Raw genomic sequence first — 286411 nt, forward strand, 5'->3', positions numbered from 1 at the left:
AGGCCCCGCTGGAGGGCTCGGAGGATCCTGAGAGGCCAGTGCGGGGGTTCTCCCTGGGGCCACTGCTGACTTCTGGTGAGATGCTTTTCAGTCCCAATCGGTTTTTACAGGGGAGCAGGGTGGGAGCCCAGGAGAGAGCTCCAAGGTCCCAGCTCCTGGACAGTATTGTTCTAAGACAGAACTCTGCTTCAAAATGGCCTGGGGGGTGTCTCTTGTAAGCACAGATTTCTGGGGCTCACTGGAGATATGTGATGGCGTGACTCGGGAATTCTGTTGTAACTCTGCTTCTACCAGCTGCTCACGGGTTTGAGAACTGATCTAGAAACTGGGAAAGACCTTGGCTTGTTTCTGCTGCCCAGTTCTAGGTCAGGACGCCTGCTGGGCTGGAGCTTGCATTGTTAGTGTCACTTCACGTTTACCTCCAAATCTGAGTTTAAAATGTAGGCACCTGGACCTCCAAGTGACCGCTCTTTTCATTTAAGCCCTTTGAATTAAAGATGGGAAAACAGACCCAAGGCTGTCGTCCTTAGCAGCCTCTCCTTTCAGGGCCCTTGGGGCTGGGGGCCAAAGGAGTGGAGGGAGCCGGCTCCAGGGAGGCTGCCCTGGCCCCGCGGGCGCCGTGGATGGCGTGGCAGGTGAGCGTGCCTGAGCTGGAGGACCGCCTGCAGTGTCCCATGTGCCTGGAGGTCTTCAAGGAGCCCCTGATGCTGCAGTGCGGCCACTCCTACTGCAAGGGCTGCCTGGTGTCCCTGTCCCACCACCTGGCCTCGGAGCTGCGCTGCCCCGTGTGTAGGCAGGAGGTGGACTACAGCAGCTCCCCACCCAACGTCTCCCTGGCAAAGGTGATCGAAGCCCTGCGGCTCCCCGGGGACCCGGAGCCCCAGGTGTGCGCACACCACCGGAACCCGCTCAGCCTCTTCTGCGAGAAGGACCAGGAGCTCATCTGTGGCCTCTGCGGCCTGCTGGGCGCCCACCAGCACCACCGGGTCACACCCGTCTCCACCGTCTACAGCCGCATGAAGGTGGGCAGCGAGGCCGCTGGGGGCGGCAGGTGGGCGAGGGGCAGGGCCGCCCTGGGGGACAGAGAGCGCTCTGCATCGCAAACTACTGCCCTCCACCTCCAGCTTTATTTTCCTCTGCTGCTCTCGTTAGATTCTTGAGCCCTCCAGGGACTTCACCCTGAGGCAGGTGAGGGCAGGGACTTAGTTTCATCCCCTGGGATGTTTCCGCACCTAGAACCATGCTGGGCAGGTAGTAAATGCCCAAAATGTCTTTGTGGAATCAATGGATTCCTGCCCTCATGGACCCTTGCCTCAGAACTAGCAGATCACCATTTTAAGATGAGTAATAATAATGATATCGTCTTAAGTTAGTCTGTTTATCTAAGGTTTACGAAGAGTGGGGTTACTGTTGTATTTATAAATGAGGAAGTAGGCTCAGAGAACGCATGAGGGTCTTAGTCAAGGTCATGCGGTTTGTCAGTGGCAGAGCTAGGATTCAAACCAAGGCCAGTTTTTTATTCCCCAGACAACCAATCAAGGAAGGGCTCTTGGAGGTAAATTGTCATAGGGTACACGGCCTAGAGTTTAGCAGTGGGACAGGGGGAGTAAGGACCAGGAATGACAATGTTCAAGAGACGAGGGTGCGGGTGGGGCAGGAAGAGGGAAGTGCATCAGCGTGTGTAGGCAGAGCGGCCCCTGGAAGCTGCTCCCGGGATTTCCTGGCCAGGTGCTCTGGGCAGCCTTTCTTTGCCCCTTCAACCCTGGGAGACAAGTGGGGAAGGAGCTCTAGCATGTGCTCTGGGCGGCGCCGGTGTCCATGATACAGTAGTGGGCAAGAAGCTCACTCTTCGCCAGCACTCACAGTCTGGGGGTCTGACACCATCCCGAGTGTCAGGTGCTGCTGTTGAGGTTCAATACAGGCAAAGGTGAGCCCAGCTGGAACATGGCTCTTGCATGGTCTTGGGTGGTCAGGGAAGGCTTCCTGGAGGAAGTGGACTGCTGAGACCTGAACCCTCAGGAGGACTTGAAAGGAAGGGGAGGAAAAGCATTCTGAGTATAAAAAGAGCATGGGCAAAAGACCAAGGAGCAAACGGCATGGCACATTTGAGGAATTAGACATTATTCCATGCAGCTCAAGGGAGAGTGAGGTGGGAGTGAGGGGAACCAAGCAGGGGCCAGCTCATGAAAAGGCCTGTGTTACATGAGAAGGGATCAGGGGTTTATTCAGACGACCAGTGTTGGAAGTGTTTAAACAGTCGTGATGTGGCGCAATCTCTGCCTGAGGGTAGACTGGAGAGTGAGGCTGGGAATAAGAGATTGGGGGTAACCTACATGCAGGTGGTCTTTGCAGTCTGAGGTGCAGAGAAGACTGACCAAGCGAGTCTGCAGGGTGATGGGGAAGACGCTGAGAATGCCCACCAGGAGCTTCGGGATTTAAGATTTGAGCAGAGAACCCCGAAGGGAACAGAAAGAATCCACAGAGGACTCAGGAGCGCTGGCTGCATGTGGTCTTCTGGAAACTGGAGGAACAGAGCATTTTGACAAGATGGAAGTCACTTGTGTGAAATGGCAGCTCAGGATTGAAAAGAACCAGTCAGATTTTGCAGTAAGAGTCGGTTACCTTGGCAAGAGTAGTTGTAGGGGGCTGTGAAAGGAGGAAGCAAAATTGCAGTGCAGTGCAACTGAGTCCAGTTTTATGAGCAGAGGGCTGCCCGGCAGAAAAGGAGACTGCTGGGAGCTTGTCGTCTCTGGCTCGGAGCTGGGGGGGCTTGGACCCTAGTTTTTGGATGTAGGTTTTTATGATTTCAAGACTCCTCTCTGATGCAACTAAATTCAGTTCCTTTATCAGATCTTTTTAAAAAAAATTTTTTTTGACATGGACCATTTTTAAAGTCTTTATTGAATCAGTTACAATATTGCTTCTGTTTTATGTTTTGGTTTTTCGGCCATGAGGCATGTGGAATCTTAGCGCCCAGACCAGAGATCGAACCCGCACTGCCTGCATTGGAAGGTGCAGTCTTCATCACGGGACAGCCAGGGAAGTCCCCTCAGATCTCTTTCATGCATTCCTGTTTCCTCCTGTGGATTGAGATCTTGAGATACTTTATTTGTGCCATCTGTTTCCACTCACAGTGGCCCAGTTGATGAGAAGGAACTAGTCCCATCTCTCTCTGCCTTGGGAGGGTTACTGTTGCCGCGCCCTTCTCAGACTCCTGTGAGCTCGGCTGTCTTGTTACAGAGAGCAAGGACTCTGTTCCTTCATCTCCAGGCTGGTTTTATTTTTTTCTCAGCTCCCTTCCGGAAACTCTTGCAGCCGACTTCTGCTTAGGCACGATCTAAGCCAAATACTCTGCACGGCCCACGGGCACAGGCCAGCTGGGCTCCCGTCAAGTCATGCAGCCACATGGTGGTCTCGGTGGTTCTGGTGGACCCCTAAAGTTAGGCTGGATATGGGGCCAGGGCAGCCCAGAGGAAGTGAGTTTATGGCATCCTGGAGGCCCTAAATCCAGGCTGGGCCCAAGGCTGCCAGAGATGGATTCAGGTTTCACAGGGAGTGAGGGGTCACCAGGTGTAACCTGGGCCGCTGCATACACCGTTGACTTCACTTGGGGCCAGCCTGTTTGTGATAACTCTTGATCAAATGCTCACTAACTCTGGACCTGCTGGTGCCCAGCAGGTTTACCAGGTGGGTACCCTACGGGCAGCATTCCATGCAGGGAGTGCTGACCTAAGATTGACAGTCGCCCGGCATGGATGTTGTGTGGTGACTTCTGGTGGCTATAACCACGTTTAGCGTCTCTGTCAATGTCACAGAAAAGGATGACGAGGAGACCCTCCTCTCTCTGGGCAGTTGCTGCCATCAGTTTGGAGTATTCTTGAATAGTCTTACCTGTTTGGGGGTCGAGGGTACCCAGGTGGCTCCCTGGTTCCACTGGGAGTGCTTGTGTTCATGGGGCAGCCCCCTGCCCTGGCCACGGGGGCTGGGAGGGTGAAGGGGTCGTGGCTCACAGGGCCATGGCCCGTTTGCCTCCAGGAGGAGCTAGCAGCCCTCATCTCCGACCTGAAGCAGGAGCAGAAGAAGGTAGATGAGCAAATCGCCAAACTGGTGAACAACAGGACTCGGATTGTGGTGAGTGCCCCTGCCCTCTGTGCCCCTCTGCCCAGGGCCAACCACCTCCCCTTTCCTGCAGAGCCCAGCTCCGATTTGTCCTTTACAGGAACCCACGCCTTCCCTATAAGGCCAGAATTTCAAAGCATTCCAGGCGGGGTGGGAAAAAGCACACAGGCTCCTGGGGGAATTCACCACAGTTGTCAGGGCTGTCTCCAAGTTGGCTTATGTCCTCCACGTCCTTGGGACAGAGATAACTCAGAGCCCAAGTCCCGGAGGTAAACAGCTTAACGCGTGGGCATGACTGCCTGGCCCCTGCCACCTGTGTCTGTTTGACCTTGACAGCCTGACCGCCTTTCCTAAATGAGGGGCCCTTGGGGCTGAGAGGGTGTGGAGCCTGGGCCTTACAGGTCGTCATGAAACAGAAGCAGGAGACCAGCGTCCTTGAAAGTCAGCTCAGTGAATCTTCCTCACCCCGGGGAGGGAGACAGCACCACTCCATCTGAGGGAGTCAGAGTCACTGCCCTGAACTGGGCACCAGGGGCCCAGCCTCTCCCCTGCCACTGCTGCCCTCCCCCGGGGCTGCATCCTGGTGTGAACACCCTAGCAGGAGTCAGCCCTCGGACTCAGGGATGAGGACCGAGAACGGTCGGAAGGGCCCAGGAAGGCCTGAGCTGCCAGGCTCTGGGGACACGAGGTCAGCCTTGGCTCCTGCTTTGACTGGCCCCTCCCTGTCCCAGAATGAGTCCGATGTCTTCAGCTGGGTGATCCGCCGTGAGTTCCAGGAGCTCCACCACCTGGTGGACGAGGAGAAGGCCCGCTGCCTGGAGGGGGTGGAGGGCCACACCCGCGGCCTCGTGGCCTCCCTGGACATGCAGCTGGAGCAGGCCCGGGGCGCCCAGGAGCGGCTGGTCCAGGCCACGGGTGTGCTGGAGCAGTTTGGCAGCGAGAGTCACCATGAGTTCATCCGGGTGAGCGGACGAGGCCCCAGTGTCCCCAAGAGCCTCCCCCTTCCTAACGGCTTCTGTACGGCCTCCTCGGTGCCCTAACCCGCCTCCCTCTTGTCTTCCAGAAGTACCACGCCATGGCCTCCAGGTATTCCCCGTGCACTCTCGGAGCCGTATGAGTGTCTCCCTGTTTTTTTGTTTGTTTGTTTGTTTCCAATTTCCCTTAGTTTTAAGGACAATTGGGTTAGAAGCATTGGCTTAAGTGAACAGCCAGAGGATCTGATTGGCTGAGTTTGGTTTCCACTCCTGCTGGAGCTGGGGGCGGGGTTCCCCCCCGATTCAGAGGCGTGCTCTTCAAGCAGCTCATCAGAGCCACCTGGAGGACTCTTTAACCATAGATCCCTGGACCCCAGTCATCAGTTCTGAGTCAGCAGATTTGGGGTGGGACCCAAGAAAACTTGCATTTCTGACAAGGCCCAGGTGATGTGATGCTGCTGGTCCCAGACCTGCCCTTTGAGAGCTACCAATGCAGAGTGTCGGAGAAGGCAATGGCACCCCACTCCAGTACTCTTGCCTGGAAAATCCCATGGATGGAGGAGCCTGGTGGGCTGCAGACCATGGGGTCACACAGAGTCGGACACGACTGAAGTGACTTAGCGTAGCGTAGCGTAATGCAGAGTGTTTCCGGGATGGAGGTAGGGCCCCAGATTGTGGCTGGTGGGGGGACATGATAGGCCTCTCAAGTGCATGGTCTTCTGAGCAGGGACTCAGCCGGTCGGACCTATACATGGGTGACAAGGCTAGGGTACTTGGGTGAGCAGCTCTGTCATCACTGTGAACCTTTGACTTCAGACCAGAGCTCCAGCAGGCCCGACTCTCGGAAGGTGCCTTCAGCCCCATCTCCTTCAAGCCAGGCCTGCACCAGGCTGACATCAAGCTGACAGTGTGGAAAAGGCTTTTCCGAAAGGTTCTGCCAGGTGAGCCCTAACCCTAACCTTCCATTGTATGAGGCTGGGGCAGCTGACAGTGAGGGCGCAGGGCTGGGCTTCCGCCAGCAGGGGGTGCTCAAGCTCAGCTCCATCTCTAAGTGGTGACTGCGTGAGTGGTGTAATTTCTGAGGCTTGGTTTCCTGTTTTTTGTTTTTTATTTTTAATTTGGCTGTGCTGGGTTTTAGTTGCAGCTTGTGGGATCTTTGAGCTGCAGCCTGGGGATCTAGTTCTCTGACCGGGGGTCGAACCCCTCCCCTCACCCCCTGCATTGGGAGCTCAGAGCCTTAACCACTGGGCAGGCAGAGAAGCCCCCAAGCCTGTTTCCTCATCTGTAGTCCCTGAACCTTAGTTTCTTTGTCTGTAAGGAGCTCACCTTGCTGGGCTGTGTATTCTAAATAGATGTGTGCAATTCGTGTGCTCAGTCATGTACAACTCTTTGCAACCCCATGGACTGTAACCTGCCAGGCTCCTCTGTCCATGGGACTCTCCAGGCAAGAATACTGGAGTGGGTTGCCATTTCTTACTCCAGAGGATCTTCCTGACCCATGGATCAAACCTGGGTCTCCTGCATTGGCAGGCGAATTCCTTACCACCTTGCCACCTGGGAGGGTGTGTGTAGTTTAATGCTTAATAAATGGCAGCTGCTGCTTTGCCAAAAAATAACTCAGACATTTAACTCCTTCATTACTAGCATATGAGGGAAGTCAGTCAGTAGACTGATTTCACCCAACAAAGGCAAAAACAGGATCGCTATAAGAGAAGGAGAAGGGGGACTTCCCTGGTGGTCCAGTGGTTAAGACTGTTCTCCCAATGTAGGAGGCCTGGGTTCAATCCCTGGTCAGGGAACTAGATCCCACGTGCCACAATTAAGACCCAGGAAAGCCAAATAAATAAATATATTTTAAGAAAGGGGAGAGAAGAAAGACCTGCAGATAATCTCTGAACCATGAACATAGTTTGCACGTTTTGGATAGAGACTGGTCAGCTGACAGCGAGCACAGAGGTCATTTGGGATAGTTTGTCCTTGACTGCACTGCTGGCGTACCCACGGAAGCCACTGCAGTTGTTAGAATCTCCAGAAACCCTGGGGAGCGGAGCTGAGGCACCCACGTAACAGGCTGTCTCCCAGGTTCCTCCATCGGCACCTCTGCCTTAGGCAGGCCAACCTCACCATGTTCCTGGCTGGAACACCTGGGCTCACAGTGGCCCGTTCTCCACCCTTCAGGCATCACTTGCTGCTTCAGAGAACTGGGGTTGCCTGCTCTGGCCCCACCCTTTCCAGGCCCTGTTGATACAGGGATGAGGGACTCGGTTCTTCCAAGAAGCTCAGGGCTTCCCGCTGGCCTCCCTTGGGCAGGGCTGGCCGCCTTGAACACACCTCCCCTCTATCTCCCCCAGCCCCAGAGTCCCTCAAGCTGGATCCAGCCACGGCCCACCCGCTCCTGGAGCTCTCCAAGGGCAACACGGTAGTGCAGTGTGGGCTCCTGGCCCAGCGGCGCGCCAGCCAGCCTGAGCGCTTCGATTACAGCACGTGCGTCTTGACCAGCAGAGGCTTCTCCTGCGGCCGCCATTACTGGGAGGTGGTGGTGGGCAGCAAGAGCGACTGGCGCCTGGGGGTCATCAAGGGCACGGCCAGCCGCAAGGGCAAGCTGAGCAAGTCCCCAGAGCATGGTGTGTGGCTCATCGGCCTGAAGGAGGGCCGAGTGTATGAGGCCTTCGGCTGCCCCCGGGTGCCCCTGCCCGTGGCGGGCCACCCCCACCGCATCGGCATCTACCTGCACTATGAGCAGGGGGAGCTCACCTTCTTCGACGCTGACCGCCCTGACGACCTTCGGCCACTCTACTCGTTCCAGGCTGACTTCCAGGGCAAGCTGTACCCCATCCTGGACACGTGCTGGCATGAGAGGGGCAGCAACTCCCTGCCCATGGTGCTGCCACCACCCAGCGGGCCCGGCCACCTCTCCCCACTGCAGCCCACCAAGCTGTAGGGCTGCCTTTCCGCTTGGCATGGGGGCTTGAGGGGTCCTGCTGACTCCAGTGAGCGAAGGCAATGACTTCCTTTTTTGGGGAGGTCTTTGCCTGGGTGCCCCTAGAAACATTTATTATTGGGAGAATAACTATGGTAGCCATGGGCATGTTTATTAACCTCTATTGGGCTATTAACCTGCTTATTAACCAGCAGAGCCAGGCCTTGGGGTCCAAGGATCAAGCTGGGCTCCCTTGTTGCATGCATGCTCAGTCACTTCAGTTGTGTCCGACTCTTTAAGACCCTATGGACTGTAGCCCGTCAGGCTCCTCTGTCCATGGGGATTCTCCAGGCAAGAATACTGGCATGGGTTGCCATGCCCCCCTCCAGATCTTCCCGACCCAGGGATCAAACCCACGTCTCACATCTCCTGCATTGACAGGCAGGTTCTTTACCACACGTGCCACCTGGGAAGACCAGGCTTCCCTTAGCCCCTCCTAACCATGATCACTCTTCCCCCTGAGGGTGGAAACACTCCCACACATAATTCCCCATCACTGTGAACTTTAAGGATAATAAAACAGACGTCATTTCTCCCTTGTCAAATGATTTGCAGTGATCAGTTGCCGCACGTGCACGCTGCTTTATGCTCGGGTCTTTAAAAGCAGCTCCGGCCTCTGGTGGGGCCGCATCTCACAGCCATGAGCCCTTTGATTTCCACACTATCCTTTCTGGCGTGGGCAACAAGGCCTACGTGAGCTGCTGCCTTTGGCTAATCTTCCTCCTGCCGTCTGTGTGAGTAATAATCAAAAGCGGCTTCTTGTCTCTTTTTTTGAAAATTTAAAAAATTTACTTGTTAACCTTCTTGGCTGTGCTGGGTCTTCATTGCCGTGCGCGTGCTTTCTCTAGTTGTGGTGGGCAGGCTTCGCGCTGCAGTGGCTTCTCTTGTGGAGAATGGGTTCTAGGTGCACGGGCTCAGTAGTTGGGGTTCCTGGGCTCTAGAGCACAGGCTCGGGAGTTGTGGTGCACAAGCTTGGTTGCTCCATGGCATGTGGAATCTTTCAGATCAGGGATCAAACCTTGTGCCCTGTATTGGCAGGTGGATTCTTAACCTCTGGACCACCAGGGAAGTCCTGCTTGTTGTCTCTTGATCAGCTGCATCTGTTGGGCCTTGGCCTTGGTTGCTGCATGCTTGAGGCTTTCCAGACTTGGTGTTTGGTTGTGTAGCTCTTCCTTCAATTTCATGACTCTACCTCTGCTCTCCATCCTGCATGGCCCAGGGGGCTGGCCTCGCTGGAATGCACAAACTTCTGGCTTCCTGTTGGGTTCAGCTGATGGGAGGGGCTGGCAGGAGATCCCAGGACAGGAGAAGGGAGTTGGAGGTACTTATTTTCTTGCTTTTCTGCCTGCTGGGCTCTGCATTGCAAGGTCCCCCCTCTCTCTGCGACTCTTCCTATATTCCTGGTGGTGAACAGTGCTGTCGCCAGCCCTGAGTTCTGTGCCATCACCTGTCGGCCTCCTCATCTCTGACCGTTCTTTTTAGAAAATTCCCTTCTTTAAACTCTCCTCAGTGACTCCCTTGTGTGCACCACCCTGCCTTCAGCCAGACCATGATGGACATAATGGCATACTTCTGCACCCATTTAATAAATCCTCTCTTTCAGTTGGCTAACCAGAGTAAGTGTTTGTGCTTGCAACAGGAAGATCTTAACTGATACACATCTAATATGCAAGAGACAGAGGAAATAATAGTTAATTTTTCATGTGGAATTGGCATTTAAACTGAAAGAAGTGGAACACTAGCAGAGAAGAGCCTGCAGGGATCTAGGTTCAAAAAGGATGATGCTGCAGCGGGGGCAGTTCCCTGGCGGTCCAGTGGTTGGGACTCTGCCTTCCAATACAGGGGGCGAGGGTTCGATCCCTGGTCTGGGAAATAAGATCCCACATGCCATGCAGTGCAGCCAGCAAAACAAAATGGGATGCTGCAGCTGGGATTGGAGATGAGGGAAGGGGTTGGTTGGGGTGGAGGGTATGCATCTATGCTACTTTAGTGGATGTTAACTTTGTCCTGTACGAACAAGTGTGGAAAAGGCTGAGTCTGCCCCAGGGGAGAAAATATCAGACTGATGGAAAGGAGGTCAGAGAATGGAACACCAGAACCTAGGGGAGCAACTTAGGCAGGGTGGCCAAGGACACTTAGACCTTGGCAGAGATGGGAGGGAATGCCAGCAGAGGAGGCATAGAAGCCAAAGCTTTCCAAGAAAGAAAGTGTGTTCAACAGTGCCATGAAAGCCCAGATTCAGATTCTGCGCTCCCACTGCAGGGGGTAGGTTGGAGCCCTGGTCAGGGAACTAAGATCCCACAGGCGGTGCAGCAATCAATGGATTTAAGTGTGAAATGATGAAGCCATAGATAATTTCTATATTGTACAGGTGTGAAGTGGTTTTCAAGTGTGACATCAAGGGCAGAAACCATAAAGATAAATATATTTAAAATGAGAACTTCATGGTGTCCAAAACAATTATAAACCACATTAAAAAAGAAAAAACTGGAAAAACGGCAAAGCCTAAGATAAAAGGTATATATTATTAATATATAAAGGCCATGGAAAAAGCAAGACAGTTCCAGAAAAACATCTATTTCTGTGTTATTGACTATGCCAAAGCCTTTGACTGTGTGGATCACAGTAAACTGTGGAAAATTCTGAAAGAGATGGGAATACCAGACCACCTGACCTGCCTCTTGAGAAACCTGTATGCAGGTCAGGAAGCAACAGTTAGAACTGGACATGGAACAACAGACTGGTTCCAAATAGGAAAAGGAGTTCGTTAAGGCTGTATATTGTCACCCTGCTTATTTAACTTATATGCAGAGTACATCAGGAGAAACGCCGGACTGGAAGAAACACAAGCTGGAATCAAGATTGCCGGGAGAAATATCAACAACCTCAGATATGCAGATGACACCACCCTTATGGCAGAAAGTGAAGAGGAACTAAAAAGCCTCTTGATGAGAGTGACAGTGGAGAGTGAAAAATTTGGCTTAAAGCTCAACATTCAGAAAATGAAGATCATGGTATCCGGTCCCATCACTTCATGGGAAATAGATGGGGAAACAGTGTCAGACTTTATTTTTGGGGGCTCCCAAATCACTGCAGATGGTGACTGCAGCCATGAAATTAAAAGACGCTTACTCCTTGGAAGGAAAGTTATGACCAACCTAGATAGCATATTCAAAAGCAGAGACGTTACTTTGCCAACAAAGGTCCATCTAGTCAAGGCTATGGTTTTTCCAGTGGTCATGTATGGATGTGAGAGTCGGACTGTGAAGAAGGCTGAGCGCCGAAGAATTGATGGTTTTGAACTGTGGTGTTGGAGAAGACTCTTGAGAGTCTCTTGGACTGCAAGGAGATCCCACCAGTCCATTCTGAAGGAGATCAGCCCTGGGATTTCTTTGGAAGGAATAATGCTAAAGCTGAAACTCCAGTACTTTGGCCACCTCATGCGAAGAGTTGACTCATTGGAAAAGACTCTGATGCTGGGAGGGATTGGGGGCAGGAGGAGAAGGGGTAGACAGAGGATGAGATGGCTGGATGGCATCACCGACTCGATGGACATGAGTTTGAGTGAACTCCGGGATTTGGTGATGGACAGGGAGGCCTGGCGTGCTGCGATTCATGGGGTCGCGAAGAGTCGGACACGACTGAGCGACTGAACTGAACTGAACTGAAGAGACAGTAGAGGGGTAAGCAAAAGACATCTGCATGTCATAACAGAAGAAATACAAACGACCAATAACGGGAAAATGTTTAACCTCAATCACAGAAATTAAAACATCAATAAGATCTCATTGTTTGCCTGTGATATCGGCAAGGATTGAAAGAAAAACGCAAAGAACTGCGAAGAAGTGGTCAGCCGGGGTCTCTGCGTTGCCCTCCAGACCCTTACAGGAGTGTGAACTGCCACACGCCCTGGAACCACCTCAATGGGTGCTGGGACTTCCGGGTCCGGAACACCCGTGCCCTTTGACCCCGGAAGTCAGGTGGGGGCGGTGCGGAGCCGCGCGCGCTTCGCGACAGAGCCGTAAAGGCGCTCGCGCGGGCACGGAGCATGGCTGTGTACTCGGCGGCGGCGGCCGTGCTGGCCGGCGTGGAGAGCCGCCAGGGTTCGCTCAAGGGGCTGGTATACGCCAGCAACTTCCAGGTAGCAGGGTTCGGGGTTCGTGCCCGGGAGGGGGGCCCCGGCAGGGGGCTAGCTCGGCCCGGCCCGCGTCTCACCTGGGTTCTCTCGGCCGAGCGCAGAACGTGAAGCAGCTGTACGCGCTGGTGTGCGAGACGCAGCGCTACTCCGCCGTGCTGGACGCCGTGATCGCCAACGCCGGCCTCCTGCGAGCCGAGAAGAAGCTGCGGCCGCACCTAGCCAAGGTAACTGGAGGGTGCGTGCTAAATGGCTTCAGTCGTGTCTGACTCTGTGAGACCCCATGAACAGCAGCCCACCAGGCTCCTCTGTCCACAGGATTCTCCAGGCAAGAATACTGGAGTGGGTTGCCGTATCTCTGTCCAACAGGAGGGTGAGCCCCTCCTAACCTTAGGGTCTCTGCTCCGTCGCCGTCCACTGTGTGATGCTAGCAAGTCGCTCCCCCGAAATGAGGAGCGCAGCCCCTCGCTGGTTTAAGAATTGAGAGGAGGTGCACATACTTTCAGTTCAGTTCAGTCGCTCAGTCGTGTCAGACTCTTTGCGACCCCATGAATCGCAGCACGCCAGGCCTCCCTGTCCATCACCAATTCCCGGAGTTCACTCAGACTCACGTCCATCGAGTCAGTGATGCCATCCAGCCATCTCATCCTCTGTCCTCCCCTTCTCCTCCTGCCCCCAATCTCTCCCAGCATCAGTCTTTTCCAATGAGTCAACTCTTCGCATGAGGTGGCCAAAGTACTGGAGTTTCAGCTTTAGCATCATTCCTTCCAAAGAAATCCCAGGGCACATACTTTAGGCGAAGGCAATGGCAGCCCACTCCAGTACTCTTGCCTGGAAGATCCCATGGATTGGAGGAGCCTGGTAGGCTGCAGTCCATGGGGTCGCTAAGAGTCGGATAGGACTGAGCGACTTCACTTTCTCTTTTCACTTTCATGCATTGGAGAAGGAAACGGCAACCAACTCCAGTGTTCTTGCCTGGAGAATCCCAGGGGCGGGAGAGCCTGGTGGGCTGCTGTCTCTGGGGTCGCACAGAGTCGGACACGACTGAAGCGACTTAGCAGGAGCAGCAGCACATGCTTTAACTTTGAGCCTTGTGTGAAAGATTAAGAACAGAAGACCAAAGTGTTGATAGCACAGCAAGCTCTGTTTAGGTAAAACGAAAAGGTGATGTTGACAAGGGAGGAGGGTTCAGATCCAGAGCTTTTCCTGGTGAGAAGCCAGGCACCAGGTTCAAATCGTGACCTGTCCGTTAATTTCTTGTGTGATCTTGAACAGGGTAGCTCACTTTTACCCGTTACTATCTTGATAGGTGGTCTGTTCAACTCTTCCAGTTCCAGCACTGTGGAGTTCCAGGATCTTCATACTCAAGGTTTTCTCGCCTCCTTTCTCCATCCCAGGTGCTAGTATATGACTTATTGCTGGGAAAAGGCTTTAGAGGGCGCGGGGGCCGATGGAAACCTCTGCTGGAGCGGCACCAGGCCAGGCTGAAGGCTGAGTTGGCGCGGCTCAAGGTTCGTCAAGGTGTGAGCCGGAATGAGGACCTGTTGGAAGTGGGATCCAAGCCTGGCTCAGGTGAGCTGGGAGGTGTTGTGGAGATAGGGGATAGCCATCAGGCCCTCGGGAGTGGGCCCGGTTCCTGCTCACTCACTGCTGATTGCTTCCTAGCCTCCCAGGTGCCTCGATTTGTGCGAGTGAACATTCTGAAGACCTGTGCTGAAGATGCCATTGATTATTTTAAGAGACAAGGTTTCTCCTACCAGGGTCGGGCTTCCAGGTGAGTTTAGAACCCTGCCTGAGCATGGAATAGGCTTCCCAGGTGGCTCAGTGGTTAAGAATCAGCCTACCAATGCAGGGGATCCAGGTTTGATCCTTGGATCGGGAAGATCCGCTGGAGGAGGAAATGGCAAGCCACTCCAGTATTCTTGCCTGGAGAACCCCTTGGACAGAGCAGCTTGGTGGGCTGCAGTCAGTGGGGGTCACACAGAGTCAGACGTGACTGAGCATGGAATGTTGTATTAAATAGAAGTGACTAGGTGTCCTTGTCTTGTGCCTGATTTTAGAGCAAGAACTTTCGGCCTTTCCCCATTGAGTGTGATGTGAGCTGTGGGTCTGTCATATGCAGACTTTATTATGTTGCTGTATGTTCCTTCAGTACCAAGTTTGATGAGAATTTTTATCATGGGTGGATGCTGAATTTTTTCAAATGGCTTTTCTGCATCTGTTGAGATGGTCATGTGATTTTTGTCGTTTGCGGTATATCACATGTTGATTACTTTGTGGATATGGAACCACCCTTGCATCCCTGAACTTGGCATCTTGCGCATCCCTTGTTTGAACAGATGTCACTGTTGCACACCCATTTGGTCAGAGTATAAACGGAGTTATCGTACATGCTTCCCTGCTGTCTGTCTGGTCGTTTACTGCTCTGCCTTTGGTGTCTCTCTTCTCTGGACACGGCCTGGGTTTAAGCAGCGTATCCTGCCGTGACTGGCAGGAGAGCCCTCAGCCGGCCTCCCCACGTCCAGACTTTGTTGTCACGCTCATCCTCTTTGTGTTGGGTGCAGAAAGTTCTGGATGCAGATCTGACGCTTTACTCCCTCACTAGAAACCCTTGGCCCTCCGCTGGGCTGTGCCTCCCTGCCCCATTTCCAGGCCCGCCTGCTGTGCACCTGTGTTCCCACGGTGGTTGCTGCTCAGTAGCCACCCACCCCCACCCCCACCGCCCTGCCCCGCCCCTGCACTCTCCTGCCTCCTGTTCTGTCCGTCCACAGCTCTGGGAAGTGGCCTCCTCTCCCTCCGTCGCTCTCATCTGTTGTAGATGTCTCCCTGTCAGCCTTCAGCGTGTCGCTTAGAGACCAGGGTGGTGGAGGATGGCTGTATGTAGGTTTGGATACCAGCTCTGCTACTTGTTGGGCTTCCCTAGTGGCTCAGACGGTAAAGAATGTGCCTGCAATGTGGGAGGCCTGGGTTTGGTCCCTGAGTTGGGAAGATCCCCTGGAGAAGGGAATGGCTTCCCACTCCAGTATTCTTGCCTGGAGAATTCCATGGACAGAGGACCCTGGTGGGCTACAGTCCACAGGGTCTCAGAGTCAGACATGACTGAGCGACTCACTCTTTCTTTCTGCTACTTGTTAGCTTTCTCATTTGAGTTGTTACTCTCGAGTTATTTTCATGTTTTCTACATGGAGCAAGTGAATGGACAGTCCTTCTCCATAGTTTAGAGAACAAAGTTTTCACCTCAGCTCCTCAGGGTACTAATTCTTCCATCAGGAATCAACTCAGTACTCACCTCCCTGTACCAGGCCCCTCTCCCCAGGGTTATGTTCTGATAGTACTGGCTGTTGCGAGCCTAATGTGTGCAAAATCTTTTCTTAACGAGGTTTACATGCCATTTAATACCCACCTACCGTTTTCCAGAAGTACAGAGGCTGAGGCGCCCATGCCTTCACCTCTGGGATCTTCTGGACACAGAGTCAGACCTGAGAACCCCATTCTCTTACCTGCTGCCTCTATCTTATCAGCGTGTTAATATACTTAAAAGTAGAGCAGTTTTAAGCATTTGTCGCATCAGTAAGCAGTCAGGTGACGTGTGACGTGCCTGGCTGGTACCTGGCCTTGAAGGATGCATAAAATGTGGAATAAGCAGTTCGTATTCCCTGGCAGCCTCAACGACATCAGGGCCCTCAAAGGGAAGTGTTTTCTCCTGGATCCCTTGCTGCCAGAGTTGCTTGTGTTTCCTGCCCAAACAGATCTGCACAACCATCCACTGTACCAAGCTGGTCACCTCATCCTGCAAGACAAGGTAGGGAGGATGGGTGGAAAGGGGGGAAACAGGTGGGGAGTGGTCAGCCTGGGGCCTCCGTTCACCCAGCCCCTGTGCTCTGCGCTGCCAGGCAAGCTGTCTCCCGGCCATGCTGCTGGCTCCGCCCCCAGGGTCCCACGTCATTGATGCATGCGCTGCCCCAGGCAATAAGACCAGTCACCTGGCTGCTCTTCTCAAGAACCAAGGGTGAGTGCCCTGGTCAGACAGGAGCGGGGTGGGATGTGATCCCGTACTTTGTAGGAAGAGATAAGGAACACTTATTCCAGGAAGTCCTGCAGGCTGAAAGGAGGCCTTGCCTTTCAGTGTTCCCTTCAGGACCTAGGGCAGTTCCCTAAGCTTCCCAGTGGGCGGCAGGTATGAGCTGTGAGTCCCTGAGCCCTCGGAGCACAGAGCCCAGGCCAGCTATTTCTGACCACGGAGCTTTTAAATTTAGAATTTAAAGACATTTAAATAGCGTGTCTTGACTTCAAGTACGTGTTACTGTGTCAGAGTTGTGGGCTCTTACACGCTCCTTTAAGTTCTCAGTTCACTTCAACTCTGTTCCCCTCCCTAGGAAGATCTTCGCCTTTGACCAGGATGCCAAGCGACTGGCGTCTATGGCTACCCTGCTGGCCCGGGCGGGGGTCTCCTGCTGCGAGCTGGCCGAGCAGGACTTCCTGGCGGTCTCGCCCTCGGACCAGCGTTATTGTCAGGTCCAGTACATCTTGCTGGATCCCTCCTGTAGCGGCTCTGGTGAGATGGCGGGGAGCACGGCCCAGGGCCCCACAGACCCAGAGCAACCTTGGGGCATGAGGGGTGGTCGGGTGTCCTGGCCTGAGGTTTGGTTCCTGTGACGCTTGACAGACGTGCTCTCCTGGAAGCGGAATCTGCTCTTCCGGGCTGGCTGTGCTGAAAGCACTCTTCCCTAGGGATGCCCAGCAGGCAGCTGGAGGAGCCCAAGTCTTGCACGCCGAGCCCGGAGCGCCTGCGAGCACTGGCTGCCTTCCAGCAGCGGGCACTGAGCCACGCGCTCACGTTTCCCGCCCTGCGACGCCTCGTCTACTCCACGTGCTCTGTCTGCCAAGAAGAGAATGAAGACGTGGTGCGAGCCGCCTTGCAGCAGAGCCCGGGGGCCTTCAGGTAGTGGGTGTCCCCCAGGGCCTGGGGGAGGGGGCCGCCTCTGACCTAGAAGCCCATCCCATTTCCTGCCTGCAGGCTGGCTCCCGTCCTCCCCTCCTGGCCGCACCGAGGCCTCAGTGCCTTTCCAGGCGCTGAACACTGCCTCCGGGCCTCCCCTGAGACCACGCTCACCGGTGGCTTCTTCATCGCGGTGCTTGAGCGGGTAGAGGAGCCGAGGTGAGTGACCGGGGGGCCTCCTGGAAGAGGCTGGAGGACTGGGGCACATCTCACTCCCTTTACTTTTCTTCTAGCTCCGGCTCACAAGCCAAAGCAGCAGCGTCAGAGCTGACGCCCAGCCCAGCCCCAAAGGGGAAGAAGAGGCGGCGGAAAGCGGCGGCTGCCCCTGGCACGTAGTGGGCGCAGAGCACCGACTCCTCTCAGGCCCCAGATGGCAGTCTGGTCATGGCTAGAGGAAGAAGACCGGGAACCCTGTTCCTCCAGCTGGAGAGAGGACACTCCTCTGCTTTGGGTCCCCTTCCCTGGGCTGTGCTTTTGTGGGTGACGCACTGCTGCTCACAAAAATAAAACGCAGGACGTGGTCTACGATAGATCACAGTTTTTTTTATTCTTAATGACATAAGCAAGGAGAAAAATCTCACATTCATACTAAAAATTCCAACTAGACTCACAGGAATTCAGTCTTCGTGTATAATGGAAAGTCCCAGCCTCCCGTCCCTGTCCAGTGCACGTGCGTGTCCACACCCACATTTCCGCGCTCACACTCGGGACGGGGGGCTCCTGAACCAGCTGTCCTGCCTGTGGAGCTGAGGTAATCGAGCCGAGGGTCTACCTTCCGTGAGGTATAGGCAGCAGCCTGATTTCTAGACCCGTGCCCGCCCCTTCCCATCCGAGCAGGTACTCGGGACTCAGGCCCCCCACAGCTCCACACACAACAGAGCTCTCGGGGTGTGGAGGCGCATCCCCCGCCACGAACCATTCACCCTCAGTCACAAAGGGGAGGGGACTAGTTACACCTACATCACATTATTCATAAAATAAGAATTACATTTTGTTTCCAGAAGGAGCTCAAGTCCCTCAGGAATGCTGCTGGGACAGCACCTGAGCCTCCTCTTCACACAGGCATAACTTAACTCTACACAACTAATTTCTAGTCAAATAGCATTTATACTGAACCACCTCAATGAACCAAGCTTGAAGGAATTTAAAAGGCAATTTAGCTTAAATACAAAAATAAATTTTTATTGTTAAAAAATGTTTAAATATTTTTTTTTTCTTTTAATTTAGACACACGCATTCATACTTCTCCCAAAGAGGATGGGCATGGCAGCAAGGCTCATGGGCCTGGGGTAAGGGGTTTGGGAACAAAGGGAGAAGGGAAGGGATGGAGGGAGGAAGACAACAATTTTAAAATGGTTCACTAATTTAGGGTTTCTACCGTATACTACAGACACTGAGGCTAGGTAGGTGGGAAAGGGCAAGCACAGGGCAGAAGCCCTTCCCCTTGGCCCCATGCTCCTGGGCTGCCAGCCCTTAAAGTCGAAACACCATGTCAGAATTCAAGGCTCGGCACCTGGAGCCGCAGTGGCGCCACTGTCCACGTCGCTTAGCAAGGCCCCAGAAACGAGCAACAGTTAATAAGTCCGGCACTACCAACATGCCGCCACTCACACAATTCAATTCTTCCTCCAAACTCGATTCAAAGAGCAACAGACGTGAGCATCAGACAAAACAACACAGGACAAAGCTTTAAACAGACGATCCCGGAGAGGCAGACGGGCCCAGTGAGGTCAACGGGGATGATGGGGGAGCCGGCAGCTGAAAGCAGCAGGGTGGGGTGGCTGTGTGGGGGTGTCCTGCCTGTGCCAAGAGCTTCCCTCTCCCAAGGGAGGCACCACCCCTGGGTCTGCCAGGCTAACAGTCTTGAGCCACCAAGCTTTGAGGGGCCAAACTGGCAGAGTGGGCTGGAGGTGAAAGGTCAGCTCGGACTTGGCAGGACGAAGTGGAACAGCAGGAGCTGCACCTTGGAGCTGGGGTCTCCAAGGCAAAGCTAGACTCAGGACCATTTTAAAAGGAATCGACCCTGCGAGGAACCGGTGAGGGATGAAGCAGCAAGAAGTGGGGAAAGAGTCCCCTCATGGGACTGGAGGGGGAAAGCCACTTGTACAGCCAAGCCAAGCCCGGTGTGGCTTCAGGGACGGTCCACCCCAACCCATCAAGTGCACAGAGATGCAGGTGGCAGGGCTTGACCTTCTGGCCTCCGGCCAAGATGGCTCTCGGGGGAGAAGGCGGGCAGCAGGCTGCCTGCCTGAGCTCACACACTACACGAGCGTCGGGGAAGGAAGTGGGCAGTATGTACAGATGTTTCTTTAGTTCTCTCCAGCTTCACCAGTTCAACTGTTCAAGTAAGGTAACAGGCTTCTGCCCTGCCACGTCCCTCCCCCCATGGCCCCCCAACCTGGGGCTTCTGCTTCCTGAAAGAGGGAAATAGCCCCGGATGCTGCCACTACCTCCCTGGGGGCTGAAGCCAGAGGCCTGGGGTTGGTCTGCTTGACGGAACTAGAAGGATCAGAGGCTCTTCCTAGCAGGTGCCGAGGTCCAGATTTGGGCAAGGGGTGGTGGGGGGCTGGGGGAGGGACGAAGGCTATTTCTTGCGGGTGTGCTGCCTCCGGGCCTGTAGCCGCTGTCGAGCCCCTGGGGTCTTGGATCCCGCACCGATGGAAAAGGAAGGGGCTGTCGATCCTGGAAAGATTCAACAAGATCTCATGAGGGCGGCTGGGACCCGGGAGCACTTCTCTAAAGAACACTGGGTGCTGGAAAAAGGCAATCCCTCTGGGAGAGGCACTGGTTAAAAATGCAAAATCACAAGACCACAGACAGTCTGGGAACAAGGCCTGGACCAACATTTTCACCTGGCTTCCGAGTGGTCAGTTGCCCAACTCCAAACGTGGGCGGTGCTGGACTCCTGGATCGGCCTCAGACAGCTGGATGCTGCCAGCCCGCCCCACCCCTCTCCAGAGAGGAGACAAGGTCACACTGGCCACTTACCGAAAGGTCCGACTCCGACAAAGCCTTGGGCAGGTGTTGAGGACGCCCCAAAGGAGAGGCTGCTGCCAGCTGCTCCCACCCCAGGGGCTGGGGTGTTCTGACCGAAGGTGGGCGTGGAGGTGCCTAGGATGGAGAGAGAGAGCTGTAGGGACCAGGCTGGGGAGCAGAGGGGGAGGAGCCTCGAGGGAGTTCGGCTCCTGGCAGGGCCTTCCCGCAGGATATCTGGGCTCTGGGTCCCCCCACTGAAGGACAGCACCGAGCTTCACACCTGCTACGCTGGGCGAGCCTCCCAGCTGGCTGCCAGCGGTGCCACGGCAGGGCTGGCTTCTGGCCACCTAAGGAGCAGGGCCCCTGCACTCCCTCGGCCAGCAAACCCAGCACAGGGGCCGACTCAGTGGACCTCCGCCTTTAGCCTGAGCCCGATTACCTGCCCCCTGAGGACTAGATGCGTTGTCTCTCCCCTTGTTCGCTTGTCCTCCCCTCTCTGCCCTATGGGTCCCCTGAGGCCCACTGGGACTCCCCACCCAGTCCTGCTGTCCCTTCAGCCTCGCCTTCTCATGTAGGGGGAGGCTGGCTGGGGGGTGGTGGGGGGGTGGAAGGCAGATTTCTGCCACTCAAGCTTTCCCTCCTCTCCCTCTCCCACCTCATCACCACCATTGCTCCAGACCCCACCTCCCCCATGGGCACTGACTCTGCGCCCACCTCCCCAGAACACCTGGCCACCACCCATCCCACTGTACTTGCTTCAGATTCAACAGGTTGGCTTCACCAGCTACCACTTAATTCAGGCCTACGTGTCACAACTGAACATGGCTGGGAAAACAGCAGTGCTGACGGGCCTCACTCACAACATCATGAGCGTGTGACGCTGCCTGTGATGCTACACCCTCTCCCCAGCTCCGAAGCGACTACTTGGGAGGTCCTGCGAGGCCCTCTCACACCCGCCTCCACCCACACCCCAAACCCTCCTCGTCAAAGTCTCGGAGATTAAGTCCATTACTTTCTCAGAAAGGCATTCCTCTGCACTCAGTAATCACGTATTTTACCAAGAAACTGATACTGTATTGATGCATTTAATGCCCATCTCCTTACTACCCCTACATAAAGCTCCAAAGAGTGGACGCTGCCCAGTGGGCCAAGTCAACTCGTGATCATACCTCCAAACACAGGTTTGCTGTCCGGCGTGCTGGTCACACTGAAGGCAAAGGACGTGGTCTGGCTGGGCGTGCCCAAGCTGTTCTGACTCAAGCCTCCCCCAAAAGGTGCTGTGCTGCCAGTGGCCCCACTCTGTCCTGCCCCGAAGCCGAACGCTCCAGAGGCAGCGCCGGTGCCCGGGGTGGCCACACTCATCCCAAAGGCCCCGCTCCCAGCCAGGGTGGCTGGTCCCCCAAACATGAAGGGCGATGGTGTCGTGCCGCCGAACACCGAGCCGCTGGTCCCGCTGCTGGTAGTCTGGGTGGTAGCGCCAAAGCCAGAGGTGGTGGCCGCACCAAAGGAGAAAACAGCTGTGGCGCTGCCAAAGGCCGGCCGGGTGGTGGCGGAGGTGCCGAAGGCGGAGGGTGTGGCTTTCAGACTGCCAAACGCCGGCTGCGCGGCGCCGCCGAACGCTGGCTGGGCTGGGGTCGGCGCTGGGGTCGCAGTCGGGGCTGGGGCCGCAGAGTTACCAAAAGTGAAAGAGCTGCCAAAGCTGGGCACGAGAGCCGGCTTGGCAGCCCCCTGAGGCTGCCCCTCAGCGGCCCCGAAGGTGGGCTGGGGGTTGGCGCCTGGGTAGGATGGGAGAGGGGGCTTGGCGCCCGAGGCAAAGGGAATGTTGAAGGCTGGGGTGGTGGTGCTGCTGAACGTCAGCGTGGGCTGGCCGGTGGTAGCTGGAGCGGAGGTGCTGAGGCTGCTGCCAAAACCACCGAAGCCAGTGCTGCTGCTGCTGCTGCTGCTGGGGGCTGTCTGAGGGGCACTGGGAAGTGACTGGCCAAAGGTGGTGACTGATGTGGAGGCGGGCATGGCGGGAGGCTTGCCAAATTGGAATATGGAGCCCCCAGCTGGGGTGAAGCTGGCACCAGAAGTCGGGGGAGTCCCAAAGAGGAAGGGCTGGGAGGCGGAAGCAGTGGTGCTGGTCACGCTGCTGAGGGTGCTGGTCACGCTGCTCACACCGAAGCTGAACGAGGGCTTCGGAGCAGAGTCTGTGGAGGTGCTGGCTGTGGTCACGGAAGTCACTGTGGAGGTGGCAGTGGCCTGGCCGGTGAAGAGAGGGGCACTCGTGGTAGTGGCCAGAGTAGCTGTTTGCTTCAAGAAGGGAGTTAGCCCGGGCACAGATGTGGGTGGCCCCACACTGCTAAAGATTGGCTTGAAAGCGGGGGCTGTGCTGCTGGCAGTCGTGGGGAGGGCCGAGCTGGAAGATGTCACAGCCGTGACCGTGGAAGGGCTAGAGGGCAAGGGGTCCCCACTCTCGCTTTTCAGGGGGGCCACAAAAATGGGCCTGAACATGGGCGATGCTGAAGACGCAGCAGGGGCTACAGAAGCAGGAGGGTTGGCAGCTGGGGTGCTCAGCATTCCAAACAGGATACTCTGCTTGGGGCTGGGAGGCGGGGTGGACAGGGCCTGGGATTTGGTGGACGTCTCAGCCGAAGGGGCCGGAGGGGACTTGGCGGCATCGGTGACGGGTCCTGGGGAAGAAGCCGGGGTCAGCCCCAAGACAGTAGTGGTGGATCTGGAGTCGGAGGAGGTGGCTGGAAGGGCTCCTGACTGTGAGGAGCTCAGAGAGGCCAGAGGACTGGGTGTCTTCGGGGGCGAATCGGCCACAGTGCTGGTCACTCCAGCAGGTTCTGTGGAGAAAGAAAGTGGAGAAAGCAAATTTGAAATACTTCAGATGTGACAGTGTGGCGAATCGGCCACAGTGGTGGTCACTCCAGCAGGCTCTGTGGGAAAGAAAGTGGAGAAAGCAAATCTGGAATACTTCACATGTGACGGTGCTCAAAGCCCAGCACAGTGCTCGGGATTCAACAGTCAACAATTACGACTAAATCCATGTCACAGAACTTAAAAGTGTTCATTCCTGAAAACAGGCCAGTGTTCGTAATCTCCACCCTTCACAGATCATAAGAAAGACTTCAGAAGAGGATAAAAAGTGGGCCCTGTTGGGGATGACATGTACAGAAATGAAGAAAATTCCAATCACCTGAACTTAAGTCCACTTAATAATCTAGATACACCTTATACAGCTAACAAAGATGCACTGGCCTGTATTCACCTGCCAGGTCCAAGTAGAGAGCATATAACGTGAATGAGGAGGTGGTCTCTGAGCCATCTGATACCTGACACATTCTACGATACGATACAGTGCGGCAGAGGAGTGTGTGTATATGCAGTGCCAGGAAGGCTGAACAGCAACAGACCTTGGCAACTTCGAGAAGAGTAATATTACCTTGTGACCGTAGTCTAAGCGTGGGATAAGACATCCTAACCATGTGATCACTGACACTTCCGGGATACCTCACGAGGTCAGCGTTATTTTCTCATCTTACAGATGATGACAAACAAGGCTCAGAGGAGCTGAGGGACTGGGTTTCAAGTCAAGAGCCACTTGGCGACCAAAACTAAGCTGCCTCCCTCAGCTCTGAGTGTTGCAGCCCTTCCCTAAAACTGATGACAACTTCTAAAGCGCTTAGGCCTGCACCAGCTCTGGTTGGAGGAGCTAGAACAGGGTTAGCCTTTAGGACAATTCCCAGGAATTGATGAGCATGGTGCTTTTACTTCTTTAAAAAATTTTTTTATTAAATTACTTGGCTGTGTTTGGGCTTTCTCTAGTGGCAGCGAGCGGGGGCTACTCCTGGTTGTGGTGCGTGGGCTTCTCACTGTGGTGGCTTCTTTTGCTGTGAAGCAGGGGCTCCAGGCACCCAAGTTTCAGTAGCTGTGGCTCACAGGTCCTAGAGCACGTGGGCTTAGCTGCCCTGCAGGATGTGGAATCTTCCCGGACCAGGGATCAAATCTGAGTCCCTGTACATGTGAGTACAGTCACATGTACACCCGTGGCTGATTCATGTCAATGTACGGCAAAAACCACCACAATATCGTAAAGTAATTAGCCTCCAATTAAAATAACTAATTAAAAAAAAAAATCTGAGTCCCTGCACTGGCAGGTAGACTCTTCCCACCCATATACCACCAGGGAAGTGCTGGCACTTATACTTCTACCTAAACCAAGGCTGATGTCATCACACGCGCCAAAGCAAGCTCTCCTGGGAACTCCCTGGCAGCCCAGTAGTTAGGACTCCACGCTTCCACTGCAGCGGTCTGGGTTTGATGCCTGGTCAGGGGATTAAGATCCTACAAGCTGTGTGGTGTGACCAAAAAACAAACAAAACAAAGTAAGCTCTCCCACTCACCAGGGAGGGAAGGTAGCCCCGGGGAATTCTGCATCTTCTTCAAGCTCTCCAAAAGTGGGTTAGCGCTAGGGGCTTGGAGGGTGGTTGGGGATGAAGCAGTCCCAGCGGCAGGCAGGGTCAAAGTGAAGGAAGACTGACCGGCAGGTGGGGCCTCGGTAACAGAGGTCGAGGCAGCGTCTAGGGACGAAAGAAAAGATGACACTGTTTGGGAACTCTTTCCAGTTGCGTATCACGGAGCACGGGAAGTCTGGGGCCTCGGTACAACTCACAAAGGTTTCCCTTCAATGCTCACCATTCTCCAGATTCCACTGAGGGCCTAAATGGATTTCCCACATGAGAAAGACCAAAATAAAACCCAAGGAGACAAAGCCTCTCTGGAGTGGGAAACTGATCTATATTCCTTACCAGTCTTATCCTCTAAGACTTTGTTAAACCATTGTAACGAAGCTTTCTTTTCCAAGTCCAAGTCCTCAGCAGTGATCGAATAACCAAGCTGGGGAGGTGGAGGCTACCAAAGAGAAAAAGAAGTTGTTAATCAGGAGAAACTGTAAGAATCCTGTATTTAGCCTTCCTAAGGTAGAGCTAAGCTGGGGTGGGCAGAAGTAGAGGGACAGGACCATACCAAGGTCAGCTGGTCTCCTCGCCTGGAGGGCAGCAGCTGAACCTTCCGTTTACGCTGCCCGGAGCTGCCAGGTGTTGATGGGGAATTCCATGAGTTCTGCTTCTTCCCTGTGGTTGGATCTGCAACTAAAGAAAGACTTAATCTTCTTCTCTGCCAGAAATGGACAGGTTATCTATCTCCTGTTTTTAACACGGAATTCTCACTGGGTATCTCTGAAAGATTCTATTTTCCATGATTTGGGCTCTTGGATGGTGTTTGCTAGACTACTTCTAATAGTCAAGAGGATATAAAGGGAGAATTGCTCCAAATCAAAGTATACAACTACTTCTGTTGTTCAGTCATGTCCAACTCTTTGCAACCCTATGGACTGTAGCCTGCCAGGGTCTTCTGTCCATGGGATTTTTCAGGCAAGAATACTGGTGTAGGTTGCCATTTCCTTCTCCAGGAGATCTTCCCTACCCATGGATTAAACCTGTGTCTCCTGTATTAGCAGGTGGATTCTTTACCACTGAGCCATCAGGGAAGCCCAGAAAACTGTTTACTGGACAATAGTCATCTGGACTGCTCACAGATACCTCAACCTAAACTTATCCATAGCCTACTGTTATCACATATTATACTGTATTTCTCTGAGTCACCTTTCTCCCTTACCTGACTATAAACCTCTGAAAGACAGAAACATCTCTCTCTGTATCCACCAGGCCCTTGACAAAGCAATGCTCAATACTTCCACCAATAGCCGCTCTAGTGCACTCATCAACTTACTCTTTTCTCCCTGGGACTCCTTGTCTGTTACCAATGGAGTTGAAGAACTAGAATGATGAGAAAGCTCCTCTTCTCTGTAGGAGAAAAAGGCACAATTAAGTTTAGAAAGATTTGCTGACAGAAAGTACTGGATAACTTCCTATACCTGCTTGCCTACCAACTGGTCTAGAACTACCATGATTTAGGACCTCAGTAGGCCAGGACAAAAAAAAAATAGAAGTCAAAAGAAAATCCCAATAGAAATGAATGGAGGCAGTTTATGGAAGCCATGGAGAAAGCTTTGTCTTAAAACAACCACACATCAACACTTTTCAAAACCTTACTTACAGCCCACCAAGTTCCTAAAAGTTCTAGTCACACGTCTGATCCCTAAATTTGACCACAGGTACCCAGAGGGGCGGCTGGAGTCCAGAATGTGAAGTCTGCTGCCCACTGACATCATCCACTCTGTCTGCTCTGTTCCGTACGGTCTCTACTCCTGCACCCCCATCACTCACAGTACAGTGTCGGGGAGAGAGCCAGAGGCCTCTACAGTTGGGAACAGAAGAATGGTAAGAGATGAGAGCGACTCAGATGGGCAGTTCACTGTCCTCTACATGCTGATTTCTTCAGTCCTCCAAATCAGAGCTGAGGAAAACCCAAGAGCCAAGTAAATGTCCCTCCTTTCCTGCCCCTCTCATTAATCCATGCAGCAAATAATAATGGATTCAGTTCAGTCGCTCAGTTGTGTCCGACTCTTTGCGACCTCATGGACTGCAGCACACCAGGCCTCCCTGTGCATCACCACCTCCTGTTTACCCAAACTCAAGTCTGTTGAGTTGGTGAAACATCCAACCATCTCATCCTCTGTCGTCCCCTTCTTCTCCTGCCCTCAACCTTTCCCAGCATCAGGGTCTTTTCCAATGAGTCAACTCTTCGCATGAGGTGGCCAAAGTACTGGAGTTTCAGCTTTAGCATCATTCCTCCCAAAGAAATCCCAGGGCTGATCTCCTTTAGAATGGACTGGTTGGATGTCCTTGTAGTCCAAGAGTCTTCTCCAACTCCACAGTTCAAAAGCATCAATTCTTCGGTGCTCAGCTTTCTTTACAGTCCAACTCTCACATCCATACACGATTACTGGAAAACCCATAGCCTTGACTAGATGGACCTGATTACCTTACCTTACTTTCTTTGCTGGCCTCTCTGGTGTCTGGGAGCGGGATGAGGCTGGGCTAGAGAATGGAGATGAACTGGGACCACTCCTCTTCCACAGCTAAAAGTCAAATACAAGTAAGATTGACCCTGGTTGATAGTTTATCATCCGACCTTTGATAAAGTTCTGTTCATCACTGCATATAACATCTCCTTTTAAGTAACTTAAGAAAAAGTATGAAGAACTAATGGCATGCTAACTAATAAAAGTAGAACGGAAGAATGTACTTTTGGCATTATGTTACAAAAAAGGATGTCACAATCACTTAACAGTTTAGAGCTAAGATGTACGTATAAGTTTGCTCCATATTATCTATGGAAACAATAAAAGTCAACTAAGAAACTGTTCCAACGAAGACAACCTAGTAAACTAGTTTAGTTTTGGTCTCATTAAATTTTCAGTTTTACTTCATTAACTTTATTTTTAAAAATACATTATCATGACATTTATGACTTCTGTAACATTAGTGGTATTTATCATTATATGATAATTATCCATACATCTGTCTCCTCACCAAGCGGAGTTCCCTGATATCAAGGGTAGTCTGGGGACTTCCCTGGTGGTCCAGTGATTAAGAATATGCCTTGCAATGCAAGGGACACTGGTTCAATCCCTGGTCCATGAAGATCCCACATGCTGTGAAGCAACTAAGCCTGTGCACCACAACTACTGAGCCCATGTGTTGCAGTTACCAAAGCCTATGCACCTTAGTGCCTGTGCTCCACATAAGAGAAGCCACTGCAATGAGAAGCGATGAAGAGCAGCCCCTGCTTGCTGCAACTAGAGAAAGCCCACAAACAACGAAGACCCACCATGGCCAAAAAATAAAATAAATTCCAACAAGTACACAGTAAAAATTTCCTTCCTATTTCAACAGTTATTACCAGTTTCTAATATATCCTGTCAAAATTACTCTATACACATCAAAAGATGAAAGAAATCGCAGGATGAATAGAGGACACTATACACAGCTCTGCACTATGCGTTTTAAAAAAAATATACTTTGAGACCATTTACAGCAGTACCTATTAAAACTGCCCTATTCTTTTTAACAGTTATATAGTATTTCAACTTACAGAAATATGGTAAGTTATTCAACCAGTCCCTGAAAAAGACATGCTTACATTGCTTCCCAGCTTCTACTATTAAAACGATGGCACAATCAACATCCTCATGCATGTCTCTGACTGTATGTGTAGGGTTAATTCCTAAAAGTAAACCTGCCGGATCTAAGGGCATGTGCATCTCTACTGTTGATAACGCTGCCACCCCGCCCTGTAGGGAACTGTACCAAGTGATGCTCCCAACCAGCAATGCATGAGAAGCCCGTTTTTCTTGTTCTTTCTTTGGCCATGCCACAAGGCTTGCTAGATCTTAGTTCCCCTACCAGGGATCAAACTGGGGCCCCAGCAGTGAAAACACCGAGTCCTAACCATTGAACAACCAAGGAAATCCCCATTTTGCAACCTGCTAAACCTTCTAAAACAGACTAGAGTGGCAATACCCACAGACTGATACTAACATCAAAAAGGAAACCACCAGACTTCATCTGTTCCTGACAAGATGCAATCCAAAATACGTGTGTGTGTGGTTAGTCAGTCATCTCTGACTCTTTGTGACCCCCATGGACTGTAGCCCCCCAGGTTCCTCTTTTCCTGGGATTTTCCAAGCAAGAACACTGGAGTGGGTTGCCATCTCCTCCTCCTGATCCAGGATCTTCCTGACCCAGGGATTGAACCCATGTCTCTGGGGTATCCTGCATTGACAGGCAGATTCTTTAGCACTGAGCCACCTGGGAAACCCTAACCCAAAGTACACAGTACCAAAAAAAAGAAAAAAATCCAAGTACACAGTACCACCTGTGCAATATTCTGCCAAATTAACTGAACTTATATGTAATTAAGCCTCGGAAAACAGGGGATAGAGTGTAAGTTAAAATGACACCATGATGATGCAAACTTAATCCAAAATATGGGAAATCCTACAGAACAAAACCATCTACTTTTTTCAAAAGCATGAAAAAAAAAAAATAGTAACAGTAGTAGTATAGATTAAAAGAGCCTAAGAGAAATATGAACCAAATGTCATCAATTGGTTTTTGGTCCCTGATTCAAACAGTGTAACTGCAATAAGACAGTTTATGGTTGTAAGTGCAATTTAAATGTGAAGTGATATTAGCTAATATTAAATAGCTATTATAAATCGTTTAAGAGGAATAATGGTATTGTACTTATTAATGTGAAAAAAAATCTAAAAATATACTGAAGGACCTATAGCTGAAATGACATGTTTGCAGTTTGTTGTTTTTTGCTTATTTTAACTTGTCTTCATGTCTGTGCATTTATTTTTGCTGTGCTGGTCTTCGCTGCTCTGAAGGACTCGTCTTGCTGCAGTGCACAAGCTTCTCCTTGTGGTGACTTCTCTAGCTGTGGCTGGCGGGCTCCAGAGCAGGGCTTGTTAGCTGTGGTGTGTGGACTTGTTGCCCTGCGGCATGTGGAATCTTCCCAAACCAGGGACTGAACCCATGTCCCCTGCATTGGCAGGCAAATTCTTAACCACTGGACTACCAGGGAAGTCCTCAATTTACTTTAAAACGTTAACAGCAAAACAAATGGGGGGCAGAGGTTGATGGAACATGATTGACAAAATGCTGTTAACTAGTAAAGCTACATGGAGGTCTGTCATGGCATTTTCTTTTTGTGTACGTTTGAAATCTGACATAAGATTTTTAAAATAGGGATAATGAGTGTATACTTAATACGCCTGCTGTCATGATTACATGAGGAAGTGTATGTAAAGTGCTTGGTTAGTAGAGGGGCTGGCCCAGAGAAAGTGCTCAAGGTAAAGGCTGTTATTGTCCTTTTAGCATCCCTACAACTGAGACCTTCATCTTTCATTTATATCACTCTAAGAGCCTTCTGGATTAACTTAACTCAAAATTTTTCTCCCCTCGAAAATCTTCCTCCACAATAAGCTTTATTTTTACTTGGCTACTATAGATTATTAAACAGGCACTGAAATGGGTACTTTTCAAACACTACCTTCAGTCTTTACAATAATCCTTCAGAAATGAGAAATACTGATTAGCCCAAAGCCCCAGAGCTACTGTCAGAGCCAAGACTGGAACCCACATCTGGATATCTGTGTGGTAGCAAAGCTTGCTCTGTTCCCTAAGCTATATCCTACATTCTCTTTCTAAAAAAGAGAATGATAACATTTAAAAAATTTCATCAAATTCTCAACGCCCAGAGGATAAATTTCTTTTATGGTCCAATGCAATCTGGACTACTTGATCTACCTGTTGATAAAATTAGTATCATCCACTGAGTTATGCACCTCTCGCCCATTTATCTGCAGTAACAGCTCTGTCTTGTACCCAGTTCCCACACATGACTGCTCTACTTTTGGAGCTTTCTATTCTGCTCCACTGGGCCGTAGTTATCACTCGAGTGTTTGTATCTGTTAGTGGTAATACCACTATCTGATGGTAGAAGGTGGGAGTGAACACTGGCTGATCGATTAATTAGTGCTGGGAACCCATGTCTCCCACAGCACAGGGTGAATGTACCTGAGAGAGACCACGCGTGGAGCTGTAGGAACTGGCGATGGCGTTGCGGCTGGAGCTGGGGATGCCGCCTGTGCACGTGCTGCTTGTCAAGGAGCTCACAGAAGAGGTGCGGGATCTCTTATTCAGGTGATCATCTGAGTTCTGTGAATTAAGACCTCTCTTCAGAGACCCAGGCCTAAGAAGAAGGGGAGAAGACAGTTGGATGCATTATTAAAGACATTTTTTTAAGGTTTTGTCCATGGACATAGAATCTTTCTTTAAAAAAAAAATCAGTTAAAAAAAATGCTCTTAATTTTATTATTAACAATTTGGCTAAATACATCTAACAGTCAGGAAAAGAAAGTCAAGTATTTTAAAAATCAAAAGTGTGAGTCCACTGCCTAACATTCTAGAAGATGCACACTAATCTATATGACAGAAAACAAATCAGCGGACACCTGGAGATCGGGGCAAGCTGAAAGGAGGTATTACTAAGGGACACAGGAAAATTTTTGGAAGTGACAGTATGTTCATTATCTTGACTGTCGTGACGGTTTCACAGCTGTATGCATGTCACAACTTATCAAACTGTATACTTTAAACAGGCAGATTATTCGCCAATTATAACTGGATAAAACTTTTAAAAAAAACATCAGAGTTAAGAGGAATGAACTATCTTTTCTAAACTTTCAACTAAACAGAAATTCCCTATACCTCTTTCCTATGGAAGAGCCATTCAATCTCTGTTATGATACCAAACCACAGACCAGTTTATTCTTATACTGGATGAAAATGCTTTTCCCTCTAACTTGGATACACTCGCCAATGGATACTACTTGGAGTTGTGCTGAGCAAGTTGTTTTTCTTTTTTGACCTGACAGTCCTTCCATTTTTTGGAGTGAAGAAAGTGAAGTTGCTCAGTCGTGTCTGACTCTTTGCGACCCCATGGACTACAGCCTACCAGGTTCCTCTGTCCATGGGATTTTCCAGACAAAAGTACTGGAGTGGGGTGCCATTTCCTTCTCCAGGAGATCTTCCCAACCCAGGGATTGAACCCAGTCTCCCGCATTGTAGGTAGATGCTTTAACCCTCTGAGCCACCAATATCCAAATTTCCTTATTCTCCTTGAGACTGTTCATCTCTGGGCTAGTATTTATACACCTTCGTCCACCACCCCATAAGATTTTGGTGTACATCCTCTCTTACAGTGTAGTACACCAAACCAAATACACTCCACTGACAATCCAAGCAGAAGTTAGAGAAGCAGGACTATCACTAACCAGCCTCATGTCAGTTTCTGTTCTATCAGCATAGATAGGAGCACATTAGCTTTTTTGGGCAGCCATACTGTACTGCTAGCTCAGATTAAGCGGATCAATTCTTTCTCAAATGTATTTAAACTCAAATGTAGAGATGTAATATTTTATCTTCAATTTCATATCATCGCATTTTATCCATTGCACCAACCTTGTCAGCATCTGTTCATACACTTGGTTATTAAATATATTTATAAACCCTCTTAGCTTTAGCATATTTTGTCCATACTAGTGAAAAAACATTAAAAGGAATTAGAAGATAATTGTGGCAAGCTACTCAAAACGTTCCTCTCTGATTTCAAAGATGTGAACCTGAATTAATAAAGCAATACAAAAGCAAAGAAGAAAGTCAACGGGACAATTAATTCTGATAAAGCCCCTTTTCCAAACAGTGTACATCTCATCCACGGATTTTCACTTACTTAGGCACAAAAGAAGCAGGGACGCCATTGGCCACAAGGGGCTCAAACGCTGAATGTCCGCTCCCACTGCTATCATGGCGTCTATGACAAATCAAAAAACTCTCAATTAAATGGAATTACTTCTCCCTCGGCCCCAAATCATATTCCCATATTCTTTTTATACTATTTCTATGGAGCGCAGGTTCCCTGCGAGACAAAAAGAGGGATGCTTCAACCACAAAGATTCCAAAAGTTAAATTTATCCTAAGATTTAGGGCAGTAAGCAAAATATGAAAATATTTCAAGACCTTTTGAACTATTAAGTTGTTTCAATTATTTGCTAATTTCTCACCGAAGTATCAGAATCACAAATTTACCATCCTACCATACCCAAATTAAAAACAAAAACAACATTTTAGGGGTCAACCCACACTCCTGTGGTGCTCTACAGGTTAATATGACAAGTCTGTTAAAGAAAAACTTGACCTATCACATAGAAGGGCTTTGCATGGTGCACATAGTTATCACTTATTCCTATCATGGGAAAGGTAATATAGAATCCTCAAGTATAGGCTCACTAGGGTCAAGAAAAATTACCCCCTGGAGAACATGAGAAACCTAGATGAACCATAAAGTTATTTCTTCTCCCACCTCCACACCTCCTCACCCCCTGCCACTCCTGCTTAGCTAGTTGACTTTAGGTCAAACTGCTCACATGCCAATCATATTTATTTCTAGTCATCATTACCTGATCTTTCTATGACATAAATACACTTGCATTAATATTTCCCTACTCAATTTTGTTATCTGAAGTATCAAAGCTGACCAATTTTTACCCTGTAGGATATGAACAATCTTCTCTAGGTAATGGGGCCAATGATTTTTTAGTGTGAGGCTGCTGTCTCCTTAGAGAACACTTCTTTGACCACCGTATATAAAGAAGCCCCCTTCTCACTACCCTCTGTTTATCTCTACTTGTTTATAATCTATGGTTACCTTGTTTATTTTTATTATCCTTTTTCTCTGGTCTCTCTCAAACCCATGAGGACTCTATCTTGTTCAAAGCTCTATCCACTGTACCTGGAATAGGCTCTGACATATAGTGGGTGCTCCATTCACTGAACTAAAAAAACGACTGGAATCCTTAACTGACTCCTTGCAAAGCCTGTTAAAGCCTTAATAAACTGTTTACTGCATCGTCCATACAGAAAAGCAAATAATGAAGGTGGTTTTAGTCCCATTACTGACATATCTACCATACTCTAGTCCTCACTTCTGTTTGCCAAGCATTCCCCTCAGCACAATTACAACAGTGAAATTGGTGGTTACCCAAATAATTAAACACCAGGAGACTCTGAGGGGAAGACTGCAAGCATGCGCTCTCAAAAATAAAGTTTAACTGGTTTGTATCAAAAGTACAAGGTTAACCTGGCTAATAGTTGCCGGCTTATCTCTAGTACTTACGGAAAAAGCAAACTACAAAATTTATCTAACACGTGTCTCAGAAAATGAACAGCACTAATTTAAGACCTTATTATCAACCACTTCTATGAAAACCAAAGAAGGGAATCTACTAAGGGTCACAAACTGGAGCTGGTTTGTGTATTTCTGGAGAGTGACCCTATATTTCAACAAAACCTGGAAGCCCATGGGAGAAGCCTGTTAATTACTCTGCTGGTCCTGTTACCTTCTTTTATTTTCCTGGCCATCAGCAGACATTTGGTCTTCCTCCCCTACTGTCCTCTTCTTTCTCTCTTTGAGGGCATTCAGCACAGTCTCCTTCGCACACGGATCTGGGGCACTGGTCGACGGTGAAGACAGTGTTGAGTTGATCATCTGTTCTGGTCTGGAATGAAAGACACGATTCCAACATCAAGGTATTCTAATTACCAAGCCACACAGCACAGAGTCCAGTCACTGGACATCAGAAGCTAACCAGTAAACAAAAGTATAATTTTATACACTCACAGAAATCACCCTAGGCAATCAAAGATACAGTCTAAGGCAAACGAAACCAAAAGATGGTTCAATTACTAGAATCTGGGATTTCTCATTCAAATAAGCAGCTATTTCTCTTTCTCCTTTGTCAGAGAAATAACCGGAAAAGAATAAAGGAAATACAGACGTTTGACAACACTCACACTGGAGAACGAGCCAGCTTGCTATCCGGAGGCGCAATCCTCACTGTCACGGGGCTGCACACCATTCTGGAATTACGAGCAGACAGCACAGTCTTCTTGTGACAACCATTCCAGCATACTGTGGGAAGCACCCCCAGCAAGGAATACTGGGCCTGCTGGATTGGATAGCGCCTTCGAGGTGTTACTACAAACCGATGTGATAAAGTCCCACAGTCCCTGTGGAGAATGGGAGATACCAAAGAAACTTGAAGAAACATCAGAAAATTTAAATGATTGAAGAACCATGTGGGTTCAGATATTTTTCAGACGCTTTAAACTTTTTAGGCAACACAGAACACACAGTATGTTCATGGCAACTTTCCCTCGTTTCATCTAAGGGCAGAAAGTGACAGCTGCGTAACAGCTGTCCCTACTAGGACTTCCAACAATTGGAGAGGGAAATTGAAAACCTTGCCCACACAAGTAAATTACAATGGAAGAAAAGTGTGGGATGCAGGGAGGAACTTTTCAAGATGCTTCAATCTTTTATGCAATGTCAGTGATGTATACTCAAAGTCAAACATTTTAAACACCTAAATGTTCATCTTCTCAACTAAATGTACTTTTCATGACTAGTATTTTCATCAAATTTTTGTATTCTTCTGGATCATCTTTATCAACTTTTATTCATCAAAGAGATGTTTCCTGGGAACACCTCTTTGATCTTGGCTAAACCACAGAATTTCAATTAGTGATCTAAAGCGGGGGGGGGGGGGAATGGATCTAACAAATCATTTTTAACTACACTTGAAAAATAAATATATTTTCACGAGAGACAGGGATAGTTAATTGTTTATCAAGTATTCTGCTAAATCTATACTGCATGAAAATTCATATGGTTTTAAGAACTGAAAGGAAGGGAACCACTGTGGCATTACATCTCATTCCAAAGGTAAAGGCGGACAGGAGTGAGTAGACACGCATCAGGGTGACTAAGAGGACAAAACGACACAGAATCCACTTTGGACTTAACGGAAAAGAAAATCGGATTTAAAAGTCAAGTCCTCAACTCAAAGCCAGGCAACAGAGGAGAGGCTGTGGGTAAGATCAGGGTTATCTTACCGGTAGGAAGGCCTCCTGGAGGGTCGGAGAAGAGAAGTGGGAAGGGAAGGGTGAACTTGAACACGCTGGGGATGCGCCGACGGAGCCGGCGACGCGGTGCGGACAGGAGGGCGGCGGCCCGGCCTCTCCCGCAGGTCCCTGGCCTCCGGGGCGGGGGCAGGCTGCGGGGGGCCGGGCTTGCCCAGGTAACTGCCCATGAGGAGCAGTTCAGCGGGGTCGGGTCCTTCGAGCGGGCTCCGCGGCTCTAAGAGATTTCCGTTTGCTGCCGATTTGGCAGGAGGCGAGGCGAGCAGTGTTCGCTGACGCCGCGCGTTCCAAACGAGCGAGGAGAGCGCGCGCGAACCTCGGGGCTCGCGGCTCAGTCCCCACCAGGCCGCAGTAGCCCCCACAGCCAGCCAGGCCAGGGCAGCCGCCGCCGGCACCAGGTACAGCACGAGGCCGAGCAGCGACAGGCCGAGAAGCGCCGCCCCGGCCGGCCGGCCACAGCCCCAGCCGCGGCCCTCCCTGACACTCGCTATCGGCCGCCGTCGGTTGCCTCCTCCAGCCGCCGTAGCCGCCGGAGACATCGCGGCTCCGCGCCGCGGAGAAGACTTAAATATCCCAGCGTGCACCGCGCCGCGCGCCGCGTCGCCGCGCGCCGACTACGTCACTGCGCACGCGACGCGGACGCGCGACTGCGACGGGAAACGCTACTGCTTGGCAACGCGCTAGACCCGACCAGTTTCAGAAAACGCCGCCTGGCGCTACAGCGAGTTCTGATTCTGAACGTCTCTCGCCTGTCCGCACAGCACCCAGCCAGAGATGAGCCTTTCAGAAGAATCACGTTAAGAATAAAAGCGCCGGAAAACGACTACTCACGTAATGTTTATTTCCTAGAAAGTTAAACACCCTATAAGAGATTATCAGCCACTCTTCACAAGTGCTACCTGAGGTTGAGAGTTTTTTGAGTTACTCTGTTTTCTGCCAAAGTATAAACTGCTAAAGGGAGTTGACTTTAACAGCAATAAAAAGAAGCAAGGCCAACATTAACCATCCTCCTTAAAGGTGGATCTAGTACCAATAAGGAGAAGGCAATGGCACCCCACTCCAGTACTCTTGCCTGGAGAGTCCCATGGATGGAGAAGCCTGGTGGGCTGCAGTCCATGGGGTCGCTAGGAGTCGGACACGACTGAGCGACTTCGCTTTCACTTTTCACTTTCATGCATTGGAGAAGGAAATGGCAACCCACTCCAGTGTTCTTGCCTGGAGAATCTCAGGGACGGGGGAGCCTGGTGGCTGCCGTCTATGGGGTCACACAGAGTTGGACACGACTGAAGTGACTTAGCATAGCATAGGATAGTACCAATAAAAGGGCTTCCCTGACGGCTCATTGGTAAAGAATCCGCCTGCAATGCAAGAGACGAGGGTTCTATCCCTGGGTCAGGAAGATTCCCTGGAGGAGGAAATGGCAACCCACTCCAGTATTCTTGACTGGAAAACCCATGGACAGAGGAGTCTGGCAGGCTACAGTCCATGGGGTCTCATAGAGTCGGACACGACTGAGCACACACGCAGTACTAGTAAATTCTCGATTGAACAGGCTAAAAGTCTAATAAACTGCGGATCAGACTTGAAGCTGTAATAAAATAAGTTTGCGTTTCTGCAGTACACATTTATAAATGGGGACAAAATTAATTAAAGTGTTGTGTCCAACTCTCTGGGAGTCCATGGACCAAAGCCAATCAGCCTCCTCAATCCATGGGTATCCTGCATTGCAGGCTGATTCCTTACCATCTGAGCCACCAGGGAAGCCCCATAAATTGGGGCAATTACCTACCAAATTTCCCATCATCCTTAGGATTTGTGATCAATTTAACTGTGTTAAGTTTGGTGGCCTAAGAAAGTAGATTAGTGTTTGTGGAGGACTGGGTAAAGAATAGCAAGAAGAGACAAGAAAGCCTTCCTCAGTGACCAATGCAAAGAAATAGAGGAAAACAACAGAATGGGGAAGACTAGAGATCTCTTCAAGAAAATTAGAGATACCAAGGGAACATTTCATGCAAAGATGGGCTCGATAAAGGACAGAAATGGTATGGACCTAACAGAAGCAGAAGATATTAAGAAGAGGTGGCAGGAATACACAGAAGAACTGCACAAAAATGATCTTCACGACCAAGATAATTACAATGGTGTGATCACTGACCTAGAGCCAGACATCCTGGAATGTGAAGTCAAGTGGGCCTTAGAAAGCATCACTACGAACAAAGCTAGTGGAGGTGATGGAATTCCAGTGGAGCTATTTCAAATCCTGAAAGATGATGCTGTGAAAGTGCTGCACTCAATATGCCAGCAAATTTGGAAAACTCAGCAGTGGCCACAAGACTGGAAAAGGTCAGTTTTCATTCCAATCCGAAAGAAAGGCAATGCCAAAGAATGCTCAAGTTCAGTTCAGTTGAGTTGCTCAATCGTGTCCGATTCTTTGCAACCCTATGAATCGCAGCACACCAGGCCTCCCTGTCCATCACCAACTCCCGCAGTTCACTCAGACTCACATCCATCGAGTCAGTGATGCCATCCAGCTATCTCATCCTCTGTCGTCCCCTTCTCTTCCTGCCCCCAATCCCTCCCAGCATCAGAGTCTTTTCCAATGAGTCAACTCTTCGCATGAGGAGGCCAAAGTACTGGAGTTTCAGCTTTAGCATCATTCCTTCCAAAGAAATCCCAGGGCTGATCTCCTTCAGAATGGACTGGTTGGATCTCCTTGCAGTCCAAGGGACTCTCAAGAGTCTTCTCCAACACCACAGTTCAAAAGCATCAATTCTTCAGCACTCAGCCTTCTTCACACTCCAATTCTCACATCCATACATGACTACTGGAAAAACCATAGCCTTGACTAGACGGACCTTTGTTGGCAAAGTAATGTCTCTGCTTCTGAATATGCTATCTACGTTGGACATAACTTGCCTTCCAAGGAGTGTCTTTTAATTTCATGGCCGCAGTCACCATCTGCAGTGATTTTGGAGACCCAAAAAATAAATTCTGACACTGTTTCCCTATTTCCCATGAAGTGATGGGACTGGATGCCATCCATGATCTTCGTTTGCTGAATGTTGAGCTTTAAGCCAAATTTTTCACTCTCCACTTTCACTTTCATCAAGAGGCTTTTTAGTTCCTCTTCACTTTCTGCCATAAGGGTGGTGTCATCTGCATATCTGAGGTTATTGATATTTCTCCCGGCAATCTTGATTCCAGCTTGTGTTTTTTCTAGTCCAGCATTTCTCATGATGTACTCTGCATAGAAGTTAAATAAGCAGGGTGACAATATACAGCCTTGACGTATTCCTTTTCCTATTTGGAACCAGTCTGTTGTTCCATGTCCAGTTCTAACTGTTGCTTCCTGACCTGCATACAGATTTCTCAAGAGGCAGGTCAGGTGGTCTGGTATTCCCATCTCTTTCAGAATTTTCCACGGTTTATTGTGATCCACACAGTCAAAGGCTTTGGCATAGTCAATAAAACAGAAATAGATGTTTTTCTGGAACTCTCTTGCTTTTTCCATGATCCAGCGGATGTTGGCAATTTGATCTCTGGTTCCTCTGCCTTTTCTAAAACCAGCTTGAACATCAGGAAGTTCAAGTTCACATATTGCTGAAGCCTGGCTTGGAGAATTTTGAGCATTACTTTACTAGCGTGTGAGATGAGTGCAACTGTGTGGTAGTTTGAGCATTCTTTGGCATTGCCTTTCTTTGGGATCAGAATGAAAACTGACCTTTTCTAGTCTTGTGGCCACTGCTGAGTTTTCCAAATTTGCTGGCATATTGAGTGCAGCACTTTCACAGCATCATCTTTCAGGATTTGAAATAGCTCCACTGGAATTCCATCACCTCCACTAGCTTTGTTCATAGTGATGCTTTCTAAGGCGCACTTGACTTTACATTCCAGGATGTCTGGCTCTAGGTCAGTGATCACACCATCATGATTATCTGGGATGTGAAGATCTTTTTTGTACAGTTCTTCGGTGTATTCTTGCCACCTCTTCTTAATATCTTCTGCTTCTGTTAGGTCCATACCATTTCTGTCCTTTATCGAGCCCATCTTTGCATGAAATGTTCCCTTGGTATCTCTAATTTTCTTGAAGAGATCTCTAGTCTTTCCCATTCTGTTGTTTTCCTCTAGTTCTTTACATTGATAGCTGAAGAAGGCTTTCTTATCTCTTCTTGCTATTCTTTGGAACTCTGCATTTAGATGCTTATATCTTTCCTTTTCTCCTTTGCTTTTCGCTTCTCTTTTCACAGCTATTTGTAAGGCCTCCCCAGACAGCCATTTTGCTTTTTCGCATTTCTTTTCCATGGGGATGGTCTTGATCCCTGTCTCTTGTACAATGTCACGAACCTCATTCCATAGTTCATCAGGCACTCTATCTATCAGATCTAGGCTTTAAATCTATTTCTCACTTCCACTGTATAATCATAAGGGATTTGATTTAGGTCATACCTGAATGGTCTAGTGGTTTTCCCTACTTTCTTCAATTTAAGTCTGAATTTGGTAATAAGGAGTTCATGATCTGAGCCACAGTCAGCTCCTGGTCTTGTTTTTGTTGACTGTATAGAGCTTCTCCATCTTTGGCTGCAAAGAATATAATCAATCTGATTTCGGTGTTGACCATCTGGTGATGTCCATGTGTAGTCTTCTCTTGTGTTGTTGGAAGAGGGTATTTTCTATGACCAGGGCATTTTCTTGGCAAAACTCTATTAGTCTTTGCCCTGCTTCATTCCGTATTCCAAGGCCAAATTTGCCTGTTACTCCAGGTGTTTCTTGACTTCCTACTTTTGCATTCCAGTCCCCTATAATGAAAAGGACGTCTTTTTTGGGTGTTAGTTCTAAAAGGTCTTGTAGGTCTTCATAGAACCATTCAACTTCAGCTTCTTCAGTGCTACTGGTTGGGGCATAGACTTGGATTACTGTGATATTGAATGGTTTGCCTTGGCAACAAACAGAGATCATTCTGTCGTTTTTGAGATTGCATCCAAGTACTGCATTTCAGACTCTTTTGTTGACCACGATGGCTACAGTCCGTTTCTTCTGAGGGATTCCTGCCCGCAGTAGTAGATATAATGGTCATCTGAGTTAAATTCACCCATTCCAGTCCATTTGAGTTCGGTGATTCCTAGAATGTCGACGTTCACTCTTGCCATCTCTTGTTTGACCACTTCCAATTTGCCTTGATTCATGGACTGGACATTCCAGGTTCCTATGCAATATTGCTCTTTACAGCATCGGACCTTGCTTCTATCACCAGTCACATCCACAGCTGGGTATTGTTTTTGCTTTGGCTCCATCCCTTCATTCTTTCTGGAGTTATTTCTCCACTGATCTCCAGTAGTATATTGGGCACCTACTGACCTGGGGAGTTTCTCTTTCAGTATCCTATCATTTTGCCTTTTCATACTGTTCATGGGGTTCTCAAGGCAAGAATACTGAAGTGGTTTGCCATTCCCTTCTCCAGTGGACCACATTCTGTCAGACCTCTCCACCATGACCCGCCTGTCTTGGGTTGCCCCACAGGCATGGCTTAGTTTCATTGAGTTAGACAAGGCTGTGGTCCTAGTGTGATTAGATTGACTAGTTTTTGGCTGTGACTGGCGCACTAAAGTGCGGCCGAGAGGAGCTACCCCATATCCGAGGTCAGGGGCAGAAGCCGAGAGGACCCCATGCCCGAAGGGCGGGGGCCAAGAGGAGTTACCCCATGTCCGAGGTCAGGGGCAGCGGCCAAGAGTGCCAGGCTGCGACGGTGCAGGAACGGCCGAAAGGAGCTACCCCACGCCCCCACGCCCAACGCCAGGGGCGGCAGCCGGGAGGAGCTACCCCATGTCCAAGGAGCGGTGGCTGCGTAGGCGCAGGAGAGCCTAGAGGAGCTATCCCACGTTAAAGGTCAGGAAGGGAGGCAGTGAGGAGATACCCCTCGTCCAGGGTAAGGAGCAACAGCTGCGCTTTGCTGGAGCAGCCGTGAAGAGATACCCCACGCCCAAGGTAAGAGAAACCCAAGTAAGACAGTAGGTGTTGCAAGAGGGCATCAGAGGGCAGACACACTGAAGAATGCTCCAACTACCGCACAATTGCACTCATCTCACGCGCTAGTAAAGTAATGCTCAAAATTCTCCAAGCCAGGCTTCAGCAATACGTGAACTTCCAGATGTTCAAGCTGGTTTTAGAAAAGGCAGAGGAGCCAGAGATCAAATTGCCAACATCTGCTGGATCATGGAAAATGCAAGAGAGTTCCAGAAAAACATCTCTTTCTGCTTTATTGACTATGCCAAAGCCTTTGACTGTGTGGATCACAATAAAGTGTGGAAAATTCTGAAAGAGATGAGAATACCAGACCACCTGACCTGCCTCTTGAGAAATCTGTATGCAGGTCAGGAAGCAACAGTTAGAACTGGACATGGAACAACAGACTGGTTCCAAATAGGAAAAGGAGTACGTCAAGGCTGTATATTGTCACCCTGCTTATTTAACTTCTATGCAGAGTACATCATGAGAAACACTGGACTAGAAGAAACACAAGCTCGAATCAAGATTGCCGGGAGAAATATCAATAACCTCAGATATGCAGATGACACCACCCTTATGGCAAAGTGAAGAGGAACTAAAAAGCCTCTTGATGAAAGTGAAAGTGGAGAGTGAAAAATTTGACTTAAAGCTCAACATTCAGAAAATGAAGATCATGGCATCCAGTCCCGTCACTTCATGGGAAATAGATGGGGAAACAGTGGAAACAGTGTCAGACTTTATTTTTTGGGGCTCCAAAATCACTGCAGATGGTGACTGCAGCCATGAAATTAAAAGACGTTTACTCTTTGGAAGGAAAGTTATGAAAAGCAGAGACATTACTTTGCCAACAAAGGTTCATCTAGTCAAGGCTATGGTTTTTCCAGTAGTCATGTATGGATGTGAGAGTTGGAGTGTGAAGAAGGCTGAGTGCCGAAGAATTGATGCTTTTGAACTGTGGTGTTGGAGAAGACTCTTGAGAGTCCCTTGGACTGCAAGGAGATCCAACCAGTCCATTCTGAAGGAGATCAGCCCTGGGATTTCTTTGGAAGGAATGATGCTAAAGCTGAAACTCCAGTACTTTGGCTACCTCATGCGAAGAGCTGACTCACTGGAAAAGACTCTGATGCTGGGAGGGATTGGGGGCAGGAGGAGAAGGGGACGACAGAGGATGAGATGGCTGGATGGCATCACTGACTCAATGGACGTGAGTCTGAGTGAACTCTAGAAGTTGGTGATGGATAGGGAGGCCTGGCGTGCTGCGATTCATGGGGTTGCAAAGAGTCGGACTCGACTGAATGAACTGAACTGAACTGGGTAAGGGGATGGAGAGTGATATTAAAGGGTAGAGTTTCCTTTTGGGGGTGACAAAGATGTTTAAAAATTAGATTATAGTGATGTTGCACAGCCCTGTGAATTGTATGGTATTTAAATTATATCTTAATAGAACTGTTTAAAAAAAAAACTTGGTCTGCCAATTCAGGCTTTGGCCTAGCTCAGCTTCCTCAGCCATTCATTCATTGATTTATTCATTCTATTACTGATATACATTAAAGAGATTAATGTATATCACACAGGGTCTCTCATCTTTAGAAGCCCCTGGTTTAGTTCAGAAGAAAAATGTATAAATAGAAAGTTATGATTCATTGTGGTAACTGTGATAACAGAGGCATACAAAGGGAAGGAATGATAAAGGGGAAGATGGGTTGGGAGGTGCTACTTGAGTTGAGAGAACTGACTTAAAAAATTAAAGCAGGTTCAAGAAGGATGAAGAAGTGTTTTGCAGAAGCACAGAGATGGAAAGGAGTATGACACAAGAGTCTGCAAACAGTTTGTTATGGCTGGAGATTAGGCTGTTTAGGGCAAAAGGGAGGCTGGAAAGACTGGAGGGGCTCAGAAAAGAGGCCTGTGGAGCAATGTGGAGACATGAGAAAAGCAAGCAGTTTTCTCCCCAGCCCATAGCCTGTGCAATTCTGTTTCTATCTGTTTAATATACTGTGATGCCATAAAAAACTTCATTTGAAAAGGAAAGAGTGTGGGCTGGGTTACTTAAGAAAAAATCCTGGGAATTCTCTGCAGGTCCAGTGGTTAGGACTCTGTGCTTTCAATGGTCGGGAAACTAAGATCCTATAAATTGCAGTGCATAGCCAAAAAAAGAAAAGAGAAAAAAAAAAAAAAGCTCAATAGTATAGGTGGAATAGTGGGACAAAAGCCAAGCTGCAGTGGGTTAAACAGTCGATAGAAGATGAGGAAATGGAGGCAGTGGATACAGACTTCCCATTCCAGAAACTTCAATGATAAGGGAAGAAGAAAGATGGATTTATTAATAGCTCGGCAAGGGTCTTTTAAATTATCATGTATTAGTGGTGTTCCAGAGAGGTAAAAACCATCAGTAGTGTACAGATGCCACGAGACTAAGATTTCTTAGGAATTAATGTGGATAAAGAGGTTCAAGGCCCAAGCGCTGGGCACCCCAGTGTTAGGAGGTTAAAGAAATGAACACACTCAAAGCACAAATCATTTAATAAAATACAGATGAATATAACTACATTAAAATTTAATACTTCTATATTAAGCCACTAGGAAAACATGATTCTAACTCATATAACCAAAAAAGGATTGGTAACTAAAATTTATTAGGAACGAATCAGTAACAAAAAGATGACTCAATTGTTTAGAAGGACAGTGATATCAAATGCAATTTACTGAATAGGAAATCCAAATAGCCAGTAATAAATATATACATACGTACATGTATATGTGTATATATATGTATGTACATACACACATATATGTTTTTAATCTTACTGGTAATTTAAGAAGGATTTACTGCTGTAACAGGGCTTCCCAGGCGGTACTAGTGGTAAGGAACCCACCTGCCAATGTAGGAGACATGAGACGTGGGTTCAGTCCCTGGGTTGGGAAGATCCGCTGGAGAAGGGCATGGCAACCCACCCCAGTATTCTTGCCTGGAAAATCCCCATGGACAGAGGAGCCTGGAGGCTACAGTCCATAGGGTCCCACAGAGTCAGACGTGACTGAAGCAACTTAGCACTCATACACGCTCATCAGGGTAACAAGGTAACATCTGGCATTTATTTGCAAAAGTAGAAAAATGTAATAGTTCAACAAGATCCAGTTTTGGCAAGGATGTGCAACAAACGGAATCTGTGTGCTATATGTGGATATGTAAAACAATATAATTTGGAGAGCAGTTTGGCAGTATCACAAAAAGTTGAAGAAATAATGTATCTCGTAACCCTGCAATTCCATTTCTGGGTACAAAGGTAGTTACTGCAGCATCATTTGTATAACTGACTATTTGAATACATCCAAATGTCTAATGTAGACCAACACAAGAACAGATGAATAGTGGTATAATTCATATAACAAAATACTATAAAAAACAGTTGGAAATTAACCACCTATCTGACTGTGATTAAGTGATACAATAGTCCTCCTACCATAGACAACTACACAAATGGGCACAATTTTTGAGGCAACTGTTTTCAGACAGGGGACAACAGAAAGCACAAAGCTGATCCCTGAGCAGAAACTCATAAGGTGAGTCCCCCAGATCTAGCTCCTCTACCTGGGGACAGTTTCTCCAACTATTGCAGAGAGCTAGAGTCTAAGCAGGATAGGGAGAAGCCACTGGGCTCAGGAGGCAGGGGCCAGACTTTGAAACAACTGAAATGGCTGGAAACCATTGGGCAGAGCAAGAAAAAGGAGGGTGCCATGCAGACAGGGAGTGGGACCCCCACAGATCTATGGCTGAATGCTGGTGTGGTGGTTAATTTTGTCTCCACTTGACTGTACTATGGGGTGCCCGGATGTTTTGTTAAACATCATTTTTCAGTGTGTCTATGGGAGTGTTTCTGGATGAGATGAACAGTGTAAAGAGATTGCTCTTTCCACAGTGGGTGGGCCTCGACCAATCCACCACCGAAGGTCTGAATAGAACAAAAGGGATGAGAAAGAATTCTCTCTGCCTGTCTTTGAGCTGGGACATCAGTCTTTTCCTGCTTTCAGACTTGGATTTGGACTAGAATTCCAACTACTGGCTCTTCTGCTTCTTGGACTGAACTACACCATCAGCTCTCCTGGGTCTCCAGCTTGCTGACTACAGATCTTGGAATTTCTCAGTTTTCTATAATGACATGAACCAATTCCTAATTCTTCCTAGTAATAATAAATATGTGTGTTTATCTCTAGTTTATTGGCTCTGTTTCTCTGGAGAACCCTGTATAATACAGCCAGGCTGTATATGCAGAGTGAGACAACCCGATGCTCACTAGAAAGTGGGTACTATATGGGGCTAAGATTGGAACAGAGATACCAGAGTTAGAGCAGTCCTTGGATAAGAACATTGTCAAGGGAGTTGTGGCCATGCCAAAGTGGAGGCATCCTGTAAAGGCATTTTAACACCCTTGGCATCCAGTTGAAACAGTAGAAAGGATTCAGGGAGTCTATTGGGCTGTTGTCAGTTCCCTGCCTATCTGAAATGGAGGTGACGGAGCTAAGAGTTTACCAAAGCAGTAAAGTTTAAAAGACAGAATTCCAGGGACTTCCCAGGTGGTCCAGTGGTTAAGACTGCTTCCAATGTAGGGGGCATGGGTTTGATCCATGGTTGGGGAACTAAGATCCCACATGCCAAGTAGCTCAGAGAAAATAATAAAAGAATACCAGAGAGAAGAGAACTGTAACAGGATCCCAGAGGTCTACAGAGGTTTCTCCTTGAGTATTCAGCACAGTACTCATTAGTATATGTTTATGAGGAGATTACCCAAAGCCAAAGAAAAAGCATTAGAGGAAACAGGATCTGGCACTAAAGAATGGCTAGGAAAGGTATCTATTCCCCTGGCCAGACTGGGAAAAGCATAATTCCCAGGACCCTGGGTAGAGTACTCAGGAAGGCACTGCTACCTCAACAGAGGAAACGATCCTCCTTTGACTGAACACTGCTCTCAACCTACTTAATAGATCAAAAAGCAAAGTCTGAAAGAATCAAACTTTTCCAAGGACTTTAACTGCATCCCAAAACAAAGTTCAAGAAAACTTACAGGAATAAAAAGTGACCAGAACTTCACAAGGCAAACTTCACAGTGCCTGACATCCAAAGATTACCAGGCATACAAACAAGCAGGGAAACATGACCTGTCAGAAGGAGAATAAGCAAAACTGACCCAGAACGGTCACAGAGGTTAAAACTAGCAAAGAATGACATTAAAAGTTACCTTAGGGACTTCCCTGGAAGTCCAGTGCTTGGGGAAGTCCAGTCCCCAATGCAGGGGACGTGGGTTCAATCCTTGGTTCGGGAAGATCCCACGGGCTGTGGGGCAACTAAGCTCTTGCAGCCCATGCTCTCGAGCCCACGAGCTGCAAATACTGAGCCCGCACGCGGCAACTACTGCTATAAGTACTAAGCCTGAGCACCCAGAGGCCATGCTCCACGACGAGAGAGGCCACACAGTGAGGAGCCCAAGTCCTCCAGCAAACAGCAGCCTTCGCTCTCGACTGGAGAAAGCCTGCGAGCAGCAACGAAGACCCAGTGTAGCCAAAAAAGAATAAAGAAGTCATTAATATAATTACATTTCAAATATTTGAAAAGTATCAGATAAGATCAGATCAGTCGCTCAGTCGTGTCCGCCTCTTTGCGACCCCATGAATCGCAGCACGCCAGGCCTCCCATATAGAAAAGTATGAGAAGAAATAATGGCCCCAAACTTTCCAAACACAGTAAAAAAAATTAAAAAAAACCCACAATTCTGAAGCTCAATCCCAAGTACAAGAAATATAAAGAAAACTATAACAAGTCACATCAAAGTCAAACTGTCAAAACCAGCAATACAGATAAAATTCTAAAGAAAAAAGAATGTTTCTGAGGAACAAAGATAAAGATGATACCAAATTTCTTGTTGAAAACAATGCAAGTGAGAGAAGAAAGTAGAGTAATAACTTTAAAGTACTGAAAGAAAAAAAATTAAAATTATATCCCAGTGAAAAATATCTTTTAATATCTTCATCACCACTAGACCAACTATAAGAAATGTTAAAGAATGTCCTTCAGGCCCAAGGAAAATTATCCCATATGGAAATCTAGATCTACATGAAGGAGCGGAGAGCATCAGAAATGGTAACATAGGTAAATTTTTATGACTTTTTTTCTTGTTATTTAAATCTTTTAAAAACATAAGATTGACATAAGCAAAATAGCAGAGGCAGCATCTTCAAGCTCCCATCCTCTCACATAAACATCAAAAAACAGAGCAGTAACTGTTAGAAATAACTATCAGAACTCTGGGGAAAAAAAAAAAAAAGAACTCTGGAAAACAATCAAAGATTTACAAAAACCAAACAAACGCTAAGTCAAGAAAACAGCCATTTTAAAGTGGTGGAAAGCTTTGTGGCATTTTTACTTTGTTTTCTCCCACCCACTCTCCAGCTTGGCAGCAATCAGGAAGATAGAAACCTGCATTCCCAGTGTGGGAATCTGGTCCCTGTTTCATAGGCAGCAGAGATCTTATTTGCAAATTATCCTATATTTCTGCTCTAACCTGTAATGGGAACTACCTGAAGGAATTATGCATGCACTTTTTCTCTTCTGCTGAACTTGGAACTCACTTAGGCCAGAAAAGCAAGTGGACATTGCTTGAAAATATCACAGGGTAAGTAAACCACAGATGCCTGGGGCAAAAGACTACCGTTGAGATAAACAATGGACTACTGTTACGGACTGAAGTGTGTTCTCCCAAAATGTAAATACTGAACCCTAATTCCCATTGGGCCTTTAAAGATTAATTAAGGTTAAAAGAGGTTATAGGAGTGGGGCCCAGTCCAATATGACTAGTGTCCTTATAAGAAGAGGTAGAGACACCAGAGATGCAGAGAAAAGGCCACAGGAATATACAGGAAGGTGGTCATCTGTAAACCAAGAAGCGAGGACTCAGGAAAAACCAGCCGTACCAACACTTTGGTCTTGGACTTCCATCATCTAGATCTGTGAGAAAACAAATTTCTGCTGTGTATACCACTCAGTCCATGATATTTTGTTATGGCAACCCTCATAACAGACTAAAGCAGGCTACCTAAAGTCTGGGAGGAAAAGCTGGGTAGAGTTTCTTTGGGTAAGCAGGGCATTTATAATCATCTATGTATAATAGAATATTTAGAAGGCTACGAGAATGCCCAGAGCAAGATGCACACTCAGAAAATACCTGACAAAAACAGAAACAGACTCAGAGATAATAGAGAACAAACTACTGGTTACCAGTGGGAAGAGGAGCAGGACGGGGTAGGAGATTAACAAACTACTATGTAGGTACAAACTGCTACAAGGATACGGCACATAGAATATTGCCAACATTTGATAATAATTTAAAACAGTCTGTATTAGTTGCTCAGTTTATCCAGCTCTTTGTAATTCCATGGACTGGAGCTTGCCAGGCTCCTCTGTCCATGGAATTCTGCAGGCAAGAATACTGGAGTGGGAAATATTTACAGATAAATTTAAATGTAACAAAATACATGCAAAACTTCAATACTAAAACATTACACTAAATCTGCAAATAATTTTTAGAGCTCATATTGATCTATAGATTCAGTGCAATCCCAATGAAAATGTCAGGTTTTTAACTAGAAATTGATAAGGTGGTTTAAAATTTATATGGCTGTGCAAAGAACCCAGAATAGCTCAGTCAACTCAACTGACAAATAATTAAATTGGAGGTCTTATACTATCTGACTTCAAGACTTACAGCAAAAGTTATAGTAATCAAGACAGTATGTTGACATGAACATAGACGTACAGGTTAATGGAACAGAAGAGAGAATCCAGAAAGACTAGCATACATGTGGTCAACCAGTGTTCTATACTGGCACCACTGTAATTCAATGGGAAAGATGCTGGAATGTATTTGTTATCTATTACTGCATAACAAATTACCCCACAATTAAGTAGAGATGGCTGGATGGCGTCACTGACTCAATGGACGTGAGTTTGAGTGAACTCCAGGAGTTGGTGATGGACAGGGAGGCCTGGCGTGCTGCAACTCATGGGGTCGCAAAGAGTCGGACACAACTGAGCGACTGAACTGAACTGACCTGAACTAAGTAGCTTAACTCAACAAACCTTTCTTATCTTACAGAGCCAGAAATTTGGGAGTGGCTTAAGTGGGGGTTCTGGCTCCGGATCTTTCATGAGGTGGCAGTCAAGACATTATGCTGTCATGTGTAGGGTCTGCTTCCAAGACCTGCCTGGTTATTTGGAGGAGGCCTCAGTTCCCTGCCAGCTGTTGGCAGAAGGCCTCATTTTCTCACTACATGGACCTCTCCACAGGGCTGTTTAAGTGTCCTCATCACATGGCAGCTGGCTTCCCACAGAACAATTAATCCAGAGCAAGGAAGGGGGGAAGCCACAAGGCCTTTTAGGCCTTAATCTTGTGTCTCACATCAACATTTGTACTGTAAACTTATCATTAAAAATCAAGTTTCACTGGAACTAAGACACACTCATTAGATTTTCTATTGTCTGTGGCTGCTTTTCCACCCCAAGAGCAGAGTTGAGTAGTTGTAATAGAAACCATATGGCCTCTAAACCTAAAATATTTACTACCCAGCTGTGATCTGCATAACCTACAGTGCTTGTGTTGGTGTCTTAAACATAGTAGGTTCTCAAGAAACGTGCTAGTGCTCATGAACAGTACATGTTGGTTAGTCTGTTCAATAAGTATTAGCTGAGCTCCTATACTAAATGCCAGGTAATATCATAAGTGCTAATGATACACAGCCAACAAGACAGCTGGTTCCTACACTGAGTTTCTTCATTGCAGAGGTCCAGGTTGCCTAGGGTGTAATGCGCTATGAAAGTGACAGTGTTAGTCACTCATTTGTGTCTGACTCTGCGACTCTGTGGACTGAAGCCCACCAGGCTCCTCTGCCCACGGAATTCTCCATGCAGGAACACTGAAGTGGGTTGCCATTCCCTTCGCCAGGGGATCTTCCCACCTGGGGGTAGAACCCTGGTCTCCTGCATTGCAGGCAGATTCTTTACCATCTGAGCCAAAAGAGGACTCTATTGTGCTGCTTCCCACTAGAGGGCAGCCTGAAGCTTGTCCCCAGTGGATTATTAACTCCAACAATCTAATACTGTCAGTGAAGAACTGTCATTAAGGACAAAACACCAAACTACCCAAGATGTGCATTTCTTCTCTCAACAGAATTTTAAAATGTATCCAGTTTGTCTCTGGAACTCCTGGCCTCCTGTTTTTTCACCCTTCCCACCCTTCCGCCTGCAGAGGTGGCATGAACAGTTATAGGCACCGCTGGCAAGTTAGAAACGTGGTTGAGACAACACACTGTTAGTGTGGTGCGCCTCTCACTAACAGATGAGTCAGGGTGGGGAGAGAGAGAGGATGCCTGCGAGGGATGGAGATAACTTGGTAAGCACAGAACCGCAGGTCAGAAGCGGTTCTGGGGGTAGGAACACGTGCCTGGTGTCTACCACATTAAGAGAAGACATGCATCCCTTCCAGTTGTTAGTTCACCATTTACTGTGCACCCCCTACCTGCTCTGTGCTACCCAGTATACAGCAATGCGGACCACAGACATGGTACCAGCCCTCAAGGAGGATGTAGTTTAACAAAGAAGTCAGACATTAAGTAGAAAAGCACTGAAAGTACCAAATTATTCAATAGTAAAGACTGTTTCGATTACTAATAGTATAAGAAACCAATAAAGAACGCAGTGGCGGACTTCCCTGGTGGTCCAGTGGTTAAGAATCTGCCTGCCAATGCAGGGCACACCGGTTCAATCCCTAGTCCAGGAATCCCCACGTACCACAGGACGACAGCCCACGTGCCATAACTCCTGAAGCCCGTGCTTCACAACAAAGAAAAGCCCACACACCACAACTAGAGAGCAGCCGCCGCTCGCCGCAACCAGAGAAAGCCTGGGCACAGCCACAAAGACAAGTGCAGCCCCCCCACCAAAAGTGCAGTGGCGAAAACCAATCATTATCCTCAGAGATTGTCTGATGCTAGTGGACTGGTTTGTTTCTGCTACTCAGTATTTGAAAGGTCAACTAGGAAGGCCCAAAGGCTAGGAATGACCGATGGTAGGAGGCTGGCGTCACTTAGATGCCTCTTCACTCACATTGCTAACAGCTGTCAGCTGGGACATCTGCTGAATTACGGGCCGGGAACACGTACACATTTCTTCTCCGTGCTGGGTCTCCATGTGGATTACCGTGTGCTTCCTTGGAGTATGGCAGCTTAGTTCTGAGAGCCACCGTGCCCAGAGAGAAAGGTGGAAGTGCACAGCGTTTTGATGACCTAGCCTGGGAATTAACATAGTCACTTCTGTCCTACTTTACTTGGTCAAGGCAATCACTGAGATATGCACAGGTTTAAGAGGCAGAGACAGACCTCCCACCCCTCAATGGAAGAAGCTGTAAGGTTACATAGTCAGATGAGCACGTGTGATGGGAAACGTTTCTGTGGCCATCTTCGGAAAACTCGATCTGCCACCGGCTGTCGTGATAGCACAGGACGGGGTATAACAGCTGACAGGGTCAGTCAGCAAGGCCTCTGTGAGGCAGTCTTGTCTTTGGCTGAGGGGGTGAAGGGCTAAGAGGAGCCTTGGGAAGAGCTTTAGGTAGAGGAATCCACAGCTGTAATGGCTGCAGTCCAAAGAGAGGCTGGTGCACTTGAATGCTGCATGTTCATGTGACAAGAGCGTGGAAGGCGAGAGAAAAGTGCTGCAGGGGAGGGTCCAGACGGGAGACACCGAGCGGCCTGGCTCATGTCCTCCGTGCTGGACCCCTGAGAACAGGAGCAGCCTCCAGTCAGCAGTGTCTCAGGAAAAGAGAGACTGGAGAGGACAGAGCAGGCAATGGCTGTTCCCAAACTGGTGAAAGTGGGGGAAAGCTGCGTAGTTTAGTAGATATCCTGCCCCAGCAGTCCCTGCATGGAAGATAAAATTGAATCTGCCTAACTCTTATCCAGATAAAATAAGGAAAGTCTGGAGAAATAATTAAGCCCGAGGCAGCTGTGGATAAAAAGAAACTGCACAGGACATGTCAGCAACACAGTGGAGGTGGGGCGACCCTGCAAGGCTACAGGTAACAACCTAAGTTGCTATCACATAAACATCTGCTGTCCTGTACTCTTTTCCCTCGACCTCAATTCAGGTTAGTGACTGAATTTTTTTTCTTTCTCATTTTATACTTTGGATTCAATGTGTCTCCCTTGCTGGTCTTGTCTCAAGAGTCAAGATCCAAGAGGTGTGTTAAGATCCACAGATCCCATGGATACTAGGACTTCCCCGGTGGTGCAGTGGTTAAGAAGGATCCCTGGAAGGATCCCACATACATGCTGCGGAGCAACTAGACCTGTACACCACAGCTACTGAACCTCTGCTCTGCAGCAACAGAAGCCAACGAAATAAGGAGCCTGGGCACAGCAACAAGGAGTAGCCATGGCTTGCTGAAACTGGAGAAAGCCCTCATGCAGCAACGAAGACTCAGCACAGCCAAAATCAATCAACTAATCAAAAATAAGAGAGTGGATACTGTGGATCACTGTGCAGGTATTAACACATTATATCAGACAAAATTATAAACATATGTATGCCAATGCCAAGAGAAAACGCTAGATATATACAAAATAGATAATGAGCGAGGACCTACTGTATAGCACAGGGGACTACCTGAAATAGAATCTGAGAAAGAATATAGTATATGTATCACGGAATCACTTTGCTGTACATCTGAAACTCACACACACTGTAAATCAACTACACGTAAATTGGGAGAAAAAATGGAGGAGATGAAAAAAAAACCTAGAAAGTAGGGACTAGATCATAAGGGACCTTGAAATTCAGGTTAGAGTCTGGCCTGTGTGCTTCTCTAAACGTACAATTTCAATCCAAAGGTAGACACACGACAAATTATGTGAGTACTAAACTGCCTGCCAGACTGATTCATGTGTCTGAAATTCTGTTCTTCCTGCTTCTGTATGAAATGCGTTTACTCCTCAGGGGAAAAACTACTTATTTTCTAAGATTCACCCTAAGTGTTACCACCTCCGTGAACCCTTCCTTAGTCCCAAAGATACGGCCACTACCACCCTGGTGTCCCCACTATCTTGCACGGACTATTTACATTGCATTTATTTACTTAATTGTGCTCATTCACATATATATTACTCCCTACTCTATAGTCTCTGGACTCTTTGAAGACAGACATTGTGTCTTGTTCACAATACTCAACATGGTGAGCATTCAGTAAATGTTTGCATGAGTCAATTTCATCTTTAAACTGAAGCTGACAAGAATCTGACTTTCCTACTTTGGTGGTAGACCACAGACAGCTGGGGTTTCTTTTACCTAAACCTGAGGCTATGCCAAAATTGAGGGTATAACAACCACTACTATGATGTCAGGACCACTTATTCTGTGCCAGCTGCTGCTCTCAGTGCTTGACATGTATCGGTCTATTTAATCTTCCCAACAGTCCTACTGTAAGTTCAGCGAGGGTTGAAAGGCTGAGGCTAGCCAACCGGAGGAGAGGGCCCAAATGGATAGACGGAATGAGGAAGAAGACTGGGAGAGGTCTCATAAGCCAGAGTACAAAGGCAGCGGGGCTGAACAACAGAGCTCTTTAGGAAGAAGGTCTGGGTTGTATACTGGAGTTAACTTTTAGCCTTAAACTTAAGTTTTAAGTTTTAGCCTAAAACTTAAGTTTTAGCTGCTGCAGTATGGGACCGTGAGACATAATACACAAAACTGGTAGGATTTTTCATCACACAGGAACAAGTGTATTGTTATTAAAATGAGAAGTTATGCTCTAAAACTTACCAAGAAACCAATTTTACTTTTTTTTTGTTTTTGGTTGCACAGCATGCAGGATCTTAGTTCCCTGACCAGGGATGAAACGCACACCCCTTGCTTTGGGGGTGCAGATTCCTAACCACCAGTCTGCAAGAAAAGTCCCAAGAAAACTATTTTAAATGCCTTATGTTGTTTCCTGGTGCAAAGAAGATGGAGTACGCACATTCCATCATCTTCCTCTCACAACTTACAACCAAAATTGCTATTCAAAACACATGGCATAACTATCAGAAAAACCTCTCAAAAGGTGGAGAAAAGAAGGCAAACTGACTGGAGACTCAAGGGGTAACTCAGTGGTGAGTGCCCTGTGTGGTCTGTTTGTTTTGACTCCTATATATTTTGGCTTGGGTGTTAGAGCAGTCTGCAACTAGAAAATGGCACTGAGCCCTTCTCAAAGCAAAACAACCCATAAAACCAAGCCCTAAGAAAAGCCTATACTCTCCAGCAAATGATCATGAGGAGGGGAGCTCTGCAAGATGGTAGGTACCCTTTTGATTACAGTCACCCTACTCTAGGCAAATGCCACAAAAGAACTCATACCTTTCTCCCTCCCCACCAGGTACTGAGAGGCTGTAAGACAAAGCCCTGTTGGCCATGCCCACCTGGTACCAACAAAGCAGAGGTGAGGCCTCTCCCCTACCCACCAGGTCCTGGAGACTGTGGGGAGGAGCCACAACCTGCACTAACTGAATAACAGTAAAAAGGCAGCACCTAATCCCCTCCCAAATACAGAAGAGGGAGCTAGAAAAAGGCGTTCTTTAAACATGTCTACGAAGGATTGGTCATGCTTTCCTAAGCAGTGCATATGTGAAACCAACCATTCAGTACCAACACAGCAAAAGCTATGGGAACTGAACTACAATGAGGAATACTCTGAGGTTCCAAGTCAGTGTCTGGGTAGTAGACAGATGGGCAGGCCAGAACAGCTCTGAAAAACACTGTGAAAATGAAACTGATCTCCAAACCAAAGCCCACAAAATTAGATGAGAATGTGCATTCTGAATATAAATATATGGAAATTGATTCCCTCCTAAAATAGATTTACCAAAAAAAAAAAACCTAGAACCTCACAACATAATATTCAACATGTCCATGATAAAATTTAAAAATTACTCCTCATACTAAGTGCTAAGAAAAAGAATTCAAATGAGAGAATACAATCAACAGATGCTGACTGTAAGGTGACAAAGATATTGAAATTGTTGAACAAGGATTTTAGAGCAGCTGTTATAAATATATTGCAAGAAATAATTATGAACACTCTTGAAACTTACTGAGAAATAGAAAGTCTCATCAAAGAAAAATACCTAAAGATCCAGATGGAAATTTCAGAATTAAACATTCAGTTCAGTTCAGTTCAGCCACTCAGTCGTGTCCGACTCTGCGACCCCATGAATCACAGCACACCAGGCCTCCCTGTCCATCACCAACTCCCAGAGTTCACTCAAATTCACGCCCATCGAGTCAGTGATGCCATCCAGCCATCTCATCCTCTGTCGTCCCCTTCTCCTCCTGCCCCTAATCCCTCCCAGCATCAGAGTCTTTTCCAATGAGTCAACTCTTCACATGAGGTGGCCAAAGTACTGGAGTTTCAGCTTTAGCATCATTCCTTCCAAAGAACACCCAGGGTGATCTCCTTCAGAATGGACTGGTTGGATCTCCTTGCAGTCCAAGGGACTCTCAAGAGTCTTCTCCAACACCACAGTTCAAAAGCATCAATTCTTCAGCGATCAGCTTTCTTCACACTCCAACTCATATCCATACATGACCACTGGAAAAACCATACCCTTGACTAGACAGACCTTTGTTGCCAAAGTAATGTCTCTGCTTTTCAATATGCTATCTAGGTTGGTCATAACTTTTCTTTCAAGGAGTAAGCGTCTTTTAATTTCATGGCTGCAGTCACCATCTGCAGTGATTTTGGAGCCCCCAAAAATAAAGTCTGACACTGTTTCCACTGTTTCCCCATCTATTTCCCATGAAGTGATGGGACCGGATGCCATGATCTTCGTTTTCTGAATGTTGAGCTTTAAGCCAACTTTTTCACTCTCCACTTTCACTTTCATCAAGAGGCTTTTTAGTTCCTCTTTACTTTCTGCCATAAGGGTGGTGTCATCTGCATATCTGAAGTTATTGATATTTCTCCCGGCATCTTGATTCCAGCTTGTGCTTCTTCCAGCCCAGCGTTTCTCATGATGTACTCTGCATAGAAGTTAAATAAGCAGGGTGACAATATACAGCCTTGACGTACTCCTTTTCCTATTTGGAACCAGTCTGTTGTTCCATGTCCAGTTTGAACTGTTGCTTCCTGACCTGCATATAGGTTTCTCAAGAGGCAGGTCAGGTGGTCTGGTATTCCCATCTCTTGAAGAATTTTCCACAGTTTATTGTGATCCACACAGTCAAAGGCTTTGGCATAGTCAATAAAGCAGAAAGAGATGTTTTTCTGGAACTCTCTTGCATTTTCAATGATCCAGCGGATGTTGGCAATTTGATCTCTGGCTCCTCTGCCTTTTCTAAAACCAGCTTGAACATCTGGAAGTTCACGGTTCGTGTATTGCTGAAGCCTGGCTTGGAGAATTTTGAGCATTACTTTATTAGCGTGCATACATACACATACATATAGAGATGCATACAACTGTGTGGTAGATTGAGCATTCTTTGGCATTGCCTTTCTTTGGGATTGGAATGAAAACTGACCTTTTCCAGTCCTGTGGCCACTGCTGAGTTTTCCAAATTTGCTGGCATATTGAGTGCAGCACTTTCACAGCAGCATCTTTCCAGCACCTCCACTAGCTGTGTTTGTAGTGATGCTTTCTAAGGCCCACTTGACTTCACATTCCAAGATGTCTGGCTCTAGGTGAGTGATCACAGCATCGTGATTATCTTGGTCGTGAAGATCTTTTTTGTACAGTTCTTCTGTGTATTTAAACATTACAATAAGTTAAAAAATGCACTGTATGGACTCAATAGCAAAATGGAGATTTAACAGAGAAAAGAATCAGTGAATCTAAAGATGTATCTGTAGAAATGATCCAATCTAAGAAAAAGAGACAAAACAGAAAAAAAAAGCATTAAGGGACAATAACAGAAGATCTAAAATACTCATGTCACTGGAGTCACAGAAGGAGGGGAGAAAGAGTACAGCACACAAAAACTATTTGAAGAAATAATGGCTGAAAACTTCTCAAATTTGGCAAAAGACATAAACCTGCCAATTCAAATACCTGAACAAACCCTAAAAGAATGAACTCAAATAAGTCAACACCCAGATACATCATAATCAAATGTCTGAAAATTAAAAATAAAGAAAAAATATCTCAAAAACAGGTGGAGAAAAACAAAGTATTACCTACAGAGAAAGAACAATTTGAAATACTACAGATTTCTCATCAGAAATCATGGAGGGGAGAAGGAAATAACAAAACATTTTTAAAGAGCCAAAAGAAAAAAAATGACAATGCATAATTCTATATCCAGTGAAAATATCTTTCCAGAAAGAAGGTGAACTAAAAATATCAAGAGATGGAGAAAGTGAAGTGATCTGCCACTATCAGACCTGCTCTAAAAAAGTGACGAAAGAAGAGTTCTCCAAATAAAAAGAAATTAACAGAAGTTTGAAATATCATGAAAGAAGAACAAGCAATTTTTAGGGCAAATATCTGTGTGAATACAATCTCTTGAACTTTTAGTTATGTTTGATAGATGAAAAAAAAATTATAATGTTGTCTCATGTGGCTCTCAACGAATGTAGAGGTAAAATTTGAAACAATGTCATAAAGGGAAGAAAAGGGAGGGACCTAAAGGGGGTAAAGTTTCTACATTCTGCTTGAACTTGTAAAGATTGATACTACTGGTAACCTATCGGTAAGTATGTGTAACATAATCTCAACAGTAACCACTGAAAACCTATACAACAAAAGCTACATTAAAAAAATCTATAGCTATATTAGGGAGGGTAGCTGGTGGCTCAGATGGTAAAGAATATACTTGCAATGCAGGAGACCCAGGTTCGATCCCTAGGCCAGGAAGATCCCCTAGAGAAGAAAGTAGCAACCCATTCCAGTATTCTTGCCTGGAGAATCCCATGGACACAGGACCCTGGTGGTCTATAGTCCATGGGGTCAGAAAGAGTCGGATGTGACTGAGTGACTAACACATTCACTTCCACAGCTATATTAAAATGACGTACTAAAAAATGTTCAAGTATCCATCCCATAAGAGGGCAAGAAAAGGGAAAAGGAAGCACCAAAGAAGCAGGAACAAATAGAAAATAAGTAAAATGGCAGACTTAAATCCTAACCAATCAAAAATTATATTAAATGTAAATCATCTAAACAGACCAATTAAGAAAACAGAGATTATCAGAATATATTGTTCTAAAACTATGAATCAGAGTGATGTCACACAAAATGACAGAGGAGGAACTAGAGGTTTGTCTCTTCACCAAAGCAATCATTGAGCTACAAAGAATGACTGAAATCAACTATTTTGTAACTTGGAACATGACCAGAAACTTTTAACAACCTGAGGAGTCCTTCTAACAATGAAGGGAAAGGTTGCTGGTCTTTCACAAGTGAAGAACATGTGCAAACTAGTCAATATCCCTCATTCCTCAGATATGCTGCAGCTGTATAGGATAGCAGCCTATGTTCCTGAAGAAGTTGGCTGATGCCAGAGTAGACAGTGGAAACACTGTCCTCCCAAAGTTTGGGGTCACACAGTTTGATCAGTTGGATGGGTCCCGGAAGATCAGCATTGATGCTTAACTTGGATTTGACCCTACTGGCAAATCTCTGTTTTCTTTGGCTTTTCCTTGAGCATCTATCAGATTAAGAGACAGAATACACCTCCCCTAGCTCCCTATTTAGAGTCAAACATTTAAGAAAATCAGGTCCTATGTCAGGTCACTGACAGACAGCAGAGAAAATGGAACAGAAACTTCAGTGACCACAGGAAAACAAGGAATACACATTTTGCAAAAATAGTTTGTAAAAGTAACAGTTCCAGCCCTCAACAAGCAAAAAATAGCAATCCCTGATGAGTAAGAATCACATTTTGAGACTTATCACATTATAACACTTTGAGTAGGAAATGGCAACCCTCTCCAGTATTCTTGCCTGGGAAATCACATGGACAGAGGAACCTGGTAGGCTACAGTATACAGGGTCACAAAGAGTTGGACACAATTGAGCCACTGATGACACATTACAACACTTAGAATATACAGCTCTCAACAAAAAAATTTAAAACAAAGCAACAGGAAAGTATGGGCCATTCACAAGAAAAAAAGAAAACAATTAGTCCAGACACTGGACTAACTAAACAAAAACTTTAAATCAAGCATCTTAAGTTCAATGAGCTTAGGAAACCATGGACAAAGAAACTAAAGAAAATCAGGAAGATAACGGATGAACAAAACGAGAACATTACTAAAAAGAATGATAGAAAGGAAGCAATCAGAAATCCTGGACTGAAAAATACATTGACTGAAATGAAAAATTCACTAGAAGGTTTCAACAGCGGATTTGAGAAGTAAAAGACTAGCAGACTTCAAAACAGATCCTTTGAAGTTATCCAGCCTGAGGAGCGGAAAGAAAACTAAGGGAAGACACCAGAGAGACCCTGGGGGGCCTGCGGAGGAGCAATAAGAATGCAAAGAACAGTGACTTCCCTGGTGGTCCAGTGGCTAGGACTAGGTGCTCCCAACCCAGGGGGCCCAAGATCGATCCCTGGCCAGGGAACTAGATCCCACATGACACAACCAGAAGACCCTGCATGCTGCAACGACGATCAAAGATCTGGTGCAGCCAAATAAATAAAAAGAAAGAAAGTGGGCTAAAAAATGCAAAGGATGGAGACAGCTGTATATAGAACCTGGAATCTCACAGAACAATGGGGCTACAAGGCTGGTTAAGAGTCAAATCTGACAGTTTCATGCCTTGGTAACTACGGGAATTTAGTGAACACACAAAAGGTGGGGGAATGGGAAAGAAAGTGAACTATTTTGACTTCAGGTTTAGAAAGAGCCTGAGATATGAAAAAAGGCACACAAGGGATTCCCTGGTGGCTCAGATGGTAAAGAGTCTGCCCACAGTGTGGGAGACCCAACTTAAATCCCTGGGTAGTGAAGATCCCCTGGAGAAGGAAATGGCAACCCATTCCAGTATTCTTGCCTGGAAAAATCCCAAGGACGGACGGGACTACAGTCCATAGGGTCACAAAGAGTTAGACACAACTGAGCGACTTTACTTTCACTTTAGAAAGAGTCTGAGATATGAAAAAAGGCACACAAGTCCCTACAAACAGACAAAATGCTGTCTTAGAGCTTAGAAGTCCTGTTACTTGAGAACTAAAAACCATCTAAAACCACCCTTGTAACTGAGAAGACGGTGTAGCAGACCAGCATCTGTTAAAAGAGGGCCAGGAACAGAATCCTGAAGAGAGAGATGTTGCTGAGATGAGGAGCAGAATCATGTCCCAGCATCGTGGGACCCATGAGGGCGGGTGCAAACCCCAGTGAGGAAGACCAACAAAGAACGGCTGGAGCCCTCACTAAGCGACAAACGCTGTGCACCTATTAAGCACTGAGTTCAGTTCAGTTCAGTCGCTCAGTCGTGTCCGACTCTTTGCGACCCCATGAATCGCAGCACGCCAGGCCTCCCTGTACATCACCAACTCCCGGAGTTCACTCAAACTCACGTCCATCGAGTCGCCTCGTAATTATGACGTGCTTGGCAAACCCCAACACACACTGCTCTGTCCACCACATCATCGGAGTCGGAAGCCGCTGGTGACCAGCTCAGAGGGAAGCCTGAGACACCTATGCGGCCTGAGGGCGTGGAAGGGGCTTACCCAAGCGCGCACTTCCAGGTGAGGGTGGACGGTTTGGCCACGGCCCCGGTAACAAGCCAGCCCAGGCAGCTGCGGCCCGCGAGGCTCCGGCGTTCGCCAGTCTAGGCCGCGAAGACCTGTCAGCCTCGCTGACCAGAGGGCCCAGAAGAACACGAACCCGCGTGGTCCCAACATGCACCGCGCCTGTTTCGCGTCACTGCGGGCGACTCACGCGAGAGGGGCAGAAGGAAGCTGGTTGCTAGGCAACCGGGGGTTGGGAAGAGGGGTGGTAGCCCGTGGTAGTAGGTTGCTGCCTTCCCTTAGAGAACCTGTGGTTTTAGGTAGAAGCTCCGTGAAGAGCGGTGGTGAGGAGCCAAAAGGACTTTTCTTTACTGCTCATACTAATAGAACAGGTGTTAGCTTTTCAATTTGGGCCAGGTTGTATTGTGACAGCAAATGATTTTTCCATGCTTGATTCGGGTTTTTTGAGTATGTCGGCTCTCTCCGGGGTGTGGTAAAATATTGATTGATCTGAATTAAGGTCTCCATTTGATTGTTGTTAACTTCAGCTGGTCTACCTGACTGTGGAACATTGTCCAGTGAGAAATTTCCAGCATGAAACTTCAAAAACCACTTTTGACCTGTTTGATCAGTCACATAACACCTTCTCCATACACTGCACAAATCTTTTTCTGCATTTCAATTATGCTTTTACCTTTTTTGAAGTAACAAAGGATAATATGCAGAAAATGTTGCTTTATTTCCTTCCATCTTCAATATCAAAATGGCTACACAAAATTCACCAGTTTTGATAAGGTTTTTTAAACACATGCTATTATGACAGCCGTCATACAATCTAAAAAAATGTTTCTAATGAACATTTATGTCTAAATCAATTCAAATAGAACTCCTTTAAGGGATTTTGTAACTAACCTGGTAATAGCATCCAAAGGCAGAAAAATATCACCTAAATATTTTGTAATATACATGCATAGACATGCATGTATAAGCAAATGCAGAGATATTATAGCTTTCATTTAAAAATTTTAGCCATGAGTTAGTAAAACTTAGTAATACAAATTCATTGGTTTATACCCATTTTATATTTTTGGCCATGGGGCATGTGGGATATTAGTTCCCTGACCAGAGATCAAATCCGCACCTCTTGCGTTGCAAGCACAGGGTCTTAACCACTGGACCACCATGGAAGCCCTTATACCCACTTTATATTTTTACCCAAATTTTATCCATGGCAAATGGGACAAGTTGAGGTTATGTACTCAATATGAGGGCTAATTCTTTTTATCATTATTTATGGAGCAGGTCTCTAAGATTTTTGTTTGCCCTGGATAGGTAATCTGATGGAGGCTGAGAACTACATTTTAGGCTAGTGACTGATGACTGAGGAAACATCTAGCCACTGTTTGGAAGTCTCCAAAGTTCATCTGAGTGGCAGGGAAGAGGTTGAAGCAGAGCCAGTGTGGGGAGGTGGAAGTTTCCCAAAGAAACCAATGACATTCCTCTTATCCTCAGTAGAATCATGTCAGCAAGGGAGAGGAAGACAGGTTGGTGAACCATAGTTGGCAGCAGTTCGAGAAGGGGATTTCACTTGACAGAAGTTCCCATGAAGGAGCAGGACCACATAGAACCAGAGAAGCCTGAAAAAATAGCTCCCATCAAGAACTGAATATTGGCTTACAAGGCCAATGTCTGACCACAGAACGCTTTTTAAAATTTTTTCTTTTAATAATTTTTACATTTAAATTTTAATTAAAAGTTTCTTAAACTTTTCTTTTTTTGGCCGTGCCTCATGGCTTGTGGGAATGTCAGTTCCCTGACCAGGAATTGACCCCGGTCCACGGGAGTGAAAGTGCCGAATCCTAACCACTAGGCCGTCAGGGAACTCCTCTGCCCGCCCCTCCACCCCCTGAATTATTTCAAATATCTTACTATCAGCCCAGCTTAACAACAAATGTTCCTGGCAGTGTTGAATACCCTCCTCCTTTTCTTTTTTTAAAACCAAAGGCATGTGTATGCCCACTGAAAGTGTAAGTTGCTCAGTCATGTCTGACTCTTTGCAACCCCATGTAGCCCACCAAATCCATGGAATTCTCCAGGCAAGAATACTGGAGTGGGTAGCCATCCCCTTCACCAGGGGATCTTTCCAACTCATGGATCGAACCTGGGTCTCCCGCGCTGTGGGCAGATTCTTTTACCATCTGAGTCACCAGGGAAGTCTTGACTCAAAACTAAAACCAGTAAGACTTATATGATTTAGCAGGGGTCTCCCCAAAGAGGGTGCCAAAGATGCAGTCCTCTACAGAACTGGAGCCACTCCCAAAGAGAGCCCAGAGAAAGAGAGTTTCCCCCAGAGAGCTGGGAACAATTGGAAGGACATCAGCTGCAAATGGGGTGCAGCCCACATTTCTGTACAGCCATGTTCTTGGGGATCCCCACCCAATAGTTGGCCTCCTGCACAGGAAAGAACTGACAGTTTTCACACTCTGGCAGGAGGAAAGCCAAGACAAGCTCCCAGGATACAAAATGAGACAAACAGGAAAGCAGGAACTGACCAACAGGAGAAAGTGAAAGTCGCTCAGTTGTGTCTGACTCTTCAGGACCCCATGGACTATACGGGATTATTCTCCAGGCCAGAATACTGGAGTGGGTAGCCATTCCCTTCTCCAGGGGATCTTCCTGACCCAGGGATCAAACCCGTATCTCTAATGTCTGCTGCTTTGGCAGGCAGGTTGTTTTCCACTAGCGCCACCTGGGAAGCCCAACCTAAATATATATCATCCATAAAAACTTAATGTTTTGAGTGTTTAGATAGCTCATATTTCCTTGCTGGTTTATAATGCCATCTGTTGAACACTACTGCGTGGAAAAGAAAACACATTGATGCTTGCCAGGGGCTAGGGAGAGGGGTGAATAGGGACTGACAGCTTAATGGGTACCATGCTTTATTTTGGGGTGATGACAATGTTTGGCAACTATTGATAGACTGAGGTGCTGTTTACATAAAATGTGAATGAAATAAATGTTCTAAAGAGTTAATTTCATGTTATGTGAATTTCACCTCAATTTTATGAAACTACAATGGGAGGCCATTGAAAGGTTTTAGAAAGCAGAGAGGGTGACTGGGGAGGGGCAGGCCAGAGGAGAAGCTGGCTAGTTAGTATCACCAACTCAATGAACTTGAGTTTGAGCAAGTTCTGGGTGACAGTGAAAGACAGAGGAGCCTGGCATGCTGCAGTCCACGGGGTTGCAAAGAGTCGGACACAACTGAGTGACTGAACAACAGAGGCTGACAAGATCAGATGTAACTTGGAGGGAGGCTGACAAGATCAGATGTAACTTGGAGGGAGGCTGACAAGATCAGATGTAACTTGGAGGGCGGATGATTACTTCAGCTACAGAATGAGGATGGCGTGAGAGGGGCAGAATTCAGGCAGGTGGAAGATTTAGGAGATTACTGAGGTTATGAAGCTATGAGGACGATGAAGTGTTATATTACACTGTGCTTAAGATCCCCAGCGTAACGTCCCACATACTTCAAATGGCATTCAAGGACTTCTATAATTGGGCTCTAACTTGGTCACTCTCGGCTGGTAAGGGCTTCTGTTATTCCTCAAACTCTCATTCACTGCTGTTAGCTTTGCCTGGTGTATCCTTCCCCTGCCAACTTTTTCTTATCTTTAGGTTTTAGCCTAAAAGTCATTTCTACATGGAAGCTTCCTCTGACCTCCTTGAATGTATTAGCTCCCTTTCAATGTCCTTCACACGCACGCTTTGGTCATGCATCACATTTGTTCAGTGTCAGGAGGATGGCTTGTCCCTGGCAGTGTATCCTTTGTGCCTTAAATGCAGTAGACATGGAGTCAGAATTTGTGGGAAGAATAAGTGAATCTGCACCTCAAGGAAGTTGCTTCTCAGTTCAGTTTAGTCACTCAGTTGTGTTTGACCCTTTTAGACCCCATGGACTGCAGCACGCCAGGCTTCCCTGTCCATCACCAGCTCCTGGAGCTGCTCAAACTCATGTCCATCGAGTTGGTGATACTATCCAACTGTCTCACCCTCTGTCGTCTCCTTCTCCTCCTGCCTTCAATCTTTGCCAGCATCAGGGTCTCTGATTTCTGCCATATTTCAGTCTCTACCTGCTCTGACTTCTTTTGAGCCTTGAAACATGCTTACATCTTATTTCTTAAAAGCTTTCTCTTGATGCCATTATTTCCTAAAGTTATTGCCTATTTTTCTCTTTGGAGAATGCTAGGTTTCTTGCAATAATGTTTCAGCCCTCCCACACTTCAGTTTCTAATGTATGTGTCTGTCTTCTTCCCATGTTTGGAAGATTCTTGAAGAAGGAACCATCTCTTATTTTTCCCTCTCCTGTAGTCTCTTGTGTACAATAACAACACAGCAATGTTTGCTGATTCTAGAGGATGTACCTGTTGTAATAATTTTCATTTTAAACAATGTAGGAGGGATCTCCCTGGTGGTCCAATGGTTAAGACTCCACGCTTTCACTGAAGAGCACCCAGGTTCACTCTCTGGTCAGGAAACTAAATCCTGCAAGATGCCTGGCATGGCTAATATATATATTATATATATATATATAATATATATCCTGCATGGCTAATATATATATATATATATATATATATATATATCTCCTGCAAGATGCCTGGCATGGCTAATATATATTATATATATAATATACAAAATACATATTATATAATATATAATATATTATAAATATATATACTATCTATATATTATATAATTGCCAGGAGCCAGCGTGAGGAGCTCCGCCTGTGGCAAAGGTCATGAGAAAGGAGGCTCGGCATACGCAATGGCGGGATCAAGCCTCAGGAGTCCCCCTGGATATTCTCGAGCATCTACTCCCAAAAACCAGAGTCTGCCTACTTTACTGCTTTGTGTTCTCACCTCTGACTTTATGGGGGCTGTCTCCCACCACCATCTCACTCTCTCTGATAAAGAGTTAACTTACAGCTCCAGTCAATAAAGTTCCTGGGCATTAGGAGTGTTTAAATCCAAACCCCTCAGATAGCTCTCTAACTTGCCTGACAAGTTTACCCGGACTCCTACAGCTATGCATATGATTATTTACAGTCTCCCAGCCTCCAGAGGCACGGGAAGCTTAAGATATTCAAATAGCTTAGAGCCTCTCAGAGTTAGAAACTGTCAGAATAAAACTAATAAAAGATTTCATTGATGAGCCAATGCTTGCTGCCCTGTTTCCACATCCCCTGTATTGTATCCTTGAATGTGTAGTAATTAATATACTTGGTATGTAGAAAAAATAAGTAGTGGCCTTGGTGTTAGCAACTTTAGACCCTTAAGGTAATAAATTCTTTCCTTTGTTGTAAACCCACTGCACCTCTGCCCTATAGGAATGCAACTTTATCTAACACCTTCAGAGGATGGCACCAAACCTTAAAATAATTACTCTTAGAGACAATAAGTCTTACGGTTGACAAACCTTTGTCAAGAGTCATAAAATGTTAATAGGCCTTCTGGCCAGAAGATGATGTAAATCATCTAAACCATTTGTATATGATAAATTTGCAGGAAAGAAACCCTGGTTTTGATAAGGATCAAAGACTGCTGACTTTGCATGATTTCACATCCCCTATTATCCTCTATGTGCAACTTAGGGTATAAAAGCCCCTGTTGAAAATAAAGCTACGGGCCTTGCTCACCGAAGCTTGGTCTCCCCATGTCATTCTTCTTCTCGATTTCTGGCTGAGTCTCCATCTGGAGCGCGGAGGTCCTCTGCGACCATTTATTTGCCTGGGCTTCTAAGACCCATTCGAGAAGGTGCCTAAGGTGGGGCACCTTCCGCTACTCGAGACGGCGCCTGCAGCCTCCATGGTCAGAGCTAACCTGATGTCACAGGTTATATTGACTTTCCACGTAAACCAAGCTACTCAGCCTCTTTTCTCCGCTGAATTTTCCTACTGAGCTATCCTCATTCTATTACTCTTTATATCTCTAATTAATATTTAAATAAAGCTATTGTATCCAGTGAACTCGCCGAAGCCATCTCCCCTTCGAATTCCCTGGATCAGCCGGGGCTGGACCTCGGCATATAATATGTGTATTATATATTAATATATAGGCAAAGCTATGGTTTTCCATATTATATATATCATTTATATATTGTCATAATCATACATAATATATATTATAGATTATATTTATATTATATAATCACATTATATATTATATAAATTATATAAAATATAAAAATATATAGTCAAAGCTATGGTTTTTTCCAGTAGTCATGTATGAGATGTGAGTAAAAGTCGCTCAGTTGTGTCCAACTCTTTGCAACCCCATACACTATATAGTCCATGGAATTCTCCAGGCCAGAATAGTGGACTGGGTATCTTTTCCTTCTCCAGGAGATCTTCCCAACCCAGGGATTGACCACAGGTCTCCCATATTGCAGGCAGATTCTTTACCAGCTGAGCCACAAGGGAAGCCCAAGAATAGGCTTGGGCTACCTTGAGTGGATAGGCTATCCCTTCTCCAGCGGATCTTCCTGACCCAGGAATCAAACCAGGGGCTCCTGCATTGCAGGCCGATTCTTTATCAACTGAGCTATCAGAGTTGGACCATAAAGGAGGCTGAGTGCTGAAGAATTGATGCTTTTGAACTGTGGTGTTGGAGAAGACTCTTGAGAGTTCCTTGGACTGCAAGGAGATCAAACCAGTTAATCCTAAAGGAAATCAACCCTGAATAGTCATTGGAAGGACTGATGCTGAAGCTAAAGCGCCAATACTTTCGCCACCTGATGCAAAGAGCTGACTCATTAGAAAAGACCCTGATGCTGGGAAAGATGGAAGGCAGGAGGAGAAGGGAACGACAGAGGACAAGATGGTTGGCTTGCATCACTGATTCAATGAAGATGAGTTTGAGCAAGCTCCAGGAGATGGTGAAGGACCGGGAAGCCTGGCATGCTGCAGTCCACGGGGCTGCAAAGAATCGGACATGACTGAGTGACTGAACAATAGCCTGTAAGCTCCAGTAGCGCAGGACCACATCTAGTTTTGCTTTCCATGGTGTTCCCAGCGCCTGGTAGAGTAGATCCTTGAAAAGGGAACAATGAACATGTGAAAGTAACTTTTGACGACAGGGAACATAAAGGCTTCATTAAGCATTTCATTAAGCATTTCAGAGCATGTACAATGAATGGATACAGGAAATGTGTGCAAGAGAGTGGTATAAAAAGAGAGTTCATTCACTCCATAATGCTTAAACTTACATTGGGTAATGTATTAGAGGCTGATGACAACCATGGTGAGCAAGATTAAGCCTCACTGGCTTTGTTTTAAAATTTTTGGCCACACTGTGTGGCCACCAGCATGCAAATGCTGCAAAAATGCAGCAAAAACCACAAAACATTCATAGGCAAGGGTCCCTCTGTATTTATCCAGATCATCTCCCACCCTGTGCACTTCCACCACTTTCCTCCTCTTATCCTGATTCTTTGCCCTCCTGTCCCATGGACAGAGGAGCCTGGCAGGCTACAGTCCATGGAGTCGCCAAGAGTTGGACAGATTGACTAAACACAAAAACTACTTGCTTCCTTCTCTCTGTTCTTGATGAATCATCTTGGGCAATTCTCCTCCTTACCGACCCCAGGTCTTCCCCATCTTCCTCCCTCCCTGATAGGTCCCCTTGGCTTAATACACTGGCAGCATTAAGTTACAGACAGGAAAGTCCTCATGCAGTCGGTCCCATTCTGTCAGCTCCCTCTGTAAATCCTCTGGTAGCTGTGACTGGCTTGCTCTCAATCCCCTTATGACTGGCAGCTCTGGCCCTGAGCAGAATTCATCCCATGCAATTTTAAGATGGCAGATGATTTTCACAGGTTTAGGATGGACAGGGGTTTCCCAGGTGGCGCTAATGGTAAAGAATCTGCCTGCTGCTGCAGGAGATGAGAATCAAGTTTGATCCCTGGGTTGGGAAGATGCCCTGGAGTAGGAAGTGGTACTCCACTCCAGTATTCTTACCTGGGAAATTCCATGGGCAGAAGAGCCTGAACATAACCTATCCTAGGATGAAGAAGAAAAATATCCATAGCTTGAGACCCGAGATTTCAGGCAGAGACCTGGTCTTCCAAATAAATTCCAGTACTATATTGCACACTTGATGCTCTCTGACCATTCCCAAGGTCAAGAGAGCAGAGAGAGGATGGAAAAGTTCTAAGGGGTGCGAATTAAAGTTTCTTTTCTCTAAAGTAGCAAAGGAAGACTTCCCTGGTGGTCCAAAGGTTAAGAATCTGCCTGTCAATGCAGGGGGCACAGGTTTGATTTCTGGTCGGGGAAGATTCCACATACTGTGGGGCAACTAAGCCAGTGTGCCCTAACTACTAAAGCCCATATACTCTAGAGCCTGTGCTCTGCAACCAGAAGCCGCTGCATTGAGAAGCCTGCACACTGCAATTAGAGAATAGCCCCTGCTCGCTGTAACTGGAGAAAGCCCGCGGGCAGCAATAAAGACCCAGCACAGCCAATAAATAAATAAAGGAGCAAAGGAAATGTGATCGTTGTATGCGTCAGTGAACCTTGGGATGTGAATGGCGGCTTTTCATTGGAATTCCAGATCTCAAAACCAGTTTGGTTGGTCAGTTATCAATACTCTCCATTGCCAGGTTGAAGTATTTATTGAAAAATTGAAAACACAGATGCAATGTATTATACAAAGAAAAGTCTTAATACCCATAATAAAAGTACTGCTGGAAGGAAACAAAGCCAGTGGCTACCTGCCCTGGGAAGGTAGGCACTCAGTGAGAAATGAAATTCATTTGTAGGAACTATTCTAATGGAAAATTGGGGGGAAAGGTTAAAAACAGAAGAAAAACAAACCCAACCCCACCCCTGCAAACCGAAACGTGAGTTTGTTTTAAGTTTGAGACAAGTGCGTTATCACCAAGATTTCTCCGAACCCTCCTCGGTCTGTCCCCATGAGTAGTATCAGCTTAATTTAGGGCCTTCAAACCTGAGGTAGTTGAGGGTCACCTGAAAGACATGTCTAGAAATCACCTACTCTCAGAATCGGACCCAACGATGTTTGACCAATTGTTTTGTGTTGCTTTGGCTCCTGGGGTAAGAGACTGAGTCACCACTGTGGGTTGTTGATCCCGTTTGGTCTGGACCTGGGAGACGTGAGCAGCAGACAGCTGGCCCGATTTTCCAAGTTGATGGCTGGCAGGCCCGAGGTGGTGGTTTTCTTTGTGACAGGCAGTGTGGTCTCTGGAGGACCGAGGATGGCAGAGAGAGGGCAAAGCCGGTCTAGGTGGAAGGCCAATGCCAGGACCGAAGGCTTTCATTGGTGGGAAGGATTTCCAGAGACCATGGAACGGTGGCAGAAGGTAGCAAGAACTTCACCACTCATTAAAGACCAAGGTAAGTGGAGCCAGGAGACCCCTCTAGACTAAGGAGCTGGCTAAGAAGCAGGCACCAGCCAGGTGCGAGCTCAGAACCAGCTCCTTAGCAGGAGGCAGAAGCAAACCAACCGGACTGACACGTGCTTGTGACCCCCACGGTACCCAGTGTAAAGCCTGTTGTCTGCCTTGGCAGCTCAGACACTTCCAAGAAAGGATGCTCTGGGCAGTGGTTCTTCCAGCCACTGGGCTAGGGACTCAAAATCAGGTGGGATCCCAGGGATCCTCCCGTGTGCAGCAGAATTAGCAAACAATCTAAATTCGAGTCTCCCTTACACTCCGCGCTCAGATACAGATTTAACCCCACAAAAGCAGGTCTTTTGATTTTTTTTTCCCTTATCGGGTGCACTCATATCCTAATTCTAGAGATGAGAGACACTGTGTCACAGAATTAAGATGATGGATACAGCTCTATTTCGACCTCTCGTCAGCCCTAAGCCATCTCTGTTGTTGTCCTGCCTTGCTGTGACCCACTTACACTGACCCATGAGACTCCAGTCACGAATGATATTACTCAGTGACTAAAAGACTGTGAGGTTCATCTTTAGCCCTAGGATGTGATTAATGGTTTAATCAAGGTGTTTCACACCCAGAATAACACGCTCATTTTTAGAACAGCCAAGGTACGACATTTTGATTTCAGATGGAGAACGGGCTAGCTTCTAAGTCAAGTGATTATGAAAGTAATTATACCAATTCCGACATATATTTCTTCATGGGAGACTGAACTAGCCTGTGTTCCTGTGTAAGTAATTTCATAATTGTTTTATTACTCTGGAAAAGCTCGTCCAAGTTTTAAAAATTACTGTGGCTTTTTAGAGGGAGAGTCATTTAGAGAAGCCTAATGTGGCTCAATACACTAGATTTTCTGCCCCTTGGTAATCTGGAGCACATCACCTGAATGGCTGGGATGCTGGAAGCAAGGACCAGCTACCTTTGGATGCTGACCCACGCTGAGAACACACCAATCGGCTTAACTGGTACAGCGGGGCTAAGGAAGCTACATACACATCATTCCATCTGAGCCTTGGATGGAAAAATATCCATAGCTGAGCACAAAGAAGCAGTCAACATAAGACCGGGTCAGTTTCTATGGCTGCCGCCTCTTTAGCCCAGTTTGGAGAGCACACATTTGAGTCTGATAATCTGAGTTAATGGGAGGCAGCTCTTCAAGTGCCTGAGAAAACGGAGAGAGAGGGAGTTGGTGGTGGGTGGGTAGGAAGGAGAGTGGATTCACAGTGATCAAACAGGGGTCTCACAACCTGTCACGTAGCCGCACTCAGCTATGGTCCTTGGGGACAGGTCCTGGGACGTGCTTGTTGGCTACAATCTATGAGCTGCTACAGATAAAGGAAGGAAGACATCATCTGTCCAAGATGGGAAGGTCACTTAAACTCCGGAGTCCATCTGGAGGTGAAGTGCTGGCGAGCTGCCCGTCTCCAGGACACTGTTCACGCTCCTCCTTCTCATTCATCTTCCTCCTTCATTCTGTTCGCAAGGCAGCAAGGGCCCGGGACGTGTGGTTGGAAGGGGTCGGAGCCAGGGGTCCCCTCCCCCCTCTGGTTTTCCCTGATCCAGATTCTCTGAGAACTTTCTTGCTTCGAGATCCAAACTGGTAACAGACCAGATCTTGACCTTGTTTCTGCCTCTTAAAGACAGATGTCCCAGGGCAGTGATGCATGCCTTGCCATAGTCACACCTGAAATCTCAGTTGCTGCCAGCATTTTTTTTTGTAGGTTGCGATTGCTGCTGCTGCTAACGGAGGTTAGTCATAAATATTCAAGGTACCAAACCAAGCCCAGGGTTCTTTCCTGTTGGAAGCAAGATGGCCTGATCTTCTGGGTCTATTGATTAGGTAGAACATGGAACTCTCTCCTTGAGATTCAAGAGGATGCCAAGGCAGAAAGGGATTGGAAACCCCTCACATGTTCCCCCTTAGGGCCCTGGCTATGTCTGAAGGGAGGTGCCAACTTGAGGGACCATGGAACATTCCTTTGGGGGTGGGGGGGCAGGAAGTGTGGCAACTCTCACCGGCTGGGTTCAAGCATGGGGTAAAGGTTTTTTAGCCCAGTCATAGGGAGTTTCTAAGATGGGCGGGACTCCTGAAGACCTGGGCTGTATGCATCCTTCCTCTCCCTCTCTCTGTCATCCCCTTCCCTTGTGAAGGTGGGCAGAGGCTTTCGGCTGGGCTCCAGCTTTAGAAGGCAAGGCACTCGCTCTCCTTCCGCTCAACCCCGGGGAGTGGCCTCAGTGGACCCACACTCGCTCAGCAGGACACTCGGCTCGGGGGCTGGCGGGGAGCACCACGGCGAAGCCTGGTCAGCACCGTCGCTGTGAGCTGCTGTGGTTAGGGGGCCCGCAATAGCCCAGGGCTTCAGGGGTATCCCCTGGGAGAGTTGGCTATGTGAGTAGAACTTGGGGGAAAAAAAAGAAAAAAACAACCCAGCCAACCACCATAAGAAGCAGTGGGAATCCATGGAACTGCCCAAAGAGGGGACACAGCCTTGGCATTCTCTGCCAGGACGCTTCTGCTCCACTTCCGACTCTGCGCAGACTCAGGGTCGGGTCCCGGTTTGGAATCCATCAGCCCTCTGGTGCTCACAAGTTTGTGCAAATGATGAAACGGAAAAGACTGAAAGGAAGACAGAAAAGCCGTAAGATCTTTCCTCTCCAGCTCAGCAGCAGCAGCGCCCCCACCCCCCGCCAAAAAGGACATCAGATGTTTGGGGGTAAAGCAGGACTTTCCAGGAAGAAGGTCCCCTCTGTTGGGGTGGCCCTAGTCCCCCCTCCTCTGGGGGAGGGGCTGTGACAGAACCCAGATCATGGGCTGGAACACAGAGGGTGTCCCTGTGGAAGGAATCTTTGGTAGGCCTGGGGTAGACCCCCACGGTCTGGCCCGTGACTGGGGGCAGAGTGCACGCGCGCACACACACACACACACACACACACGCGCGCGCGCGCGTGCATTTATGGGCAGCAAGGATTTACACTCTGACATGTGGGGCATCGGTGTGACTCTATTCCTTTTCGGTTTTCGCTTCTTGCAGTGTAGATGGTGGTGCTTCGGTTCCTAAAAGACAAGTTACTTCTGTTTCACAGTGTTTCGTACACGCATGCATTCATCTAACCAACAACCACGGCTGCCAGGTTGGGCTCTAAAATGCATGTGATCGTAAGTGAATCTCCCGGGTCAAGTGTCCAAGGAGGCATCTGTGGTGGGTTCCCAGAGCTGGCGAGCCCAACAAGAATCACGATCTTGGTTGATCAAGTTGGCCTCTTTGGACGTGTAGAAAAGCAGTCCGCTCAGATTCTGGGAGACCGGGAGTTCCTGGGCTGGTGGGCCAAACCTTCCTCCACTCCACCCTGTTTCTAGCTCTTGACTCCTTTCAGTTTCTGGCCATGGCTACCCATCACTGGTTCTAGGCAGCCGGAAGCTTGGAACTCACTAACCCTGTCTGCTGGGGTCTTCACCATTCTCTATTCATCCATTCACTACTCAACTGGATGCTGACCTAAAACAAAACTCCTGGGGGAGAAAACCAGGTTAACTGAGCCCGAAAGGCTATAGTGGTGAGTGGCCAACCACTGGTCAACATTTAGGTCTTGAAATGAAGTCGCTCAGTCGTGCCCGACTCTTTGCGACCCCATGGATAGTAGCCTGCACCAAGCTCCTCTGTCCATGGGATTTTCAAGGCAAGAAGTACTGGAATGGGTTGCCATTTCCTTCTCCAGGGAATTTTCCCAACCCAGGGATTGAACCCAGGTCTCTCACATTGTAGACAGACGCTTTACCGTCTGAGCCACCAGGAAGTCTTGAAAGGTGACTACAAAAGCTTTCTGTTCACCACGGTCTACCCCAGTTTGGGGCTCTCAGGCTGTTCAACACTAGAGAGAAGGGAGGCTCTGAGTACAGGGAGGAGGGAGAAGTTCCTGGTTCAGCTTTCCTGGAGGGGGAAGGCCCTCATCACATCCTCCCCGACCCCCACGGGCTGCGCAGTCCTCGGCCAGGCTCACCTTCCTCCCAGCCCTCGGCAACCCCAGCCAGCTCGTAGTGCTTTTTCCGAAGCTCTCCCAGTTTCTGACGCTCCTTCTGCAGTTCATTTTCCAGCTCTAGCACCCTAACCTGTGGGGAAAATTGGCCTTTTCTTTGAGCAGGGACCTGAGAACGGTCTCACGTCGACTAATCCCTTTCCTCTGTGGTCTGGGACTACTTCTCTGTTATGCACGCTGTTTCCATAGCTCAACCAGCCCTCAATTTCACCCTTGTCTCTGCTCTGATTTCTCCACCCTCTGGTTCATCCATCTATCCCAGGGTCTTTCTCACTGGGATCCTCTGTTGAAAATGAATGATGCTTTACGACCAATGCTTAAACGAGAGAAGAACTTATCTCATATTGCTCTGATAAATCACTAACTAAAAACCTACTGAATGTTTGTGAAAGTTGCTCAGTCGTGTCCGACTCTTTGTGACCCCATGAACTGTAGCCTGCCACACTCTGTCTGTGGAATTTTCCGGGCAAGATTACTGGAGTGGGTTGCCATTTCCTCCTCCAGGGGATCTTCCCGGCCAAGGGATCGAACCTACGACTCCAGGTCTCCTGCACTGCAGGTGGATTCTTTACTGCTGAGCCACCCTCAGCTATTAAATAAAAAATCCTGCCATTTTCAACAAATGGATGGATCTAGAAGGTCTTATAAGTGATATAAGTCAGCTAGAGAAAGAAAAACACTGTATAATCTCTCTTATATGAGGTATCTAAAAAACAAGACAACATGAAAAGAGACTCACAGATACAGAGAACAGAAGTTGCAAGAATGAAGGGGGGCGGAAATAAGTGAAGGTATTAAGAGGTACAAATCTCCAGTTATAAAATAAATAAGTCATAGGGATGTAATATAAAGCTTAAGGAACATGGTCAATATTATTGTAATAACTTGTATGGAGATAAATGGTTACTAGACTGAAGTTGATCATTTCATGGTATATGTAAACATCAAATCACTGAAACTGACATAACATTGTTCAATAAATAAAAACAGAAAGAAATGGGGGGGAAACATGGCGTGGGGGAAGGACAACTCTAATGTTAAGTCTATCTGTATGATATATTCTAATCCAGTTACAACCCATCTTTCAATCCCAGTTCTCTGTAAGTCCAGGAAGAAACCAAATACAATGGTTCTGGTCTTTTTGAGGTGTTGGGATAACTTAGGGTTACTACTGTGGAGGAAAAGGTACAATCTCACTAAAGGAAGGGTTGGTTCTTGGTTATTCCTTCTCATTAACTTTAGGAATTTTTTTTTATTGGAGTATAATTGTTTTACAATGTTTATTGGTTTCTGCTGTACAATGAAGTGAATCACCTGTATGTGTGTGTGTGTATATATATATACACACACACATCACCCGTATGTGTGTGTGTATCTCCCCCTGCTGCTTGGACCTCCTTCCTACCCCCAATCCTACTCCACTAGGTCATCACAGAGCCCTGAGCGGAGCTCCCTGTGTTATACAGCAGCTTCCCGGGCTATTAAATTTACACATGGCTATGTACATATATGGGCTTCCCTGGAGGCTCAGCAGGAAGGAATTCTCCTGCCAATGCTGGAGATAAGGGTTTGATCCCTGGGTCGGGAAGATCCCCTGGAGAAGGAAATGGCAACCCACTCCAGTATTCCTGCTTGGAGAAACCCATGGACAGAGGGGCCTGGTGGGCTACAGTCCATGGAGTTGCAAAGAGCCAGGCACGACTTAGCAACTAAACAATAAGTGTATATATGTCAATGCTACCTGCCCAAGATTCTGATCTTTCCTAATCAACTATCTCCACCTCCACTGTTTTCTTCCAGCATCATTTATGTTCATTCTTGGGGTGATATGTATATCTGTATTCATTTCTCCAAGTCTCTGACTTCTCCCCATGGAAATAATATTTGGGGTCAGTGTCATAGGCAATAGTCTGATTAAACTTACTGATGGAGTTCCTACCTGGGAATCCATCTCCTGCCGTTTGATCTGGGTCAGCGTAATGCTTGAGAAGTCCATGCTGTCTGTAAGAATGGGAAAACGAGGGTCTTGTTGAATGATACTCCAGCTGACATTTACTTGAGAAGTGGCCGATGCCAATGTTCTGCTGAAATGCCTGGTTTGTCATTTACCAACAAATGCGTGGATGTAAGTAAGGGGCAGAGTAGAAGGAAGACAGGGTAACCAGGATCGGAACTGCTCCGTGCTCCCTTAATGGACAATTAGGCCTGGGGGGTCATTTCTGTGAATTCAGAGGAATGACTCAATGGAAAATCTAGCTAAGGCCTGTCCATATAGTGCTATCAATAGCATGCCCATGGGGTGTCTCAACTTACAAGAAAATAAGTTGGAATGTACAAAGACGAAAAACGAGACAGAATTTGGAAGCCAGCCTGTGGGAAATTGGGATGGTGGAGAAGAAGGTACCCACCCACACACGATGGAGAAGAAAAGCTCGGCTTCTAAAAGCCTACCTGTGTCCTCGATCTGTGATTTGCCGGAAATAGTTGAGGCCACAACCTCGGCAGTGGCCTGGTTTACGGCCCGAGAGGCCTGCAGCAGCTGAGCCAGGTTTGGGCTGTTCTTATCAGCTTTCACCTGCCAGGACCAAGCAGATTTAGGGTCACGCAACAGTCAACTGACGGCTCTTGACAAATGTATGGGCTCTGCCGTGGCCACCCACGAACTTCTCGAAAATCACTCCCTATGGGGGTCAACCGCTGCCATCACCCTCTAGTATCAAAAATCATTTCTGGCTTATTTGCCTGGTGGCCTTGAACTCTAACTGTATCAGTTTTTGAAAAATTTACATTTAATCAGAGGATCATTACTCTACAATATGGTGATGCTTTCTGCCATACATCAACATGAATCAGCCATACGCATACACATGGCTGTAGACCTTAAAACCTCTCTAGATCTTAAAACGCCCTCCCACCTCTCTCCCCATCCCACCTCTCTAGGTTGTCACAGAACACTGGCTTTGGGTCCCCTGTGTCATATAGCAGATTCACACTGGCTTTCTACTTTACACGTGGCAATGCATATGTTTCAGTGCTACTCTCTCAAATCATCCCATCTTCTCTCTCCCCTCTATTTTGATAAAGTGTTCCAGTTGTGAAAACCACTCTGGGACCATAAACAAGGACAGTAAAAGAACACTCCCCGGGGAACTATACACCCCGTGGAAAGATGCTGGTGATGAGCTTTGTGTTGGGATTAGTTGGAGCAATGGTTCGAATCTGGAGCCTTCTGAGAGGCAGACATTGGTTGTGGAACCTGTTGTGCTTACTTGAGCACTCCTTGAACGTATGATTGCTCAGGGGTAGGCATGGCTGGACCCTTAAAGGCCATTTGCAATAAAAGTGAGGAAACCAAGAGGAGTGCATGTGGAGAGCGGGGTAGAAGGGCGCCCTGCTGAACGAAGGCTTTTAGGAGACCCCTGGAGGCAGAATTTTAATTTGAGACTCCACCTACCTGGATGTTGGATAAACCGTCTGTTCTTGGGGCCAGCGCCAGGGTTCGGGTTTCTAACTTAGCCAGACCTTACAGTGCCCTGGGGCAGCTGTTTCCAACCTTTTTGGCACCAGGGACCGGTTTCACGGTAGACAATTTTTCCCTGGATCAGGGTAGAGGCTGGGCGGGGGCGGGGTGGTGGCTTCAGGGATGTTTCAAGCACATTATGTTCATTGTGACTTTATTATTATTACATCAGCTCCACCTCAGATCATCAGGAATTTGATCTGGACACTGGGGACCCCTCTCCCTCGTGGGGAGCCCATCACAGATCCTACCTTGGAGGCGGCTACAAGCTGGGCGGTGCTCGCAGCGATCTCACGTGAACACACCATGAGCTCCTCAAACTTCCCTCGGCCTTGCACCACCATATCAGCTGCGTCTCTTGAGAGTCAGGAGACCAGACGGGTTATGAAACTGACAGCTGTAACCCCTCTGTTCTCACTGAGACGATTTCCATCACCTTGGCAGACCGGGAACCCAGCCTGCCTGCCCCACTCCTGTGATGCCCCAGGAGACCCAGATTCCTTTTTAAACTTTCAGTTCTATTAACGTCCTTATTAGCAATCCATTTCTAGGGGCCAGATTTTTCCCCTCAGTTGTTCCCTGGGGTGGATCACTGGAATGGGGGTGGAGGTGAGGAGCCCTGGGTCGGACAGATACTTACACCAGGACAGTGGCTCCCCAGCCCACAGCTTTGGCGGCTGAGATAAGTCCTTCTGTCCATCGAGAATTCTTGGCATAAAACTCTTTAGGGGATGCTGTACCCTGGGGAAGAGAGAAGTAATAATAGCGACCTTTTATTGTGTACCCACTACCTGCCAAGTACTTTTTATATGTATTATCCCATGCAATCTTCACAGTAACTCTGAGGGGGGTGAACATTATTATTCCCATTTTACAGATGAGAAAGCTAAGATTCAGAGAGGCAAAAATACTTTCACTTAGGATACGCAGAAAATAAACAGAAACAAATCCTAGGCTTTTCTGACTCCAAAGCTGACAGCATTTCCATTACATCCCAATATCTCTATCTTGTACATATAAGAAAATATATAATGGGACTTCCCTCGTGGTCCAGTGGTTAAGACTTTGCCTTCCAATACATGTCGTGCAGGTTCAAACCCTGCTCAGGGAGCTAAGACCCCACATGCCTTGTGGCCAAAAAACCAAAACGTAAAACGGAAGCAACGTTGTAACAAATTCAATAAAGACTTCGTAAGTGGTCCACATCAAAAGAAAAGAAAATATACTATTCATGCTGCTGCTGCTAAGTCGCTTCAGTCATGTCCGACTCTGTGTGACCCCATAGATGGCAGCCCACCAGGCTCCCCTGTCCCTGGGATTCTCCAGGCAAGAACGCTGGAGTGGGTTGCCATTTCCTTCTCCAATGCATGAAAGTGAAAAGTGAAAGTGAAGTAGCTCAGTTGTGTCTGACTCTTCTCGACCCCATGGACTGCAGCCTACTGGGCTCCTCCGTCCATGGGATTTTCCAGGCAAGAGTACTGGAATATATGTATATACAAATAACTTATTTCAGGGAGTCTAGTTGCTCTCTGCAATTTGCCAGAAGAGGACAGTGAGTACACAGTCAGTGATTAAAAAAAAAATTTCTGGGATTTCCCTGGTGGCTAAGATTCCACGCTCCCAATGCAAGGGGCCCAGGTTCGATCCCCAGTTGGAGAACTAGATCCCACATTCTGCAACTAAGACCCAGTCCAGTCACATGAATAGATATTAAAAACAAAATTATTTCTGAGGGGTCGGAGGAGTGGGAATTCGAGGAAGGCAGTCAAAGGTACTAGGGATATAATGTACCACATGATAAATATGGTGAACATATACCTATGTGTTAGGTATGAAAGCTACTAAATCAAAGCTTCCCTGGTGGCTGAGATGGTAAGGATTCTGCCTGCAATACAGGAGACCTGGGTTTGATCCCTGGATTGGGACGATCCCCTGAAGAAGATCCCCTGAATACTGGCAACCCACTACTGTATTCATGCCTAGAAAATCCAATGGACAGAGGAGCATGGCAGGCTACAGTCCATAGGGTGGCAAAGAGTCGCACATGACTGAGCGACTAACACTTTCATTTTACTTTCAAGAATAGATCCTAACAGTTCTCATTACGAGGAAAAAAAAGTTTTTTTCAGTTTCTCTCATTTTGCATCTATAAGAGACGATGGCTGTTCACTAAACTTCCTGTGATAATCACTTCATATGTGTAAGTCAACCAATTACTCTGTACACCTTAAATTTACACAGCGTCATATATCAATCAGGGATATACGATTGATATGGAAGATCCCCTGGAGTAGGAAATGGCAACCCACTCCAGTGTTCTTTGTTGGGGGCCAGAGTGAGGTACTCCGCCTGTGACAAAGGTCATGAGGAAGGAGGCTCGACATAGGCAAAGGCGGGATCGAGCCTCAGGAGTCCCCCTGGAACTCCTCGAGCATCTACCCCCATAACCAGAGCCTGCCTACTTTACTACTTTGTGCTCACCTACACTTCTGACTTTACGGGGGGCTGTCCCCCACCACCTCTTTTGGAGAAGGAGTTAACTTAGAGCTCCAGTTTATAATAATTCCTGGGCGTGATAAGAGTGTTTTAACCTACAAACTCCTCTGAAGGTTCTCTAGCCTGCCTGACAGGCTTGTCCGGCCACATGTGATTGCTCACAGCCTCCCAACCAATCTTGAGAGGCACAAGATGCTTTAAACCCTCTAAAAACAGGTTCCTTAGAAAAGTTAGAAAACTATAAGTATAGTGGGCTAATTAGAAATTGTGTTGGTGAAGGGTTTTTCATTTGTTGAGCCAATGTTTGTTGCTAAGTCTCCACATCCCCTGCCCTTACACACATTAATGAATATATAGAAGAAATAAGTATTAACCTTTGATATTAATCACGTTAGACCTTAGGCTAAGTAAATTCTTTCCTTAACGAAAACCCACTACACCCTCACCCTGTAGGAATGTAACTTTACTTGGGTGGCGTCTGTTTTGAGAATAATCAGCCCTGGAGAAATAAGTGTCCTGATTGACTGACCGCTGTCACAAGGAGAGGGTCGTAAATTGTCAGCAGGCCCCCCTGGCCAGAAGATGATGTAACACCCCTAAGACCTCTGTATACATTTGTGTGAAGCACCTGACTTTAATAAAAGTCAGGACTGCTGTCCCCACGTGACTTTTGTATAACATCTTAGTGTATAAAAACAGACTCTGGAAAATAAAGAATTGGGATCAGTTTCTCGAAATACTGGTCTCCCCATGTCGCTCTCTCTCTCACTCTGGTTGAGTCTCCATCTGGAGCGCGGAACCCACCATGCTTACTAATTATGCCTGGGCTTCTAAGATCCGACCGGGGAGGCCTCAGTGTCTCCTCTCCTTCGGGAGAACGGAAGGACGCCTGCGGCCTACGTAAGTGGTGCAAACTTCTTGTCTTGAAGTTTTATTGGTCTCCCGCGTAAACCAAGCTACTCAGCCTCTTTTCTCCACTGAATTTTCCTACTGAGCTATCCTCATCCTATTACTCTTTATATCTTTGATAAAATATTTAAATAAATAGGTCGCCGACGCCGTCCCCGCTTCGAATACCCTGGATCAGCCGGGGCAGGACCCCGGCAGTTCTTGCCTGGAGAATCCCAGGGACGGGGGAGCCTGGCAGGCTACACAGTCCATGGGGCCGTAAAGAGTCGAACACAACTGAGCACACACAGAAAATCACCTCTCAGACTGATAAAAAGCACTACCAAAGCACATGTGCCTTCGTTCCTTACAGGACTGTTTTTAGGCTCATAACCCCTCCCTGGACCACTGTCTCCTGAGCAGCAGCTGCACACAGGGATATGAGAAAGGAGAAGAGAGGGTGATGATGCCAGCAAAGGAATGAGAAACTTGAAGGGACGCTGTCAACAAGTGACGGAGAGAATCTGTCTGCATCACCCAGTAAACTGCTGCTAGAAGACGGGGGGGGGGGGGGGGGCCTCCCTGGTGGGGTCCAGTGATTAGGACTCCGAGCTTCCACTGCAGGGGGCTGTAGGTTAGATCTCTGGTCAGGAACTAAATCCATTTGCCATGCTGCACAGCCAAAAATAAGAGAGAGGGGGCATGGCAGAGCCTACAGTTGGCAACTAAGGTCCTCATTTCCTTCTCTGGGGGCTCGGACGTGCAACGCACACTGAGCTTCCCTGGGAGGTTCCAGTGACATCGGTTGGGGTGATGAGCCTGTCGCTGGAGGCTCTTGCTCACTGCCCTCAGGGGACCTGGCTGCGCCCCAGCTTCTTTCCATGGCATTTGCTGATGTCCATGGGAGTGGCAGCTGGACCCTCGGGTGGACACACATAGCTGGATGGCATACACCAAGACTTAGCCGAAGGCGTAGGGAGTAGACTCAGCCTCTCAGCGAGCTGGGATTCAGTACCCAGTGTAACCAACGCCCGCTCTGCCCAGGGCCCTCACCCACGCCTACCCGGCCACTCTCCACTATCTCTCTCTGCAGCTCCTTCGAAGCCAGGACCAGGATCTGAATGGCCTGCATTAGGCTGGTACAGGAACCAAGGATTCTGCAAAAGAGCAAGAACAACAAAATCGTCAAGGGTGCAAAACAGAGATCCACAATGCCAAAGACTGTTTTTGTTTTCTTGCCTAAAGTGAGGCAGACCTGGGATGGGAAAGGGAATATTCTGGAGGTGAAGCCCTGAAGGAAAGGTGTGTGAGAGAGGAGACTGGAATGGGGATCACCACCATAAGGAACAGAACAGTGGTGACTCCTGGGGTTCCTTTCCCCTGTAATGCAATAGTGGTATCATGGTATTAATAATAACACTTCCCTCGTGGTCCAGGGGTTGAGACTCCACACTGTCAATCCAGGGGATGCGGGTTTGATCTCTGGTCCAGGAACTAGGATCCCACATGCCAAGGGGTGTGGTATGGCCAAAAAATAATAATCATACTGATACTGACAATTTCACAGACTCGGCTGTTCCCTGTGGCGGCTTAATGTTCTGCTCTAATTGGTATGAGCCAAGGCAGGACAAGATGGATCCTCATCACCCAGGTGCCACCACGCTGCTCAAACTGACCTTTCGTTCACCTCCAATTTGACTCCTGTGTCTCCAGCTCGGGATTTGCTGAGCATCTCCTATTCAAAAAGAAGCAGGGTTTCCGAATACATCACAGAGACTGAGAACCCACCGGTGGCCTGTTACATCTTGGGTCCGACATCCCGCAGATGCCGAGAGACCTAGCAGTGCCCACCCATGTTCTCGTGAGGGCAGGAAAACAACTCAGAGCTCCAAACTACTCAGTAGGAGGCAGCTGGTGTGACCTATGGCCTGTGAGTGTCTTAACATCCTGGTACTGGGCTGATGAGCCCAGAATTCTGAGAAGTATGGCACCATGCCAACAGGGGCAACTGCACCAGGTCCTCCTACCAAGGCGGATGGCCTGAGTCTGCCACCAAAGGACCTGTCCAAGGTGCCCGCTCAGCTTTTCCCTGAGACAACAGCTACTGTCGATTTCCTGAGCACCTGGCCCCAAGACACCTGTACGTTATCACGCAGAACTGTTTACAATAGTGGTCCCCAACCTTTTTGGCACCAGGGACCGATTTCGTGGAAGATAATTTTTCCATCGACCAGCAGTGGGGGGTTGGGGGGGGGGTGGTTTCAGGATGATTCCAAGGCATTACATTTACTGTGCACTTTATTTCTAATCGAATGGTGCTGCTGATCTGATAGGAGGTACCTGACTATGGCCCGGAGGTTGGGAACCCCTGCTTCCTCCCTCTGAGGAAGGAACGAGTGTCATCACCGTCATATAGAGACAGAATCTGAATCTCAGCGAGGTTAACGTAACTGACTGGAAACCACACAACTAGTGAGTGATCAGTCTGGAACTTGAGGTTGGATGGCCTGACACCAAAGTATGGGATCCTTACAGAAACTGCTCATCTTCCCTTGGCTAGAACTTTCTATTTTCTGTTTCTCAGAGACCCTAGGGGGTTTGGGTTTTGGTTTGTTTTGTAGGGGGCTTTGCAGAGAAGGGGGCTTTCCTGGTGGCTCAGATGGTAAAGAATCTGCTTGCAATGCAGGAGACCTGGGTTTGATCCCTAGCCCAGGAAAATCCCCTAGAGAAGGGAACAACTATCCACTCCAATATTCTTGCCTGGAGAATCCCATGGACAGAGGATGCTGGTGGGCTACAGTCCATGGGGTCGTAGAGAGTCAGACATGACAGAGGTGGCTTAGCATGCATGCACGTACATGGGTCTCTGCAGAGAATGACTGAGATATACCCAACGGACAAAGCTGCAGACGGGTAGCAGTTGCAAACCATCACTTTAGGTGATCTCGCAGACACTCCCATACCTCTATTCTGGCCGTAGCGGCTTCAATGGCAGCGGAAGTGGCAGCCATCTCCTTGTCCACCAGGTCCCCCAGTTCCTCCTGTTTGATGTCCAGGCCTCTGGGCAGGAGATCCTGTGAACAGCATCACGAACGCTGAGACCACCCTCAGACTTCCTCTTTATCCTCCCGAGGCAGACCGGTAAACCTCACATGACAGAAGGTACGAAGACCCCGCCACGGAACACTTCTGCAAGCCAGGGAGGGGCTTGTCCGGAATTCTCTCTACCGAGTGAGCTCTGCAACCCCACACTCCTCCCAACTCTATGCTCACTCAGAGCCTATCTCCTTCCAAAAGGTCATCTCCATTGACCCCCACAAGGCCACTCAATTGCAGCTGCTCAGATCCTGACCCCACCCAAAGTAGCATTGATTGAATTTGCTGCTTGGGAGGTACTTCAAAAACATCTTCAAATGGGGATGATGTCTTCCAACCAGACAGTCTGTCCCTTATTTAACTTTGCTTCCAGGGGAATCATACGAGGCAGTTACTATTTCTGTCCTACAGATGGGAAGCCAAGGCTCAGAAAGGTCAAACATCTTGACCACAGTAACTGCTAACAGATGAAGAAGCAGGGATCTAAACTCTGGTCTGATGGCAAAGCCTGTGATCTTTAGAAACAGTAAGTGTTATACACACAAGAGTATAAAATAGATATGAGTGGGTCAAGAATATGATGACCCATATTATCCACCACCCAAACTTAAGGAAGAGCTTAAGAAACATCCTCAATACTTTGAAATCTCCTGTATATCCTGCCCTGATTCCATCTGCCTTCCTTCCTACTTTCCATTTAAAGACAAACAATTCAGTAGAATACTTACCATGTCTTTTTTTGGTTTGTTTTTAAAATCCCTATGAATGTATCTTTAAACAATATAATATTGAGTCTGAATGTTTTGGAGAAGGAGATGGCAATCCACTCCAGTATTCCTGCCTGGAGAATCCCACGGACAGAATAGCCTGGTGGGCTGTAGTCCATGGGGTTGCAAAGAGTTGGATATGGCTGCAAAACTAAAGATTACATGTTTTGGTCTTTATTTAAAAGGAACCATATTGCAAGTGAAAGAGGAGAGTGAAAAAGTTGGCTTAAAGCTCAACATTCAGAAAACTAAGATCATGGCATCCAGTCCCATCACTTCATGGCAAATAGATAGGGAAACAGTGGCTGACTATTTTCTTGGGCTCCAAAATCACTGCAGATGGTGACTGCAGCCATGAAATTAAAAGACACTTACTCCTTGGAAGGAAAGTTATGACCAACATAGATAGCATATTAAAAAGCAGAGACGTTACGTTGTCCACAAAGGTCCATCTAGTCAAGGCTATGGTTTTTCCAGTGGTCATGTATGGATGTGAGAGTTGGACTATAAAGAAAGCTGAGCACTGAAGAATTGATGATTTTGAACTGTGGTGTTGGAGAAGACTCTTAAGAGTCCCTTGGACTGCAAGGAGATCCAACCAGTCCATCCTAAAGGAGATCAGTCCTGGGTGTTCATTGGAAGGACTGATATTGAAGCTGAAACTCCAATACTTTGGCCACCTGATGCGAAGAGTTGACTCATTGGAAAAGACCCTGATGCTGGGAAAGATTTAGGGCAGGAGGAGAACGGGACAACAGAGGATGACATGGTTGGATGGCATCACCGACTCAATGGACATGGGTTTGGGTAGACTCTGGGAGTTGGTGATGGACAGGGAGGCCTGGTGTGCTGCGGTTCGTGGGGTCGCAAAGAGTTGGACACGACTGAGCGACTGAACTGATACTGCAAGTATTTTTCTATGATTTGCTCTTGCACTTACCATTCTGTGTGGGAGATTCATTTTATGACCTAGTAATTCTATTCCTGGGTTTATACAGAAACTCTTATGTGTGTGCATGAGGAGGTATATACAGGAATGATCACAGTGTGGGACATCTCTGGTGGGCCAGTGGTTCAGAATCTGCCCACCAAGGCAGGGGACACCGGCTGGATCCCTAGTCTGGGAAGAGCCCACATGCTGTGGGGCAACGAAGCCCGCGCACCACAACTACTGAGCCCGTGAGCTCCAACTACTGAAGCCCACATGCCCTAGACCCCGTGTTCCAAAACACGAGATACCACTGCAATGAGAAGCCCACGTACTGCAACTACAGAGTAGCCCCTGCTCGCCAACCAACCCAGTGCAGTCACAAATAAATAATAAATTTTTTAAAAACTTAAAAAAAAAAAATCCTATGACTATGTCATTGTCTAGAAGGAAAGGTTGGCAGCTTCTCGTTCACCATAGTCATCCTTCATCCACACATTTTAGGTTCTCCATCTCAAGGCCCACTTCTCCCCCATGGGAACCTGCCTTCCCCATGTGATCGCTCTCTTCTTAGCCGTTTTGCTCTCTCTCGTATACATATTCAATGAATTCAACTATTTGCTGGGTGTTAACCACTCACTGAGTGAATAAATATATTGTCTTCATTTCAGATGTTACCTGCCCAACCAGATAAAAACCCTTGAAAACAGGAAAGCCGTCTTTGCGCTGCTGAGCATGGTGATAATCACACAACAGACTCCATTAACAGCCAGTGATTTAGGCAGAACAGGAAAGTCAATCAGGTGGTCAGATTTTACAGTCCTCTTACTTTAAATCAAGTTTCAAGTGTAGAAAGAACTGGCTTAGAACATCACCGATTCCCAAGGAAGCCCCCACCCCTCACTCCAAGAACTACTTTCCGCAGGAATAAATAACACTGATCATACTTCGCTAATGGCTGTGATCCTGGTGAGGCAGCTTCTCATGGCTGTGCTGTCGGCATTCTCGAAGATTCTTTCTTCCTCCAGGAAAGACAGATAGGTGAGGGTCTCCTTGCCGTACTGCTTACAGGCGTCAATCAGAGCTGCAGAGGCAAGGTGACGGAGACTTTTCAAAGGTCCCCCCGGCTCCCTGTGCATTTGGGGCGGGCCCTCCCCTCCGGTACTCACAGTCGGCCGACTCCGGCGGGGCTCTAAGGCAGGTGGCGCTGCCGTGAACGATGGTGTCACTGGTCAGGTGGGCCAGGAGTGTTACGGAGTGGAGGAGCCCACTGATATCTGCAGGAGTTGAAAGGGAACGTTCTCAGTCCTGCTGGAGGGGTGTCACTTCGGTCCCTCCTTCCTCCCCACTTTGCAAGAGGGACACACACACTCCTTTTCTGGGGGCGAAGGAACTGATGGTCATTGCTATGTTCCAACATTTCTGAACGTCACCTGGCTGTTGCTAGCAGTATACTCTACTTATCCTTCAGCTCTTACCTTCCGGGCACGCCAGGTACTGGCTCCAGCATTTTTCCAGCTGCTCAATGCAGCTGGAAGTGGAGTTGACCTTGGACAGCAGATGATCTGTGAAAGGGAAGACAGGGTGAAGTCAGAGCCATAGTCACAGCTCGCTTCATCCCCATTAGTTAATCTGCCTCATGGATGACCTTGAGGGGCGGAGGGTGGTGGTGGACGGGGGAGGCGTGTTGCCCTGCAGGAGCTGCCCTGAGAGTGGGGAGGGAGGAGAGGTCGTTGGCTATGCTGACACGTGATTCTCTCATTGTAGCTTCAAAGGCTCTGCTTTGGAGTTATCTGGTCCTTTAGCCAAGAACCACGGCAACCACACCACGGCCTTGTTTCCACCCCTAACTTCCCATCACTGCCAATTGAATCTAACCCGGCCTTCTTATTAAGTCTTTCAAGGCCCTAGGCATTGGCCTATACAGGAAAAGAATCTTTAAAAAAAATTTATAAAGTATATGTGTAACTGATTCACTCTGCTATATACCTGAAACTTTGTGTTCAGTCACTAAGTCATGTTCAACCCTTTGCAACCCCAGAGACTGCAGCCCGCCAAGTTCCTCTGTCCATAGGATTTTCCAGGCAAGAATACTGGAGTGGATTACCATTTCCTCCTCCAGGGGATCTTCCTGACCTACGGATCAAACTTGTGTTTCTTAACGGTCCCTGCAGTGGCAGACGTGTTCCTTACCACTAGCACCACCTGAGAAGCCCACGCTCAACATTGTTAATCAACTCTACTTCAATTAAACAACAAAAAAAGGCTCTTGGATTCTCATTCCTCTCGAGCTCAGAGCCCTGGCTCCGTGGGGCGAATCTACATTCACGCTCTGCCCACAATGCAGCAATTCCCATGGCTGCGCCTTTGTGCTCTGATCCAGAGACTGCATCGCGTAAGAGGTAAAGTGCAGTCTCCCTGCACAGGTGTTGCAGCCCCTGGTTCTAGCACTACTGGCTGTGTTCTCAGGTCATGTGCGCCTGCTTCATCACCCGACAAAGGAGGGATAATGGTACCATGCCCCAGCATCACGGTGAGGATCGCTGGACCGAGGCGCGTAAAGCACTGAGAATGCTGCCTTCACAGAGCATATCGAGCTCGAAGTAAACGTCAGCTCTTCCTGCTGTTTGTTTTTAATTTGGTTGCGCCGCGCGGGATCTCTGATCTTCATTGCAGCCTGAGGGATCTTTAGTTGCTGCAACTAAGAATTCACACACCACAACTAAAGATCCCGCATGCCGCAACGTCGGCTGTTTTTATGGGTTATTATTCCCCACTTTTCTTCCTCTCCATGGCTTCACGTTTCTCTTCTTCTTTCAAAACCCAGCTCACACCATCTCCTGAGGAACCCCTCCGCAGCTGCCTGCTCTCCTAGCATTTCTGCAGTCAACGAGGTACCCACATGTGTTCCTTCCTTTGTAACTGTGGGGTTTCCTTACAGATGGGTTCCCCGCTGAACAAGATATCCTAGTCCTTCCTGAAATACTTCACCAAATCGAGACCTTTCTAGTTAATACTAAAAATCATCTGTTCCCTCCCTTCTGCCTTGTCCTCAATGGGACCTCTCAGGACTTTGCCAACAAGCTCCCTCTGCTTCAAAACAAGCTGGAATCTATTCATGGCTATCCACGCCTTCCCAGATCCCCCAGGGCCCGGATGCTCTTCTGTCTAATGTGTGCCCCATCCTCTTGCAATGGGGGCCCCCTCTGACTCCAACGGCATGCCCTGAGGACTCTGGCGGCTAGAGCAGTGGGCCCTGGCTTACGCCCTTGCTGACTCTTGGGGGTGTGCAGGGGGAGGGTATCGCTTCTGCCCCTCTGTGCTTAAGGAAGATGCCTCCCCGTCTAGATCTGAAGCTCACGGCAGCCGTGTCTGGATTGAGACCACACTGTTCTTAGAGGCACACAGGGCTGCCTGTCCCTCCCCCTCCTGGCATTCAGAGGTGTTTCAGGCCACAGTGCCCAGAAGGCATTTCATGGGTGTGATCCACAACTGTAGGTGTCCCACCTTGTAGGAGGTGGCTGGGGGTGTGGAAAGTCCTACTGCCCAGGACATAGGCACTGCCCATTTTCCCCAGGCGATCCTAACACACAGATGTGCTGGGAGCCTGAGTCAGAGTCACACGGAGTTCAACGCCAACACGAGGATCGGTGCGGAGGGGCAGGGGGGATGACACCCAGAAGCCAGGCGAGGGGAGGGGCACCTGCAGATCCAGCGCAGCTTGAGAGAGTGGGCTCCTCAAACAGCCTCAGGGCCTCTTGCACCACCTGCTCTGCAGCCCTCCTCGCCTCGGCCAGAAGCATCTTGTGTTGATCCTTCTCGAGCCGGCATATAGATTCCTAGAGATGGTGGTCCCGGGGGGTGAGGGTCGGCCACAGACCTCCCTAATGAGCCTCCACCCAGTATCCACCGGTGACACAGCTGGGATTCCTGGCACCTTAGCTCAAGCTGCTGCTCATGAGGCCCAAGCCACGTGGTTCGACAGAGAAAAAGCCTTTAACCTTGTCCGCGGGCGTGTGCCACCAAGCCCAGGACGCTATGGCGCTGGACCACGGTGGTCCTTGGGAGAGAGGCCCAGGTCCCTTCTTATCTGCCCCGAGCGAGGCATCAGAAGTTATGCTCGCTGAGTATTCACCTTCACAATCTGGCCAAAGGCCCCAGACTCCCTTTCACAGCCCCCCTGCCTCCACCAATACCCACAACCCAGCGCCCACGGGTGTAAGACTGGACTTGGTCTGCCCCAGAAGCGCCTGGTACTCGCCTGTGCGCTGGACAGTTTGAGCTGCGTGTACTCCAGCTGCTCCCGAAGAGCGGACAGCTCCTCCTCCCGACAAGCCATGGCGCTCATCAGGCTGTCCCGGTCCTTCTCCAGGTCTGTGATCTGGGCAGTCCACTTTGCCTCCGACTGTGATGGGGATGGATTGGCCCAGAGGGAGTTGCTGGGAGAATGAAACTGTCCCCTTCCCAGAGATCCAAACCCTCTCCCGGGCCACCAGGAATCTGTCACCCGCATCCCCGAGTGCGGACTGATCCTGGATGGGACCAAGGGGACCACGTGCCGGTGGGGACGGATGCTGTGCTAAGTTGCTTCAGTCGTGTCCGACTCTCTGGGACCCCACGGACTGTAGCCCACCAGGCTCCTCTGTCCATGGGATTCTCCAGGCAAGAATACTGGAGTAGGTCATCATGCCCTCTTCCAGGGGATCTTCCCAACCGGGGATCGAACCTATCTTTCTTGCATCTCCTGTATCTTCTCCTCAACACCACCTGGGAAGCCCTAGCTGACAGCAACCCCGAAGCCCAAGGGGAAGAGAATGAGGAAGGGAAAGACAGGCGACACTAACCTGGGCAGAATTTTCCAGGCTGCCTTGGACAATCTGGAGTTCCTGTTTGCTGGTGGCAAGTTCTTGCTTCAAATTCTCTAGTACTTCTGTCTGTTCTTGAGTCTGAATGAGAAGAAAAACAGGAGTACTATGATCTAGGTGGTGGCTTCAAGGGATAAATACGTGTAAAAAAATTCCCAAGCTATAAATGTAGATTTGTTTAATCTTTTTTTTTAACTATTTTTAAAATTTTGGCCATGCCATATTGTATGCGGGATCTTAGTTCCCTGACCAGGGATCAAACCCATGCCCCCTGAAGAAGTCTTAACCACTGGACTGCCAGGGAAGTCCCTGTATAATTTTTATATAGAAGCAAGAGAGGTCAGAATGAACCAATAATTTTTCTTCCAGTTACAGGAAATGTCAAGGGGAGCTTTAGGCATGGGGTCCCAAAGAATCAGACATGCTTGAGCAACTGAGCACCACACTCAAATGTCATGCTTGCGCCCACAAATAACACTAATCAAAGCAGAACCAGATTTTTAATTCAGGCATCCCAACACCTGGTAGGTATTCTGCTGACTCACCCTATCTCACCATCTTGAAGCAATCCCCTTCTTTGATTTCTAAGTGGTATTTTTTTCAAAGAGCAGGTTGTGACCCATGAGTAAGAATTCATAACGAACATTTTTTTTTTAAATGCAATAAACAGAGCCAAAAAATAACCCACATAATAAGGTAAAGTATCGCTCTGTGAAACTTTGATTTTCATTAGATTTTTTTTTTTTTTTTTAACTTTTTGGTCATACCATGCGGCACGTGGCATCGTAGCACCCCGCCCAGGGCTGGAACACATACCCCCTGCACTGGAAGCACAGAGTCCTAACCACTGGACTGCCAGGGAAGTTCTCCATCAGATGCTGTTTTTACTTTGGGACACAGAGAAGTGTGAAAGCCCCTGCTCCTAAGTGGAAGGCACTCTGTTTTATCCACCTGCCATCTCTTATGCCAACGGAACCTGCCGTCTAATGCCAACTCCACCCCAAGGCATGACTGCAGACAGCTCCTGGCTGTGGGTCTTTGTAAATGCCGATCCTCTCTCTGACATCCACCTGCTTCCACTTCAAAACCTCCTTGAGATTCATCTTAGCTGACGAGCCCCACTCAACTTCAGACCTTTCATCACGTCATGCCCCTAACAGCGTACACGTGAGTAACCATGTCCTGTGCCCTAGGGCCCCTTGCTACCCTCCCCACAGATCCGCCCGTGAAGACAAGGCCCTCAGTTCTGTGCAGTGCTCAAAGCCCCCTCCATCTCGATGGACGGCACCCCTCCTCGACTCCCACCTACTTCTCCTTCCACTCACCTTCCGCTGGGCCTGGTCACTGATGCGCTGAAAAGAATCCTCCAGCTCTTTTTTCTCCCGTTCCAAATCCACCTGGGCTTGTCTGGCCACCGACACCTGTTTGGTCACCTCCGCATTCTGCAAGAGAAGAATGGTGTCTCAAACTGGCTTACCTCCCGCTTACAGGCCATTACCCTGTAGAACCAAGGACGGCACTCAGACTGCGAGTGCCCTAAAGATGAACACAGACATCGCTTCCCCACCCAGAGGAAGCTGTTGCCTTCAGATGCTCGACTCTTTGTATTGCAAAAATGATCAAGATGGGGACTATCACAAGTAGGGCTGGTACCTAAGGGGGAGCTTGAGCTACGACAGCCAGGGAGCTCTGGTTTCCAAGAAATGGTGGGGACACTGGCCCTGGAGAAGCCATCCAGCCTGGGTCGACATCTCCCCTGGGCAGGGGGCCCTGGGCACGGGGGACAGGGTGCTGGTGATGGTGGTGGTGAGGCTCCTACCTTCCGCAGCAGGGCGGCATGGTTCTGCACCAACTCATTGTACTTCTCCTTCAGCTTGCTGTAGCGCTGCTCGTTGGCTTGGGCTTTCCCTGAATTGTCAAGGACCAAGGTGAGGCGTCTGCACTGGCAGGGCACCCTCTGCTCTTCTGATAAGCCAGAGTCCCTAGAAGACTATCTTGCTTTTCCACAAGCATCTATACCTCCTTCTCCCATAAAATTCTTACTTAAAATTAAAGTCCTCTGGCACGTCTGCTTTAACAAAGAATCACCTGATTCAAATCCCTCCACTGATTCATGCCCCTTGAGCATTCCAAATTTGGCATTTTAAAATCAGTGTTACTGGCTGCTACGCCACGATTTTTCATAAGCTGTTTTTCTTTTGTCTCCCCATCTCTGTGTTCCCAGCAGGGCCTCATGGGGAACTCCAACCCCTCCTCCTAACCGCTGATGCTGACGTTCACGACAGCCCCTCTGGACAGACGCCAGGCAGGGACCCTGGTGCCCAGCCTCAGCCTGCATTCCAGGGCTGGCGGGGTGCCGCCCTCCCCGGCCCCACCCTCATGCCCACCCCAGTGACATCTCCTCACTCTCGATCTCCGTCAGGCTCCGCTGAGCCTTCTCCGTGTCCTCGCGCTTCTTCTTGAGCTCGTCCAGCTCGGCCCGGAGGAACTCGCTCTCGTCGGCCGCCTGCTGCCGCAGGTGCTGCTGCTCGGCCAACTCGGCCTCCAGCTCGCTGGTGCGGCCCTTGAGCTGCAGCACAGCCCGCTGGCTCTGTGGGGAGGGCCCAGGGATGAGCAAGAGCGCGGGGTGGGACGAGAAGGTCCCACCTACCACGTCTCTAGTGCCAACCAAATAAACACCTGGGTTTCCCAACGAGCTCACTCCCAAGGCCTCTCAAAGAGAGGTCACTACAAGCCATCCACCCACCAACAGGGGGTGAGGGCAGGGGAGTTCCGGTCCTGTTAGAGGGGCCTGGGGGCAATGACAGACCAGCTAGAATGAGGAAGGGGAGAATGCTTGCTGCTGCTGCTAAGTCGCTTCAGTCGTGTCTGACTCTGTGCGACCCCATAGAAGGCAGCCCACCAGGCTCCGCCGTCCCTGGGATTCTCCAGGCAAGAGTACTGGAGTGGGTTGCCATTGCCTTCTCTGGAATGCTTGCTGGTCCCAGGTAAAGGATCTGATCATCCATGAGTCAGCAGCAGATACTGCAAATAGCCGGCAAAGCTACAAGCCAAACCTTCTCATCACCACGTGACAAGAACAGGTATCACCACAGCCAGCTGGTGGTCATGATTCTCTCCAAGTATCACAGGGCCCCTGGAGTGTGGCTTAAATGCTGCTCGCAAGGGTAAGTGTACTGGAAATACACGACAACCTGGTGCTCTGGCTTTGGCATTTCTACTAATTAACCCTCCATTAAGATGTGGCTCAACAAGAGTGGATGTGAAGAGAATTTAATATTGAAAGCTATCATGTGCCGGTGAAGCCCAGAGGTGGATCTGAGCCCAACTCATACCTCAGTCTTCATGTTTTCCAGCTGTGCTTTCAGTTCTCTGGTCTCTCCAAACAGCTGATCAATTAACTGATCCCTAGGAAGAGAAGGAGAGCAAGTTTGCTTCCACTGTGCTTCTCTTTCCTTTGAAATTCGAGCTGGGAGACCCGGGGAGGAGGTTAAAAGCCGATGTTCATTTGGGAACAATTCTTTGAAATCCTGTAAGTTAAACTCTAAGACCCGCAGTGTCTCCAGATACTAATCTACTACCCACGGGCCCACAGGTATCCTAGCCTCATTGGCTACTCCTCTAGGATTTGAAAGGGGTCAGTATTCAAAGGTTAGGACTTCCCAAGTGGCTCAGCAGTAAAGAATCGGCCTGCCAATGGGTTCAATCCCTGGGTTGGGAAGATTCCCTGGAGAAAGGAATGGCTACCCATTCCAGTATTCTTATCTGGAGAATCCTATGGACAGAGGAGCCTGGCAGGCTACAGTTTATGGGGTCGCAAAAGAGTCAGACACAACTTAGTAACTAAACAACTCAAAGGTCAAGACGTTTATCTATGAAGCCAGAGAATTCCTCTTCAGTTGGGTGTGGCGAGTAAGCTCGGCTTAACACAGGGCCCACACCATCTGCTTTAACCCCACAGCCTGGACTCACTTCTCATCCTTGTTCACGCCATTCTGACTGTTGAAATTGAAGGGATCGCTGCTGGAGGAGCTGCCAAAGATGTCATCGAACTTGCTGTCGAATGAATTCTGCTGTGACCAGAAAGGAGTGCAGACAAAGTTAGAGACCCAGAGGGGTCTGTGTGGGTCTCAACAGCCACACGTGGGAACAGATGCTTTCTTAATCTGGTTCAAATCTAAGTACAGCGCCTCCTAGGAACGGCAGGGCAGCGTGATCTGTCTAGGTCGGCGGTTGGGTTAGAATGTGCCTCAACTTCTCTGGTGGTCCAGTAGCTAAGACTGTTCCCAGTGAAGGGGGCCCAGGTTTGATCCCTGCTCAGGGAACCAGATTCCACATGCCTCAACCAAAGACCCCCAATGCCAAACTAAAAAGATCTCATGTGACACAGCAAAGACCTGCTGCAGGGGCTTCCCTGGTGGCTCGGTGGTCAAGAATCGGCCTGCCAACACAGGAGACACAGGTTCGATCCCAGGTCCGGAATCTGCCTGCCAACGCAGGAGACACAGGTTTGATACCACATGCCTCGGAGCAACTAAGCCCGTGTGCTGCAACTACTGGGCCTGTGTTCCAGAGCTCAAGAACAGCAATTACTGGGCCCGTGTGCCCTAGAGCCGGTGCTCTGCAACAAGAGAAGCCCCTGCACCGCAACGAAGAGTAGCCCCCACTCTTTGAAACGAGAGAAAAGCTTGCACAGCAACGAAGACCCAGCACAGCCATATATAAACAAAGTGTAAAAAAAAAAAATAGAAAGAGCCAGTGCAGTCAAACAAATGAATAAATAAATAAGAAGGTGGCCGAGCCTGGCCACGGTCCTCCGCCCGCCTCCCTGCACCCGGAGGGCACTGGGAAGGGCTGAGTGAGCTCCTCCCACGAGGTCCTCACCTGCTGGGAGGCATCCATCCCCATGAGGTCATCCTTCTCTAAGACCGGCTCGCTGTCGGGAGATGACGCCTCGGCTGGGATCACCACCACGGGGCTGACGTGTTCTGACAGGGCGGAGGCTCGTAGGAAATTAGGTGGGTTCTGAAGAGGGAAGACACATTTCTTGAACCCTGCCCGCCTGCCAGCCTCGAGGACAGGCCCCCTGGGCTCGGCAGTTCCTGGCACACTTACCTCTGGCAGTTGAGGGATCTGAATGAGCCGCTTGAAGTACTGCAGGTTGCTGGAGCGGTAGAAGAAATCTTTCAACCTAGGGGTGGAGAGAGGTTGGAGGGCTGCTGGGGGCCTTCACTAGCCCCGAGGAGGGGACACCCCACTTTCCTACTGCCTGCCCAGCTCCGGGCACAGGCTGCCAAGGAGACGGCCTCTATGGTGCAATTATGACGCTGCTGGAGACATTATGTATTGCCAGCCCTCACTGATCTAGGGGTGAGCAATGTTGGTGTTGCTTAGTTTTAAGTCGTGGCCGCCTCTTTGCGACTCCATGTGGAGCCTTCCCAGGTGGCTCGGGGGTAAAGAATCCACTTGCCAATGTACGAGATGCAGGTTCAATCCCTGGATCTGGAAGATTCCCCCGAGAAGGAAATGACAACCCACTCCAGTATTCTTTCCTGGAAGAATCCCATGGACAGAGCAGACTGGCAGGCTACAGTCCATGGGGTCTCAAGAGTCGGACACGACTTAGTGACTAAAACAACAACAAATAATCTTGGATGGATATGGGAATGAAGAAACTCCAATTTTTTCTCATCCTCAAGTCTCCATCTTGTATCAAAGCATCGAAGACCAAGAGCATCAGACATTCTTTCTGAGATGAAAGCGGGTTAGTGATAGCCCTCGCTCTGCAGCACGGAATTTTCTCCTGCTCAGCCCAAAAAACGAAACCCCTGGGGTCTCAGGACAGCCCATCAGACCCCAAGGTTAGGACTGTCCCTGTGACCTCACTGCTGCTTTCCCCGAATTTGGGGACACCGAGGCCTCAGCCGCTGTGTCTGCGAGAGAGAAGGTGATGCTTTCATTAGCTTGAAGAATGAAGGGAAACTGAATCACCTGACCACACGCCCCCCGCTTTCTGGGCTGGAGCCAACAGTAATAGGCTCTTGCTTTCCTAAGCTACTGGAATTTAACATTCCAGGAAGTCAGCCCCAGGGCCTGTCTCCTAGGATTTAATAAGTCATTTTTTATAGCATAAACATACAAGGCTTTTCAAACAGAATAAGGAACTGGGTGGTTTCACAACTCTGAACTTGCCCTCTGATTGCTACTCAGCAACCAGCAAGAGAAGCCTGGGCTTGGGTTCTGGGGGAGATGCTTTTCCTGCAGTCAAGGATGAAGAAATTAACAAGGAAAACAATCACGCTAGTGTCCTTCCTGGCTCCCTCCTTCCCGTCTCTCCTCCATTCCGGCCCCTCTTCTTGGGCAAGCTTAATTGAAAGATGAAGTGGACTTGTCATCTCATCACCAATTTTCTTCCCCAAACGCAGCAGAATCATTTGCCCCCGTCAGACAAGCTCTTCCTCTTCTAGACTGGATAGCGGGCTTAGTTCCTCAATTGATTCAAACACTGACTGAACACTACAGTCTTAAGGAACTATTATGAATTCAGGTGCTAGAGATACAATTACAGGCGAGACAGTCGAACAAAAATAAGGTCATTCTTAGAACTAGAAAGCTGCTATAATGGAGAATACAAGGGTGGGTGGGTGGGGAGGTGGGATGGAACAGGAGACGAGGGGAAAGACCCCACTTAAATAAGGCGGCTAGAGACTTCCTTTGTGTGGAGGTGACTGAAGATGGCCTGGATGGAGCTGGCCAGGCTGGAAGAAGAGCATCATGAGGAGGGGGAATAGCAAGTGCTAAGCCTCCGAGCTGTGGGTACGTTTCAAGAACTGGAAGAGGACCCCACAAGGTGCGCCTGAAACACTGTGAGCGCTGGACAAGGGGTCAGCAAGGACGGGCAGAGGCCAGACCATGCAAGGACCTTGCAGACCACGCAGAGGGGCTTGGATTTGTTTTCAGAAGCCACTGAAAGGTTGGGAGCAAGGGGGTTACGTTTTTACAAGGTCATTCTAACTGCAGGGTGGGGATGGGATTGCAGGGGGCAGGAGCAGAGCACTGAGCCCATGCTGGAGGGTCCTGGTAGACAGCAAAAGAATCAGAGGAGGTGGGAGGCAGAACGAGAGCCAAGATCTGTTTGTAGATAAACCAAGTATCATCTGAACTCGCTAATGGATTAAACATGGGCAATGAGGAGAATGGTGAGTTTCAGATCTCTCTCCTAAGCGGATGGTGGGCAGTATTTACTGCGATAAAAAAGATCGGGAAGAAAATGTTTTGGGAAGAAAGCCTAGAGTTCAGTTTGATGTAAATTTGGTGTGAAAAGTGAAAGTCACTCAGTCGTGTCCAACTCTTTGGGACCCCATGGACTATACAGTCCATGGAATTCTCCAGGCCAGGATACTGGAGTGGGTAGCCTTTCCCTTCTCCAGCAGATCTTCCCGACCTAGGAATAGAACCAAGGTCTCCAGCATTGCAGGCAGATTCTTTACCAATTGAGCTATTAGGGAAGCCCCAATTTGGTGTAGAGATGTCAAACAGACCACTGGGGATGTGAGCCTGGGATTCAGAGGTGAGGTCTGGTTGGAGATACATCTCTTGGAGCTGTCAGCATGTACATGGCATGAGACCAGGAGAATTTAGGTAAAGAAAAGGAGAAGAGGATGAAGTCCTGGGCATAAGGGAGGCAATGAATGAATAAATAGAATCACCCTCCTCTATGAGATTTATTAGAGAACTGATGGCTTCCCCAGTCATTGGCAGTTTTGCCCACACCTTCTTTTCCTTCGCCTTTAAAGCAATAAAACAGGTACCCTTGTCCCTCGATGATTTAAAAGCAAGTGCTCCTGGAATTTCCCTGGTGGTCTAGCAGTTAAGACTCCACGTTTCTAAGGCAGGGGGTGCAGGTTCGATCCCTGGTTGGGAAACTAAATCCCACGTGGCTGCCGCATGGTGTGGCCAAAAATAAAATATAAAAAAAAAAATCAAAGCAAGTGCTCCTGCAAGGATGGGTTGCATTTACAGCACTTTTAGACTCACTGCTTTTCTGTCACTCAAGCCGCTTACTTTGTGAACTGCTCCAGGAAGCGGTCCCGGTGGCCTTGCAGGGTGTCGGCTGGGAGACCTGGAAGGAATTGGCAAAGAGTGAGAGGGAAGAAGAGGGGCAGAGGGCAGGGGAGGGGAGGGGACCATCCTCCCTGGGGCCAGTGGTCAGCCCAGGGGAAGGCATTCCTGACCTAGAGCTGCCCGGGAACTGGTAACCTCTTGGGCCCAGCTGGGGCCAGCAGGGACTCTGGAGGTGCTTATCAGCCAACTCTCCTTCTATCTGCTCCTGGAGTGTGAGCTCCCTGGGCACAGAGGGCTGGAAGTTGTGCCCCTGAGCACAGCAGCAGGGTGGACCAGAGCAGGCCCTGGAGGGGGGCTCTCTCCCAGGGGCCGTGTATACTGGATGCCCTGGGTGAGGCCTTGTGCAGACATGAGTCTGGGAGAGACCCAGAGAGCCTGCTTCGGGGACCAAACACCTCAGGATTGAGACCCACAGGATCCAGTCTAGCACTGGCTCGGTAACTGCTGACTCTATGATGCTGGACAAGCAGCCTCTTAGGGCCGGCCTCCTCCCTGGCAGAGTGGGGACCATTCACCTCCCAGATTGTACAGTTCTGTGCAGTTCAGCTACAGTGTCTTAAATTTCAATTTTAGTAATTTTTGAATGTGATACTATCATTCGGTATAAACAGGGAGTACACATATAAAGTATAGTAATTCAAAGGGGCATCCTACGAGGTATCCGACCAGGACTCCTTAAAGACTTCCCTGGTGGTCAGTGGTTAAGAATGCACATGCCAACGCAAGGGACAGACACAGATTCGATCCCTGGTCTGGGAGGATTTCGTAGGCTGTGGAGCAACTAAGTCCGTGAGCCACGACTACTGCGCCCTTGGGCCTAGAGCAATGCTCTGCAACAAGAGAAGCCACCCCACTGAGAAGCCCCCCACTCGCCACAACTAGAGAAAGCCCCTGTGGAACAACGAAGACCCAGGGCACCCAAAAATAAAGTGGAGAAAAAAGTAATAAAAACAACTGTCGAGGTCATCAAAAACAAGGCAAGTCCAAGGAGACCGTCAGAGCTGAGAGGAGCCTAGGGATACCTGATGACTGAATGTAACACCGTGACCCGGGTGGGATCTTGGGACAGAAAAAGGTCATTAGGCATAAACTGGAAATGTGCATAACGCATGGACTTCGGTGAATAATAACGTATCACTATCGGTTCACGAACAACGTGGTAGCCTGGAGGGGGAGGGCAGGGACATCCTGGGTCACTGCTGGGGCAGGCTGGGTGCGTCCCTGCGCACAGCAAGGTTTGGTCCCGATCTTTTATTATCAACACAGCTGGGAGCTCCGCGGGCCTTCTGAAATAGGAGCAGAAAGCCAAGGGCACCGGGGCAGGGGGAGCTGCCTCTCTCCAGGGACGGCCTTGCGGCCAGAAGCTTCCAGAGATCAAGTCCAGAGTACTCACAGGAGTGGAGCTTGAAGAGAAGCTTGACAGCATAATCATAGAGGTGGCTGCAATCCAAGATGACCTGGATGAGCGGGGCGAGGCGGCACTGCCCGGCTGTGGTCACCGACACGGAGCGGGACATGTCCAGGGAGTTGAATACTAGGGGACAGGGAGGGGAGATGTGAGCAGAGCTGGGGAATGAGAGGCACCTTCTCAGAGGGCAGAGGACAAGCGTCCAGCACCAGAGGACCTGTTCTGTGCAACCATGGTCTCGTGTTAATATGTTTAACCCTTCAGCACTCCTCTGCTCTGTGCTGTGCTCAGGCGTGTCCGACTCTTCGTGACCCCATGGAGGCTCCTGGGTCCATGGGATTGCCCAGGCAAGAATACTGGAGTGGGTGGCTATTTCCTCCTCCATTCAACACTCCTACGGGGTAGCTAAAAGCATCCCTGTTATTCAGGAGAGGAAATTGGAGGTAAGCAACTTGAAGGCAGTCACAAAGCCAGAAGTGGTTTTGCTTAAGAGATGTTGAGTTAAAAGCCAGAGCCCCCGTGGCCAGCGAATAGAGTAGGAGCCTGTGTCCCCGGCAGTCAACTGGCTCCCTGTGTCACAAACCAGTGAAATGAACTGGTTCTATGCCGTGTACAGCCCAGTGGGAGCCCAGGAAAGAAGGGATTTGTGGGGGAGCACCCCAAATGCCTCCTTCCAGTCTGAGGAGCTTTACACTCCCTGCCCCCCATTGGCAGAAAAAACACATTACCTGGCAGATTTCTGATCTAATGTGGGAGGTGAATTCTTGTTCAAGAGAAGCTCTCAGTTTTAAGGGGACTCAGACTTTCAGGATGGGAAGGGGCTGTTCACACAGCCCCACCCAGCCCTCTGTCTCAGGCATGAGCTCGGTCTCATGGTGACCTTGACCCTAAGAAACACCCAGTCTGGGTGTGGCAATAGAAACCATGTGGGGAAAATATCAAACGATCAGAACACAAAGGAGCAGATAATTCAGCCCGGGATTCCTGGTGGTTTGTCCCAGTGTTCTTGGAACACCAGACGGGGCGATGTGCAGAACCCTCGGATGGACAACCAGAGAGGCTTCGATAACACTGGGCAAGGAGCCAGGAAGAGGGTGAACCATCAGGATCAAGGCTGATGGAGGTCCCTGGGGGGAGTGGGTGACCTGCCCTCCACTCTCCCAGGCTCCAGATGCCCCTAAACCAAGCAACTAGATGCCTGGCCGTGGACCGTCAGTGCACACCACTGGGCAGACTGATCTCCCCGCAGTGGCTGCCACCGCCTCCAGAGATTCCGCACGTGGCCAGCACTGAGAGAAATTCCCCCCGCAGGCCCTCAGTGCGTGGGGCAGCCCGGAGGAAAGCCCGGAGCCACTGTGCTTGACCTTCCCCGGCCACACTAATCCCTGTTAACGGGCTTAAGTCTGGCAACTGAAAAGAAAAAAAAAAATCCCAAACAGTTCTAATTAAAAGGCAGCTTTTCTTCTTGACACAAATTAGAAGCAGCTGTCACTGTGAGGCGGCCATCCCCAAGTCTCCTGGCTTCCCTAGGCTCCACTCTGGCAGGGAATCCCAGGCTACTCCTGGCCGGTCTGCTGCTTTCCAGGAATGCCCCTTGGCATCCAGTAACATCTAGAGTGGTGTGACCCGGGGCAAAGTTACTCAACCTCTCAGTGCCTCCAGGCGCTCTTCCGTGAGACGCAGATGGTTCTAATGGCACATTCCTCATAAGGGTCTCATAAGGAGGTCTTGTAAGGATTAAATGAGAATGTCCTATAAGTGGCATAGCAACTTGCAGCGGTTCTTCGGGTTGGCTTGGAGACTGATTAGAATTACCCAGGGAAACGCAAAGACGACTCATGTCTGCCTACAGCTCCTTCATCCCTGCTTCTGTTTTAATTGGTCCAGGCTAAGGCGGGGGCGAGGCTTCCCGGGTGGCTCAGCCATAAAGAATCTGCCTGCCAATGCAGGAGATTGAGTTCGATTCCAGGGTCGGGAAGATGCCTCTGGAGAAGGAAATGGCAACCCGCTCTAGTATTCTTGCCTGGGAAATCCCATGGACAGAGGAGCCCGGTGGGCTACAGTCCATGGGGTCGCAAAGAGTCGGAGACGACTGAGCACCCATGCATGCCCGCAAGGCTGGGGCATTAGTGGGGGGTCAAAAGCGTGCCCCCGCCAGGTGATTCCAATAAGCAGCCAGGGTGGAAACTGTATTTTCTAACTCAGTGCTTCTTAAACTGTAACATGTATCAGCGTCCCCTGGAGGGATCACTCCAGGAGAATTCTGCGGTGATGGAAGGGCTGTCCACCCCTGCTGGCCACGTGTGCCTGCAGAGTGCCTGCACTATGATGAGTGCAATGGAGGCCCTGACCTTTTAATGTTATTTAATCGTAATTAATTTAAATAGTCACAGGTGGCTATTGGCTACCATACTGGACAGTGCAGACTTGCGGAGCTCGTTAAAACAGATGACTGGGTCCCACCCCCTGAGATTCTCATTCAGAAGATCTGGGGTGGGATTTGAGAACGTGTGCTTCTAATACGTTCTCAGGTGATGCGGATGCTGCTGGTCCAGGGACCACACTGTGAGAATCATTGCAGGTGCATCCAGTCAACATTCCTTGTAACTGGCCTACGTTTCCCACAGTTGAAAACCTGGGGCACCCTCTTCCGAAGGTTCTGATCCAAATCTACAAGGGCATAGACTAAAACTTAGAAGCTGGATAGACTTCCGATCCCATTTCTCTCAGTTTCTGGGCTCATAAGAGGTGAATGGGCTTTTCCCTGGTGGCTGGTAAAGAACTCGCCTACCAATGCAGGAGATGTGGGTTTGATCTCTGAGTCAGGAAGATCCCCTGGAGAAGCCAATGGCAACCCACTCCAGTATTCTTGCCTGGACAATCCTCATGGACAGAAGAGCCTGACAGGCTACAGTCCGTGGGGTCACATGACTTAGTGACTAAACCACCACCACCAAGAGGTGAATGAGGATGGAGGCGGGTGGGGAGACGTGCAGAGGAGGCTCTTGATTCCAAATCAGCACCCTCTCCAGGATGAGAAAACCACCAGCATTCAACCATGGAGGAGTGTGTGCAAAGACTCGGGTAGCTCTCTCTAGAAAACTCTAGCTAATTCACCCCAGAGCATTCAGATGGATGTTGACACCAGTTTATGAACTCTGTTCACCTGCTGTTTCTTCACTGCTGTTCATCTAGAAAGCAAGTGTTCTTGAACTTGGTTGTTGAGCACTTGCAGTGGCAGGCACAGGGCTAGAACAGAGGTGAGCAGGGCCTAGTTCCTGATTTTTGAGGAGGAGCTCAACATATATTGCTAATAACCCAAGGGATCAAGGCATACGGAAACAGAGCCAAGTATCATGGAATGCTGGGGCAGAAAGAGGGCCAGCCCAGCTGAGCGGCAGACAGGTCTGGGCTAAAGGACCAGCCAGTGCTGGGGCCACAGTCCAGGGACTGTCAGAGAGGCTGGAAGTGTCTTTGTACTCTCGGAGGCCTGGGCTTAGCAGGGAGGCCAATGTGGTGGGGAATTGCAGCCCTTCTGGTCACGTGACTCTGAGAATGCTCTTGGGCTTCAACCTCTCCCTGTACCAGGGCCGAGGGCACAGACGCGGTGGGGCAGCTCCATCCTCCTGGCCTGTGCTGCACAACTTGTACGGAGAGCGGGGGCTGGGCTGGCTGTTCCCAGGAGGGAACCAGTCTGGGGGGGTCAGGTGATGGCCAGGAAAGCCTGGGCCAGACGGGAGGGAGAGACTCACCAGTTTGGAAGAGGTTAAGTTCACACTCCAGGTAGTCGAACATCTCCACTGTCAGCTGGAAACTGGACCCAAGAGGAAAGAGAGCTTATACTCCACGGCCCAAAGGCCAGTGTACCTGTGCTGCCGCCAAAGCATGTGTGCACAGGTGTGCACGCATGAACACACATACCAGCTCTGAGTCTCAGCCCCCACCTAAGTGGATATTAAGGCTGTTGGGAGATCAAGCAGGGCGAATTCAACAGTGACAGCGGTAGAGAAAGCGGGCAGGTTCCACGCTGTGTTGGGAGGGCAGAGGGGCACAGAGAAGGGAGGCCTGGAGCAGGAAACACCCTGGAAGGGTTCTGGGCGAGGCACCAGCAGTAAGTGGCCCCTAGGTCAAGTCACTTAGCGGCTCTGTCCCCACCTCGGCTACCGGCCCTGCCTTCAGGCCCTCTGTGACCCTAACCGGAAGTGAGGAGACCTACACAAGCTCCCGAACCCCTCTGTCCAGGGCGTGAGGTGGGCCACTTACAAGTTGTTGACGTCACTCTCTCCAGCCTCCTCTAGCTGCCGGTCACTCATGTGAAGGTTGCCTGGGAACCTGGGGTTCTGGGAGGGAGGCAGAGGAAGTCAGCACAGGGCACCCTGAGAGCGAGCTCTACAGCGGACATCACGCACACCAAGGCCCACTGAACTCCGGCAGCAACAGGCTGGATTCTGCTTGGTGTGGGTGCCTGCATGCTCCCTGGGGAGTGTGGCCACGCTCACAACCACACACACATACACACACACACAGGTCCCGTGATCGGCTGGCTCACAGCAAAGAACACCCCCCACCCGTCATTAGAGGGAAGGTTCCATCCCACCCCTGGGACCCCAAGGAGGGCCCCACCCCCACAGCCTGTACCACGGACATCGTCTCCCTGGGGCAAGGACACCCAGGGTGTGACTGCTGGCGGTCCTCAACCTGACACCCCCACCAGGCAGGCAGTGTAGCCCCTGCTTATCCCCAGTACATTCTGAACCCTATCCAGGCGTCCCACTGTCCTCTGACCACTTCTGGAAGCTTCTATTGTGAGTTCAGGGCCAGGCAAACCGATTCTCACATTAACTTCAGCAAAACAGAATTAGTAAAAGAAACTTGAAGGTTGGAGAAGATTACAGAAAGCACCCCCGCAGTCAGGGGAGGTTATCTGGGATTATCAGTTGTTGAGTATCTATAGTCTCCTGTCTTTCTCAGTGTGGTCTGTCCGGAGCGGAGGGAACACAGGGCAGCCGGCAGGTGGAGAGGAGCACAGAGAGATGGTGGCCAGTCCACAAGGGGGCTCTAAATTCCAGGGTGAGTTCTTCAGGCTCTGAAGACAGAAATCCTCCACTTGGGCACTTCCGTCTCTGGCTGTAACACCCTCCTGTCCTGAGGCCCACCACCCCGGCTCCTCTGCCTCAGAGACTCAGGCCGGTTGCTTTTTTCTTTTTTAATCGATTTTATTTTTTGGCCGCACCATGCAGCACGTGGTTCCCTGACCAGGGATCGAACCCACGTTCCCTGCATTGGAAGCGCGGGGTATTAACCACTGGATCAAAGGGAAGTCCCCAAGCCGGTTCCTTTATCGCCCCCTTCTGGCTGTGTTCACTTCCTCACTGGGTCTGGACATTATGTATGGCACCTCGCCCTCGTCTTTCTTCCTGCCTGTCCTCACACCACACAGCCGTGAAGCCCAGTGAGTCTGGATCGTTGTCGCATGCTCTGTGTCTCAGACCAGCTACCCATCTCCCTGGAGAATGACTCACAACTCATCACTATGTAACTGTGCTCTATAGCTCTGCGTGAGTGCCTGCTAAGTCACTTCAGTCGTGTATGAGTCTTTGCGACCCTATGGACTACAGCCTGCCAGGCTCCTCTGCCCGTGGGATTCTCCAGGCAAGAACACTGGAGTGGGTTGCCGTGCTCCTCCTCCAGGGGATCTTCCCTACCCAGGGGTCAAACCCATGTCTCCTGAGGCTCCTGCACTGCAGGGGGATTCCTTGCCACTGAGCCAGCGGGGAAGCCTGCTCTCTAGCCCCACTGCCGCTTAACAGCCCTTGCTGAGGCTTCCCTGATGGCTCAGATGGTAAAAAATCAGCCTGTAATGCAGGACACCTGGGTTCAATCCCTGCATCAGAAAGATCCCCTGGAGGAAGAAATGGCAACCCACTCCAGTAGTCTTGCCTGAAGAATTCCAAGGACAGAGAAGCCTGGTGGGCTACAGTCCATGGGGTGGCAAAGAGTCAGACACGACTGAGCAACCAACAGTCCTTGCTACTGGCCCACTGGTTCCCCTTTCCATCAATGACTGCCCGACTCTGCACCTGATACCCAGATCCCATGCCATCACCCTCGGCACCTCACCACGTCACGTGCTCGCTTTCTTATATCAAAACTCGGCATCCTGCTTCCCACTCCCTTCCCTGCTTCAAAGGTACCCACCTGCCCTGCCCTTCCTCCAGCTTCAAAGAGGAGTCGCCACCTCCTTCCTGACTCAGGATCAGCCCCTCCCTGTGTGCTATTTGAACCAATCTAGTTTCTGGTTGGAGAAGGCAATGGCACCCCACTCCAGTACTCTTGCCTGGAAAATCCCATGGACGGAGGAGCCTGGTAGGCTGCAGTCCATGGGGTCGCTAAGATTCGGACACGACTGAGCGACTTCACTTTCACTTTTCACTTTCATGCATTGGAGAAGGAAATGGCAACCCACGCCAGTGTTCTTGCCTGGAGAATCCCAGGGACGGGGGAGCCTGGTAGGCTTCTGTCTACGGGGTCGCAGAGAGTCGGACACGACGGAAGCAACTTAGCAGCAGCAGCAGCAGTTTCTGGTTCTTTCTCACGCACACCCCAACAAATCCTGCTTGAGCCCCTGTTCTGAGCTAGATGCTGGGCCACACACGGGACAAGGGAGACACGCACTCCCACTCTTGGTCCTCCAGGAACCCACAGTGCCGAGCGCCCACGACTCCAACTGCCTTTTAGGCTCCTGCCCGCGTCCCGTGCTCCAGGTCTTTCCCACGGCCCCACATCTTCCTCCAGTTGTTGTCCCCACCTCTCCTCCCTTTCCTGCCAATCTTCAGGAAGTCCCTGACCCTTGTCTGTCCCAGAGATAACTGCCTAAACCTGGCTCTCCCCATCTTTCACACCGACAGCCCAGCTCTTCCCAAGTCATCCTCCACACTGAATGGATGACCTCACAGCCCAGGCACCTGTCGCTCTCCACCCTGCCTGCTTCTCGCACTAACGTGGGTCTCCCGATAGTGCCACGTGGACGCCAGTGTCCTGGGCCTCCTGCCCTTATGTCTTCAGCTAATCCACTGCCAGGAACACCCATCCTGCCCTTCCTCACTGCCCCTTCCTCTCTACCTGCTAAGTGGCAGCCTCGGGTCTGGAGAAGGGGGAAAAAGTACTCCACAGCAGGCAGAGAGAGATGGGAACGGTGGGACCAGAGGGCGAACTGTGGTTGAAGTGACATATCCCAGTCAACACCCTCTCTTTATGATGTGACCCTGATATTCCACCTGGAGTGATGACAGTCCCCTCCCTGTGACTCTAGGAACGTCTGTGACGGCCTCCACCAACATAGGATGGTGGGAGGGACACCCTGTGACTTCAGAGGCTGGGTCATCTAAATGCCATGCACTCTACCTGTTCTCTTGGCCAACTCACCAGGCTGCAAGTAAGCCCTGACTAGTGCTGAGACTTCGTGAAGAGAAGCCAGGCCAGCCCCCCACCGTTTCAGGTCCAGCTGGCATCTGACTGCAACCGCATAGGAAACTCCCAGCAGAACTGCTGGGCAAGCCCTTGTGGAACCCCAGACCAACAGAATGTCAGAGACAACAAAAGACTGCTGTTGTTTTAAGTCATTAAGCTCTGGGGTGATGTGTATCCAGCACAGGTAATTGTAATGCCCTAAGGCTGAGCTCAAGTGTCACCACCTCCTAGAAGCCCACCTGGTTGCCTGAACCTGGGCAAGACACCCCCTGACTCACTTCTGTGGGCCCTCCTTCTTCCCTCCAAACCAGACTGTGACCCCCAAAGGCAGCAGCAAAGTCTATCCCTCTTTTTCTCTCCAGAACCTCACCTCACCCTAGCCTAGGGTAGACCCTCAGTGATATACCATGAGCTTCTACACTGACCTGGCTGAGGTTAGAATCCCACCTCAGCACCGAGGAGCTTTCTGACTCAGGCCCTTAAGGGACCCAGCCACCATCTGAGTTTCACTTTCCTAGGATATGATCATACATGTTTATAGGGCTGTTGTGAAGATTAAATGATATTCAAAAAAGGTTGAATCAACTAAGGATGGTTTGCATGAATCAAAGATACCCCTTGAGTATATAAAAGATACTGGAGATAAATACACCAAGTTATGGTATTTCTTCTTAGGTTTCTTCCTTTCTCTATTTCCACTGCCAGCTCCCTAATTCAGGCCGCTTCCCCTCCCACCTGGCGGGCCATTCTTCCTTACCTTCTATAGCCACCATGCCCACCCTTCAGGGACCACATCAAGCCCCACCCCCCCCCCATCTTTTCGAAACATCCCTGGCACTTTTCTGCAGGCACACACCCGGCACTATTATACAGCTACTGCAAGTGTGCAAGCTTCTCTCCCCAGTGGATCTGTCAACTCCTAAAGAGCAGACCCTTTCTCCTTATCCTTATATGCCACTTGGCACATACTTTTATATGCATTAGGTATGTAAGAAATAATAACTAAAGTCATATCTTGAGCAGAAGGTCCTGTGTGGACACATACTGTATGAATGGAAGGAGTTATTTCTATTACCAGTCAAGTCAGTGCTTCTGAAATATTTTCATAAGGCCACCTGGTGGATCAGGCTTCCCAGATGGCGCTAGTGGTAAAGAATCCACCTGCCAGTGCAGGGGACACAAGAGACGTGGGTTTGACCCCTGGGTTGGGAAGATCCCCTGGAGTAGGAAATGACAACCCACTCTAGTATTCTTGCCTGGAGAATCGCCATGGAGCGAGGAGCCTGGCGGGCTAGTCCACAGAGTCACAAAGAGTTGGACGTGACTTAGCGAATGAACACACTCTGTGAATCAGGATTCTCTCTTTGCAAAATGGGGAACAAAAGGTGCAGGGGATCTGGGCCAAAATCCCAGGCCACATTCCAGTCACATCCCACTGACTGTGGTCACTCTATAAAATGTTTCCTCACACAGCTGGGATATGGTGTGAACATTCCCTGAGAAGCCAGGCTGTCCTATTACCTGGAAAACCTGACAATTAAGCGTGGCCAGGGGGGACTTCCCTGGTGGTCCACTGGTTGAGAATCTGCCTTCCAATGCAGAGGACACAGGTTTGATTCCTGGTCGGGGAACTAATCTCCCATATGTCTTGTGGCAACGACGCCCACGCGTTGTGGAGCCTGTCCTCCACAAGAGAAGTCCTTGTGCCTCCAAGAGAGAAGCTGATGCTGCAACCAAGGCCCAGCATGGCCAAAAAACAAACCAAAAAAGCCCAGCCAGGTGTGAGAAGGGACAGCCCGGGTGGGGGCGGGGTGGTCTCTGAGGGGTGGCTGGCAGGGCCGGCAGAATTGCTAAAAAGACTCACTTTGGTGTGGTACTCCATCTTCGTTCTCAGCAGTTTGAGGTAGATGCTGCAAAGCTGCCCATACCCTTCACTCAGGTGGCCCTTTGACGAAGAGGAAAGAAAGCAGGCTGTCAACACTGAGAACTTTGGGTTGAAAGACCTACAGCTGGGATGTCTTTTTAAAAGAATATATTTTTTCTCTCCCCGAGTATGAAAATAACATATATCCCCTGTTGAAAATTTGGAAAATATAAAAACAAAAAACAACAAAAAAAGAAAACTTGGAAAATATAAAAAAGGACACTGCAAGCAAGTCATCTTCAGCCTAACCACCAGGGATCATCATGGGAAAATGCACAAGGGTTGAAAAGTGAAGGATGAACGGATCAGAGACTGAAATGTCAAATACAAAACTATAAAACTCCTAGAAGATCACAGAGGAGAAAACCTGGGAGACTTTGAGTATGGCAAAGGCTCTTTAGACATAACACCAAAGACACAAACCATGAAAGAAATAATTGATAAGTTGGGCTTCATTAAAATTAAAAACTTCCGCTCTACAAAAGACATTGTCAAGAGAACGAGAAGATAAGCCACGGACTGGGAGAAAATATTTGCCAAGGACGTATCTCATAAAAGACAGTTATCTAAAATGTACAAATATACTCTTAAAACTCAACAATAAAAAACCAAACAATTCAACTAAAATGGACCTAAGTCTGAAAATTCGGACTACATACTATATGATTTCAACAATATGGAATCTGGAAAAGGTAAAATTATAGAGCTATTCCATGGACCATAAATAAGACTGAGAGCCAAAGAATTGATGCTTTTGAACTGTGGTGTTGGAGAAGACTCTTGAGAGTCCCTTGGACTGCAAAGGAGATCCAACCAGTCCATTCTGAAGGAGATCAGTCCTGAATATTCACTGGAAGCACTGATGCTGAAGCTGAAGCTCTAATACTTTGGCCACCTAATACGAAGAACTAACTCACTGGAAAAGACCCTGATGCTGGGAAGGATTGAGGTTAGGAAGAGAAGTGGGTGACAGAGGATGAGATGGTTGGATGGCATCACCGACTTGATGGACATGAGCTTGAGTAGGCTCCGGGAGCTAGTGATGGACAGGGAAGTGAGCTGCAGTCCATGGGGTCACAAAGAGTCAAACACGACTGAGCCACTGAACTGAACTGATTCCATTAACAGAGGAGCCTGGGGGGCTACAGTCCAAGGGGTCACAGAGTTGGACATGACTTTGCGACAACAAGGAATGTACAACGACCATGAGTGAACTGTATTGTAAACTATAGACTTTGGTGATTACGAAGGACGTGTCAGCAGGTTCATTCATTGCAGCAAATTCACCACTGTGGCGGAGGATGCTGATGACAGAGGAGGCTATATGCATGTCTGGATGCTGGGTACATGGAAAATCTCTGTACTTCCCATTCAATTTTTCAGTGAACCTAAAACTGCTTTATATAGTCCATGGGGTCACAAAGCTGCTTTGAAAAAAAAAACAAGTAAAAGAGGCTTCTAAGTTCAGAAAGTCTTAGTCAAATGGAAGAGACAGACCACACAGAAGAATTATATTTTGGATAAGGCAGGGGGGCTAGGTACCTGGGCTGACCTTCCCACTGAAAACGACTAACAATATTGAGTGAGACATTAAAAACACTTTGAAGGTATTAATGAACTAGCAGGAGAGTAAGGAATCTTCAGGCCAGGAACTGAGGAATTCAGATATTCAGAGAGCAAACGGCTTGATGGGGTCAAAATGGGGGCGGGGGCAGGGGTGGGGAGATACTTTCTCACACCAAGTGAACCCGAGTTTTGGTTTTCTGAGTCTCCAGGGCCAGGTGGTGAACCGGAGGCAGGGCTCTCACCTGCCCAAGTTCAAGAGTCTAGTGGAAGAGCCGACTGCCTTCCTGGTGCAGGGAAATTAAGGGTGAACTGGAAATAACACACATGCTCTGCGCTGAAGGAGACCCCCGAGGACTGCAAAGAAAATCCACTGCCCGAAACCACTGTTGCGATCAGAGGGAGGGGAAAACTGCTTCCAAGAACTGAACCGTGAGCCAGTTATCAAGGGGATCTGCTCAGAATTCATAAAACTTTTAAGCTGAGAATTTAATTTAGAGTGATCCCAATGGACGCAAATGCCAATTCTCTCCGGAGGAACCTGCCTTTGTTAGAATTCAGAGAATTCCCACCAAAAAAAAGTGTCCAGGAAAATGAGCAACTCACAGTAGAAAAATAACTCAGCACAAGAAGAAAGCACATAGCATGAGCAAAATTCACCAAAACAACAGATGGCAGAGACGGATCTCTAAGGACTTTAGATACTGGAAGTATAAAAAGTGATATACAAAATCATGTATTTAATAAGCCTAAATAAATTAGAGACTGTTTTAAAATATATGCAGGGCACAATAAATTATAAAGAATGCCAAGCAGATCTGAAAACAAAACAAAACCTAAAATTCCAAGAAATGAGAACTATACAAAACTGCAAACCTTATGGAGAGGTTTAGCAACAGATTAGACCTTGTTGAAAGGGGAATAAGTGAAATGAACACTAGATGGACTGAAATTACCCAGAATGCAGTACAGAGGCGAACAGGGAGAAAACAAATGAAATAGTGGTTTAAAGGCACGGGGAATAGGGTGAGAAAGTTGAAAATACTGCTAACCAGAGTCTCAGAGGAAAAGACAGAATGAGGCAAAGGCAATATTTGAAAAGACAATGAGAATTTTTCAAAACTAATTAAAGATAATCATCTACAGATTAAAGAAGTCCAAAGAAACTAAATTCACACCTAGATACATAAAAAGAACTTAGAAAACAAAAACAAAAAACAAAACAGATTAGCTTCAAAGAATAATCATGAGTCTAACAGCAGACTTAATAAGAACGAAGGAAGCCATAAGCCAATGGAAGGGTATCTTGACTAATATCTTCCATGTACTAAAAGAAAAGAACTATCATCCCAGAATTCTTAAGTCAGAGAAAATATCTCCCGTGAATGAGGGTGAAATAAAGACATTCTCCATCAGGCAAAAGTGCTTGTTTCCCACCAGCAGACTCTCACTAAAGGAAGTTCTAAAGGAAATAATTCAAGCAGAAAGAAAGAGATCCCAAATGCATGCTCTGAGATGTAACAGGAAATGAAGAGCACCAAATACAACAATTAAAATAAAATATGGGGTCTAAAAACAACCAAAATTTAAAATATACGACAACAGCATTCGAGGGAACCAATGGTGTTAAAATACTCTAAGGGCTTTGTGCTATACAGGAAACAAAGACATGAATTTTAGACAATGATAACCTAAGCAGACCCTTTTCATTTTTAGATAAATTGTCAACAGATTAAAAAAAAAACAAAAAAAACACCTCTGCTTTTATTTTTGTATCTTCCCACTAGTAATGAGGGGGAAAGTGAATGAGAAAGAAAATACCCAATCAATCCAAAAGAAGGTAAACAATGAGAGAAATAGAAACAAAACAGATAGGACAAATAGCATAAAATAAGATAGGAGATGTAAGTCTAAAGATATTATCCATTATAATAAATGTAAACAGAGTAAAGGTCCTGTTAAAAGACAAAGACTGCCATCTTGAATTTTTAAAGAATCCAACTAAATGCTATTGACAAATATATTTCTAAGACAAAAGATTACAGAAAAGTCAGTTACTATGCAGTACATCTGAAACTAATATTATAAATCAATTACAGTTCAATTAAAGAAAAACTGACCATGAACTAGCTCATATAGCAAGGCTCAAAAAACTTTGAAATATCAATATGATATTGATTCTCTAGCCACAATGCAATACATATACATGTAAAAAATATTTAAAATATAAAAACTTATAAGTAAAAGGATGGAAAAATATATACCAGATATATTCTACAAAAAAAGAAAAAGACCTAAGCTTTCCATGTTACAGAAATGTAACAAAACTCTCTAGCATACAGGTGGGAGATTTGGGGATAAAACTCTGCTCTGTTCAGGTTAACTAGTCTTGTGACTTAGGAAGGGCTTCCCTGGTGGCTCAGATGGTAAAGCGTCTGCCTGCAGTGTGGGAGACAAAAGCTGCTTTCTCTCTCTGGGTCTGTATTTCTCATCTATAATGGGTAGATTGGACTACATAATTGCTAACATTTTGTGAGTGCAGACAGAGACAGGTAAGAATTTTAAGGAAACGGCTAACACAGCAGTTCTTATCCAGTGGGACAAAAAGACACATCAGCGTCCACTGGGGAGATTCTTCAAAGAGCAGGTTACCTCCTGTTCTTACACATACTCCTTGAATCCAGAGAGATTATGGTATGTTTACAAAAACACTCTTTAAACCCAGATCTTGCCACCTACCTCTTCCCTCTTCCTAAGGCACCGAGAATCCCCAACCAGGAAAGAAAATCCACTGGCATTCAGATTGGGAATGCCAGTTCTCAAGGTGCTATGACCCCCATGGGACCAGGACAAGGAAAGAAGCAGGAACTATGACAGTGCCATTGCCAAGGGATCCCAGTGCCCACAGACCACTGGGACATGAGCTTCCATTGGCAGGAGAAACTCCCTGGCCCTGGAACCTTCCAACAGTTTCCAGGGACTCCAGGTAAGACTGAATATCATGGTTCCATGTTCGGGCATCCCCGAACCCCTCCCTGAGGCTTGTGAGAGAAATCCGAAACAAGGTGAAAGAGATGACTTTGTTTCATCCCACACTCCTTGTTCTGTGGCCTCTGGGGAAGGACGAGGCGGTGCAGGGGGCCCCAAGGAGCGGGTTCAGACTCACCCACATCCGGCTCATGTCGCTCAATTCACTTTTGTATCTCAGAGAGTCCTTGAGAACCTGGAGAGGGAAGACAAGGAGAGGAGAAAGAGGATGGTGAAAGCCGGGCCTGAGGTGGGGCAGAGGAGGGGATGCGAGAGGTGAACCCATCTCTGAGACTGGTACCCAGAAGGCCAGGAGATGGGGCCATTGCCATCCCTAGTGCCAGAGTGGACAGTGGCCCCTGTGACTCAGGCAACTGCACTTCCCCCACGTGGGTCCCAGGCTCCCCGCCCATCCACTGCAGCCGCAGGCACTCACGTTTGGGTGTCCATCCCGGAGGAGTTTGTGGAACACGTGGCAGAACTTCCAGCAGAGCACTGCGTTGCTGGACAGGGGCAGCCGGTTGACAACAGACCAAAAGGTCTGCGCTCCCTTCTCATGGTGGGTGCCCAGTATGCACGGTGAGGGAGGGTCATGGAAAACAAAGGCACGGATGGGGCCTGCCTGGGCACCAACCCCGGGTGGGGCCTGCAGCAGGCCGCCACGGGGGTGGTGCCTTATTCAGCACTCTCCAGCAGGGGGCGCCGCTCGTAACAAAGGCACCGAGGATCTGGGTAGGTATCTTGGCAATTTTTTGACAGATGGCAAAAAGGCACCTTATTCTAATATTCATTTTATTAGATGATTTCCCCAGAAACGGCGGTCTCTTGGGAGGAGTGACTTTTTCTAATTTGCAAAGTAAGTTCTGGGCCAGCAGTGGTCCTGGCTGACCTTTCGTGGGAAAATGCTTTGGTTGGAATTAAGGCTTTGCTGTGGGAAGGGAGACTCTGCCCTTTAGATTTGCTGAGTTTGTGATGGGGCCTGTGAGGGGAACATAACTGCAGCTAATATTTTAGCAACACAATACGGCTTCTGAAAATTCCCTCTTATCCACTACTCAAAGGCAAGGGCGTGCTTCAGTTCTTCAAGGGCCCTGGCTACTGACACCTTGGTTCCTCTTCCAAGTAGCACCTGATTCCTCTAAGAGCCACTCTGCTCTTACCCTGAAAGCGGCAGTCTTTGTTTAAAATGTATTAATATTTTCTCTAAATTTAAATGACTCTTGGGACTTCCTTGGCACTCCAGGGGTTAAGACTATGTGCTCCCACTCCAGGGGGCGCTGGTTTGATCCCTGGTCAAGGAACTAAGATATCGTATGCCTTGTGGGTCACCAAAAAAAAAAAAAGAAAACGACTCTTTCACTCTGCATCTTCTAAAAATCTTCCTGGCCTCGCTCAGGGGTACCGTCATCTTCTAACACCTAAATTCCCTGTGTGCGGAATTCTGCCCCCTAGATCCAATTTCAAACATACCTGCCACCCACGGACCACCTGCCACGGTTTGCATTTAATAAATGTCCTTCTGGCCTTGAGTGATTTTAACAGACCTCCAAGCGTCCGTAATTAGGGAACCCTTTTGGAGGAAAGTAGAGGATTTCCACGTTTCTTTTGTGATGGAAGCTTGTACAGGCTTCACACACCCAGTATCTGGGCATCAATCAACCCCAAGTACAAATCCTGTCTTGAGCTTCCCAGGTGGAAGCTAGTGATAAAGAACCCACCTGTCAATGCAAGAGACATGAGAGATGCAGGATGATCCCCTGGAGCAGGGCATGGCAACCCACTCCAGTATTCTTGCCTGGAGCATCCCATGGACAGAGGAGCCTGGTGGGCTAGAGTCCATGGGATCACACAGACTCAGACATGACTGAGGCGGCTTAGCACAGCACAGCACAGCACATTCAGGCTCTAGTAAGAGGCACTGCACCATTTAGGAAAGCCTTGCCTCAGGTTAGAAACTATGGGACTTACCCAAAAGACATGCTACTTTGCTTCTGAGCTGGAAGGTGTGGTAAAATTCCCTCCTGGGACTGATATTTGTATTTTGAGAGGGGTTACTTGAACACACAATTTTGGGTCTGGAAGCTGAAATCACCCTTTAAAAAAATTTTTTTTTGGCTTCCCTAGTGGCTCAGTGGTAAAGAACCTGCTTGTCAGTGCATGAGACGCGGGTTCGATCCCTGATCCGGGAAGACCCCACATGCCTCAAAGCAGCTAAGCCCGTGCGCCACAACTATTGAGCTTGAGCTCTAGAGCCACAGAGCTCGCCCACATGCCCAGAGCCCGTGCTCCCCAAGAAGAGAAGCCACTGCAATGAGAAGCACATGCACTTCAATGTAGAGCGGCCCCCGCTTGCCACAACTGGAGAAAAGCCCAAGCAGCAGCAAAGACCCAGCACAGCCAAAAATAAGTACATAAATAACTAATATTTAAAAAAAATTTTTTTTAATTTGCTTATTTGGTTGTGCTGGGTCTCAGTTGTGGTTTGTGTGATCTAGTTCCCTGACTAGGGCTTGAACCTGGGCCTCCTGCATTGGGAGCTCCGAGTGTTAGCCACTAGATCACCAGGTTAAGTCCCCCAGCCTTTGTTCTTAAAGATGGATTTCTGAAATAACTTAAGAGTTTCACCTCAAGCACAGCCCCCTTGGACTAGAAGGAAGCCGAGAGGAGAGATAAGACGGTCCCCTACCCTCTCTTGAGATGACTTCTCAAGGCAGACTGTGGCTCCTTTGCTGTGCTTAGCCGCTCAGTCATGTCTGACTCTGCGACCCCATGGACTGTAGCTCACCAGGCTCCTCTGTCCATGGGGATTCTCCAGGCAAGAATACTGGAGTGGGTAGCCATTCCCTCCTCCAAGGGATCTTCCCAACCCATGGATTGAACCCAGGTCTCCTGCATTGCAGGTGGATTCTTTACCATCTGAGCCACCAGGGAAGCCATTTACCCAAGAGCAATCTGCCAAAACAGGAGCCAGGGCAGGCATGGAGCTGGCTGTGCACACCGGCGTGGAAAGAGGCAAGCACATCCCTCTGTCTTTCTTTAATTTCAAAAGCATCTTAATGCATCCAATTCATGTCAGGCACTCGGGGATATAAAGAAAAATAAGACTCACCCCCCCGCCCTCCAGGAGTGGACACCACAGTCGGGGATGCCAACCTGTTCACCTGTCAGGCACCCAGGATAAACGACTGTCTGAACCGCAATTCTAAATGAAGCCAGGCTTCCCAATGCTTATTTAGCTGGTAACGAGGGGAGATGATGCTCTATGAATGTACTGATAAAGAGCGCGCACTGTGGCAGCACACATAGGAAAAGCGCAATGATACAGAGAAGACAGCGTGGCCCCTGCACGACGATGACAGGCCAGTCGTTTAGCTTCCACATGTTTGGGTGGACCCAGAGACTGTCACGGAGAAGGCAGTGGCACTCCACTCCAGTACTTTTGCCTGGAGAATCCCATGGATGAGGAGCCTGGTAGGCTGTAGTCTATGAGGTCATTAGAGTCGGACATGACTGAGCGACTTCACTTTCACTTTTCACTTTCATGCATTGGAGAAGGAAATGGCAACCCACTCGTGTTCTTGCCTGGAGAATCCCAGGGACGGGGAAACCTGGTGGGCTGCCGTCTACGGGGTCGCACAGAGTCGGACACGACTGAAGAGACTTAGTAGTAGTAGTAGAGACTGTCATACAGAGTGAAATAAGTCACACACAAAACCAAATACTGTATAAAATCACTTGCATGTGGTTCTAGAAAAGTGATACAGAGGAGCTTATTTGCCAAGCAGAAATAAGACACAGACCTAGAGAATGGACGTGTGAACACAGGATGGGGGATGAGGGAGTGGAATGAATCAGGAGATGGGGGCTGACACATACAGACGACTCTGTGTCAGATGACTAATGAGAGCCCGCTGCACAGCACAGGTAACTCCACTCAAAGTTCTGTGGTGACCTAAGTGGCCAGGAAGCTCAAAAAAGCTAAAGCTATACATATACATACAGTTGATACTTTGACCACCTGATGCAAATACTTTGGCTACCTGATGCGAAAAACTGACTCACTGGAAAAGATCCTGATGCTGGAAAAGATTGAAGGCGGGCGGAGAAGGGGACAACAGAGGAAGAGATGATCAGACGGCATCACTAACTCGATGGACACAAGTTTGAGTAAGCTCTGGCAGAAGGTGGACAGTGAAGCCTAGCGTGCTGCTAGGCTTGGGGTCGCAAAGGGTCAGACACGACTCAGCAACTGAACTGAATAGGTGATTCACTTTGCTGTACAGCAGAAACAAAGACAAGTACATAAAGCAGCTATACTCCAATTAAAAAAAAAAGTACCTATAGAGAATAAATGTTCTGTGAGATCTTTAGGCTTTTAAAACTCTGTGTGGAGGGGATCTTTTCAACGTTTATTCACCCCTTAGCAACTGGGAGGCAGAGAGACTCCCAGAAAGGCAGAGCTGGAATGTTAGCTTCTGGAAGCTTCTTTGGCCAACACTCTCATTTGACAGACAAGGGAGTTAAGGGTTGCAGAGGCCTCACTGGGCCCATTCAAGGTTCCAGAGCAAGTCAGAGAGCTCCAGTGACGGGATTCTGGAATCTGCCTCCAGGTCCCTTCCATCGCCCCAGGGTGCCTCCCTGGCAAGGTGTGCCCTGGCCCTCTCTGTGTTCATGCCCCATTCAGAAGGGCACACTGGCCCAGGATAGCTGTCTCTTACTTCGTATCTCGCGCCAGACTGACGGATTGGTATTGTTCACAGAGAAGGGTCAGGACTGGGTAACTCTCTGAGACAACCAACTGGGACACTAATCTGATTCACGCATTAGTCACTCAGTCGTGTCCAACTCTTTGCAAACCCATGGACTGTAGCCCACCAGGCTCCTCTGTCCATCGGATGTCTCAGGCAAGAACAGTGGAGTGGGTTGCTATTTCCTTCTCCAGGGGATCTTCCCAACCCAGGGATCAAACCCTTGTCTACTGCGTCTTCTGCATTGCAGGCAGATTCTTTACCCGCTGAGCCATCTGGGAAGACACTAATAATAAGGCTTTTCTTGGTTTGGTTTTCTTGACTCAGTAAAGTGTCAAGGGAGTAAAAGGGCAAGGTCTGGCGGGGCTCACCGCTGGGCCAGGTTTCTGGGGTACCCGGTAGGGGTTCAACAGCCCCATCCCGCAGCAAAGCCCTAATTCCAACGAAAGCATCTTCCACTAAAGACAGTTGCTTTCCTGCCACTGAAGAGCAGTACACGCTGCCAGGGACATTTCCCGAGGGCCTGACCTCTCCTGGGCATCGCCCTGACAGTATTGCACTTCCTTGGCCTTCTAACCTGGCGGGTCTCCTGCACAGAGGGGCTGGGGTGGGACGGCTTCAAGACAGGCTATGCCAACCTGACTAGCTGTGGGGCAGCCACCTTGCTGAACCCTGGCAAGAAGCAGCTTCCCAGCCCAGATGGAAACCCAGCCTCCCTGCCCCGTACTCCGTCCCAGCAAACACAAAGGCTTCCCCACTGGCAGCCTCTCCTCTGGCCTCTGGGGAATAGCCCTCCAGCACCTGGACTTGACTTCATGAGCAGTTCCTGAGGGATCCACTGGCCAGAGTGCTGCCTGTACTACTCTCCAAAGCCACAGACCTGGGATGGTGGCTGCCCAGTAGGCCTATCGTGCGTGATCTGTTGCTGCTGCTAAGTCGCTTGCTCAGTCTTGTCCAACTCTTTGTGACCTTTTAGACTGTAGCCCGCCAGGCATCTCTGTCCATGGGATTTTTCAGGCAAGCATACTGGAGTGGGTTGCCACTTCCTCCTCCAAGGGATCTTCCAGACCCAAGGATCGAACCCGCTGCTCCTGCATTGCACGCGGATTCTTTACCCACTGAGCCATAGGGGAAGCTGAGGCTTCTGCCAACTCTGCGTTGGTGGTGGGGGCACTTGGTGAAAACCCTCAAATCATCAGTTTCCTAACCCTAGGGTCCCCAACCTCAGGGATCTACTGCCTGATGATCAGAGGTGGTGCTGATGTAATAACAGAAATAAAGGGCATAGTAAGTGTAATGTGCTTGAATCATCCTGAAACCACCCCCTGCCCCATCTGTGGAAAAATCGTCTTCCATGAAACCAGTCCCTGTGCCGAAAAGGTTGGGGACCACTGCCCTAGTTCTCCCTGACTTTCCCATCTTCTTCCCTCTGGTTTGGGCTGAACCAGCTCACTCAAGAGGCTCATATTTCCATGGTAGAGCCGTTGTGTCGGCTTAAGGCCAACCGCTGCTGCCCAGATCGCTGTTTTGCTTTCATGCTCAGAGAAAGGCATTTGATCAGGTCCCCAAGGGGGTGGTCAGGGTGGCAAAGTGCAGGGCCAGAGTCCTTTGATGATACAAGGGAAAAGACCTCCAGTGCCCCGAGGAAACATCTCAAAGGAGAGTAACTTCAAAGGTCTTGGCAGTTCTGCAAAGCTAAGTCACAGGAGAGGAGCGGGACCAGGCTGGATGGCTGCTGCAGTCCCTTCCACCCCGACGGGCTGTGGGCTCTGAAGCCAGCTGCTGCCAACCCACACTGTTCAGACCCTGCAGGGGCCTGGCCAGTGGGGGGATGCCTGTTCCTTCAGCTGAGCAAGGATGTCTTGCCCTGACCTCCGTCCCCACAAGTTGATGCTCCTCGGGGTCGGTCTTCAGAACAACCTCCAAAAGGATATTTCTGGCATGTTTTTCCTTGACGGCCACTACCTGTGTATTAATGGCCTTGTTGATGCTGACAGTCTGAAAAACAAGAAGTGGGGGTGGGGAAGGGGAAAGGAGGATGAGATGAATAAGCTTCTGACCGTGGCTGAGACCCTTCCAGACGCCCCGCCCCTGCCCCTCCCTCCAATGACTCCTCTCTCCCCGCAGACCCCCGTGTCCCCCTGTCCCCATGCAGGCCCGGCCCCCACCCCCCACCGTGGGGGGCAGAGGCGGGCAGCGCTCCCAGGCCAGCTGGCCCGGGCTGTCCTAAGGCAGCGGGCTTTGCTGCCTGGCATTGGCTGTGCCCAGCTGCTGCACCCGCCTGCCACTCATTCACTTGGCACAACAACATGGCAATTAAAGCCTGCACAAAGGGATGTCTTTCATCCCCCAGGGAAACATTATTTCTCCGGGAGCAGGAGGAAGAGGCGCTGAGATCAGGGAGGGGCTGTGGCTCAAAGACCATCCGGACGCGGCCCCCGCCCGGCTAGAACCTTCCATGGAGCCTCCCCTAGCTGGCTCGGGTCGACAGTGGTCACTCTCCTCTCTTGTCTCCCTGCTCTTGGGCACTTTCCAACTTCCAACCAAACTCCCTTTTATTTATAAGGCATGACAAACATTCACTCCTTCCGGTTGTTTTCAGAATCATAATTCTCTCTTGAAGTTAACAAAGCACATTACACATATGAATATAATTTCTACATACACACACAGGATGGTATCAGGTAGCCTGGTTTTTGAAGTAACAGCCTTTTTCTGTTTTGCTCCCTTCCACAAATGTCATTCTATTCCAACTCAGGTTAACAACCTGTTATGTACCCTACACGTGTACACCCTACACGTACCCCAGTGTGAGCGTGCACACACAATCACACACACACTCCCACATTCTGAAGGATTAACTTTGTCACTGTCCTATAAAACTGGGACTGTCATGCACAGACTTTTTTACATCTTGCTTGAAAATATCACTTGAAAATATCCCATGATATGTTTTCCAAGTGAACTGGTAAAACTCTGGCTCATTCTTTAAGAAGATATAATATTCCACAGTGTGGGTGGATGTGATATATAGCAACTGGTACTGGGAAGCAATTTATTTCCACTAAACTCTTTTAGTAAACATTCTTATACATATATCCTTATTAATCAATGCTTTCATTCCCAAGGAATAGAGTATAAGGAGTGAGATTACTGGCTCCACGTTTTTTTTTTTTTTTTTAACTTTTCATTATGGAAAAGTCCAAGCACACACAAATGCAATGGTCCGTCTAATAAGTCCTCATATAATCAGTCCCCAGCACTATGAACTTGTAGCCAAACACACTTTCTTAAGGATGAGGGGTCACAAACATTTTCTGTGAAAAGCAGTTAGTAAATATTTTAGCCTCTGCAGGTCACATGGTCTCCGTCACAACTGTTAACTCTGCCACTGGAGTGAAAAAGCAGCCTCAGAGATACAGAAATGAATGACTGTGGCTGCATTCCGATAGAACTTTATTTACAAAATCAGGAGGTGGTCTGGATTTGGCCTGCACCTCTCGTGTCCTGGGGCCTCTCTGGTGGCTCAGTGGTAAAGAATCCACCTGCCAAAGCAGGAGAGGTGGGTTTGATCGGGTCGGGAAGATCCCCTGCAGAAGGAAATGGCAACCCACTCTAGTATTCCTGTCTGGAAAAGTCCTATGGACAGAGGAACCTGCTGGGCTACAGTCCACGGGGTCGTAAAGAGTTGGGCACCACTGAGCAACTGAGCACATGCCTGGTGTGCTGACCTCGGCTTTTTACCATTGGCTACTGATTCCCCTGCTCCCTGGATTATCTGCAGGAAATCCCAGGTGTTATGCTATTTTACCAGCAAATATTTCAGTAAAAATCTCTAAGGGAAAAAGAAAAAAAAAGACTGAATGTTAACCATCATATTATTATGATCACACCTAAAATTTTAAGGATAATTTCTTTATTTTTATTTTTACTTTTGGCTGCACCAGGTCTTCACTACGGCATGGGCTTGGTTGCCCCGTGGCATGTGGGATCTTAGTTCCCTGACCAGGGATCGAACTGGCATCCACTGCATTGGAAGCGCCTAGTCTTAACCACTGAACTGCCAGAGAAATCCTTATTTACCTATTTTTATATATAGTAATGTGTACATGTTAATTGCAAACTCCTAGTTTACCTCTCCCCCCACCACCCCTGCAACCCTTTTGGTAACCATAAGTTTGTTTCACAAACACAGGTCTGTGAGCCAGACTCAAATTCTTTAACAGCATAAGCTCTGTTACGGGTGGAATTGTGTCTCCACAGAAAAGATCCGTTGGAGTTCAAATCCCCCAGCACCTGTGAACATGATGTCATTTGAAATAGGGTCTTTGCAGAGATAGTTAGGATGAGGTCGTACTGAATTAGGGTGGGTCCCAAGTCCAGTATGACTGGTGTACTTATAAGAAAACCACGTGAAAACCCAGGGACACAGACACTCAGGGAGAAGAGAGCCATGTGAAGATGGAGGCAGACACCAGAGGGATGTGCCTACAAGCCAAGGAATGCGAAGGATGGCCGGCAACCAACAGAAGCTAGGAAGAGGCCAGGATGGAATGTCCAAAGGGGACATGGCCCCGCTGGCACCTTGATTTTGACCTTCTTGCCTCCAGGACTGCGACAACAAATGTCTATTGTTTTAAGCCACCCGATATGTGGTAATTGGTTGTGGCGGCCCCAAGAGACTAACACAGGCTCCTTTCCCCAACAGGCTTAGTCATCCCTGAAGACCAGGAGAGGGCAGACACTTCCTTCCCTCTTCTCTACGGCACAGGCAGGGGGCGCCATTGAGCACAGTTGTTGGCTCTAGGTGCAATGGTTAGACCAGTTCAGAAGGAATCTCACGTAAGACATGCTGCCAGAAAGGGGTAAGAAGTTTACTCCCAGGACTTCCTTAGTGGGCCAGTGGCTAAGACTCCGAGCTCCCAATGCATGGGGCCCGGCTTTGATCCCTGGTCAGGGAACTAGATCCCACATGCCACAACTTGGAGTTTGCATTCTGATACTAAAGATCCCACGTGATTCGAGAAGCCTGTGCACTGCAACGAGAGCGTAGCCCTGGCTTGCCACAACTAGAGAAAAGCCTGTGCAGCAACGGAGATCCAGCACAGCCAAAAATAAATAAAATATAAAATAAGCCTTCTCTCTTTGACTCTTTAAAAAAAAAAAAGATCCTGCATGCTGCAATTAAGACTCATATAAGGGCTTCCCTTGTGGCTCTGCTGGTAAAGAATCCACCTGCAATGCAGGAGACCTGGGTTCGATCCCTGGGTTGGGAAGATTCCCTGGAGAAGGGAAAGGCTACCCACTCCAGTATTCTGGTCTGGAGAATTCAGTCCATGGGGTCGCAAAGAGTCGGACACGACTGAGCGAATTTCAGTTCACTTCACAGCCAAATAAATAAATAAAATATTAAGAAAATAAGTAAATCTCAGGTGTTTAATCAGCATCTTTGGCTTAAAAAGTTTATTGCCCCAAATCTCCCGTTGAGGCAGTACTCGTGTCCTCTGGAGGCCAGTGCTTCCAGCTTTCTCGTCACAAGTCCTTCCTTGAACCTGTTTCTCGGCTTCTGCTTCCAGGCCTGTCCCAGGCCATTCCCTTTTCTTCAGACTTCCTCAGGCGAGTCACACGCTTTCAACTATGTTTCTCTCCTGGCTCTGACACAATGATGGGATCCTGGCTGCAGACAGACCTCTGGGCAAAGTGACCACATTTGCTGAGCCGTTAAAGGTTGCCTGCATTCATAAGGAATTATAAGGGACCTAATAAATGTAAGATGACAGTCAGAGACTCAAATCCAGGACGGTGTGAACTGGACGTGGCCAGGTCCTAGAGGGTCGGGAGAGATAGCCAGCTCTAAGGGCTGTGTTGTAAGGGCTGTGATGGAAAAAGAGAAATCCTTGTTGGTTGGAAATGCTAGAAACTGAGTCAGGGTCTCAAGAGAGGGCTGAGATGGGTGGGGTTTAGATTTAGTCCACAAATATCTGTTTATACTGACGGATCAAAGACCAGTTGTCCGAATTTGTGCTCAGTATGAGCTTCACTTACAAAACAAAGAAACAAAACAAAAACAACCTTTAAATTCCCTTAAGCCACATTAAAGAATATCTCATGAGTCTGTAACTCTAGACTGGTGTGTAAGAAAACTGAAAATGTCCTGTCCTGTGAAACTGTGATGCTGCTCAGGGAAACTAACAAAGGAAGAAGGGGGTCACCTGTCTCCCAGGTGTTCCCCTGACACTCAGACTCCTCTCAGTGACGCTGCCTACGAACTCGAGGGGCATCTATGATTGTTGCCCAGAAAGGCTAAGTCACCCACTTGCCCAAGGTCATTCTATTCAAGTGGCCAGATCCTGGAGCCCAGCTCCAGAAAAGCGGGAACACGAGGACCAATTGGGCCATTGGGCCACACATGTGCAAGGGCGGAAGTGGGGGATAAAAGCAGAAGGGGAGGTGGCACTCAGTGGGGGTGAAAGGGCAATGGGCCTCGTGCAGGGCAGAAAAGGACGGAAGCAGCTGGAGGAAGAGTTGAAGGAAGCAGCTATATATATATATTTTTGGCCATGTGGGATCTTAGTTCCCTGACCAGGGATCGAACCCACGCCCACTGCATTGACAGCTCGGAGTGTTAACCACTGGACCACCAGGGAAGTCCTGGAAGCAGCTATGAATAGCAGAGAAGAGAAGAAATGGAGCTCTCAATCTAAAGGGTGGACGTGAAAATGGAAAGAACTGGACGTAAGGTGGGCTATGAAACAATTACAATAGGACTGGCCGGCCTGGGTTTGACCCGTGGTCAGGGAACTAGGGTTTGATCCCTGATCAAACTGATTGAACTGGGTTCGATCCCTGGTCACGGGCTTTCCTGGTGGCTCAGCTGGTAGAGAATCCACCTGCAAGGCGGGAGACCTGGGTTCGATCCCTGGGTTGGGAAGATCTCCTGGAGAAGGGAAAGGCTATCCACCCCAGTATTCTGGCCTGGAGAATTCCATGGACTCTATAGTTCATGGGGTCACAAAGAGTCAGACATAACTGAGAGACTTTCACATTCACTCTCAGGGACCTAGATTTGCAATTAAGACTCCCGGCGCAGGAAAATAAATATTTGGGGCGGGGTGGGGGAAGGCCAAGTAAATTGCCAAGACCCCTCCACCAGCCAGTGGAGAGCTAGAACTCAGACTTGGAAGTGGGGCTCCACAGCTCAGGCTCTGGATAACAAACCCCATACCAGCCACACCAGACAAGGTCCACAGACTGGAGAAATGGGTGAAACTTCATAAGATGCAATCCAGCAGGTAAAAAGGAAGTTCCCTATATTTAGGTCTAAAGAGAGCACAGGGGAGATATGACGCAGAGCAGCACTTGTGACAATGATTTAGGTGTTTTATTTGGCTGCTAACTTAATAAAAGCAACATTGTGCTGTGGCTGATAAAAATGCAAGTCTGAGTTCCAGATGTATTAAAAGAAGCACAGTGTTCAAAATGAGGGAGGGGATGGTTCTAACTCTCTAGGAAGATAAATTCACATGTAAAACACTATCTATTCACTGTTAGACTTTGTACGTTATCAAGGGAACTGGCAAACTAAACTACTTCTAGAAGAGAGTGACCTAGACGGGGATGCACGTGGGGCCTGAAAACATTTTAGAGGAATATCAATATTCTGAAAGGTGGATATGTGGAAGGAGGAATAACTCCAGGGATCAAAACTAGACCAATGGGTAGAAGTACTGTGAGGCGGTTTCTGGATAAGTTTCAAGCTGTCTCATGAAAGAGAATTTCCTATTATTAGAAGTATACAAGTAGAACTTCCCTGGTGGTCCAGCGGTTAAGAATCTGCCTGCCAGTGCAGGAGACAGGGGTTTGATCCCTGGTCTGGGGAGATTCCACACGTGGCAAAGCAACTAAGCCCATGAGCCACAATTACCGAGCCCATGTGCCTAGAGCCTGTGCTCTGAAACAAGAGAAGCCCCACTCGCTGCAACTAGAGAAAGCTTGCAGGCAGCAATGAAGATCCAGCACAGCCAAAAACAAGTTAAAAAAAAACGAAGTATCCAGGCAGAGGCATGGAAACCTCTCTCTGTTGTTGTTCAGTCACTAAGTTGTGTCCTACTCTTTGAGACCTGGTGCACTGCAGCACACCAGGATTCCCTGTCCTTCAGTCCTTCAGTGGAGTTCGCTCCTGGAGTTTGCTCACATTCAAGTCCATTGAGTTGGTGATGCCATCCAACCATCTCATCCTCTGCCCCTTCTCCTCCTGCCTTCAATCTTTCCCAGCATCAGGGTCTTTTCCAGTGAGTCGGCTCTTCACTCCCTTTATTGGAGCTTCAGTTTCAGTTTTTGATCTCCTTCCAGTCCAAGGGACTCTGAAGAGTCTTCTCCACACCACAATTCAAAAGCATCAATTCTTTGGCACTTCTTTAGGGTCCAACTCTCACATCCATACATGACTACTGGAAAAACCATAGCTTTAACCATACAGATCTTTGTCGGCAAAGCGATGACTCTGCTTTTTAGTATCCTGTCTAGGTTTGTCATAGCTTTTCTTCCAAGAAGCAAGCGTCTTTTATTTTCACGGCTGCAGTCACTGTCCACAGTGATTTTGGAGCCCCAGAAAAAAAAATCTGTCATTGATTCCATTTTCCCCCTTCTATTTGCCATGAAGTGATGGGACCACATGCCATAATCTTAGTTTTTTGAATGCTGAGTTTTAAGCCAGCTTTTTCATTCTCTTCTTTCACCCTCATCAAGAAGCTCTTTCCTCACTTTCTGCTATTATAGTGGTATCATTTGCATATCTCCCAGCAATCTTGATTCCAGCTTGTGATTCATCCAGCCCAGCATTTCACACAGGTACTCTGCATGTGGGCTTCCCTGGTGGCTCAGCGGTAAAGAACCCACCTGCAATCCACCAGCAGTAGGAAACACAGGTTCGATCCCTGGGTCAGGAAGATCCCCTGGAGGAAGGCATGGCAACCCACTCCAGTATTATTCTTGCCTGGAGAATCCCATGGACAGAAAGAAGAGCCTGGCGGGCTACAGTCCATAGCATCACAAAGAGTTGAACACGATTGAAGTGACTTAGCATGCATGTGGACACACTGCATATAAGTTAAATCAACAGGGTGACAATATACAGCCTTGTCACACTCCTTTCCCAATTGTGAACCAGTCAGTTGTTCCATGTAATGTTCTGTTGCTTCTTGACCCACATACATGTTTCTCAGGAGGCAGGTAAGGTGGTCTGATATTCCCATCTCTTTAAGAATTTTTCAGTTTGTTATGATCCACATAGTCAAAGGCTTTAGCATGGTCAATGAAGCAGAAGTAGATGTTTTTCTGGAATTCCCTTACTTTCTCTATGATACAATGAATGTCGGCAATTTGAATCTCTCCTTTAGATTTGCGAGGCCACTTTGGCCAATAATTTTTTAAAATTAATTTTTATTGCAGTATACTTGCTTCACAATATTGTGTTAGTTTCTTGTACAGCAAAGTGAAGCAGCCACACGTACACATACATTCCACTCTTTTTTAGACTTCCTTCCCATTTAGATCACCACAAAGCATCGATGGCCAATCCTTTGTAATTCATTCCTTTTTTCTTTTTGAAGTCCCGTTTCTCTTCATGCATTTGACAACAAGCATATCGTCTTACCTCCCGCACCGAGATTAAAATCCCAAGGGTGAGGACCCTGGCTTCTGCCCTCTTGGGCCCACAGCTGCTAAGGCAGGACAGAGTCTTAATAAATCATCAAATCATTAAGGACTTAATGACTGCTTCCCGGTGAGCCTGCCTCTAAAAAGCACCAGGAATGTGATTCATGGTCTCCTAAGGAAATCTGCTCTCTTTCCCCTCTCCTCTGAAGGAAATAATTGGGTCTGGAGCTGGGCAATGCCTGGGGGGGCCGAACCCCAGGCAGAGGGTGGGAAGTCTGGGGCTCCATTGCTCACCTCCGGCCCAGGTTAGAGAACATCCTCCAAGAACAGGCTGTTTCCCAGATTCCCCTGGAATCACACAGGCCCTAAGACCGCGCAGCGTCTCCCCTGAAAGAGCGGCATTGTACGCCACTTCCTGACCCAGCTGGCCCCTGTGTCCCAGGCTGGTTCCGGAGAGCCGATTATCAGCAGGCACGGCAGGAAGGGCCGCTTTCCCCCAGCCTACCCCCTCCCCGGCACCCCCACCGTCCTCTGCGCCCTCAGGACAGTGGCCGCCAACAGGAACTCTTCAGGCCGTGCTTCTGTGGGGAGCCAGGCCCGGGCCGGGGCTGCGGGGGCAGCTGGCCATGGTCGGATCACGCACACAGCTGCTGGCAGGGCCCAGCGCTCGGTCTGCCAAGGCCGGGCTGGCTCGCAAAGGTTCCATGGCAGGGGCAGGCACCGAGGATGTGCCTGGTGGGGGGGTGGGGGTGGGGATGCAGGGGGTGGTGGCAGGTCCCCAAAGCCGGGGACCAGAGGGCCCACCGCCCGGGCCAAGTACAGGAAAACCAGAGACCAGGCAGGGCAGAAGGAAAAAGCGGGAAATGGGACAGAAAGGAGACAGAAGGAATGATATGGGCACGCAGAGGGTTGGAAGCATTTGCTCAGCAAAGCCACAGGTGGCCACCACCAAGGGCCTCGGAGATGAGCAGCGGGCGGTGGGGGGGGGGGGGGGGGGCGCCGGGGGGCGGGGGTGGTTACACACTGCGACCCTCACTGTATCAGGTTTGGAAGCTTGGGATAAACAGATGAGGCTGGTGGTCCGGTTAGCGCCTGTGACTTGGTTTGGTCTCTTATCTACCTCCCGTACCCTAGTCTGCAACCCTGCAAAAGTTTCCAGAATCTTCTTTCCAAGTGCCTGATCCCGAGACGCAGGGCAGAAAGGATTCACAATGTCCCTCAGCTCTGTGACTGGTGAGACGTACAAACCAGTGTTGGGAGCAGGGTGGCCAGGGCTGTGAAACACCCAGAACAGCTGAAGAAACAAGCGTTCAACATGGAAGACGCTGGGGAAGCCACACGAGTGTCCCTCCACAGAGGAATACAGAACGAGGTGCGTCCACATGACGGACTATTATGCAGCTCTGAAAGGAAGGAAATGCTGACACCTGCTACAACATGGATGAACCTCGAGGACATCAGGCTGAGTAAGCCCAGCCAGTCACAAAAGGACAGACACTGCTGGATTCCACGTCTATGAGAAATCTAGCGGACTCACGTTCAGAGAGAAATAGAACAGGGTTTGCCAGGGGCTGTGAGGAGCGGGGCACGGACAGTTAAGGTTGAATGGGGACACAGTTTCCAGTTCCAGAAGACGAAGAAGCTCTGGAGATGGCTGGTGGTGATGGTCATGCAAAAATATGAAAGTACTCAGTGCCACCACACTGTACACTTAAAAGAGGTTAAAATGGTAAAATTTATGATATAGACATTTCAAAATATACATACTTATTTATTTATTTGGCTGTGCTGGGTCTTAGTGGGATCTTCAATCTTCGTTGTGGTATGTGGCATCTTTAGTTTCGGCGCGTGGGATCTAGTTCCCTAACCAGGGATCAAACCTAGGCCCCCTGCGTTGGGAGCTCAGAGTCTTAGCCACTGAACCACCCGGGAAGTCCCAGTATACACATTTTTACCATGATAAAACACACAAAAAGAGGAACTGATGTATGCTACAACAGGGATGGATCTCAAATACATGACGCTAAGATGCCAGACACAAAATGCCACATATTGTATGAGTCCACTTATATGAAAGATCCGGAATAGGCCAATCCACAGAGACAGAAAGCAGATTACTAACTGCCAGATTCGGGTAGGAGGGGGAACAGGGGAGCAACTGAACAGGTCCAGTATTTCCTTTTGGAGTGATGAAAAACGTGCTGAATTAGATGGCTGTGATGGTCATACAACATCATGAATGTATTAAATGCTACAGAACTAATACACTTTACATTGGTTGATGGAGAATTACGGGATGTGTAAAACAAAATTTTTTTTAAGGAAGAAAATACAGAAGAACTGTGATTTTGACCGAATATCTACTATATGCAGGGCAGGGCTGCCATGTAGGCTGTAGGACTGTGCTATACAAAGCCCGGTGGGTCTTTCCCAGGCGATGGGGATGATCCATGTACCTGGACCAGCACTGCCTGGTCCAGGATACCATACTGGTGCCACAGGAGATGTGAGTGAAAGTGGATCTTGTCACTAAGAGTTAACTATTTATAGGGAGATAAAGACCATCCTCTTCCTGTTCCTCTTCCTATTCTTTCCTTCCTTGCCCTGACTCTGCAATTTCAAGTGAGGAAAGAAAGCAGCGTGGGTATACGGGTTACCTACGCCTATGTGTGCAAGCAAGACCAGATAGCTAAAGCCAAGATGAGATGGGAATTCCAAAAAATGTTTTGAGACCCCAAAAGGGCTACCTTATCACGTGAAAAGTCAAAAGAACAAGCAGGGAATGGGCGTGCTGCTTTCAGCAATGATGCCATATTGATGATAAACGCCTATTTGTTGCTTCTGTCTTTTCTGTCCAGAATGATCTTTGAACTGAAAGAGTCAGAGTGTGTCGAAAGAGCAAACCCAAGGCGAGTCAGGAGTCTCCCCGGAGCTGAGTGAGCTCAAGCTTCCGACCAACACACAAGGCATTAAGACAGTAAGGGTTGGGAAGATCCCCTGGAGGAGGAAATGGCAACCCACCCCAGTATTCTTGCCTGGAGAATCCCACGGATGGAGGAGCCTGACGGGCTACAGTTCATGGGGTCACAAGAGTCTGACACGTCTGAGAGACTACACAACAACAGCAGTGATGCACAAATACTCCGGGCATCGTGGTGAGATCTTGGGGAAACGGACTGGTGTCCAAAGGAACAGACACAGGTGAGGATAAAGTGACTGACCAGAAGAGAAGGCAAAACTCCACACACGATTCACAAGAGATTCCTCAAAGAAGAGGCAGCACCCATCACCCGGAGCCCACTTACATTCTTGGAAGCAACTCCTGTGAGACTGACCTCCCTTCCCCTTTAAGACGTGAGGCCAGCATCTCAGGAAAACCAAGCAGATGGGATGTGCGTCCGACTTTCCGTCCTCAAGGATCTTAACACAGTCTCGCATAACATCTTGTAGACAAGGATGAGAAAGAATAGGGGCTACCATGATGGGAAAGACGCCCCCCCAGCTCTGTATCCCTAAAGATCCCCAGAAATTTCCGACAGGCTCTGAATCAGACCATCCAGCACAAGGGTGACTGATTACCGAAACGGAGAGCCCAATGCATCCTCCTGATGGGGGGAGGGAGCCAACAAACTCCGCCTTCCCACCCTTATTTATCAGGACTATGGAAGAGTCCCCTTCAACCAGGCCATTCTGCACATTCTCAGGCAAAGATCAGCATCCTCCTCACACTTTGTCCCCCAGCCAAACGAAAGCTCCCGTCCCCCACCGAGGGCAGCCCAGTGTCTCCTGTGGGGCTCAGCCACTCCGCACACCAGCTGCCTCCCCTCCCAGGGGAGGGCATCTATGACAACCGCGGGGTACCCACGAGGGCCTTCAGAAGGTCCCGGGATGGAGGGCACGAGGGTTAGATCCTGAGACACCGCGTCTCAGGGAAAAAGGCGACACTGGCTCATCTTCCCTCTCCCCCACCTGCAGGCTGCCATAGCTTTGGAGAGGCATGCCCTGCCCTCACCCCAGTTCTGTTCTCTGGTCACAGACAAGGCTCGTTCTGCTTTCCAAGTGACCCAAACTGCCACGCCGCCACATTCACAGGGGTTGCGCTGAGGACTCACTCGAGTCCCTCCTGGGGCCAGTACTCTGCCTAGAAAGTGATGCCTTGGGCCTGCCTGTCCAATGCATCCTGGTCATTTAGGAGGGGCCGAGCTGGGCTCGAGCAGCCTTTCGCAATGGCCTTGGCTTCCAGAGGAACAGCTGGTCTGCACGAGTGGAAACCCTGAGCTGTGTCTTTCCCCAAACCACCCGCATTGCTCAACTTCCTCTCCTCCCCTCACCATGCCCTCCAGCACTCTCCACCCAGATTTCTAACCTGGAGGTTCATTTTGCCTTTTCTCTTTCAGCAGCACAGGAGTGACTTTGCTCTGACTTCCCCAAGACATAGGGCTGGGACATTGGGGGGCGTGGTGGGTGAGGGGGGTGTGGAAGGCGGCAGAGCACAGGACCACCCTCCCTTGGCTCCGTGCCTCTCCCAGACCCCACTAAGTGTCTCTGTGTCTAATGAATGAGTCAGGAGGCACTCAGGACACCCTGCTAGTGCCAGAGCCTGCCACTTTCCCCATCCCCCAAACCTCTGCTTTTTTGTTCTATTTCTACAGCAAAATCCCCCAGAGAAGGGAACAGCTATCCACTCCAGTATTCAAGCCCAGAGAATTTCATGGACTGTATGTATAGTCCATGGGGTCACAAAGAATCGGACATGACAGAACAACTTTCAAAGCAAACTCACCTCCATATTACTCTAAAGCCTTCTCCCTCTACTTTCCTCTACCCCAGACACAAATATAGCAGCAAGAATAACTCATGAGTCCTCCCAGCTGAGAAATCATGGGGTCACTGATCTCGTGAAATCAAAACTCTTTGATGAGGCTGCAGCGACGCCCCCTCACACCTCCTCCTTCAGCTTTATTTCTCACTTCAGATGGTGGTCTCCACATGACTGTGACCCAATTTTCCCAAAAGAACTTATAAATAGAGCCCTATTTTACACAAGGGGGTGGCTGAGCGAAAATATGGTACTTGACTCCAGCAGTGAATCCAGTCACGTTAAATCTTCCCAATTCACCTGTTCGGCTCATTCAAACGTGTGGACCAGGTGTGCCTGGATCATCATGGCAACGGCATTTCTCCTTTATTGTCTAGCCCTTCAGTCTGTAGAGAGCTTTCATTTGCATGATGCTGAGAAACCCTGGCAAGGAAGCTGGGCACACTTTATTTATTTTAAGATAAATAAATATTTATTTATTTCGCTGTATCCGATCTTGGTGGAGGCACTCTGGGTCTTGGCTGCATCACGTGGGATCTCTAGTTGTGGCCCGTGGGCTTAGTTGCTCCAGGGCATATGGGATCTTAGTTCCCCAAACAGGGATCGAACCCTCATCCCCTGCATTGCAAGGTAGATTCTTAACCACTGGACCACCAGGGACGTCCCTGGGCACACTTTATAAACAAGTGGGTTTGGAGAGACCCAGCCACACCAGCCAGGCACAGGCTGTACACTGTACAACCTTGATGGTTACAACTGAATTCTTAGCCAGAGCCAGCTTGTTTACTAAACTCCTGCTCTGACCTTAGCACATCTGTTATGGTCTTTTGGTCCCATGAGAATAAAAAAGGAGAAAGTCTTTCAGAAAACCTAGAGAGGCTACCTGAAGAAGACCCTCCCCGAGGTCAGACAACCTCTAAACAAATCAACTAGTACTCTTGTCATGGAAACAGGTCCTGGTCTCAATTGTCCACATACCTTCCACCAAACCTCCGTAATACACAGTTGTGCTACGGTAACCCACTCCAGTATTCTTGCCTGGAGAATCCCATGGACAGAGGAGCCTAGCAGGCTACAGTCCCCGGGGTCGCAAAGAGTCGGACACGACTGAGTGACGAACACTTTCACTTCACTTTCACTCTTTCTCGAGAGGAACTCGCTCCAGGTTGAGGGGAAACAGGCTGAGTGTTGGGCCTGTGGCGTCCAAGGTCACTGTGGGCAGATACTGTTGAGAGCACCTGGACTACACTCCATCAGGCAGAGGCCCTGGGAGCTTGCTCTCACCTGAGATAGTGACAGGTGGGTGACGTACTGAGAGGAGACCAAGAAGGGACATTCCTGAGCCCTGAACCCCAGTCCCCAGACAAGTCAGCCAGCCTCTGCTCACAGTCTAAGGCCAAATTCATAGAAGCGACCTTCTGCAAAGCCCCAAAGGGGATGCCTGTCCAGCCTCATTCTCTCTTTAAAAACAAAAAAAAAATTACTTGGCTGCATGCTTAGTCATGTCCAATTCTTTCCAATCCTTTGGACTATACCCCGCCAGGCTCCTCTGTCCATGGGATTTTTTCGGGCAAGAATACTGGAGTGGGTTGCCATTTCCTCCTCCAGGGGATCTTCCCTACCCAGGAACTGAACCTGTGTCTCCTGTGTCTCTTGCATTGTAGGCAGATTCTTTACCTGCTGAGCCATCAGGGAAGCCCACTGGGTCTTAGTTACAGCACTTGGGAACTTCAGATGCAGCGTGTGAGATCTAGTTCCCTGATCAGGGATCTAGTTCCTTTACCAAGGATTGAACCAAGGCCCCTTGAATTGGGAATGCGGGGAGTTTTAGCCACTGGACCACCAGGGAAGTTGCCCACAGCCTCGTTCTACAGAGAGTAAGCATGCATGTGAGAAGGACAAATACACACGATGGTTTTTTGTTTTTTTGTCAGTGGCTCTCCAACCTGGCTGTACCTGAGTATCACCCAACAGCCGACCCCTGGATCCCAGTATGCACCTAAGAGATTCCTTTGCTCCACCCACGACTGGATTCTTCTGGTCTGAGAAGGGGCCACCGTTTATCATACTCTAAGCCCAGCCATGTTACAGAAGAACATTCTATGTCAAAGCCTAAGGGAGAAGAAAAAACTCAGCCAAGGGAAAATCGGGAACGAAGAGGGGGAAGAATGAGAGCAAAGGAAAAGGAAATAATAGACAGTGGAAAAATGGAAAAAGAAGAGATCCCCTCAGCTCAGACACGCATACCTTGATATAAAGTAAATACAATCTTCTTTTTTTTCCAGAAAATGTGAATTGACGCTAAGGACAAATTAGGGGATTATTCGTTTTACAGAAGAATTTGACATCAGAGGCCTTTAAATAGAAATCTCTCCGCTAGTACATTTAAAATAGGATTCCTTTTACAGAAGTGTGATTTATACAAAACCCCTGTTACATAAACCTCAGAAAAAGAGTTCTCCTGCCATGTAGTCTGGCTAACTATAGAACTGGCCCAATAGAGAGGTCACTGTCTTCTTCCAAAAGATACCCAGCCCTGCTCTCCGTGACCTACGTCTACTGTTTTATCTGATTATGGTTCACTGATTCTTAAAGGGCCCCTGGAGTCTCTTCTCATCTTCCCTAAACTCAAGGAAAACCCGCTCTGAACTTTCTTTTTTAAAGAGTATTTATTTATTTGGCCGTGTCCGGTCTTGGTTTGGGCACTCCGGATCCTCGCTGCGGTGCACGGACTCAGTAGCTGTGGCACTGGGCTCTGGAGTGCGCAGGCCCAGTAGCTGCAGCGTGTGGGCTTCGTTGCCCTGAGGCGTGTGGGGTCTGAGTAATCAGGGATCAGACCTGCTCCCCCTGCATTGCAAGGCAAACTCTTAATCACTGGGCTGCCAGAGAAGTCCCTGGATTCTTTTCATACTCAATCATTCAACACATATTTCCTGAAGCCTATCATATGTTGGGCAATACTCTAGGGATGGTGACTTTAGCCATGAAATGAAAAGACGCTTGCTCCTTGGAGGAAAACTATCACCAACCTAGATGGCATCTCAAAAAGCATAGATATTACCTTGCCAACAAAGGTCCATCTAGTCAAAGCTATGGTTTTTCCAGTAGCCATGTATGAATTTGAGAGTTGGACCATAAAGAAAGCTGAGCACCAAAGAATTGATACTTTTGAACTGTGGTACTGGAGAAGACTCTTGAGAGTCCCTTGTACTTCAAGGAGATCCAACCAGTCAATCCTAAAAGGAATCGGTCTTGGATATTCATTGGAAGGATTGATGCTGAAGTTCCAATACTTTGGCCACCTGATTCGAAGAACTGACTTATTGGAAAAGACCCTGATGCTGGGAAAGATTGAAGGCAGGAGAACGGGGGGTTGAATGGCAATACTGACTTGATGGACATGAGTTTGAGCAAGCTCTGGGAGTTAGTGATGGACAGGGAAGCCTGGCGTGCTGCAGTCCATGGGGTAGCAAAGAGCCAGACACGACTAAGCAACTGAACTAAACTCAACTAGGGATACAGTTGTGAACAAAAAAAAAATGATGTCTCTGATCCTGTGACTCTTATATAACAGTGGGAGAGAGGAAGTAAATAAAGTACACAGTACATGAGATGGTGATCTACAGAAGAAAGACAAGGCTAACAACAGGGCTGGGGCATTCCAGGCTGGCGTTAGAAAGAACCTTGCACAAGGTCATCAGGGGAGGCTATCTGAGAAGGTGACACAGCCATGCAGTAGAAAGTGATGAGGAAGCAAGCCGGGCAGACACCTCAGGGACAGTTCCAGGCACAGCCCACCTGGCAGGTGTAAGAAATAGCTAGAGGTCAAGCGTAGGACGGGGAAGTCTGATGTGCTGCAGCCCATGGGGTCACAAAGAGTCGGACATGATTGAGCGAATGAAGTACAAGAGTGTAGCTGGCGCTGAGAAGTCAGAGGTGGGAAGGGCCAAATCGCTAGGGACTATTGTTAAGGACCAGCTTTTGTTTTCAGCAAGACAGGAACCACTGGGAAGTTTTGAGCAAAATGGTGATATGATCTGACTCACTTCTGTAGAGGATCCCTCTGGCTGCTGTGCTAAGAAGAGGATTCAGGGACCAGCCTGGAAGCAGGGACAATGGTCAAGCTGCTGTTGCGTTAGTTCATGTCGGAGATGATGGGAGCTCAGACCCGGCTGAAGCTGAGATGTGATGGGCTGAGATGTGACGGGATTTGGATACGTTTTGAAAGCAGAGTTGACAGGATGCGCTGATGTTTGGACGTGGGGTGTGAGGAAGGAAGGAGTCAAGGAAAGTGAAAGTGTTAATCGCTCAGTAGTGTTCAACTCTTTGAGACCCCATGGACTGCAGCCCACCAGGCTCCTCTGTCCATGGGATTTCCCAGGCAAGAATACTAGAATGGATTGCTATGCCCTTCTCCAGTGGATCTTCCTGACCCAGGGATTGAACTCAGGTCTCCCACCTCGCAGGCAGATTCTTTACCGGCTGAGCCACCAGGGAAGTCCAAGAAGTCAAGGAGGGCACCGTAACTGTTTGCCAGAGTAATGAGAGGACCCAAGTTGCCATTAACAAGATGCAGAGAATCATGGGAGGACAGGTTTGGGGCAGGGCAGATTGGTGCTTCTTTTTGGACATGTTATATAAAGGATGCTCACTGGATATCCAGATGGAGCTATAAATGAGCCAGGGGATGTGCAAGCCTGGAGTCTGATAGAGCTTCTCACTCACTCTTAAGTCTCTCAGTCATGTCCAACTCTTTTAGACCCCATGGACTGCAGCCCACCAGGCTCCCTCTGTCCATGGGATTTCCCAGGCAAGAGTACTGGAGTGGGTTGCCATTTCCTCCTGCAAGGGATCCTCCCAACCCAAGGATCAAACCCTAATCTCCTGCTTGGCAGGCACATTCTTTACTGATGAGTTCTTGCTAGATACATCTGTTTGATAGTCGTCAGCATAGATAGACCCTAACGGAATCAATATTCAGATATACTTGGTCAGTCTGGTGATCCTTCTTCACTGAGGCCTTGCAAGAAAGAGGGGAGGGGGAGGGAGGGTGACCTGCTTTGGGAAGATGGGCACCAGGAAGCTTGCAGTGGATGTGTCCGTTTGGGGGGGCAGGAGGCAGGGATGGGAGTCTGGGGGAAGCAGAGGAAATATAAGGACAAAACATCTGGAGTCCCATCACAGGCCCATTCATCCCAGCTACATGGCTCCAGGCCTGGGGAGAAATCCTTCTGACTCATTTCCACTGAGAGAACACGTCGGTCAATGTCAAGCTCGAGGTTCCAGGAACGTGCCTATTAACATACAACCAAAGCACAGACATCACTGAACTCAGGTTGGAGCCAAAGAGAAGACAGTGGACATGAGCAGGCAGGATCCAGCTACCCTCGGGAGGCCTTGGACTGTCCAGCTGGCAGGTGGAAACCTTGATGGATATTTCCAGCCCCAGACCCAGGCAGTAACAACGAGCTGGGGTGGATTTGCTAAACGGTCTTCTAAAGTGGAGAGAGGGGTGGTTGCTAATTCTGGAGGCGGATTTCGTCATCAGCTCTGGGGCTGTGATGTGACTTCCTGGGAAAGCGGAGCAGCCAGAAACGTTCACTTCTTGTTTCTTGAGGGGTGAAGGAGAGCCCTTCCTCTGGGGAAAAGCCACACGGTTCAGAAGTGCAGGGTGTAGAGGGAGATGCCCAAAGGGGCCAGGCAGGGTGAACCCGCACCAGGCACCCAGGCCTGATGCCCTGCTGGTTTCTGGGCTACCAGCTACTGATGGTCATGACATGGTCAGACCTCTCATTCTAAAGCACAGCTCCTGAGGATTTCCCGGGTGGTCCAGTGGTTAGGGCTCCCAACTCAGGGGGCCCGGGTTTGATCCCTGGTCTGGGAACTAGATCCCACATGCCGCAACACCTGGCAGAACCAAATAAATAAATATTTAAAAAGCAATAATAAGAAAGCACAGCTCCTGGACTTCCCTGGTGTTCCAGTGGTTAAAACTCTGCACTCCACTGCAGGGGGCACGGGTTTGATCCCTGGTAAAGAGCTAAGATTCTGCAAGCTGCATGGCATAGTCAAAATAAATAAATAAAAATAAAGCACAGCTCCAACCATGCTAGACACATCCAGGGACTCACAGCAGCACCTCAAGCCTTTGCTTCAAGCCACCCTTATAACCTAGATTAACCCCCTTTCCCCAAACCATCTGCGTATTTAAGTTCTGCCATTAACTGGTCAGTCATGACTGTATTCATTCAATAAATTCACCCATCAGACAATACTGAGCACCTCTGTCAAGTGCTGCACTCAGTTAACTCACTGTTAACTCAGGAGTAAGTCAGAAGTCCTGGCTTCAAAGACAGCGATCTAGGTGGGGAGAAAGATGGTGGCATTGTATACACAGCCAGTGGGAAGAGGGGTGGGTGGGGGCAGGATACAGGGAGGCCTGGGGGTAAGCATCCCACCAAGCTGGACAAGTCAGACATGGCAGCCCTTCCCTAGACCCAGTGAGCCAGCCTAGAGAAGGTGCATTCAGGGGAGAGGCCAGCCAGTGCCGGTCACAAAAGTGGGGGTCAGTGCCCAATGGCAGTATTGCCAGAGTGTGAAAAAGCCAAGAGGAGGCTGGCACCAGAGAGTCCAGTTTACAGAGTTACAGGGCAACAGAAAAGAGAACTGTCCAAGCAACTTTCCCTGCAAGCACCACTCCGCCCGAAACACATCAATGGCTTCTCCTGTCGCAGAGCATGGGCTCTGGGGTGCGTGAGCTTCGGTAGTTCCAACTCCTGAGCACTAGAGCACAGGCTCAGTAGCTGCGGGGCACGGGATTAGTTACTCTACAGCATGTGGGATCTTCCCGGATCAGGGATCAAACCCCATGTCTCCTGCATTGGCAGGTGGATTCTTTGCCACTGAGCCACCAGGGAAGTCCCTTAAAAGCCCCAATCTTAAAGCCCAAGTTACTAAAGTGTAAAAGCAGTGACTAGATAGACACGCATCAATGTGTATACAAGGATCTCACCTCAACTGTGGAGAATGGATACAGCCAAATGTCTATTAGCACAGGAATGATTACAGTGAAGTGATACACGGCTCTACTCGTCTGGAAATATGAATCGCTGACAGTTGCTAAGTGCTCGTCCTGCACCAGACACTGGTCTAAACCACGTTCAGACACACTCACTCCTCTGCCCTTAGGACAGCCCTTCACATTCCCCTACACATGCGGGAAAACCCTGGCTCAGGGAGCCCCAGTTGCCTGTCCAGGTGAGCAAGCGGTGGACACAGAATCTGAACCCCAGGACCCATGACCTTGACCACTCTTTGTGTGTTTCCAGATCTAAGACACAGTGAAAGCTAAACTACAAGTTTACAAAACTGCATTACGGCATGGCCCCATTTTGTTTAATATGCGTGTGTATCTGTCTATACGGATGTGCTTGTACTATGCTGTGCTTAGTCTTTCGGTCGTGTCCAACTCTTTGGGACCCCATGGACTGCAACCCCGCAGGCTCCTCTGTCCATGGAATTCTCCAGGCCAGAATACTGGAGTGGGTAGCCATTCTTTTCTCCAGGGGATCTTCCCAACCCAGGGATTGAACCTAGGCATCACAAGCAGATTCTTTATCCTCTGAGCCACCGGAGAAGCCCATGGATATGCTTACTTTTGGTCAAGTCAAATGAACATCTGGCCATTTTTTACTTCTAAAAACTGTCCTTTCAGCCGGTTCAACCTTGCACGTGTACGTGTGTGTTGGTATGTATACCTACACGCCTACAGATAAGAAAGTCTGTAAGGATCTATACCAAATTGTTAGCAGCGGTTTTGGATAGTGGGAATATATATGCCTGATCTTTGCTTTTTTTCCCTTACACTTCTTCATATTTTCTGAAGACTGGCACAAGTTAAATGTTTTCTTGTGCATGACCTGTTTCCTCACTACAGCTACATGAGATTAAACTGTACCAAAAGTGGGGTCTTCCCTGGTGGTTCAGTGGTTAAGAATCTGCTTTCCAATGCAGGGGACTGGCGTTCCATCTCTGGTGGAGGAACTAAGATCCCACGTGCCTCGGGGCAACTAAGCCAGAGCGCTGCAAATAGAGAAGCCTGCGCAGCGCAGGGAGACCCAGTGCAGCCAAAAAAAATAATAATAAAAATAAAATGTGGGCTTCCCTGGTGGCTCAGTGGTAAAGAATCCACCTGCCAGTGCAGGAGATACGGGTTCAATCTCTGATCCGGGAAGATCCCATGTGCCTCGGAGCAACTGAGCTCGGGCACCACAACTACTGAGCCTGTGCTCGCAGCCTGGGAGCCAAAACTACTGAGGACCCAGCAGCCTGGAGCCTGTGTTTCACAGCAAGAGAAGCCACTGCAACGAGAAACCTCTGCACTGCAACGAGAGAAAGCCTGAGCAGCAACGAAGACCCAGCATAGCCATAAGTAAGTAAATAATTTCTTAAAATAAACAAAATGTACCAAAAGTTCAGGAGCCTAGCCCTCCTCCTCAACTACCGCACCCGAGGCCAGGGCACTCACGGCCACTTCCCCTCGAGAGCTGAGAAGTCAAAGCGTGGGCAGAAAGTTGTACGAGACAGAACCAGAGTCTGCTGACTCAGGGGGCAAGGCTGACATATGTACAGGGCAAAAGGGATGACGGCCAGGACCCTGGGTGACGGCACCGGGAAAATCGCCATCCGGCGCTAAAACTGCTGACACAGATCTTTGAGCTGGCGGGGCCAAGCAGGCACGGATTTGGTAAGAAGACTATTTCCCAAAGAATCCAGCTTGGGAGAAATCCAGCAAAAGAAAAGCTATTTCAGGTCCCAGAAAATGAGGCGCAACCAGTGCTCCAAAGAGAGGTCATGATAGAAAGTTAATGAAATGCTCATTTCAAAACAACTTCCGCCTACCCATGGTATGCAGGTCCCACGCTTATCTTGGCACTAGTAAGGACCATCTCCAGGCACTGGGGCTACAAGGGGTGTGAGCCTGTTGGCCAGTGGAGCACATTCCAGTCTGACTGTTCAGTGGAGACTGCCTCACTTACGAGGACACCTGTGGATTATTTTTAACTTGGACCCTCACGCCCTGCCCTCAGTTATCTCTCCTCCCCCATTCCTCTGGCCCTGCTCCTGACAGATCCACTCAACATCCTCTAGCCAGCATGCAGTACCACGCTCCCAACTGGAATGTCTTCTCTTCTCACTGAATCACCCATTCAGTCAGCATCTACTGGGCGTCAAGTCTTTTCATCAATGACATTGCTGCTCCCTGGACTCAAAGCACAGCTTAAACACCAACTCTTTCAGGGAGCACCAAGGTATAAAGCTTTGGACCCCATGTCCTGGGAACTTCACTAGCCCCACAGAAACGGGGATTGCCCCTAGTCTGGCATAAAAGTGCAGGTGGTTCCTGAACCAATCCCAGGCTCTTGTGACCTTGCTGGGGTTTTTGTTTTCTTTGGCTGCACTGGGTCTGAGTTAATGCTTTTTTTTTTTTGGTCGAAAGGCATGTGGGACCTGATCAGGGATCGAATTTGCACCCCCTGCATTGGAAGGCGAAGTCTTAACTACTGGACTGCCAGGGAAGTCCCGACAGTGTGCTTCTGCGTGCGTGGCTTTCTCTGCCTAGAATGCCCTTACCTTCCTAACCCTCTGGGCTCGTTCCTTCCCCTCCTCCAGTTTTCTCAGTTAGCCCCCCTCCTCTAGTGCCAGGCAGAGTACCACCCTCTCCCATGCTAGCACATCCCACAACTGGACCCTGTGCATTTTATCGCAAGTCCTGTAATTACTTACTGCCCCACTAGACTGAGCTCACTCAGCAGAGGTCATCCTAAAAGAAAGACTACTCTACACCCTCAACTAAAGTTTCAAGATTTTATTTATTGCCTGAATGAATGAGCAACAATATTAATAATTATGGACTGGTGGCAGGGTGGTAAAGAATCCTCCTTCCAAAAAAAAAAAAAGAATCCTGCCAATGCCGGAGACTCAAGAGATGCAGGTTTGATCCCTGGGTGGGGAGGATCCCCTGGAGGAGGGCATGGCAACCCACTCCAACATTCTTGCCTAGAGAATCCCATGGACTGAGAAGTCTGGCAGGCCACAGTCCACAGGGTCGCAAAGAGTCAACACGGCTGAGCAATCACATGCACACTTCTCAGGGGCCAAGAATTGTAAACATGTCATCCTAACCCCTCCAGAGTCGGCAGACACCAACTGATCTTCGAAAGTTAGCTGATGTACAGCAAAGTCAACTAACCTGTCCACGGTACTAGAGTGGCATCAGGACTCAGCCTCTGGCCTTTGTGACTCCAAAGCCCCGGGTCAGCGTCTACGGTGGTCTCAGGACACCAAGGTCACCTCTGTGTGCAGGGGTGGGGCTGGCTCCCACTCCCACTTACAAACAGGCCTCCGCTACCTGCTCACAGCAGTCACCTCCACATCAAAGACTCACTAGAAACCAGGGAATCTAGAGGAGACAGGGGTTTTGTTTTGTTTTTTCCTTCTTCGTAAATGGCTTAATTTCTCTGGGGATCTGGGAAATATGAATTTTGTCTGGCTTCCTAGATTCTTCGGTCCAGGGGCAGCTGCCAGACCACGTGCCCGTCTGGCTTTGGACTGGGACCTCTTGGGTCCCAGAAAGGAGACACAGGTGGAGTGGAAAAAGCTCTTCAAGAAAACCACCCAGCTGTGTATGGGTGGGGGGTAAGGGGTGGGAATGGTAGGCAGGGAGGACTGGTCATCTGTGAGCTGGGCTGTCTTAAAACGCATGTGGGGACTTTCCTGGTGATCCTGTGATTAAGGATCTGCCTTGTAATGTGGGGACATGGGTTCGATTCCTGGACAGGGAACTAAGATCCCAACTAAGATTCTACATGTTGCAGAGCAACTAAGCCTGTGTGCCACAACTAGGACCCATCACAGCCAAATAAATAAATACTAAAAAAAAAAAATCCTGCAGGTGCATCTGAATTTAGTCCCTGATCGGCAGAGTGACTTTAGAGTCCACTGAGGATGGGGCAGGAGGAAAAGGGGACGACAGAGGATGAGATGGCTGGATGGCATCACCGACTTGATGGACGTGAGTTTGACTGAACTCCAGGAGATGGTGATGGACAGGGAGGCCTGGCCTGCTGCCATTCATGGGGTCGCAAAGAGTTGGACACGACTGAGTGGCTGAACTGAACTGATACATAATATTTATTTATTTATTTGGCTATGCAAGGTCTTAGTTGCAGCCTGTGGGATCTAGTTCCCCGACCAGGGTCAAACCCAGGCTCTCCACATTGGGAGCGTGGAGCCTTCGCCACTGGACCACCAGGAAATCCCCTCAAGGCTATTTCAAGGGAGAAAATAATCCAGGTAAGAGTGTTCTGATAATGATGAAATGATGAAAAATTCACTCAGTCATGTCCAACTCTTGGAATTCTCCAGGCCAGAATAGTGGAGTGGGTATTCTCTCCCTTCTCCAGGGGATCTTCCCAATCCAGGGATCGAACCCAGGCCTTCCACATTGCGGGTGGATTCTTTACCAGCTGAGCCACAAGGGAAGCCCAAGAATACTGGAGTGGGTAGCCTACCCCTTCTCCAGGGGATCTTCCCGACCCAGGGATCAACCCAGGTCTCCCGCATTGCAGGAGGATTCTTTACCAACTGAGCCACAAGGGAAACCCAAGAGTGTTCTACAACCACAAATGTCCAGGTGTCCTCCCACGCAAAGCATTTCCAGGAAATCTGCCTCCCCTCCTTGATTCCAAATCTTTCAACAGACAACTCGGCCATCCTCAGCTCTGGGTCCCAGGCATGTTAACACCCATCCCCAGGGGCCTGCGCATAAACTGAGAATCCCAACATGTGTCTGAATTAAACGGGAACCTCATCTGGGCAGGACAAAATCTTTGTGTTTGGTGACAATAAGAAACAGCAATCAGATGCAAAGTGCTTCCCAGGTGGTGGGAAGAAGAACCTGCCTCCCAGTGCAGGAAACGTAAGAGACGCAGGTTCGATCCCTGGGTCAGGAAGATCTCCTGGAGGAGGGCATGGCAACCCACTCCAGTATCCTTGCCTGGAGAATCTCATGGATAGAGGAGTCTGGCGGACTACAGTCCATGGGGTCTCAAAGAATCGGACATGACTAAAGCGACTTCTCTTACACACACATCAGGTGGTAAATCAAAAACTCTTTTTCCCCCTAAGCATTTTTTAAAGAGGCAAATAACAGATGTCCTTCCCCGCTGCCACTTGGCTGAGGCCAACATCAGCTCTGATCCCTGATCTTATTCCACAGGCTGTCCTGAGAAAGTGGCTGGTCCGTGATGCTCAGCTCAGTTTGAGAAACTGTGCTTGGTGGTACCTAAAGCTCACTCCACCGAAACTGCTCCCCAGTGTGAAAAGGAGTTTGCCTTTCACCTGCAGCCCATCACACCACAGATGTGGAATCACAGGTCTCTCAGAACTGTTCCCAAAGCCTGAACCAGTCTCCAGGCTGGCAAGGACTTGGGGGCCATGCTTCTCCAGGGTCCCCCCTCCAATGGCCACGAGGTGTGCTCTCTCATCTGGAAGTGGATTCTGCCACAGGATGGACACTCTGCTGTAAGGCAGTCCTGGCCAGCCAAAACCCCGCCTCCCAGAGACCCCCAGAGTAGGTAAACTACACCTTCCTCCCAACAGCCCTCAGTTGTCCATCAGCCTTCTCTTTCACTGACTGGACTACTCATTTCACGAGGCTGACATCCTCCTCACTGCCCTCTGATCAGTCTCTAGGTCAGACGCCTCAAACCTTCTCTGACACTAACCACAGTAAAAAGCACATCTTACAAGGCAGATCGCTGTGTGTGTGTGTGTATACAACCCAATCAATTTCATGAACCGTCTTACATGGAAGACATTTGGATGTTTTCTGGTCTGTTTCACTCTTTCAAAAGCTTGGCTGCAACCCACTAAACCGATATTTTGTGACCCAGAACTGAGCACGCTGCTCTGGTTTCACCAAGCCAGTCATCCATGTCCAGCTTTGACTGATTATTCAGCTTGGACACTAAGCTTTCCTTTCCACACAGCTATTAGCTGATGTGAGCTATGGGTGGAGTCCTGGGCATCTTTTTACCCTGGGATCTCTCTGGCTCAGCGCTTCTCCATGCCTCTCCTCCATCCAGCAAGTCTGCACGAATCTCAGGAGACAGCAGGTCAGCCTGAAGCTAATTCCTGCCCTGCCATCAATATTGTTCACTCAGGACACCTAGATGTTTTTCTCCACTTTTTTCCTGACCTCTTCCCATCTTCCTGATGTGTAAACGGGAGCGTTGCTGCTGTTGTTGTTTAGTCGCTAAGTTGCGTCTGACCCTTTGTGACTCCTTGGACTGTAGCCTGCCAGGCTCCCCTGTCCATGCGATTTCCCAAGCAAGAATACTGGAGTGGGTTGCCACTTCCTTCTCTGGGATAATCTTCCCAACCCAGGAATCGAACCCATGTCTTCTGCACTGCAGGTGAATAATTACTGCTGAGCCACCTGGGAAGCCCCTAAGCTGGAGGATCCCAGGAATCAGAAATCTGACATCTGAAGCAGGCAGCCAAGATGCATAAAGACACCCCAAGCTTTAGAAACAGCGATACGGGCTTCGTTGGTGGTCAGAGGTAAAGAATCCGTCTGCCAATGCAGGAGACATGGGTTTAATCCCTGATGCGGGAAGATCCCACATGCCCTGGTGCAACTAAGCCCGTGGGCCACAACTACTGAGTCTGTGCTCCAGAGCCCAAGAGCCACAAATACGGAAGGCACAGCCTGTGTGCCTTAGAGTCTGTGCTCTGCAACAAGAGAAGCCACCGCAACAAGAAGTTCGTGCACCGCAACTAGAGAGTAACCCCTGTGGCCACAATTACAGAAAAGCCCGAGCAACGAAGATCCAGGATAGCCCAAAACAAAAATAAATAAACAAAATGATATATATATATATATGCATGCTAAGTCACTTCAGTCGGGTCTGACTCTTTGCGACGCTATGAACTGAGCCCACCAAGCTACTCTGTCCATGGGATTCTCCAGGTAAGAGTGGGTTGCCATTTCCTTCTCCAGGATATATATATGTGTATACACACACACACACACACACACATACACACACACACACATATATATATATAGGCACGCAGTCCACATAAGAGCTAAACCCTTCTTCCTAGATCTTCTCCCCTGGGAGACCAGAGGCCAAAAGCCACCACCTCCAGCTCATCATTTTAGATAAGCTTCTGTCAGCTCTAGAATCTGGTCCCTAAATCTTTTTCCTTACCCTTTATCGACTTTGTCACCATTTTGGAGATGTGGAGGACTGGGGGTACCAGATCTGCTTCCAAGACTTCCCTTTTCTGAACGTCAGTTTTCTCATCTGTAAAGCATGATTAATTCTTTCTGCCCTGCGTTTCTCCTGGAGTTGTGGTGAGCAGGAACACGGGTGGAAATGCTCTGTAAGCTGTACAGCACTATAATGCAAATACAAATTGTTATATAAACTATACCACCTTTTGTTAGGAACTTGGGACTTCCCTGGTGGTCCAGCAGTTAAGAATGGGCCTTGCCAATCAGGGGAACTAAGATGCCACGTGCCACGGAGCAATTAAGCTGGCGTGCCACAACTGCTGAGCCTGCAGGATGCAACAAAGTTCTTGCATGCTGCAACTAAGATCTGGCAGAGCTAAATAAATACATAAAACTTTTTTAAGAAAAAGAATTGATACTACTCAGCCACAAAAAGGAATGCATTTGAGTCAGTTCTAATGAGGTGGATGAACCTAGAGCCTGTTATACAGAGTGAAGTAAGTCAGAAAGAGAAAAACAAAATCGTATACTAATGCGTGTATATGGAATCTAGAAGGATGGTACTGACGAATCTGCTTGAAGAGCAGACACAAAGTTAGGGAACAGACTTAGGGAACAGACTTATGGACAAGGGCAGCGAAGAAGAGGGGGAGGATGAGATGAATGGAGAGAGCAGCATGGATGCATATATACTAACATATGTAAACAGCCAATGGGAATTTGCTGCATGATTCAGGGAACTCAAACTGGGGCTCTGTCATAACCTAGAGGGGCGGGAATGGGCAGGAGGTGGGAGGGAAATTCAAGAGGGAAGGGACATATGTACACCTGTGGTTAACTCATGTTGATATATGACAGAAATCAAACCAATATTATAAACCAATCATCAATCAATTAAAAATAAACAAATATTAAAAAAAAAAAAAAAGAATTGACAAGTGTTGCCTCTGCTCTGGCAATTACAGCACTGTGCATTTCTGCTCTGTGTTCAGTAAAGGCACAGACCTCATTATCAACTCTGGGTTAAACTGTCGGGTTAAACCAGTTCTCCCTTGGCCAGATATCTGATGTTATCAAAAATTCATCAGGTCACAGCAGCTGGTGAATCCACTGTCCCCAGTCATTTTTACTGTCATTCAGAAAGATAACTAGACCTGGGAGAAGAGGTTCCCCAAAGCACGTCAACTGAAATACAGCCCGAGTTCAGCTTTTTAGGCCAATCAAGAAAATAAAGGCTATGTTGGAGGAGGGGGGAATCAGAGTCATCTTAGATGAGACTTTGGGGACTTTCATTGGGCTTCCCCGGGTAACTCAAACAGTAAAGAATCTGGCAGATTCTTCTCCTAGAATGCAGGAGATCTGGGTTCGATCCCTTGGTCGAGAAGATCCCCTGGAGAAGGAAATGGCAACCCACTCCAGTATTCTTGCCTGGAGAATCCCATGGACAGAGAAGCCTGATGTGCTGCAGTCCATGGGGTCACAAAGAGTGGGACACAACTCATAACAGCCACTACACATGGAAGACTTACTATGCTAGGTCCTGCACCTTGAAGAATTATTTCCAACTTTGATGAGGATGCTCAAGGATCATTTTACACATGAGGCTAAAAGGTTAAGAAACACGCTGAAAAGGGATAAACTATAATCTGCTTTTTCTCATTCAGTGATAAGCAAGGAAATTCCAAGGCTCATTCAAGGATGTGGCTGCAATGTTGGGTTCGAGGTCTACCCTGGAACTAATGACCCCCAGAATGAGAACTTTAAACCAGAGTGCGGTTTTCACAGTCAGAACAAATAGCTACTCTGGCCTTCAGCAGGAATGGGAAGCAGATGCCAACTCCCTGGGGTGGGTAAGGTTCTTCTTGCTCCACAGTCCAGGGTCTGTGCTCTTTACAAAGAACCGAGAACAATTGTTTCTGGGCTGGGAGCTTGGCTGCTCAATGATTAATGAGAATCTAGTATCACTTTTGTTTGGACCCTTAACTAAAGGAGGAAAGAGGCAACATATGTGCCTCTCCTGTGCCCAAAATTCTCCAGAGGTTACCCACTGCTGACAGGCCAAGGTTGGAATGCCTTGGCTGGCATTCAACGCCTTTCTGCTTGGACCTTAACCAGCGATCTCAACATTTTCTCATCTCAGAACTCTGTCCTCAGCCTCATCCAATGGGTTCTGCCCATTTTTCTTTCTGCAACTCTGCGCACTGGTAAGGAACACCCCTCACTACTCTCAGCAGAGCTGAAACCATTCAGCCTTGAAGACCCAACCGAGGATCTTTCTTCCAGATTCTGTAGCCCCTCTGTTCTCAGAGCTCACAGCTCTCGGAGCTGAGAACTTTTGATCCGGGTCTGCACTCTCTGGACCCCTCACCTAAATGCTAAGGGTCAGAGGAGCAGGGAGGCCATACATTATGTTTCTGTCTCCTTCACACGGTACTTGCTATAGAAAGACAGGAATTAAATAAACGCTGTTGCATTCAAAAGGGGATGGATGGGGGCTTCCCTGGTGGCTCAGTGGTAAAGAATCCACCTGACAATGCAGAAGACACAGGTTCCATCTGTCATCCAGGAAGATCCCACCTGCCTCGGAGCAACCAAGCCTGTGTGCCACAACTATTGAGCCTGTGCTCTAGAGCCCAGGAGCCGCAACTACTGAGCCCACGTGCCACAGTTACTGAAGCCCAAGTGCCCTGGGGCCTCTGCTCCGCAACAAGAGAAGCCACCGCAATGAAAAGCCTGCACACTGCAACTAGAGAGAAGCCCCTACTCGCCACGACTAGAGAGAAGACAGCGCAGCGTTGAAGACTCAGCACAGCTAAAAATAGAGTAAAAAATCAAATTACCTTTAGAAATAAATAAAATGAAGAGGGGATGGATGGAGGGAGGTGGTAGTGTCTGAAGTGGACGAGATCTCCAGAGACAGAGGTCCTTAAACCCTGCAAGGTGGTCTTCAGAGACCAGGCTTTGGAAAAAGAATCTAAGCTCGAGGACAGAAGGAAGCTCAGAGGTGATCTGTTGGCAGCCATTGGTCTAGAACTCTAGGTTCCCTGTCCTCCTCCCTACCCCCACCTCCTCCACAGCCTAGACAGGTGACTCTGGTCTGGTTAAGACACCTCAAGGAAAAGGCCTTCTACCTTCCCACCCCTGCAGGTGCACAGAAGACTGTCAGAAAGGTATAGCTAATAGTTAGCCAAAGAAAATAAGCTTTTATGGTACACTCATAGGGAACGGTGGTCTAGCCTCTTGGCACTGCCCCACCATGGGCAGTTATGCGTCCACAGATGAGGATGGGAGCCAGTGAGGTCCCTCACCGGGGGCCCCGGCCCCAGGGGCAGCACTCAGTTTAAGCGTGGTCTCCTGCTGTGGGAAGGAATGACTCTCACCCACCATCTCCTCCTCGCCCACAGTGCCCTACCTAAGACTGAATGCCAAAGGCCTGACAGGGCCAGGAACTCACCTGCCTTCTCCAAAGTGATGGTTACTTTAAAAGAACACTCTGGAAAAATAGCTAGCCTAATTCTATACAAGATGAACTGAAATTACAGTACCTTCTCTTCCCTAAGGTACCAGCAGATCCAGAACCCCGTCTCCCCAGACACACCCCAACCCAGGTCCTTTGCGGAAGCCCTGGGCCCCCCACGAAGCACAGGATATCAGGGGATACCTCTCCAGCCTGACACACCAGCCCTCAAAGGCTATGAGGCAGGAGTGTGGGTCTAAAGCCAGGGTCAGTGATCTGAAGAACACTTGAGATTCAGAGTAGGAGCCAATAAGGACCCCTAGGCAAACCTGCCCCAGCTCTCCAAGGCTCCAGGGGAACTCCTCCCTTCAGAGTTCCCCAAATCACATCCTGCTGCCGCCCCTCCCCGCACCGCCCCCCCCGCCCCGCCCCAGCCCCAGGTATGCTCCTCAATCAGTCAATGAACAAGGTATTCAGCTCCTTTGGTGCCTCTGGAGGAGTAGGGGGGCGGGAAGCCCTGGGAGACAATCAGTTTCACCAGGGAATCACACGCTTAAGAGGCAGGGGATTGTCTGCTGCCCCCCAGGCCAAGGCAGTTGGGGGTCTACAAGCAAGCGTCTAGTCTAGAACACCACTCCAAGGATTCTAAGCCAAGGATTCTACCCCTGCCCCATCACCCTCTAGGATGGTTAAAGCCCTGGCTTCTGCCCTCCCAGGCCACCCACCTGTGCCCCCCTGCTCACTGGCTCAGTCCAAAAAAATCCCCCTAAATCTGAAATCGGCGTGAAGCAGGGGGGCTCTGGAGAAGCTAGGAAGAACCCCTTCCCGCAGCCCGGGCCTCCCACCACCAGGCTGGTTCCCCCGTGTGGGAGGCGAGCTCCACGGCCGTCTCTCCCCGGAGTCTTAAGCGATGTCTCCGGGGCAGCCCTGGCGGCAGCGCGGCGGGAAACCGGGGAGCCCAGCCGTGTCCGCCAGCCGCCTCCACAGCCCTGGCCCCGCTCCCTCCTCCGGCACGCCTGGAGTTGGGGCCAACAGCAGGATCAACAATACAGAAACTTTCAATGGATCCAGCCGACTGGGAGGGAGCGGGGGAAGGAGGGGGGAGGGACGGGGACGCCGAGGCTCCAGGGCAGTGGCCCCGGCTCTTGACTTACCATCTTGTTCACATCCATGACGGAGGCTGCAGGGGCGCCCCCCGCCCCTGGAGATCCCGCGGGCCCCGAACGCTGCTCCCGGCTAATTGAGCCTGGATGGTGCCATGCTGCGGGGAGGGCGGCCGGCGAGGCCCCCGCGGACCGGGGAAGGCGGCGGCGGCGGCGGCAGGACCGAGACTGGTCCGGAGAAAGGAAGGGGAGGGGGAGGGGGAGGGGAGGCGGGAGGGGGCGGGGGCGGGGGGCCGAGCCGCAGCGCGCTCCAGGGGCGGGGGAGGCGCGGCCCGGCGGAGCCCCGGGGGCCGGGGAATCCCGGATTCGGCTGCGGGCGCCCGGGCCTCCGCGACGGTGGCCGTGGCGGTGCGGGAGCTCCGGGGCGGGTGGAATCGGGGGATGGATTCCCGGGGCCGGAGAGCCTGCGGCCAGGGCGCGCGGCGAGGGTGTGATTTGAATAACAAAAGGGCGCTTCTCCGCTCCCCCCCAGGCCTGGGGCCGGGATCGCTGAGCCCGCAGCGAGGCCGCCGGGCCTCCGGGAAGTGTATGCGCGCGTGTGCGCGTTGGGGTGGTGGGATTAGGGGTACTCAGGAAGTGAGCGGGGGAGGCGGCTGTAAAGCGGGGGCGAGGACTGCCCCCACCCCACCCCGCGCACCGAGCCGACATTCCAGTGGGGGCAGGGGGTCCGCTCTGCCCCTCCCAACTTGGCTTCACTGGACAAAGGCAGAATTCAGACCTAGTGGTAGCCTCCTGCGGCTCATCCCCCCCGGGAAGGGAGGCTTTGGGCGGGGGACGCCCAGATGAGTCTGGGGTCTGCAAACAGATGGACGAATAGAAGGAAGTGGTACAGGTATCCCCGAAGGCTCGAGGTCCCCCTGCAATCCTGCCTGCAGTGCGAGAAATTGGCTTCTAAATGAAGCTGCCCTGAGCGCAGGGCCCCCTCCCTTACTCAATACCTAGTCTGCCTACGAGAAATGGGAGATAGACGCCCCTCTGCAAGGAGATGCGGCTGGGGGTGGAAATGGGCTCCTGGCAAATGCTCTCTGGGGAAACAGGTCTCCAGAAAAAGGCTGGAGGCCCGACGCCTCTGGTTTCAACACAGGCTCCTCACCGGCATCCTTGGTTGAGCAGGAAGAAGAAAGCTTCCTACTAACCGAGTCAGCAGGAACCTGAGCCCACCGAGGCCAAGCCTACTTTACAGGGTAAGGAATCTGAGGCCCAGAGAGGGAGGTGACTGGCCCCAGGTCACACATTTGGCAGGAAATGAGGGCAAAAGAAAGCTCACCAAGGACTGTGTGCATGGAGCTAAGTTGATTCAGTCATGTTCGACTCTTTGAGACTCCACCAGGCTCCTCTGTCCATGGGATTCTCCTGGCAAAAATTACTGGAGTGGGTTGCCATGCCCTCCTCCAGGGGATCTGCCCACCTCGGGGACTGAACCCTCAACTCTTACGTCTCCTGCACTGGCAGGCAGGTTCTTTACCACTAGCGCCACCTGGGAAGCCCAAGGACAGTGCAGCCTGAGCCGCAAAGAGCTTTCCTGCGCCCCTGAGCGTCCAGCTTCTGAAATCCTTTCTACTGAATAGGTGATCACATGCATCTGCAACCCTCCTGACCCTCTGACCCACACCAAGGGGCTGAGGAGGAGCGCTAGTAAGTCCGCACTCCTGGCCCCAGGGCCTGCTGGGCTGAGTAGGGCAGCCCCTTCCCCTTCAAAGCTGAGTTCTCCATCTATGACATAGGGGCTGTTTCTCTGCCTGCCTTCTCGGGGGATGTGAAAACCCTGTGAAATAAAGGATGATATAGATAAGATACAAAAGCAGAACAGGAGGGTCAGGGGCTTTTGTCGCAGTGGTTATTTTTATTTCCCAGCTCCGGAGCCCAGTCCAGGGGCCCTCAGCTGCAGGAAAGGGCTCTCTGGGCTCAGGTCCCTCTGTCTAACCCCAAATGTGGACTGCACACCGGCTCTCGCACCCTACCCTACAGCTACTCTTGGCAAGCCTCTTCTGTACTGTGCCCCGGCCGGGGAAGACAGGAAGGCTCCTCTGGTTGGTGCTGGCATTCTGGGCTACATGGACCCTGCTACTGACGCATGTCCACAAGGGTGAACCCCAACGAGGTACGACGAGGCAGGAGAGAAGCATGTCACCACTTCCTCATCCTCCAACATGGACACCCAAGGGAGATCAGGGCCAGGTGAGCCAGCAGACACAAGCCACCTGACACAGAAATGAGTTTTGGATTATCTGCCGCCTGATTACGGAGAAGGCAATAACAACCCACTCCAGTACTCTTGCCTGGCAAATCCCATGGACAGAGGAGCCTGGTAGGCTGCAGTCCATGGGGTCGCTGAGGGTCAGACACGACCGAGCAACTTCACTTTCACTTTTCACTTGCATGCATTGGAGAAGGAAATGGCGACCCACTCCAGTGTTCTTGCCTGGAGAATCCCAGGGACGGGGGAGCCTGGTGAGCTGCCGTCTATGGGGTCGCACAGAGTCGGACACGACTGAGGCGACTTAGCAGCAGCAGCAGCAGCAGCAGCAGCCACCTGACTAAATGCACAACAGCCTGTTTAGCTTAGAAAAAAAAAAGATATATTTCATGTTTAAAAAATATTATATATTTTTTAGCCTCTGGTGGTCCAGAAGCTAAGACTCTGTGCTCCCAATGCAGGGAGCCCAGGTTTGATCCCTGGTCAGGGAACAAAATCCCACATGCCACAACTAAAGATCCTGAGGGCTGCAACTAAGACCCAGTGCAGCCTAAATAAATAAATCTTTTAAAGAAATATATTATGAACCCTTAGCTGGGGTTGATCAAGATCGCCCAATAGATGGTGACCCCTTAGCTGGCAAAGCTCATTTTCTTGTTGCTAAAATGGGGACAGTGGCACCTGCTTCACATACAGGTGGTAAGGGTTCAATGAAAGAACTTTCCCAAACCTTGCCTGGAGTAAGCTGAATCATCACCCCCACCCCTAGCCCCCACACCACCAAAGACATCAGGTCCCAATCGCTGGAACCTGTAGATACTACCCTACGTGGCACATAGGATTAAGGCAAGGATTCCCAGGTGGGAAGAGGAACTGGATTATCTGGGTAGACCTCTGATGGGGTCTTGTGCATCCTTGCAAGAAGGAGATTTGACCCACAGAAGAGGCAGAGATTAGAGAGATGTGGCCACAAGCTAAGAGATGCTGTCAGCCACCAGAAGCTCCAGCAGGCAAGGAGCAGACTCGCTCGTAGAGTCTGTGGGAAGAAGGGGTCCCCTTAACACCCTGATCTTGTCTCAATAGATTTTAGACTTCCAGCCTCCAGATCTACAAGAGAATCCATTTCTGTCGTTTGAGCTACCAAGTTAATGATCACTGGTTTCACTGGACACAGGAAACTAACACACTAACATACAACTAAGAAACTAACACACTGGGCAAAGGTAACGAGGGACAGTGTCGAGGCTCCAGACAGCGCCGGCCTCAGGGCTACCCTCTCTGCTGGACTTCTTTGCCAGGGAACTGCTCTTAAGACCAGCAGGAGCCAGGAGTAGCGGCTGTTCCTCTCCTGCTGCATTAGGGGCAGGGGGCTTGCATTGCAAGGTGGATTCTTTACCACTGAGCCACCAGGGAAGCCCCTACTGTGTTCTTTCATCATCAGCTCCAGGTCACTGTATTCCGCTATCTACTAGACGTCCCTGATAGCTCAGCGGGTAAAGAATCCACCTGCAACGCAGGAGACCCCAGTTCGATTCCTGGGTCAGGAAGATCCACTGGAGAAGGGATAGGCTACCCACTCCAGTATTCTTGGGCTTCCCTTGTGGCTCAGCTGGGAAAGAATCTGCCTGCAATGCGGAAGACCTGGGTTTGATCCCTGACTTGGGAAGATCCCTGGAGAAGGGAAAAGCTACCCTCTCCAGTATTCTAACTGGAGAATTCCATGGACTGTAGAGTCCATGGGGTCGCAAAGTCAGACACGACTGAGTGGCTTTCACTGGACATCAACACCTGGAGGTTTCAGACTCACAGACTCAAGGAATCCAAAGATAATATTTTCTTTTACCTCTGTTTTCACCATCTGCTCCTGTTCCACATCCACTTAGTTCATCAAGCTAGAAACATGAAGGTTGGCCTTAATCCCTCCATTGACAACTCCCACTCTCACCCCATCTAATCAGTTCCCATGTCCATGTGATTCTTTCTTGCCAATAGTTTCCAGTCTATATCTTCTATCCCAATACCAATTGCTCCTGCACTGGATAAGACTAAATCACAGCCTCCTAACTGGCCTCCCCACCCTCCGGTCTCTACCTGTCCAGTTCATCTTCTACACCTTTAATTGTGACCCCTTACTGGCCAACCCCAAATGGAATACAAAGCGAAACAAAAAACCCTTCTACAATTCACCCAGCCTTCAAGGTCCTTACTCATCTGGCGTCATCACCCTCCATTCTGGCCACCTTCTCCCATCCTCTCCTGTCCACCCCCATCAATGAGGTTCCAGTGAATCTCCGGATACTCCTGGAATGCCCTTCCCACCTTCTCAGCGTGGAAGATTCTTTCTTACCTTTTCTGACCCGTCTCAAATATCAGCTTCTCTACAAAGGCATCCCTGACACACTGAGCAGCCAGTCACTCAGTGTCCCTTCCAGCAAGGGACAGCCTCTGGGTACAGCCTGCATCAACCCTGGATGGGGATGGTTCTTGCCCTGGGCTCTCTCTGCTCACTTGAGTTCCCTCAGGCAGAGGTTGAGCCTCACCGAGCAACCTACCCCATACTTACTTCCCTGCCTCCAGGCTCTCTTCAACCTAAATTCCACACCCACAACACTGTTCCACCCTTAACTTAAACTAAGATCATGGCTGCAGCCACAAAATGAAAAGACATTTGTTCCTTGGAAGAAAAGCTATGACAAACCTCGACAGTGTATTAAAAAGCAGAGACATCACTTTGCCAACAAAAGTCCGTATAGTCAAAGACATGATTTTTCCAGTAGTGATGTACGGATGTGAGAGCTAGACCATAAAAAGGGCTGAGCTCCAAAAAACTGATGCTTTCGAATTGTGGTGCTAGAGAAGACTCTTGAGAATCCCTTGGACTGCAAGGAGATCAAACCAGTTAATCCTAAAGGAAATCAACCCGGACTATTCATTGGAAGGTCTGATGCTGAAGCTGAAGCTCCAATACTTTGGCCACCTGATGCAACGAACTGACTCATTTGAAAAGAACCTGATGCTGGGAAAGATTGAAGGCAGGAGAAGGGGACGACAGAGGATGAGATGGTTGGATGGCATCACCGACTCCATGGACATGAATTTGAGCAATCTCCAGGAAGTGGTGGAGGACAGAGGAGGCTGGCGTGTTGCAATCCATGGAGTTGCAAAATGTACAAAGTGCTGAATGGATGCAGGAAGTCAGGACGGAAGATGCAGAGAATGTGTCCTGGTGGAGGGTGACACCTACTGGAGAACTGTGATTCTGCAGCCTAGCCCTACAAATACCACACTGAAGAGTCCACTGAGCGGCTCAGGGCTGTGTCTTCTAGAGCACTGAGAGTTCATTAATTCCCAGTAACGAGGTTTAAGGGAGAAGGCAATGGCACCGCACTCCAGTACTCTTGCCTGGAAAATCCCATGGACGGAGGAGCCTGGTAGGCTGCAGTCCATGGGGTCGCTAAGAATCAGACACAACTGAGCGACTTCACTTTCACTTTTCACTTTCATGCATTGGAGAAGGAAATGGCAACCCACTCCAGTGTTCTTGCCTGGAGAATCCCAGGGACAGGGAAGCCCCGTGGGCTGCCGTCTATGGGGTCGCACAGAGTCGGACACGATTGAGGCGACTTAGCAGCAGCAGCAACGAGGTTTAAACTATGCAGTACTTCCTACAAAATAGCCATATGTAATATATGTTACTATGCTACCTGCTACTGCTAACAAGCATATGCAGAGAGCTGTAAACTTTGTAAAGTTTATAAATTTTTCAAAATGACTTTTTGTCCATTATTTCATTCAATTCAAGTAAGGCAGATAGAACATTATTATTGGCCGTGCTGTGCTGCTTGCAGAATCTTAGTTCCCCAATCAGGAATCAAACCCTGTGAAAAACCCTGCGATGATGACACTTAAAAAAGTTGAAAAAGAGGGGCTTCCTTGTGGTCCAGTGGCTAAGACTCTGAGTTCCCAATGCAGGGGGCCTGGGTTCGCTGGGCTTCCCTGGTGGCTCAGATGGTAAAGAATCTGTAATGTGGGAGACCTGGGTTCAATCTCTGGGTTGGGAAGATCCCCTAGAGAAGTATTCTGGCCTGGAGAATTGCATGGACAGAGGAGCCTGGCAGGCTACAGTCCATGGGGTCGCAAAGAGTCGGCCGCGACTTTCACTTTCACTGGGTTGGATACCTGGTCCCACATGTTGTTACTAAGACCCGGTAAATAATTTTTTTTTTTTTTTTAATGAAAAAGACAAAAAAAAAAAACAAACCCTCAAGATACATAAGAGTTCCAGGACCTAGAATGTATGTCAGGATACTGGAGGGCAGGGAGGGCAGGGAACCAGGAAGCATGAGGGAAGGTGGGTGTAATGTTTTTTTTGGGGGGAGGGGTGTGTCATGCTGTGAATAATAATAGTAACTGATAATATCTGTTGAGTTCTTACCAGGTGCTGGGCACTGTGACAAGTACTTTACAAGCATTATTTCTTTTAGTTCCCACAACAACCTCCTATACTAAGTGTTTCTATTATTATCCATATTTTTACAGATAAGGAGGGAGGCCCAGAGAGGTTAAGCGCCTTTCCCAGAGCCCCACAGCTAATAGTCAGGGGATCCAGGATTGAAGATAGGCAGTATATTCCAGAGTCCTTTACTCCAGATTCACACTGAATCATGCTGGGCACCTGGCACTGCCCTTCCCGTGGGAAACCTGCCCTCACCGGGGTTGGCAGGAAATTTGAACTATGTTACTGTTAGTATGCATTTTAATTTATGGGGTTGCTTTTCTTCATTTTATTTATTTATGTATTTGGCTGCAATGGGTCTTAGTTGTGGCATGTGAGATCTTTAGTTGAGGCATATGGCATCTGCTTCCCTGACCAGGGATTGAACCTGGGCCCCCTTGCATTGGGAGTGCAGAATCTAAGGCACCGGACCACTGGACCACCAAGGAAATCCCACTTTTTCTTTTTTTATATAAATAAAATAAATAAGTATTTTATTTATTTTTGGCTGTGCTGGGTCTTCCCCCCACAGTGCATGGGCAAGCAGGGGATACTTTCTTGTGGTGCTGCTCTTGTCACGGCCCCGGGGCCCCAGAGCACTCGGGCTCGGTAGCTGTGGTGCCCAGGCTTTGCTGCTCCAAGGCATGCGGGATCTTCCTGGACCAGGGATCAAACCCATGTCCCTTGCATTGGCAGGCGATTCTTATCCACTAGGCCACCAGGGAATCCTGGGACTCCTTTTAATGAAGTCATACAAAAGTTCATTTAGAATGCTTCTAGTCCTTAGAGTGGAGCCAGAATCATCATCATCTTCATCAGCAGCAGCAGCCCTCAGCATGATCTACCAAACCCCTCTTATGTAGAACACGATGCCTGGCATGGCAATGCCCACTTCTGAATCTGAGAAATCAGAGGCTGAGAAGCAAGACAGTGGCAGAGAGGGAAACGGAGGTTGTTATTGCTGGAAGTGGCTCTCTAACCTCACTGCATGCTGCAGTCACCTGGGAAGCCTGGGCCCCACCTCAGGGATGCTGATATAAATGGCCTGGGGACAGAGCCTGGGCATCTGCATTTTAAAGCTCCTCTTGGGAATGTGCAGATGTGCACCCAAGACTGGGGACAACTCAACCCCTGGCCACACAGCTCTGGCTCAGGAAGCCCCACCCCAGTCCTGGCTGAAATGAGGGGTACAGGAGACTAGGAAGTGTGGCACTTCCCTTCACACTTCTACACTGGGGATTCTGGAATTTTCCATCCCTTGGCCAAAGGTTCAGCCTAAGTGGGGACCTCTGAACCCATTGACTCTGATAGATTTTTGTTTTTTTGGCTGGGTCTTAGTTGTGGCATGCAGAATCTAGTTCCCTGATCAGGGATCGAACCCAGGCCCCCTGCATTGGGAACGTGGAGTTTTAACCACTGGAACACCAGAGAAGTCCCGCCCCTGGTAGATTTCTTTTCCTTCTTTACATTGCCATTCCATCCCCCAACCCTTACCATCATTAAACACTGATCTCCCTCTCTATGCATTTTATATCACAGGGAAAGAGACCCCCAAGCATGGCTGAGCTATACGAGAATGCTTAGCACACCCCCAGAACCAATCCATTTTCCAAGAGAGACCCCTATGAGGAAGAAATGTGTCTACTCTCAGGATGCTGCTTTAAGCTGGTAGGTTCTGGGCAACAAAGATGTGCTGGATTTCTAAAGCCTCTCCCATCAGCCCGTGGGTGACCGGCGGAAGTCAGGGGTCTGTTAGAAGCACAGAGACAGATGGGAGCCACTCAGCCAAGTCCCTGAGTCAGTAGACGGCCTGGAAACCTCAACGCAGGGGCCCAGGCTGCTCTGCTCCTGCCTGCCTGGCCCCTTCTGGGAGGCAGGAATTTGGGGCTCCCTCAGACGGCCCAGTCAAGAAGCTGCCAGCCTCTCATTTGGAGGGGTTTTTCCACTGCTCCTTCCCCAAGGAGGACAAATTCAGGAATGTCTTAGCTGATGAGCAAAAAGACTTGTTCCGGGAGCGTGGACTGAGGCCTGAAGGTATCAACTCAGAGACGTCTGTAGTGACCAAGCACTGGCATTTCCGTGCTGGAGAGGGCGGCTGCTGGGTTAATTCCATGTTATTACAGCCTTACAGGAAGCCAGCCTGGCCCAGCTGTCAGCCAGCAGTGGTTTGTGGGCCTTGGGGGCAGAGGGAGGGAGGAGGAGGAGAGAAAGGAAAACAGCCCTCTCCCCCCACCCAAAATTGATCCAGAGTTATTTTTAGGTGCTTATTCATCCCACGCATTCCTTTTTAAGAGCCAGGACATGGGCTCTGTACAAAAGCAGAAGGTAGCTGCTCAAGCAGATGGGGTAGGGGGCACCCGTGAGCACGGGGCCCTCGCGAGAAGGAGGGACAGTTAGAGGGTCTTCAAGGGCCGCCCCCCCCACCCCAGTAAAAACACCCTAGGATTCTGAAGGCAGAGTCTGGATGAACAGAAGCTTTCCTGAATTCCCAAGTTCAAGTCCAGCTTCCAGTTTTCACTGCCACTTGGCCTTGGGCAGTTTACCTGGAAAATCACGAGACTCTGGGCTGCAACCCTGGTGCTGTGTGGCCTTGGGCAAGTCCCACAACCTCTCTGTGCCTCAATTTCCCCATGGATGAAAGGAAGCTAGTTAACGTAGGTTAAAAGGAGAATTGCCTAGAACTTCCCTGGTCCAGTGTTTAATATTACACATATGTACACTATTATAATATAGTGTGTATATAGTATATATATTGATATATATAGTGTGTATATTATATGTTATTTGTATTTATTTCCAACAACTTGGTAATCTGGAAATAGGTGGAAATAGAATCTACCTGCCAATGGAGGAGACACAAGTTCAATCCCTGGTCTGGGAAGATTCCACAAGCCACGGAGCAACTAAGCCCATGTGCCACGACTACACATGAATAAATAAATTTTTAAAAATCACTCTTAAAAGAGGTTGTTATAATCAAGTGAAAAAGAACATATGGGAAGGTACTTGGGAAACTATTAGTGCCTATAAAATTTTCCAAGTTCCAGAAAAGTCCCTTTATTGCTAAGTTTATTAATAAATCATAAAACCTGTCCTCATGAGTCTAACAGGTTTTATCACCTAGGATCTCCTGCCAATTCTTGCCCCATCAACCTTCCTGCTCCTCCCTTTGCCCAGCTCCTGGAATCTGACTCAACGAGTGTCCCAGAAAGAGGCTCTGTCGTGCATAGCTGTGTGACTTGGACCAAGGCCCTTAACTTTATTTTGTTTAAAATATACATATTTCTATATTTAGGCGGCATCGGGTCTTAGTTGTAGGCTGTGGGACCTAGTTGCCTGACCAGGGATCAAACCCGGGCCTCCTGCATTGGGAGCTTGGAGTCTTAGCCACTGGACCACCAGGGAAGTCTCTCCTTAACTCTGCCTAAGTCTGTTTTTCAGAGATAGTAGAGGGTTATGGAGAGGTTCAAGGAGCTGATTGACAGTCAGGGCGTGGCATGTGTGCTCAGAGCCTATGGACTCTTAAGGGTCACCTCCAAGGGCTCCCGAGGGGCAGGGCTCAGTGACCAAACCAGATAAGCCAATCCCTGTCTCCAGTGGGACCAAACAGGGCTGAAATGTCACTGGCACCATTCCTAGTTAGACCTAGTGTTGCAGAGATCCTGGTGACAGTCACCCTGATTCCCATCTCTCAACTCCTTCAAGAAGAGACCTGGAGGCCACAGCTCTCAAATTTTCCCAGGGCATGGTGGTGGGGGGGAGTAGCTGAAATCATTTCTCTTTGTTTGGTTCACGCAGAAACCCCAGAAGGCTCTCCTCATGGCATCTCAAGCAGATGTGACTTGCCAATAGGTGGCTTATTCATTTTTTTCTTTTTTTTTGGCTATGCCGCATGGCATGTGGGATCTTTGCGGGACCTTAGTTCCCTGACCAGGGATCCAACCCGCACCCCCTGCAGTGGAAGCTCAGAGTCTTAACCACTGGACCGGCCAGGGAAGTCCCCTGGCATAGTCTTTGTTCTACATTTTCAAACCCATTTTTCTCCTTAAAGCTAGAGACGTCTCTTTAAAATAAAGCTCTTCACCATGTTATGTCATGCTGTGTTTTTAAAAAGTCTAGAGTTGGTACCAAAAGCACTGGGAAGGGAGGTAGGGCTCTTGGGGTTTGTTCCTGGATCACTGAGCAGATTGATGAGGCTAGGGCCTCTTTCTCTCTCTTGGCTCATGGCTGAATCCCAGCCTCTGGAACATCGCCTGTTACAGAGCAGTCACTCAGTAGAGAGTGGTTGCAGGCAGGAATGAATGCCTGGAAGAAATCAGTTCACCAGCATGCCAGGCTCCACTCTGACTGGCACATACTTTGGACTCTTCCCTCCCTCCTACTGGTGAGTGCCTTTGACTTTAGCAAAGGGCTTTCACAGCCAGATCTTCTGTCTCAACGTCCTGCACATCAGGGTGCTGTTGCCTTTGACAGATAAGTTAAACAAGACACACAGAAAGTAAGGGCTCACATAAGAAACAGAATTCAGGTCTCCTGTTGGATTCACACACCAGTATTAAGACTGACAACCCTAGACAGCATATTAAAAAGCAGAGACATCACTTTGCTGACAAAGGTCCACACAGTCAAAGCTATGGTTTTTCCATTAGTCATGTACGAATGTGAGAGTTAGACCATAAAGAAGGCTGAGGACTGAAGAATTGATGCTTTCGAATCGTGGTGCTGGAGAAGACTCTTGAGAGTCCCTTGGACAGCAAGGGGATCAAACCAGTCAATCCTAAAGGAAGTCAACCCTGAATATTCACTGGAAGGACTGAAACTGAAGCTTTAATACTCTGGCCACCTGATGTGAAGAGCCAACTCATTTGAAAAGATCCTGACGCTGGGAAAGATTGAAGGCAGGAGGAGAAGGGGGCTTCTCAGAGGCTGAGATGGTTGGATGGCATCACCGACTCGATGGATGTGAATTTGAGCAAACTCCAGGAAATGGTGGAGGACACAGGAGCCTGGCGTGCTGCAGTCAATGGGGTCGCAAACAGTTGGACACGACTTAGCAACTGAACAACGTTAAGACTGCAGGCTCTTTCCATGGCTTCTTGCTGTCTTGTGGCAGAATCAGGGGGAACCTTGCACTTCCCACGGTCTAGAGTGCATGTGTCCACCCAGGCTGACCTGCACTTGGTACCACCCTGTGCCAATATCAGTGCTTGGCTTTGGGAGGTGGGGGGAAATGGGGACAGGTGAATGTAAAAAATGGAGTAAGAATGAGGCTCAGGGACTGAGCGACTACTAAAATGAAGGAAATGACCTCTCCTCTGTGACCACCAAGGGAAAGTGTTAAATGTGGAATGACCATAGCACCCGGCAGCTCCCCTCCTGGGTATGTACCCAAGAACATGAAAGACAGGAACTCAAACAGACAGGTGTATGCCAATGTTCAGAGCAGCATTATTCAGAACAGCCAAAAGGAAGTTGCTGGTCAACAGATGAACGGATATATAAACCGGAGTATATCCATACGATGGAATATTCTTCAGCTATAAAAAGAAATGAAGTTCTGATTTATGATATGACGTGGATGACTCCTGTAAACTAATTCTAAGTGAAATAAGCCAGACCAAAAGGACAACTGCTGTATGATTTCACTTATGTGAAATTTAGAATACAGAAATTTGCAGACACGGAAAGTAGAGTAGACATTACAGGGCACAAGGTTAGAGGGGAGAAGGGAACTCCTGTGTCATAGGTACAGAGCTTCTATTTGGAACGATGAAAAATTGTGGAAACAGTGACGACTGTTGAACAACACAAGGAATGTCATTAATGCCACTGAGCTGTATAATTTTAAGATTTTTTTTTTTAAGTCTTCATTGAATTTGTTACAGTATTGCTTCTACGTTTTGGCTTTTTGGTTTCCAGGCATGTAGCCTCCTAGTTCCCAGACTAGGGACTGAATATGCGCCCCTACACTAGAAGGTGAAGTCTTAACCACTAGGCCACCAGGGCAGTCCCTAAACTGTATACTTAAAGCTGGTTAAAATGGAAAATTTATGTTTTATAAATTTATATCCATATATAAATTTATATTTATATATATAATTTATTTATGTTTTATATATATTATATGATCAAAAAAATTTTTAAAGGATAAACACTTAAAACATGACGTAGTAGTACAGCAGTAAACGTATGGGTCAGTGAAATGGAACAGCAAGTCTAAAAGCAAAGCGGACTCTTCAGGAGGTACCAGTACAATGGAAAAAAAAAAAAAAAATCCCCCTGCTCCAGGGTGTGTGGGATCAAATGTAAAAAGCAAAACTTGTTAGAACTTACTCAGAAGAACGGAGAAGAAAATACAGAAAAATCTGTTTATACCTTTAGCAATGAGAATACCTTCTTAGGCAAGACATGAAATGATGACACCAAAAAAGAAACATTTTTCCTGTGGTGGTACAGTCTTTGGGCAATCTGGCAGGATCTAATAAAATTTCAAATACGCATAAATATACTTATATCTTCTAACCCACAGGTCCCCAACCTCCAGGATCTAATGCCTGATGATCCGAGGTGAAGCTGATGTAATAATAATAATAGAAATAAAGTGCACAATAAATATAATGGAACCATCCTGAAACCAACCCCCCTCCTCAACCCCGGTCCGTGGAAAAACTGTCTTCCGGTCCCTGGTGCCAAAAAGCTTGGGGATCATTGCTCTAAGCCCTGGGATCTGTCCTAGAGAAACACTCCCATGAGTCATGTTCAAGGGCACTCCCTGAAGCAGTGTTCCTAGGGAAAAAGCAAAAGCAACTCAACTCTTCCCACAACAGCACAAAGTCCAAACAAAAAAGAGCAATTCTAAGGAATACTACACGGCAGGTTAAAAGAAAGAGGCTGATCTAAAAATGTTAACAGAAAAAAAAGCTCAAAAGAAAAAAAAAGGGAGAGAGAAAGACACCCTGGCTCTTGCCAGATAAATCTGCTTGCTGGCTAACCAGCTTCTTCCTTGTTTTCTTTTTTTTTTTTAATTTTATTTTTAAACTTTACATAATTGTATTAGTTTTGCCAAATATCAAAATGAATCCACCACAGGTATACATGGATTTTGCAGGTGGGATACACATCTACCCAGCTCCCAGCTGACAGGGTGTGATGCTATTAACATCTGAAGAGCTGAGAGACCTGTGATAAGACCCTGGAATCTCCTACCCCAGCAGCTGAACTCCGATGGAGGGAAAGTCAGGAAGGGGGCATCAGGGTTTGGTATTGGTATTCATGCATGTAGTGGGGGTCGAGGGATGAAGGACAGCAGAGAAAACAACTATAAAAACAGCAGGAGAGTGAACTAAGGCAGGCCAGTGTGCAGGCCAAAAGGGCCAGGGCAAGTGCAGCAAAATTCCAACCACTGGCCGGTCATTTATGGGTGCGGACACAGCCAGTGATCTCACATGTCCTCAGATGCTGCTTCAGGTCATCTTGTCTTCTCCTACTTCCGGCCAGTTCCAGAGCTAAAACTGAAGATCGTTCAGGAAGGATTCTGGGTCCTGGCAGATGAGAACAGTCGTGCCAATGGCCTTCCTCTGAATCCTGAAGCCACACAAATGCTTGGCTTTGATCTCACTGGGTGTCCTAGGGTCCCCCATGCCGGTGCCCAGCCCACTCCGTTTTTTTCCAGCTCCTTCCATCTCAGGAAGGAGAAGGAAGCCGCTTTTTCTGAGCACCCATTATCACATTTCATCCTCACGAGTACTGTAATTAGAAAGGTAATCAGTGTGCCCGAGATCACGCAACAGACAAGGATCAAGGCCAGGATCGGCATCAGAATCTGTGTCTGTCTACATTAAAACTCATGCTCTTCCCATTAGCTGATGCTCCTGAGGAACACTGAGGACCCCTTGTAGGCAAGCATCCCTGTTAAATGCTCCAGGCTGTCCCCAGACATGATAATATGTTTATTTAATACATTTATTATCATAAACAATAGGGAAAGTGTTAAGAAGAGAAAAGACCAAGGACAGAGCCCCAGGCAAAGTCTCCATCTAGGATAGGAGGAGTGGCCACTGCCAGAGCCCAAGAAAGTCCAGACAGTGTGGAAGGAGAAGATGAAGCCTGGCGCCGCCCTCGAAGGAGGAGTTGGCCAAATCCTGCAGGCAGATCCCTGAGGATGGGAACCAGGGAGAGCAGGGGAGGCAAGGCACTCAATTAAAGGTGCTGGGAATTGCATGGTGTCCAGTGATTAGGGCTCTTGGTGCTTTCACTGCAAAGGGCCGGGTTCAATTCCTGGTGGGGGAATTAAGACCCCCAAAACTTCATGGTGTGGCTGGAAAAAAAAAAAGCTGCTGGCTAGGTCTCTGACGTCATTTAGCAAGCAACCACAGCAGACAAACTCAGATCTAAGTCTGATTGTGAGATGCTGAACATTTGGGGAGAGGGGAAAGAGGAAGGCAGGGAGGTGGCCTTTTCTTTGGAGAAGGCTAACGGTGAAGAGTAGAGAATCCCAGGAAGGTTCCTAAGGGGATGGAAGAGTCCTGAGAAGCCAACAGGGTGCATAAGGACGGGGAAGATCTGCACCTGTTTACGGGCAGACAAGAATTGCAACCGAAGAGAGATGGATGATGGCGTGAGGAGAAGACAGACTTAAGGGAAGCAGGGAGTCGGTGAACCATGGCTGGGGGAAGGGAGGGGGAGTATCCAACAGCGTCATGGTGGGAAAAATCAGAAATGGGGAAGCAGCTGGCATTGGAGGGTAGTCATCTTTCCAATAAGATGAAGTTAGCTCTGGGCAGGGAGGAAGAATCAAGAGAACGTGGTGTCCTGGAATTGAAGGTGGGAAAGGGTTCTCTGATCGAAAGGAGGGCAGAGGTGTGTGAAAAGAAAGGACAGGAGTGGGGGGACACCTCAAGGAAGAAGCCAGGTGGGAAAGTGGGTTTAAGGTTAAGGGAGGGACTTCCCTGGTGCTCCAGTGGCTAAGACTCCAAGGTCCCAATGCAGGGGTCCCAGGTTCAATCCCTGGTCAGGGAACTAGATGCCACATGCTGCAAATAAGATCTGGAAAGTGAAAGTGTTAACTGCTCAGTCCTGTCTGACTCCTTGCAACTCTATGCACTGTAGTCCGCTAGGCTCCTCTGTCCGTGGGATTCTCCAGGCAAGAATACTGGAGTGGGTTGCCATTCCCTTCTCCTGGGGATCTTCCCGACCCAGAGATGGAACCTGGGTCTCCCGCATTGCAGGTAGATTCTTTACTGTCTGAGCCACCAGGGAAGCCCAACTAAGACCCAGAGCAGCCAAGTAAATAAATAAATAACTATTTTAAAGAGAAAGAAAGGTTGGGGGACACATGGGCATGTTTACAGGCTGAGAGGACAGACGGATGGGAGGGAAAATTACTGAAGACACAAGAGAGAGTGGGGATAATGACAGAGCAACGTCTCAGGGACACCAGCTGGGCAGGTCAACCTCCCAGCAGCGTCCTGCAGCCTCGCCAACCCTGGCTGCTTCCTCCGTGAAAATCCCCACCTCTTATCACACAAACTGCTGCAAAGCCACAGTGGCCCGCCCGAAATTCACATGCCTGTAACTTTTGGATGAAACTACAGGAATTTACACTTATCCTAATGACATCTCATAAACTGTCTTTATGACCATCTGTTCCAGTACAAAGACCAAGAAAACATTAAACCCTGTCCGGGCTTTGCCAAATCCCTCTTCGGTTCAGCTGTAGCATTGGGTACATGCCAGGGAGTGTGAAAAAAACACTGTCCCTGTTCTCAAGATGCTTACAGTGGAGGGTGGAGACAACACAAAGACATCATTTTAATACAGTTTCAATATTGTGACAGATGCTCGAGAGGAAGGAAGGGGGGCAGTTCCCATCGCCCAAGAATTGGCTGCTAGAACCCAAAGCTGAGTGAGGCTCAAGTGGTGATATGAGCTCCACCTTCTAGAGACAGCTCCCAACCAGCCTCCTAAAAGGCACCCAGACCACCAGGCTGCTCAACAAACCACTGAGGCACGTGCAGGATGCTAGGGCTGCCCGGAGGAGGCGGTGTCACTACCCAGCCCAGGGCTCAGGGTCCACGGTGGCTGAGTGGAGTTCTGGAAGATGACCAGAATCCACCCTGCTGAAGGAGAGCAGCAAGCGTGTTCTTGGAAGGGGTGGGGAGGTGTGTGGCAGGCTGTCGTCACTAAGGCAAAAAGTCCAAGGCAGGTGAGTCTGGGGAGCTGGGCACTTAGAGGTCACGGAGGAGAGCGCTTTGCAATGTCAAGATCAAGGCTGGAACTCGATTGGATGGGAGGTTTTTCCCAAATTAGAGGTGCTCCCCCACCCAGGAGGGCATTCCTTCCACAGGGCTCTGATCCCCAAGCTGCAGAAGATGAGACTGACCGATGGCAGGGGCTGCGAGCAGGTCTTAGTGTGAGAGGCTTCGCCTGTAATATCAAGGGTGGCCGGGCAGATAGCAGTCTGATGGTTGGGACTCAGCGCTTTCTCTGGCGAGGAACCGGGTTCCATTCCTGGTCAGGGAACTAGGATTCTGTAAGCCGAGGGTTGTGGTCGGGGAAAAAAAAAAAATAGTTCTGGCCAAAATAAAACCAAACAAAAAAAAAGATGGTCAGGTTAAAAGAGACCCGAGACAATGCTGCTGCAATGGTCCAGACATGAAATGATGAGGCCTGCTCCCGAGCAGCGAAGGGAAGAAAGAGAGGAGAGGACAGAGACAGGACGTATCCAGGAGGTGACACCCAGTGGGCGGTCGGTAAGGGACAGGCCGGGAGCAGCAGGTAGGGCGAGGGGACTGGGGCAATTAACATAGCCACGGGCTTGCTGGGGCAAGGTGGATGGGAACCCAGCACAGAGGCGGTGTTAGCTTCAGACAGGAGGTGGAATGGATGGGTTTTAACTGGTAGGAGGTGGAATGGACGGGTTTGAGTTCAATACATTTACAGGTCCGATGGCGGAAGCAGAGAACATTTACACCTAATGACTTTGGTTTTCTTGGAAAGTACAAGCTGAACAAGTAAGGGGGTCACAGAGCAGTGTTAGAGGCCCAGCTGCATGTGGAGGGTGTTGTGTCTTTTGACTCTGCTCAGGGTATCTTTTCCTGTATTGGAGCTTTTGATTTTTACATAGCCAAATTGCTCAACTTCTTTATAGCTTCTTGGTGTCACACATGCTTTAAAAACCCTTTCCCTGGGGGCTTCCCTGGTGGTTTAGTGTTTTCGAATCAACACTGAGCCCAGAGGTCACTGAGCCCACAACAAGAGAACCCACTGCAATGAGAAATCCCTGCTCTTCAAAACTAGAGGAAAACCCTCGAGCGGCAAGGAAGACCCATAAATAAGTATTGTTTAAAAAGAAACCATTCCTTCTATATGGCAGTTTAAAAAAAAGCCAAAATAAACAAATAAAAGCAGAGTCCGTTTGCTGATATAAACAACATCAAGATGTCCATTCTTAGGTGGATGCTGTTGATACGCACCTTGTTGCCTGTATATTGTTACCTGGACACTGTTGATATGTAGACTGTTGTATGTATGGGGACATGCTTGGAGACTCACAGACTGCCTCCGGGAGATCATCCAGAGACTGGAAGGGGCCTGCCTGCTCTGGGAGTCAGCTGCTTGGAGAGGATGTTACGGAGGTCATGGGGCAACGAATCAGAGGGTATGAGTGAGGGCACTGACCACGAGGACCCTGCTGGCCAAGGGGAGAAGGAGAGGGCGGCTTTCAGACACAGGCCAGCTCCTGATCCCAGGAACAGAGATCACCTGGGATCGGAGGAGAGTGCACGAAGGTTTGCAATCAGCTCATAGTGCTCTGAGGTTCCAAAAAGACTAAGTAGCATGACAAGGGTGCACAGCAAACAGGGCTGCTACATTCTGGCTTCAGGGCCTAATTAACCTTCACTGTCAGGCCCTGTCACTTTTCACAACATCATATGAAACAGTGTACAGTATGAGCACAATTTCCTAACAAAATTATCAATGTATTAACATATATGTATGTGTATATATGGGTCTTTCCCAGGTGGCACTAGTGGTAAAACAATCCCCCTGTCAGTACAGGAGACTCAAGAGATGCAGGTTCAATCCCTAGGTCAGGAAGGAGAAGGAGGGCGTGGCAGCCCACTCCAGTATTCTTGCCTGGGAATCCCACGAACAGAGGAGCCTGGAGGGCTACAGTCTATAGGGTCTCAAAGAGTTGGACACTACTGAAGTGGCTGAGTGCACTCGTATACATGGGCTTCCCTGGTGGCTCGGCGGTAAGGAACCTGCGTGCCAATGCAAGAGACTCAAGAAACTCAGGTTTGATCTCTGGGTCAGGAAGATCCCCTGGAGAAGGAAATGGTAACCCCCTCCAGTATTCTCGCCTGGGAAATTCCATGGACAGAGGAGCCTGCAGGCTACAGTCCAAGGATTGCAAAGAGTCAGACAGGACTCAGTGACCAAACAACAAATGTGTATATATACACACAGATTTATAGGCAGTGTATTTATAGGCAGGTAGTGGAAAGAAACACTAAAATATCAATAGCACTTATCTGAGTGGGATTTCAAAATGTTTTTCTAGATTTTCTACAATTAGCATTAGTATTATTAATAGAAAAAGGTTATTAAAAATAATCGCTGGAATAGGAAAAGCATCAAGTTATTAATATTTTTCAAAAATAGACTTTCTGAAAAAAGATACCTTGGCAACATACCCTGAGGATTTGAATAAACAAAAGATGAAGTCGTCTGCTTGACTTATGGGGTAATATTGGAAAGAACGTGAGATTTAGAAGACGTGGATTCTTGCTACTTAGCAAAGTCTTAATTAACTCCCTAAGCTTCTTTTCCCTTATGTAAAATAAATGTGAAAACAATAAAACTTGCTTTTATTGTTGTTGTAGAGATCAAGTGAGACACTGTAAATGAAAAAAAACTCTGTCCATCAGTGAAACCATGTTAGTTTAATATTATTAGTCATACCACCTTACACACTTTATTAACGCATGGGCATACCTCCAATTCAAAATTAAACTGTGATTGTAAAAATACAAGGCCAATTCTTGAATTCTCAGTCACTTTGATTTCATAAAACAGACATTAAAATCAGGGTTCTGAGCCATAATAATAGGGTGTCTCATTTCCTCCTATTCTCTTTAAAAAATTTTTTTTAATTGAAATATAGTTAATTTACAATATTGTGTTAGCTTCAGGAGTACAGCAAAGTCAGATATACAGATATATATCTATAGATGCTTTTCCATTATAGGTTATTATAAGACATTGAGTACAGTTCCCTGTGTTATACAGTAGGTTCTTCTTTATGTATTTTATACACAATAACTTTCAACTTCATCTCTTATCCTTCTCTGCCTCACTCACTCTGCTCCAGATATTCAGGCAGTCTTGACTCTTGAAAAGCTGGTTCCTGCTTCAGGGCCTCTGCACATACTGTTTGCTTCTCCTGAAAACCTCTTTCCCAGGATCTCTGCTTGACTGGTTCTGTTTTAGTTGTGGCATTTGGGATCTAGTTCCCAGACCGGGGCTTGCTTGAACCTGGGCCCCCTGCATTGGGAGTGCGGAAGTTTAGCCACTGAACCACCAGGGAAGTCCCTTCTTTCTTGACAATGAGGCCTCCCTTTCATCCTGTCCTACCCACTTCATTCAAAAATTTATGGGGTCACAACTATATGCCAAAAAGGTCTTTAAAGAGTGCAGGGGGCAATCATGGCATTCATCAACCTTTGAAGGTTTTCCATTGTCCTTGGGATAAGATATAACCTTCTCAACACAGCCTCAAGATCCTGTGCATCTATCCTGAGGCTTCATCCCCACCTTAAACCCCTTAACCCCTCCCTGTCTACCCTGCAGGCATGCCACACCATTCCTGGAATGAGAAGTGTTTTCTCCACTCCTGGAATGTCCTTGACCTTCTCTTCCAGCTAATTCCTGCTCTTCCTTCCAATCTTGGCCTCAATCTTTTCCTTTCCTGCCATCCCCAAGGTGGTTTTACTATTATTCACCCACAGCACCTGTTCTGCTTTATGGCCAGAGCATGTTTGTCATGGCAGTTGAACAATCTGCCCACCCTCTGGACCCATGAAAGTGGTACCTGCCTTGTCCACTCTCCACAGGTGCAAACAGGGCTTGCACAATACCTGCTCATGTCAAGCAATCAATAAACGCCTGTTAAATTCTCTCTCAAGAAACTGATACTTTCAGAAAAACTCATTTATTTCCTTGTATCCATGAAAGAGTATTAAATAAACTAATTTTTTCTCTTTTGTCTGTCACTAAGCCAAAAGTTGCCAAGCTCTAAACTGCTTTAATTATGATAGTTGGTATATGCATGTGTGTGCTCCGTCACTCAGTCGTGTTTAACTCCTGTGACCCCATGGACTGCAGCCCACCAGGCTCCTCTGTCCACGGGATTTTCCAGGCAAGAATACTGGAACAGGTTGCCATTTCCTCCTGCAGGGAATCCTTCAGACCCATGGATTGAACCCACGTCTCCTGCATTGGCAGGCAGATTCTTTATTTTTATTATTTTTTTAAATTAATTTATTTATTTTACAATATTGTATTGGTTTTGCCATATATCAACATGAATCCGCCACGGGTGTACATGTGTTCCACAACCTGAACCCCCCCTCCCTACAGGCAGATTCTTTACTCCTGAGCCTTCTGGGAAGCCCATTTTAGTATATTTCAGTTTCTTATGGTTTTAGTATATTTTTAAGCTTTTAAAAAATTAAATGCCTGTCGTTTAGATAATGCCTATTAAGTTTAGATAAGCTCTTTATCTAAATCAACTCTTTATCTAAAATCCTCATTTTATACATATACACACACACAAAGCCCAATACAAAACAAACAAATCCAGTAGCCCTGAGAAAATTAATATTCCTATTTTTCAGGAGACATGAGTTTTCGTTGCTTCTACAAGCCTTTGATCTTGGGATGCTTAAGGAGGCATTGACAGATACATATAGACACACATTGGTACATTCCAGAACACACCTGCTACAAAACTCATAAACAGAAGCAAACCATTCTGACCGGGCACCCACTTCCTCCTTGCTAATGTAGGAGGATTTGCTGCTAATCCATCCCCGCTCTGCCGGTCAGGCAAGGCCAAGGTACACGGGATGGGGTATGCTATTCAAGGACTTCAGGAGTGAGGCTGCAGGATTCAAATGAACCCCAAGCAGCAAACATCCACATTCATCATACACCTGACATTTAAGAAGGACTGGGAGGTGTCTGGAGTGGGGCTGCAAGGAGATCAAACCAGTCAATCCTAAAGGAAATCAGTCCTGAATATTCATTGGAAGGACTGATGCTGAAGCTGAAACTCCAATACTTTGGCCATCTGAGGTGAAGAGCTGTCTCATCGGAAAAGACCCTGATGCTGGGAAAGATTGAAGGCAGGAGAAGAGGGCAGCAGAGGATGAGATGGCTGGCACTTTCTGTGACTGGAGAGTGAGACAGCCCCACCACAAAAACAGAAAAGCCTCAGCCTCACAATGAGTGTCCAAGGCCAAGAGGACCCGGGGAACGTGGAGTCCAGGCTCCAACAGGGTGCCCACCTTGCTGGGTCTGCAAGAGGGGGTGAGGGCGGGGGTCTTGGCAGAGACTCTCAAGAGGTGAACGACTTGGGAGGCAGCCAAGCGCTGCCCGGATGAGAGGGAGCTGGGCTGAGGGGAGACGCGCCGGGCCGCCCCTCCGGATGAGGGCCCCTCCGCATGAGGGCACCGGGGACACAGCGCTTCACCTGTCAGGCTCCGCCCACCCGGCCCTGCGCCCGCCGCCAGCAGCTGCCGCCCGCCCTCCCTCCCCCCTCGGTGGCCTCTGGCCCTCTCTCCAGGACAGCTGCACTGCACCCGCGCGGGAGGGGCTTCATCACAACCCTCCCAGCTCTGGGTCCTAAGAACAACCTCAAATCGCTGAAATCTCCCCGGCCGCCAGCAGCCAGACAGTGGCCCCACGGCACTGGGTGTACTCGACTTGAGTGACAGGCAAAGGGCTAGTGCTTCCAGCAGACCTGCTGACTGGAAGCTCTCTTCAAGGCCCCCTTCGTCCTCTGCGAGCTCGCCTGGCTCAGCTCCACTCTGTGGCTACACCCGGGACCCCTCCTCCCTCTGTTCAGAGCCTTCTGGACAGCCTGCAGCCGACACAGACAGCAAGGCAACAGAGCAAACACAGAATGAAACCCTAAAGGGAAGTGCAAAGCAGACTCTTTTAAAATTTTTTACAAAGGCAACATCCTTTGTAAAACTATGTATACATGTATGTGCATGCCTGCTTGCTAAGTCCCTTCAGTCATGTCCGACTTTTTGTGACCCCTGGGCTGTAGCCTGCCAGGCTCCTCTGTCCATGGGATTCACCAGACAAGAATGCTGGAGTGGATTGCCATTCCCTCCACCAGGGGATAGATACATGCATGTTTTGGAAAAACCCAGACTAATTTTTTGGCCAACCTGATATAAATTTACCTATACATATCCAAGGGCTTCCGTGGTGGCTCAGACGGTAAAGAATCCGCTTGCAATACAGGAGACCTGAGTCTGATCTCTGGGCCGGGAAGATCCAGTGCAGAAGGGAATAGCTACCCACCCCAGTATTCTTGCCTGGAGAATTCCATAGACAGAGAAGCCTGGTGGGCTCCAGTCCATGGGGTCGCAAAGAGTCAGACAGGACTCAGAGCAACTAGCACTTTCACTTCACTTTCATACATATAGGAATGAACACTCTAAACACACATTTTGGCTATGCCCTGGCCCTGGCAGTGGGAACAGGGCAGTTGGTCTCCTTAGAGTACAGTCAGTGACTGTATGTCCAGGAGGAGCCCAGGCCACAAACCATGAGAATAAATAGAGGGTGAAGACTGTCCACAAAATGAACACTCAGGTAACCTAGAAACGGCTGCAGGTAGAGGGATGTCAACTGTGTGGGTTGTGACAGGTGCATGCATGGAAGATGGTCTGAAAACCTAATGGATTTTATTTGATCTTGAATATGAACTCCCCGGTGTTGAGAGGTTTCTTGAACTTTGCGCCCTTGGTCCCTGGCGCAAAATGGGTACTGGTAAGAGCTTGGGTGTTTGCTATGACCAGTGCATTTTCTTGGCAAAACTCGATTAGTCTTTGCCCTGCTTCATTCCATATTCCAAGGCCAAATTTGCCTGTTTCTCCAGGTGTTTCTTGACTTCCTACTTTTGCATTCCAGTCCCCTATAATGAAAAGGACATCTTTTTTGGGTGTTAGTTCTAAAAGGTCTTGTAGGTCTTCATAGAACCGTTCAACTTCAGCTTCTTCAGCGCTACTGGTTGGGGCATAGACTTGGATTACCGTGATATTGAATGGTTTGCCTTGGAAACAAACAGAGATCATTCCGTCGTTTTTGAGATCGCATCCAAGTACTGCATTTTGGACTCTTTTGTTGACTATGATGGCTACTCCATTTCTTCTGAGAGATTCCTGCCCGCAGTAGTAGATATAATGGTCATCTGAGTTAAATTCACCCATTCCAGTCCATTTGAGTTCGCTGATTCCTAGAATGTCGACATTCACTCTTGCCATCTCTTGTTTGACCACTTCCAATTTGCCTTGATTCATGGACCTGACATTCCAGGTTCCTATGCAATATTGCTCTTTACAGCATTGGACCTTGCTTCTATCACCAGTCACATCCATAGCTGGGTATCGTTTTTGCTTTGGCTCCATCCCTTCATTCTTTCTGGAGTTATTTCTCCACTGATCTCCAGTAGCATATTGGGCACCTACTGACCTGGTGAGTTCCTTTTTCAGTATCCTATCATTTTGCCTTTTCATATTGTTCATGGGGTTCTCAAGGCAAGAATACTGAAGTGGTTTGCCATTCCCTTCTCCAGTGGATGACACCACCCTTATGGCAGAAAGTGAAGAGGAACTAAAATGCCTCTTGATGAAAGTGAAAGTGGAGACTGAAAAAGTTGGCTTAAAGTTCAACATTCAGAAAACTAAGATCATGGCATCCGGTCCCATCACTTCATGGGAAATAGATGGGGAAACAGTGGAAACAGTGTCACACTTTATTTTTTTGGGCTCCAAAATCACTGCAGATGGTGACTGCAGCCATGAAATTAAAAGACACTTACTCCTTGGAAGGAAAGTTATGACCAACCTAGATAGCATATTCAAAAGCAGAGACATTACTTTGCCAACAAAGGTCCGCCTAGTCAAGGCTATGGTTTTTCCTGTGGTCATGTATGGATGTGAGAGCTGGACTGTGAAGAAGGCTGAGCGCCGAAGAATTGATGCTTTTGAACTGTGGTGTTGGAGAAGATTCTTGACAGTCCCTTGGACTGCAAGGAGATCCAACCAGTCCATTCTGAAGGAGATCAGCCCTGGGATTTCTTTGGAGGGAATGATGCTGAGGCTGAAACTCCAGTACTTTGGCCACCTCATGCAAAGAGCTGACTCATTGGAAAAGACTCTGATGCTGGGAGGGATTGGGGGCAAGAGGAGAAGGGGACGACAGAGGATGAGATGGCTGGATGGCATCACTGACTCGATGGATGTGAGTCTGAGTGAACTCCGGGAGTTGGTGATGGACAGGGAGGCCTGGCATGCTGCGATTCATGGGGTTGCAAAGAGTCGGACACGACTGAGCGACTGAACTGAACTGAACTGACTGAAGAGCTTGGGAATAAATTTCATGCATTCTGCATTTCCCAGCATTCTGAGTCAGATGCCTCAGCCCTAAGGAAGGCAGAAACCTTTACTTAAATCATCACACAGGTGCAGCGAGAGCCCATTCCAAGCTGTCTTCTCCACTTTCTGATCCTCCTCTTCCTGCTAGATGAGGAAATCCTGGGAAAACTGTCCTAGCTGAGACAGGTCCAATGATTGTGCAACAGCTAGGGAGATGGCTTATTTAATATTCCACCACCCAGAGGGCTTCCCTGATAGCTCAGTTGGTAAAGAATCCGCCTGCAATGCAGGAGACCCCGGTTTGATTCCGGGGTCAGGAAGATTTGCTGGAGAAGGAATAGGCTACCCACTCCAGTATTCTTGGGCTTCCCTTGTGGCTCAGCTAACAAATTTCACCTGCAGTGTGGGAGACCTGGGTTCGATTGCTGGGTTAGGAAGATTCCCTGGAGAAGGGAAAGGTATCCACTCCAGTATTCTAGCCTGGAGAATTCCATGGGCTGTATAGTCCATGGGGTCGCAAGGAGTCGGACACGACTGAGCGACTTGCACCCAGAGGTAACCTTTTTATTTATTTCCTTCTTTTCCTTATGCTATCTTTTTATCTTTATTTTTACCAATAAATGAAATCTTTTAAAAAGGGATGGTTAGATGTGTGTATGTATGGCTGAGACCCTTTGCTGTTCGCCTGAAACTATGACAACATTGTTAATTGGCTAATGCTATGCTATGCTAAGTCGCTTCAGTCGTGTCCGACTCTGCGACCCCAGAGACGGCAGCCCACCAGGCTCCCCCGTCCCTGGGATTCTCCAGGCAAGAACACTGGAGTGGGTTGCCATTTCCTTCTCCAATGCATGAAAGTGAAAAATGAAAGTGAAGTCGCTCAGTCGTGTCCAACTCTTATCGACCCCATGGATTGCAGCCTAACAGGCTCCTCCGTCCATGGGATTTTCCAAGCAAGAGTACTGGAGTGGGGTGCCATTGCCTTCTCCGGTTAATTGGCTAAACCCCAATACAAAACAAAAAGTTTTTTTTAAAAAGAGAGGGTTAGACCATATTCCAGATAAACTTTAAAACATTTTTTAATTTGTTTATTTAGCTGCATCGGATCTTAGTTGGGGCACGCGGGGGTCTTCATTTGGTCATGTGGTATCTTTGGTCGAGGCGCATGGACTCTAGCTGCAATGCCCTAGCTTACCTGCTGAGCCTCATGTGGAATCTTAGTTCCCTGACCAGGGAATTGTCAGGAATTCCCTGCCCTGCATTGTCACGGAGATTCCTAACCACTGGACCACTAGGGACGTCCCTAGATAAACTTTTAGATGTCATTTTTCTCCTTGAAGTTGAAATTACCCATCCACCATCTGTTGAATGTTTAGGTTGTTTAAATTTTTTCATTACTTTTGTTTAAAAAAAAACAACTTTGTTATTTATTTTTTGATTGCTCTGGGTCTTCATTGCGGTGCACAGGCTTAGTTGCTCTGAGGCATGTGGAATCTCAGTTTCCTAACTAGGGATCGAACCCACGTCCCCTGCTTTGGAAGGTGGATCTTTAACCACTGGATTACCAGGGAAGACCTTACAATTTTCCATTATTAAACTGGCTTCCCTGGTGGCTTAGATGGTAAAGAATCTGCCTGCCAATGCAGGAGACCTGGGTTCAATCCCTGGGGTCAGGAAGATCCCCTGGCGAAGGAAATGGTAACCCACTCCAGTATTCTTGCCTGGAGAATTCCATGGACAGAGGAGCCTGGCGGGCTACAGTCCATGGGGTGCCAAAGAGTCGGACACAACTGAGTAGAGTAACTAACACACAAACATGATAAACATCTTGGTATGTAAGAGGTTTTTATATTTCAAGTTATTTTCTTAGGATAGATTCTTAGAGCTTGAATTACTGGGTCAAAAGGAGTAATATTTTTAAGATTCTTGACACACTGTACCAAATTGCTTACCAAAAAGGCATATAAATTTGTACTTTCTTTATCAGAAGAGTATCTATTTTGCATATCCTGCCATTATTTAATTTTGTCACTAGAAAAAAATGTATCAATCTTATTAATTTGCATCTTTTATTTTCTCATTTTTCTTGTGTTTTTGAATTTTTTTTTCCTTTGAGTCATCTATTCATGACACCTACTGGTGTCTGTGTCTTTCTTAGAGGTCTGTATAAGTTGTTTATATACTAAGACATTTACTCTGAACTCCAGCAGCAGTTTGACTTACTGCAGTTCCAACTTTAGGGATTTTTGTTGTTGTGTTGTTGTTTTTTTAATTAATATTTTGCTTGTTAATTAAAAATGGAAAAAAATACTCTAAATACTCTATCATTTTAAAACATATTATCTTAAAAAATACTATCTATGATTTTATTCTTTTACTGATTTCAGTTTTTTAATAAAGATCATCAAAATCACACATGAATATAGTTTTAAAGTCAGCTGGTAACACCATCAAGAAAGTGAAAAGACAACCAAAGAAAGGGAGAAAATATTTGCAAATCATATATCTGATCAGAGTCTAGTATCCAGAATATATATAGGGGCTTCCCTGGTGGCTCAGTGGTAAAGAATCCACCTGCCAATGCAGGAGACATGGGTTTGATCCCTGGAGAAGGAAATAGCAACCCACTCTGGTATTCTTGCCTGGAGAATCCCACGGACAGAGGAGCCTGGCAGGCTATGGTCCATGAGGTCGCAAAAGAGTCAGACACAAATTAGCGACTAAGACAACAACAAATCCAGAATATATAAAGCACACTTACAACTCAGCAACAAAAAGAAAAACAATCTAGTTTAAAAATAGATAAAGAACACAAACGAACATTTATTTATCTAAAGAAAGTACACAAGTGGCTAAAAAGCACTTGAAAAGATACTCATCATTAGTCGTTAGGGAAATGCAAATCCAAATCATGAGATACTACTTCACGCCCACTAGGCTGTCAACTGAAAAAAAAAACAGAAGCAAAACAGAAAATAACAGGTGTTGGCAAGGATGTGGAGAAACTGGAACCCTCTTACATTGCTGGTAGGAAATGTAAAACAGTGTAATTTCATTGGAAGGGTCTGAAAATTCCTCAAAAATATAAACACAGAATTACCACATGACCCAGCAATTCCACTCCTAGGTATATGCCCAAAGAATTGAAAATAGGTATTCAAACAAATCCTTGAACAATGAATGTTCATAGCATCACTATTCACAACAGCCCCAAAGTGGAAATAACCCAAAGTCCTTCAGTTAAATGAATGGATAAACAAACAAAGCTGGTATTATTCTCAGGACAGAATGTTATTCAGCCATAAAAAGGCATGAAATACTGAGACATGTTACAACAAGGATGAACCTCAAAAACATCATGCTAAGTGAAAGAAGCCAACACAAAAGGTCACATACTGTGTGATTCCACTGAAATCAAACTTCCAGAACGGGTAGAGATAGAAAGTGGATTAGTGGCTGCCAGGAGCTGGGGGTGGTGGCGGGGAGGAAAGGAGACAGAGAGGTGGGAAGGGCTGCTTAAAAAAAGAAAGAATTGTGTGCCAGGTCTTAGTTGAGGCATGTGGGACCCTTAGCTGAGGGATGTGAGTTCTGGTTCCCTGACCTGGGCCCCCTCCATTGGCAGAGTGGAGTTTTAACCACTGGACCACCAGTGGTTAAGTCCCAGGGAGGGGCGGCTTCGTGGGTATGTAGTTTCCTTTGCAGGGGGGAATGAAAATGCCTTAGAACTGAGGAGGGGTAGAGGCTGCACAGCACTCTGAAGGTACTAAATGCCTCTGAACTGGATGCTTTCAAATGGTTAATGGTTCACTTTGTGCCGTGTGAATTCTACAGCACCACCACCAAAACCAAGCAGTAAGGACAGCTTCTAATCATCAGTGAGCCGTCATCCGTCCCACCCTCCCAACTCTACTTCCCACTTTTGATCTCCATGCCCTTCTCCTAATGAATTCGAGATGTCCAATTAATATAATGACCCTGCTATTTCATTTACTAATTTCATTTTATTTTCAATGTTTATTTGTCTGTGGCTCCCTAGTTGTGGCTGGTGGGCTCTGGAGCACCTAGGCTTCAGTTGCTCCGTGGCATGTGGAATCTTCATAGACCAGGGATCGAACCCGTGTCCCCTGCCTTGGCAGGCAGATTCTTAACCACTGGACCACAGGGAAGTCTAGTGTTTTTTTCTCAATATTTATTTATATGGCCATGCTGGTTGTGCTCCACAGGAGCTTTAGCTGTGGCATGTGGGATTCAGTTCCTGGACCAGGGGTTGAACCTGGGTCCCTTGCGTTGGGACTGTGGAGTCGTAGCCCCTGGACCAGCAAGCAAGTCCCTAAATATATTTATATTGACACTTCTGGATTGATTCTCCATGACTCTCAGCTATTTTCTGTGCTTTTCAACTCTTTGTCCTATTTTGCTACTTTGTGAGAGATTTCTCTGCCTTTATCTCCTCTACCTTCTAATGAAATTTGAGTTCACGGCCCTCTTGAACTCTATGGGAATACTACTTGGAAGTTTCTGCAGATTTCCTCTGAGCTGGCGTTGTCTTTTTATAAGCTGCTCTTTCCTAACTGTTCTTTTGTTTGTGCTGGGACTTGCCTTTCCTTACCTTTGGCTAAACCTTGATTGGCTGTTGTATTAGCCGTGAGGCTCTAAAAAGTTAGTTGAAAGGTCCATGTGGAAGTGCCAGGGGGTGGAATGTATCAACTGGCAAATTTTGTTTTAGGGCGGGTGGACAGGGAGCCAGACTACCTCTGGGCCTCCCAGAGATCAGGTTATGGAGGGTTTTGCTTTACGAACTTGAATTTCTCCAGAGAAGCATCTTTTGATCCCCCGCCCAGGAGGTGGACGCACTTGACTCATCGGGATGGAGCACTGCTTCCAGGATAATCCCTTGTTCTTAGCACCCTCTGCCACCTGGAGGTTTTCTTTTTGTTTGTTTGTTTGTTGTTGTTTTTGTTTTCAGCTGTGCAGCGGGCTTGCAGGATCTTTGTTCCCCGACCAGGAACTGAACCTGTGCTCCCTGCAGTGGAAGTTCCGAGTCCTAACCCGTGGACCACCAGGGAATTCCCAGCATGGTTGGTGTTTCTGAGTGAGGATCTCCCTTGGGTCAGTTTCTCCCACCTGGTCCACTGCTGCAGGATAAATGCCTGCCTACTGGAATGCAGTGTTGGGAGTGTCAGTTCTTACAGACATCTTCTCACTTCAGTCCTGCCTCCCCCCAACCCCCATCCCCACCATGATGCTTCCAAGTTCAAGTGCACTGGCACACAGCAGAACACATTTGCACTCCTCTTGCTACCATCTCTCCAACTCTTCCTAAACTGTTAAGTATCTCATTGTCGAGTGATCCCTTCTCATCCTTTGTCTTGGTGGGCCTTTATCATTCTTGTTTTCACTAGTATTGTCGTAAGTCTTGAGAGATGAAGGCCACTCCACTACTTTAGCTGAAGTTCCCTGTTGTGCCCTGATGCACGAAGCCAGTGATATAATGACGGCCCCTCAAAGAGCTGTGCTGAGGTCTTAAACCCCAGTACCTCAGAATGGGACCTTGTATGGAAAAAGGGTTGTTGCTCAGTCGAGATGAGACTACACTGGTTAAGGGCGGGTCCTTAACCCAAGATGACTAGTGTCCTTATAAGAAGAGAGAGACACAGAGACCCACAAGGAGACACCTGTGTGACAGAGGTTGGAGCGATGCGCCTACAAACCACAGAATAACATGGAGTGCCAGCGAACACCAGAAACTATTAAGAGGAGGCAAGGGCGGATTTCTTCCTGTAGGTTTCAAAGGGAGCATGGCCTTGCCGACAGCTTGATTTGGGACTTCTAGCCTCCAGAACAGTGGGAAAATAAATTTCTGTTGTTTTAAGCCACCTGGTATATGGCACTTTATAACAGCCAACCTGGAGAACTAAAACAGAACCCTTAACTTCTTGTGATCGTATGAATTCACATTGTTTTCATTGTGACGTTTGTAAAAGCTTTTTATTTTGTATTGGAATACAGCCAGCTAACAATGTTGTGACAGTTTCAGGTGGACAGAGAAGGGATTCAGCCAGACATACACGTGTATCCATTCTCCTTTAGACTCCGCTCCCATCCTCACTGTGATATTTTTGATGGCTTTAAAACTTCAAGTTCCTCTACTCCAAACTTCCTTTGACCTTCTCCAAGTGTTTTTCTAAAGGTTTGATTTTCTTCCCCCTCAAATTTAACCATTTTATCTGTCTGGAATTTATACAGGCATGCAGCTTGAGGTCGGAGAAGGCAATGGCACCCCACTCCACAACTCTTGCCTGGAAAATCCCATGGACGGAGGAGCCTGGTAGGCTGTAGTCCATGGGGTCGCTAAAAGTCGGACACGACTGAGCAACTTCACTTTCACTTTTCACTTTCCTGCATTGGAGAAGGAAATGGCAACCCACTCCAGTGTTCTTGCCTGGAGAATCCCAGGGATGGGGGAGCCTGGTGGGCTGCCGTCTATGGGGCCGCACAGAGTCAGACACGACTGAAGTGACTTAGCAGCAGCAGCAGCAGCAGCTTAAGGTGAGCACTGAAAACATCCTCTTCTCCCCAACAGCTAACCAAACAAGTCTCACCTGATTTATCAAGTAATCTTTCCATTCCTATTGAAGTGTGAGGCCACCTTTGACATATACTTAATTTACATGTGTACAAAGTATGTTTCTGGACTATTTATCCTATTTATTTATTCTATTGATCTGTACTTCCTTTGTTTAAAAAATATTTGGCTGCACTGGGTCTTAGCTGTGGCATGCAGGACCTTTCTTCATTGTAGTATGTGGGTTCTTTAGTTGCAATATGTGGGATCTAGTTCCCTGACCAGGGACAGAACCCGGGGCCCTGGCCTTGGGAGCACAGAGTCTTATCCACTGGACCACCAGGGAAATCCCAATCTACTTATTCTTAAATGAGGAAGTCACTGTTTTAATCATTAAAATGGGTTTTGGTATTTCATAAGGAAAGTTTCTCCCCACCACAATCTTTTTCAAAATTTTAACATTCTTCTCATTTATACTTCCTGATAAATTTTGGAAAAACTTAGGTTCCAAAATAAATTCTACCGGGGTTTTGGTTACAAACAGATGTTTAGTCGCTCAGTCAACAAGGCCAAGTCGACTTTGCTACCCTTTGGACTGTAGCCCGCCAGGTTCCTCTGTCTATGGGATTTCCCAGGCAAGAATACTGGAGTGGGTTGCCATTTCCTCCTTCAGAGGATCTTTCCAACCCAGGGATTGAACCTGCATCTCTTGCATTGGCTGGCGGATTCTTTACCACTGAGCCACCAGGGAAGCCCTTTGGTTACAAATAGGACAAATACAAATTATACTAGGAAGAGCTGACATCTCTACAAAGTCCAAACAAAGTACGTCTCTCCATTAACTCATCTGCTTCCTATCTCTCAGTAAAGTCTTACAATTTTCAACAGGACCCCTCTATCTCAAATACCACCCGCCAAGTCATACCTTACCCTGTGTGTGTAGTATTCATCACTTTAAGAAGAATAAGAAAAGCAGCTGATATTTGGGGGATTCACTTGATGCCAGGCATTATCCTAAGTCCTTTTATAAGCATCATCTCACTAAATTCTTGCATCAGTTTGAGTTGGTACCTATCATTTCCATTTATACATGGGGAAAAAAAAAAGTGTGGCATAGAGAAACAATTAGGTCATAGGTCATAGAGACAGAATCAGGTTCAAATTCAAGCTGTTTTATTCTCTTATCTCAAATCAGTATTTTTATTGATATTGTACAAAAGAATGAGGAAACCTTTTATCTGCTGACATATAAAGACTGCCAAGATGGTTGGTTAAGTGAACAAGATTCTTTAAAATATATATATATTTATTTGTTTGGCTGCATCGGATCTTAGTTGCAGCACGTTAGATCTTTTTAGTTGGGGCATGCACGATCTTTTTCTTGCATCATGCAAACTCTTGGGCTTCCCTGGTGGCTCAGTTGGTAAAGAATCCGTCTGCAATGCAAGAGACCCTGGTTTGATTCCTGGGTCTGGAAGATTCCCCTGGAGAAGGGACAGGCTACCCACTTCAGTATTCTTGGGCTTCCCTGGTGGCTTGGATGGTAAAGAATCTGCCTGTAGTGTGGGAGACCTGGGTTTGATCCCTGGGTTGGGAAGACCCCTGGCGGGCTACAGTCCATGGGGTCGCAAAGAGTCAAGACATAACTGAGCGACTTTAACTTAACTAATACAAACTCTTAGCTGTGGCAGGTGGGATCTTGTTTGCTGACCAGGGATTGAACCGAGGCCCCCTGCACTGGGAACATGGAGTCTTAGCCACTGGACCACCAGGAAAGTTCCTGAAAAAGCAAGATTCTGAACTATCATTTGTATTAATAGTGGAGAAGAGGGTAATATTCCACTATATGTATATTTGCTTATATATAAAAATAAAATATTTGAATGGATGTAGAAAGGAATCAGTGAGTGGTTCTCTCTCTTGGAGTTGAGCAGGGACTCAACAATAGGGGGACAGGAACAGGAAGGAGCCTTTTTGCTTTTTTTTAACCAAGTAAGTATATTATCTCTTCAAAAATTAAGTAAAATTTTAAATTTAAAATAAAATACACAGCAGACACTCAGTAAATGTAAGTGAAGGCGTAGAGATTTCACAGAATCTCTTATTTAAAAACACTTATGTGGTTGTGTCGGGTCTTAGTTGCAGCATTTGGGATGCTTAGTTAAGGCATGTGGGATCAGCTCCCTGACCAGGGATGGAGCATGGGCCCCTGCACTGGGAGCACGGAAGCCCCTCAGATTCTTCCAGGGGTGTTTTATGGTCTTGCTGCTGCACTGACTAAGATCTGTCCTGTGGTACAGTCTCAAGCTGGCTGCTGATATATAGGCCAAAATATTGTTGATTTTTATAATCTCACTCCCAACACTTGTATTCCTTATACGGAGACTCTTTTCCATTGACTCTTCTGGGTTTTCAGTGACCAGGGCAGGGCAGGGGTCTAGGCTCATTCCATAAATGTGTTCAGACAGGCCAGTGATGAAAATGAGGAATGGTAAGGATGGTGGTGAAGGAAAGAGTGTATTCTCTGTGTAAAGACACTGAGTTCCATTAAAAAAAAAAAAAAAAATCATGTGCAGGCCAAATAAAACAAGCCCACAAAAGAATCCAGCCCTTGGGCCGCCAGTCTGTGGCCTCTGCTTGCAGTAGTCCCTGTTCACTCATGCTTTCCTCCGCCCTCTTCCCCTCAGCTACCCCACCCCAGTTTTCCAAAGCCTTCCTCCAGGCTCACCTGCCCCCGAGGGCTCCCCGCTCCTCCAGTCTGCACAGGGCTTCCTACTCTTCTCCAGCTGGCAGTCTTAGAACCAGTTGGGCTCTTTAATAAGCAACTTCAGACAGTTAATCCTGCCTCGCTGGGCTCCTCCCACCCTTTCTAGCATCCTTTGCTTCTGTGGCTAGCAGACTGCGGTGACCGGTGACCGTTCAGCTCCCCCGTTGTTCTTCCTGGGGTCTAGGAGCAACTTGAACTCAGCAATCAAGTCTGATTCATGCCTGACTCCTGGCGCCTGACACTGCAGGCGCTTAGGAAACCTTATCTGCTGAGTGATGAAGGCTGCTGGGCAGATCTTCTTGGCAGGCATTGCAACTAACCCACGCAGTCAAAGCCCTGATCAAACTCTGGAGAACCAGCCAAAGAGAACAGGGCCCCTGTCCCTCCGGGGACCAGGCAGAGCCTTCACAAGGGCAGAATCTGGTTTTTACACCTGTCACATAGAGCAAGCCCTCAAAAATAAATTTGTTGGCTGACAGACATGATGCTTACCACCTATACACCCACAGCAGAGACAAAAAATGATGTATGAAGGACACCAATAAGAAGAGGGTGAGAAAAGTCTCACAGGGCTTCATGACCCTGGAGCACCCACGTGGCCCTTCACTGAAACATGCAAACTTTTACCCTTAAATGAGAATGACTGCCATCGACCCTCCCAGAGCTGTGTCAATGTTCACACTGTATTCTTATACATTTTATTTACGCTAACTGGTACAGTGGTCCTCCCTTTATAGAGACGTAACTCGCCCAAGATCATACAGAGAGTGTGACTTGAAGCCAAAACTGGGACACCGATTTTTTTTTTTTTTTTTTGCCACATCAGGCTTGCAGGATCTTAGCTCTCCGACCAGGGATCCAACCCATGCCCCCTGCAGTGGAAGCATGAAATCTTAACCACTGGACCACTAGGGAAGTCTCTGGGACACTGACCTTTCTGTTTTTGTTTGTTTTCTGTTTTAATATTTAGTCATTTATTTATTTGGCTGCTCTGGGTCTTAGTTGCAGCAGGTGGGGTCTTCGATCTTTGTTGCAGCACTCAGGGTCTTCAGTTGCAGCGTGTGAATTCTTAGCTGCAGCATGGGATCTAGTTGCCTGACCCGGGATTAAACCCGTGCCCCCTTCAGTGGATGCGAAGAGTCTTAACCACTGGGAAACCTGGGAAGTCCCTGGGACACTGGTCTTTGATTCTACCTCCAGCGTTCCTTTCTGGGAAATTCCAGGCGGGAACTCTGAAGAGAATTCTGAAGAGGAACCTGAGGCCTTAGCTCCCTGATCGAGGATTGAACCTGTGCCTCCCGTGCTGGAAGGTGAAGTCTTAACCACTGGACCATCAGGGAAGTCCCAAGCAAGTGAATTTTAAGAAGAACTAAATAGAAATTCTAGAAATCAGGGTATGTTTAAACACAACTAAAGAGAGAGTTAGTAAATGGGAAGATGAAACTGAGAAAATCACCTGGAGTGAAAACACAGAAAAATAGACAGGAAATAGAAATGAGAGATGAAATAAAATGGCAAGCAGAACAATAAGCTCCACGATGCATCTAATAAGAGTTGCAAAAGGGAGAATAAAGGTAAAAGTCAGAGGCAAAAATCTCCAAGAGATAATGGCTAAGACATCCAGAATTAGAGTAAAAGCTAACACAAGTCCCAAGAACAATAAACTAAAATGCCAGTGTACAGAGTGCACCACATTCAAAAGAAAGAATCCTGAAAGCTGTCAGAGAGAAAAGGGAGATTATCCACAGGGGATTGACAATTAGGTTAACTGTCTGAAGACAACAGACTAGCAGCTTCAGAGCACTGAAGAAAATAACTAATCTAATCCTGTTGCATCTGTTATTCCACTTCCATCTTATATCCCAGCAGCTCAGGTAGCAGGAGGAGGAATGATCAGGCCCCTGGCTCTGGGAATGTCTCTGCACGGCACCCACAGGTATCTGGCCCAGCACCCCTGCCCCACCGTGTCCACAGGCACCACTTGCAGCCAAGATACCAAGAACAAAAGCCAATTCTGCCAAATGGGCACTAAGGAGAAACACCCAAAATACCAGCAAATAGTCACCTAATCTGGCTTTGGAAAAAAATGGAATCTTAGGCAAAAAAAAAAAAAAAGGCCATAGGAAAGGATAAATCTTCTGGCTAAAAAAGTCTCAACAAAAGAGGAAAAGGAAGCAAAAGAAAATGGGCAGAGGAGGATCATCAAGTAGAGACTAAAGGAGACTTAACAGCAGAGCCAGAATCTGAAAATGAAGATATTTTAGGCTCCAAAGTGGTGGGAAACAAGGCAGTCTTAGGCCAGTCTTAGTGGTGGTTCTTAGAAACCTTTCTCCTACAACTCCAAGAAGCAAGTTGAGTAACTATTGTAGAAATGGCAAGTTTTCTGGAATTCTGGAAACATATTTTTAAGAAGCTTGGAGTCCCACCATATCCCTTGTTTGAATACATCTTTCTTCCATATTTATTTATCTGGCCATACGGGGCCTTAGCTGCAGCATGCGTTTTTGATCTTCATTGCAGCTGGATCTTTTTAATTGCAGAATGCAAACTCTTGTGGCATGTTGTGGCATGTGGGATCTAGTTTCCTGACCAGAGATCAAATCCAGGCCCCCTGCATTGGCAGCACAGAGTCTTAGCCACTGGACCACTGAGAAAGTCCTAAATACATCTTTAAATACAAAAGTGCAACTGCCTTTTTAAGAGGTAAAAGTTGTGTGCTGGTTAATCTCAGCAAGACCAGAAATTAGTGGAATGTTGGGAGGTTTGTTAGATGTAAACTTAACATTCCATAAACTGTTAAGGGCATTATTCAAATCCCCTGAAATATACACAGCCCAAATGACAGTCATTTAAATGATCCATTTTTCGTAATAGTGTTTTTCCCTACTATATCACCTCTGTGTCTTCTATATGGTCTTTTTGTCTCCTTATCAGAACTGCACACTCTCTGTGGCAATATCATGCAAGCAAAGGTCCGGAATTTCCCCATACCTGTTAATGTGCTGTGGATAGAATGTGAAAGACATCATATCCTGTGTTATCAGGACATTCCTCACAAAAGGCTTACAAGTTAGCAATATTTGAAGATTCTGAGCTCTGGTGTCCTCTACTTATGGATAAAGAGTTTCTAAATTTTAAGCTGGAACAGAGGCTGAGTAATTCTTTGGCAGTTTGGTAGCTCCATTGTGTAGGCTTTTTAATACTAGCCTCGGAACTGATATTTGCGTACTGACCACCCAACAGGTACGTATTGATAAAATCTTGGTTATAACAGGATGGGGGGGAAAGGATGGTGAAATACAGACATCTTCACACATATAAAGACTATGAGAGCCCACTGCACAGAGCTTTACAGAAAGAGGTGTAAGTTCAGAAGAACTTCCCAGAATAGTTCTGTTTATATATTCCAAAAGGAACATTTGCAAAACCAAACCAAACAAAAAAACAAAGCATCACTGCTGAAGCTTTATACTCTTGATGTTATCCTGACCACCCGATGAGCCCGAGGTGGAAGCCAGAGGAAAGAAGAGGTGGGATGCAGTTAGCCCCCACAGAAGCCCCACCCCCACGCCATTGGGGACCCGACCAGTGTGAGTGGAGTTTCAGTCCAGACCTTTCTCTGAGGCAGGAAGCGTTCTCTAAACTCTGCTTTTCACCAAATAAAGATCCCAGGGTCCCTTCCCACTCCTTCCACTTCTGTCGTCTGGTCAACCAGCACTTGGGTGGGCTCTCCACTTAGGCCCCTGCGGTCCCGGGGGGTGGAGTTGGGGTGGGCAGAGCATCTCTTACACCTCCCTGTGCACTGCCCCCTCCCTGCCCCTGGGCGTGGCAGGGAGGTCACACTTGTCCAAGGTAATTTACCAGGGCAGGAGGTATTTTTAAATGGAGAGGAGAAGGAATTATCAAGAAATGACTGGCTGGCAACAGAAATCTAAACCCCAAGCCCTAAGCTGGTGATTCCATAATTAAGACACTGACACCCCCCGCAGGGCGCTCGGCTCCCTGAGGACCCAGAGAAAATCTGATATAACTTCACTTTTCTATCAAGAAAAAAAAGTTATTTTCTCCTTCTTCTTTGTTCAGACATAACATCACCAACACAGCTCTTTAAATATCTATGCCAGGAGGCTATATTTAGTGACTGTTTGGCCCTTAAAATGAGCCTGATTTCCTGTGGCAAAAAGTTCTCAGCAACAAGGAGAGAGGCCTGGAGAATTCCAAAGCACTGACAAACAGCGTCAGAGCTGGAGATGTTCAAACAGTGTAAGATAGGAGTTGACTGCTTTTTCTGGAGAGGTGACTGGCACCCAAGAGAGAAGGAGAAAAAGCCTAATAAAAGGGTGCTTGGTCTGAACACTCCCAGAGTCATCCCAGAGGACAGCCTGACACCAGGCAAGCATTTGGGCCAATAATCATATATAGTAAATACTGTCCTCTTTCAGAGGGGCAGGAGGGAGATGTGTTTACTCATTCACTCACTCAACCATTTACTCACTCATTCACTCACCCATTCCACTCATTCACTGGTTCACTCATTCATTTACTCACTTGTTCACCCATTCATTCACTCGCTCACCCAATGATTTGTACATTTCCCTATAGGCAAATCCTATGGTTTGCACAAGCTCTAAGTCATGGGGCCAACAAGACATACGAACCATGAGACTCAGAAGGGCATCCCTAGAGAGGGTCCTTAGGGACACAAAGCAACTGGTGTGGGGGCCCTGCAGGGTGATGGGCTCTTCCGTGGGGGCCAATCGAGAAGGTTTCCCAGGAGGGGAAGCCACCACTGGCACTGGCTACTGATCTGGGCCCTCCCATTCAAATCCCTCACTGAGCCCAGATGTCAGTACATTATCCCATGCACTGGGAGCTTTCCCAAGCCTCGCCCCCTTCCCATGATAAGTAACCAAACTGGAACTGGAGCTAAGCTTGTCTGACTGCAGCAGGTGGAGGCTGGCAGCAGCGCATCTGCGAGACCACAGACAGGGTCCTCCATGGCCATTTCTCCCTCTGAGACCTGGGCCAGGGCAGGGGAGGGGGGAGCTCCGAGCAAGTCTTTTTTGGAGAAGGCACCCCGCCCTGCTGCCTCCCCTGATGCAGCCCAGACTCTCCACACTTTCCCTCCTCAGACCCCACTGTCCCATCCCTCCGTCTGTGGGGTCTCCAGGGTCCCCATGATGACCCAAGGGAGCAGTGGAATGTACATTTACTCAGCCCTAACGTTTGCCAAGCAACATGCCATTCTTTTTTTTTTTTTTAACATTTTAGTTTGAGATAATTTTAGACTTTCAGAAGAATTGCAAAAATAGTACAGAGTTCCCGTACATCTTTGCCTGGCTTCCCCTTATATTAACTAACATCTTATATAACCCTAGAAAAAATCATCAAAATGAAGAGATTAACTTTGCTACAATGGGCCCTGTGCTCAGTCGTGTCTGACTCTTTGCGACCCCTTGGACTAGAGCCCACCAGGCTCCTCTGTCCATGGGATTTCCCAGGCAAGAATACTAGAGTGAGTTGCCATTTCCTCCTCCAGGGGACCTTCCTGACCCAGGGATCAAAACCTGTGTCTCCTACACTGCAGGCGGATTCTTTACCTGCTGACCCATCGGGGACTAAGCCCAGAGTTTGGGGAACATTCCAAACCACCAGTGAACCTAAGTAAGTCTCAGGACAGGGCAGGCCCACCCTGAGGGAAGCCCTGCATTTATTCCCGCCTGCGCTTCCTGACTTTCAGTCAGCTCCCTCGAGTGCAGACACCATCAGGATCCTATAGTAACTCTGGGATTTCCCACCTGAGTTTTTGTTTTTGTTTTTTTAAATAGCACAGCACTTACTTGATCAAAAACAAAAAAAAATTTTAAGGTTAAGTAACTTACACCTATGATCTTCAAACTTGGAACTGCACCAGAGAACTCCATGGCCCAGCAGGAAAGAATGTTTTGAACAGGCTGCTGAATTGTTTTTCCAGGAGAAAATGTCTGTGAATAAGCGCCAAGTGTGGAAATCCAAAGTTTTCTCTATGGCCACAGAAAGCACGGATGAAATAACAAGTGTCCCTGGAGGTTTAAAGGGTGGCCTCTTTGGGTTCCACTGGGCTTCTTGCTGTAGCGCGAGTTACCTGTTATTAATACCATCTTGGATTAGCTTTTATCGCTGCCGTAAAAAAACTATCACAAACTGAACAGCTAAAAACCACACCTGTTTATCATCTCACAGTTCTGTAGGTCAGAAGGCCAGTAAGATCTCACTGGGCTAAAAATCAAGGTGTCAGCAGGGCTACATTCCTTACTGGGAGCTCTGGGGAGATTTCACTTTGAAGGTTATTCCAGTAGTTGGTAGGATCCAATTCCTTGCTGTTTAAGACCTGAGGTCCCCGCGTCCTTGCTGTGTCAGCTAGGGGCCACTCTGAGCTCCGAGAGGGTCCCTTGGGCCCTTGCATGTGGGCCCCTCCCGATCAGAGCCAGCAGTGGCAAGTTGAATCCTTCTCCCATTTGGAATTCCTCTGGCTTTCCCTTCTGCCATGTCTCCCTTCCACTTGGCAGTCAAGAGAAGATTCTCTGCTTTTAAGGGCATGTGATCAGACTGGCCCACTTGGACACTCCAGGCTCCTGTTTCTTTTTTTTTCTTGGCCATGCCATGCAGTATGTTGCATCTTAGCTCCCTGACTAGGGATTGAACCCACGCCCCCCGCATTAGAAAAAGGGAGTCTTGACCACTGAACAGCTAGGCAAGTCCCTTCTTTCCATATCTTGAGGTCCTTAATTACATCTACAGAGTCCCTTTTGCCATGTAACGGAAGATATGGCTATGCTGATGGTGGGGGCATTTTCTACCTGCTACATCACACTTCTGAGATGCAGAAGGAACACCAGTCAGCCCGCCAGTAGAACATAAACCAGGAATCTTGGCTCCTAGTTCCCATCCAGGTGTGTACTGTGGCTGCACAAAGAACCACCTCTGTCCCTCCCACTGAAGTCTCCACTCCTAAAACATGCTCACATTTATCTGAACAGTGTTGCCAAAACTTTCGTTTCAGGTCAACATGACATAGATCAAATGCATTCACTTTGGTGGGGAGCACCTGCCCTGGGTGAGAATTGGGCCCCTTCCCTCTTCTGTTGCAACAACAATCAAACACAATCAGGTCCTTAAAATGCATCATTAGTTGACTCAATAAACATCTCCCAAGGTCCTTCTGGGTGCTGAATCCTGTGCACGGGGTGCAGAGCTAAGCTATAGGGGAGCTCATGGTCCAGTGTGGGACAGACACCCAGATAAACATGCTAACACAGAACAGACACAAATGTATGCGTGCTAAGTCGCTTCAGTTGTGTCTGACTCTTGGTGACCCTATGGATTGTAGCCCACCAGGCTCCTCTGTCCGAGGGATTCTCCAGGCAACAATACTGGAGTGGGTTGCCACACTCTCCTCCAAGGGATCTTCCCAACCCAGGGATTGAACTCATGTCTCTTATATCGCCTGCATTGGCAGGTGGGTATTTACCTCTAGTGCCACCTGGGAAGACTGACGAAGAGAAATACCATTCACTAAATCTGCTTGGAGAAGGGAGGGGGACTTTCCACAGGAGTGGCCACGAAGGTGGGACTTACCAGATGGAAAGAGTTTGGCAGGTGGATAAAATGGGAGAGGCGTTCTGGGCAGACGAGAAGGCTGCCACCTGGAAAAACCCAGGAGTGGAGAAGCCTGGGTCATGCTGGGAGCACTCTAAGGTGCTTGGCGGCGGTGGCTGGACATTAAGGCTGGCAAAGCCTGGCTCTGTGTCATGCCAACAAGCTTGGGTTTCAGCTTAGAGTTACACATAACAGAGGTTTTTAAAATCTGGAGTGATATAAATACTTGGACCTCTTAAAACCCAACTCTGGCAGCCAAGGCAAGGGCAGAACTTATGACAGTCAAGACTGGAGGGCAGGAGGGCCAGGTGGGCCGTGCAATAAATAGCTAAGTCTTGAGATGAAGGCCTGAACTCAGGCAGGGTGGCGGAGAAGTTGGGGTGATGTGAGACGCAGTCAAGGAGACAAGAAGAATAGGACTCGATGACTAGCTGGAGAGGTCCATGCAGAAGAGAGGGGTCTCTTAGAATGAGTGGGACAATTCCAAGTGGAACGGCCTGGGATGGTTTGTAAACTGAGTTTCTCTGAAACTGAGAACAAAGAAGAATGAGCAGGTCTGTGGCAGGACGTGGAGTCCAGGTTTAGATGGACAGGGTTTTCCTTCCCTTCCTTCCTTCTTTCTTTTTTCATTGCTTGTGTTAGATTTTTCTTAGCAGTAACAGGACCTCGGCTGCACAGGGAGGTCCCATCCTGGAATAAGGATCTCAAGGGAAGCAGGAGATGGCAAGTCACTTCCAGGCATGAGTCAGGGAGATGGCAATCAACAGGAAGTCCCCAAGGACCACCCACAGTTACATCAAAGGGACGAGGTTTCCAGGGTCCCTCTGGGTGGCTCCAATTATGCTCATGTGATCCCAGATTCAGGGACTGTAAATCAGGGTTCACAGTTCAGAACTGGGACCAAAAATGGCTGATGCTCACTCAGTCCTTCACCAAAAAGATTTTATCCTTCATTCCACAAACCTGTATCGAGAGTTGCTCAGGGCCAGACGCTGTACCAGGAACTTGAGCTGACAAAGAAAAGGCACTCGACGTATATCTTTTTGGAAACTTCCCAGGTGGCTCAAGTGGTAAAGAATCCTCCCGCCAATGCAGGAGACCCAAAAGATGTGGGTTCGATCCCTGGGTCAGGGAGATCCCCTGGAGTAGGAAACGGTAACCCACTCCAGTATTCTTGCCTGGAGAATCCCAGGGACAGAGGAGCCTAGTGGGCTACAGTCCACGAGGTGGTAAAGAGTTGAACATGACTGAGCAAATGAGCACACACATGCTAACCCTGGAGAGGGAGAGCCCTGGGCTCACCTGTGACTCCAAGGGAAGCTGATCTTGCTCAGAGAGGAAACCACAGCACTCACGCCTGTGTATCTTTCTGATGGATTATGGAAATGAGAGGGAAGAATATAGCATCAGTTAAGCCAGATCCAAGGAAGACCAGAGAAGGAATATGCATCCAGGCCAGTATGGGAGAGGGGCACGTGGCAGCCTAGGTAAGACGCGCTAACTCACAGAGCAGTCACCAGGGGCTGGCCGCGGGACCACGCAGCCAGACAGAGACCTCAAAAGAGCCACTGTTAGGTCAGCATCTCTGCCGTGTGCCCAGTTGACACTCCTCAAGCTCCCAGGTTCTCACAGTGGCTCATCACGCCTTGTTGTTCAGTCGCCCAGTGTGTCTGACTCCTTGCAACCCTATGGACCGCAGCACGCCAGGCCTTTCTGTCCCTCATCATCTTCAGAAGTTTGTCCAAGTTCATGTCCATTGCACTGGTGATGCCATCTCATCCTCTGACGCCCTCCTCTCCTCCTCTTCTCCTTCATCATGTCTGGCTTGATCTAAATCTTTGGAGCAGGAGCCAAGTCTGAGGTTCTGTGCCTACCATCTGGGTCTTTGGTTTATTCAAATGTGCTTTCTTTTGAGCTTAGAGACATACTTTCTTCTCTCATTCTCTCCTTTGAGAACTTCTCTCTAATATATTTCATATTTAACAGACATCCTGAGCTGGGGCTGGTGTAAAGCCTTCTGCAAGACACTGGGGCAACTCACCAAAAGATGAGTGAGGAACGAGCACCTGTTTGCTACTGAGGGAGGGAGACACAAGACACACGTCAACGGGAGCCGAGGGCACCATGCTAAGTGTGGCCTAATGATAGGTGTCACCCGCCCCGCTCCGTGTTACAGCAGCGCTCGGAGTGTGCAGCTTGTAGACGCATGATTCATAAATCAAACACTTCCCAGCTCTAGGGCAGCGTCAGAGGCACTTTCACGGGGGAGGCTGTGTTTGAGAGAGACCTCAAAGGGTGGGTGGATATCTAAATGGCAGGTTCTTACTTAGCCTCCACGAGACAGTCTCCTACTCCCTGGAAAGAGGCTTTTTATAATCTTTTGTATTCTGAAATATATAAATAGAGAGAACTGCATGAAGCGAAAAAGTACAGCTTAATGAATTATCATAAACCACCATCCAGGCCAGGACACAGATGCATGGCAGAACCACAGAAGTGCCCCTGCTCTGAACACCCTCCCCCTCACTCATCTCTCCTGCACTCAGAGGTGACCTTTATCTGGGCTCTTAGAATAATCAGTCCCTTTTGTCTTTACAGTTTTATCATCTATGCAAGCACCCCTAAGTTCCAGTTTTGCTTTGCCTGTTTTTTGAACTTAATATAAATGGAAATCTTCACAGTTGTCCTTTGAGTGTCCATCTCTCCCCCCGCCCCCAACATTATGTTTGTAAGAGTCATGTTGTGACTTAACCCTGGTGGTCCAGTGGTTAAGACTTCGTCTTCCAATGCAGGGGATGCAGGTTCGATCCCTGGTTGGGCAGCTAAGATCCCATATGTCTCATAGCCAAAAAACAAAACATAAAGCAGAAGCAATATCGCGACAAATTCAATGAAGACTTCAAAATAAATGGTCCCTATCAGAAAAAAAAAAGAGTGCCCCATGCTGTTGAGGGTAGCTATAGTTTGTTTATTTTCACTGCTGTACAGTAGTCCCATGAGAGACAAGATCACGATTTACTTATCCATCTACTGCTGATGAGCTCCTGAGTTGTTTCTAGTTTGGGGTTATTACACAACATGATTATGAATAATACTCTTCTATGAATACCTTTTGGTGCGTGGGCATACATTTCTGTTGGGTATATTGCTTGGTGTGGACTTGGTGGGTTACTGAGTGTGCTAATCTTTAATGCTGTTGTTGTTCAGTCACTAAGTGGTGTCCAACTCTTTTGCAGGCTCCCCTGTCCTTCACTATCTCCTGGAGTTTGCTCAGACTCATGTCCATGACTCAGTGATGCTGTCCAGCCATCTCATCCTCCGCCACCCTCTTTTTTCACCTTCAATCCTTCCCAGCATCAGGGTCTTTTCCAATGAGTTGGCTCTTCACATCAGGTGGCCATTGGAGCTTCAGTTTCAGCATCAGTCCTTCCAATGAATATTCAGGTTAGGATGGACTGGTTGGATCTCCTTGCAGTGCAAGGGACTCTCAAGAGTCTTCTCCAACACCACAGTTCAAAAGAATCAGTACTTCGATGCTCAGCCTTCTTTATGGTGCTATGCTCACATCCATACATGACTACTGGAAAAACCATAGCTTTGACCAGAGAGACAACCAGGCTGCTTTGAAGTACAGCTGCCCCAGTGTCCGGCCCATCAGCAGTCCAGGAGCGCGTTCATTGCTTCACATGCTTGCTGACACTTGGCACTGTGAATTTTTTCCCCATTTTCATTTCTTTCATCCTGATGGGCATATAGCAATATCTCAGTGTAATTTCAATTTTTACCTCCCTGCTTACTAACAAAGTTGTCCACCTTTTTATATGTTTATTGGCCATTTGCTTATCCTCTTTTGTGAAGTTCCTCCTGCTTGTTTCTCTATTGGGTTGTCCTTTCTGGTTTTCCTTTTTTAAAACATATTCTGGATACAGGCTTTTCTGACAGTGCTGTGCTGTGCTGCGCTCAGTCCTGTCCGACCCTCTGTGACTCTATGGACTGTAGCCCGCCAGGCTCCTTTATCCGTGGAATCCTCCAGGCAAGAACACTGGAGTGTGTTGCCATTTCCTACTCTATCTGACAGTTATGTTGTGCTATGCTTAGTCACTCAATCATGTCCAACTCTTTGCAACCCTATGGACTGTAGCCCACCAGGCTCCTCTGTCTTTGGGATGTGATGTATTGCAAAATATCTTCTGGGAGGAATTTCAAATGTCCAAATAAATCAATTGAAACAAAATCTAGGGAGTTAAAAAAAAAAAAAAAACCTCTGTACTTTTTTGAAGTTACCAGCCTTGGCCAGGCTTCAGCTTTAGGAGTTTGGAAAAGAAAGTGTACAATCTGAGATCAGACCCACCAGGTTCCAGCCTCAGCTCCTCAGCCACTTCCTGGGTGCTCCTGGGCAAGCCACAGATGCTCTTTGGGCTTCAGTGTCCATGCCTGAGAACTGACCAAAATTACCTACTGCCTGGTTGCTCCGTGGCTGAAAAGAGGTTACTTGTAAACGTACTTTGAAAACTTCACACAGTGGTAGTTAAAAGAAGTGACTGGCCACACTGGCTTCCTGAATAGCCCAGCTTCCTGGGCTCTCTGAGCACTAATAGCAGAGGTGGCAGTAAAGCGCGGCCTTTCAGATCCAAGAAGATGCGTGCTGTCTCCCCCGCAGGCTGTGCCAGACGACACCTTGGGTCCCCAGCCCTCTCCCCGCAGCGTCAAACTTCACTGCCCACAGCTGGGAACAGGGCTCCTCCCTGCCTGCCCAGACAGGAAAACAGGAAGCAGTCACCATCCTGCCAAGAGGTGGGGCTGACAAGTTCCCTTTCCCAGGTGGGCACCTCTCCAGGCCGCCAACCCTTCTGGATGCGGGAGAAGCCCTGGCCGCTGGCCCGTGGTGCTGCCGCGCCAGGCTACGCCCCGCACCCCACCCAGGCCCCCTGCACACTTGGTCCTGAGGTAGTGGAATTAGTGGGCCCGCAGATGGGGAGCATAAAACGAGCCTCATCAGTGCCTTGCGAGCGAGCAACTCTTTCAGAGCCCAAGTGGGGCTGGGAATCTTCTCTCCTGGACCACACGGACACACCCCATCCCTTCCTAAGGAGCAGCACCATCCTTTCGTGAGCCCCACATCACTGGTACCCGAGCCCCATCCCACAAACAGGGGGCATTTGGGAACCCCTTTCAAGGCAGCAGTTGACAGCTCAGAAGAAACAAGTGTCCTGATCTTAATGTGAAAGGTTGCTTACAGGAGTTCTAAAAGCTGAAATATATATTTTTTTAAAGCTGAAATATTTGAGACCTGGAAGGACCCTCAGAAATCTTTTCCAGCCTCCTCATTTTGCAATGAGATGCAGGGGCAGAGCCAGACTTCCTGTTCCTGTACTCATCCTAACATCCCCAGACTTCCTATTCTTATACTCATCCTAACATCCCCAGACTTCCTGTTCCCACAACCATCCTAAATTCTTTTATGCTCTGCCCCAAACTCCAGCGCCTGCACAGAGGCCACTGCCCTTGGCCACGTCCAGGGGCCCAGGACACCAGGCCGGATTCTCTCCCTTCCTGGTAACCTCTTCTAGCTCAGAAAGATCTGACCTGAAGCAGAATGAAGTCCCGGGAAGTCCAAGACCACGGTTTGGGAATGTTTATCAAGTGTCTGAACTTGATGGAAATTCAAATCATTACCCGTGAGCCTTAATTCTGTTTCCAGCCCCATCAGGCTCTTTCCTGAGTGAACTCTCCAACCAAGCTCTCAGGAGCTGAGTGATGTACTTCCACGGTACCCTGGGTGCCCAGGCCTGGCACACAGGGCAGGCATCTAGTGAGATACAATTATCAGGGAAACTGAAGGAGACAGAGAGGGAACCTCCGAAATGTGCAAAGAAAAGCGTTCTGCAAGCAGAGGCCTGCCTACGGCCCCAGGCTGCTGTAGATCCTCTGACTGCTGTACATTCACATGTTTGGCAAACAGGCCCCAGTGCCTGCCTCATGCAAGGGCCCACTAAGACTCAGACCCTGCCCTCAAGAGCTTCCAGTCTTAGGACTTCCCTGCTGGGCCAGTAGCTAAGATTCCACACTCCCAATGCAGGGGGCCCGGGTTCGATCTCTGGTCGGGGAACTAAGATCCCCTATGTCAAAACTAAGACTCGGTGCAGCCAAATAAATAAATACTGGGAAAAAAAAAAAGAACTTCCAGTGTGGAAGGGAAGCCAAGATGTGAGCATAGATGAACAGGAGAGACACACAGTAGGGAATGGCCCCTGCACACCTGAACCAGATGACAGGAGCTGCCTGGTGGAGGATGCTCTGTAAATTAAGGCCTGCAGAGGACAGGGGTTAGGGATCCCGAAGGCACCACACCCTGCAGGGTCTCTGGGCAGCCAGCACAGGTTTTTGGAAAGAGCGAGTTATACGGGCAGTGCTGGGCATTAGGGACAATCCACCAGTCATCAGGCTCTTTGAGGGGGCAGGAAGGATGGGATTACAAAGATGCAGGCAAGAGGAAATAGGGTAGGGACAGCGATAAGCCAAGGAGAGAAGGATAGGAGAAACATCATAGAATACAGTGTGGCAGAGTGGGCAAGAGGCAGGGAGGGCTCCGGGCGGATCCTGGGAGATGATGGGAGTCATGGCAGCAGGGCTCAGGTATTCACAGGCTGGGGAGGCCCAAGTGGAGTTTGGGGCATGAGTGGTTTATCAGGGAGCAGATGTCCAATGGGAAGTGGTCACGGAAGCCAGGAAGTCGGTGTCATGGGGGTGAGAACAGAAACCATCAGATGGAAATAAGGGCAGAGGAAGTGGACAGGAGGTAAAAGAGAAGTGGGGTGAGGACAGAGACTTGGGGATCCCAAGTTTCCCCAAGGGGAGGAAGACAGACGAGAGCCAGAGGGGCCCAGGCAGTGCCACAGGGCTGGCAGTCGGAAAAACCAGGCTCGCGGGCCGATCTTCCTGGCTTTGAGTCCCAGCTCTGTGATTTACTCACTTCAGAGCCTTGAGCTGGTTATTAAGCCTCTCAACCTCAACTGCCTCATCTATAAAACAGGGTGGGGTCCTGGTGGCTCAGAGAGTAAAGAATCTGGCTGCAATGCAGGAGACCCGGTTCGAGCCCCCGGGTTGGGAAGATTCCCCTGGAGAAAGGAATGGCAACCACTCCAGTATTCTTACCTGGAGAATTTCATGGACAGAGGAGCCTGGCAGGCTATAGTCCATGGGGCCGCAAAAGAGTCGGATGTGACTGAGTGACTAACACTTCATAATCTGTAAGTTTTTTGTAACGATTAAAAGGGGAGGTCTGTGCAAGGCCTCTATATTTGCAGAGTAAGTGTGATCGATGCTGGCTTTTCTCATTAGTATCATTGGGAGGAAACCAGAAGAGAACAAAACCACAGAGCCAAAGAAAGCTCTCAGCATCCTTTCTAGTTTTCAGTACTGACTAAGGGAGCAAGCAGGGGACAGTATACAGAATCTTTTATGTTAGAAGCGATTTCGGTGTAGCCAGGTCTAAGAACCACTGATCCCTCCAGCCCAACCCCAAAATTTTTCAGCTGGTGAACTGAAGGCTGAGCGTCTGCTGAAGATCATGTTCAAGATGGCAGATGATGTAAACGTGGAGAAGAGGCCTTGCCATCTGCTTCTGAAGCCCTGGCTGGTCTATTTGCTTGCTGTGTGACCTTGGAAAAGTCATTTGGCCTCTCTGAGCCTGAGCTATCAAATAAGATAATGGCTATAAATCACCTAGCAAGTCCCTAGGACCCAGCAAGCCCTTTACAAATATTTGTTTCTGTCTCCTGGCACTTCTCATTATATGATTGGTTAGCATCTTTTACTCTGTCGTGGGCTCCATCCAAGAGAGTGTGACTAAGGGTTTGTCCCTTCCTCTGTGTTTCCAGAGCCCTGTGCTCTCTTCTGATCCCAGCACTCAGCTGCCACAGAGTGCAGCAGCTCAAACTTCCCTGTCTGGTTGAAATATAGGCTCTGATGCAGCAGGTCCTGCCCTGCTACTGGCTCCAGTGCTGCCGGCGCCGTGGGTCCTCTGTCCCCCTTGGAGGAGGCCCGCTGTGGCCGGTCCACCTCCCCGCTGACTCATGAGCTCCTCTGGGGCCAGTCTCTTTATCTTACTCATCTCTGCGTCCCCTTCACAGTATGTACTCACTAAGAGGATGTTGAAAAAACAAGCAAACCATGGAGAAAACCATTTGCCAGCTAAGTAAATACAGACAGGACATTTTGTCTGTGAGTGGCAACCCTCCTGATTCATTCCAGAATCGCCCTCTTGGCTGATATAAGGACAGTGTGGTGGACAGGGCCTGAGACCTAGAACCAGGGCCTAGAGCCCCAAGTCTCAGGTTTGAATTCTGACCCTTTCATTCACCAACTGGCAGTCCTGGGCAAGTTACCAAGCTCTCATCCATACAATGAGGGTGATAACACCCAACCACAGTGCAGTCCCAACAGTGCTAAAGCTTTATAAACTGTAAAGTGCTCCAGGCTACGTATCATTATTACTGTAGCTTTTTTGAGGGCAAGAACTGCTTTTTATGTCCCCAGAGCCTGAAGGGTGCTGGTGATGGGCTGAGTGGGGGGCACACCGGGGGTCTAGCTGGAGCCGGGGGCTGGCAGGGACAGTGATCACATGAAATAGAAGGATGATCCCAGGAGAGTTGAGGAGGGAAGGCTTCCTGGAAGAGGCTGACAACCGGTGGGAAAACAAGTCTGGTCTGAGGGCACAGACAGCTGGAGCACAAACCCGACCAGAAGGAAAGTAGGGAACTCAGAGTCCTTGGAGGGGCCTGGGGCAGGGCCACCAGCTGACAGTGCAGAGACAAAGCAGGACCAGGAGGGAACTGGGGGCCATTAAGAAAGAACATCAAGTAATTACAGATGTGCCCTGTGGCCCAGAGCTTAGTTCCCCATCCAGGCCAGGCATACCAGCCGGGGCCAGCCCTTCACTTTGGACCCAAGACTACCGTCACTTCACCACTAACACCAGCCCCGGGCACATGAGGACAGAAGTTAGAGCGAGACACCGTCCCGCCCTCAGGAAGCTCACGGGGTGCTGGGGTCACAGGGAAACGGGGACAGGACAGGGAGCAGGTGCAAGGCGCAAGGCGTTTGGAGGTGGGAGGAGCCGATTCTGCTCCGTCCACCTTAACTGATGAATCTCATTCACACCTGCCTCCAGACCATACCTTCTCTCCTGGAATGCCCCATCCCTCCTCCCTACCCAGCAACTGCCGGCTCAGGCTGAAGGATGGGGTTCAGACCTCGGAGGGCTCCCACCCGCTTCGCACCCTGGCAGCCTGGACTTGAAGCAATCACTCCTGGTAATCACTGCATTAACCAGGAACACTTGTGTCCCTCTACTGACCAGTTCATCACAGCCTGCCCCAGTACTTGGCCTTTTTTCTGGCCCCCTCCCCTCCTCAGATTATAGCAATCATCACCACCACAGTGCTCCCCAGTTTACAAAACGCCTCCATGTATATCATTTAATCGAGTCTCCCACAATCAACCTGTGAGGTAAGTAGTATCCCAATTTTGCAATAAGGAACCCAAGGCTAAGAAAAGTTGGAAAACTTGCCTGGGGCCACACAGCCCCTCCATGTGCCCGGCTATCAGACTTCAGCCTCTTCCAGCTCCCATTCCAGTGCTCTGCCCAGTACTCAGAGGCCACACAGAGATGCGGTTAAAGGTTGGGATCACGACATGCTGTGTGACCTTGGGCAAGTTACTTAACTTCTCTGTGCCTCAATTTTCTCCAGGTAAAATGTGGTTGATACTCACCTCATAGGTCCTTGTCAATATCACCACATAGCACTTTACTGAGATTAAAGAAGGTGATATAATAAACTACTCAAAACAGTGCCAAACACATAATCAGTTACAATCATCAGTCTGCCTTCACTGATTCTCATGCTCTCTTAACTCATTAAATTTTTTTTCTAACTCATGTTTATACGGCTCAGACAGTAAAGAATCTGCCTGCAATGAGGGAGACCCGGGTTCGATCCCTGGGTTGGGAAGATCTCCTGGAGAACGGAATGGCTACCCATTCCAGTATTCTTGCCTGGAGAATTCTGTGGACAGAGGAGCCTGGCAGGCTGCAGTCCATGGGGTCGCAAAGATTCAGACACAGCTGAGTGACTAGCACACCCATACATTGGATAATTAGCCATTAAACAATACACATTTTTGCAGATTGACTAAGGTGAGGTTTTAGGATTATTCTCTTTCCTTTTCTTCACTCTCTTATTCCCCTAATAGTTTCAACAACAGAGAAACTCTTTTCTTGATTCATTCTACCTCCCTTACAGACACACACACACACATACACACACACAAGCCACTAGCTCAAATCTGGCCAATTATCAGTGTCCCACAGAATGTAAGATACCGCCTAACACTGACCTAGACTCTCCTTGTTGGGACGTCCCTGGATAGCTAGAGAAACTTTCACAAACCTAATTTCCATCACTATAATGGGTCAAACTCTTACGTGTATTTCTCTATTGCTCCAGTTTTTACTGGAGACTCTAGAAGGAATGAATTACCATTTATTTTCCTTGTCCATTACAAGAAAGATTTACACTGTTTCCTGGAGCAAGAAGCCTTATGTGCCCAGACAGCTAGACAAGGGCATAATGCCCATAGCAGACAAGTATCTTCCTTCCTTTCTGGGGTCCAATCCACAGAGTCAGAAAATAAAGCTTAAACCCAGCCAGGCCCTGGGAGAGAGAAGTAAAGAGCCTTCTCTCCCATCACATGTGGGGTAGGATGATGACCTAGGGAGGGGACGCTGCCTACTTTACACCACCCAGACAAACCTGCAAAGGGCCAGAGGTGCCTGGAAAAAGAAGAGAAGGAAGTCCCCTGGGTTTTCATGAAAACCTTCCTTCTTTGCAAGATTCCCTACATAGAACACTCAATCAGGACCTCACAATCTTTATCTAAAACCCCACTGCCCTTCCCTCACATGGTACTAAGTTTGGGGAGGGGGGGATGGGGAGCAGAATAGAACAGCAGAACCAGCTTCTAGCAGCGGAAGCCCCCTGGATCTTCAAAGGTTCCACTCCAAGAGCAAGAGTGAGCACGAGTCAGGAACAAACCTGCCCATACAACTTTGGCAGTAGGATTAAAAGAAGTGCTATGCCCTGTGAAATGGATTTTGCATACAAACGAGCCGATGAACACCATAAACATGTCAGCTTTATTCAGTCCAATCAATACACCAGGCATTAAAACTCGGAGGTAAAAATGGATTGTGGCTTTTTGTTGATGACAGTGAGGAATTTTGGCCCCTAGCCCTGCTCAGGCTGGACAAATAGGGCAGGCTGCCTATTAGCTGTCAGGCACATTTGGGGGGATGAAATCAAAACCCCGATTCAGGGTTCTGGGCACCCCGGGACAACTCAACTTGACCAGAATCGGGGCCACTGGTCCAAGAGCCTCAATTTCTGTCCTTGGGCCGGCCCCCTCCTCCAGCCCCCGGTCATCTTCCAAACTCGGCCACACACCGCATTTCCTAAATTCCTTCCTCCCGGCTCAGACCCCTTCAGTCCGGTCCTCCGAGGCCGACAGCTGGGGGGTGGTGTGAGCCAAGCTAGAGGCACAAGGAAGGGGATGCTAGGGATGGGGGGAATGTCAACGTAGTCCTGAAGTGATCGAGCGGAGAGGACAGGGCGCCCCAGCCTTCACATTCCCGACTCAGCGCCCCACTCTCCGCTGCCACAAATGCGACCCCCCTGTGGCCCCCACCCCAGGGACCTTTCCCAGCCTAGGGGCACCCCTTCCATTCGGCCCCCTTTTCCCGTTCCTTCCCCTCTCACCGCCCCCGTGACCCCTGCCATGCCCCGCTGGGACCGGCTCCAGTCGGTCGCGCCGCGCGGATCGTGCCAGCTGCTCGGAGCCGCCCTGCCCTCTCCCCCAGGCCAGCCGGGATGCCCCCGGGGTCCCCGACCTTCCCGGATCGCCCTGACCACCACACAGATGCCCCCGTGCTCCGTCCTTCCCTGGGCCTGCAAGATCCCTACTCCCTTCGAGTCCCCTCCAAGACACTGCGGGATGCCCCAGCCGTGCACGACCCGGGGTGTCCCCCCCACCCCGCCCCGGTCCTCACCTGAGTCCGCTCAAAGCTCTCCCGCTCCGCCGCCTCCATCCCCGCGCCTACCCCACGCCGGCTCAGCACCTTCGGCAGGGGGTTGGGGACCTGCTTCATGGAGCTGGCCATCCGGTCCATGTCGCCGCGCGGAGCCGAGTCAGGGGCCCTGGGCCGCCCCGGGATCCCCACGGCGCCGCCCGCCCCTCCCTATCCACTGGGATCCGGCGCTAACGGGAAGGCGCCCGCCTCCCATTGGCTGAGAGCGCTGCTACTCTGCCGAGGCCCCGCCCCCGCCCAGAGGCTTCCCCGTCCGCCCCCGCCCTCTCCAGAGCCCCCGCCCCGGCCCTGCCCTGCCGGGCGCTCCGGACCGTCAGACGCGCCGGGACGGGCCCGGAGGCCTGTCGGTCACCGGCCTCCACCGCCCCTGGTGGGGGCGGGCCTGACCTGCCCTAGCCCGCCCCTTCCCCGACGCCCAGAGCGCGGCTCTCCAGCCCCTGGCTGCACCCGCGCGTTCCCCGCGAGCCGCACTCTCCCAGTTTCCCCACCCCACCCCGGGCGCCGCGAGGTCCCGGCTTGGTTGGTGGGCGGGGGTCAAGCTGGCGGTGAGCTGGGCCTCCCGCAGGGAATCCGGGCCCGCTTGGGACTGGCCTGTTAACTCTTTTCGGGCCGGAGACAGGAGCGCGCGCGATGGACCAGCTCGGCGGCCCGCGTCCCAGGATGCGCTTGCCCTGAGGCCGGGCCTCCGCAGGTTGGCTCAGCGGGTCGCAAACCTGGCCGCCGTGGGTGGCGGCTCCCACCCTGCTCCCACCGCCTTCTCCCTCGTCCTGCCCCTGCCCCGAATCCCTGCCCATCCCTTTTGTAATGTTCGCAGACCAGGGAGCGCTGGGCTGGGTCAGTGGAAACTTCTCGACACCTTTCCAAACCTCTCACCCTCTGGATCTGGTCAGGATGTATTCGTTGGTAGAAACCCATGTGGACATTTTAATATTTATCCCCGGCTCTGGGACACCCCTCCCATCCTGCTCCGTCGTCAGCCAAGGTACTGACGACAGGCGTGTGGGGGATGGAGGGGGGTGGAAGTAAGATCCTTAGCCGAGATGCTGAAGAAAGTTAAAAGTTTTCTGTTCAAATGCCAATTTTGGTGTTTTAAAAATAAATGCTTTTTTGCAACTCAAAGTAAAGAAAGGCGTTACTTTTTTTTTTTTTGACTAACAGCTTTTGAAAAAATTCACACATTCAATAGAGAAGCAGTAGAGGGGGTGGGCCTATGTAGGCACCGGGGAGCCTCTGCCGGCTTTGCCAGCTGGCATCGTGTGGATGGGATTCTGGGGGCGACGGGAAGGAAGGGAACCAATGGGGAGACACCGGCAGTAGGTGAGAGCCCAGGAGGGCCTCCACTAGCAAGCCAGGAGAGAGTTCAATCCTGTGGGAGGTTCTATGAATCAGTCAGTTCAGTCGCTCAGTTGGGTGGGACTCTTTGAAACCCCATGGACTGCAGCAAGCAAGGCGTCCCTGTCTATCACCCAGAGCTTAGTCAAACTCAGGTCCATCGAGTTGGTGATGCCATCCAACAATATTCTCTGTCGTCCCCTTCTCCTCCTGCCTTCAATCTTTTCCAGCATCAGGGTCTTTTCAAATGAATCAGTTCTACGTATCAAGTGGCCAAAGTATTGAAGTTTCAGCTTCAGCATCAGTTCTTCCAATGAATATTCAGGACTGATTTCCCTTAGGATGGACTGGTTGGAGCTCCTTGCAGTCCAAGGGACTCTCAAGAGTCTTCTCCAACACCACAGTTCAAAAGCATCAATTCTTCGATGCTCAGCTTTCTTTATAGTCCAACTCTCACATCCATACGTGACTAGTGGAAAAATCATAGCCTTGACTAGATGGACCTTTGTTGGCAAAGTAATGTCTCTGCTTTTTAATATGCTGTCTACGTTGGTCATAGCTTTTCCTCCAAGGAGCAAGTGTCTTTCATTTCATGGCTGCAGTCACCCTCTGCAGTGATTTTGGAGCCCAAGAAAATAAAGTCTGTCACTGTTTCCATTGTTTCCCCATCTGTTTGCCATGAAGTGATGGGTTCTGTGAATAGGTTTGGACAAAGGAAATGAGGAGGAGGGAGGAGGCAGTGTTGGGGCCAGAATTAGAATTTTTTTTTCTTTCTAAAAAATATTCCTTTATTTGATTGCACCAGGTCTCAGTTGCAGCATTCGGGATCCTTTAGTTTCGGCATGTGGGATCTAGTTCCCTGACAAGGGGTCAAATCAGGGCCCCCTGCATTGGGAGCACTGAGTCTTAGTTACTGGACCAGCAGGGAAGCCCTAGAATTTCTATAGAAGAAGGATTGGCATATGATGGAAGGCTCTTCCCTGGGGCTCAGTGGTAAAGAATCCACCTGCCAATGCAGGAAATGTAGGTTCAACCTCTGGGTTGAGAGGATCCCCTGGAGAAGAGAACGGCAACCCACTCCAGTATTCTTGCCTGGGAAATCCCATGGCCAGAGGAGTCTGGCAGGTTACAGTCCATGGGGTCGCAAGAGTCGGACACGACTTGGGGACTAAACCACCACCATGGTGGAGGGATCTGCACTGAGGCTACAGTTGCATCGCAAGCACATTGGTTTTGCCTTCTCTTAGACTGTGTTTGGAGGGGAGGCCTTGGAGTGGCTCCCCTTGGCTTTCTCTGGGATGAGATTAGCTGGCACCTAGTTTTCCAGGCTTTGCTCTAGTCATGGAGACGAGGCACCTGACAAGAACTGTGGCCTAAGGTAGAAGATCAGTTACCGAAGACCCCAACCTCCACCCCTCCCATCCTTTCACTTCCTACTAGCGCCTCCTACTGGCCAAACCCAGCTGGAAGAAGAGGGCTAAGGTGATGGGTCAGGTACCGCCCTCCTTCCAGGCTCAGAGCAGAGTAGATATGAGTGGAGGCTAGATCTAGAGCTCCCAGCATGGGACGGGGGTAGAGGGGGCCCTCACCAGAGTGTACCTACCAGGAAAACAGACAGGCTGCATACCAGTGTCACCTCCTTCTGTCCATTCTGCCCACCTCCTGCTCCGGACCCAGCTAAAGAGTGATTTGTGAGCCTTTGCCCAGAGTTTATAGCTTCAGTAAACAGGGGCCCTTTAAACAGGGATTAAGGGATCAGCCTACTTCTTATTAGAATAAATCAGAGAAGGAATCGGGAATTTGTGGTTTGGAGGCACCCTGTGGAGAAAGACTCAAGTGAGTTACCTTCCTCCGTGAAACTCAAGAGTGAGTTAAAAATAAGATTTCCCACTTGCCGCAGCAGCAAAACCCTTTGCCAAGGGTTGAGGGAAACCCTCCCCCAGGATGTAGATGATAAGACTCTGCTCGCTGCTTTCAGTTCCTCCAGTCTCTCCAAGCAATGTTGGGACCACTTGTTTTATATGTTCTGGGGATGCCTGGTTTCCAGATATGGAATCTATCTCTGGGAAACCCATTGTGGGAGTCATAGTTGTCTTATTACCTGCCTCTCTGTAACTGATGAAATCTTCCCCACCCCACATCTAGTTTGAATTTGATTTAATACCTTGTGGTGGTGGTGGTTGTTGATGGTGGTTTAGTCACTAAGTCATGTTCGACTGTTGCAACCCCATGCATTGTAGCCTGCCAGGGTCCTCTGTCCATGGGATTCTCCAGGCAAGAATACTGGAGTGGGCTACCATTTCCTTCTCCAAATACTATATAACACATAAGCTGACCACATTATTCCTACAGGATCCTGGAGCCCAAGTATACATATTTTGATAGCTTAATGAGATATAATTAATCAACATTAAACAACATCCAAAATCACTGCAGATGGTGACTGCAGCCCTGAAATTAAAAGACGCTTACTCCTTGGAAGGAAAGTTATGACCAACCTAGATAGCATCTTCAAAAGCAGAGACATTACTTTGCCAACAAAGGTTCGTCTAGTCAAGGCTATGGTTTTCCCTGTGGTCATGTATGGATGTGAGAGTTGGACTGTGAAGAAGGCTGAGCACCAAAGAATTGATGCTTTTGAACTGTGGTGTTGGAGAAGACTCTTGAGAGTCCCTTGGACTGCAAGGAGATCCAACCAGTCCATTCTGAAGGAGATCAGCCCTGGGATTTCTTTGGAGGGAATGATGCTAAAGCTGAAACTCCAGTACTTTGGCCACCTCATGCAAAGAGTTGACTCATGGAAAAGACTCTGATGCTGGGAGGGATTGGGGGCAAGAGGAGAAGGGGATGACAGAGGATGAGACGGCTGGGATGGCATCACTGACTCAATGGACGTGAGTCTCAGTGAACTCCGGGAGTTGGTGATGGACAGGGAGGCCTGGCGTGCTGCGATTCATGGGGTCGCAAAGAGTCGGACACAACTGAGCAACTGATCTGATCTGAAACAGCATCTATTTAAAGTATACAATTTGATGAGTTTTGACATACAAATATACACTCATGAAAACATCACCACATCAAGAACATATTCATTACCCTCAAAGAGTTCCTCATGTCTCTTTGTAATCTAGTCCTGCGTGCGTGTTCAGTAGCTAAGTCATGTCCGACTCTTTGCGACCCTATAGAGGGCAGCCTGCCAGGTTCCTCTGTCCATGGGATTTTCCAGGCAAGAATACTGGAGTGAGTTGTCACTTCTTTCTCTAGGGGATCTTCCCAACCCGGAGATCGAACCTGCGTACCTGCATTGACAGGCAGGTTCTTTACCACTGAGCCACCAGGGAAGTCCAGTCTGGTCTTTCCTCCTCCCAAACCCCTGTGCCTAGGCAATTACTGATCTGCTTGCTGCCACCATAAATTAGTTGAATTTTCTAGAATTTTATATAAATGGAATCATACCAGATGTATTCTTGTCTTTTTTTCAGTAAGAAAACCCTAACCCTAACACCCTTATGGATCTTTTAATTTAGAAAATAAAATTAAGAAAATGTAAACATAATATTTGATAAATATAGAAACAACAAAACATATCCCAATAAGTGCTTTTTATGTTGGTTAAAACAGATTCTCAGTTTATTACTAGCTGGTGCATAATAGAAGCTCCAAGATGGCAAGCTTCCCTTAGTTATGTAGCAATGACTTATACTTTATTGTCTAAAGGCTTTGACAGATCTTGAAATGTTCAAGCCAGTACTCAGAATGTTAATTTTGTACGTGTGTGTACAGGGAGTCAGGATAGATTGAAGAGAAGTGTGGTGACCAGTAAGAAGACAGCAGAGACCTACCAGGAATGGTCTAGGATGCCCCGCACCTGACTAGGCCAGTTAAACTGGAAGGGGACACCTCTCCTGGTTGACTCAGGAGCCTAAGGCAAAATCTGAAACTGGAGCCAGGGGCTGTGTCAAGTCAGGAACCAAGGAGACAGGAACTAAGCCCAAATGGGAACGGGAACCAAAGTTGGACAAGCAGACTACAAGCCAGGAGTGGGGAGATAGCACTGGATTGATCCCAGTGATGCACCAGGGTCTAGGGTCTGCAGGGCCAAACAATGCCATTGATCTAGATGAGGAATACGTTCAGGGAAAGGTGATGAGTTCACCTGTGGACACACTAGGACATGTACCTGCTGCTGTTGCTAAGTCGCTTCAGTTGTGTCCAACTCTGTGTGACCCCATAGACGGCAGCCCACCAGGCTCCCCTGTCCCTGGGATTCTCCAGGCAAGAAAGCTGGAGTGGGTTGCCATTTCCTTCTCCAATGCATGAAAGTGAAAAGTGAAAGTGAAGTCGCTCAGTCGTGTCCGACTCTAGTGACCCCATGGACTTCAGCCTACCAGGCTCTTCCGTCCATGGGATTTTCCAGGCAAGAGTACTGGAGTGGGGTCCTCACAAAATCTAGCCAGGCCTAATTCCATGGCCCCATCCCTTGCCCTCGCAAATGGTTCACACCCAGAAGAGTGGCTTCTCTCTGGATCCTAACAAATCCACCTCTTATCGCTTTGTCTCTCAATGAATTTTTGCAATGAGACATCAGAGCCTGAGTTTCATTAGTTTTGGCCGGGCTTGAATCCCAGGAGAGAGTTGAAGGACAGGAGGAAAAAGCAATGGGAAAAATGTGCCAAGGAATCCCCTTCATAGCCCGCCAGAAAATTTGCTAAATATCTGACCGGTGCTCACAGTTTCATTGTTCTGATCCTTGACACAGAGAACAGAAAGGACAGAAGAACCCCCACCGGCTTGGGTAACAGCTACTGGGGCTCAGCAGATAGCGCCTTTGGGACATGCTGAGGAGTGGCCTCTCCAGAGTCCCTCAAGTGTGCCCCCTGCCACCCGCCTGTTTGCGGGAGGTTCTAGGAAACAAGAAACGAGAGATTGTAAAGGTCTCTCCAGCCATAGGAGCAAGGACCTCTTACCTTAACCAGAGGTGTTCTGGAATCTGAGACTGGGCCATGTGAGCTTTCTGCTGAGTTCATTTTTCGCTGTCCCGGTTTCCAGCACAATGGGCCTTCCCCTGTGCTGGGTTTCTTTGCCTTCCTTCTAGCGAGGGAGCTTCTCTGAGTTGGGCTCCTGCTGTGCTTGGCCTCTTCTGCGCAGAGGTTGTTTCAGCCAGGTTAAACCTGAGTCAAAGCACCATAGATGTCACGCAAGTGTATGTTCCTCGGTTCTTTGTCTCGTCACAACAAAGATTTGGAGCGACGGACATTAAAGCCCTCGGAGCGTCACAGCTCTCGGGTTTGACTTTAAATCCTTCACACCAGTCACGATGACTAAGGAGCAAGGGGACAGTGTAGGGAACCAAGTTAGGGATTTACCACAGTGGGGATCTGGGTCTGAGCTTAAGCCTCACTGTGCTTATCACTTGAGCAAGTGTTAAGAAGTAGCCACAAGAAATGGTCAAGGAAAATGAGGACTGAGAAGTCAAAGGGAGGGGAGGCTAACAGATCTCAGCGTCATTAGAGCCCAGGCAGGAGAACACTGTCAGACCTGGAGGCCCCCAGGTAAACAGAGATGCTCTTATCAGGCAGGATATTCGAAGGGCTTTGAGATCATCGCCCAGGAGCTGCAGGCAAAGCCAGCCCTCTCCTTAGGTGAGGTCAATGCTTTACTATACAGATGCTAAATTGCAGTGTGTTGAGAAGTGAATTAAACACAGGCAGGAGAAGCTGTCACTATGCTCTATGGCACTAATCCAAATCATGTGTCAGGAAAAGCGAGGGTGGAGAAATGGGATGAGAAGAAAAATAGAAAGAGGAAGAGGGGGCTACAGGGCTGCAGAGAGGCAGGCTGCCACGAGGGAGCGCACAGTGGGGTCCCAGGCCATGAGAGAGAAGACAGGTGGAAGACACTCAGGTTGTGTCTAGAGAGGAGTGAGATTGGGAGAGGATTTCTGTGGGGCTTTCAGGTTCAGTCAAGATTCAAAAGGCAAGAGGATATGAGCTCAGGCCAGGCTGAGTAGGACAGTTAGAGGAAGGGTTTCAAAGGTGTCCCTTTGACAATTTTCTGTCTTGATGGGCAGGTCCTTTGGTTTACCCTCTCTGACGCTGTCCCTATCGGGGGAGGGGTGCTGTGGGGAAGGGAAAAGGATCCAGGTACAAGAGGTGTCTGCTGGTTCGACTTAGGGAACCCGGATTCTTAAGACAAGAAGGAAGAGTCACAATATAAGTGGCCGGTGAGCACCAAGGGCGAGCTCCTTGCTTTCTCGATGGCTGTAGGGTGGGAGGTTCTGTCCTCTCTTAGAGGAGTTTCCAGCATCCTTGGCAGACAAAGAAGGAGACGGTGGGTCTGGAACGTTCCCAGCGACCATGCATCAGGTGCCTGGTCATTTCTTCCTTAGACAGTGAGCCCGCGCAGCTGGGGAAAGCACAGGCTTTGGGATCGGCCCTAACCAGGGCCAAGTGCCAGACCCACTTGCTAACTATGTACTCATCACTTAACCTCTTTGACCTTCAACTTCCTCATCTGTAAAATAAGGATTTAACTAATTCCTGCCACGGCAAACTGTTAGGTCCAAGGAAATAATACTGGAATTATCTTTCTTTTTCTTTAAATTAAAAAAAAATTTCATCAAAGTTATGATGTTTAGAGTTTTAAAAATCAAAGAGAATAAACCAAAAGAATCAGCCTCCTTCTCTCTCCTCCTTTTCCTTTCCTCCCTCTCATCGCGTCTCCTCCCATCCCTTCCTTCCCTCTCCCTTTCTCCTCTCCTGCCCTTCCTGATCACTGTGGGGTGGGAGGTTCTGACCTCTCTTCAAGGATTTTCAGGCAACAGCGAAGGAAACATTGGGTCTGAAATCTTCCCTTGGGACTATCCTTCCTAGGTCGACTAACTCTTAGAGACCGCAACTTCCCTGGAGTGTATCTTTCATATGCAAACCCCCCCACTCCCCCCCCCACCCCGGGGTTCACACCTTAACTCCTCCTTTATGGAGCTCTCATTTCAGGGGGCAACCCACCTTCCATAATCAGCCCCCGGGCCGGTACCAGACAACTAGGGGTGGCCCTACACCCCAGAACCCGCTGAAGTTATCTAAAGGAGCCAACCCTAGGCCTGCTGACCCTGCGTCGCCCATTAAAACCACAGCAAAGGCTTTCATAGTTTTCCTTCTCCCTCTGTCTCCTGATCCACCCCACTGCTCCCCTGTGTGGTTCTGTGTGGGGTGACACGACCCTGCTCTTGGGATCTGCGAGTATAACAAACTACCTTTTCAATGGCAGTCATCTCCCGATCTGGTGGCCTCACCACACCTGAGTAATAATAAAACCTGCACTTTATTTTTTTTGTTTAAATAAATTTTATTTAAATAAATATTTTGCAGGTCTTAGTTGCAGCATGTAGGATCAAGTTCCTCCACCAGCGATTGAACCCAGGCCCCCGGTACTGGGAGCATGGAGTCTTAGCCACTGGACCACCCGGGAAGTCTCAAAACCTACATTTTAAAATATTTACGATTCCAGCTCACTGTCACGTGTGCCAACATTACTCCTGTCTTAATTCCTGGTGATTTCCATTTGCACGTAAATCATCTGTCCACATCACAGTTCACCCCATCACCACTTGATGGCAGGTGATCTCTGGATTGAAGGAACGCCCAGCACACACACACACACACACACACACACACACACACACACAAATCCTTATCAACAACCCCACCCCTGGACTGTAAGACTCCTCCACCCCCAACCCCACTCCAGATCGGGACACACAGTTTTGAGGGCATTAGCCAGCTGTGGCCCCCTTTGCCTGGCAAAGGAATAAAGCTATTCTTTCCCACTGATACTTCACCCCAAACTGCCTGTGCAATTCAGTGTCGTAACCAGTGCACATTAAGAGCCAAGGTCTTGACAATAAGTCACAGACCCTACATGCTTTGACCCCATTATCTCTGGTTCACCTGCTATTTTTCATTTCATTCACTTCTCATTCATTAGACTGTGTCCTCTACCAAAGCCAGGCACACTTCTACCTCAGGCCCTTTGCACTGGCTATTGTCACTCCCTGGAATATTATTCCTTCAGACACCTGCAGGGCTCATGCCCTCGCCTCCTTCAAGTCTTTGCTCAGAGGTCACCTTCTCAGTGAGACTCTTCCTGAGCATCTCCTACCATTTCTACTTTTTTAGAGCTCTTACCTTTTTTTTTTTTGGCCACACCACAGGGCTTGTGGGATTTTAGTTCCCAGACCAGGGATAGAACTTGAACCCTCTGCAGTGAAAGCTCAGAGTTCTGACCATTGGCGTGCATGCATGCTAAGTCGCTTCAGTCTTGTCTTTTTGCAGCCCTATGAACTGTAGCCCGCCTGGTTCTTCTGTCCATGGAAGTCTCCAGACAAGAATACTGGAGTGGGTTGCCATGCCCTCCTCCAGGGGATCTTCCCGACCCAGGGATCCAACCCTTGTCTCTTACATCTCCTGCATTGTAAGTCCAATTCTTTACCACCAGTGCCATCTGGGAGGCCCCCTAAGCGCTGGACCGACGTGGACTTCCCAAAGTTCTTACCTTCTAATGCACTATCTAGTTTACTTATTTATTATGTTTATTCCTTTATCACATATCTGCACTCTCCCCCCACCCTGCCCGGAAATGTGAAGTCAGAGATTTTTCTCTTTCATGCCTATGTCCTCGCTTCTATTAGAAGAGGACTTTGCCTAGTATACACGCTCCATAAACATTTACTTAATGAACAGAACATTAGCCCCTGAGAGGACCCTGAGACTATCTTGTCCAACCTTCTCACTGTAACAATAATAAAGACAACAGAAGAAGCCGCTGCAGCAACCGCCCAGAGTTAATCACTGACTACAGAGCCGGCCCTGCGCTCTCAGCTTTTAATGCAATTACCTCATTTAAACCTCAGGGCGACCCCTGGAGCTTGGTATCACTATAATCTCCACCGGGATTAATGATCGAGTTCAGGTTCAGGAACTTTTCTTAGATCCCCAAAGCGATAAGTGGTGGCCCTGGGCTCCCAGCCCAGGCAGCCAGAGTCCAAGCCGGCGCTCTCAGCCTCCCCGCCCCCACCCCCGCCCCTTGCAATGTTTCGATCACGTGCAAAAGTCCCCTAACGGGAGAACTGCTTCACACGTGGGAGGGTCCAGTAACATGCTCAGTGCAGCGATGCTCTTAATCAAGCACCTTGAATTTGTTGGGGTTGATGGCTGGGGAGAGGGGAGGAGAGGGGAGGGGCCCAACGGATGGGCGCGGTGGGGGCTGAGTGCTGCCTCTACGCCTGTGCCTTCTCCGCTCTAATGCACTTGGTGGAAGCCAGACAGCCCCAGGAGAGCCTTAATGGATCCGCAGAGTCACAACTTCAGCTGAAACACCGGACTAATAATGGAGGAGGCAAGGTCATTAAGGACCAGAGCAGGGAAATGGACACGCTGTGATTGGCTTCTAAGGATCCAAGCCCATTCTGGCCAATTCTCGGCTCCTGTCTCTACGCCCACAGCTTCTCTCTCCTCTGTGTCAGGGTCCCAGTGTTTGCTGAGACCCTCTTCCATCTATACGTCTGGGACTCCTGGCAGGAGTCCGCCTCACCTGGGTTCCTTAATCCCCTGCCTGCGTCCCAGCTGACCCCGGGGTATTGGTATTTGGGTGTGGCCCTTGGGCAGGATTCATTTAAGAAAAGCTTCCCTGTGATTCTAAGATGCTCCTGTCTCTTCTGTGTCCCCTGAGAGCCATTGCTGTGGAGTTCTACTGCTTTTGTTTTATTCCTTTCTTCCTTCATCCAGTACATTGGTATTAAGAATTTACTATGCGTCAGACATTAGCCCAGGCACAATATCAAAGATGTATTAGATAATTCATAGAGGTAGTATAACAGATGCAGGCAATTTTAGAATAGAATCAAAGCATGTGAGCCCAGGAGAGTACCCAGGGGGGAACGAAAGCCTCTGGGTTTAAGCCCTGGGTAACTCAGGAGTTTCTCTCTCCCATCTCTCCTGTCCTGCCTCCATGAGGCCCTCAGCCTTTCTCAATAGGAACTCTACAGCAGCCTCCCCACAGCTTTTTTAAAAAGCTGTTTTTCATTGTGGTTAAAATATAGTAACATAAAGTGTATCCTTTTCACCATTTTTTAAGTATACAATTCAGTGATGTTAAGTACATTTGCAATGTCGCACAACCACCACCTCTATCCATTGCCAGAACTTCTCTATCAAGTCAAACAGAAACTCCGAATCCACTAAATAATAACTCACCACCCTCCTTCCTGGTCCCCAGTAACCTCTCCGCTTCTTTCCGTCTCTATGAATTTGCCTCTTCTAGGTACCTCCTATAAGTGGACCATACAATATTTATCCTTTTGTTTCTGGCTTCTTTCATTTGGCATAATGTTCTCAAGGTTCACTCATGTAGCATGTATCAGCCTGTGTTCCTTTTAAGGCTGAATAATATTCTATTGTATATATACTTCACATCTGGGGTATCCATTCGTTGGTTGATGGCCATCTGGGTCATTTCCACCTTTTGGCCATTGTGAAAGATGTTGTTAGGAACATGGATACATCCCTGCTTTTGATGGTGTTTCCAGCCTGTTCTCCATACAAATGTCAGACACACTTTTCTAAAAAACAGATTTGATTCATTTCAATATTCTTGATCCATAAAGGTGTCTGTTTCTCAGATTCTCTTTTGAACCAGCCGTAACATTTTCCTGGTTCCCTCGTGATGAGTAAAATAAAATCTTTACCGAGTGTTCTTTTTCATGCCTGTATCAATTCATGGTTTTGCCTTTTCTGAAAATGATCTCTCAATAGTATACTTTAGAGATGAGGAAAGAGGTTCAGAGAGGTTAAGAAACTTGCCCAAAGTCACCCAACTAACAACTGGCAGAGGTGGGAATTCCGATCCCTTCTGTGTTCTTTCCACTGCAGTTTGCAAAACTCAGGACATGGCAGAGAGTAGGATTAATTCACTGTCAGGATTGAAGAAAGCTGGTGTTCACGCTGGGTCTTGGCAAGCAGAGGCGAGCACATGCAGAAATTTCGGGAGCTGGGAAGGGGAGGGTGTGTTTGGAGAAGGCACACAGCACCACGGGCAGGTTGCAGGGGAGCTGAAGGCATGGCTTATTGAATTCAAACTCTGCCACTTGAGCTACTAATAAATGTTTGGAGCCTGTTGTTCAGTCGCTAAGTCAGGTCCGGCTCTTTGTGACCCCATGAAATGCAGCATGCCCAGCTTCCCCGTCCTTCACCATCTCCCAGAGTTTACTCAAATTCATGTCCGTTGGAGCCATAGATATTATTTTTAATCTCTGAATTAGAGGAAAAAATTTCCTAACAATGTTGTAAAGAATAAAAGCAATCATGAGGATGTGGGAAGACTTTATCAGTTTTTAAATTACCTGCAAATGAAAGGGATTATTATAAATGAAAAAAAAAAAAAACCCTAAATTAGAAATTAAAGGCCCCCAAAGATGGAGTTCTCTGGTGGTTCAGCTGGCAAAGAATTTGCCTGCAATGCAGGAGACCTGGGTTTGATTCCTGGGTTGGGAAGATCTCCTGGAGAAGGGAAAGGCTACCCACTGCAATATTCTGGCCTGGAGAACTCCATGGACTGTATAGTCCACGGGTTGCAAAGAGTCGGACACGACTGAGCGACTTTCAGAAAGATGGAGTGACTGAGCTCAAACCAGGTATAAAACTTGGGATTTTGAGATTTAATTGTCCAGAGCTGAAGGGATCCTGAGAAGTCTTTCTGGAAATCTCCATGGGGGCATCAGCCACATGGATCTCCAGGGTCCTACATGAGCATGCTCCTTTATAAAAATGTATTTTATTTTATTTTTGGCTGCATTGGATCTCTGTTGCTGCACACGGGCTGTCTCTAGTTGCAGCAAGCAGCGGCTGCTCTCTAGTTGCGTCGCGTGAGCTTCTCATCGCAGTGGCTTCTCCTGCAGAGCGCGTGTTCTAGGGGCAGGCTCCATAGTTGTGGGCATGAGCTTAGCTGCCCAGCATCATGTGGGATAATCCCAGACTAGGAATAGAATCTACGTCCTCTGCATTGGCGGGTGAATTTCTAACCCCTGGACCACCAGGGAAGTCTGTATGCTCCTTTTTTAACCAAATGGAATTGGAGACCGAGTGACTCCCTGCGGACCTCCGGGGCTCAGCAGGGAAGGACAAGTGTCTCATGAGATTCCCATCAACCTGGGATGAGTCTGAGGGGCTCTGGAGAGCCAGTAACCGTGAGACAGAGCAAGAACACCAGCTCCTGGCAGTCGCTTTGGGAGCATATCCTACCCCAATAGCCCCAGATTTCCCTCAAGAAACCAAGAGATCTGTTTATTCCAGAATTGTTCAGTCGCTCAGTCATGTTTGACTCTTTGTGGCCCATACACTGCAGCACACCAGGCTTCCCTGTCTTTCACTCTCTCCCGGAGTTTGCTCAAACTCATGTCTGCTGAGTTGTTGATGCCATCCAACCATCTCATCCTCTGTCACCCCCTTCTCCTGCCCTCAATCTTTCCCAGCATCAGGGTCTTTTCCAATGAGTCAGCTTTTCACATCAGGTGGCGATTGGAACTTCAGTTTCAGCATCAGTCCTTCTAATGAATATTCCCTTATTATTAAAGAGTAAAGGATTTTTCTGAAGCTCTGCGGACCAATTCTCTGAGGACCAATATTTTTCAATTCTGTAGCTGATCAGCAGGGTCATATTTTTGTAAGCAGGATGAGGAAGTGGACAAAACCACAGGACGTGGATTTGGAGGAACTGGTGTTAGCTGACGATGCACCACTGCGGGCGGAAGTGTGACCTTGACCCTACCACCTCTTGTCTCTACCTCTGCTTCCTTGAAAATGGGAATCATTTTCTTCTTCTTCACCTTGCCAGATTGAGAAATACTTTTGATGTGTTTTATAAATGATAAGGCAATAGGTACATCAGTGTTAGGTATTTGACAACTCTTATCTCATGCTGCTGCTGCTTCTGCTGCTAAGTCACTTCAGTCGTGTCCGACTCTGTGCAACCCCATAGATGGCAGCCCACCAGGCTCCCCCGTCCCTGGGATTCTCCAGGCAAGAACACTGGAGTGGGTTGCCATTTCCTTCTCCAATGCATGAAAGTGAAAAGTGAAAGTGAAGTCACTCAGTTGTGCCCGACTCTTAGTGACCCCATGGACTGCAGCCCACCAGGCTCCTCCGTCCATGGGATTTTTCCAGTCAAGAGTACTATTAGGGTCCAATTCCTTTCAAATTATTACAGGAGAATTAATACTATTGTTCATAATTCCTTTACCAAATCTAGAAAAAAGAAACTTCGGTGCTCAAGCAGATAAACAGCCCACCCAGGCAAAGGACTGTTTTAAAAAGAGGCGGCCAGGTCTATAAAGATACAAGATATATCCTCCCTGAAGTCTCTGTGCAATTTGAAGCTCTGATACTTGTAGAAGTATAAATGCTACAAACTCATAAAACATCACCTGAGAGTTCACTTGAACCTCTTCCCAATTCATTAAGTTTTGCAGATTTTAAACACCAAGCTCTTATCTCATGGCACTGTACAAATGTCGCCGCAAATACTTGCTGTCGTGTCAGTTCTCCACTAGACCATGAACTCCTAGGAAAGTCTTTGCCGCTTTTAGTTGCCATCCCTCCTGCCCCCCAACCCAGTGTCCCCAGCATCTAGCAGAGTGTCTAGCACAGAGTGGGTGAAAATCAATGGTTGTTCAAAGAATGGGAAGAACCAAGTGCATCATGGACAAAGATGTTTATTCTTGCAACTGTGTCTCCCTTACCAAACCTGCCCACTTTTTTGCACCCAGCCCCAGTCTTCTTCATAAAGCCTTGCACAGCTAGATCTGCACGTGCTAACTTCTTTTTTAGCATCTGTTCCAGTATTCTGATTTTGTGAATGAAGAAACTGAGCCCAAGGAGATCATGTCTCCAGCCAGGCTCACACAGGTCCCTTATCTTGTGCTTGCTAAGTTGTTCAGTCGTGTCAGACTCTCTGCGACCCTATGGACCATAGCTCTCCAGGCTCCTCTGTCCATGCGATTCTCCAGACAAGAATGGTGGAATGGGTTACCATGCCCTCCACCAGGGAAGCTTCCTCATCGAATCCACATCTCTTATGTCTCCTGCATAGGAGGAGACACCAGTGCCACCTGGGAAGCCCCTCTTTATCTTGTGCTAACTGCTAAGTCGCTTCTGCTGCTGCTGCCGCTAAGTCGCTTCAGTCGTGTCCGACTCTGTGCGACCCCATAGATGGCAGCCCACCAGGCTTCCTCATCCCTGGGATTCTCCAGGCAAGAATACTGAAGTGGCTTGCCATTTCCTTCTCCAATGCATGAAAGTAAAAAGTGAAAGTGAAGTTGCTCAGTCATGTCCGACTCTTAGCGACCCCATGGACTACAGCCTACCAGGCTCCTCCATCCATGATTTCCAGGCAAGAGTACTGGAGTGGGGTGCCATTGCCTCCTCCGTAAGTCGCTTCAGTCGTGTCCAACTCTGTGGGACCCCAGAGACAGCAGCCCACCAGGCTCCCCCGTCCCTGGGATTCTCCAGGCAAGAACACTGGAGTGGGTTGCCATTTCCTTCTCCAACGCATGAAAGTGAAAGTGAAGTCGCTCAGTTGTGTCCGACTCGTAGCAACCCCATGGACTGCAGCCTACCAGGGTCTTCTGTCCATGGAATTTTCCAGGCAAGAGTACTGGAGTGGGGTGTTTTGTAGGGGGTCTTAATTACTTTGTATTTCATTGCTCCCCTCTCCCCAAGACCCTCAATCCCTGAAAATTTAACTGTCTTCCTTTTTCTCCTGTCTCTCCTCTGCCTTCCTTCTTAGCTGCCTGCATGTGATCCAGGACCTCAGGTAGATCCTCAGTAAAGACTCAGAGAATGGACTTCTCATTATCTGAGAATTGTCCAGGGAGAGGGAACAAGAGTCCTTGACATATGGTAAGTGACGGTTGCCATCTGCTGGTCGATGTGTGGAACTACAGACAAAAGTGTGTGTGTGTGTGTGTGTGTGTGTGTGTGTGTGTGTGTGTGTGTGTGTGTGTGTGTGTGTGTGTGTGTGTGTGTGTGTGTGTGTGTGTGTGTGTGTGTGTGTGTGTGTGTGTGTGTGTGTGTTTTCCCCTTTCGTTTCTTGTATTTGGGCTTCCCTGGTGGCTCAGACCCTAAAGAATCTGCCTGCAAAACTGGAGACCGGGGTTCAATCCCTGGGTCAGGAAGATCCCCTGGAAAAGGGAATGGCAACCCACTCCAGTATTCTTGCCTGGGAAATCCCATGGGCAGAGGAGCCTGGTGGGCTACAGTCCATGGGGTTGCAAAGAATCGACACAAACTGAGCAATGAATGCGATGCTTGTGGGACCAACTTAGTTCCCCCACTAGAGACTGAACTAGAGACTGAACACAAACCCTCAGTAGTGAAAGCATGGGGAGTCCTAACCCCTGGATCGCCAAGGAATTCCACAAAACTCTGTCCTTCTACTAGACCCATCAACATGACCTTGGTCTTGCAGGCTTGCGTGTATATATACCACTCTTACTGGAGCCTGGGCAAAAAATGTCTGGGAGCATTTTGGCATGGTCCACAAATGTTTTAGAAGTCCTTCATTTCTGCAAAGATATTTATACTTAACTCCTGACCTCCAGGAACCTACAGTCTGGTAGAAATCCAAGAGCATCATTAAATATATTACAATTGTAGGGACATCGCCAGTGGTCCAATGGTTAAGACGCCACCTTCCAGTGCAGGGGGTGTGGGTTTGATTCCTGGTTGGGGAGCTAAGATCCCACAAACCTTGTCAAAAAATCCAAAACATAAAACAGAAGCAGTATTGTAACAAATTCAATAAATACTTTAAAAATGGCTTACATCAAAAAAAATCTTTAAAAAAATTATAATTGTCAAGGAGTACTATAGAAAATGAGCAAAAGATGCCAGCATCCTCCCAAGGCACAAGAGATCTGCTAACTGTTTGGGAGGGGGCTTCCCAGGTGGCTCAGCAGTAAAGAATCTGCCTGCAATGCAGGAGCCGCAGGAGACACGGGTTCGATCCCCGGGTCGGGAAGATCCCCTGAAGGAGAGCGTGGCAACTCCCTTCAGTATTCTTGCCAGGAAAATCTCATGGACACAGGAGCCTGGCTGTCTACAGTCTAGGGATTGCGAAGAGTCAGACACGATGAAGCGAGCACACACTGTTTGGGGGCATGGAGCAAAATCACCAAGCGCTCATGGAAAACTTCAATGTTCTCAGCAAATGGAAGAAGCATTTTGACATTTGGGGGGATCTTGTTTGGCAGATAGAATTTTGGCAGGGAGAGAACGGAACTGGAGAGGGGATGTTCTGGTGGAGGAAATAGCTTTCAGGAGATGGAGGAAATGACCACTGGTTGGCCTGAAGTGAGCTAGGGATTGTCTCACGTTATTCAGGAAAGCACCGAGTGGTCCCAGTGTGTTTGCTTAGGTAAGTCAGCTGGAAAAGTAGGCTGCAGCCTTGCCCAGTGAAGCTAATGCTGTCAGTGCCCTGCGCATAAGCCCTCGGGCCTCACCTTGGTATCCCAGCCCGCCAGCATCTGCATCTCTTTGAGGGCTCTCTCTGATGACCCACTGTGGCTTCATACACAGCAGATAGGATGCGTATGCCTCCTGGACGCCAGCATCTATTAGCCTCTGACCGACTGGAATTGGTTTATAAACAGCCTTGCTCTCTTCCCCTTGAGTCGGGTTAACTCTGAGACACCTGCTGTTCAGTCATTGCCTCCCAGAGGTCCCCAACAAGACTAAGCTCAGCTGCCCAGAGTGACAACTTGCCTAATAATACACCCTTATTCTTTGCCTTCCCTTTCCTGTCTCACTTCCTCATTTCTTACTGGTATCTCCTCTGATCACTTCCAAAGTATATTATGTACACTCAGTTTTTATTTTTGGCTGCACGGGGTCTTTGCTGCTGTGCTCAGACTTTCCCTAGTGGCCGTGCTCGGGCTTCTTGCTGCAGTGGCTTCTCCTGTCGCAGCGCTCAACTCTGGAGTGCAGGCTCAGCAGTTGTGGTGCACCGGCTCAGTTGCCCCGTGGCATCTTCCCGGACCGGGGTTCAAACTCGTGTCCCTCCCACTGGCAGGCGGACTCCTAATCACTGGACCACCAGGGAAGTCCTACACTCAGGTTTTTTAAAATCTCAAGGCCTGTTTCCAGTGAAAGTAAATCTAAAACATCATGGAAGGCCTGGGATGCTAAGTTAAGAAGATTGGACTTCCAGCAGAAAGGCTTCCTTCACACTAAGTCATAATATTTGTGTGTTAGTCGCTCAGTTGTGTCCGACTTTTTGTAACCCCATGGCCTGTAGCTCGCCAGGCTCCTCTGTCCATGGAATTCTCCAAGCAAGAATATTGGAGTGGGTTGCCATTCCTTTCTCCAGGGGATCTTCCCGACCCAGGGCTCAAACCCAGGTCTCCTGCATTGCAGGCAGATGCTTTACCATCTGAGCCACCAGGGAAGCCCCAAAGTCATGATATAAATGTTGGTTATTCTGACAATTCTTATCTCATGGTGCAGTACAAATCGCACCATGATGATTTGTTGGCGTGTCACTTCTCCCGTTAGATCCTGAACGTTATTTGCAGATGGTGTCTTATGAACTGCCATCCTTCTGACATTTTCTCTTGTGGTGTGGGGATCTCCCAGCCAGTCTGCTCCTAGCTGGTACATATTGCTATGTGTGTGAGTGTGTGCTAAGTCACTTCAGTTGTGTCCAACTCTTTGCAATCTCATGGACTGTAACCCACCAGGCTCCTCTGTCTGTGGAATTCTCCAGGCAAGAATACTGGAGTGGGTAGCCCTTTGCTTCTCTAGGGGTTCTTCCCAACCCAGGGACTGAATCCAGGTCTCCTGTATTGCAGGCGGATTCTGAGCCACCAGGGAAGCCCAAGCCTTATGGAAGGCTGAGTTTTTGCATCTACTATTACTCACAGATTTCCTTCTGTGAGATTTCCAAGATTCCTTCTTTTATCTTTTCCTTTCTGTTTAAAGAACTTCCTTTAGCCATTTTTTTAAGGCCAAGGCAAGACTTTCATCCCCACCCAGGTAATTAGATATCACTCCCTACTATAAATGGATTACACGTACCAGTCAAAAGACAAAGATTGGGCAGGATAAAAATTTTTTTTGGCTGCACCACGTGGTTTTCGAGATCTTAGCACTTGGACCAGACATTGAACCCAGCCCATGGCGATGAAAGCACTGAGTCCTAACCACCGAACGACCAGGCAACTCCCGAGAATAGATGTTTTTTTAATAACCAAAATATATACTGTCTATAGGAAATTCAACTCAAATATAATAACACTGGTATGTGAAAAGTAAAGGGATGGGAAAAAGATATAGCATGCAAATATTAATCAAAAGATAGCAGCCAGGTCTATATTTAACATCAGATAAAGTAGACTTCAGGGCAGAAAAATTACCAGGGACAGAGAGAGGCATTAGATAATAATAAAGAAGTCAATCCACCAAGAATGTGTGAAGTGAAGTGAAGTCGCTCAGTCGTGTCCGACTCTGCCACCCCATGGACTGTAGCCTACCAGGCTCCTCTGTCCATGGGATTTTCCAGGCAAGAGTACTGGAGTGGATTGCCGTTTCCTTCTCCAGGGGATCTTCCCAACCCAGGGATTGAACCTGGGTCTTCTGCATTGTAGACAGACGCTTAAGAAGGTGTAGCAGTCATAAACAGCAGTTCTGCAAAATGTATGCACCAAGTAACAGAGCTGGCAAATATATGAAGCAAAAACTGATAGGAATGAAAGGAGAAATAGACAAATCCACAACCATACTTGGAGATCTCAAGACCCCTGTCTCAAAAACCGATAGAACAGCGATTCGGGAAATCGGCAAAGATATAGAAGAATTCAACACCATCATCAACCAATAGAACCTAACTGATGTTTATAAGAGGCTCCACCCACCAGCCGTAGCAAAATCCACATTCCTTTCAAATGCCTGAGAAACGTACAACAAGGAACACTGCGTATTCTGAGCCATAAAACAAAACTCAGATGGAAAAGAATTGGGAGAAGGGGTTGCTAGGGCTGTTAGGGAGTGAATACTAACAGGGATGGGGTTTCTTTTGGGGGTGTCGAAAATATTCTGGAGTTAGTAGTGATGATGGTTGCAGTACAAAGGAATCAATGAATTGTACACTTCTCAATGGTGAATTTTATGGTGTATGAATTAACCTCAACTTCATCAAAATTAAATCTTTAACTCTGTGAAAGAAGCTGTTAAGAAGATGAAAAGACAAGTTACAGACCGAGAAAAAATATTTGCAAGCCACATATCTGACAAAGGACTCATATCTGGTGACTCAACAGTGAAAAAAACAAACACTCTAGTTAGAAAGTGGAGAGAAAACAAGAGAGCTAGTTCACCAAAGAGGATATGTGGATGGCAAATAGGCACATGAGAAGATATTGCATAGTGATAGCCATATCACATAGCTGACCACAGTAAGATGCCTTGGCTTCCCAGTGGTGCAGTGGTAGAGAATCAGCTCGCCAATGCAGAAGAGACAAGCGACATGAGTCCGATCCCTGGATTGGGAAGATCCCCTGGAGGAGGAAATGTCAACTCACTCTAATATTGTGCTAAGTGGCTTTAGTCGTGTCTGACTCTTTGCAACCGCACGGACCATAGCCCTCCAGGCTCCTTTGTCCATGGAATTCTCCAGGCAAGAATGCTGGAGTGGATTGCCATGCCCTCCTCCAAGGGCTCTTCCCTGCCCAGCGATCGAACCCTGGTCTCCTGCATTGCAGGCAGGTTCTTTACCCTCTGAGCCACCAGGGAAGCCCCTCACTCTAATATTATTGCCTGGAAAATTCCATGGACAGAGGAGCCTGGCAAGCTACAGTCCATAGGGTCGCAAAAGAATCAGACATGACTTAGAGACTGAACAACAGCACACACTCATTAGTGATTTAATTTTGGAACAGCTAATATTAAAAGTAAGTGATCACACCAAATGCTAGCTCAGAGGCACAGAAACCTGGATCCTTAGTATTGGTGGGAAGGTAAAAACAACAGTCCCTCTGGAAAATAGCGTGGCAGTTTCTTTTCTCTGCACCGGGAGGCATGCAGGATCTTCGTTTCCCAACCAGTGGACCAAGGATTGCACTCATGCCCCCTTCAGTGGAAGCACAGAGTCTTACCCACTGGACCACCAGAGAAGACCCTTGGCATTTTCTTTAAAAAACTAAGCATACATTTATTTTATGACCCAGCAATTAATTGCATGCCTGGGCATTTATCTCGGAGAAATGAAAACCCATGTCCATGTAAAAACCCTTGTGGGTACGTGATTGTTCTTATGAGCTTTGTCTGTAGTAACCTCAAACTAAAAACCTATGAGAGGGTAGTTTAAATGAACTGCAGCGTATCGCTCCATGAAATACTAGTTAGTCATTGGTAAAAAAAAAAAATAAATTGTGGGAACCCACAACAACTTGGATGTATTTCAAGGGCATTATGTGAAGTTTTTTTTTGAAAAAACAACCTCAAAATGTCACATATGATATGATTCTATGTGTATAACATTCTCGAAATGACAACATTTTGAAGGGGAACAGATTAGGAGTTGCTAGGGGTTAAGGATGGTGGGGGAAGGGAGAAGTGACTGAGAAGAGAAGACACTCGTAAGATCTTTGTGGTGACAGAATAGGTTTGGCTCTCGTTTGCACGAGTGGCTTCAGGAATCTCGCACGGGATAGAACGACAGACTCATACAGACACTTACACCACTGTCGATTTCCTGGGTGTGCTATTTCACCATAATTGTGTAAGATGTGACTGTCGCGGAACACTGGGTTAGAGGGTACACCTGACTTCTCTATATTATTTTTGCAACTTCCCGTGAATCTGTAATTTTTTTTTAGGTTGTTTATGCTATATGAAGTGAAAATGTTATTCTCTCAGTCATGTTCGATTCTTTTGTGATCCCCGTGGACTACAGCCTACCGGGCTCCTCTGTCCAGGGGATTTCCCAGGCAAGAATACTGGAGTGGATAGTCATTTCCGTCTCCAGGGGATCTTCCCTACCCAGGGATCGAACCCACATCTCCTGCACTGGCAGGCAGATGCTTTACTGCTGAGCCACCAGGGAAGCTTATTAATTAATACCTTATGAGAAAACCCTGCCCAATATGGATGTACTTCATTTATCCCGCAAAAACAGGCCACGAGGTACTGTACAGTTTAATTTTCCATATAACATAAACTTTTCCCTCTATATAATGTTAAAACAGTTCATGGGCATTTTGCCAAAATATATCAACATTGTCCCTGCTTTTTTTTTTTCCCCCCACAAACAAAAACATAACAGAGAATTCAATACCATGGTCCAATCAGGGACTCGGGACTGGCCAGGCAGTCAGCTGCAAATATTGACTCCTTTATTTTCTTTGAAGAAAATTCAGGTTTTAATTGAATAAGAATGTTTATTGAGCAAATCAAATCGTTATTAAAAACAAAAAAAGACTGGTTGAAAACTCTCCTCTCCACCCTACCAGACCCGTAGAACCTTCAGTTGGAAAAGTTCTTCAGGCTCCATCAAAGGACAGCAGAGCCAAGTGCAGAGCCGGATCCAGGAGTCTTGGAGCGAAAATTCAGCGGTCAGGTCACAGTTGTTGCTGGGCTCTGAGTTTTGAAATGTGTCTTTGCACCCATTCTTCCTTTGGCTGGGCACACACTTTCCGGCCTCTCTTGGTGGTGAATCTGCGGAAAAGAGATGCTGAGAGTCAATACTAAGAACTTTGGCCTCCTAGAAAAGGATGGAGTTGAGGGGCAGCCCCCGCCCCCCAGATGATCTCCTGATCGCTCCCCCTTTGCTGTACCCCCGTCCCTGTGCCCTCTTCCTTCTTTCTGGCTGCGTTGGGTCGAGTCTTTATTGCAGCATGTGGGCCCCTCTCTAGTTGTGGTGTTCCGGCTCCAGCTCAGGCTCCAGGGCATGAGCTCTCAGCTGCCCCGAGGCCTGTGGGATCTTAGTTCCCTGACCAGATATCGAACCCGTGTCCCCTGCATTGGCAGGCGCATTCTTAACCACTGGACCCACCAGGGAAGCCTCCCAGCTCCCTCTTCCGGCCCTGCCTTCCCTCCTCTCCCGTAGCCTGTTTTCCACTGGAAGCCATGCTTCCTCGCCCACGTTTGTCAGGAAACATGTCCCAACAGCTCTGGTTTGAAGCAGGCAACCTGCACCATGCCTCGAAATTCTTCTGTTTTAATATAACAGCTTTATTGGGATATAATTCACACACCGTATAATTGGCCCACTTCAAGTTATAATTAGAATTCAAGGGTTTTCCTATATCTGTAGATGATACAGCCATTGCCACGATCAATTTTAGAACATTTGCATCACCGCACAAAGGAACCTCATACACGTGGTGCCACTTAATTCTTAATCACGTTACCGTGGGCTGTTTGCCACAGCTGTTCATGGGGAGAAGATTCCCATGTTCCTTACCACACTGTGAGCTCCTTAAGACCAGGGGTTGTAGGACTTCCCTGGTGGTCCAGTGTCTAAGACTCTGCACTCCCCATGCAGTGGGGACTGGGCTCAATCCCTGGTCAGGGAACTAGATCCCACATGCTGCAAATAAAAACTGGAGCAGCCAAATAAATAAATATGAAAAAAAAAAAAAAAAAAGACTGGGGGTTGTGGTTGATGTCCCTGAATTGTTTTCACCTGTTGCTCCTTGAGAGCATTCAGAAGTGACAAGAGCCTAAGTCAAGGGTGCTCTAAGCTGGGGCACCATGTACTTACTGGGGTTCCTGCCCTGGCACGTGCAGGGGAGAAGAGCCCAAAGGATGGGAAAATAAGGGAGAAAAAGGGCTTCACGGATGTTTGCACATCCATTTGACATTGTTCCCATTAAGAAATGGGGATCTATGTCTCCTCCCCTTGAATTCAGGCCAGTCCTAGGGGTGGCTGACCAATAGGAACGGCAGAAGTGATGCTATGTGACTTGGTAGCTAGGCCATAGGAGGTTGTAGAATTTCTGCCTGGTTCACTGAGCACCCATGCAGGAGCTTTGGACCTCCTTGTAAGGAGTCCTGCCACCCCAGGTCACCACTCCGTGGGGAGGCCCAAATTAGCCCAACAGAGATCACACAAAGATGCCCTGGAGGCAGAGAGATGCCTGCAGCCCCCCGAGCTGACCCAGCTCCAGCACCATCAGTCTACCGTTGTTGAGTTGCTAGGTTGTATCCAGCTCTTTTGTGAGCTCGTGGACTATAGCCTGCCAGTCTCCTCTGTCTATGGAATTTTCCAGGCAAGAACACTAGAGTGGGTTGCCATTTCCCTCTCCAGGGGATCTTCATGACCCAGGGGTCGGACCTGCATCTCCTGCATGTGTCTCCTGCGGTGCAGGTGGATTCTTTACTGGAGAGCCACCAGGGAAGCCGCTATCTGGCCATAACCACATAAGAGATGTCAAGCCAGAGCCTTGCAGCCGAGCCCTTCTGGAATTCCTGACCCAGGGAAGCCATGAGAGATAAGAAGACTATCACTGTTGGATTAAGCCACTAGACTTTGAGTGATTTGTTATGCAGCAACAGATGGCTGATCTAGACCCCTCACCTTCCTTTTACAAATGACTTGTGTCCAAGGTCATACAACTTGGGACAGAGCCGCTGCTTTGAGCTTAGCTTGGGGCTTTTTGCCAGCTGTTGGTTAAGTGTTAATGTCTCTAAAGCTCCAAAAAGTCAATCAAGTCACAAAGGAGAAGAGCCAGGGAGCGCATCCTGAGCCCAGGAGCATCCCCCTGGGTACCTGGGCACTGGGGTGCCTCTTGCCTGCCCTTAACTGTGACAATATTTGGGTTTGTCCTTGGAGCCTGTCATCTACCTTTCTGCACATTCTCTCATGCTCAGGAACCCCAAGTCCTGGAGAGCAGTGACGGCCCCTACTTGTGTATTTACACTTCAAGATCGCTTCCATTACTCACTCCAGTATTCTTGCCTGGAGAATCCCAGGGACAGAGAAGCCTGGCGGGCTACGGTCCATGGGGGTCACCAAAAGTTGGGCACAACTGAGGCGACTTAGCATCACTTCCATCTGCTGAACGTTGACTGTACGCAGGCTCAGAGCTCTGTGCTTTGCATATGTTAACCTCGTTTAGTCCTTCCAGGGGCCCTTCCCGGTACGTGTCATCTCGCCTGTTGCCGATGGGCTTGTTGTGACCTGCCTCTTGTCCACCTGCCTCCCTTGTCAGAAATATGTTCACCCTTCCCCCATCCACCATGCTCCTGCCAGCCCCCTTCACCTGGGCCGCTCCCACTTGCCCTTGGGGGTTCTCAGTGTAAATGTCACTTCCTCCAGGAAAGCCTCCCAACGCTAAGTGAGGTCCTCCTGTGACTATGATGAAGGGTACTCAAATATGCTGCCCCCAAATATGCCACTTTGACAAAAGGATTATTTTGAGCTAAAGACACTAAAAAACTCAAAAAACAAAAAACCCAAAAAAACAAAACAAAAAAACCCAAACACCAGCAAGTGCAAGAAGGGCATTCTGACCTCCCCTTTGCCTCCTGAAAGCAGGAGATAAAATTCCCATGTGAAAAATGTCCTCCTTGTACCTGGAGGAAAAATTATTCTTAACGTCAGAGTTAGTCAAGGCCAAGAAAACTCTGTACAAACAAACATTATTAAGATAACCCTTATCAGTCTTTGGCTTTCTTCACCCCCATATATATTAATTACTTTCCCACAATTCCCTCTTTGTTCAAAAGCATGTAGGCTTTGGACAAAAGCATGTAGATTTTGCTACTTCCTTGGGGCTTCATCTTCCTGTGGGGGCTCCATGTGCATGAAAAAATCTGTATGCTTTCCTCCTAATAATCTGTTTTATGTTCATTTAATCCTCAGGCTCAGCCAGAGCCCCGAGGAGGGAAGAGATTAAGTTTTACCTCCTCTCCAATGACATGCTCCCTCCTGCTCTTTTCTCCTGCTGCCTTTTTCAAGCACTCATACAATTGAGATTACCTATTTTGTGCAAGTGTCTTTTAATGCCCTCTTTCTGATGCTAGATGTAAGATCTATGAAGGCGTGCTAAGTTGCTTCAGTCATGGGACCCTGTGCACTGTAGCTCTCCAGGCTCCCCTGTCCATGGGGATTCTCCAGGCAAGAATACTGGAGTGGGTTGCCATGCCCTCCTCCAGGGGATCTTCCCAACCCAGGGATCAAACCCACATTCTTCTTCATTGGCAGGTGGTTCTTTACAACTAGTGCCACCTGGGTCTGTAAGGGCTGTTTATTCTTTTATACCTAGCACTTAGCACAGTGCCTGGCAGATCCCTGGATCATGGTCTGCAAGCCAGGAAAGCAAGCTCAGGGTCACGCTTGTTAATGCCCGAGGTTAAACAATAACCGACTGACCAGGTTTCCAGCCTGAGGTTCATCCTGGCCCTGAGGTGGGGGGTGTGGTCTGCTCAGCACCTCTCTAACTACATAACTCGTAAGGGACCCCAAAAACCCAAAGGAGAAATACTCACATCACAGCCTTCAGGGAGCAGATGTTCCTGGTGAATTCATAACTATGCACCTGCTTCCAGGGAAGGGTTTTTTGGCTGTACTGGAAACAGCAGAACTTGGCCACATCGCTGCCACCTTAGAGGAAAAAACACAGAGAGAGGAAGGGTCTTGGAGCTGGCCCTTTGCTTCCATCCCTGGTCAGCCTGGGAAGGGAGTGGGGCAGTTCCGTACGTGTGGCAGCTCCGAGATCGACACTCAAGATAAGAACCAGGAAAAGAAGGGAAGCCATAGGGAAGTTCTTCATCGTGCTGCAAGCTGGGTCCTTCAGAGCCTTCCTTTTAATTCCTCTGTCTTGTCAGGAACCCTCTTTTATGGGGCTGAGCTGACCCTGGAGGTAGTTCCAGAGAATTTTATGGTTCAGCACAAAAGCAGCTCTTTTGACCCTTCAGTGGGAAGTAACCTTATATCTGTGAAAAGGAGACTAGAAAGTCAGGAGGTATCATGGGAGGGGAGGAGCCAGCACACTAGGAAAGTCTCTCAGCCAGTGGAATGGTTGGAATCAACACTGATGATTTTAGAAGCAAATACAGAGGAAATGAAGTAAGAATTCTAGTGAATTGACCTCAATTGTTTTTATAAATCAATGACTGTTCCAGATAGATGTCTGGTTCTTGGCCAAAGCTTTTATGGTTTCTGAAGTGTTGATTGTTCTCAAGGAGGTCTGGACAGTCTCAGGCAAGGAGCGTAGAGCAGTGTGATTACACAATGGGTGTTCAAGAATGATGCTCCAGGGATGTGCCCTTCCTAGCGTCCCAGTGCTTCACATAGGTGATGTGCCAGGGCTGCTTGAGGGGGGCACTTAGGGGTATCTCATCCAGTTTAGAGGGTCTCAAAGTCTGTTAGAACATCACAACCATCTGGAATGTTGAAATAATCCCCAGTGGCCAGTGATTTAATGAATTATGCCTGCACAGTAAAGCCTCTATAAACATCTCCAAAGAGGACTTCCCTGGTGGTCCAGTGGTTAAGAATCTGCCTGCCAATGCAGGGGACATAGGTTTGATCCCTGCTTCTGGAAGATTCCACATGTTGTGGGGCAGTCCACATGTTGTGGGGCAGCTAAGCCTGTGGACCACAACTACTGAGCCTGTGATCTAGAGCCCAGGAACCGCGGCTACTGAGCTCATGTGCTGCAACTACGGAAGCCTGCGAGGTCTAGAGCCTGTGCTCCGCAACAGGAGAAGCCACAGCGATGAGAAGCCCACACCCCCGCAACTGGAGAGCAGACCCCACTCACCGCAAATGTAGAAAAGCCTGAGCAGCAGTGAAGCCCCAGAGCAGCCAAAAATAAATAATAATAATTAAAAAGAGGCAGACAAAGGATGGAGGTGGGGTGGGTCTGTCTGGGGAAGACCTCATAGGGTCCTGTCCAGTTACAAGGTGGTAGCCTGGGCTTGTAATGGGCATCTGAAGTGTGGGTGCAATCTTGTGGGACTGAGCCCTTAGCCTGTGGGATCTGAAACGATCTCCAGGTAGACAGTCAGAACTGAGTAAATTGTAGGAACTCAGCTGGTGTCTGAGAATCGCTGGGTGTGAGGAAAACTCTCCCACATCCTCATCAGAAGTAAAGTATGCAGAATACAGTGTTTCACTGAGTAGACAGGAAACAAAGATTCTTTTCCCCTTTCAGCTCTAAATCAATGATTGGTATCCTGTTAAGAAGTTCCACATGAAGAGGTAGAGAGACATACAGGGAAGAAGGCCACATGAGGACAAAGGCAAAAATCAGAATGATGCCATTACAAGCCCAGGAACACCCAGGATCCTCCAAAAGATAAGAAGAAACAGGGAAAGATTCTCCACTAGAAATTTCAGGGGCGTGTATGACCCTCTTGACATCTTGACTTTGAACTTCTAGCCTCCAGAACCATGAGGGAATAAATTTCTGTTGTTTTCAGCCATATGGTTTGTGATAATTTGTTCCAGAAGCCCTGAGAAACAAATGCAACTTGTATCTGTAAGGTCTAGAATTCAGAATTTCTAAGGAACACTATAAATCAATAAGGAAGACACAGATAACCCAATAGAAAAAACTGATGGAAACTCTTTATAAAAGAGGAAACCCTAATGGCGAAGGAAAAGGGGCTGTTTAAGTGAGTCATTAGTGAAATGCAAACAAACTAGAATGAGAACGGGCTATCACACCCCTATCAGAATGACTAAAATGAAAAAGATGGAATATACTCAGTATGAAAATATGGTGCACTGGAAACTCAAGTATTGCCAGTGGGACTGAAAATTCTTGGCAGTATTTGCTAAAAATGAGCATACACAGATTCTACTCCTGGGTGTATATCCATCAGAAAAGTGTACATCCATGCACCTAAAGACATTGCTTGTAATTGCCTCAAGCTGGAAACTACCAAAAGTATCCATCAACATGGAATGGAAAATAAATCATGGTTTATGAATGTAATATAATACCATACAACAATGAGAATTACACATAACCAATGAGGGCTGCTGGCTCAGTGGTGAAGAATCCACCTGCAATTCCAGAGAGGCATGTTCAATCCCTGGGTTGGGAAGATCCCCTGGAGAAGGAAATGGCAACCCACTCCAGTAGTCTTGCCTGGGAAATCTCATGGACAGAGGAGCCTGGTGGATTACAGTCCATGGGGCCACAGAGTCTGACACTCAGTTCAGTTCAGTCGCTCAGTCGTGTCTGACTCTCTGCGACCCCATGGATCGCAGCATGCCACGCCTCCCTGTACATCATCATCTCCCAAAGTTCAGTCAAACTCACATCCATCGAGTCAGTGATGCCATCCAGCCATCTCATCCTCTGTCGTCCCCTTCTCCTGTTGCCCCCAATCCCTCCCAGCACCAGAGTCTTTTCCAATGAATCAACTCTTCGCATGAGGTGGCCAAAGTACTGGAGTTTCAGCTTTAGCATCATTCCCTCCAAAGAAATCCCAGAGCTGATCTCCTTCAGAATGGACTGGTTGGATGTCCTTACAGTCCAAGGGACTCTCAAGAGTCTTCTCCAACACCACAGTTCAAAAGCATCAATTCTTCGGTGCTCAGCCTTCTTCACAGTCCAACTCTCACATCCATACGTGACCACAGGAAAAACCATAGCCTTGACTAGACGGACCTTTGTTGGCAAAGTACTGTCTCTGCTTTTGAAGATGACACTACTGAGGGACTAAACCAGCACGTGTGGAAAAGTATCTTATGACCAGTGTTGAAGGAAAGAAGCCAGACATGAACGAGAAACATTGTAGGGTTCCTTATATATAAAGTACCAAATAAGCAAAACTAACCCTTTACGATGGAAATCAGAATAGGGTCACCCCTTGGGCATAGTGACTGGAAGGAAGGAAGGGCCAAGCTGGGGGCCTGGGGGACTGGTAAGTGGCTCTATTCCGTGATCTGCATGCTGCTGCTGCTGCTGCTGCTAAGTCACTCCAGTCGTGTCCAACTCTGTGCGACCCCATAGACGGCAGCCCACCAGGCTCCCCCATCCCTGGGATTCTCCAGGCAAGAACACTGGAGTGGGTTGCCATTTCCTTCTCCAGTGCATGAAAGTGAAGTCACTCAGTCATGTCCAACTCTTCATGACCCCATGGACTGCAGCCTACCAGGCTCCTCTGTCCATGGGATTTTCCAGGCAAGAGTACCAGAGTGATCTGCATGCTAGAGGACCCTTTTATCCTTGTGAAAATTCATTGAGCTGTATCCGTAGGATTTATGTATTATATTTCAATAAATATGATCTGATAAATTAGTGAAGGGAAAGGAAATGGTAAATAAAACACATCCCTCTGCAGTTAATGTTTTATCAGTGTCATGACCTTCTCATTTCCCTTCTTTCCTCCTCCTCCTTTAGTATTGAGAATGTTTTCTCATTTTAGGGAAAAGTTCTGGCTGGCTGTCACATCAGCCCACACATTTTTTTTTTTTAATTTGTTTTGTTTTTAAATTTTTTAATTGGAGGATAATTGCTTTACAATGTTGTGTTGGTTTCTGCCGCACAACAGCGTGAATCAGCCATTAAGTATTCATATGCCCCCTGCCTCTTGAATTTCCCTCCCATCCCTCTCTAGGTCATCACAAAGCATCGGGCTGAACTCCCTGTGTTATATAACAACTTCCCACTAGCTAGCTATTTCACACGTTCCACTCTCGCAATCCATCAACTCATCAACTCTCTCCTTCCCCTGGTATGTCTACAAGTCTGGTTCAGGTCACATGTGTTTGCACTGTTTCAACCTCCTTCTTCCAAGTCCTGCCTCTCCTCAACCTGGCAGTCTATGCTAGGCATCATGCCCAACTTCAACGTCCAGGCTCCTACTTGCCCTCCAGAGTTTGTCTCAGTGGCCATAATTCCTGGATCTGGAGCACCCCCAGAGTCCAAGTGAAGACCTCTTCCTAGCTTAAATAATTATATATGCAAAATCCCTGTTTTCAGATAAGGCCTCATTTTGAGGTTCTGAGTGGATATGAATTTGGGGCAGGGGTGCAATTCAGCCGTTCTAGATGTATTGCAAAAATCTCTTGCTTTTTCACTCCCTTATTGGTGTCTTCTAGTGAATATAAATTCCAAATTTCAGGGTAGTCCTAATTATCAACTTTCCCCTCTTATGGCTAATAATTATGTATCTGTGAGGCAGTTGGGTCTCTCCAGACAAGGAGCATGTCTGTAAATAGACTTCTGCTGAAACCTCTTCTTCTTGGTACTTGTGTAATAGGCCCATCTGGCCAGGGCCTTGAGTGTGTCCTTAATGCCAGTCCATGGCTGGTGGCCCGGGATCCCACTCTTCCTCCCAGACCCTTCCCTATGGCTGAAGCCCTGCCCCCTCCCCTCCAACCTGCCAGCTAGGCTCCCAGCACATATATAGGGGTATCTCAGAACCCCCATCCTGTGTGGTTCCCAAGTTCTGAACTGTCAAATCTGCATTTCCATTGCTATGGACACTCTTTTGGAATCAGACCTACTGTTCTGTCATCTTGGGCACTGAGCTTTGACAACTGACCTGCCTCTCTAAGCCCAACTTTCCTTAGCTGAGTTGCTTTTCCCCAGTTCCCCTCTTCATGGACTGAATTTTATTCCCCTGAATTTTATTCATATGTTGAAGCCCTACTCCCCAGTGTAACTATATTTGAGGATAAGGGTCTTCAAAGAGGTAGTTAAGGTCAAATGAGGTCGTAAGGGTGGGGCCCTGATCCAACAGGATTAGCGTCCTTATAAGAGGAGGAGGAGGACTTCCCTGGTGACCCAGTGGATAAGAGTCCACCTGCTAATGCAGGGGACATGGGTTCAATCCCTGGTCCAAGAAGATTCCACACACTGCAGAGCAACTAAGCCCACACCCCACAACTACTGAACCCATATGTCTACAGCCTGTGCTCCACAACAAGATAAACCATCACAGTGCGACTACTGAACCCACATGTCTAGAGCCTGTGCTCCACAACAAGAGAAACCATCACAGCGAGAAGCCTGAGGGCCGCAAAGAAGAAGAGTCCCCGCTCACCACAACTAGAGAAAGTCCGCATGCAGCAACAAAGACCCCATGTAGTCAAAAATAAAATTAAGTAAATAAGATTATTTTTAAAAAAGAAGAGGAGGAGACACCAGGGATGTGTGTGTACAGAGACAAGATGGTCAGAGGACACCAGGAAAAGATGGCCATCTACAAGCCGAGGACAGAGGCCCTGGAGAAACCAATCCTGCTGACACCTTGGAGTCCCCACATCCCGAATCACGAGAAAATTAAAATGTCTATTGTTTAAGCCCCCCAGCCTGTGGAATTTCCTTACAGCAGCCTGAGTTACATAACACAGCCTCATGCTTCTGTGAGGGCTTCTCCCCTCTTGCTTGTATTTTTTCCCCAGGTTGGGTTTTCCCAGAAGCAGACCCTGAGACATGAATTTGAGTGCAAACAACATATTTAGGCGAAGATGGAAGGAAATACCATTGGGGTGTGGAGGAGTGAGACAGAGATGGGAAGGCAGCCAATAATGAAAGGGCAGCTTAATAAGCATGTTCCTGCTGAGGGCAATGGCTCCATCAGACCTCTGGACAAGAATCTGAGTCCTTGCGACTGAGGGCCAGGAAGCTGCAGCTTTCATCTTCCACCTCCCACCACCACTGGTGGGGGCACGTGGGCCTAGAGGGAGCCCTCAGGTGAAGCACCTCAGGTGCATTCAGATGGGGGATGGAAGGAACAGTGAAAATAGGAGGGTGGGCGCGAAGGGAGGTGGGCTGGGCACCCCCAGTATCTGCTACATGTGGATTCACAGTAGGAACCAAATATCCTTCTGCTAGGGATGCTGTGCCCTGTTCTGCATCTGCAGAGACTTCACCCTCTGTACCTATGACCTATGTCAACAACTCACAAAAACTTTCCTCCATCCTCCCTTCCAAACTCTCCCGTGGTTCCTAGAGAACATTGTGCAGCATTGAATCACAGACAGCATCATCATTTCTTTTGAAATTCACCAGCTTATCTATCTACCTTTCTTCCTGGACAGTAAATTCTTTCTTCACTGACTAATTCATTCAACATTTTTTTTTTTTTTCATGCTCTTTGCATGGTGCTAGATGCTGAGATCCCGAGGTGAACAAGTGTCAACTACACATTGGCACTTGCCAAGAGCATCTGCCAGTGACTGAACAATAGCAAGGACGTTTGCCATCTGCCTCTGCAGAGACTGAGCCCTGTGCTATTGCAGCTGTTGACCTTTGGCACCGCCTGAGGGGAATTCAGACTGGAGAATGAGGCACTCTGTGCTCCAGGGAAACTGGTTCAGTCCAGTTCAGTTCAGTCACTCAGTTGTGTCTGACTCTTTGAGATCCCATGGACCGCAGCACTCTGTCCATCACCAACTCCCAGAGCTTACTCAAACTCATGTCCATCGAGTCAGTGATGCCATCCAGCCATCTCATCCCCTGTCATCCCCTTCTCCTCCTGCCTTCAATCTTTCCCAGCATCAGGGTCTTTTCAGATGAGTCAGTTCTTCACATCAGGTGGCCAAAGTATTGGAGCTTCAGCTTCAGCATCAGTCCTTCCAATGAATATTCAGGATTGATTTCCTTTAGGATGGACTGGTTGGATCTCCTTGCAGTCCAAGGGACTCTCAAGAGTCTTCTCCAATACCACAGTTCAAAAGCATCAATTCTTCGGCACTCAGCTTTCTTGGACTATAGTCCAGCTCTCACATCCATACATGACTACTAGAAAAGCCATAGCTTTGACTAGATGGACTTTTGTTGGCAAAATAATGTCTCTGCTTTTTAATATGCTATCTAGGTTGGTCATAGCTTTTCTTCCAAGGAGCAAGCATCTTTTAATTTCATGGCTGTAGTCACCATCTGCAGTGATTTTGGAGCCCCCCCAAAATAAAGTCTCTCACTGTTTCCATTATTTGCCCATCTATTTACCATGAAGTGATGGGACTGGATGCCATGATCTTAGTTTTCTAGTTGAGTTGAGTTTTAAGTTTTGTAGTTGAGTTTTAAGCCAACTTTTCCCCTCTCCTCTTTCACTTTCATCAAGAGGCTCTTTAGTTCTTTTTCACTTTCTGCCATAAGGGTGGTATCATCTGCAAATCTGAGGTTATTGATATTTCTCCCGACAATATTGATTCCAGCTTGTGCTTCCTCTAGCCCAGTGTTTCTCATGATGTACTCTGCATATAAGTTAAATAAGCAGGGTGACAATATACAGCCTTGATGTACTGCAGTTTGGAACCAGTCTGTTGTTCCATGCCCAGTTCTAATTGTTCCTTCTTGACCTGCATACAGATTTCTCAGGAGTCAGGTCAGGCAGTCTGGTATTCCCACCTCTTTAAGAATTTTCCACAGTTTGTTGTGATCCACACAGTCAAAGGCTTTGGCGTCGTCAATAAAGCAGAAGCAGATGTTTTTCTGGAACTCTAGTGCTTCTTTGATGATCCAGCAGATGTTGGCAATTTGATTTCTGGTTCCTCTGCTTTTTCTAAGTCCAACTTGAACATCTGGAGGTTCACAGTTCGTGTACTGTTGAAGCCTGGCTTGGAGAATTTTGAGCATTACTTTGCTATCTTGTGAGATAAGTGCAAATGTTGGGTAGTTGAACATTCTTTGGCATTGCCTTTCTTGGGGATTGGAATGAAAACTGACCTTTTTCCAGTCCTGTGGCCACTGCTGATTTTTCCAAATTTGCTGGCATATTGAGTGCAGCACTTTCACAGCATCATCTTTTAGGATCTGAGATAGCTCCACTGGAATTCCATCACCTCCGCTAGCTTTGTTCATAGTGATGCTTCCTAAGGCCCACTTGACTTTGCATTCTAGGATGTCTGGCTCTAGGTGAGTGATCACACCATCGTGGTTATCTGGGTCATGAAGATCTTTTTTGTATAATTCTTGTGGCTCAGATGGTAAAGCGTCTGCCTACAATGCAGGATACCTGGGTTTGATCCCTGGGTTGAGAAGATTCTCTGGAGAAGGAAATGGCAACCCACTCCAGTACTCTTGCCTGGAAAATCCCATGGACGGAATAGCCCGGTAGGCTACAGTCCATGGGGTCGCAAAGAGTTGGACACGACTGAGCGACTTCACTTCACTTCTGAGAAGGAAATGGCAAACCACTTCAGTATTCTTGCCTTGAGAACCCCATGAACAGTATGAATAGGGAAGCTGGTGGAACCCGTCTTTCCTGTTCCTTAGAACTATCTAACAGATTGTTACATATTTCGGGAACTGATTTCATGATCCCAATCCTTTCACCTCTTCATATCTGCTGCTGCGGCTGCTAAGTCACTTCAGTCGTGTCCGACTCTGTGTGACCCCATGGATGGCAGCCCACCAGGCTCTGCCGTCCCTGGGATTCTCCAGGCAAGAACACTGGAGTGGGTTCTTCATATCTAGAAGAGCACTAAATCACTAAATGATGACATCAGATCCTCATCACTGGCAGAAAACCTTTTGTAAAGTAAGCACTTGATTATATTGAACTTCTCCTTCACCAATATCTCATATATTGACCTTCCCCCACTGCCTCTTTGGAGCAGTCTTCCAGAGCTATCTGAGACGCTGTCTCCCAGCCTGCCTTTTGCCCCAAATAAAACTTAACTCCCAGCTCTCACGTTGTGCATCTTTTTAGTCAACACAAGACACACAGTCCTTGCTATCGGAGAGTGTATATTCTAGCGGAGGGACTAGATACTGAACAGAAAGCAGTCACCCAGTAGATTATTTTTTAATTAATTTATTTTCAGCTGTGCTCGATCTTCATTGCTGTGCATGGGCTACTCTCTAATCGCAGTGCACAAGCCTCTCACTGCAATGGCTTCTCTCGCTGCAGGGCACTGGGCTCTAGGGCGAGTGGGCTTCAGTAGCTGTGGTGCATGGCTTAGTTGCTCTGAGGCATGTGGAACCTTCCCAGACCAGGGATTGAACTTTTGTCCCCTGCATTGCAAAGCAAATTCTTAACCACTGGACCACCAGGGAAGTCCTGCAATGGATTATTAATTCTACCTGGATGGGGAAGCACAGGGAGCTTTAAGAGTGTAAACTAAGGGAATGTGAATGAGGCTAGGGAGTCAGAAAAGTCTATGGTTTTTCCAGCAGTCATGTATGGATGTGAGAGTTGGACTATAAAGAAAGCTGAGTGCCGAAGAATTGATGCTTTTAAACTGTGGTGTTGGAGAAGACTCTTGAGGGTCCCTTGGACTGCAACTGGAGATCCAACCAGTCCATTCTAAAGGAGATCAGTCCTGAATATTCATTGGTAGGACTGATGCTGAAGCTGAAGCTCCAATACTTTGGCCACCTGATGTGAAGAACTGACTCATCTGAAAAGACCCTGATGCTGGGAAAGGTTGAAGGCAGGAGGAGAAGGGGACAACAGACGATGAGATGGTTGGATGGCATCACTGACTCAATGGCCATGATTTTGAGCAAGCTTTGGCAGTGGGTGATGGACAGGGAAGCTTGGTGTGCTGCAGTCCATGGGGTCACAAGGAGTCTAACACAACTGAGTGACTGAATTAACTGAATGCTTATACATTTGGTGGCCCCCCCCCGCTTTTTTTTTTAATAGATGCAAAGCTACCAAATGAGGTTCAGGGCTTGGAAGGGACCCTGAAAGTGACGGGCCTCGTGGTGAATTCCCTCCGACTCGGCTCTGTTGTCTTCTATGTAGACCATGGGTCAAGCATTTTCTTCTTTTTTTTCTGGCTGCACCACATGACTTGCAGGATCTTAGTTCCCTGACCACGGGTCAGGGATTGAACCCTGGCTCTCTGCAGTGAGAGTGCGGAGTCCTAACCACTGCACTGCCAGGAATTTCCAAACATTTTCTTCTTTATCCTAAACACAATGGGGAGACATTAAGGAATTTAAAGCAGTGTATAAGATTAGATTTATAAAGAACCCTCTGGCTGTTGTAAGGAGGGTGTACTGGAGAGGGACAAGCAGGACGTAGAAGACAAGTAAGAAGCCTCCTTGTTTGTCTTCACAAGCCTTCAGCGCAGTGCCTGGAACCCATTGATTTCACAAGCGTTTGCTGAATTCTTACCAGGTGCCCAGGAGCTCCCCAAGGCTTTGGCGGATCATGCTGGACAAGATCCAGCCCTGTCCTTACCAAAGCCAAGTAAACAGACACGACCTCCACCTTCGGAAGGTCACAGTGGAAACTCCGTTAGGGAGAGGAGAGGCCAGAAGGAGTCACAGGGTGTCAGGAGGGTTTCCCCAGGCGGTGGGCAGTGTCCCTGTGGTTCTGTTGTTTAGTCACTAAGTTGTGTCCCACTCTTTGAGACCCCATGGACTATAGTCCTCCAGGCTCCTCTGTCCATGGGATTCTCCAGGCAAGAATACTGGAGTGGGTTGTCATGCCCTCCTCCAAGGAATCTTCCCGATCCTGGGATTGAACCCACATCTGCGTTGGCAGGAGGATTCTTTACCAGTGAGCCACCTGGGAAGCCCAGGCAGTGTCCTAGTCTGGATGGAGTCCAGAAAAGAAAACATGTTTCCAGGAATTGGAAAAAGACAAGCTTTTTTTGCGGGGGAGAGGGTATTGTTTGTTACCAGTCACTCCATCTATCTTCATGGCAGTTCTCTGGGGGAGGTTTTCATATCCTTACTTTTCATCCAAAGAAACTGGGATTCAGAAAAGGGAGGTGATTTGTTCAAGGTCGCACAGATAGCAGGTGGCAGATTGTTTTGTTGTTTAGTCGCTAAGTTGGGTCTGACTCTTTTGCGACCCCACAGACTGTAGCCCGCCAAGCTTCTCTGGTGATGGGATTTCCCAGGCAAGAATAGTGGAGTAGTTTGCCATTTCCTCCTCCAGGGGATCTTCCCAACTCAGTGATTGAACCTGTGTCTCCTGCATTGGCAGTCAGATTCTTTACCACTGAGCCACCAGGGAAGCCCAACAGCAGGTGGTAGAGCCAAGGTTCAAAGCCAGGTTTGTCTCATGTCTGTGTCTTATCCTGCCTCTGGGTGTCTCAGGATCCTTTCCCCTGCCCACCCCCCTACCCTGAGAAAAGGCCTCAAGGTTGACTTGCTTCAGGCTCTGTCCTGGAGCCAAACTCCTCAATTAGGTGATAACGTCAAAGCAAAGGGTTAATAAGGACTGACAGATAAGGTGTGGCACCTGTTTGCCTTCGAGGGTTAGCGAGCTTTCAATGAGCTAATACTATTGAAAAGGTCAGTTTTAATTCCAATCCCAAAGAAAGGCAATGCCAAAGAATGCTCAAACTACCGCACAACTGCACTCATCTCACACGCTAGTAAAGTAATGCTCAAAATTCTCCAAGCCAGGCTTCAGCAATACATAAATTGTGAACTTCCAGATGTTCAAGCTGGTTTTAGAAAAGGCAGAGGAACCAGAGATCAAATTGCCAACATCCGCTGGATCATGGAAAAAGCAAGAGAGTTCCAGAAAAACATCTATTTCTGCTTTATTGACTATGCCAAAGCCTTTGACTGTGTGGATCACAATAAACTGTGGAAAATTCTTCAAGAGATGGGAATACCAGACCACCTGACCTGCATCTTGAGAAACCTGTATGCAGGTCAGGAAGCAACAGTTAGAACTGGACATGGAACAACAGACTGGTTCCAAATAGGAAAAGGAGTCCGTCAAGGCTGTATATTGTCACCCTGCTTATTTAACTTATATGCAGAGTACATCATGAGAAACACTGGACTGGGAGAAGTACAAGCTGGGATCAAGATTGCCGGGAGAAATATCAATAACCTCAGATATGCAGATGACACCACCCTTATGGCAGAAAGTGAAGAGGAACTAAAAAGCCTCTTGATGAAAGTGAAAGAGGAGAGTGAAAAGTTGGCTTAAAGCTCAACATTCAGAAAACGAAGATCATGGCATCTGGTCCCATCACTTCATGGGAAACAGATGGGGAAACAGTGGAAACAGTGTCAGACTTTGTTTTTTGGGGCTCCCAAATCACTGCAGATGGTGACTGCAGCCATGAAATTAAAAGACGCTTACTCCTTGGAAGGAAAGTTATGACCAACCTAGATAGCATCTTCAAAAGCAGAGACATTACTTTGCCAACAAAGGTCCGTCTAGTCAAGGCTATGGTTTTTCCTGTGGTCATGTATGGATGTGAGAGTTGGACTGTGGAGAAAGATAAGAGCCAAAGAATTGATGCTTTTGAACTGTGGTGTTGGAGAAGACTCTTGAGAGTCCCTTGGACTGCAAGGAGATCCAACCAGTCCATTCTGAAGGAGATCAGCCCTGGGATTTCTTTGGAAGGAATGATGCTAAAGCTGAAAATCCGGTACTTTGGCCACCTCATGTGAAGAGTTGACTCACTGGAAAAGACTCTGATGCTGGGAGGGATTGGTGGCAGGAGGAGAAGGGGATAACAGAGGATGAGATGGCTGGATGACATCATTGACTCAATGGATGTGAGTCTGAGTGAACTCCAGGAGTTGGTGATGGACAGGGAGGCCTGGCGTGCTGTGATTCATGGAGTTGCAAAGAGTCGGACACGACTGAGCGACTGAATTGAACTGAATGCTATCAAAAGGGAAGTGCTATCAGTCCCAAGATTCACAGCATACACAACATAAAAGCAAGCTGCTGGTTGTCTGAGATTCGTGCAGCTCTTCCTAATTCTGAGATCCGAGAGATGTTTTTCCAGGTGAGTCTTGGAAACAGGTCCCTGGGTGATATCACCAGAGGGGGTCATACCCACAGCATCCAGACAAGAAGTGTATGTTCCCTAGGATTTATCACTGTTCTGAAATTAGGGCTTCCCTTGTAGTTCAGTCAGTAAAGAATCTGCCGGCAAGGCAGGAGACCCGGGTTTGATCCCTGGGTTGGGAAGATCCCCTGGAGGAGGAAATGGCAACCCACTCCAGTATTCTTGCCTGGAGAATCCCATGGACGGAGGAGCCTGGTGGGCTACAGTCCATGAGGTCACAGAGTCCAGCACCGCTTAAGCGACTAAACGACTACCAACCAGAGAGTCAGGAGAAGGATACTGAGATTTCCAGGGAAAGCCAGTCACAGTATATTTCTTTTCCCTAGAATCAAGAAATATAGAGGCCAAACAAAACTTATCTGAACGTGATTATTCCCCTTATCAAAGAAGGGGCAGAAAGAGCGGAGATGGGATTGGTCAGGAGTCAAGCTGGGGAGGTGCCTGAGTTGTCTTCCCTATGTCCCCTCTCTCTCCTCCCCCAGCCTCATCTGTTTCTTGGGTGGAATGCTGGGTGAAAGACCCAGGCACACAGCTTTAGGAGAGTAAATGTTGAATGTTTTCTGAAGGGATTTCCTGGAAATTGATGAATGTGTAATTCTGGGAAGTTAAACAATTACTTTTTTTTTTTTGGCTGCGTGGCTTGCAGGATCTTTTTTTTTTTTTGGATTGATGATTTTTTAAAAAAATTTTATTTTATTTTTAAACTTTACAATATTGTATTAGTTTTGCCAAATATCGAAATGAATCTGCCACAGGTATACCTGTGTGGCTTGCAGGATCTTAATTCCCCAACCAAGGATTGAATCTGAGCCCTTGCAGGGGAACACAGAGTTCTAACCACCACTGGAGCATCAGAGAATTCCAGACAACTAAGGGGGCAACTGAGGATGAGATGGTTGGACGACATCACCGACTCAATGGGCATGAGTCTGAGCAAACTCCAGGAGATAGTGAAGGACAGAGGAACCTGGAGCACTGCAGTTCATCAGACACGACTTGGCAACTAAACAACCACCACCTTTTTACAAGGCTTTGAAGAGATGAGGCCTTGGGATTCTTTGGAACAAATCGCTTTGCAAGGGCTGAGATCTAGATCTGCAATAAGAATCCAGAAGTTCTGACAGCAAAACATCTTTCTCTGCCAAACAAAGCCCCTTGCCAGTAACCCCTCCCAGAAGGTCCGTTTCCAGGAAGGAAGTGGGAATCGGGGAGAAGAGAACCGCTGTTTCTCTGAAGGAACTGATCACTGGGGGGTCAGCAATGCAGGGACCCCCATCATTATATGGTCGTCCTCTCGATAGGTGGGTGGGACCTTGTTGAACCCGGTAGGAAGGCTGGCTGGTGGGAGAGAGGAGAAAAACCCAGGGAGGAGGAGAGGAAGGAGGGGACGTGGGAGAGGAGGAGAAGGGAGGGGAGGATGCTCTGAAAAGTTCAAAGGCTTTGAGAAAGTACAAGACTTTAGGATGTGGACTGGAAGAATTAATGTCGTTAAAATGACCATACTACCCTAGGCCATCTGGGCTTCCCAATTGGCAAGAATCTGCTTGCCAGTGCAGAAGCAGCACGAGACTCAGATTCGGTCCCTGGGTTGGGAAGATCGCCTGGAGGAGAAAAGGACAACCCACTGCAGTGTCCTTGCCTGGATAATCCCAAGGACAGAGGAAACTGGCGGGTTACAGTTCTTGGAGTCACAAAGAATCGGACATGATGGAAACATGCTGCATGCATGCACGCTCCCTAGTCAAACTATAGATTCAGTGCAATCCCTTTCAAGATACAAAGGACAGGGGTGATAAGTCGCTGCTGCCACCGACATGGCTAGTCAGTCGGGAGGAGAAGGAATTCCAGGCCAAGGAAGCTGGGCTCTGCGATCCCACAGCAGCTGCAGCCCTGAAGTGGAGAAGGACACCCGGGAGAACATGACCATCCTTCAGATCTACTTCCGGCAGGACAGGGATGACGTCCTGGATAACCTCTTGGCCTTTGTCTGCGCCATCTGGCCAGAAATCCATGAGAACTACCGCATAAATAGATAGAGGCTGGAGAAAAGCACCTGTTCTGTGGACTGGTGTTTTGAATGCCTTCATGGAACCTGAGGCTTGAGCAAGGCTGGAGTTATAGTCTTACAAAAAGGCATTAAATTACTTCTGTGTGTTATATAGTAGGTCCCTTCACTTTTTGCAGAATAGAAAACATAGATTCTTTGTACAGGCTGCAAGCTTATCCAAAGGTGGTATCTTTTTATCTCATATATCTTAGAAATTTAATGGATATATGTTGTCTGTTTTCTATGCCTTTTCGGTCAAGCAGCATATTATTAACACTGACTTTTCTTTCTTAGATAGTTTTTAAAAACCTGATTTTCTTAAGAAAGAATGGGATTAAAATATTTCTTTCCCTAAGTCTCTCTTGAAGATCAGGGGCTTTATCTCTGAAAAAGTAATAAGTATTTATTTATAACTGATGTGAAGCAGCAGCCAGCCTTAATACAGTACTTTTTCCGGCTTAGAGTTAGAACAATGGGTCCTAGTACTGGGCTGCTTTTAGTTTCTCTTATTCAAAATTGCTAGATTAGAATTCACTAACTTGTTACATGTTACTACTTGGTGTACTGAAAATCATTTAAAAGAAAAGACTGTCATGCATTTCCCCTCCCCCCTCCCCCCAAAATACAAAGAACATGTTTCCAAAGAGCTAGAACTAATTTTTTTTTAAAGCTCTGACATCTACTTAAAAAAAATTTTTTTTTTAATTTATGTAGTTGGCTGCACCAGGTCTGGAAGAAGCACAAGCTGGAATCAAGATTGCCGGGAGAAATAACAATAACCTCAGATATGCAGATGACACCACCCTTATGGCAGAAAGTGAAGAGGAACTAAAAAGCCTCTTGATGAAAGTGAAAGAGGAGAGTGAAAAGTTGGCTTAAAGCTCAACATTCAGAAAACGAAGATCATGGCATCTGGTCCCATCACTTCATGGGAAATAGATGGGGAAACAGTGGAAACAGTGTCAAGACTTTATTTTTTTGGGCTCCCAAATCACTGCAGATGGTGACTGCAGCCATGAAACTAAAAGAAGCTTACTCCTTGGAAGGAAAGTTATGACCAATCTAGATAGCATATTCAAAAGCAGAGACATTACTTTGCCAACAAAGGTCCGTCTAGTCAGGGCTATGGTTTTTCCGGTGGTCATGTATGGATGTGAGAGTTGGACTGTGAAGAAGGCTGAGTGCCGAAAAATTGATGCTTTGAACTATGGTGTTGGAGAAGACTCTTGAGAGTCCCTCAGACTGCAAGGAGATCCAACCAGTCCATTCTGAAGATCAGCCCTGGGATTTCTTTGGAAGGAATGATGCTAAAGTTGAAATTCCAGTACTTTGGCCACCTCATGCAAGGAGTTGACTCATTGGAAAAGACTCTGATGCTGGGAGGGATTGGGGGCAAGAGGAGAAGGGGACGACAGAGGATGAGATGGCTGGATGGCATCACTGACTCAATGGACGTGAGTCTGAGTGAACTCCGGGAGTTGGTGATGGACAGGGAGGCCTGGCGTGCTGCGATTCATGGGGTCGCAAAGAGTCAGACACGACTGAGCGACTGAACTGAACTGAACTGAACTGAACCAGGTCTTAGTTGCAGCTCGCAGGATCTTGGATCTTTGTTGTGGCATGCAGGGTCTTTTAATTTCAGAATTCTCTCTCTTTTTTTAATTAATTAATTTATTTCCACTGGAAGATAATTACAATATTGTGGTGGCTTTTGCCATATGTCAACATGTAGGATCTAATTCCCTGACCAAGCATTGAACCCAGGCCCCCAGCATTTGGGGGCTTAGAGTCTTAGCCACTGGACCACCAGGGAAGACCCTGCTTTTTTAAAAAGATGTATATACAGGAGGTCCTTAGTGTTAGTCACTCAGTTGTGTCTGACTCTTTGCAACCCCATGGACTGCAGCCCACCAGGCTCCTCTGTCCATGAGATTTTCCAGGCAAGGATACTGGAGCGGGTTGCCATTTCCCTCTCCAGGGGATCTTCCCAACCCAGGGATTGAACCCAGATCTCCTGCACTGCAGGCAGATTCTTTACCGACTGAGCTACAAGGGAAGCCCTCACTGGCTCTTTATTTTAAATATAGTAGTGTGTACATGTCAGTCCTAAACTCCCTAACCATCCCTCCTACCACCCTTCCCTCCAGCAACCACAAGTTTTACAACAAATAGTTTTAAATTTTGTATGGAAACACAAAAGATCCAAAACAATCTTGAGAAAGAAGAACTGGAGGAAAGAAAGAGCTGGAGGAATCACATTTTCTAACTTAGACTACTTTATAAAGTGACAGTAATCAAAATAGTATGGTTCTGGCACAAAAACAGACAGAAATCAACAGAACAGAACAGAGAGCCCAGAAATAATGTGACCACATACTTAATGATCAATTAATCTACAACAAAGGAGGCAAGAATAAACAATGGAGAAAAAACAGTCTTTTCTACAAGCGGTGCTGGGAAAACTGGACAGCTACATGTAAAAGAATGAAATTAGGGGCAGGGCATCTGTGGTCATCCTGGAACCGCGGATTCCAGTTTTGCAGAACTCTGATATCTGTGGGCGCTAACATGACTTCATTTAAAGAAATCCATGGACCACTAATGGACAGAAACATGAATCAGTTTGCACTTTGGCATTCAAATCTTAGCACTTTGGGAAAGCATCAAGTATAAGTTTTTGAAGACCCTGGGGCCTACCATGATTATGCATTCAAGATTTGAGTCTAAATCACTTCATCAAGACTTAGATCCTCTTCAAAAGCCTCGAGTCTCACCTGTATTAAAGCTCTCCTTTGAATCCTCTCACAAAAATAAAAGCTTAAATGACTTAAAAAAAAAAAGAATGAAATTAGAACATTTTCTAATACCGTATACAAAAATAAACTAAAAATCGATTAAAGACCTAATGTAAGTCCAGAAACCATAAAATTCCCAGCAGAAAACATAAATGGAACTCTCTTTGACATAAATCATAGCAATATATTTTAGGGGCATCTTTCTCCTAAAACAGCAGAAATAAAAGCAAAAATAAAGAAATGGAACCTAATTAAACTTAAAAGCTTTTGCACAGAGACTTCTCGGGTGGTCCAGTGGTTAAGAATCCACCTGCCAATGCAAAGGACATGAATTCAACCCCTGGTCCAGGAAGATTCCCATGAGCCAAGGGGCAACTAAGCCCATGCATTACAACCACTGAACTACTGTGCACCCTAGAATCCATTCTCTGCAACAAGAGAAGCCACTGCAATGAGAAGCCCATGCGCCATGACTAGAGCAAGCCAGATTCTGAGGCCCCGGAGGGTTGAGAACTGCTGTTCTGTGGGTCTCCTTCATACCCCTCTCCTCGGGCTCAGGGGCTCACCTGTGCTCACTTCCTCCCCTACCCTTGGGTTACGATTATACTTTTTGATCCACCAGCCGTGGGCTATAACAGAGCTTAATTACTCAGTTTCAGTGAGTCATATGACAGGTTTTGTCTGGGGCAGGTTGCTCTCCCAAATACAGCCCAACTTTGGTTTCACAAAGCTCTGTCTCTCCCTGACCACAGCAATTCCCAGCACCCTCTCCATCTCGGGAATATCTCAAGGTAGCAGGAGAAAGACTGGGTGACTCCATGCATTGTCATCGTGCCGGTGGCCAACCCAGAAGCGGGGCAGGAGGGTGTCACCTCCCTACACACAGACTGACTACCCACAGCCAAGGCTCACATTCTAAAGAGAGACCAGGGTCAAGGCAGGCTGGGACTTCTGGTGGACAGTTCAGTTGCTCCACAATCAGCATTGCAGTGAGGATCTCCTTTCTGCAGAGGCACTTAATGGCCATCAGAGAAATGAGACAGGAGGAAGTAGGTGGGCCCAGAGACACTGGAATGGCCACAGAAGGGTCAACCAGGTGCCCTGGCCATAGCAGGACCAGCTTCGGCTTCTCTGCCTCCTGCCTTAACTTGAGCCTGCCTGCAGTTAACACGCATTGAGTAGTTACCATGTGCCTGGCATTAGGATAAGCGTTTCCTATGCATTAAGTGCCTTATTTAGTCCTCATGGCCAACGCATGAGGCAGATACTTCTGTTATGCTCATTTTAGAGATGTGGGAACTGAGGCCAGGGAGCTCAATTAACTTTCTCTAGCATCACACAGCCAAAAATGGAGGGGGCTGGGATCAAATCCATCTGACTCCTCAGACAGAGTGGTCTCTCCTTTATTTATTTATTTTTTTGGTCACTTAAACTGATTGACTTGGTTTGCATTCCCTCAGAAACAAACCCTGAGATGAGGGTCCAAGAGTATGTAGTTTATTTAGGAGATGCAGACACACCAGCAAGAAGGGCAGGCAGCCAGAAGGGTGTGTTGTCAAGCCTGTAATTGATTGTGAAACAGCAATTTGTTGGCAGATAGCGGAGAACACATTCCCCAGGGCTTTTTCCACCAAGGAGATAGGGACTTGGGATGGTGGTTAGATGTCTACTTTATTTTATTTTTGTTAATTTTATTTGTACTATATTTGTTAACAGAACACGATGTTTTTTTTTTTCTACTACACTGATGCGTGCTCAATGGCTCAGTCATGTCCAACCTCAGTCATGTTCAACCCCATGGACTATATAGCCCACCAGGTTCAACCCCTGTCCGTGGGATTCTGCAGGCAAGAATACAGAATTGGGTTGCCATTTCCTTCTTCGAGACATCCACTCTAATTAGCTGTTGGTTGAGGGCTACCTGGGGCTCTTCATTCCCTGGTATTTCTGGCAAAGAATGAAGTACCCAGGCACAGAGCCACAGATCCTCCTGACTGTTGGAAGAAGTCAGGAGCACACCGAAGGTATACGGCCCGAGGGAAAGGGGCACAGAAAATACAGCTTCCGTACACTAGTTTTTACTACAAAAGGGATAAGTGCACATCGCAAGAAGTTTAAACACCCCAGAAAAGTACTAATAAAGATGTCACAATATCTTCTGTCTCCCTGACTCCCATTCTGACTTGCCAAAGGCAACCACTCTTGATGGTCTGTGTCCATCAAGTTGCTAAGCATACAAGCATCTTTATTTGCACAAATAGGATCATACACTTCATGCCCTTATGCACCTTGCTTTTTTTTTTTTCCACTTAAAAATATGTCTTGGGGGACTTCTCTGGTGTCCATTGGTTAAGAATCCACTTTGCAATGCAGGGGACATGGGTTTTATCCCTGGTCTGGGAATTAAAATCCTGCACGCCATAGGGCAACTAAGCCCGTGAATAACAACTACTGAGCCTGCACTCTGAAACAAGAGAAGCCACACGAATAGCACTGCCTGCATTCTTGTACATGCACTTCTGGGCAAGTGTGTAGGACACACTCCTGGAGGTGGAATTGCTGGGTCAATGGGATGCGTGTTTAACCTTTTAACATATGCTCCCAGACCATCCAGAGAGGCTGGATCAGGAAGCACACCTGCCAGCCGTAGGACAGAGTTCCAGCCTCTCCACCCTCTCGGGGGCACTCGTCTCCTTGCCATCAATCCTCTTCATGAGCCAGGCTGCCGCTGTACCAGATCTGACGAAACAAACATGAACCGCCAGATGAGAACCAGAAAAGACAGTTCGTTCAGCAGAGGAGTCAGATGCATCATTTGCGTTTTGCAGGGACTCACGGGCCACCGGGCGGGTGGGAGAGTTTCAGGGAGGATGTGAAGGAAGGCACAGGGATGTCTTCATTGGAAGCTGGGGTCAGGAAGCTGGAGACGGGATAATTAGAAACAGACATCTTCTGTGATTGATTTGGGAGTTTGTTTGTTTCTCTAAATATTTTTTCTGCGTGGGAAAAAAGTCTTTATTGAATTTGTTACAATGTTATTTCTGTTTTTTATGTTTTGTTTTTTTGGCCACCAGGCATGTGGACTCTTAGCTCCTCTGACCAGGGATCAAACCGGTATCCTCTGCACTGGGAGGCGAAGTCTTAACAACTGGTTTTTAGTTGCTCAGTCGTGTCCGACTCTTTGTGGCCTCATGGACTGTAGCCCACCAGGCTCCTCTGTCCTTGGGATTTCCCAGGCAAGAGTACTGGAGTGGGTTGCCATTTCCTACTCCAGGGCATCTTCCCGACCCAGGGATTGAACCCAAGTCTCTTGTGTCTCCTGCATTAGCAGACAGGTTCTTTACCACTGGGCCTCCAGGGAAAACCCCAGGAGTATATTTGGCTTTCTCTGACTGGTTCCAAGTTGGAAAAGGGGGACCATTAAGGCGCTGGCAGTCACTGACCCCTCTCGTGAGGGTTCTGGGCTGGTTGCTACAGAGGCTCTGCGTCAGAGTTCTGTTGTCACCTATGAGACCAATGTCTATTTGTGGTTCAGTCTCTCATCCCTGAAGGTGCAAGCTCTCTTCCATCCTTAGAAAACCACTCTTCTTTTCAGAGGGAAAGCTCAGTCACCATTCAGATGCCAGCTCTTTGTTAAGGATCTCTGCAGGCTCTTTTCCCCACATCAGAATGTCCTCTTTTCTGCGTGGTTTATCCATACCCTCGATTCTGCTTTGTATGGAGTTAAAAGAAAGTGCCACTCAATCCTAAAGGAAATCAGCCGTGAATATTCATCGGGAGGGCTGATGCTGAAGCTGAGGCTCCAATACTTTGGCCACTTGATGCTAAGAGCTAACTCACTGGAAAAGACCCTGATGCTGGGAAAGACTGAGGGCAGGAGGAGAAGAGGGTGGCAGAGGAAGAGATGGCTAGATTGCATCACCAGCTTAAATGGACATGAGTTTGAGCTAATAGTGAAGGACAGGGAAGGCTGGCATGCTGCAGTCCACCGTGTCGCAAAGAGTCAGACACAACTTAGCAGCTGAACAACAACAACCAGAGAACTTAAACAGTTTACTGCCAGGCTTTTCAGTGCTCTTCAGACTTTCTGTACCTGGAGGCTTGTTTTGAACCGTGGAAGGTTGGCTTGCCTCCCACCTGCAGGAAGACGGCTGGGGATCTCTCCCCAGTTGGCAATGACCGATGGAGGGAGGTATAATTCTGAGGGGTGGGTCTCACACCGCTTCCCAGTGACTGGAGCTGATTCCCCTCCGCTTGATATCACACTCTTACTGGCTGCTTTCTGTCTCTCGTGTTACATCCTCATTCTCCTGGTGGTGGTTCCTGTGCGTGCGACCAGTACCTCCCAAATGTAGTATTTTAACCCCAATCTTTATTTTGGGGACTGCTTCTGGGGAAAACTCAAACAAAAATGAAAAGTTTTTCATCTCCCCAGAGTCCCTTGGACAACAAGGAGATCAAACCAGTCAATCCTAAAGGAAATCAACCCCGAATATTTGTTGGAAAGACTGATGCTGAAGCTGAAGCTCCAATATTTTGGCCACCTGACCCGGAGAGCTGATTCAGTGGAAAAGACCCTGGTGCTGGGAAAGACTGAGAGCAGGACGGGAAGGGGTGACAGAGAATGAGATGGTTGGATGGCATCACCGACTCAATGGACATGAGTCTGAGCAAGCTCCGGGAGATAGGGAAGGACAGAGGAGCCTGGCGTGCTGCAGTCCATGGGGTTGCAAAGAATAGGACACAAGTTAGCAACCGAACGACAGCAACAACAACATTTTACAGATGAGGGAAACAGGCTCAGAGAAGTTAAGTGACATATTTCAAGCTCCTGCAGTTTATCAATCAGGATTGGTATGAAAGCCATACTGCTTTCGACTTGTAAGTGCTGATGTGTTATTTTTCTCCCTGATCCTTTGAATCCAGAGACCATCTTTTATAATTTAATAGTCTTATGAAGCCTAAACAGCTTGTTGTGCAACAATGTGTTCTGTGGAAATTGTTTATAAATTTAACTGAATCCAGTCACTCATGTATGTTTCTCGAAGTTCATAACAGGATTCCCAAGGGCAGGCCAAGACCACTCCTGGGATGCCCTGGGCTCAGGCTGCCTTCATTCCCTCCCAGCCTTGAATGGACAACTCATTCAGGGTGATCTCTTGGGCACACACTCAACTGTTCACACCCCAAACCTCCCGCCCGAGGGAGATGAGAACAGGAAAGACAGGACCAACCTCGAAGGAAAGATTCTATTTTACTTGGATTGTCATTTCAGAACAGCCAGTGTGTCCCTCTACACTTGACAGACAAATGACATGATGCTGGGAAAAAACTGGGATCCTCTTCGCCCTCAACTCCCACCTCATCTACCCCTCAGCAAAACGTAGGGGAAAGGCCAGCCTCAAAGGCAGAGTGGGTCTTTATCCCCAAAGCAGCAGGGAAGCCAAAACATACCACGAAGCAAAACATCTCCTCAATCCCGTATCTTCACAGAAGAATGCAGCTCCCCAGGCTGGCCCCTCACCCAAGTCCTCCAGGTCCATTCATTACAAAAACCAACGAGTTCCTGAAAACGTTATTAATCATGTCCCACAGAGGTGTGCAAGGAGGGCCAGGATCTGGCAGTGTCTGTGACCAAGAGCCCTCTATTTTTGTTGGGTTTTTATTCACCTGTGAGTAGGACAACCCAGGAGCATCCCCATCATGATGGAGAGCTACAGGTGTTGAGAGGTCACCCATCCCCAGACAGACAGACAGGCAGACAGCCTGGAGGCCTCACTACAAGACCAGAAGGCCCATCGAAGCTACCTGCAGGCTAAGGCACAAACAGAATCTGTCTGTAGGTCAGGTCTCGTCCACTGGGACTCTTATGCAACCTGTGAGTTGGAGAAGGGCCGGCTCCAGCTCAGAGGAAGGACAAAGGACTGCCACAGCCCTGCTTCTGGGACCTTCTCTCCCCAGCTCAGGAAAAGCAAGAGGCTGGGATCCTTGGAGCCTTGGGTTTTTTAAATAAACTAGACACATCCCCCGAGAATGATGCAAAGAAACGGCAACAGCAGTCCTTTGCCTACCACCGCTGGCTCACCAGGCCCAGAGCAGCCTGCCAGGAGGCGGGACCCAGGCCCCAGCTCAGGACTGGGGGCCAGGGCCGGGCTTAGATGAAGGTGCTGTTGGCCAGGTGTCTCCAGAAGGGGGCTGTAGTGCTCATCGCCCTGGCCCTAGCGGAGGCTTTCTTCTGCTTGGCATCCAAGTTCTTTACATACTTCTGGACCCACGGCAACTTGGGATTGCCGCAGAACTTCTGGCCCTTCTGGGTGGTGAAGCTGTGGGGAGAAGACAGGGCACCCATGAAGCCGGGCGGGGCCGGGGAATCCCTTCCCTTCCTGAGGACGGCACGCGGAAGCCCAGAGAACACGCGCTGCCCCAGCCTCCTGGCAGGCTCTGAACACAATGTCTTCTCTCTGTGCGTCTGCATCCCTTTGTTTCAAAAACTTCATGTTCATGTTCGGTAACCTCCTTGTCAGGTGGGGAAGCCCAGCTCTGCCTGCACAGAACACTGGGTCTGAAGGGAGAGACACAGTGTCTACTCACAGGGAATGAGAGAAGTTGCATTGAAAACCCCCAAGACAAAAAGGCCTCCAGTTCACACGCTGTGCAAGGAAAGGTGGTTGATAAGGATGCCAGAGCTGGGAGGAGGCAGTGGAATGCCCTCTTCCAAGCCAGGGATGCCAGGCTGTGGAGCTGGGTCTGGTGCCAATGGAGAAAATTACCAATAATAATACAATGGTTTTCTTTAATGCCCCTCAAAGATGCAGACAAAATAAAGATTCAAAGTTTTAATTAACTTCCAGACTGATAAAAGCAATTCTCTGAATTCTGTAAACCATTGCATAAACGCTTGCTTTGGGGGCTTCCCAAGTGGCACTGGTGGGTAAAGAACCTGCCTGCCAATGCAGGAGACATAAGAGACATGGGTTTGATCCCTGGGTTGGGAAGATTCCCTGGAGAAGGGCATGGCAACTCGCTCCAGTATTTCTGCCTGGAGAATCCCATGGACAGAGGAGCTTGGCAGACTATACAGTTCATAGGATTGCAAAGATAGCTGGACATGACTGAGGTGACTGAGCATGCAAAACAATTTGAACAAGTGTTAGCAGCTTTAAACAATTCACTACAAGGAAATGGTTATGCATAATAAATACTACCTTCTGGGTTAAGAAAAGATCACATTTCTGTTGCTGTTTATGAAGTGAGCTCCCACTTGCTGTCTCGAAACTCTGAAGTTTATTTCAAGTCCTAAGTGACTTTGAGTAGGTCACCTTTTAGCCTCGATTGCCCCCCGTCAAATGGGGATAATCAACTGCAGCTGATGTAATGGCTGAGCGGGTTAGTTAGGGGAATGTTATATGCCCCAATGGATCTCCCTGGTGACTCACTGGTGAAGAGTCTGCCTGCCAATGCAGGAGACGCAGGTTCGATCCCTGGGTCGGAAAAGATCCCCTGGAGAAGGAAATGGCAATCCACTCCAGTAATCTGGCCAGGAAAATCCCATGGACACTAGCCTGGCGGGCTACAGTCCGTGGTATGGCAAAGAGTCGGAAGAAGTAAGCAACTACACAGCAACAACAAAAATAGGCCCCAGAGGTTGCCTCGTATATTTATGATGGTCAACTCTGAATCCTCTTGCTAATCTCACGGTGAGGAAGCTGAGGTTCAGAGGGGTGGGGTGACCTGTCCGGGATCACAGAGCAGGGCCCTCAGTGGGCCTGGAGTAATAGTTACTCCTCCTCCTGAGTAATAGTTACTCACATCACTCCTGCCTGGGGGCAGATGCTCCTGTTGGTAAGCTGGTAGCTTATCACTCGGCTCTCAGGAATTTTCTTGGAAATGAAGGTAATGCAGCAGGAAGAGGGGAGTGTCACGGAGTCTAGAAGACAGGAGAGAAAAGAGCCATGGTCTCCACTAGCCTGCCCTAGACTCTGAGCTTCAATAAGGGCCCATACCCTAAGGACTTCCCTGGTGGCTCAGGGATAAGGAATCCGCCTGCAACGTAGGAGCTGCAAGAGACACAGGTTGGATCTCTGGGTTGGGAAGATCCCCTGGAGGAAGGCACGGCAACCCCACTCCAGTATTCTTGCCTGGAGAATCCCATGGTCATAGGGGGCTGGCAGGCTAAAGTCCATAGGGTCACAAAGAGTCGGACATGACAGAAGCGACTTAGCATACACGCACCCTGCGTTAAACACCTCCGGTCCAGCCACTGGGCTGCCCCCCTTCTCACCATTCCCCTGCAGACCGAGGCTGCTCGGTCCTCCACGCTCTGCTGTGCCATCCCAGTCATGCCCTTGGGATGGCTATCCCGAACAGGAGACCCAGGATGGGGTCAGAGGTCTTACCTGCAGGGGGAATGCACAGGGCCAAGAGGAGGAGGCTGGTTGCCATGGTCACGGGCCCTGCCATGTTCTGGAGAGCAGAGAGGACAGCTCAGGGCTCAGTGCTGGCAGGCAGGAGGAGAACGGCTGGGATGAGAGCACTTGACCTACCCTCTGGCCCTTTTCAGGCAGCTAGGAGGAAACATCGGTTTATATAGCGGCCTCTCTTTGGGAAGCCTCCCCCCCCATTCAAAGTCCTAGAAGCCTCAGATCTGCAAAGGGGAAGTTGTTGCCTGCTGAGTCAGGGGTTATCCTGAGCATGCTAAGAAAGAGCTGGAGGAGGAGGGCATTCCCCCGCCAGGGTGAAGAGCAAACACATTGGATGCACAGTCAGAAGGCTGATATGGAGCCTGGCTATGCTGGCCATTGCCTGTGGGACTCTGGGTCAGTCATTCACCTCTCTGAGTCTCAGTTTCTTCATCTGAAAATGGGTAACACTATCATCCATTCACTCATTTAGCAGCTCTTATTAGGCATGTACCCTGTGCCAGGCTTCTAAGTGGGGAGGCACATATAAGATCAAGTGCATAGAATCAGCTATTGCAGGTGCTGGCGGAGTGGGCGTAGAGTCAAGTATCATCCGTCTCCAGCCCCTCAGACCCCTTGCCCATGCTCATGCACACCGCCTCTTGGTGACCTTGCCTTTCTAGCCCCCAAGCTGCCAGAGCTGCCTAGCCTGCAGGCTCTAGGAAAGTGGGAAGTGTCTGGAAACTTACATCCTCAGGGAAGCCCTTGACCAATGCTGGCTGGAGGGGTACAGACTCCAGGTCCAGTGTGATCTACACTGTTTCCAGTGTTCCTGTCAGGGCTGAGTCAGTTTCTCTTTGTGAGACAAGGCTTGAGTGACCCCTTCCCTTCGGTGTCTGCTTCCCTTCTCCCCTGCTGGTTTCGCCTGGAAGCACTGTTGGATAAACCACTGGCCCATGAATCCTCATCTCAGGGTCTCCTTTAGGGACCCAAACCTGAGACAAGGGGATATTGGAAGGACTGGCCAGTACTGCGAGGAGGAAAGTAGGGGATGCCCTTGTGGAGGGTGTGAGGTTGGCTGTGCTGAGGTTTGGAGGATGAAAGGCAGTGGGGACTGTCCTAGAGCTTTGTAACCCGTAATACTCAGCTCAGTTGTCACACTGAATGGAACATGATACCCACCCAACTCCGTCCCCCATTCCTGGCTCCCAGCCTGGGACCCCATGTTTAGAGACTGCTGCTTCCTTTCCCAAATCTACTCCGTCCTCTCCATTCCATTTCTCACAGGAACAGCTGGCTTTCTCCAGCCTCTCCACTCTGGTCTTGCAAGAGCACACCTGTGGGGCACGACAGTGGCCCACATCACCTGGCTGATGGTGACCAGCTGTGTGTCTATGCCTCCCAGTTGACCATGAACACCTTGAGATCAATGTCCCATTTCCACCAAGTCCCGTGCAGGTCACCTCTTCCATGGCCAGTATTTGTAGAATGAATATATGATGGACCAACTCTGGGTCACTCTCCTCTGGATCAGGGACTCCCATGGGATCTCTGCCCAGCCCGACTGGGGTCAGTGGGTACACAGGGGAGCCACGTGGCAGGTCTTCTGATGGGGACAGGGCTGAAGTCGGGGAGGCCTTGATCAGCAGTGCCTTGTTCATAGAGTGAAAATTGCTGAGCACCCCACTCAGCTCCTCCCCAGCCAGCAGTGGCAACTCTCACTGGACAGAAGATGGGAGCATTCAATGAGAGCCCTTTACATGTGCAAGAGCTTTTCACAAGTCCATTTTAGGGCACCCCTTCTAATCCTTGCTCCTCAGTGATTCAGAGGGGACACCCTGTTGTCTGTCTGGGTTTCATGACTCAGGGGGCACTGGGAAGGGAAGTAGCACGCCAGAGAAGAGTGGGGACTGGACTGAGCAGGGTGGGAAGCCTTCGTGCATTGACCACATGTTGCAACCGGAGTGGGACGGCAGAAGGTCATCTAGTGGGAGGGTTTGGGGTGGGGTGCCTCACCCCAATTAGTTAACACCAATTACAGACTTCCCCAAGACACTTCAAAAAAAACACACAAAAACCCACTCAAACACAACATGGTAAAACAACTACACTCCAATAAAAATTAGTTTTAAAATAATAAAAGAAAGGCTGGTTCAAGACAAAACGAAACACGATACCCAGTCTCACTACTCTGTCTGGGGAAGCAGGTAAGGCAGGGATTACCAACCTGTTTTACAAAGGGGAAAAATGCAATCTACAAAAGATGACTAGACACCACCACAGAGCCACTTACCCCGACTCCCATCACGGGGACCTGCATGTTCCCGCTTGAAACGGGGAATCCAACAGCCAGAGCAATTACTCAAAGTAAGAGAGGGATAAGTTGAAGGTTCCAAGAAAGCAGAATAGAAAGAGATAGCTAGAGAAAGAGAAGGAAGGCAGGAGGGCAAGACAGTGGATGCAAAGACTTGGGGAAGGAGTCCATTCGTTAAGACTACGAGCTCCCATTTCTGGGGGCCCAGGTTCAAACCCTGGTCCATGAACTAGGATCCCACATGTTGCAAGGTGGCCAAAAAGAAAGAGGGTTGCTCCATGAAGCACCCAGAGCCCCTCCACTCCAGCTCAGACCCTGCCCCTTCCCCTGCTGTGCTTTGTCCATCTGAGAAGTTGGGGTGTTGGCCAGATCTGCATTTCCCCCGGTGTTGCAGTCACACCACCACAGGGGATACAAGAATGGGCGCTTTTCATTTTAATTTAAATGTTAGGGTCTATGATGAGGGGTTTTATATCTATGACAGTGATAGAGAAAATATGAGTTGACTAAAAAAACTGAAGGCTGAAAGTTAGTCTCAAAGTTGTGTCTGATTCTTTGAGATCCCATGGACTGTAGCCAGCCCAGCTCCTCTGTCCATGACATTCTCCAGGGAAGAATACTGGAGTGGGTTGCCATTCCCTTCTCCAGGGGATCTTCCTGACCCAGGGATTGAAATCGGGCCTCCTGCATTGCAAGCAGATTCTTTTTTTTTTTTTTTAAACTTTACAATATTGTATTAGTTTTGCCAAATATCGAAATGAATCCGCCACAGGTATACCCGCGTTCCCCATCCTGAACCCTCCTCCCTCCTCCCTCCCTTACCCTCCCTCTGGGTTGTCCCAGTGCACCAGCCCCAAGCATCCAGTATCGTGCATCGAACCTGGACTGGCGACTCGTTTCATACATGATATTATACATGTTTCAATGAAATCAGGCCTCCTGCATTGCAAGCAGATTCTTAACCAACTGAGCCACTTCTCCTTCATTGCGAGCAGATTCTTTACCAACTGAGCCACTAGGGAAGCCTTTTTTGACTAAAAAAACGAAATAAAGCAAATCACAGAACAAATGGTATGTAAATACGACAGAAACAGAGACAGCATATCTGAAATCTAAGAATATCTGCAGTCTGAGAAGCCTGGCCAAGATCCTTGCTGAGGGCCTTTCCCTTCCGATGTTTTCTTCAGAGGAGCTGGCCCTGGGGAGGAATTGAGCAGTTGGGGGGATCAGAGCTGTTCCTGGCAGGGAGCAGGTGGCAGTGGTCCTGCCCTCATGAACAGTAGCCAGGGTGCTGTCCTGGTTGCCTCTCCTGGGTGGGTCACACCATGAGCGACGATGAAGCACAGAATTCAAAGGGAAGCTGGGCCAACGCACAGCGGCCAAATGGACGAGGGCGCTCCAAGGCACATCCTCATAAGAACCGATCAGAAGAGGTGAGCTGTTACCTTGGACTAGAAACAACTCCATACACAAAGACGAGTCCCAGCAAGAAAGAATGGGCCTTGATGACCCTAAGTGGTGCAAAAGCAGACCACAGACAGGGGTTATGATGTTCGGCTGGGGTGCATGGGGTAGGAAAGGTGACCAACGGAGCAGAGCCCCACTTGCTGATGAAGCTGCTAAGTACTTTGAAGCTCTTGTCTGCGTTAATTTTCCCCACTTTATAGCAAGGAGACTGAAACTCCAAGGTTAGGAAAGGGGAGAGCTGGCATTTGAACTGAGTTCTACCTGAGTTCAAGGTTCAGGCGGTGCCTCTCGCCAGGCAAGCTCAGCCGTGATCCTGTTGGCGGGGGGCCACTCAGTTTTGAGGTCAGGGTCAGTGAGGTCAGATCTGTGGTCTCGAGTCATGGTTGGATCCAGCGGCAGGTGTGATAGGAAGGGACGGGGGGCAGGGATTGGAGATCACGTAGCTTCCCAGGGGAGGGACGATCAGGGGTCGAGAGAGCTTAATTGGCTCTGCTCCACACATTAGACTGACCTGAGGTGCCTAGAGGAGAGGGCGATACGGAATCTGGGTGTGACCCCTGGCGCGTCCTGGATTGTGGGTAAGAAGCACCTGCGGGTTTCCTAAGACCCACATCATGGAAGCCAGTCCAGAACCCATCTTTTAAAGACCCTCCCAACTTGGAATAAACATTTTGCATCAGTTAAAAAAAAAATAAAGCCCCTCCCTAAACCCTGAGAAGACTGACCAGGAGCCATGGCTCAGATGACCACCTTTCTAGATTGGAGAGTCACCTGCCAGGGTTGAAATCTTAACTCAGCTGGGTGGCCAGTGTTACTTAACTCCTCCAAACCTTAGCATCCACACCCCGTCTGTAAAATGGGACATAGTGACAATATCTGTCTCGTAGGTTATTATGAGGATTCAGTAAGATAACTCATGTCAAGTATTTGGCTCCCCGTCTGGATAGATCAAGTTCCCACGAGAAGATGGTTATGTGTTTCCTTTATTTCCCGACAAATATTTATTATACTAAGTGGCAGGTAAGTTCTAGGGACAAGGGATCCAGGAGCGAACACAACTCAGAAAGTCCATTTCTTCATGGAAAGACCAGTCTTTCTTTGGGAGATAATATATCAAGTACAAAACAGTGATAATTGTATCTTATAATCTACCAGGCAATGACATATAAAATGCCTTTTGTAAGGAGCCTTTTATAAACTCTTCATTGACTTGGAAGCATTAAAAATTTTACAAAAATATTGGCTTATTTACCAAAGAAGTAGTTCACTAAAGTGTATACCTATTAGAACATTTCAGTTAACAAAAGGTGGTCATCTTGTTTTGTTGTTTTTATTACAACTTGTTTACAAGCTGGTGAACTGACTAAGCAATCTTAGTCTTTTCCAGTGACCTTTCGTATATCATGTCATTTAATCTAATCTTTACGATAATGACCCTATGGAGTAGATATTATTAATTTTGTTGCACGGAGGTGAAGTAACTTGTTCCTGGTCACACGGTCCCTGACTGTATCTTATTTGCAGCTGAAACCTCAACCACCATGTAGGGTGTTAGAAATATAGAGGGAATGTGAGGAAGAAAAAAGGTTAAGAAAAAGAAGGCAAATGGACAAGCTGATCCTAAAATTCACGTGGAAGTGCAAGGAACTCAGAACAGCCAAAACAATCCTGAAAAAGGAAGCAAAGTTGGAGGACTAACACTTCCAGATTTCAAAACTTATTGCACCCTAAGGTAATCAAGATAGATTGATACTGGCATGAGGATAGATATGTAGATTACAGGAACAGAGTTGAGAGTCCAGAAAGAAACCCTTACATTTACAGTCAATTGATTTTTGACAAGGGTGCAAAGTTCATTTGATGGGAAAGAACAGTCTCTCAACAGTTGTGTTGGAACAACTGGATATCCATAAGCAGATAAATAAAGTGACGCCCCTCTTCATACCACATAGAAGAATTAACTCAACATAGAGCGAAAATCTAAATGAAAGAGCTAAAACTATAAAACTCTCAGCCAGGCTCCTCTGTCCATGGGGATTCTCCAGGCGGGAATACTGGAGTGGGTTGCCATTCCCTCCTCCAGGGGATCTTCCCAACCCAGGGATGGAACCCAGGTGGCCCACATTGCAGGCGGATTCTTTACCATCTGAGCCACCGGGGAAGCCCTTAGAAGAAAACATAGGTATAAATCTTCGTGACCTTGGATTAAGTAACAGTTTCTTTGATATGACACTAAAAGCACAAGCAAGCAAAGAAAAAAATAAATAAGTTGGACTTCTTTAAAATTAAAAACTTTTGTGAATCAAAGCACACTCTCAAGAAAGTGAGTAGCCAACCCACATAATGGGAGAAAATATTTGGAAATTATCTGATAATTCTAGCATCCAGAATATACAAAGTCCACAATACAAAGACAAAAAAATATAATTTTAAAATAAGCAAAGAATTTAACTAGGCGTTTCTCCAAAGAAGAGAGACAAATTCCATAAGCACATGAAAAGATGCTCAGCATCATTAGTCAATAGGGAAAAGCAATGAGCTATCACAATGAGATATCACTTCGCACCCACAAGGATGGCTATGAAAAAAAAACAACAGAAAATAAAAAGTGTTGCCAAGGAAATGGGAACCCTCACACATTACTCATGGGGAATGTAAGATGGTATAATTACTATGGAAAAATTTGGCAGTTCCTCAAAAAGTTAAATGTAGAGTTACAATATGATCCAATAACTTCATACCCTCACCCTAACCCTAGAAAACGGAAAACAGACATTCACATGGAAACTTGCACCTGAACCTTCATAGCAACAGTATTCGTAGTAGCTGGAAAGTGGGAACAGCCTGATGTCCCTCCAGTGATAAATGGACAAGGCTCCAGTGCAATGTACAGCGGGATTTTATTCAGCCGGGAGAAGGAGCGAAGTACCGATATATTCATTAAGTTAAATGATGGGCACAACAGTCCAGACACTATGATTCCATTGGTAGGAAATGTTCAGAACAGATGAATCCAGAAGGATTTACAGCAGATTACTGGCTGCTGGGGGCCTGGTAGGAAGAAAAAGTAGGGAGATACAGAGTTTCTTTTGGAGGTGATAAAAATGTTCTAGAATTTTATAGTAGTGACGGTTGTACAAACTGTGAGTATACCACTCACACGTATGTTTTAAAGAGGTTAAAATGGTGAATTCTTACGTGATGTGGATTTTATCTAAATTAAAATTTAAAGGAGGGAATTCCCTGGAGATCTAGTGGTTAAGACTCTGTGCTCTCACCGCCACGGGCTCAGCTTCAATCCCTGGCGGGGAAACTAATCTCACAAGTCCTGCAGCACAACCAAAAAGGAAGAAGCTGCTGAGGACACCTTCCAAATGTTTGTTCCAGTGGTGGGGCCTTGAAGGCTTCATAAAGGCCACACCCAGTTTCAAAACTCTCGTCTATCTCCCTCACATGGCCTGACTTTCATCCAAGGGTCTGATTAATGAGAGTGAAATCTGAGAGGGCACACAGGTGGGCAGGAAGCAGTGGGTTTTCCCCCGGCTCTCCCCGACCCTGGGCACACTTCCTGGCAAACAGGCAGAAAAGGAAGCTTCCTTAGGCGGGTTCCGTGGCCGAGTCCTCAGAGAGATGAAGCTTTGAGGGCCTCCTTCTCTCTCTTTCCTCCCCCGACCCTCCTAAGACCCCAGTACTTCCTGACTCCCTCTGTCCCTTCTTATATCAAAGCCTACTGTATAAAAAGGCAATAAAAGACACTCATTCCCTCTACACACAAGTGACTTTTAACAGCTTACAATGGGCTTCCCAGGTGGTGCCAGTAGTAAACAATACACCTGCCAATGCAGGAGACTCAGAAGATGCAGGTTTGATCCCTGGGTTGGGAAGATCCCCCGGAGGAGGAAATGGTGACCCACTCCAGGGACAGTGGAGCCTGATGGGCTGTAGTCCATGGGTTCGCAAAGAGTCCGATGCAACCGATCAACTGAGCATACACACACATGCACCCAATAGCTTAAAATAAGAGGGTTGTTTTTGTATTCTAGGCCTCTGGAAATGAGGATCATGGAAGCCATGTTTGTCCTTCTTGGAGAAGAGTGTTGAAAATATGCAAAGGGTGGGGGGACTTCCCTGGTGGTCCAGTGGTTAAGAGTCTGCCTGCCCATGCAGGAGACACGGGTTCAATCCCTGATCCGGGAAGATCCCACATGCCGCAGGGCAACTGAGCCTGTGTGCCACAGCTACCGAGCCTGCACACACTCTAGAGCTCCACCACAAGAGAAGTCCCTGCAATGAGAAGCTCATGCACCGCAACTGGAGAGTAGCCCCCACTTGCGGCGACTGGAGAAAAGCCAGTGCAGCAAGGACAGGCCAAGGACAGCCAACAATAAATAAATAAATAAATACATTGTTTCAAAAAAGAAAATATGCAACAGGGGAAGGAGTGCGTGAACCCAAGGGTGCTGAATTGAAAGCAGAGGTGTCCATGTAAATATCATGTAAATTTCAGAAAGGGTAGTACACCAGTAGTGATGAGCATACCTGGCAAAGATATTTCTCCTTGGAGAAATAAACGATTCCAGTGCTGGGTCAAAGAAAGCAGAAACTGGAATATCCTTTTGGTGCCAGAAAGAAAGAAATTGTCCAAAGAATCGTATGTCCAAAGGACACAGGAGCTAGCTTGCCGGAGCTCACACTGGCCAAGTCTGAGACAGTTGATCAGTAATAGTGGATAGTGATGAACTGAATAAAATAAGAATCAATCAATTAACAAAGTGTGGGGTTGAATTTTTGTCTCCGTCAAAAAAATGAGTGTTGGGGTCCTAACCCCCAGAATCAAAATGGGACCTGATTTGGAGACAGAGTCTTCACAGAGAAAATCAAGTTAAAATGAGGTCATTCAGAAGAGATAAAATCCGATATAACTGGTGTCTTTAGGCGTGCACACAAGCTCAGTTGGTCAGTCCTGTCCAACTTTTTACGACACCGTGGATTGTAGCCTCCAGGCTCCTCTGTCCGTGGGATTTCCCAGGCAAGAACACTGGAGTAGATTGCCATCTCCTCCTCCGGAGATCTTCCCCACCCAGGGATCAAACCTGCATCTCCTGCATGATAGCCAGATTCTTGACCACTGAGCCACCCCTGAGCTTCCTCCATCCATAGGATTTTACAGGCAAGAATACTGGAGTGGGTTGCCATTCCCTTCTCCAGGGGGATCTTCCCGATTCAGGGATCAAACCTATGTCTCTTGCATTTCCCACATTCGCAGGCAGATTCTTTACCCCTAGCACCACCTGGGAAGCCCCTTTCTGAGCTCTTACCTGATCCTTTATTATTCCCATTTCACACGTGAGGAAACTGAGGCTCAGAGTGGTTAAATGACCTACTCAAGCCCCAGAGCCATGATGCAGCAGGACTGGTCCTCCATCTTCTGTTGAAGAACCACGGCACCAGGCTCCATCAGCTCTCTCCTGGATTCCTGCCCCGACCTCCTAACTGAAAGTGGCTGAAGACAGTGTGTCTGGGGTGGAAAGTGAGGGAGATGCGGGAAGGAGCCAGGAGGATGGATGGGCACTGGGGTAAGACATGCAGAGTATCAGGGGAGAGCAGGCTGGGGGTATCACTGCTATCCCTGGTACCCTCCCCGCCCGTTACCCAATGCACACACGGTCCCAAAGGACTGGGAACAGGGGATGGTCCTGGGAGCCACTTACCTGGAGGTGGCTAAGTGACAAGTCGTAGCACCAAATCTAGAAATGTCTCCCCTTTCCTATCATGTCTGGGAGAGTAGGCGGGGAGGAGGGGCCTCGAGGGCAGGGAGGGGATCCTCCTGTACATTTCACTTTGGCTTGGCTTGAAAACTCAAAAGTCCAAAGTTCACGAGGACATCTGAGAATATGGCTTCATTGCATGGGGTGGGGGTGAGTGCTCGGAGAGAGAGGCCAGCCCATTGATAGACCGGGGGAGCTCTGACGGGGCGGTCATCTCCTCGCATACCCTAAGCCCCGTCCCGGAAGGGAAGTGGCCCTGGGCAGTGCAACGGGGAGACAGTGACAGCTATGAAGCACCTTGCCCTTTGATCTCTTGATAGGAGGACTTCCCAGAACTCAACTTTTCTTTTTTTTTTTTTTCAAACACCTTTATTTTACTGGGCTGTGAAAAAAATTGCTGTTGTTGAGTCACTAAGTCTTGTCTGACTCTTTGCGATCCCATGGACTATAAGCCTGCCAGGCTCCTCTCTCCATGGGATCTCCCGGGCAAGAATACTGGAGTGGGTTGCCATTTCCTCCTCCAGGGGATCTTCTTGACTCAGGGATCGAGCCCAAGTCTCCTGCCTTGGCAGGCAGATTCTTTACCACTGAGGCACGCTTGAAAAGTGAATATGAGGTAATCTCAAAGGCAAATAAATAGTTAATAGAGGTGAAGGTGTCAATTGGCAAGCATCAAGGTAAAAATAAAGGTCTGTGGCCAAGGCTGGGGGGAGATAAAGGACCACATGGTAATAATCACACAAACAGGGCCGGCGGATGGGGTGCTAACAGAGAGGTAGGATGGAGTAAGAAGTATTTCCTAGTTAGAGATGTCCACGCCTCAATTCCTCCCCAAAAATGGTTTTTATTCCCTCAAGAGAAGAAAGGGAAAACAAATATCATATATGAATGCATATATATGGAATCTAGAAAAATGGTTCTGGATGAACTGATTCGCAGGGCAGGAATAGAGATGCAGATGAAGAGAACAGACTTGCGGACCCAGGGTGGGAAGGAGAAGGGGGGATGAACTGAGAGAATAGCATCGACATATATACACTGTCGTGTGTGAAATAGACAGCTCTCTGTGTATAGCACAGAGAGCTCATTTTGCTTCTCTCTGTTGGCCTAGAGGGGTAGGAAGGTCGGAGGATGGAGGCTCAAGAGGGAGGGGATATATGTATACTTAAAGCTGATTCACATTGTTGTACAGCAGAAACTAACACAACTTTGTAAAGCAATCATACTCCAAATAAAAATAAATTTAAAAAAAACTCCAAAATATTCACAATGGTTACTTCTGACTCCAGGAATTTAAAATAAAAATTTTTCTACATTTCCTGAAAAGAAAAAGAAGGATAAACAAAATTAACCCTCATCTTTAACCCTAATCTTTAACAAAAGTGAATAAAATAAACTGCATTGAGTCTTTCAGCAAACACACAACACCAATATGTAAGATGTTTGTTTCCAACTGAAACAGGGTTAGGAAATATTATGTAATAAACCAAAAATCTAATTGTAGGCCTATTTATTGATGATGTATATAAATATACTGGTAAAATAGGCTTCTTGACCAAGGAATAAAAACTAAAGATATGATTATGTCAGTGGCTCAGTGCATAAAATGAACTCAAAAATAAAAAATATTAAAGTCTCATAAATTTAAAATAATCAGTCTTGCGATATGAATTTATGCATTCACTCTATTTGTTTTTATCATACATCAGGCTTATAGGAGGGAATCCTTTGTGGCTTAGACAGTAAAGAATCCACCTGCAATGCAAGAGACCTGGGTTCAATCCCTGAATCAGGAAGATCCCTTGGAGAAGGGAACAGCAACCCACTCCAGTATTCTTGCCTGGAGAATTTCATGGATAGAAGAGCTTCATGGGCCACAGTCCATGGGGTTGCAAAGACACGAATGAGCAACTAACACATATGTTTATAGCACTGGAGATCAGAGCTCAACTTAATGGAAGCAGGGGCAGAGACAGTGGTATTGCTAACCAGCTTGCCCAGTCTGCCTAGTGAACTGGGACAACTCTAAACCAAAGGGAACTAGAAGATCCCCTGGCATATCTCAGTCAGTGCTACCATCTGGCTTTCCCAATGGCTCCGATGGTAAAGAATCCACTTGCAATGCCGGAGACAAAGGTTTGATCCCTGGGTTGGAAAGATCCCCTGGGGTAGCAGATGGCAATTCACTCCAGTATTCTTGCCTGGAGAATTCCTTAGACAGAGGAGCCTGGTGGGCTACAGTCCAGGGAGTCGCAAAGAGTTGGATAAAACTGAGCATACAGGCACATTGTTCTGTCTTAGACACTGGAGGTCCCAGGAAGACAGAAGCAGGGGTCAAGAGGTAAAACTCAACAAAGGAAGACATTAGTAGTGGCCAGAGCCATATAGAGACAAATCTGCACATCTTGGATGGTATCGAGTTCCCCAACAAGTGGGCCATGCAAGCACTTCTTGGCAGACCTCCCTAGTGCGAAATTCAAGCTTTAGATGAAGAAGTCCCATGTAGCGCTGAGGTTCTGGGATCCAGGGAAGGACCCATTTCAGACTCAATGCCACTAGAACTCTAAGTCCAGTGCAAAGACAAACACACAAATGAATGATTACACTTGAGCATGATAAGGCATAGGAAGCAGAGAGATTAAGAGCACGCGCATTAGCGGTGATTAAGCAAGGGTTCAGATCCTGGCTCTGTTGGCCTCGATTTTGTCATCTGTGAAGTGGGGATGAAACCCTTTGCTTCCCAGGGGTATTAGGAGAAGAGAGTGACAATAAATGTTAACAAGGGGGAGTCTTCGCTAGTGCCAAGGACCTGCCAGGCACAAAGAGACAAAGGGCTCTGGGAGCACAAAGGAAAACATGGCTGTATGTGGGGGATGCGGAAGCTTCAGGGAAAAAGGCAGCCAACTCCTGGTATGTATTTGGAGAAAACTGTAATTTGAAAAGATACATATATCCCAGTGTTCACTGTAGCACTGTTTACAATAGCCAGAACATGGAAGCAACTTAAATGTCCATTGGCAGAGGAATGGATAAAGAAGATGTGGTACATATATACAATGGAATATTACTCAGCCATAAAAAAGAAGGAAATAATGCCATTTGCAGAAACATGGATGGGCCTAGAGATTGTCATACTGAGTGAAGTAAGACAGAGAAAGACAAATACCATATGAGATTGCTTATATGTGGAATCTAAAAAAAAAAAATGGTATAAATGAGCCTATTTATAAAACAGAAATAGAGTCACAGATGTAGAAAGCAAAATTATGATTACCAAGGGGGACAGGGAGAAGGGTAAATGGGGAGACCGGGATGACATATACACACTATATATAAAATAGAGAATAAGGATCTACTGTTTAGCACAGGGAATACTACCCGAATACTCTGTAATGACCTGTGTGGGAAGAGAATCTAAAAAAAGGAGTGGGTATATGTACACAGGTAAGTGATTCACTTTTCTGTACACCTGAAATTAACACAACTTTATAAATCAACTGTACTCCAATAAAAATTAATTAATTTTTAAAAAAAGAAGACAACAGGAACTCCCACAGGATGAGGGGGTCAAAGGTATTCTAAGCCAATGGGAAGCTTGGTAAGCAACGGATTGACTGAGTTCTGGAAGATGATGAGAGGAGATGAGGTTGGGAGATTGGCGGCAGAGATAACACAAACATACCTCAATCGTCCTGCCCCAGATGCAACTCACGTATTGTTCTTAACGTCCAGTCAAGTCACCATTGTCCCCTTCCCCATATCTAATAATGTCTCTAATTTTGTTGATTGAACCAATTTAACTCCCAGACCCAGCTGTTCCTTCTCAACCCCATCCCACTGCCCCCCAACTTGCCTCTGTCCCATCTGTTCTGCACACAGATGTGAGAAATCTCCTCCTACAGTGCACACTGCCCGGCTCACTCCCCTGCCTAGACTTCTTCACTAGGACCCCATCACCAACAACTAAACTTTCAACCATTCCATCATCTCCAGAATGTTTACCCACCACCCAATCTATCTTACACCTAACAGAAATTGAGCTCATCCAAAAATATCCACGACCGAGTTCCCCAGCGGTCCATTGGTTAGGACCTGGAGTTCTCACTGCCAGGGGCCTGGGTTTGATCCCTGGTCAGGCCACTAAAATCCCTCAAGCTGCATGCACAGTCAAAAAAAAAAAAAGAAAAAAGCACACACACAAAGTCCTTGAAATCACAGATTTAATGTACTGGCTATATTTTTTCCCAATATGCATTGAAATAAACCCACAAATATTAAAGTAAACCAGGAGTGAGTGTGTGTGTGTGTGTGTGTGTGTGTGTGTGTGTGTGTGTGTGAAACTATTCGTGGTCTGCCCGTATCCCCTAGTTCTTATCAATTCAGGGCACATGGCCTGGCTTCCATCTGCCAGTACCTGGCTGACTCTGCCCCCTGAGGTCAGGCTGACCTGCTGGGAAAGGGGACTCAGAAATTCCAACGAAGTAACTGATACCAACACCAGTGGTTATCAGCAAATACTTTGGCAGCTCTTGGTTGACAGACAGGTGAGATGCAGCCCAGTGACGCACTGGTAAATCTTTAACTGGCTCTGAGAGGAAAGCTCTGTTTTGCAACATTTGCTCATTCCTATGATGTAAATGGGCTTCCCTGGTGGTTCAGTGGTAAATGTGGGTTGGATCCCTGGGTCGGGAAGATCCCCTGGAGAAGGAAATAGCAACTGACTCCAGTACTCTTGCCTGGGAAATCCCATAGACAGAGGAGCCTGTCAGGCTACAGTCCCTGGGGTCGCAAAGAGTCAGACGTGACTTAGTGACTAAACAATAACAACACATGATGTAAATACTCCTCACATGCCTGATTCCAGGCTTTCAACCTGAACATGGAGTTGGGAAGAGATGCTGTTCCAGGTGGGAGGAGCTAGCTTCGGTGTACTACTGGGTGGAACGCAGAATGAAGACTTAGGGGACTCATGGTCCTTAAGTCCTGAGAGATGCAAGGAGGGGAAACAGTGGTATTGAGAGGGAGGCTGGATGGTATTTACTAACTGGAGGCTCACCAAAAACAGGTGGGTGCAGGAGGAAGGGAAGGCCTCTGAGCATGCGCACAGGGTCCCTCGGATGGGCCACGGCTAAGGATGCCACGCCTAAGAAGGCAAGGCTTCCCCAGGCTTGCGGACAGGAAGCCATAGCCACCCGGTTTTCCTGTCTTGCCCAAGGCCAGGTCCCATCCTTCTCTTGTAGAAAGAGCTCCTGATTGGAAGTCAAGGAAGGATCAGATTCTGCTGATCCACAAAAGCTCAAGGTCAAGGACCTCAGTAAAAGGAGAAGTGAAAGGGCATTCTTCCTGAAGGATTATCACAGCTGGATTTCTTCCCTAAGACAGAAAGATACTGAGGCTGGAGCCACAGAGGCCCGGCTCCTTCACTGGGCTGCCCAAGGATACTGAAAAGGTGGGTCTGGGATCAGACACACTTTTCCCACTTGCTTGACTTCAAATCTCGTGGGATTGGTTGGAATCATCGGAAATCATATGCTTCTGGTATGTACTTGCTTGTCTTACTTCCTGGAACCAGTAGGAGGCTTGAATGACAGTTATAAGCGCACTTTGCAAATTGCAAAGCAAGAGTAGAAATGAGTGATGGAATTATGGTGATGCCCAATCCATCCAAGACCATGAGTGGGGCCAGTGGCTCCTACTCATGGGCTCAGTGGCTCAGGCCACAGAAGGAAGTCCTTGTTGGGTTGGGTAGTTAGCTACCAGCAAGTTTGGGGAGTCTGGAGGAGATGGGGTTCTAAATGAGCTCCTGGGAGAGGTAGGAGGCACCAAAACAGATCACGGCACTGAGAGAGGAGATGGAAAGAGTTTCCGCACAAACCACTCTGCCCGTGAACCCCTTCTGTCCTCAGGAGGCTTACAACCTCAGCAGGAAGACAGGGCACACGAGAAAGCCCACTTTGCTCATCTTTCCCCTGGTTTCTGCCACCAAGGACCTTAACAAATGGCTTCTTACAAGGAATGACTTCCTGATGGACAGAGTCTCCCATAATATGATGATGCCAAGAGGAGACTCTGTCTGCACAGCACAAGCAGTTCTATTTTGCAGTCATGCAGCAACATGGGAAGACATTGGACAAACAGTTGATAGATTTTGATTTCAGCTCTGCTACTTAGCGGCTTAGTGAGAGCAGCAGCTGCTGCTGCTGCTAAGTCACTTCAGTCGTGTCCGACTCTGTGTGACCCCAGAGAAGGCAGCCCACCAGGCTCCTCCATCCCTGAGATTCTCCAGGCAAGAACACTGGAGTGGGTTGCCATTTCCTAAAGTGAAGTCGCTCAGTCATGTCTGACTCTTAGCGACCCCATGGACTGCAGCCCATCAGGCTCCTCCATCCACAGGATTTTCCAGGCAAGAGTACTGGAGTGGGGTGCCATTGCCTTCTCCGTAGTGAGAGCAGACAGTTCACTAATTCTCCCTGAACCCCAGTTTTCCCACCTGTAGGATGGGCATGGAGATCTCCACCCTGTTTGCCAGCCCAAAAGCATTGTCAAAGACTCAGCTGAGTTAGTAAGTGTGAGATGTGTGTGTATTTAGTTGCTCAGTTGTGTCTGACTCTCTGTAAACCCATGGACTGCAACCCACCAGGCTCCACCATCCAGAGGATTCTCCAGGCAGGGATACTGGAGTGGGTTGCCATTCCCTCCTCCAGGGGATCTTCCCAACCCAGGGGTCAAACCCATGTCTCCTGCATCTCCTGCATTGCAGGTGGAGTCTTTACCATCAAGCCTCCAGGGAAGCCCACTCTTTGGCAGGAATATACCAAATTCTAGAATCCCAGAAGGCAGGCAGGTGTTCAGCATAAACCATACTGCTCGAACGAATGTTCTGGCCAGAATGAATCTTTCTTATCAGTTAACTATTGACTAGGAAAACACGCCAAGGACCAGGCTTCCCCGGTGGCACTAATGGTAAAGACCCCGTCTATCAGTGCAGGAGACATAAAAGATGCAAGTTCGATTCCTGCGTCGGGAAGATGCCCCTGGAGGAGGGCACGGCAACCCACTCCAGTATTCTTGCCTAGAGAATCCCATGAACAGAGGAGCCTGGCGGGCTACAGTCCATGGGGTCACACAGAGTTGGACAGGACTGAAGTGACTTAGCGTGCATGCACTCCAAGGACCAAGTTCCCAGATGCCAACCAAAGACCAAACTCATAAGCAGGTCTTTCTAAGGCTAGGTCTAAGGATAGGCTGACCATGCTATGAGTAACTCTTTTCTGCACAGGACTAAATTTTCCAATTAAAAGGCAGAGGTTGTCAGACTGGATAAAAGAGCAAGACTCCACTACATGCTGTCTACAAAAGATGAATTTTAAATATAAAGACACAGATAGGTTGAAAATAAATAGATGGGGGAAGACATATAAATATAAGGAGGGACATTTTGTAATAATTCATCAGGAAGACATAACAGTTATAAATATGTATATGCCTGTTAATAGAGTTTAAAGATACTTGAAGAAAAGGACTTCCCTAGCGGTCCAGTGGTTAAGACTTGCACTACCAATGCAGGGAACATGGGTCTGATTCCTGGTCAGGGAACTAAGGTCCTGCATACAGTGCAGAACAACCAAAGAAATAAAAAGAAATTAAAGACACCTAAGGAAAAACTGCCAGAATTAAAGAGAGGAACAGACAGATTCACGATTATAGTTGGAGATTATAACACAGTTCTCTCAGTAATTGATAGAAGAAGTAGATTCAAAATCAGTATGGACATAGAAGTTCTTAATAACTTTGACCTAACTGACGTTTATAGAACACTACCTTCGACAAAGGCAGAATATATTTTTTCCCAAATGCATATAATATGGCCGTTGAGATACACAATGTGCTTGGCCAATTGCTCAGTACATTTCAAAAACCTGAAATACGGGCTTCCCTGGTGGTACAGTGGTTAAGAACCCGCCTACCAATGCGGGGGACAAGGGTTCAGTCCCCGGGCTGGAATGATCCTGCATGCCTCGGGCACCTAAGCCCATGGGCCACAACTACTGAAGCCTGAAAACTAGTGCCCTTGTGCCCTTACTTTGCAACAGGAGAAGCTACAGTGATGAGAAATCGTGCATCACAGGTAGAGAGTAGCCCCCTCTTGCTGCAACCAGAAAAAGCCTGCTTGCAGTAAGGAAGACCCACAGCAGCCAAAAATAAATAAATTTTAAAAAAAACTTAAATATTAAAGAAAATGTCCTGTGACCAAAATTGAATTAAATTAAAACCAGTAATGATAACAAATCCACGAAAAATGTATTTGGAAATTAAACATCATGTTTCTTAATAATCCATAGATTAAGGAAGGAATTACAGGGGAGCTTAGAAAAGATTTTGAATTGATAAAAATAATATGAAATATTATTTTATAATAATGAAAATACAACACATCAAAAGTTGTGGTATTCAACTAAAACAGTGATTAGAGAGAAATTTATAGTTTTAATGCTTATATTAGAGAGAGAGAGAAAGGTTTAAAATAGGTGACCCAGATTTTTATCTTTAGAAGCTAGAAAAAGAATACAAAGATTAATCCAAAGTGAACAAAAAGAAACAAATAATAAAGATAAAAGCAAAAATCAATCAAATAGAGAACAAATGTAGAGTAAATTAACAAAGCTCAAAGTTGCTCATTAGAAAGATTAATAAAATTGATAGTAATCCTAGCTAGGTGGATAAAGAACAAAAGAGGTGTTCTCACTGCAGAGTCTATACATATTAAGAACATAAGGAAATTAACCAATGGGTCAGAAAAGATGTAACAAGGAACATTAGAAAACACTCTGAGATGAATGAAAATGAAAACATACTTCACTAAAACTTATGGGTTGCCACTAAAGTAGTACTTACAGGGAATAATACGCATAACTATATGTCAACAAAATAGATAAGCAGAATTAACACATTCCTAGAAGGACACAGACTACCGAAACTGACTCAAGACTAATTTGAAACTCTGAATAGGTTTATGACAAGAGATTGAATTAGTAATCAAAAGCCACCCACAGGGAAAAGCTGAGTCCCAGATGACTTCACTGGTGAATTTCACCCAACATTTAAAGAAGAAGTAATATCAATTCTTCACAAATTCTTCCAAGAAATAGAAAATGAGGAAACACTTTCCAACCCATTCTATGAGGTCAGTATCAGCCTGCTACCAAAATTAGACAAAAATATCACAAGAAAAGAAAATTGCATACCAATATCTCTTATAAATATAGACACAAAAATTCTCAACAAAATGCTAGCAAACTGAATCTAGTAGCATAAGAAAATTATTATACACCATAACCAAGCAGGACTTATCCCAAGAAGGCAAGGTCATTTTAACATAAAAAATTAATCAATGTAATACACCATATCAATAGAATAAAGGGCAGAAACACGATCATCTCATAAATACAGGAAAAGCATTTGACAAAACTCAACACCTCCATGAAAAACCACTCAAAACCTAGGCAGATAGTTCCTCACCTGATAAAGGGCATCTACAAATAACCCACAGTTAACAATGTACTTAATAGTGAAAGACTGAATGCTTTCTCCCTAAGATCAGAAACAACCAAGGGTGTCTGTTCTCATCGCTTCTATTAGACATTTTGCTGGAGATTCTATCCAGGGCAACTCGGCAAGAAAAAGAAATAAAGGGAAGCCAGACTGGAAAGCAAGAAATAAAAGCATCTCCATTTGTGGATTACATGACATTATATATAGAAAACCCTAAATAACACAACACACACACACACACACACACAACTAGAGCTAGTAAATGAGTTCAGGATACAAGAGCAATATTAAATACAAAAGTTATATTTCTGGGAATTCCATGGTGGTCCAGTGGTTAGGACTTCACCTTCACTGCCAAGGGCACAGGGTCAATCCCTGATTGGGGAACTAAGGTCCCACACTCTGGATGGTATGTCCCAGCAGGTGGGGGGGAGATTATTTATTTCTACACACTAAGGAGTGAACAATCTGAAAATGAAATTAAAAAATAATTCCATTTACAGTAGCATCAAAGAGAATACAATAACCAGGAATACATTTAACCAAGGAGGTGAATGAATTATATACTGAAAGTTACAAAATATTATGTTCTTTTTATTTTATAAAACATTGTTTAAAGAAATTTAAAATGACCTAAATAAATGGAAAAACATTCCATGTCTATGGGTTGGAGACTTATTATTGTTACGATGACAACATTCCAGAAGTTGATTTACTAGCAGAATACCAGGTGGCTTTTTTGCAGAAATTGACAAGCTGACTCTAAAATTCATATGAAAATTCAAAGGGCCCAGAATAGCCAAAAAGGAAGAAAAAAAATTGGAGGACTAACACTTCCTGATTTCAAAATTACTACAAACTAATCAAGATAGTTTGATACTGGTATAAAGATCAATGTATAGATCTGTGGAATAGAATTAACAGCCCAGAAATAAATCGTCATATTTACAGTCAAGGGCTTCCCTGGTAGCTCAGCTGGTAAAGAATCCACCTGCAATGCAAGAGACCCCGGTTCGATTTCTGGGTTGGGAAGATTGCCTGGAGAAGGGATAGGTATGCACTCTGGTATTCATGGGCTTCCCTGGTGGCTCAGATGGTAAAGAATCTGCCTTCAAGGCGGGAGACCTGGATTCGATCCCTGGGTTGGGAAGATCCTCTGGAGGAGGGCATGGCAACCCACTCCAGTATTCTTGCCTAAAGAATCCCATAGACAGAGCAGCCTGGCGGACTGCAGTTGATAGGATCATAAAGAGTGGGACACGACTGAGTGACTAAGCACACAGGACACTTACAGTTAATTGATTTTTGACAAAAGTACCAAGTCTGTTCAATGGGAAAGAACAGGCTTTTCAACAGATGGTACTGGGACAGCTGGATATCCATACGCAAAAGAAAGAAATTGAACGCCTACCTCATACTATATGCAAAAACTAACTCAAAATGAATGAGAAACCTAAACATAAGAGCTAAAACTATGAAACATAGGAAGGAAACATAGGGGTAAATCTTCTGGATTTGGCAATGGGTTTTTAGACATGGCACGAAAAGCACAGGGCTTCCATGGCGGCTCAGTGGTAAAGAGCCAATGCAGGAGACACCGGTTCAACAGTTCAGTCCTTGATCTGGGAAGATCCCAAATGCCATAGGGCCACAACCATTGAGCCTGTGCTCTAGAGCCCAGGAACTGCAATTACCGAGCCTCCGTGCTACAACTATTGAAGCCCACTTACCCCAGAGCCTGTGCTCTACAACCATAGAAGCCACAGCAAAGAGAAGCCTGCACACCACAACGAGAGAGTAGACCCTGCTTGCCACGAGAGAAAAGCCTGTGCAGCAAAGATACAGCACAGCCAAAAATAAATAAATAAAATTATATTTAAAAAAGCACAAGCCACCAAAGAGAAAACAGATAGATTGAACTTCATTAGCATGTAAAAGTTTGTGCTGTGAAGAACACTATCAAGAAAGTGAAAAGACCAGGGAACTATAGGCAATATCTTGTAATAACCTATAATGGAACATAATCTGAAAAATAATGTATGTGTGTGTGTATAACTGAATTGCCTTGCTGTGTACCTGAGACATACTTCAATAAAATATGTATACTAAGAAAACAAGCAAATAAATAAAAAAGGAAAGGGAAAAGACAACTTACAGAAAAGGATAAAATATTTGTGAATCATACATCTGATAAGGGACTTGGACCTCAAATATGTAAAGAACTTTTATAACTCAATAATAAAGAGACAAATAACCTGATTAAAAATAGACAAAGGATCTGAACAGATGTTTTTCCAAATAAGGTACTGAAATGACCGATAAGCATGTGATAAGATGCCCAACATCATTAGTCATGAGAGAAATGCAATTCAAAACCACAATGAGATAGCACTTCATACTGACTGTAATGGTTCTAATCAAAAACACAGATAAAAATAGGTGTTATGGGGATGTGGGAAAAATTGAACCTTCATGCAGTGCTGGTAGCAATGTAAAATGGCACTGCCATTTTGGAAAACAGTCTGGCAGTTCTTCAAAAGGTCAAGCATACAACCCAGCGATTTTTCTCTAAGGTATATAACAAGAGAAATGAAGACATACATCAACACAAAACTTTGACATAATGTTTAGAGCATTATTTATAATAGGTCCAAAGTGGAAACAACCCAACATCTATCAACTGATGAATCGTTAAATAAAATGTAGTAGGGATTCCCATGTGGCTCAGTGGTAAAGAATCCTTCTGCCAAGGAAGAGACGCAAGCACGATCCCCGGGTCAGAAAGATCCCATGGAGGAGGAAATGGCAACCCACTCCAGTATTCTTGCCTGGGAAATCCCATGGACAGAGGAGCCTGGTGGGCTATAGTCCATGGGGTCACGGAGTCAGACATGACTTAGTGACTCAACAACAACAAATACCCATGTAATTGAATACTGTTATTCAGGTGCTAAGTCGTGTCTGACTCTTTTTGACTCCATGGACTGCAGCCTGCTAGGCTTCCCTGCCCTTCACTATCTCCTGGAGTTTGCTCAAACTCATGTCTATTGAGTTGGTGATGCCATCCAATCATCTCATCTTCTGTCACCCCCTTCTCCTCTTGCCCTCAATCTTTCCCAGCACCAGGGTCTTTTCCAATGAGTCAGCTCTTCATATCAGGTGGCCAAAGTATTGGAACTTCAGCTTCAACATCAGTCCTACCAATGAATATTCAGGGTTGACTTCCTTTAGGATTGACTGGTTTGATCTTCTTGCTGTCCAAGGGACTCTCAAGAGTCTTCTGCAGCACCACAGTTTGAAACATTATACATGTTTCAGTGTATCAATTCTTCAGTGCTCAGCTTTCTCTACCTCTAACTCTCACATCCCTAGGTGATTACTGGAAAAACCACAGCTTTGACTATACAGACCTCTGTTGGCAAAGTGATATCTCTGCTTTTTAATACACTATCCAGGTTTGTTATAGCTTTTCTTCCAAGGAGCAAGCATCTTTTAATTTTGTGGCTGCAGTCACCATCCACAGTGATTTTGGAGCCCAAGACAATGAAATCTATCACTGTTTCCACTTTTTCACCATCTATTTGCTGCGACGTGATGGAACTAGTGGCCATGATCTTCATTTTTTGAATATGGAGTTTCAAACCAGCATTTTCACTCTCCTCTTTCACCCTCATCATGAGGCTCTTTAGTTCTTCTTCGCTTTCTGCCCTTAGAGTGGTATCCTCTGCATATCTGAAGTTGATACCAATAATAATCATAGCTGTCTGTATATATTTTTTGAAATATGTGTGGTACTAGGAAAATCATAAGACCAACTGTTCTATCAGTAAAGATTTTATTCTTTGATAAAGAAAAAAGAAAAATAAATTCGTATTTCCTAGCTCTGTCCACTGAAAAGGCCCAGAAAAATGACCACTTACGGAGCAATGAGCAATCCTAAGAGGCCCAGAATGTGGTCTCTAAATACTATTTCCCACTAAAGAAACCAGAGAACTTTGAAGAAAATGACTTATTTCAGTTCTGGGATTGGAAATATCCAAGATAAGCAAAAAAGCAAAGATGACTGCAATTGTGCTAAAGGGGAGCAGGAGTCAAAGTGGAGAGGGCCTCACTGACTAAAGATTGGACAATTTGAAATGCATCAAAAATTATGAACTGCTACGGATTAAAACAAAAAATATGGTCAAATTTGTGAGTTCACAGTGGCACTTAAAAAATAAAGCTTCAGGCTTCCCTGGTGGCTCAGTGGTAAAGCATCTGCCTGCCAGTGTAGGAGACACAGGTTCAATCCCTGATCCAGGAAGATCCCACATGCCACGGATCATCCAAGCCCGTGCACCACAACTGCTGAGCCTGTGCCCTAGAGCCCAGGAGCTGCAGCTACTGAGCCACGTGCCACAAATGCGGAAGCCCGCGAGCCCCGGAGCCTGTGCTCTGCAACATGAGAAGCCACCGCAAAAAGCCCTCGCACCACAGCTAGAGAGTAGCCTCCACCCTCCGCAACTAGAGAAAAGCCCACACAGCATTGAAGACCCAGCACAGCCAAAGCTAAAATAAAATAAACAAATAAAATAATCTAAAAAATGTAAAACTTCATCAGTTACTCTATTAGTTTCTTAGAGTTGCCGTAACAAAGTGTCACAAACTGGGAGGCTCGAAACAAGAGGAATGTTTTGTCTCCTTGTTCTGGAGGCCAGTTGTCCAAAATGAAAGTGTTGGCAGGTCCACACTCCAACCTGTAGGGAGGACTCCTTCCTTGCCTCTTCCAGCTTCTGGTGTTTGCCGGCACTCCTTGGTACCCCTCGGGTTGCTGGAGTGTCACTTCGCTTCCACCACCACATGGCCATCTTCTCCCCTTCCCTTGAGGACCCCAGTCACATTGGATTAAGGGCTTGTCCTAGGGTTAGCAACAACCTTATTTCCAAAAAGGGCTTCCCTTGGGGCTCAGCTGGTAAATAAACCACCTGCAGTGCCAGAGACCTGGGTTCCATCCCTGGGTTAGGAAGATCCCCTAGAGAGGGGAGGGCTACCCAATCCAGTATTCTGGCCTGGAGAATTCCATGGACTGCAAACAGTCGGACATGACTGAGTGACTTTCACTTTATTTTATTTTTGTGTGTGTGTGTGTAATAAAGTTTTATTAAAGTATAAAGGAGATAGAGAAAGCTTCTGACATAGGCATCAGAAGGGGGTAGAAAGAGTACCCGCTTGCTAGTGTTAACAATGAAGTTATATAATCCAAAGAATGTCTGGAGGTTGTAAAGACCTCATCAGACCTACTCCCATGATTTACATTTTAAGATAACACTGTCCTCAAGCAGGATACATCCTTGTAAAGACCAGGTCTACTCCCATAATTTACATTTTAAGATAACAGAAGGTTTAATCCAGAGACTGTCCTTAGGCAGGATACATTATTGTTATATAATCCTAAGGAATGTGGAGAAAGAAAAAAAAGTTTGTCCTTTCTTCCTCCTTGAGAATTCCAGACCCCTCTCTCCTTGGGGACCCCTAGACTCCCTATCAACCTGCCTAGGAAATGACTCTCTCATTCTCCCCTTTTCTTTTATGTTGCCTAGGGAAAAGGGGCGTCGTTCTTGTTCCATAACTGCTTCTGAGCTGACAAGGGGTGTTGTCCCTAAATTGGTGAGGCAACATATTCTCCTAATCCTCATATTGAGCATATCTGATCCAGGGGCCCCGAATAGTAGTTGGAGGAAGCTACAGCAGTAGCAGGAGTTTGAGCAACCATTTGTAACTTAAAAGCTTTATGCGGCTAGAAACAAATCCAGTTATACAATTACAGATGCAGGCAACATAGTCATTAAAACAAGTTAAAATCGAAATTAAAAGTCACATTATGTCCATAGTTAAAGTGCAACGTGTTGCACCAGTCCATTTTAGGGTTGGTAGATGTCATCAGATGAAGAAGAGGCATCGCATGTGATTGTTGTCGAAGGTATTCACAGACTTGGAGAAAGTCTTTTCCTTGAAGTGGGGATGTCCACCACCGGAAGCCTTCCACTGATGAAGAGGGGAGTGCTCCGCAGACCAGCAGTTAGACCGATTGTGGAATGCAGCATAGGAGTGAGCCCAGGACAGGAAGACATTGTCTTGAGGATCAAATGGCAGACTCAGGATTTTTGGAGTCAGCAGAAGTAGGCTCACATAGATTATCAGGCCCATCCGCTGCCCTTTGCTTAATTCTAGAGCTCGGGTCAGAGCCACAAGCTCTCTAACTGAGCACTGGTTCCCTGGGGGAAAGATTTTGCTTCCAAAACCTGTTTAGCAGTTACCACAGCGTAACCTGCTTTACACTTTCCATCCCGAACAAAAGAACTGCCAT

At 48.0% G+C, this 286411-nt stretch overlaps 6 protein-coding genes, 1 long non-coding RNA gene and 2 other non-coding genes across 23 annotated transcripts; 4 read left to right on the forward strand and 5 right to left on the reverse strand.

The window, feature by feature from the left end:
• The first annotated feature begins 623 nt into the window (after positions 1-623).
• TRIM50 (tripartite motif containing 50) lies at positions 624-8034 on the forward strand. The gene is made up of 6 exons (NM_001206256.3): positions 624-1022; positions 4036-4131; positions 4851-5081; positions 5183-5205; positions 5910-6034; positions 7445-8034. The coding sequence occupies exons 1-6, from the start codon at positions 624-626 to the stop codon at positions 8032-8034; spliced, it is 1464 nt and encodes a 487-aa protein (NP_001193185.1).
• Positions 8035-12088: 4054 nt separating this feature from the next.
• Positions 12089-17733, forward strand: NSUN5 (NOP2/Sun RNA methyltransferase 5). Of its 2 annotated transcripts, NM_001102303.2 has the most exons (10): positions 12097-12214; positions 12313-12435; positions 13606-13780; positions 13874-13982; positions 15872-16010; positions 16102-16217; positions 16585-16763; positions 16940-17150; positions 17226-17366; positions 17441-17733. In NM_001102303.2, exons 1-10 carry the CDS (start codon positions 12122-12124, stop codon positions 17541-17543), a joined length of 1389 nt encoding a protein of 462 aa, NP_001095773.1. In that variant the 5' UTR covers positions 12097-12121; the 3' UTR covers positions 17544-17733. The 2 variants fall into 2 exon arrangements, with proteins under 2 accessions (XP_059737408.1, NP_001095773.1); XM_059881425.1 differs by lacking the exon at positions 17441-17733 and having other exon boundaries at positions 12089-12214; positions 16589-16763; positions 16875-17150; positions 17226-17312.
• POM121C (POM121 transmembrane nucleoporin C) lies at positions 17731-61574 on the reverse strand. Of its 2 annotated transcripts, none has more exons than XM_059881591.1 (13): positions 61431-61574; positions 34559-34774; positions 34105-34263; positions 32439-32519; positions 30722-30896; positions 27122-27213; positions 25962-26035; positions 25197-25321; positions 24980-25082; positions 24575-24751; positions 21353-23014; positions 20196-20318; positions 17731-19889 (listed from the first exon to the last, which is right to left on the reverse strand). In XM_059881591.1, exons 2-13 carry the CDS (start codon positions 34621-34623, stop codon positions 19792-19794), a joined length of 2934 nt encoding a protein of 977 aa, XP_059737574.1. In that variant the 5' UTR covers positions 34624-34774; positions 61431-61574; the 3' UTR covers positions 17731-19791. The 2 variants fall into 2 exon arrangements, with proteins under 2 accessions (XP_059737574.1, XP_002698237.1); XM_002698191.7 differs by lacking the exon at positions 61431-61574 and adding an exon at positions 35660-36252.
• Positions 36309-45900, forward strand: LOC104975906 (uncharacterized). Its single transcript, XR_815516.2, has 2 exons — positions 36309-38029; positions 45607-45900. It is a non-coding gene; the product is annotated as an uncharacterized lncRNA (long non-coding RNA).
• Positions 61575-70085: 8511 nt separating the features above from the next.
• Positions 70086-207789, reverse strand: HIP1 (huntingtin interacting protein 1). 13 transcript variants are annotated; one of them, XM_024984708.2, is made up of 32 exons: positions 207605-207789; positions 121693-121756; positions 115447-115589; positions 115150-115206; positions 110361-110441; positions 105290-105366; positions 104779-104840; positions 101012-101152; positions 99559-99616; positions 96610-96685; positions 96379-96519; positions 95467-95564; positions 94830-94902; positions 93901-94084; positions 93314-93402; positions 92820-92936; positions 91474-91575; positions 90891-91034; positions 90333-90468; positions 88108-88194; positions 87799-87906; positions 87577-87713; positions 84802-84912; positions 83515-83573; positions 82902-82995; positions 79095-79195; positions 78706-78811; positions 77386-77509; positions 76874-76935; positions 74899-75007; positions 73873-73954; positions 73341-73516 (listed from the first exon to the last, which is right to left on the reverse strand). In XM_024984708.2, exons 1-31 carry the CDS (start codon positions 207722-207724, stop codon positions 73902-73904), a joined length of 3114 nt encoding a protein of 1037 aa, XP_024840476.1. In that variant the 5' UTR covers positions 207725-207789; the 3' UTR covers positions 73341-73516; positions 73873-73901. The 13 variants fall into 13 exon arrangements, with proteins under 13 accessions (XP_010817791.1, XP_059737179.1, XP_059737182.1 ...); XM_059881198.1 differs by lacking the exon at positions 207605-207789 and adding an exon at positions 153151-167329; XM_059881197.1 differs by lacking the exon at positions 207605-207789 and adding an exon at positions 153151-167329 and having other exon boundaries at positions 95467-95567.
• On the reverse strand, positions 89289-89385 carry MIR3432A-2 (microRNA mir-3432a-2). The gene has a single exon (NR_037522.1). It is a non-coding gene; the product is annotated as a microRNA mir-3432a-2 (primary transcript).
• A 22603-nt stretch (positions 207790-230392) lies between the features above and the next one.
• On the reverse strand, positions 230393-234964 carry CCL26 (C-C motif chemokine ligand 26). The gene is made up of 3 exons (NM_001205635.1): positions 234725-234964; positions 234514-234628; positions 230393-230736 (listed from the first exon to the last, which is right to left on the reverse strand). Exons 1-3 carry the CDS (start codon positions 234795-234797, stop codon positions 230640-230642), a joined length of 285 nt encoding a protein of 94 aa, NP_001192564.1. The 5' UTR covers positions 234798-234964; the 3' UTR covers positions 230393-230639.
• A 22840-nt stretch (positions 234965-257804) lies between these two features.
• On the reverse strand, positions 257805-261119 carry CCL24 (C-C motif chemokine ligand 24). The gene is given in 3 exon segments (NM_001046596.2): positions 257805-258888; positions 260375-260492; positions 260962-261119. Coding segments are annotated over 3 exon segments (351 nt in total). The 5' UTR covers positions 261026-261119; the 3' UTR covers positions 257805-258719.
• Positions 261120-284296: 23177 nt separating this feature from the next.
• TRNAG-GCC (transfer RNA glycine (anticodon GCC)) lies at positions 284297-284369 on the forward strand. The gene has a single exon. It is a non-coding gene; the product is annotated as a tRNA-Gly (tRNA).
• The last annotated feature ends 2042 nt before the right edge of the window (positions 284370-286411 follow it).

Source organism: Bos taurus, chromosome 25, assembly GCF_002263795.3.
Source record: "Bos taurus isolate L1 Dominette 01449 registration number 42190680 breed Hereford chromosome 25, ARS-UCD2.0, whole genome shotgun sequence".
In the NCBI taxonomy this organism is placed as follows: Eukaryota; Metazoa; Chordata; class Mammalia; order Artiodactyla; family Bovidae; genus Bos; species Bos taurus.

What these genes read in the sequence shown, in the direction of transcription:
- TRIM50 (NM_001206256.3), top strand. Translation starts at nt 624, where the DNA reads ATGGCGTGGCAGGTGAGCGTGCCTGAGCTGGAGGACCGCCTGCAGTGT. An exon ending in CCGTCTACAGCCGCATGAAG is followed by an intron (nt 1,023 to 4,035) that starts GTGGGCAGCGAG and finishes GTTTGCCTCCAG; the next exon opens with GAGGAGCTAGCAGCCCTCAT. An exon ending in TTTCCGAAAGGTTCTGCCAG is followed by an intron (nt 6,035 to 7,444) that starts GTGAGCCCTAAC and finishes TATCTCCCCCAG; the next exon opens with CCCCAGAGTCCCTCAAGCTG.
- NSUN5 (NM_001102303.2), top strand. Translation starts at nt 12,122, where the DNA reads ATGGCTGTGTACTCGGCGGCGGCGGCCGTGCTGGCCGGCGTGGAGAGC. An exon ending in TATACGCCAGCAACTTCCAG is followed by an intron (nt 12,215 to 12,312) that starts GTAGCAGGGTTC and finishes GGCCGAGCGCAG; the next exon opens with AACGTGAAGCAGCTGTACGC. An exon ending in ACCTCATCCTGCAAGACAAG is followed by an intron (nt 16,011 to 16,101) that starts GTAGGGAGGATG and finishes CTGCGCTGCCAG; the next exon opens with GCAAGCTGTCTCCCGGCCAT.
- POM121C (XM_002698191.7), bottom strand. Translation starts at nt 36,225, where the DNA reads ATGTCTCCGGCGGCTACGGCGGCTGGAGGAGGCAACCGACGGCGGCCG. An exon ending in TCCAGGAGGCCTTCCTACCG is followed by an intron (nt 34,775 to 35,659) that starts GTAAGATAACCC and finishes CATTCTCCACAG; the next exon opens with GGACTGTGGGACTTTATCAC. An exon ending in AAGCTGGCTCGTTCTCCAGT is followed by an intron (nt 34,264 to 34,558) that starts GTGAGTGTTGTC and finishes CTTTCATTCCAG; the next exon opens with ACCAGAACAGATGATCAACT.
- HIP1 (XM_059881193.1), bottom strand. Translation starts at nt 153,807, where the DNA reads ATGTCGGCTCGGTGCGCGGGGTGGGGTGGGGGCAGTCCTCGCCCCCGC. An exon ending in CAAGGAAAAACATGCCAGAA is followed by an intron (nt 115,590 to 121,692) that starts ATATCCTTTTGG and finishes ACCCTCCCTCAC; the next exon opens with CGTGCATACTGGGCACCCAC. An exon ending in GGCGTGAACAAGGATGAGAA is followed by an intron (nt 94,903 to 95,466) that starts GTGAGTCCAGGC and finishes TTCTCTTCCTAG; the next exon opens with GGATCAGTTAATTGATCAGC.
- CCL26 (NM_001205635.1), bottom strand. Translation starts at nt 234,797, where the DNA reads ATGAAGAACTTCCCTATGGCTTCCCTTCTTTTCCTGGTTCTTATCTTG. An exon ending in CGATCTCGGAGCTGCCACAC is followed by an intron (nt 234,629 to 234,724) that starts GTACGGAACTGC and finishes TTTTCCTCTAAG; the next exon opens with GTGGCAGCGATGTGGCCAAG. An exon ending in TGCTCCCTGAAGGCTGTGAT is followed by an intron (nt 230,737 to 234,513) that starts GTGAGTATTTCT and finishes TCTTTTCCGCAG; the next exon opens with ATTCACCACCAAGAGAGGCC.